The 277839-nt window shown below is 49.9% G+C and overlaps 12 protein-coding genes and 1 pseudogene across 25 annotated transcripts; 9 read left to right on the plus strand and 4 right to left on the minus strand.

Annotated features, from left to right (window-relative positions):
• Positions 1–16789: 16789 nt before the first annotated feature.
• On the plus strand, positions 16790–71857 carry KMT5B (lysine methyltransferase 5B). Of its 2 annotated transcripts, none has more exons than XM_069471738.1 (11): positions 16790–17100; positions 36262–36497; positions 45066–45213; positions 48883–48951; positions 53243–53408; positions 53958–54067; positions 55746–55912; positions 56201–56220; positions 56301–56437; positions 62159–62355; positions 69503–71857. In XM_069471738.1, the coding sequence occupies exons 2-11, from the start codon at positions 36338–36340 to the stop codon at positions 70978–70980; spliced, it is 2652 nt and encodes an 883-aa protein (XP_069327839.1). In that variant the 5' UTR covers positions 16790–17100; positions 36262–36337; the 3' UTR covers positions 70981–71857. The 2 variants fall into 2 exon arrangements, with proteins under 2 accessions (XP_069327839.1, XP_069327840.1); XM_069471739.1 differs by lacking the exon at positions 16790–17100 and adding an exon at positions 17274–17445.
• A 24094-nt stretch (positions 71858–95951) lies between these two features.
• On the plus strand, positions 95952–163603 carry CHKA (choline kinase alpha). Of its 4 annotated transcripts, XM_069470299.1 has the most exons (13): positions 95952–96289; positions 119552–119663; positions 130728–130757; positions 131787–131840; positions 140981–141094; positions 144672–144805; positions 145236–145340; positions 146745–146803; positions 149173–149260; positions 149743–149851; positions 153903–154009; positions 155490–155571; positions 162418–163603. In XM_069470299.1, exons 1-13 carry the CDS (start codon positions 95952–95954, stop codon positions 162475–162477), a joined length of 1392 nt encoding a protein of 463 aa, XP_069326400.1. In that variant the 3' UTR covers positions 162478–163603. The 4 variants fall into 4 exon arrangements, with proteins under 4 accessions (XP_069326400.1, XP_069326401.1, XP_069326404.1 ...); XM_069470300.1 differs by lacking the exon at positions 130728–130757; XM_069470303.1 differs by lacking the exons at positions 130728–130757; positions 140981–141094.
• A 1945-nt stretch (positions 163604–165548) lies between these two features.
• TCIRG1 (T cell immune regulator 1, ATPase H+ transporting V0 subunit a3) lies at positions 165549–176423 on the minus strand. Its single transcript, XM_069471740.1, has 20 exons — positions 176374–176423; positions 174007–174127; positions 173550–173628; positions 172558–172778; positions 172385–172470; positions 172026–172152; positions 171866–171948; positions 171633–171726; positions 171347–171559; positions 170563–170707; positions 168523–168662; positions 168288–168445; positions 168118–168208; positions 167431–167549; positions 167132–167345; positions 166640–166783; positions 166356–166460; positions 166160–166277; positions 165768–165945; positions 165549–165685 (listed from the first exon to the last, which is right to left on the minus strand). Exons 2-20 carry the CDS (start codon positions 174121–174123, stop codon positions 165607–165609), a joined length of 2511 nt encoding a protein of 836 aa, XP_069327841.1. The 5' UTR covers positions 174124–174127; positions 176374–176423; the 3' UTR covers positions 165549–165606.
• Positions 176424–178644: 2221 nt separating this feature from the next.
• Positions 178645–183837, minus strand: NDUFS8 (NADH:ubiquinone oxidoreductase core subunit S8). 2 transcript variants are annotated; one of them, XM_069471744.1, is made up of 7 exons: positions 183785–183837; positions 182370–182427; positions 182230–182280; positions 181279–181368; positions 181012–181184; positions 178925–179053; positions 178645–178838 (listed from the first exon to the last, which is right to left on the minus strand). In XM_069471744.1, exons 2-7 carry the CDS (start codon positions 182425–182427, stop codon positions 178707–178709), a joined length of 633 nt encoding a protein of 210 aa, XP_069327845.1. In that variant the 5' UTR covers positions 183785–183837; the 3' UTR covers positions 178645–178706. The 2 variants fall into 2 exon arrangements, with proteins under 2 accessions (XP_069327845.1, XP_069327844.1); XM_069471743.1 differs by lacking the exon at positions 183785–183837 and adding an exon at positions 183552–183773.
• UNC93B1 (unc-93 homolog B1, TLR signaling regulator) lies at positions 183788–215198 on the plus strand. Of its 2 annotated transcripts, XM_069471741.1 has the most exons (11): positions 204541–204675; positions 204800–204941; positions 205372–205525; positions 207675–207836; positions 208060–208192; positions 208967–209060; positions 209581–209705; positions 210331–210513; positions 210939–211212; positions 213483–213601; positions 214490–215198. In XM_069471741.1, exons 1-11 carry the CDS (start codon positions 204586–204588, stop codon positions 214820–214822), a joined length of 1809 nt encoding a protein of 602 aa, XP_069327842.1. In that variant the 5' UTR covers positions 204541–204585; the 3' UTR covers positions 214823–215198. The 2 variants fall into 2 exon arrangements, with proteins under 2 accessions (XP_069327843.1, XP_069327842.1); XM_069471742.1 differs by lacking the exons at positions 204541–204675; positions 204800–204941 and adding an exon at positions 183788–183818.
• Positions 184445–200307, minus strand: ALDH3B1 (aldehyde dehydrogenase 3 family member B1). Its single transcript, XM_069470304.1, has 10 exons — positions 200241–200307; positions 196010–196172; positions 193994–194104; positions 193738–193858; positions 193391–193476; positions 192900–192981; positions 190552–190938; positions 189673–189839; positions 187336–187435; positions 184445–185765 (listed from the first exon to the last, which is right to left on the minus strand). Exons 1-10 carry the CDS (start codon positions 200270–200272, stop codon positions 185575–185577), a joined length of 1440 nt encoding a protein of 479 aa, XP_069326405.1. The 5' UTR covers positions 200273–200307; the 3' UTR covers positions 184445–185574.
• Positions 215199–234021: 18823 nt separating the features above from the next.
• On the plus strand, positions 234022–238472 carry LOC138384673 (aldehyde dehydrogenase family 3 member B2). 3 transcript variants are annotated; one of them, XM_069470307.1, is made up of 8 exons: positions 234022–234183; positions 234663–234773; positions 234964–235084; positions 235238–235323; positions 236255–236372; positions 237076–237242; positions 237896–237995; positions 238288–238472. In XM_069470307.1, exons 1-8 carry the CDS (start codon positions 234022–234024, stop codon positions 238470–238472), a joined length of 1050 nt encoding a protein of 349 aa, XP_069326408.1. The 3 variants fall into 3 exon arrangements, with proteins under 3 accessions (XP_069326408.1, XP_069326407.1, XP_069326406.1); XM_069470306.1 differs by lacking the exon at positions 234663–234773 and adding an exon at positions 235436–235517 and having other exon boundaries at positions 235986–236372; XM_069470305.1 differs by lacking the exon at positions 234022–234183 and adding an exon at positions 235436–235517 and having other exon boundaries at positions 234729–234773; positions 235986–236372.
• A 5052-nt stretch (positions 238473–243524) lies between these two features.
• Positions 243525–247974, plus strand: ACY3 (aminoacylase 3). Of its 3 annotated transcripts, none has more exons than XM_069471746.1 (7): positions 243525–243991; positions 244207–244489; positions 245338–245533; positions 245809–245902; positions 246081–246188; positions 246339–246448; positions 246848–247130. In XM_069471746.1, exons 1-7 carry the CDS (start codon positions 243826–243828, stop codon positions 246860–246862), a joined length of 972 nt encoding a protein of 323 aa, XP_069327847.1. In that variant the 5' UTR covers positions 243525–243825; the 3' UTR covers positions 246863–247130. The 3 variants fall into 3 exon arrangements, with proteins under 3 accessions (XP_069327847.1, XP_069327846.1, XP_069327848.1); XM_069471745.1 differs by lacking the exon at positions 246848–247130 and adding an exon at positions 247600–247974 and having other exon boundaries at positions 243528–243991; XM_069471747.1 differs by lacking the exon at positions 246848–247130 and adding an exon at positions 247600–247974 and having other exon boundaries at positions 243528–243677.
• Positions 247975–250833: 2859 nt separating this feature from the next.
• Positions 250834–257448, plus strand: TBX10 (T-box transcription factor 10). The gene is made up of 8 exons (XM_069470308.1): positions 250834–250888; positions 253432–253699; positions 253773–253874; positions 254288–254459; positions 255666–255821; positions 256069–256136; positions 256337–256431; positions 256885–257448. Exons 1-8 carry the CDS (start codon positions 250882–250884, stop codon positions 257172–257174), a joined length of 1158 nt encoding a protein of 385 aa, XP_069326409.1. The 5' UTR covers positions 250834–250881; the 3' UTR covers positions 257175–257448.
• Positions 257449–258698: 1250 nt separating this feature from the next.
• Positions 258699–260829, plus strand: NUDT8 (nudix hydrolase 8). Its single transcript, XM_069471751.1, has 4 exons — positions 258699–258958; positions 259635–259767; positions 260134–260211; positions 260307–260829. The coding sequence occupies exons 1-4, from the start codon at positions 258765–258767 to the stop codon at positions 260535–260537; spliced, it is 636 nt and encodes a 211-aa protein (XP_069327852.1). The 5' UTR covers positions 258699–258764; the 3' UTR covers positions 260538–260829.
• Positions 260830–260968: 139 nt separating this feature from the next.
• Positions 260969–265646, plus strand: LOC138385401 (double C2-like domain-containing protein gamma). 3 transcript variants are annotated; one of them, XM_069471749.1, is made up of 11 exons: positions 260969–261873; positions 262010–262374; positions 262513–262592; positions 262668–262739; positions 262948–263057; positions 263133–263268; positions 263398–263451; positions 264701–264849; positions 264948–265029; positions 265164–265260; positions 265334–265646. In XM_069471749.1, exons 1-11 carry the CDS (start codon positions 261704–261706, stop codon positions 265462–265464), a joined length of 1446 nt encoding a protein of 481 aa, XP_069327850.1. In that variant the 5' UTR covers positions 260969–261703; the 3' UTR covers positions 265465–265646. The 3 variants fall into 3 exon arrangements, with proteins under 3 accessions (XP_069327850.1, XP_069327849.1, XP_069327851.1); XM_069471748.1 differs by having other exon boundaries at positions 262513–262739; XM_069471750.1 differs by lacking the exons at positions 264701–264849; positions 264948–265029; positions 265164–265260; positions 265334–265646 and adding an exon at positions 264511–264693 and having other exon boundaries at positions 262513–262739.
• Positions 265647–265974: 328 nt separating this feature from the next.
• Positions 265975–270889, minus strand: NDUFV1 (NADH:ubiquinone oxidoreductase core subunit V1). 2 transcript variants are annotated; one of them, XM_069470310.1, is made up of 10 exons: positions 270765–270889; positions 269567–269649; positions 269323–269493; positions 268400–268583; positions 267961–268150; positions 267297–267509; positions 266964–267130; positions 266536–266617; positions 266247–266392; positions 265975–266140 (listed from the first exon to the last, which is right to left on the minus strand). In XM_069470310.1, the coding sequence occupies exons 1-10, from the start codon at positions 270807–270809 to the stop codon at positions 266054–266056; spliced, it is 1368 nt and encodes a 455-aa protein (XP_069326411.1). In that variant the 5' UTR covers positions 270810–270889; the 3' UTR covers positions 265975–266053. The 2 variants fall into 2 exon arrangements, with proteins under 2 accessions (XP_069326411.1, XP_069326410.1); XM_069470309.1 differs by having other exon boundaries at positions 270738–270889.
• Positions 270890–272731: 1842 nt separating this feature from the next.
• Positions 272732–273533, plus strand: LOC138385030 (uncharacterized protein NDUFV1-DT-like; annotated as a pseudogene).
• Positions 273534–277839: the final 4306 nt, after the last annotated feature.

Raw genomic sequence — 277839 nt, forward strand, 5'->3', positions numbered from 1 at the left:
TTTCCTTCCTTCGTGGGGCTCTGGCTTCACTCTGCATGGTTTTCCGTGGCCGAAGGACTTCCTCTGACGTGGTAGCTGCCTGAGCTTTTCTTCTGTCCTGTCTAATCTACTCTTAATGCTATCCAACATATGTTCCCTCTCAGACATCATAATTTTAATATCTTGAAGTTCAGTCTGGGTATTTAAAACATATTTTCCATGTCTCTACTTAACATTCTTTTTTTTTTTTTTTTTTTTGAGACAGAGTCTCACTCTGTTGCCCAGGCTAGAGTGAGTGCCGTGGCGTCAGCCTAGCTCACAGCAACCTCAAACTCCTGAGCTCAAGTGATCCTCCTGTCTCAGCCTCCCGAGTAGCTGGGACTACAGGCATGCACCACCATGCCCGGCTAATTTTTTCTATATATATATTTTTAGCTGTCCATATAATTTCTTTCTATTTTTAGTAGAGATGGGGTCTCGCTCTTGCTCAGGCTGGTCTCGAACTCCTGAGCTCAAACGATCCGCCCACCTCGGCCTCCCAGAGTGCTAGGATTACAGGCGTGAGCCACCGCGCCCGGCCTACTTAACATTCTTAATCGTTCCTTTACTTTCCTTAACATATGGAACATGGTTATATTAATATTAATAATAATAAGAATTTGAATGTCCTTGTGTTCTGTTTCCATCATCTGTGTCATTTCTCATTCATTGATTTAATTTTCTCTTCGTTATGGCTCAGAGTTCTTGCGTTTTTGCCTGCCTGGCAGCTTTTTATTAGCTTCCATGCATCACCTGTGCTCTCTACTTAGTTGTGTGATTATTTTTGCATTCATGTAAATATTCTTGAAATTTGTTCTGGGAGACAGTTAAATTCCTTGGAAGCAGTTTGACTCCTTCTGGTCTTTCTTTGTTAGGCAGAACCAGGGCCATGTTTAGTCTGGGGATAATTTTCCCCACCACTGAGGTAGAACCCTCCTGAGTACTTTACCCAAAGTTCTATAAGGTCTCCACTCTGCTGCTGGGAAAGAAAACCTGTCCCCCTCCCTGTGTGCACTGTCGTGATTGTTCCCGCCGGTCCTTCAGTGGCTCTTTCCCCAGCCTCAGCGTACTCCTCACACGCGTGCACCGACTGGTCCTCAGATTAATTACGACCCAAAGGCCTGCGGATGGATCTCCAGTGTGCAATCGCAGTCTCTCTCTCTCTCTCTCTCTCTCTCCTCCCCACTTCTTTCTCGTCCTCTGCCCTGTGAACTCTAGTCTGGGCCTCCCAGACGTCAGCTCCATCTCCTCAGCTCAGGAAAGGCGCTGGGCTGCTCTTTGGTTCCTCTTTGCACCGCAGACTGGAAACGTCGGACAGTAAGATGGAGCCCTCCTTAGGGCTCACCTCATTCGTTTTCCCTCCCTCGGGGATCTCTAGTAATGACAACAACAAAAGCAGTACTGTGGCTCCTAAAAGTTTTAAACAGGTTGAAATCTAACAAGGTATACATAGGATTATAAACTGAAAACTACAAAATGTGGAGGAAATAAATCAAACAAGACCTAAATAACAGATACCCTGTGTTCATGGATATATAGTATATATATCTACATACGCATATATATATATATATATGGTCAAGATGACAATTCTCTCCAAACTGATCTATAGATTTCATTCAATTCCAATCAAAACCTCAGCAGGATATTTTTCTGGGTATCAATAAGCTGCTTTTAAATTTTATATGGAAAGACAAAAGAACTGGAATAGCCCAGACAAATTTGAAAAAGAGAAACAAAGTTAGAGAACTCACAGACACTACCCGGATTGTTAACAAAGAGGAAAAGGCAAGTCAAGGAAGAGCAGTCTTTCAACAAACGGCACTGGAACAAATGGACAACCACGTGCCAAAAAAAAAAAGGAAGAAAAAGAAAAAGATCCTCAACCTCAGCCTATGACTCACACTTCACATTAAAATGAATTAAATATGTAGCACAGATTTAAAAATAAAACAAAACCATAAAACTCTTAGAAGAAAACATAAATATGACACCAAAATCATGATCCTTAAAAGAAAAAAATTGATCAATTAGATTTCATCAAAAATTTTTATCAAAACTTTTGCTACACAAAAGATGCTGTAAGAGAATGAGAAGATAAGACATCTACTGGAAAAAAAGTTATGAATCACCTATCCGGGAGGGGATGCTGGGATGATGGCATACTAATGAGCACTAGGAATCGCTCTCCCCATCTAGACAACATTGCACGGGTGGAATCTGTCTAATGTAACTATTTTGGAACCTCTGGAGTCTATTGACATCTTGCAACTTCCAGAGGAAAGCTTGGATGGTAAATTGAGTTAATTTCAGGCGATTTTAGCTCTTCGCACAGTAGCAGCTGCCCATTCCCCACGCCTCAGGGCCGCGGCTGTGCACGTCTTCCTGGAGCAGCCTGCACACAGCTTGCAGGAGCCAGAGCGGACAAAAAGGACCCTGTCCTCTGAATATTGAGGATCTGTGCTCTGATCACTGATTGCTGCTTCTGATCACAGAGGTGCAGGCAGCCACTGTCACTGCAGTACTCCCGTTAGTGCAAGCCCCTCCTCCTCTGGCTGAAGTGACTTCCAGGGAACTTAAAGGGCTGGTGCCCTTTTTTCACACCCCTTCTTTTTCCTCTTTTGAGAGCAAGCCATCAAATACTAGAACATTCAAAAACAACTGTATATACAGGGAACAGTTGAAAGTGACTGCACATACCCAGGGAAAGGCACAAGCCCAGAAAAGATCTGAAAAAACCTTAAGGTTACACTTCAGACTTTGTGTCCTTGGCACAGAGATGGCCTACAACAATCAAAAAACAAACAAAAAAGCAATGAAAATAATAACAAAACCCAACAATGTTGGGGAAGGGAGAGAATCTGATTTTCAGAATTGTCACATTGTTAGATTCAACTTCTAGTATTCAACAAAGAAAGCACAAAGTGTACAAAGAAACAGGACAATATGGCCTATTCAAAAAAATAAGTCAACAGAAAATGTTCCTGAAAAAGACCTGATGGCATATCTCCTAGATAAAGACTTTAAAATGGCTTTCTTTAAGATGCTCAGATAACTAAAGGAAAATATTGAGAAAGTCAAGGAAATGATGTATGAACAAAATGGAAATACCTATAAAGAGAAAATCTAAAAGAAACCAAAAAGAAATTCTGGAGCTGAAAAGTATAGTCACTGAGGTGAAAAATCACTGAAGGGCAGATTTGAGCAGGCAGAAAAAAGAATCAGTGAGCTTAAACATAAGAAAATTATCAAATCTGAGGAACAGAACAACAACAACAACAAAGATGAAGAAAAGTGAAGAGAGTTGAAGGGCCCTGTGGGCCACCATCCAGGGGACCAAATATGCATCGTGGGAGTTGTAGATGGAGAAGTGAAAGAGAAATGGGCGGAGAGACTATTGGAAGAACTGATGTCCAAAAACCTCCCAGATTTGATGAAAGATGTGAATATAAACATCCAAGAAGCTCAGTGAACTCCAAATAAGATGAACTCAAAGAGATTCATGTCAAGATACACTATAATCAAGTTTTTGAAAGACAAAGAGAAAATGCTAAAAGCAGCAAGACAGAAGCAACTCACCACATACCAGGGTCTTACGTGAGATTTTCAGCAGGTTTCTCATTAGAAACTTTGGAGGCCAGAAGGCAGTGGGCTGATATATTCAAAGTATTAAGAGATTAAAAAAATACTGTCAGCCAAGGATCCTGTATCTGACAAAACTGTCCTTCAAAAGTGAGGGAATGTATGTGCTTGGCTGAGGAGCCAATGAAGTGAAGCTACCGTTTGTGACATTACGACTGAACGCTCTAAATCAGAATCCCACCCAGCCAGAATGACACAACGGCACCGTGGAGCCTCAGTTGGCCTCAGAGAGCCAGTCCCTTGCTGTCCCTGCTGGTACACTGCCATATACCAGGAACAGAGTCCAGTGTGGAGAGCCTCTCATCCTGAGAAATGGGCGTGGAGAGACAGGGGCCACCCCTTGGCCCGTCACACAGCGCATGTCTCTGGGGAACCTGGTGCTAAATCACGCACAGATGACCTGCATCTGGGTTAGGGTTTCACAGGCAGCAAAGCGGCTCCCTCATTGTCATCCAGTGAAAGCCAGCCCGTTACACAAAGGTTTGTAAAAGAAAGGAATATATAATATTTTAAAGAAGATAAAAGAAAAAAATAAGAAAAAGAAAAAAAGGACAGAGAAATTAAGACATTACCAGAAAAGCAAAAGCTGAGGGAGTTCATAACCTATAAACCTGCTGTGCAAGATACGCTTAAGGCGGTTCTGTAAGGTGAAATAAAAAGACGCTAGACAGTAACTTGAAACTGCATGAAGAAATAAAGATCTGAATAAAGGTAAATACATGAGCAATTATAAAAGCTAATATTGCAACAATAGTTTGTAACTCTACTTTTTGTTTTCTACAGGATTTAAGAAACTAGTGTGCTTTAAAAGACAATTAGTATAAAAGTTAGTATTATTGTAACTTTGGCTTGTAACTCTACATTTTGTTTTCTACATAATTCAAGACACCAAAGCATTTATAACAATTATTATAATTATGTTTTGGTGCACACAAGTATAAAGATATAATTTGGTGACATCAGCAATCATAGGGATGAGGAAAGAGTTGTAAAGGAGCAGAGTTTTGTTATGTTATTGAAGTTAAGCCAGTATAAATTCAAATTAGAGTATTATAACTTTAGAATGTTAAGTATAATGCCCAAGGTAGCTACAAAGAAAATAGCTGTACAATACACACAAAAGGAAATGAGAAATAAATTCAAACATTTCTCTACAAAAAAATCAAGTAAACACAAAAGAAGATGGTTATGCAGGAAACGAGGTACCAAAAAAAAAAAAAGCTGCAAGAAATATAGAACACAAATAGCAAAATGACAAAAGTATGTGTCTCCTTATCAGTAATTACTTCAAATGTAAATGGGTTAAACTTTCTAATCAAAAGACAGAGATTGGAAGAATGGATAAAAACACATGATCCAAATATATACTGTCTACAAGAGACTCACTTTAGATCCAAAGACACAAACAGATTGAAAGTGCAAGGATGGAAAAAGATATCCAGACAAATAGTAAGCAACAGAGAGTAGGGTATTAATATCAGGCAAAATAGACTTTAAGTCAAAAAAGTTTATAAGAGACAAAAAGGACATTATATATTAATAAAAATTTCAATATAGCAAGAGGATATAACAATTGTAAACATATACACACCTAATGACAGACCATCAAAATATATGAAGCAAAAACTAACAGAACTGAAGGGAGAAACAGACCGTTCTACAATAGTAGGGAGTTCAATAACGCCTTCTCAATAATGGATAGAACAATGGGAAATAGAAGACTTAACACATAAACCAACTAAATCTAACAGAATTATAAAGAACATTCTACCCAACAGCAGCATACACATCCTTCTCAAGTGTACCTGGGACATTTTTTTTCAGATAGACCATATGCTGAGCCACAGATTAAGTCTCAATAGATTTTAAAACATACATATCATACAAAATATCTTCTCTGATCATGATAGGACAAAGTTAGAAATCAATAACATAAGTAAAACTGGAAAGAAAAATTCAAATTTGCAGAAATTAAACAACATACTCTTAAAAGACCCATAGATCAAAGAATAAATCACAAGGGAAATTAGAAAATCCTTAGAAATGAATGAAAATAAAACACAATATATCAAAATTTATGGGATGCAGCAAAATCAGTGTTAAGGGGGAATTTATAGTTATAGATACTTACATTTAAAAAGAGCAATGATCTCAAATAAACAACTTAACTTTACCTCTTAAGGAACTAGAAAAAGAACAAATTGAACCCAAAACTAGCAGAATGAAGGAAAGACTAGAGAAGAGATAAATGAAATAGCAAATGGAAAACAATAGAGAAAATCAATGAAACCAAAAGTTAGTTCTTTGAAAAGATCAATAAAGTTAACAAACCTTTAGCTAGATGGGCCAAGAATAAAAGAGAGAAGACTCAAATTACTAAAGTCATAAATGAATAGGGACATTACTACTTATTTTACAGAAATAAAAAGAATTATAAGACAGTACTATGAACAATTGTATGTCAACAAATTGGACAACCTAGATAAAATGGACAAATTCCTAGAAACACAAAACGAGGACTAAATCTCAGTGCAATAGAAAGACTGAGTAGACCAATAACTGGTAAGGGGATTGGATCAGTAACCAAAAATCTCCAATTCCCCCCAAAAAAACCTGGACCTGAAGGCTTCACTGGTAAATTCTACTGAACACTTACAGAAGAACTAAGACTAATCCTTTTCAAATTTTCCCAAAAATTGAAGAGAAGGGAACACTTCGTAATTCATTCTATGAGGCCATCATTACCCTGATACCAATGCCAGACAAAGACATTACAAGAAAAGTAAACTATGAGTTGGTCGTGATGGCTCATGCCTATAATCCCAGCATTTTGGAGGCCAAGGCAGGAGAATAACTTGAGGCCAGGAGTTTGAGGCCAACCTTGGCAACATAGCAACATAGCAAAACCCTGTCTCTACAAGAAATTTTAAAAATTAGCTGAGTATAGTGGCACATGCCTCTAGTCCTAGCTACTTGGGAGGCTGAGGTGGGAGGACCACTTGAGCCCAGGAGTTTGAGGTTACAATGAGCACTAATGGTGCCACTATACTCCAGTCTGGGTGACAGAGCAAGACCCTGTGTCTAAAAAAGAGGAAAAAAGTGAATTACAGAATAATATCCTTTATGAATACTGATGTAAAAATCCTTAACAAGATACTAGCAAGTCAAATTCAACAGGATATTAAAAGGATTATACACCATGACCAAGTGTGGTTTATTCCTGGACTACAAGGATGATTCAACATATGGCAATCAATCACTATAATACACTACATTAACAGAATGAAGGAAAAAAACACATGGTCTTCTTAACTGATGCAGAAAAAGCACTTAACAAAATTCAACACCCTTTTATGATTAAAAAGTCACTCAACAAACTAGGAATAGAAGGAAACTACCTCAAAATAATAAAAGTAATATATGAAAATCCCACAGTAAATATCATACTCAATGGTGAAAGACTAAAAACTTTTCCTCTAAGATAAGGAACAAGGTAAGAATATCTCCTTTGCCATTTCAACATAGTACTGGAAGTTCTACCCAGGAAAATTAGAAAGAAAAAATTGTAGAAGCATCCAAATTGGAAAGAAGAAGTAATATTATCTCTGTTCACAAATGATATGAGTTTATATGCAGAAAACCCTAAAGATTATGCACACACACAAAAACCTATTAGACCTAATGAATGAATTGAATGGATTCAGCAAAGCAGCAGGAAACAAAGTCAACACACAAATCTCAGTGACATTTCTATACACTAACAATGAACAATCTGAAAAGGAAATTATAAAAACAATTCCAGTTACAATAGCATCAATAAGAATAAAATACTCAGGAATTATTTAACCAAAGATGTGAAGGACACATACAATGAAAATTTCAAACAGTGCTGAAAGAAATTAAAGAAGATATCAATAAATGGAAACATATCCTATGTTCATAGATTAGAAGACGTACTATTGTGAAAATGTCAATACCACCCAGAGTGATCTACAGATTCAAAGCAACTCTATCAAAATTCCAATGACACTTTTTGCAGAAATAGAAAAACGTACCCTAAAATTATACGAAATCTGAAAGGATCGTAAGCAGCCAAAACAATACTGAAAAAGAACAAAGCTGGAGGACTCACACTACTACAATGCCACAGTAATCAAAACAGTATGCTACTGACATAAAGATAGACATATAGACCAATGGAATAAAATAAAGAACCCAGAAATAAAGTTTCAAGTGATTTTTTACAAGGGTGCCAACACCATTCAATGGGGAAAAGACAGTCTTCTCAATAAGTGGTGCTGGAAAAACTGGATATTCACAAGCAAAAGAATGAAGTTGACTTTTACTTTACACCATATTCAAAAATTAACTCAAATGGATCCAGGACCTAAATGTAAGGCCCCAAACAACAAAACTCTTAGAAGAAAACATAGGGAAAAAGCTTCATAACAGTGGATTTTGTGACGAGTAGATATGACACTGGAGGCACAGACAACAAAATAAAGAATAGACAAACTGGACTTTGTGAAAATTAAAAAATTTTGTGCATCAAAGATCCTAATAACAGAGTAGAAAGGCAACCCACAGAATGGGAGAAAATATTTGTAAATCATATACATGGTAAGGGATTAATATCCAGAATATATAAAGAACTCCTAAAACTCAACAACAAAATAACAAACGACCCAATTAAAAAATGAGTGAAGGTCTTAAATAGACATGTATCCAAGGAAGACATACAAATAACCAATAAACACATGACAAGATGCCCAGCATCACTAATCACTAGGGAAATGCAAATCAGAACTACATTGAGATAACCCTCACACTTATTAGGCTAGCTACTATTTTTAAAAAGAGAAAATAATGATGGGGAAATGCAAATCAAAACTACAGTGAGTACATTCCATTGTTGTACTACAATTCCCACATCCATCCACAGAACTCTTTTCATCTTGCAAAACTGAAACTCTGTCCTCATTTCCCCAGCCCCTAGCAACCACCATTCTACTTTCTGTTTCTGTGAATTTGACTACTCCAAGTACCAAATAACATAAGTGTAGTCATACAGTATTTGTGGTTTTATGACAGGCTTAGTTTCATTCAGCCTAATGTGTTCAAAGTTCATCCATGTTGTAGCATGTGTCAGAATTTCCTTTATTTTTAAGGCTGAGTACTAGTCCATTGTGTGGGTATGTCACCTTTTGCTTATCTGTTCATCTGTCGATAGACACTTGCGTTGTTTCTACCTTTTGGCTATTGCAAATAATGTTTCTGCAAACATGGGTGTACGGTATTATTATTTTCATTAAATAAACAATTGTTTGCAGCATGCAGACCTGAACCAGTCCTGGCACTTGTGCTGGAGTGCCTTTGCCCTAAGTTATATTTCATCACTGGAAACTCTGTTCCCAGAGGGAATAAAGAGGAAACTCAGGAGTCAGAAGGCATGGCAGGGGCCAGGGATTTCTGCCTAGCCAGAACCAGCAGCAACTGGTTCCCGTGGAAGAGCCTGGGTTCAAGAGTCAGGTGACCCCAGATGGGGTGGTAGCTGTGCTTTTCCAGACCTGCCCTGCACTGAGGGCTTTACCTGCCTAAACCCTGGGCAGCTTGTTTTAATGTGGAAACATAACTCTTATCTTTCTTTTCTTTGCTGCAATTAATTTTTCTCACTTCTAGGGAGGGTCTAAAGATTAAACTCTGCTCTTCCTCTCCCTTTTCCCTTCCTGCTACAGACGGAATATTTGTATCAGCCCCTCCCCAACCCCACTCCCAAATTCATATGTTGAAGCCCTAATATTCTGTCTGGGCCTTCAGTGCATTGATGCCTGCCCACACTGGGAGGGGCCGTCTGCTTTACTCTGTCTACCAATGCAAGTGCTAACCTCTTCCAGAAACACCCTCACAGACACACCCAGAAATAATGTTTAGCCAGCTATCTGGACACCCCTCGGCCCAGTCAAGCTGACACCTAGCCTAAGCGCCTCTTTCCCGATGGTGAGCTAGCTTCTCCAATCTCTACTGGACCCCTCCGAAGATCTGCTTGGTGAATGCGGGACCGAGACCCCCAGTCATGCTCTCCACCCAGCCACCCAGAGTGCCCTAGAGGAAAATCATCTGGACTTTCGACTCAGGAAATGCCACCCCCTGGAATTTACCAGAGGACAAGCCAATAGCCCAAAGTGTATCTATGAAATATGACTTAAGGGAAGGAAGATTATGAGGCAGAGCAAAAAGTTGACTCCACCTGAAGCACATATATCCTGGCCAGAGAAGACCCAGGTCTTCCAGTCTAGTGCAGGCCAGGCAGCAGCTCGAGTGACCTGCAGCAGGGAGGCTCACTTGGTGGTAGAAGTTTCCTGCAGGTCTATTGGAAGCAGGAGCAATTTTTCTTCCTCCCTTTAAATGTCACTCAGCAATAACTGGCAGACATCCCTGAATTGGGTGACCCAAGTGTACGTCATCCACAATGGGTCAAACTGAAGTCCTTTGCACCTGATAAGGTGCAAAGACAAGAACACAGCATCCCTTCTGCAATGTCCCTGCCAAAGATCCATGACCTTAATCTAACCATGAGGAAACAGCAGAAAACCTGAACTGAGGGGCATACCACAAAATAACAGGCCTGTAACCTTGAAAGTGCCAAAGGGTGATACAAGTCAGGAAAGGATGAGGAACTGACTCAGGGTGAAGGAAACTGAAAAGACACGACCATCCAAGGCAACTCGGGATTCTGGACAAGCTCCTTTGCAATAAAGGCCATTATTAAGGATCACTGGAAAAACTTGAATGAGGTTTGAGGGTTAAATGGCAGCAACCCATGGAGGTTGATTTCTTAATTGCGATCATCCCACCCTGGTTTGGGAGGAGGCTACCCCAGATGGAGGAAACACACCCTAAAGTATTTGGGGGTAATGGAGCACCCAGGAAGTAAATTATAGTCATATGGTCCAGGAAAAAAATTTTACTGTATTTGGAACTTTTCTGTACATATGAAATTATTAAAAAAAAATAAGATTAGGCTCTCCCTGTCCTTGAGGAAATCAATTTTTCAGCTGCTGTTGATCCTCTGTGTGTTGACTTCCAGATGTGAGTGAAAGAGAGGGCTGGTTAGGGCTTGGTTGTATTTGGGGGAGGCGAGAGAAAAGAGGGTGTGTGGCAGGAACCCAAAAGAATAACGTCTCAGTGACATGGGACTTTCCCTGGTCCCCATCTCATTGGCCCAGGTGGACACCGCATACACAACTCCCAGTGCACCTGTGCGCTTAAAAGGTACACACCTTTCAGGGGTGAGTGGTGGGGAAGCCCCATCAACTGAGCAAGCTTGAGTCCCCAAGGGAGAGGGAGCGGTTGGAGGGCCCCTTAAAACTCCTTTTTTTTGAGTTTTACGTTTTATTAAAAAATTTTTTTTTTGAGACAGAGTCTCACTTTGTTGCCTGGGCTAGAGTGCCGTGGCGTCAGCCTAGCTCACAGCAACCTCAGACTCCTGGGCTCAAGCGATCCTTCTGCCTCAGCCTCCCGAGTAGTTGGGACTACAGGCATGTGCCACCATGCCCGGCTAATTTTTTCTATATAGTTTTAGTTGTCCATATAATTTCTTTCTATTTTTAGTAGAGACGAGGTCTCACTCTTGCTCAGGCTGGTCTTGAACTCCTGAGCTCAAACGATCCACCCGCCTCGACCTCCCAGAGTGCTAGGATTACAGGCGTGAGCCACCGCGCCCGGCCTTATTTTTAATTATTATGTATACATAATAGCTGTATATATGTATAGGGTACATGTGATGTTTTGATACATGTACATCAGTCACATCAGGGTAACTGGGGTATCCATCACCTCAAGCATTTATAACTTCTTTGTGTTGGGAACATTCCAATTCCACTCTCTTAGTTATTTTAAAATATACCATAACTTATACGGGCAAATGCTTCAGGACCTTGGTCTGGGCAAGGACTTCTTGAGTAATACCCCCAAAGCACAGGAGCCAAAGCAAAATTGGACAAATGGGATCACGGCAAGCTAGAAAGCTTCTGCATAGCAAAAGAAACAGGCAACAAAGGGAAGAGACAACCCACAGAAGAGGAGAAAATATTTGCAAACTACCCATCTGACAAGGGATGAATAACTACAATATACAAGATGCTCCAACAACTCAATAGGGAAAAAAAATCAAACAATCCAATTAGAAAATGGGCAAAAGATCCGAACAGACATTTCTCAAAAGAAGACCTACAAATGGCCAACAGGTATATGAAAAGATGCTCAATATCAGTAGTCACTAGAGAAATGCAAATCAAAACTACAATGAGATATCATCTCACCCTACTTAAAATGGCTTTTATAAAAAGACAGGCAGGCCGGGCGCGGTGGCTCACGCCTGTAATCCTAGCACTCTGGGAGGCCGAGGTGGGCGGATCGTTTGAGCTCAGGAGTTCGAGACCAGCCTGAGCAAGAGCGAGACCCCATCTCTACTAAAAATAGAAAGAAATTATATGGACAGCTAAAAATATATATAGAAAAAAAATTAGCCGGGCATGGTGGCGCATGCCTGTAGTCCCAGCTACTCGGGAGGCTGAGGCAGGAGGATCGCTTGAGCCCAGGAGTTTGAGGTTGCTGTGAGCTAGGCTGACGCCACGGCACTCACTCTAGCCTGGGCAACAGAGTGAGACTCTGTCTCAAAAAAAAAAAAAAAAAAAAAAAAGACAGGCAATAACGAATGCTGGCGTGGATGTGGAGAAGGTGAACCCTCGTGCACTGTTAAAGGGAGTGTGAATTAATACAACCACTATAGAGAACAGTATGGAAGTTCCTCAAAAAACTAAAAATAGAGCTACCATATGACCCAGCAATCCCAACGCTAGGCATACATCCAAAACAAAGGAAATCAGTACATTGGAAAGACATCTGCACTCCCATGTTATTGCAGTATTCACAATAGCCAAGATTTGGAATCAACTTGTGTCCATCAATGGAAGAATAGTTAAGAAATTGTGGTACATATACACAATGGAATATTATATTGCCATAAAAAAGAATGAAATCCTGCCATTTGCAACAACATAATGGAACTGAAGAATATTATGTTAAATGAAATAAGCCAAGCACAGAAAGATAAATCTCACGTGTTCTCACGCATATGTGGGAGCTAAATATTAAAAAAACTGATCTCATAGAAACAGAGTAGAATGACGGTTACCAGGGGCTGGGAATAGTAGTGGTGAGGAGATAAAGTGGGGATGGTTAATGGGTGCAAAAATATAGTGAGTTAGAATGAACAATGTTTGATAGCACAACAAAGTGACTATCAATAACTTACACCTCCTTTTAGCCTTGTAGCAATCCTGGAAGGTTAGCCCTGTCCTCCCTCTCTTCCTCCTTCCCTCTGGTCCTTCAACAAAAGCCAGTGGAGCCTCTTCACAGTTGCCCCAGGGGCTGTTCCGGAGGCTGGAGATACAGCAATAAACAGGACAGACAAAGCCCCCTGCCCTCCAGAAGGTTACAGGCTACAAGGGAGAGACTGGGACAGACACAATGAATAAGTAAACAGGATGTCAGACTGTGACAAGTGCTAAGGATAAAAAACAAACAAACAAACAAAACCCAAAAGCCCTAAGAGAGAATGAAAACTAGGCATTGCATCTGAGCAGTGGAAGAACATTTGTCTGGGAAGTGGCAGTGTGCTGGAGGAGGGGGTTTTGCTTTTGTCGGCGTGTGCATCCAATCTCAGCTGTGTTGTATGTGAAATGCCTATTAAACAGTGCAGTGGTGATGTTTGAAGTTCAGAGAAGTCCAGGCTGGAGATAGAAATTTGAGCACCCTAAGTATACAAATGATTTTAAAGATGCGGATGAGCTCACTTAGGAAGGTCTAAGGACTGGCACCTTTTTACAGTTGAGGGCTTGGCAAGCAGATAGGCTACATCACTTGTCCTAAATCACATGGCTGGCAAGTTGCAGAGGTGCGATTCAAACCCAGGTCAGACTCATGCCAACCCCCGTTAGCAGCTGCTAAAAGTCTTGTTGCTGTTGACTGGGGGACTTTGGGCATGTCACCTGACCTTTCAGAGGCTGTTTATTAAACATCTCTAACGAAGGAAGGCAGCAGTGGGGGAGCAGATGAAAGCCAAGAACGGTATGGGGTGCTCAGGCCAGTGGTGCTCAGGCATAGGGCCAAAAAGCCAGCCAGTCACTGGGATGGGCTGGGTATGTCCCCTCTTTATCCACTGGTTTTAGAGACCTGCTCTCATCAGAGCAGTCCTAGCTTCTGGGCAGGAGTGTGCAGAGCCTGAAAGCCAAAATATCACTTTACAAGAAATAACCTGCCCCCAACCTGGAATGCTGGGGTCAATGTGATCTGTGGGCCCTCCCAGTAGGCACGGGGTCCAAGCAAGCGAATCCCTGCCAGACACTCGCTGAGTGAACCCGGCATTGGAAGAAGGGGAACTGAAGAGCAAAGCAGGGTTGGTGGCACCAGGCTGGGTCCCTGGAGTGCCCCTAGGACACACCAGGGCTGGCCCTGCTGGCAAGACCAGAATAGACTCTGTGGCCTCAGTCAGTGTCCAGCAAGGGTGCTGTACCAGGCCAGCCCCGGCCAGGCTGGCACTCCTGGCCAGCCTCACAGTGCTCCAGGGCTGCTCAGGCCCCTTCCGCTGACTCAGTCTTTCTTTAGAGCTGCTAATCCCTCTCGCCCGGCCAGGCTGGTGGGGGCCCTGTGGCCTCTGTGGCTCCGCTCTTCCACTTCAGGGCATCCTGAGGCTTCACGGTGCCAACGCCAATGGCTCCTGTCACGTGGGGACTAGGCAGGTGCCTGGCCGCCGACTTCCTGCCCCCTCCCTGTCCCCTGCCAGCCGGCAGCAGGAGGCCTCCAACTGGCCTCTCTCCTGTGGGGAAGTCTCCCGCTGGGGCTGGAGGAGCAGCCGGCCCTGCAGGGGCTGCTGGAGGGACGGACACAGAACTAGGGAGCCTGAGAGGAGGCTGCACTTGGGTTCCCTCATCCTTTATGCCTGCCAGGCTGTGGGCTCAGCCCACCCCCTTGCAAGGCAACACCAGAACACGGGGCCTGGCACTTGGCAGTAAATAAACCAAAGTGCCAGCATCTTGGGAGTATGGGGGCTTTACAGAAGCGGGGGTTTGGGTCTCAGTCTGAGGGGTGTGTAGAGAGCATGGCTATGTTGGGTGGATTCTGGAAAGCTCAGAGTGGGAAAGACACTGGCATTTGGGGCTGTGAAGGGCTACTCGGGTGTAGCTGGATTTGGGGCCTGAACACCAAGACCCTAGAAGGTTGGAAGGTTGACTTAGGGCCATGGCTACCCCCTGGGGGGAGATGGTGCTTCCCTGCAGTGCTCGCCTTGGTGGGCACTTAGCGTTGGGGGCGGCTAACGTAGTCTCGGTGTTTCTGGGATGCAAGTGGAGCATTTGGAGCCTACCACTACGAAAATCTTGGCAAGTTTAGTGATAAACCAGAAACTAATAAGCCGAAAGCAGCCATTTGTTAGTTGTGTTTGCAAAGAGGAACATGGCAGGGTGGCTTCTGATGCCACAGATCATGCTGCTTTTAGAGTGAAAGAGCACAGAGGAATGTGGTCTGCGTTACCCAGGGTGGCCAGGCTGTGCCCACTGCCCACACCAGCCTCCAGAGGGAGGAGACAGATGGACAGTGAGGGCAGTGGGAGGAGCTCTGCTTTCCAGATCTAGACCTTCCTCTGCCTGTCAGCCATGGGCCCTCAGCAAGTCATTGTGCCTCAGTTTCCCATCTGCGGAAGGGGGTCACAAGCATCACGCCTACCACTCAAGGTCAAGAGGGAGGGGAAATGAAGTAAGCACTCTGTGCTGGTGTTAGTTGGACTTTAGGACAGTCCTTGTGGTGGTCGTCCACGCCCTCCCTTAAACCACCCTCTGTGGAGGGCCCACTCCGTGCCAGGTCCGGGAGATGCAGCGGACACAGCCGAGAGAGGCAGGCCGGGACTCTGCCCGGAAGCCGTCTGTCTGTCCTGTCTGCCTCCCCCCAGCCCCCAGGGACTGTGTGCTGCTGGCCCCACTGTCCCTACGTGTCTTAACATACCCAATTCACCCTCCAGGTGTCCGCTTTTTCGGGGACACCTCCAGGCACCGAGTTGCCCGCATCTAAACGCCTGCGGCGATTTCAACTTCTTGGCGTCCTTAGCACACTACTTATGTACTTGCTATCTGCGTTTTCCACCAGAGTACTGGATAAGGGTCTGGCTCAAGCCCTGACTAGCTGTCATGGAGGTTACCTAAAAAAAAAAAAAAAAAAAATCTGTCTGTGCCTCAGTTTCCCTACGTGTAAACTGGGAACCACGACGGTGCCCCCCTCTGCGGGCTGCCTAGGGAGCGAGGGCGCGTCAGAGCCCAGAACAGCGCCTGCTAAGGGCCGGATACGAGTTACTCTCTTCAGTGGTGTTGTGTAGTCCTCACTGCAGACTGCAACCTCCCGCCCCGGACCCTCCGCTGCCCGAGCGCCCCGAGGACACGCCGCATGTCGGGTGCCGAGGGCCCCGTCGGAGAGAAGAGGCGCCGTCGTGGCGTCGGGAAAGCCTAGCCCACGGTAGGTGCCGAGGAACGGCCGGCAGCGCACGCTCACTCCCGCCTCCCTCGCAGCCCTGCGTGCGGCGGCGCTCAGGCTGCCCACTCGGGCTTGGGGTGTATCTGCTTCCAGCGACACCCTTTCTCACAACAAAGAGACTCCCTTCCTGGGGCCGCCTCCCCCGGCGCAACCCGGAGGCGCGCTGGGCTAGGCGCGTCCCCGTCGCCCGGGCAGCCCCCCGGGCTCGGGAGCTGTCCCTGGTAGGGGCAAAGGTGCGAGGGCCCGAGGCTGGGGGCCGCCCGCCGGGGCCCCGCAGGGACGCGGACGCCACCGCGGCCCGGGAACTAGGTGGCGCCCGCGAGGCGCGCGGCGACGCCGCCTCCAGCCGCGATTTAAAGGGCAGCGAGGCGGAGGGATCCCTGACCGCCGACTGGTCGGCCGCGGATCCCTCCGCCGCGAGGTGAAGCGACGGCAACGACTCTGCGCATTCTCTCAAAAATCGCTCCTTTTGTCCCTCCGCCGTCGGGAACACCCGGTGGGGAACTTATTTCCCTTTCGCGTTTCTTTTCCTCCCCCGACAGAATCCCGTCGAAGCCACCAAGGCGGCCGGCGCCGGGCGGGGGGAGCGCGCACGCTCCGGGAGGCCGCGGACGTGGTGTCCCTCCGCCGTCGGGTGTCCGCGGAACTCCTTTTCGTATCCTTCCACCGATCCCGGGCGGTGTCCAGGTGGCTCACCGGAGGCGGCGGCGCGTCTGCGGTGCGGCCAGCGAGGCTCCCGGGCTATGAGGTGAGGACACCCCGAGACCGAGGCGGCACCGCGCGGGGCAAGCACTCGGGACGTAGAGCTCCGAATCCGCCGGACGCCTTTCGGACCTCGCGGCCGTGCGTGAGGTGAAGGTGAGGCCTAGGAGCGGCGGAACGGGGGCGCCCGAGCGCGGCGAGTTGACCCAGGGGGTGCGGGTGCGGGGGACGCCGGCGGCCGCGGCGACCGCCGGGTGGGGGTGGGGTCCGTGGCCGCAGCTGGGACTTATTTTTGCCGACAGCGGATGGAGCGGGCGGTGCTGCGGTCCTTACCGCCATCTTGGATTTTACTCTCCATTTTTCTCTGGAATTATTTTTTGGTGATTAATTTTGTTGGGGGACGGAACAGTGTGGCGCGGCGGCGCGGCCCCCCCCCCCATCGCAGCGGCCGGGCAGCGGGGCCGCGGACGCGCCCCGAGAAGGAGCCGGGCCGCGCCGGCAGTGAGTCGGGGGAGGCGCGGGCGCCGGCGCGGGGAGTGCGGGGGGCGGCTTCGGGCTCCGGGGGTGTGCGGGGCCGCGGCCGGGCCGGAGCGGGGCCGCCGGGGCCAGGGCGGGTGGAGACCGGGGCGGCGGGGCCGGGCGGCTGGCGCGGGGGCGGGGCCGGGGCCAGGGCCGCGGCCGGCCGGGGCCGTAGTGCGGGGCGGGTGCGGGCCTGGCCTGCAATGGTGACCGCGGCCGGAAGGGAGCGGTAGTGGCCGCCGGGCAGTGTCGGGGCCGGGCCCGCGGCCGCACGAGGGGAGCAGCCCCGCCGCTCGCGATTGGGGGACTCTGTTTTCCCTCTTCTCCAATGGGCAGCCGTGAACCGTCTCGCCCAATCTGCTACCTCTGCCGCGCTGAACTTTTTGCTTTTGTTTTGGCTTGAGCCTCCTTTCATGGGTCCCCCCAGAGCTGCTCTGCAGCCCGCTCGCTCTGGACGCCCTCGGCTGTGGCCGGGTTGCCTTCCCTCGCCTTTGTGCTTTATCTGCTCTCCCTTGGTCCGACAGCGGCTGTTGGTCCTTCCACACGTGTACAGACGGTGTGAAGCAGTGTCACCCCTACCTCTAAGAGGGGGAACGAACATGTTTTCAAAGTGACAGTTCGATCCAACTTGCTGGAATGAGGTAGAAACAAATTGGGCGCTGAGAAATTCGCTGTCTCTATTTAGGTTCGTTTGACCCGGTTCTGGAGCTGTAACCTCTGTGATGTGTTGAGTGGTGAAACTTAGAAATAACAGGGGAGGTCAAAATGTGTTCTTTAAAGTTATTTTTAAGAATTTGCCAAATGAAATTCGCTCTGGGGGGAAGTTTTATCTAGAACTGCGGGCAGGTGAGTTAATTTGATTAATTGTGATTCTTTTCACCTGGACCTTTTTAGATTTAAATGAGTTTGGTATGAGCCTGAGCAAGAGCGAGACCCCATCTCTACTAAAAATAGAAAGAAATTACCTGGCCAACTAAAAATATATACAGAAAAAATTAGCCGGGCATGGTGGCGCATGCCTGTAGTCCCAGCTACTCGGGAGGCTGAGGCAGGAGGATTGCTTAAGCCCAGGAGTTTGAGGTTGCTGTGAGCTAGGCTGACGCCATGGCACTCACTCTAGCCCGGGCAACAAAGCAAAACTCTGTCTCAAAAAAAATAAATAAAAAAAATAAATGAGTTTGGTATGAAGTAAAGTTAAGCGGGGCCTTTTAGGTTCTGAACTCTGTCAGATCGTCAGATGAAGCAGCTGTAACTTTCTTCCTTTAGTTTTTAATATTGAGAACATGCGTGTAGTTTTTGACAATTAGTAAAAAATAAATACTTTGAAAAGGGAGGAGAAAATCATTTTTGCCTGAAATAATCGCAGATAATTTGTACATACTGAAATATATAAAATGTTACTTGCTGTAGATACAAGTTCATTGTGTATTGGAAGGTTTAGCAATTTGAATCACAGGTGTGGCCCTGTCCCTGTTGGAGCTCCCTATATTCCAAGGTTAAAGTCCACAAATGCGTTAATCCTGGCATGTGTGGAAACTGCAGTCCACTTTTCAGTTTTTAGTCTCTAAACATTCTACATTCTACTCCCTTTCTCAAGCTCTGGCTGCACTGGCTTCCCCATGCCTAGGGCCTTTTGGCCATGTCTTGCCGGGCATTCCTACACCCCTCTCCTGCCCCCAGTACATACTCGTGCTTCAGACGGGCCCAGTGGGAATGTCGCCTCCTGGTGAAACTTGCCTTAGACACACAGGTTCAGGGGCTGGCCTGCTCAGGAGGATACATCCCTCCTCTGTGTTCCCTGAGCACTTACTACATTGTATTGAACTGAGTGATTTTCTTGCCCATCCCCTCTGCTTTCTTGTGAGTTTGAGTCTAGTTATTGTCTTCGCTGCCCAGGGGCAGGTACAGAGCAGGAGGAGGTGCTTGGTAGCACTTGATGAGTGTGTTAATCTGTTAATCTCCAAGTTGTCAAGCTTAATGGTTTGTATTTAGTGTTTCAAAATATGTCCATTCTAATGTTACATCATTTTTTAAAAAAACTGAGTTTGAAACTGAAAAGAATATTATAACTTACTCTTCAAGAGGAGAGTAGAGCTCCATTCTTTATTCATAACTTTGAAACCAAACTCTTTCAAAATCATTTCCTAGTGCTCTCTTGCCTATATTTTCATCTGCCTTTTAATACACATGGAACTGCTCCTGCTCTGAGCTCTCCATACTTGTAGCAGATACCAGTGGGCAGTCCTGGGGAAGTGGGAGGTGGGTGGGGGATAGCAGAATATGGGTTGGGGAGAGGGAGGTATGCTCCAGGGAAGTGTCCTGGTGTTTGCATATCTTTGAGCAGGGGGTTTTGTGGGTACGGGATGTTGGTTTGTAACTTTTACCTTGGGTCATAAAAGTTTGGGATTGAATCTGATTTTTCTTCACCTGAGTTTCAATTTATGGGTTTATAGGGCACGAGTATGTGGCTGGGTTATGTGACAAAGAGATTTGTGTGTGTGGCACCTGAGCAGCTCCCTATCCACAAGAATGCCCTTTCCATGGCTTACAGAGCAAATCCTTTCAGATAAATGAGTGTGATTCCATTATTTCGTGTTTTTGTGTACCATATATGAGCTTTACTTCTCCATGTCAGGAGTCCCAGGACTCTGTCAGCCCCAGAACACTCTAATGTAAGAGTCTTCCGCACACTTGTAAACACAGGCACCGTGTGTCTTGTCTTCAATGTGTCATGCTGTGGACTATGTGGTATTAATATACATATATTAAGTACATGCAGGGAGAGAGCCATTACATTTGCGTGGGGTTGATTTGGGGATAGCTGGTATCTCTGAATGAAATAAACTCAAACACTGGGCAACCTTTTAGGGCTGTATATAAGATTATGACTGTTACATAAATATAATTTTGGGAATAGCTGAAGGACCTTTGGAGTAAGAATTGATATGTGTGTTCCAGTCTTTGCTCTGTTTCTATTTGTATAAGACATTGATAGGGCCAGGACTCAGTTTCTTCATCTGTAAAATGACTAAACATTAGTCTCTGAAGTCACTTCCAATCCTAAATTATACTTCATCTTTTACACTTATGTGCCATCCAATTTTCTCATTGCTAAGAATTATGTCATATTTTGATATCTCTCTAATTGGCTTACTTAGTTCATCTGCATGTTTCATGTAATTTTACCTTCTTTTTTTTTGAAGTGTCATTAAATTGATGAAATGACTTACACTCATTTGGGTTTTAGAATTGAGAGACTAGTGTGTATCAGTGGTCCCTAAAAGCTTGGTTATTAAGACCTATGTGGCTCCTACATGCCATTTGCATTTCTGCAAAATGTCTTAGTTTCTGTATTATAATAGCACACTGAAGAAAAAAGTAAATAGACCAAGGAAGCATTTGCCAATGACAAGCCTCTTTATTCATGGGTGACACACGTGGCTCAAGCATGGAGTTTACACCAGACTGCAGTTTAAACGTGAGGGTTTTCGACCCAGCCTCACTACTTAATGGCACTTTGCCATCAAGAAAGCAATTCATTTCTGAGCTTTAGCCTCCTTATTTGTGGTGATAATACCTGTCTCACCTACTTTGTAGGGTTGCTGATCTAGTGAGTCCTGAGTCTTGCAAGTTAGGGTGAACCAACATAACATCTAATACAGGTGTCAGGGCAGCTGTGTTCTAACTTGTGCCACCGTTATAGGATCAGCTGGTCAGCACATCTCTTATGGCAGTGGGGTCGCCTCTCAGGCCTTATGCAAAAGGCCCCTTCAGCGAAGGTTCATTCTGCTGCTTATTTTGTGCCCATCTACCCTGTTGTGTAGAGACCCGGTTTTTTCCTCACGCTGCCCTTTGGTTTTGGTTCTCCACTCCTCTGTGTAGTAGTAACCCTGCAGTTCTCCTGAAAGTAGACGCTCTTGTGCGCCCTCTAGTGTTCCTTGTTCGCGACCAGTATTCCAGCACCACGAACAGTGCCTGCTGGCTCCCAAGGGGTTCTTGATAAATGTTTGTTGAATTGTGTGGATTCTGGGTCTACAGAATGAATCATTTTGTCTGATTTATATAACAAGGTTGAAGTATCTTATATGTTTTAATGATCTCTGAGGAGTATTTTCAAGGAAATGCTTATGTTGCATCATGTGGAGAAATATATTTTTTAGCCAGAAGACCAGCCTGCTCATAGGAAGGTGAGTAGAAGGGGGCTTGATCCTTCAGCCAGTGGGGTCTGGGGCTGGAGAAGCCATAGGAAACCTCCTGTCGCACTCCTTTAAAAAGGGAGGTTCTGGAGGCTTTAGACAAATCCAGTTGCCTCAGAAAATATTTGTTTGGTGGATATAAATGGATACCAGGAGGGTTTTGGCCCAAAAAAGTCGATCATTTTTATGTTTACAATTTGGGTTTTCCCTGATCATCCGATCTAAAGTCTATTTTCATATTATTTTCTCTCCTAACATCCTATTTGTTTCTGTTATACCTCTTACAAGAACTTCTAGTTACACACTTTCTCAGTTGTCTCTCTGCCCACAGTATACTCTGAGCTCTGAGAAATCAGGAACCAGGTTTATTGTGTTCTATGGTTTTACTCTTGAAATATGGAGCAAAGTGTGTTTAAAAATTTGTTTGGGTCAGGATTGTATTGCTTTCTTAAATGATGTTAAGAGTGTACAGTACTCAACCTGGCTTTGGCTTAATTTTTTCCTAATTCTCTAAGGCTTGTTCTCATTTATAAAATACAGATGACAGTAGTAGTATGTGTGTTAAAGAGCTTTGGTGTGAGGAAATAATATGATGCACATAAAGTGATTAGCACAGTTCTTGCATAATTGTAAAGCAATAGTGTGAAATGCTGCCCAGAAAACTAGAGCTGGGAGGTGGTCTCTCATTTCTACAGCATTCAGTCCCTCACTTGCATCTTGAGCAGACATTAAGTTAGCTGGACGTGGGACACTGGTCGGTACTCAACAGCACATGTCCCCAAACACTGGAAGTGGGTTGCTCCTTTGCAAGAGTCATCTGTCTCACAGCACCTGTGTATGTCTCTTGCCCACCTTTTTATTTCCTTCCCTATTCCCTCCCCTTTCTTGTTTCATTTACCTGCCCATGGTAAAATACTTCAAGATTTTATTTTGGTTTCATGTATTGATGGTGCAGTATGTTGTCAGAAGAAGTAAATTGCTTTGGGCAAGTAACACAACTCCCTGAGCCTATTACTTTTAAGACTTTTTGCAGTGAATTGAGATAATGTTGAAATGCTTGGTGAACTGTAAAGTCCTTTTATTATTAATGTTAATCTCTTCAGTTTCCACTTCTCTTCAAAGTTCTAATATCTTATGACAGCTTTACCTGGGTGGTGCTCCACTTCCCAAATTTAGCAAATCCAGACTTTCTCATCTTTCCTGCAAACCTATTTCTCTGTCTTCCCTACGGTTGTGGCAGTCTTGCAGCCTCCCAAATTAAAACTTTCGCCCCACCTAGAGATTTCGGACTTCCCTTGAATTCGTTGCTCTTCCTCACCACCTGTAGCTAATTAATTTATTACCAGGTTTGCCATGCCTATGTCTTAAACACCAGAGCTTTTCTCTTTTCTCATCCGCTGCTACTGTTGCATTTAATTTCCTAACTGGTCTCTCTGCTTCTAATTTCATGGTCTTCCACCAGAGAAATCTTTTCTAGAGCACAGGTGAGGAAATTTCCAACCTCTTATCTGTGTAACCAAAAAAAAAAGTACTTACTTTTATAGTGTGTGAGAACTAAGTGATAGCATGAATATTAGGAAGCACTAAATGAATGGAGCTGTTATTATTTATTGTTGGTGTTTTTAAACATGGAGTTACAGTAAGAAAAAAATGTTTTAACCCATATACAGCAAACTAAATTCCACTGTAACCAAATCTGTAGTCCCTCTGAATGTTGATGGATGAGGTGCAGTTTGGTATGATTTTTAATCCTATACACTTACCAGGAATCACATTTCTTCCCTTTAGGAACAGTAGGAGAAGCTCTCAAAACTGATGCTCAGTTCTGTATTATAATTAGCACCTTTGGTCTTTTTTCGTTCTCTTGAAAGTTTGTACTTCTTAAATATTAGGGTGAGATGATACGATTTTCTGGTGGGAGTTATGGTTGGATGGGGAATGGAAGGGAACTTTTTTACTTGATTGTTTACAGTTTTGTGAATAATGTATCTGGTCCTCTTTGCTTTTGCCTTAGTTACTTGAAAAGAGGAGCAGTTGGAGACTTTAATTTTATAAGCAATTTCTGCTTATTTTTGTGCCAAACCTAGGAGGTAGGCCCTCTTTTCATTTTACGAATGTGGTGTGAACGAGGTTCAGGGAGACTCGTGCATGGTCACACTGCAAGAGAGCAATGATGTCGCTGCGGTGGGATCCAGGTGCTTTGACTCCAGAGCCACATCCTTCACCGCAGTGTGGACTGCCTCCAGCGGAGTCCACCAGCTGGCAGACTCAGACATGCCCTGAAGGTTCAGGCCAAGAATCACCTTTTGGAGGTTTTTCCTCACCCTTGTCTTGGCCTGGTAAGAATTGACTATTCTGGCCGGGCGCGGTGGCTCACGCCTGTAATCCTAGCACTCTGGGAGGCCGAGGTGGGCGGATCGTTTGAGCTCAGGAGTTCGAGACCAGCCTGAGCAAGAGCGAGACCCCACCTCTACTAAAAATAGAAAGAAATTATATGGACAGCTAAAAAAAATATATATAGAAAAAATTAGCCGGGCATGGTGGCGCATGCCTGTAGTCCCAGCTACTCGGGAGGCTGAGACAGGAGGATCGCTTGAGCTCAGGAGTTTGAGGTTGCTGTGAGCTAGGCTGACGCCACGGCACTCACTCTAGCCTGGGCAACAGAGTGAGACTCTGTCTCAAAAAAAAAAAAAAAAAAAAAGAATTGACTATTCTTTGATCCATTTGTAGCTTCTGATTGAGGAACGGCACTGTAATGGCTGTACTTACGACGTTTGACACTAGATGGCATCTTTTTCTAGAAAAGTGAAATTCTCTTTGGTCTTAGAGAAAACGGTAACAAAGAAAGCATCCTTAATTTTATCTATAGGCCCTACTAGGTAAGCAGGTGGATCAGATGTAGAGAGATGGGGAAGCAGGTGTTTTCTGTTGTTTTGTGGGTTATTTTTGTGGAATTTCCCTCAACCACATCAGTTAACCTTTATTTTAAAAATACCTACTGAGATGATTGGAGACATGAAATCTTTCTTACATAAAATCCCGTATAGTGATACATATTGAATGTGGATATGTAAGAATGAAGTGGTATTTTCTACAATGAGGCAGAGAGGAATTTCTTCCATGTCTAACTGTAGATCATTAGCCCACTAAGTGCAAAAATTGCAAATGTGTGATTGTAAACTTACCTGTGGTGGGTATTTCACTGTGTAAAATGTTTTGCCACATGAAAAATTCTATCTAATAGTTTGTTTTCATTTTAAGTTTTTATATAAATTGAAAAAATGTTCAATCATAATACTTCTAAGGGAGATCTTGGTTATCTGGCTTAGCACAGTGTATAAGTAGATGTGTAAATGAAAAGCCAGCTTTATTTTCAAAATCCCTATAACTCAATAGCTGTTTCATACCTGCAGTTGAAGAGGAAAAATGACTTTTAAAAATTGTTCTAAATACACTGTTTTTGAAGGTGTTTAAAATCTTTTTTCTTGTGACGTGTTGAAATTTTGTTTTTGAAGTCTCGTAAGTATACAATGTTTCTACTTTTATTTACTTTTTCATTTCTGTATTAGTGGCTGCTAGTAGAATCCTGTGGCTGCTGTCACAAATTACCACAAACTTTCGTTGCTTAAGTTAACAGAAACGCATTTTCACAGCTCTGGAAGCCACAAGTGTAAACAGTGTCGCTGGGCCGAAGTCAGAATGTTGGCAGGGCTGTGCTGTAGAAGCGAATCTCTTTGCCTCTTCTGGCTGCTAGTGGCTGCACATTCCTTCGCCTATGGCCACATCACTCCAGTCTCTGCTGTTTCTTCTCTTCTGTGTGAGCTGCCAAATCTCCCTCTGCCTCTTACAGAGGCGTTTGGGATGGCATGTAGAGCCTACCTGCATAATCAAGGATAATCTCCTTTATCTCAAAATCCTTAATGTAGTAACATCTTCAAAGACCGTTTTCTTTTTCTTCTTTTCTTCTTCTTTTTTTTTTTTTAATTTTTATTTTCTTTTTTGTTCAAAGACACTTTTTCTTATAAGGTGACATTCACAGGCTCAGAGATTAGAACCTGATGTCCCTGGGGGCCATTTTTCGGCATATTACAGTCTCCTTTAGAGCAATTAGCTCAACCAATTTAGCATGATCCAGTACTTTTCAAAACTTAGTGATGATATCTGTAGCCATCATTTTATCCTGAAAAGGCGGTGGGTGAAGCATTATGACTTGGTGTGAATTGCTCAGCTTCGGGCCTCATTCCCTTGGAGGCCCACGTTGGGGGCATTACCACCAGAGAGTGCTCGAGAAAGCTGTAGAATTGTCTGAAGCTGGACCAAGTGCTAGAGAAGGAAAGCAGGAATGACAATAACAACATGGGCATTGATAATAATTTTACCAGTATAGAGACCTATTCTTTGCTATTGTGTTGATGGTACCATATACCTAATTAGCATTTGAATTAGCATGATAGCTCTAGTCTTTAAATAAAAAAAAAAAAAACGGGACACTGGCTCTGGCTTAGGTAGAGGCATAATTGTGAATTCAGAGAAAAATCCCCAAAGCACCTAATTAAATTAAAAAGTTTCTGCACAGCCAAAGAAACTGTCACGAGAGCAAACAGACAACCTACAGAATGGGAAAAAATTTTCGGAGGCTATACATCCGATAAAGTGCTGATAATTAGAATCTATTTAGAACTCGGGAAAATCAGCAAGAAAAAAATCAAACAATCCTATCAAAAAGTGGGCAAAAGACATGAATAGAAATTTTTCAAAAGAAGACGGAAGTATGGCCAACAAACGTATGAAGAAATGCTCAACATCTCTAATCATCAGGGAAATGCAAATCAAAACCACAATGAGATATCACTTATCTCCAGTAAGAATGGCCTTTATCAAAAAGTCCCAAAACAATAAATGTTGGCATGGATGCGGAGAGATAGGAACACTCATACACTGCTGGTGGGACTGCAAACTAGTGCGACCTCTGTGGAAAGCAATATGGAGATACCTTAAACAGATAGAAGTAGACCTACCATTTGATCCAGCAATCCCATTATTGGACATCTACCCAAAAGAACAAAAGACATTCTATAAAAAAGACATCTGCACGCTAATGTTTATAGCAGCACAATTCACAATTGCAAAGATGTGGAAACAACCCAATTGCCCATCAATACATGAGTGGATTAATAAAATGTGGTATATGTGTACCATAGAGTATTACTCAGCTATAAGAAACAATGGTGATACAGCACCTCTTGTATTTTACTGGATAGAGCTGGAACCCATTCTAAGTGAAGTATCCCAAGAATGGAAAAATAAGCACCACCTGTACTCACCATCAAATTAGTTTCACTGGTCATCACCTAAGAGCACATTTAGGAGTAATATCAATCAGGTATCAGGCAGATGTGGGTGGGAGGGCATGGGTGTATACCTGCATAATGAGTGCGATGCGCACCGTCTAGGGGATGGGCACACTTGAAGCTCTGATTTGGGGGGCAGGGGAGCAAGGGCAATATACGTAACCTAAACTTTTGTACCCCCATAATATGCTAAAATAAAAAAAAAATCTGAAGGCTTTTTTTCGTTTCATAACACTAGCAGTAGTTGAATTACTCTGACAAGTTGTCTACCTTCTCAAGTGAAATTTATTTCTGACAATATAGGAGCAAGTTTTAAGGTTATAGGTATGAACAAGAATTCGTGGTAGTTTTCTAACAAATTGGCAAGTGAGCAATGCCCTCTCAAACTGTGTTATAGCCTTGTGATGAAATATTGATCACAAATGCTTCTGATAGCTTTTCAGGGTTTGTGGTGGCCTAACCTCTAGAGTTATAGGATTCCATGGAACTTGGATATATATTGATTGCAGGTGGATTTGGAATTGCCATTGATAAAGACTGATTTGGAATTCTTTGCTATGTTATAGATCCTTTTGTAATTTCAGATTTGGGAGAAAGAACTAATAACCAGTTGGGATTCTGTGTAGCAGTTGGGTTTGGGATTAGAAAGAGGGTGTGATATGAATGGACCTATGCTGGGCCTTGTGCTAGGTCCAATGACATGAAAGTGGATCTTAGCTAGTTTATTCTACCGTGAGGAAGGTAGATGTTATCAAATAATTGCACTGAGAAATGAGTACAGTTGTAATAAGCACGATGATGAGAAATGTAAGGGGTTAAAATGTGTAAGGAAATCATGGAGCTGGAGGAGTGGGGTTGGGCAGGTGCTGCTGAGCAGATTGGCAGTATCCCAAGTACTAAGGCCTTGTGATAGGAAGCTGCCAACCTGTTCTATTTTCCTTTTTATAAATATCTTCAATTTTTTTATTATGAAAGTAACACGTTTATTTTGCAAAGTTGAATATAAGGTAAAAGTTGCTTGTAATTTCATTCTCTGGAGATAACACTATTAACAGTTTGGTGTGCTGAATTGCTTTCTTACCAAATTATAGCTGAATCACTTAACATTTTTTCTTTGCTTTTCTCAATAAAGATTTCCGAAAGTCCTCTAATAGGCTAGAGCTTAAAAATGTACGTTAAATTCTCTTTTTCTACCACTTGGGGATTGTTTCCCTGCCACTGGATGATTTAAGATAAACTAAGATAAACTATTTATAGACAAGTTCAACATGTAAACTGGTTAGAGAGTTCCTGGTGTAATGTCACAGGAATTAGGTTAAAATTCTTGACAGTCAATCAGAATCAATGTTTTTATTTTTTTGACAGATTTTTTTAAAATCCTGGTTTGTGTTATGATGGTAAGCAAAACATTCCTATATTTAAGTTAAAAGAGATTGGAACCAGAGTTCTCAAATTGAACACAAGTGGTTAACTCAAAAGTCACTCAACAATGTATAATCCCATATCGGGACTATGGAAAGAGAAGGGTGTCGACATTTGTTGAGGGGCCATTATTGCCAGGTATAGAGCAGGTATATTACCTGAACCTAGCACATTTTCTATGAAACAACTCCGCGTTCTTTTGAAACTTGTTAAAGTATTAAGGCTTTTGTTTTGTCTGATTATATATAAATATGTTCACTATAGACATTTGGGGGAAAAAATATATTGTTTAAAATTATCTCTTCCCTCCAAAGATGGTGTTGGTGTTGGTGATTTGGAATGTACCCTGGTGGTCCTGGGTGTGGTGCTTTTTACCTTAGTGGTAGTATAATATGATTAGGAGTGTCCTCTTTAAATACAACTTTAATTCTTGAAATATTTTCCCCTTTAAATAGAGTTCTTACGGGTATGGTGGCTCACGCCTGTAATCCTAGCACTTCGGGAGGCTGAGGCAGGATGATCGCTTGAGGTCAGGAGTTCAATATTAGCCTGAGCAACATAAGGACACCCCATTTCTACAAAGAAAGATCAACCAGGCATGGTGGCGTACACCTGTAGTCCCAGCTATTCAGGAGGCTAAAGTGGGAGGATGCTTGAACCCAGGGGTTTGAGGTTGTAGTGAGCTATGATAACACCATTGTACTCTAGCCTGGGCAGCAGTGCAACACCTTGTCTCATAAATAAATAAATTTCTTATTTTAGCAGTTTTCCAGTATGTTTTAGGTTGAGCATAAATTGTTCCCCTTTTATGTAAGTTTAGTACTAGAATCTGGAGTATGTGCTTCCTTCCACAGCTATTGATCCAGTGAAACCACATAAGGTGAATCTTCCTTTCCTGTTGAATTTAGTGTTGGCTAAACCTCTCAGGGAAGTGGTCCTGCCCATCTCAGAGCGTAATCTCAGTTGCATTTCCTCAGAGCCTGGTTGCATCATTTTTGTGAACACTCACAGTGAGCCACTGCACATGGTCCCTTTTTTTTGCTATTTTTTTTATTACCCTCTGCCATCTACTTCTTTTTGTTTTGTTTTGTTTTTTGAGACAGAGTCTCATTCTGTTGCCCGGGCTAGAGTGCTGTGGCATCGGCCTAGCTCACAGCAACCTCAAACTCTTGGGCTCAAGCGATCCTCCTGCCTCAGCCTCCCGAGTAGTTGGGACTACAGGCATGCACCACCATGCCCAGCTAAATTTTTTCTCTATATTTTTAGTTGTCCAGCTAATTTCTTTCTGTTTTTTAGTAGAGACGGGGTCTCGCTCTTGCTCAGGCTGATCTCGATCTCCTGACCTCTAGTGATCCTCCCGTCTCAGCCTCCCAGAGTGCTAGGATTACAGGCATGAGCCACCGCGCCCGGCCTGCCTTCTATTTCTTAAGTAAAACCCCTTCTGTCATCCTCACAACTGGATAATGTCCTATTTCAGGACATTATATCCATTTTAGAAGCTCTCTCGTTTCTGAGCAAGGCTCACAGATTGCCAGTGGCCTCTCCTTTCCCCTGATAAAAGAAAGATACTTGCTTTCTGGGCATCTGCAGCCTTTGCCCAAGTTGATCACTCCCTTCTTGAAGCATTGTTCCTGGTTTGCTGTTGGTTCTCCTCTTTGCTCACTAGTTGCTCCTTTCTTTTTTCTTTTTTTTTTAATTCCATGCTGTTTTCTCCTCATCTTGACCTCTAGATATTAGAGTGCCTCCCTCAGTCCTTGGATTTCTTTGGTCTGTACTCACTCCTGCATGATTTCTTCTGGTCTCATGGCTTGAAATACCATTAATACTCTGACTCCAAATTTGTATCTCCGGCTTGGACCTGGACTACAGACCCTTATATCCAACTGTGTACTCTACTTGGGCCTCTAATGGGCATCTCAAAAATGATCAAAACCAAAAAAAAGAAAAAATGACCAAAACCAAACTCACCCCAACCCCTACCCAAACCTGATCCCTGTAGTCTTTGTCACCTCCCTAAATATTAATTCTGTTCTTCCATTTGGAGGTGTATTTGAGTCCTCTTTCTTTCACACCCACATTCAGTCTGTCAGCAAGTCCTGACTATCAGCAAAACCCTCAGAAAAGATCCCGAAACCAAACACTTGCCACCTCTGTTACTGCAACCCACTAGTTTTCCTCTGGTTTATCGCAGTAATCTCTTAACTATTCTCCCTATGTTCTCTTGTGCCCAGAAATTATTAGCTTCTGTAGCCTCATTAAAACTGCTTTTTTAAAAGTATTTGTTTATAAGTGCTTCTCCATGTAGCAAGCTGCCAGCATGGTCCTTTGAAACTGTGAGTTGGATTATGTCACCCTTGCTTCCCATCTCACTGGGAGTAAATGCCCAAGTCTCAGCAGTGGCTTTTGAAGCCCTTTCTTCTAGCAGGCTCTCCGACCTCATCCTGTCTCCATACCCGTCATCTGCTCCAGCCACACCAGCCTCTGTGCTATTCCACAGACATACTGTGTGCATTTCTGCCTCTAGGCTTCATGCTTTCTCTTCCTTTTCCCTAGTACACTCCTCCCTGGTTGCTGCCTGCTTTTCCCTCACGTCCCTTGCTCTCAGCAAAAAGCCACTGTCACCCCCCTACTCCACCTGGAACACTCCCTGCCACCATAGACAGCTTTAGTTTTTCCAAGATGCTGAAATTTATTTGTTCATTATTTCCTAGTGCTTTTTCCATTAGAATATAAGCACAGATGAGGGCAGAAACCTTGTTTTGTACTTGGCAGCATCCGCAGTGCCTGCAACAGTGTCTGGAGTGTAGTAAATGTCTAATGGTTTTCCTGACAGTTTGATATTGGAAAATCAGAACAGAGAAAGATTTGTGACTATTACGCCACTTAAGAAGTGGTCAGTAGTCCTTTCTTGAAATTTTTTCCTGCCAATTTTGCAACAAAATGGAGGCAATTTTTACTTCTAAATATAGTCAATGGCTAATTAAATCAATTGTTGTCAACCAAGCCACGACCATGGGGACATTTTCATATGAGCCAACTGTGTTCCATGGCAGAGAAGACTACACCCTTGTTTGTTGGGAGAGGGGTCCTCTATGGTAGGCATGAAGCATTTAGGCTTTGCTGTCCACCTGTTGTTTTCAACCGCTGTTTCTCCATAGTCTGCTATAATAGTGACCTGTGTTAGCTTTTTAAAATTCCATCATTGCCTTTATTTTATTTTTTTGAGACAGAGTCTTACTCTGTCACCCAGGCTAGAGTGCTGTGGTGTCAGCCTAGCTCACAGCAACCTCAAACGCCTGGGCTCAAGCAATCCTCTTGCCTCGGCCTCCCAGGGTGCTAGGATTACAGGCGTGAGCCACCATGCCCAGCCTATCATTGCCTTTAATATGTAAGCTTGTAGTCCAGATCATGCCAGCAAGAACAGATGCCACACTCATGAGGACAGAACAATGACCTGATGATTAATAGCATATATATTAATTTCCAGCTAAAAATTTGTGAATAGCCCCAAAATTATTGATAGCTTTATTAGAACTGCTTTTACAAAATTTTCATTTGTGAGCCTAAGTCAAGTCTTTGGCTTTACTGACAGCTGCTGTATGAACATGTGGAGAGTATGGAAGCATCTGCTAGACGACATCCAGATGTGTGCAGTGTGTCCGTCCTGGTGAAATTCAGCCATGGTCTGTGGCTTTTACACTAAGGTAGCTTCAGTTCAGACTGTCAGTGGACCACAGTATAAATAAGACCCAAGGTCACAGATTTGTTCTGGATGACTAACTCACATTTAGTTAAAATTACTTATAAATTAGAGTGGATCTCAGCCTGTGTCTGAACTGAGCTGAAGGGGTGCTACTGCTAAAACGATTTATTGGTGAACTTTTCCTAATTCTCAGAAAAAACTTGGCTTGATAGATGTAATTTCTTAAAATTTTTATTCCATAATCTTTCTTAAAATTTTGGCATTTGTTTGGGATAACAGATGATAAATTGAATGAATGAATAACCTAGAGCAGCAGTTCTCACACTGGAGTTTGCATCACCTAGAGGTCTTGTTACAAGACATATCGCTGGGCCTTGTCCCCAGATTTTCTGCTTTTATCTCTTGAGTGGGAATCTTGGTTGAGACTTAATAATTCTCCGTGGAGACTCTTTTTATTCCATCTATTTCTTTTCTATTCCATATAGTTACACTTAATATATTATTGATACATATTGGGACTAAGAATCTTAAAACCACACTCTTCAGTCATTATCCATAAGTTGTGTGTCAAACGCAGGCATTCTAGGGATGGATTTCCTAAAGAACCAAAAGCACTTTGTGGCCTCCTTGTTCTTTTTCTCTGGAGGTGCGGAACTAGGGGGTGAACCAGAAAGCACAACAGTTGGTGGGGAGGTTAGTGGTGGTAGCAGCTGCAATTCCTGCCATGTTTGCACCTGTGCAGGAGTTTCTCTCACTGCCGTAACACCGTGGACGTCTTGAGAAAGACAAGGATTTGAAGAGGTCAGGCAATAACTGTAGTTTGTAGATTTTTTTTTAAATGTAGAAATAGTTTCTGTGACATGGTGTAGACTGTAACCTCATTTATTTAATCTTTCATCATGAGTGCCTCTGACTCTTGACTTCTGAAACTCTCAGTTAAGGAAGCAGACAGACAGTTACAATACGTTTTGTGGTGGAAATCTATAACTGGATTTGGCAGTGAAGGTCAAAGAAGACTTCCTAGAGGACGTAGATACTGAACTGTGACTTAAAGGAATTAGCCAGACAAAAAGATGGTGTTATTGTGTTCCAGGCAGACAGAAGAGAAAGGTGAGAGAAGGCCATGGTGCATTGCTCTTTTTTTCCTCAAGCTTTCTTTGCCTTTTATGCTTCAGAAGTATACTTGAGTTCTATGCCTTTTCTCTTAAGTATAAATATATAGGGTATTTGACAAGAGATCTTGTGTTAAATTTGATTAAAAATGGAAAAATATTTAACTTATAACTGATGTATAATAGTTTTACTTACCCTTTCCTATTGTTTAAGCAGCATCATTTGTTTGGGTTTAGTGAAGCTTACAAGAAGAATCAAAAAACAGGCACACTAAAAGTTGAATACAAATTAAATTTCAATAATGAAGGAACCAGGAGAAAAATAGATATTAGAGAACAATTGTAAAGGTATCCTGAACATTGGTAGGTGTTTTTTTACCTTGCACCTAAGCATGCCACTCACATGCACATCCTACCCCACTGTGAATCAACACAAATACTCCTGTGACGTGAGAGAGACCTGAGATTAAGTAAAAATTAATGTTTTGTGTTTGTATTACGCATCATTAAAGGGATGTCCAGGTATGCATTCCTGGGAGTACTTCAGAATAATTCATCATTAGTACTTTTCTGTGTGTTTGTGAAAAGGATGGGAAACTGACCCTTATCCGGTTTAGTTTAGAGAGTCTTGGGCAGCAGTGCTGTGTTCTACTCATGATGCGGGTTAGTTGTGTAGCACTGGCTGTGTGACTTCATCTGCAAATTGAAGGAGTTGTACTGGTGATCTTAGAGTCCCTTTGGCTTTTTTTTTTTTTTTTTTTTTTTTTTTTTTTGACAGAGTCTCACTCTGTTGCCCGGGCTAGAGTGCCATGATGTCAGCCTAGCTCACAGCAACCTCAAACTCCTGGCCTCAAGCGATCCTCCTGCCTCAGCCTCCCGAGTAGCTGAGACTACAGGCATGTGCCGCCATGTGTGGCTAATTTTTCCTATATATATTTTAGCTGTCCATATAATTTCTTTCTATTTTTAGTAGAGATGGGGTCTCGCTCTTGCTCAGGCTGGTCTCAAACTCCTGAGCTCAAGCAATCCGCCCGCCTCAGCCTCCCAGAGTGCTATGATTACAGGTGTGAGCCACTGCGCCCGGCCCCTTTGACTCTTAAGTTCTGTATTTTTGCACTTTCTTATCTTAGGGCCTTTTTAGTCTGACTCACACTAAAGCATATTTCCATAAGGAGGCGGTATCAGGGACATCCTCTTTCTCATTCCATTAGTGACACATATAATCTACAATACTCTCATTTCCAAAGGCATCCACCACTATCCAAATCATTCAATCCCCAAATTCAGCTAATTAAGATTCAGCTAGTGAGGGATGCCTCTATACTACCAAATATAGAATGGTAGCCTCTCAACTTTGTTGTCATTGTAAAGGAATAAGGCAGATATTTTTAGATGGGCACTAATTTGATATTTGAATGTTAGTCCCTTAAATATCTTGAACAATGAGTTAAAACTAATAACAAAAAGATGTAAAGGTCCTTTACTTGTCACTCTGCTGCAGTGTACATTTCTTTATGCTGTAGGTAATGAATAGCATAACAGTTAGGAGCCTGTGCTTTCCTTGGAACAAAGGAGATAAATAACTTCCTTGTAGTTTACTCTCAAGAGTTCATAGAACATTACCAAAACATGGTATTTGAGCAGATTATAGAGCTATACCTAGATATCAGTATAACAAGGAGCAAAGATGATTTGTATTGGTAACTGAAAGATAAATATTTATTTATCACTATTTGCTGGTGGTTATTCTAGCACAGGCAATGAACAAGGCAGACTAAGTCCCTGCCTCACGTATTTCACATTCCAATCCGAGTCTTAGTGGGGTGCTGTAGTCCTGAGCATGGCATCATATGACTGGGGAGAGCCAAGACTGTCTAGAAATAGTGGAGACGTCAGTTAGTAAATTACAATCATGTCGCTTAACGATAGGGAACATTCTGAGAAATGCGACATAAGGCAATTTTGTCATCATGTGAACATCATAGAATGTACTTACATAAACTTAGGTGGTACAGCCTACTACATACTTAAGCTATTGTAGCTCCTGGGCTACAGATCTGTATAGCATGTTACTGTACTAAATACTGTAGGCAGTTGTGACACAATGGCATTTGTGTATCTAAACACACCTAAACATAGAAAAGGTACAGTAAAATACAGAATAAAAGATAAAAATACAGTATTCTTGTATAGGACACTTAACTACGAATGGAGCTTGCAGGACTGGAAGTTGCTCTGGGTCAGTCAGTTGAGTGAGTGTTGAGTGAATGTGAAGGCCTAGGACATTACTGGACACTACTGTAGAGTTTCTAAACGTATTCTAGGCTACACTAAATTTATGAAAATTTTCTTCAATAATAGCCTTAGCTTACTGTAATTTTTTTACTTTATAAACTTCTTAATTTTGTTAAACTTTTTAACCTTTTTGTAATAACACTCAATATAAACACATTGTACAATTATACAAAAATATATTCTTTATATCCTTATTTTTTCTATTTTTATTTTTTTTTTTTCTTTTAAAACTTTTTTTTAAAAAGCTAAAGACACAGTCACATATTAGGCTAGGCTTTCACGGGATCGAGATCATCAATGTCACCGTCTTCCACCTCCACATCTTGTCCCACGGCAAAGTCTTCAGGGGCAATAATATGCATGAAGCTGTCATCTCCTGTGATAACAATGCCTTTTTCTGGAATACTTCCTGAAGGACTTGAGGCTTTTTTACAGTTACTGGTTTTTTTGTTTTTTTGTTTTTTATCAGAAGGAGTACACTCTAGACTAATGATAAAAAGTATATAATGTAGTAAATACTAAACAATAGGAATTTTTCAGCTCCATTATAATTTTATGGGACCACCATTGTATATGGGTTTGTCATTAACAAACATCATTATGTGGTGCGTGACTATACTTTCAATGTTGCGTATCTTTCTCAAGGGTCTGTTTAGAATGATCTTTCATGTATTTACCTCCACATTTTGTTTTGTTTTTTTGTATTTTGTTTCTATTAGGAGAGAACATTGAAGTTATTCTCTAAGCTATTAGAAGAGAGTGACTAAATGCACCTGGGTCAGGCTGTCTGTGGGTATGAAGTGGTTGGGAGAATCCAAGAACATGGTGGTGAATGGCAGGAGAAATGGAGGCAAGTTGTCTAACGACCATCAGCAGAATCAGTCAAAACTACAGCATGCTGGGAAGGACGCCCTGAAGGCTGGCAGAAACGCAGTCGAGAGGAGGTCAAGCAGATGTATGTATACACTTAAACAGATGACGTATGGCTGTTTCGATTGTGATATGCAGCAGTAATTCCTTCCACTTTGTAATGTGCCTTCTGTTTTGTCATCAGAACAATGTTTTACATTTTCATAGTTAAGAGTATAATTTTTTTACTTTCAAAGTCATATCCGTTTTCTCAAACAATATGTAAAACTTAAATTTAATGCTTAGTATAATCTTACTCATGCTTTTCTATCCATAACTTTATATTTTGTAGAATTTATACCTGAATGGTTGTTATATAAAAATTTTAAAAATACTGCTTTTGAATTTCTTATAGGTTTAAACGGTATTTTTTTATATTCAATGTAAGTATAAGTATGTACTTCTATGCTAATGTCCATAAATGTTATATGAAATAATGTGAATAATAAAATCAACTATTAACCAACCTACATACGTAGAATGGAGGACAGATAGAACTGTCTGCATGAAAGCAGCTTCACAAATCGTAGATACTTAACTCTGTATATACAGGGTAAACAGTTGTTTATCCTCACAGTGAAACACTTCTGACAACAAGTAAAATTTATTACCTCTGTATCTCTCTGTATGAGGATGAGGATGCTTTTTTGTGAGTTCAGGAAATTGGAGGTTTAGTACACGTTTCATACTTCCTGTAAGAGTAGTAAAATGTCTGAGGATAATTGTGTAACTAGGAAGCTGTATGTCCAAAAAGTCATCCACATTTGTATGCCCATGTTAAGGAGGACAATTTTTTTCAGTTTCTGCTTTTCCTAACAATCTAGCCACTAATGAATATCCTTAGTTTGTGGTGGAATTGGCCTATTCCCAGTGGTGTGGATTAGCCTGGGGTTTTCTACAGTTTCAGATAGATTGTACCAGTTCTGATTAATTTCCTTCTTATGCTACTCATTGGGCCCAGACTATCCTTAGCCTTGTCACATCAGATTAGGTCACTGTTATTGTAGAAAACCAGGCAGAATGCCTACTTGGGATGGGAGTAGGAAAGAGCCTGAGACTGAACAGGCTGTCCTCTGCATGGACACTGGCTCTCTCCAGAGGTTGCATTAAGCATGCACCCTGAGCCTGTCTCACCCCTTAGCATTTGGTGGGAACCTGAAGAATTGAGAAATGTAGTGACCATATCAGTGGTGTTGGTTCTCGTTAGTAAATTGGACATCTCTTAAGCTTTTTAGCTAATTGCTATTGGCTTCCTTTTGTGCATCATAGTACAGAAATGTTTTCATTAGTTTAATTCTTGGAACTACAGAAGAATTTAGGAAATTACCATTATGTGGGTTACACTTTGCCAAGTGTAGATAGATATAGAGGGATAGGTTGGGAAAGCCCAGAGTGTATAGATGACAGCACACACTGAATGTCATTGGGCAAGAATGGTGCAAAACGAGAGCCAATGATGAAGAGAAACGGGAGAGCACAGAGCAGTGCTCCATCTTAGATAAAATGCAGTGACTTCACCTAACATCAGAGCCTCAACACATATGAAGCAAAAACTGACAAAATTGAAGGGAAAAATAGTTTGACAATAATTTGGAGCCTTCAGTACTTCCCTTTCAATAACGGATAGAACAGCTTAACACCGTAAACCAGCTAGACCTCACAGGTATCTATAGAACATTCCACCCAACAACAGCAGAATACACATTCTTCTCACGTGCACATGGAACATTCTATAGGATAGAAAGTGTGTTCTCTGATCACAGTGAAGTAAAATTAGAAATCAGGAACACGGCCGGGCGTGGTGGCTCATGCCTGTAATCCTAGCACTCTGGGAGGCCGAGGCAGGCGGATTGTTTGAGCTCAGGAGTTCGAGACCAGCCTGAGCAAGAGTGAGACCCCGTCTCTACTAAAAATAGAAAGAAATTATATGGACAGCTAAAAAATATATATATATAGAAAAAATTAGCTGGGCATGGTGGCACATGCCTGTAGTCCCAGCTACTTGGGAGGCTGAGGCAGGAGAATTGCTCAAGCCCAGGAGTTTGAGGTTGCTGTGAGCTAGGCTGACGCCGCAGCACTCTAGCCCGGGCAACAGAGTGAGACTCTCTCAAAAAAAAAAAAAAAAAAAACAGAAAGAAATTTGGGAAATTCATGAATACGTGGAAATTAAACAACATGCTCCTCAATAATCAGTGGATCAAAGAAGAAAACAAAAAAGAAATCAGAAAACATTCAGTGAATAAAAAAGGAAGGCACAACGTACCAAAACTTAGCAGATGCAGCTAAAGCAGTGGCTTAAAGGGAAACCCTCCACCTTAAAACACCAGAAGATGAAGAGTGAAGGAAAGAAATAATAAAGATTAGGGTGGAAATTAATGAACTAGAGAATAGAAAAACAGAGAAAATCAACAAAAATAAAAGTTGGTTTTTGAAAAGATCAACAAAATTGACAAACCTTATGGAAGACCAAAAAAAGAAGACTCAAATTACTAAGATCAAGAATGAAAGAGGGGACATTGCTGTGAGCTTACAGAATTAAAAAGGATTATAACATAATACCATTAACAGCTATATACCAACAAATTAGATAAAATGGACAGATTCTTAGAAGCAAACTACTGAAACTGATTCAAGAAGAAATAGAGACCAGGCACAGTGGCTCACACCTGTAATCCTAGCACTTTGGGAGGCCAAGGTGTGAGGATCCCTTGAGGCCAGGAGTTCTAGATCAGCCTGGGCAACATAACAAGACCCCATCTCCATAAAAATTAAAATTAGCTGGACATGGTGGCCTGTACCTGTAGTTCCAGCTGCTTGAGAAAGTGAGGTGCGAGGATTGCTTGAGCCTAGAAGTTAAAAGCTGCAATGAGCTATGATGATGTCACTGCACTTTAGCCCAGGTGACAGAGTAAGACCCTATGTCTGAAAAAAAAAAAAGAAAAAATCTAAATAAACCTACAGTGAGTAAAGAGAGAGAACCAGTAATTAATAATAAAAACAAAAACAAAAAAACTCTACCCATAAAGAAAACCTTAGGCCCCAGATGACTTCTTGGTGAATGTTGCCAGATGTCTAAACAAGAAGTAATACCATCACACACTTCCACAAAATAGAGGGGAAAGGAACAGTTTCTAGCTCATTTTATTACCGTTACCAGCAATATCCTTTATGAATATAGACATAAAAATCCTCAAGAAAATATTAATACTACCAATCCAAATCCAGCAACATATAAAAAGGATTCTACAACATGACTTAGTGGAATTTATTCCAGGAATGCAAGGTTGATTTAACATTTGAAAATCAATGTAATACATCATATCAATAGAATGAAGGACAAAAATCATATGATCATCTCAGTAGATGCAGAAAAAGCATTTGATAAAATCCAGCACCTTTTTAGAATACACTCAGCAAACTAGAATGAGAGAATACCTCAACTTGACGAAGGAAGGAAATTTATGAAAAACCACAGCTAATGTCATATTTAATGGTAAAAGACTAAATGTTTTTCCCAATGAGATCAGGAATAAGACAAGGATATCCACTCTCACCGTTTTGTTTTGTTTTTTTAAGAAACAATTCTCAATCTGTTACCCAGGCTGGAGTACAGTGGTGCTATCATAGCTCATTGCAGCCTAGAACTCTTGGGCTCAAACCATTCTCTCGCCTGAGCCTCCTGAGTAGCTGCGACTACAGGCACGCACCAAGTGGAGACAGGGTTTCTCTGCTCTGTGGGGCTTTGCTCAGGCTGGTCTCAAACTCCTGGCCTCGAGTGATCCTTGCGCCGCAGAACCCCCAAAACCTTGGGATTACAGACAGAACCACCACATCCGACTCACTGTCACCCCACTTCTATTCAACATTGTACTAGAGGTTCCAGCCAGGGCAGTTAGCCAAGAAAATGAATTAAAAGGCATCCAAATTGGGTAGGAAGAAGTGAAACTATCTCTGTTTGCACATAACATGTTTGTGTATATAGAAAGCCCTTAAGGACTCTACTACAAAACTACAGGTTGAGTGTCCCTTATCCAAAATGCGTAGGACCAGAAGTGTTTTGGATTTTGAATTTTTTCAGATTTTGGAATATTGCATTATTGAACAAATATTGCCAAATTCCCCTGCCCTGCATGCTGTCAAGAATCTGCATATAACTTTTGACTCCTCAAAAACTTAACTGCTATTGACCTGAAGCGTTGCTGATAACATAAACAGTTATGAACATGTATGTTACATGTATTATATACTGTAGTCTTAAAGTAAGCTAGAGAAAAGAATGTTATTTAAGAAAACCATATGGAAGAGAAAATACGTTTACTAATTAAGTGGAAGTGGATATTCATAAAGGCCTTCATCCTTGTCATCTGCACGTTGAGTAGGCAGAGGAAGAGGATTGAGTAGTCTTGCTGTCTCAGGTGGTATAGTTGGAAGAAAATCCACATATAAGTAGACTCATGCAGATGCAGTTCAAACCCATGTTCAAGGGTCAACTGTACTTACCAGTTCAGCATCCCTAGTCCAAAACTCTGAGATGCTCCAGTGAACATTTACCTTGAGTGTCATGTTGGCGCTCAAAAAGTTTCAGATTTCAGGTTTTCAGATTAAGGATACTCAACTTGTGTTAGAATTGATAAATGAGGCCAGGCTTGGTGGCTCACACCCGTAATCCTAGTGCTTTGGGAGGTCAAGGCAGGAGGATCACTCGAGGCCAGGAGTTCAAGATCAGCCTGGGCAACATAGTGAGACCTTGTCTCTATAAAAAAATTTTAAGGCCGGGCGCGGTGACTCACGCCTGTAATCCTAGCACTCTGGGAGGCCGAGGCGGGTGGATCGCTCAAGGTCAGGAGTTCGAGACCAGCCTGAGCAAGAGCGAGACCCCATCTCTACTAAAAATAGAAAGAAATTATATGGACAACTAAAAACATATATAGAAAAAATTAGCCGGGCATAGTGGCGCATGCCTGTAGTCCCAGCTACTCGGGAGGCTGAGGCAGTAGGATTGCTTAAGCCCAGGAGTCTGAGGTTGCGAGGTTGCTGTGAGCTAGGCTGACGCCACGGCACTCACTCTCGCCTGGGCAACAAAGTGAGACTCTGTCTCAAAAAAAAAAAAAAAAAAAATTTTAAAATTGGCCAGGCATGGTGGTGTGTGCCAGTAGTCCCAGCTACTCAGGAGGTTGAGGCGGGAGGATGGCTTGAGCCTAGAAGCTCGAGGTTACAGTGAGCTATGATCACACCACTGCACTCTAGCCTGGGTGACAGCAAGACCCTGTCTCTTAAAAAATAATAATAAACAAGTTCAAGGTTGCAGGATACAAACAAGCAAGATCAATATGCAAAAATTATTTATATATTCATACACTTGCAATGAACAATCCAAAAAGGAAATTAAGAAAACAATGTCATTCACAATGATATCCAAAAAGGGAATAAATTTTACAAAAGAAGTGTAAAACTTGTACTCTGAAAACTATAAAACATTATTGAAAGAAATTAAAGACAATCTATGTAAGTGGAAAGCAGACATGTCCTGTTTGTTGGTTGGAAGACTTAATATTGTTAAATTGGCAGTACTCCTCAAATCTATGGACTCAGCACAATCCCTGCCAAAATACTGGCCTGCTTCTTTACAGAAAATGACAAGCTGATCCTGAAATTCCTAGAATCTTAAGGGACCCAGAATATCCAAAACAATCTTGAAAAATACCAAAGTTGAAGAACTCACTTCCTGATTTCAGAACTCACTATAAAAGTGCAGTAGTCAAGACCGTGATGCACTAACATATAGATAAACATGTAAATCCATGCAATAGAGAGTCCACAACAAATGCTCACATATTTGGTCAATTGATTTTTGGCAAAAGAATGCCAAGAAAATTCAGTGGGAGAAGGAATGGTCTTCTCAACAAATGGTGCTGGGAAAATCGGATATCCATATGGAAAAGAATGAAGTTGAACCACCTATCTCACCATATGTAACTCAAAATGTATCAGAGACCTAAATGTAAAAGCAAAACCTATAAAACTCTTAGAAGAAAACATATGCATTAATTTCCTGACTTCGGATTAGGCAGTTACTTCCTAGATATGACACTAAAAACACAAGGAACAAACAAAAATAGATAAACAGGAATTCATCAAAATTGTAGACTTTTTGCTGGGTGCATTGGTGCGCACCTGTAGTCCCAGCTACTGGGAGGCTGAGATAAGAGAATCTCTTGAGCCCAGGAGTTCAAATCCAGCCTAGGCAACATAGTGAGACCCCATCTCTAAAATAAATAAATAAGTTAAAAATTACAAACTTTTTGCTTTAAGGGACACCATCAAGAACCTGAGAAAACAACCACAGAATGGGAGAAAATATTTTCAGATCGTATATCTGATGAGGAACTAATATCTAGACTATATAAAGAACTCTTAAAAGTTAACAGTAGGCCGGGCGCGGTGGCTCACGCCTGTAATCCTAGCACTCTGGGAGGCCGAGGTGGGCGGATCGTTTGAGCTCAGGAGTTCGAGACCAGCCTGAGCAAGAGCGAGACCCCACCTCTACTAAAAATAGAAAGAAATTATATGGACAGCTAAAAATATATATTGAAAAAATAAGCCGGGCATGGTGGCGCATGCCTGTAGTCCCAGCTACTCGGGAGGCTGAGACAGGAGGATCACTTGAGCTCAGGAGTTTGAGGTTGCTGTGAGCTAGGCTGACGCCACGGCACTCACTCTAGCCTGGGCAACAGAGTGAGACTCTGTCTCAAAAAAAAAAAAAAAAAAAAAAGTTAACAGTAAAAGGCAAAACCCAGCTTTAAAATGGACAAAGGATCTGAACAGACAGAAATTTCTTTAAAGATATACAAGTGTCCACTTAGCACATGAAAAGATGTTCAACATCATTAATCATGAGGGAGTGCAGATCAAAATCACAAGATAACACTTCACAGCTACTGGGATGTCTAGAATCAAAAAGACATAAGTCTTGTTAAGGATGTGGAGAATGTGGAATCCTGGTACATTGCTGGTGGGAATGTAAAATGGTGCAGTCAGTTTGGAAAACAGTCTGACAGTTCCTCAGTGATTAAATATAAGGTTACCATATAACTCCCAGCAGTTCCACTCCTAGCTGTGTACGTACCTAACAGAATTGAACCCGTACATATACACAATAACTTTTTCACAAATATTTGTAGCTGGATTATTCGTAGTAGCCAAAAAGTGGAAACAACTCACATGTCCACCAATAGATGAATGGACAAACAAAACATGGTGTATATCCATATAATGGCATACGAATTGACCATAATAGGGGATGAAGTACTGATGTATGGATGAACCTTGAAAACGTTATGCTAATTGAAAAAAGCCAGTCACAAGAGGTCACATTATATGATTCCATCTATATGAAATTTTCAGAATAGGCAAATCCATAGAAGCAGAAAGTAGATGAGTGGTTGCCAGGGGCTGTGCAGGAGAGAGGAAGGGGTAGACTACTAATGGATACGGGGTTTCTTTTAAGGGTGATGGTTGAATGACTATGAATATGTTAAAAGAACATTGACTTGTACACTAAATGGGTGAATTGTATGGTATGTGAATTATATTTCCATGTAGCTATTATAGAAAATGTAACAACTCTAATAGCTTTTCGCATACCTACATGCAAATAATTTGATTGCAAAATCATGTATCGACCCTTAGCAGGAACTTACATGTGTTTATTTTGTTTTTTGAAAGAGTGAATGAAAAGAAAGTTAATCTGTGTCTCTCATTCTTCCAGGTTTTTATTTTGAGAGCCTTAAAGTTATATTGCTGGTGTCCTCTGTAAATCATATATGCTAATTCCATGAAGACACTGTCAATGATGTATACGTCAAAGTTAATCGGCACTGATGAAGCTTCATCCTTATAAATTTGGCCTTCCTTTCCTTTTTACATTGCTTTTCTTCCACAATTAAACCCAATTATTTCAGTCCCTATTTTTATCCAGTTATTCAGAATTGTTTCAAACAAAGGTCAGTTAGAAATAGGCCTGTTATTCTCTATTACTTTCCCCACTTCTTCCTAGCTCTGGAATCATAGGCAAGTTTCTCAACCTCTGGGCCTCAGTTGCCTGCAAAGTGGGGATGATAATCACTCCTCTGTCCAAAAGCAGGAAGCTGAAATTAGCTCCAAGATTCCTTTTGGTACTTGAGATGTGTAATTCTGGCACTTGCTGCAGAAACTATCTTATGTTCCTCTTATTTACCTCTCACCTCAGCCGTATCTGCAGCGGCACTATATGCTGTGTTAAAATAGGGAACATCCCATCCCGTTTCTCAGTGTTCCTTGGAGGTGGGGGAGTAAAGCCTCTGAACCAGGGATTCTCACAACTACCCAGGCCTCATTCTTGGGAGCCTCATGATGATCTCTGCTTACCAAAATAGCCTCAATAATAGAGGTAGTTTACTGCATTAGGTTTTCTGTTTTATGCAAAAGGTATTGAATTCTTAAATACTAAAATGATTAAAATAGGTAATTTTTCATTTCTTGATTACTAGCTTGAATGGGCAACAAAGCTAAAGATTTTTAAGGTAGATTTAAGTAGTTTTCAATTTGTTATTTTTCTTTCTTTTGCTTTTCACAGGTAATGGTAATTCAGGATTTGAAGGACAGAGTCGTTATGTACCATCTTCTGGAATGTCTGCCAAGGAGCTCTGTGAAAATGATGACCTAGCGACCAGTTTGGTTCTTGATCCCTATTTAGGTTTTCAGACACATAAAATGAATACTAGGTAATTCTAAGTCTTTATCCTGAATGGGACAGATGATGATGTTGAATTTAAGAAAATAATTGGCTAATTTTACTTTTGCTCAAAATTTAAAATGACATTAAAGGAAAGTTCTTAGCTGGGCACGGTGGCTCATGCCTATAATCCTAGCACTCTGGGAGGCTGAGGCAGGTGGATCGTTTGAGCTCAGGCATTCGAGACCAGCCTGAGCAAGAGCGAGACCCCGTCTCTACTAAAAGCAAAACAGAAAGAAATTAGCTAGAAAACTAAAAATATATAGAAAAAATTAGCCGAGCATGGTGGCACATGCCTGTAGTCCCAGCTACTCGGGAGGCTAAGGCAGGAGGATCGCTTGAGCCCAGGAGTTTGAGGTTGTTGTGAGCTAGGCGGACGCTACGGCACTCTAGCCCAGGCAACAGAGTGAGACTCTGTCTCAAAAAAAAAAAAAAAATACAAAGCTGGAGGAGCAGCTTCATACTCTGTTTTAAATGTTGATAATTAGCGAAAAGAAAAATTTTATAAGCATCCTGCACAACCATGAAAATGTATGATTGTTTCCTACTTAAAGTAGGTTACATCCCTATTTTATTCATTATAGACTTTTAAATAATTGCTACTATGTATTAATGTATGGGGATTTTATCATCATGTTTAATCTTTGAAATTCAGCTAATCATTATATGAGTGAATATTTTTAAAGATGTGTTTGTATTCATTATGCAGGTAAGAAATTAGATGTGTGTTTTATTGAGTGTCAGATGCCATACGTGTAAAGTATTACGTTAATCTTGAAATATGTCATCCTTTAACATCTGAGGTCTCTCTTTTATTCTGATTCTCTAAAATATCATCGCTCCTCTTAAAAAAGACCCTTAGATCATTTCATAATTGTTTCTGCCACTAAACAGGTCAGAACTTTGCAACTTTTATCTCTTAACTTCAATGGCGAGCAGTTTTTGAATCTGGTGGAAAAGAACAGCAGCAGGGATTTAGAAGGTGGAGCAAATTCTGGCACCTTTTCTCATGTCCATCATACCTGCACTGGGGTTTTACGTTCTGGTGTCAGTAGCAACCCTGAAAGATGGTCAGTGATAAACAGTTGGGTGAAGTAGCGATTAGTATGGGCAATTGGAGGAAAGTCTTGTGTTCCCTTTTTTCCCCTTTTGATTCTATCCCTTGCCAGAATTTAAAAAAGATACTGTATGCTTCACTTAGTGATTATATTCTAGAAAGAAGTAATTGAGGTAAAAATGTGGCTTTGATATTTTAATGTAATTTTCTGTCATCTTTACTCACTGAGATGAAGTGAAATGTTGGAATGGAGTTGAGAAATTATTTAAATAATTCCCTGCTAGATGGCTGGCCATTCTCTGGAAAATCAGCAAGTTTGGATGCTCTGATGTCCAAATAAGATGTAGTTTGCATTATTTTAAGTCCACTTCCCTTTTTTTCCCATTGAACATAAATGAGACTAGTACTCATTCTCCTCCTAGAAGACTAAAAGATCCTGATAATATTTAAGTTGCCCTAAAGCCCTTTTTTTTCTTTTCCCTGAGTTAAGAAATGTGAATATGTGAATCACTATTTGACACAATACCTAGTAGCATTCAGGATATCACTGCAAAGGCGCATAATTTTGACCCGTAGCCATCAAGAAAGTTACATTATGTTGATTATGTCTTGTATACTGAGATATTGAAGCACATAAAACATTTCAGAAAGTGTTAAGTCAAAATTGCAATGAAATTGTTACAATGTTTATAAAGAGAACTTCATGTATTCCAAAACTCCCAGAGTTTGTTTATTCAAGAGGATGAAGGGTTACCTATTATTCGTGTCTGCAATAGGAAACACTCTCTCCTGGACCACTGCTTCTCATAATTAGTTTACACATATGAATTACTTGGGAATCTTATTAAAATGCAAGTTCTGATTCAGTAGCTTTGGGATAGGGCCTGAGATTCTGCATTTCTAGCAAGCTCCCAGACTGCACTTGGATCCTAAACCATCTAGCCTATGAATTTCATTGTGATGTGATAAGAGGATAAAAAATTTCCTTAACAGTAGTTTCCTAGGGCTCACCTAAAACCATGTAGTCATAAAATGTAAAGTTCAGGATTACCACACAAATATTAACACTCAAGAAATTACTGTATCTGAGGACTGCCAAGTTAAAATGCATCCAGTACATAAAATTTTTTCCCGTAGAAATTGAAGCATCTGGCCGGACGCGGTGGCTCACGCCTGTAATCCTAGCACTCTGGGAGGCCGAGGTGGGCGGATCCTTTGAGCTCAGGAGTTCGAGACCAGCCTGAGCAAGAGCGAGACCACCTCTACTAAAAATAGAAAGAAATTATATGGACAGCTAAAAATATATATAGAAAAAATTAGCCGGGCATGGTGGCGCATGCCTGTAGTCCCAGCTACTCGGGAGGCTGAGACAGGAGGATCGCTTGAGCTCAGGAGTTTGAGGTTGCTGTGAGCTAGGCTGACGCCACGGCACTCACTCTAGCCTGGGCAACAGAGTGAGACTCTGTCTCAAAAAAAGAAAAAAGAAAAAAGAAATTGAAGCATCTACAATGAAAGCTGGTTAAACAAGTTAAACCTGCGTAAAAGTACATTTATTCATATTTTTCAGTGCAACATTTCATTATACAGTTCCTAAAACAGCTTGTGGTGATGCAGACGGTCCTATTCCCTAGTTAGAGCAGGTGGGTTTCATAGTGCTGGCTCTTGAGGCCAGTGTGGCTATGCAGCCCCTCCTCTTTCTACTAGAGGTGTTCAGAAGTTCATTTGCATTTTAACAGACTCTTCATGTAAGGTGCCATTTAAGAAGACACAGAAATTTTATTAGTGAAGCTTGTTAATCTTAGAGAAAGGTATGCATTTTCATTTAATCTTAGTGGATTTATTTGAAAATAGAACTATCCCTTCTAGCTCTTCTTCATCTTTTGAGCAAGAATTTATCGGAATATTGGCTTAAATCATTTTCAAAGATGATATTTTATAGAAAATAAGAATCTATAGTGCTTTATTGGAGTAGTAGATAACCAATAGATACTTCTTACATTGCTAATTTATTGACTCTTCTCTCAAAAGAAGTGACTGTAAAATGTGATGGATCTTGGGTTTTAATTCTTCAAGCTGGTTGTATATTCCTTGTCTAAATGGTCTCTGCGTTCATGTTCATGCATCGGTAATTTGATTGTTATTTTAAAATTTCTCTTTTTTATGTCCTTTTGCCTCACTTCTACTTCTTTCAGTGTATCACCAGGAAGAATGTTTAGAAACAGTAGATGTTTAATGATTTGAGAATTTCCAAAACTGGCTGTATTTTGAGCATTTGTTTTAATCTTAATAGTTCACTATATTTACTAACAATACGAAACTAACGATATGAATGTATAAATCACTTTAAATATCACTGTAAAATTAGGGGCAAAGAAATTTTTTAAGCCTTCTAACTTAATGGTGAGATTGTGTTCTGTGGGAGAAAAAGAATTTTAGCAGCTTTTATCCTGCTGTGCCTGCCGTGGCTTCACAAAGTTCTTAAATACCACCGAATTTTAAGGATTTTTGCAACAACAAATATTGTAAGTCTGTTTAGAAATTACGAGTACAAATTTTACAAATAGTTTTTTATTGTTGTTGTTTGTTTTTGCATTTATATAGCGCCTTTCCTTCGAGGAGCTCAAGGCATTTTTCAAAATCTGACAGTTTTCCTCACAACAACCCTGTGAGGTAGGTAGAGTGCATTACAAACAATAATAAGATACCAGCTAACCTGTTTCAGCCTTTATAATGTTCTTTTGTGTTAAGTAATTTGAGGTGTCAGCATAAATACAAGTTTTAGAACATTTTGCAAACCTTTTTCAATAGTTTGGTAATAGTTATATTTTTTAAAAAACCACTTGTACTCCATAACAGGGTAATTTTAAGAGAAACAAATCATTCAACAAAAGATCAGGACTCACTCCATGGAATTAGCTGAGCACTGATTGCAGGACTCAGCCAGGTATGTTTTTGGTTCTTGTTTATTTTCAGGTCAAGAAGGAATGGAGAGCTGTGGTTCTGTGACTCCTGCTCAGCATCTACAGACTGTCAGTTTGCAGCTAAACTTTCTTCAGAGGGGGAAATGTGTTCACTATGTTGCCTCATGGTCTTATTTTATATCTTAAAAATATTTGAGCATTTTTCTCTCTTCCTCTCTTTCCCTTTCACCCTTTTTTCTGTTCCCCTTCCTCTTCTCCCCCTCCCTCCAGTCAACTCTTGATTGTACATGCTAATGGAAGGGCACAGTAGTACAGCTAATACAAATCTACAACTTTTCTTCATTGCCACAGTGGTCTCTTGGGTTTGGAAACAGAAAAACCAAATAGCAAGAAAACCTGGGAAGTCAGTCTCTGGAAAGAGTGGGGAACAGGTGTGTGTGGGAGTGTGAATTCATACTTTTTTTTTTTCCTGCCTCTTTTAATAATAGCCATTGTAAATGATGTTTTTTATTTCTTATACCAGCCATTGATCAGAAGTGTGGAAAGAGAAAAATTAATGTTTGATTTATTTAAAGTAGCAAATTTTATATTAAGAGAGGGAGGAAGGGGCATATTGATTTGGAAATGCCAAATACCTATTTTTTCTTGCCTCTCCTGCCACCCTACTCCACCCCCAAATACTAAATTTAAAAATTCATATTTACATCCATCCCTTCCGCTGTATCATCAGAATACAAGCTAGAGCTGTCTCTGGCCGGGCTCAGTGCTGGTGCTCATGGCAAGCCCATGGTCAGATGCTCTTCTAACCATGAAACGACACAAGAGGGCTCTCCTGGGCCAAGTAATAGAGCAGAAATGAGAAGGGCCTGCCTACGTCCCAGCTCTTCCATTAATTAGCTCTAAGTCCTTGGGAAACTACTTAGCCTTGTTGGGCATCATCTGTCTCATTTGTGGAACAAGAGGGTTGTTTTAAATGATCTATGAATTTTTTTCTAGCTTTAAGTACCACAGTGTAAGGATAGCTTAATGCAGTTTGTATGGGATATTTAGAGTGATTATGGTTAAGGAGAAAAGAACAGAAAATTTTTCTGTTCAAAATAGAAAATTATTTTCTTCTAAGGTCCTCAGTGGATTTTGCTCTGGCCCTAATAGCTGTTAACCATCTTAATTTTTATTTCCCACACTATTTGTTGTAATGGGGTTTTTGACTTGAGCTGTCGGCCAGGTGGTTTTTGTATATTATGGAAAACAACTGTCTCTTCTGCCTATCTGCACCCATAACCATTTTCTTCCTCCTTTTCCTAACCATCATTTCATGCCTATAGCAGCCAACTGTGACAGTAAGTTTTAACACTTTTGGAACAGCAAATTACATTCTAAGTGAAATAAAGGTTCTTCCTAGCTGGTAGCAGGGGATAGTTTTGGAGGGTTTATTTGTGTTAGAGGCAATAAAGTCAGAAAATCAGAAACAAAAGTCAACACAGGAAAGGTGGAAGGCAGAATATTACTAAATCAAGAGTTGACTATTTTATGTTGGTTTTAGCATATAAATTGTTTGGCATCATGAATAAAGGGTAAACAAAACTAAGGGTACCTGAAAGGCATTTTCAGGTGGGAATAACATGTTTCTGTAAGTGTAGAACACACGTAAAGCCTATTAAAAATAGCCAAGATTCATTCCAGGTATGTAGCTTACTTTTCTGTAATGTTTTTAAGAGCTGTAGGTGAATTTAGCCCTCACTTCACCTTATTTTAAAATAGAGCATCCCCGCTGGTCAGTTCTGCATGGAGCATGTGAAGATATTAATAGCTCAGCACTGTCAGTGTAGCCCTGCCACCTAATGTCATGGATGATGTATTGCATTTGCTCAAAGTGAAATATTGCTTTTCTGATTACTGCGTTAAACTTGGGTGGGTTTTCTGTTTCTCCCCATTTCATAGTTCATGTTGCTTGAAGTATGTGCCTTAGCTAACAGCTGCTTTGTTGTCTTATCTGTCTTCATGTGCAGATAACTCCATAGTGTAGGGCTGCAGCAGGAATGGTCTAGATTGGGTTTCTTCAAGATCTTATTTTGACAAGATCAATTGTGATGGCTATTAGCAATTAGTTTAATAGGATGTTTAGATGCCTGCCCAGTTCTGCAAGTCTTTTAAAAGATTATCTTAATGGTGGTTCTCCAACACCATATTCTGACAACCTAGTTAAAGGCATTTTGAATTGTTTAAAGGGCTTGCATTCATATGTCTTTTAGGGCTCATACACTAATTGATTGAAAATGGAAAATAAAATAGATCATTGTCCATTTCTTCATATGATTATCTCTAGGATGTGTTTGAACTCTCAGTTCTGCTTAATAGTGGTAAGAGTTCAGAGTTACTGAAACTAGAGTCTATAGATAGTAAGTTCCTAATGGTATTAGTATGTATTAGTCTATCTGAGGTCTTCTGGAGATCCTGTCCAGTAAACAGTATACCTGTTCAGACCTCCTGTCTTCCCTCCTCCTGGTTCTAGTACTTTCTTTTATTATTGCTAGCCAGCTGACCCTAGTATTTGAATCCAGCCTTATTGATATCCTCTGCTTAGACTTCCTCTCACTGTGCCTTCTTTTCTATTCTTTCCTGCCTATAATGTGCTTTTTTTTAAACCTTTCCCAAACAAATCTTGTACCTTTGTTGTGATTTCCATACTTTTAGGAGCTGTAGCAATGCATATTTTTGCCATATTAACATGTGTTTGCATATTGAAGCCTTGCTTAACTGTGTTTGATGCATGTGTCTTTCATTCCCAATTAAATTTTCCATTCAAGAACAATAGCCATGTCTTCTGTCTCTTGTATTTTTCCCTCAGCACTTCATGTGCTTCTGTGTACACACCACCTAATAAATATTCCTTCATGAAATATTGTGGCTTAACAATCTTACTGAAATATTATTTGTGATAGCTTATCTAGAAAAAAAATTCTGAATGTTTCCTTTGCTGAAGTTTGTACTAGATCTTATCTCAGTTTTAGCATTTTCAGGTTTATGAGATGTGCAGTAGTAAATGTTAGAGTACGATGCATAGTTCAGATACTTTTTCTCCTGAGTCACTAATATTTTTTCTTCCTGCATTTTATTTGAACAGCAATCTAATTCCTTTTTCTACTGGGTTTTTATTTTAAAAAATAAAATCTGTGAGAAAATTAGTCAAATGAAATTGACATGAAAAGAAATTTTGAAATTAAGATTGAAGTACCTTTAATCATAGTAGACATATTTTACTGAGAACACAGCTTTAGAATGAAGAGCTCACAACTTTTAAGTCGGGACCATGATTGCATCATGGGTGGACATACCACCTAGCGGTATAATGTTCTGAATTCATCATGGCTGCTTTTATAATGGAAGCCTTTTAAAATCCTACCCCAGCAGTTTTTCCTGCATCACTAATATAGCCATTTCACTGCCAGAGTTATGCTTTTTGCCCTCTTTTTGTTCTCTGAATGCAGTTATCAGAGATCTGTTTGACTTAAGTAGTTGGAACATCAGGGTGTGTTTCAAGGCCTGTTGGAATACTTAGTTTGGGGTTTTTCTGTGTACATAGAGAATGTTTTTGTTCATAGCATGATTTTGTTTGTTTCACCATACTTCTGAAACTCATTGCCTTGCACTCTTCCAGCTTGATTTTGCATGTTTTTAAAAATTCTTGTCATTCTAACTCTCAATTAGATGTGCTCTATTCTAGATCCTTCATTTTGTACCTTCCAAAGTAGATAACTAGAATAAGCCTGAATCAGGCAGCTTTTGTTTAAATCATCTGGTCACCTCACAGTTAATAACAGTGAAATAAAAATATTAAAATATAGTTTGAAGAAAGAAGTTTTATATCCAGGTGATCAACATTACTTGAACAGTAATGGTCAAGATTATTGATTGTTCTCTTTTGTTAGATCTTTAATAACCATGGCTGTTTTTAAAGTATTAGCTTTTTCTCAAGATCTTAAGATGGATCAGCGGCCTAAGGATTGTGGCAGATAACTTATTGTTTTGACTTCTTTCAGATTTCGGCCTATTAAAGGAAGGCAAGAAGAACTAAAGGAAGTAATTGAACGTTTTAAGAAAGATGAACACTTGGAGAAAGCCTTCAAATGTTTGACTTCAGGCGAATGGGCACGACACTATTTTCTCAACAAGAACAAAATGCAGGAGAAATTATTCAAGGAACATGTAAGTTTATTAAGATTAATATTAACCTGTTTGAATAAGAGTAGTAAACCAAAAGCCTGAATGTTAGTGAATACTGAAATTTTAAATTGATTTTTCATAAAATTAATCAGTGTGACAGTCTTGGGACGCGTAAGACCATTTGGATGACATCCAAAGAGAAAACTTGTCATCTAGAAATGAAACTCATTATGAACTTTTAGAGAATCAAGCTGCTAGGTACTCAAATGCAGGTTGAGTATCCCTAATCCAAAAATTTGAAATCCAAAATGCTCCACAATTTGAGACTTTTTGAGTGCTGCTCCCATGACAGTCAAAAGAAATGTTCATTGGAGGATTTCAAATATTCCAAAATTGGAAAAAATTCAAAATACATCTGTACGCAAGCATTTCGGATAAAGATGGTCAGCCTGTATATGAAATTTTAAAGTAACAGTAACATTTGTTGCTTAATGATCTTACATTGTTGCTGATGGTTTGCTTTTATAATTCTGAGAAAGTCTAGCAGGGTAAACAATTAAAAGTCATTATCATTTTTTTTTCCTGTTTTAGGTATTTATTTACTTGCGAATGTTTGCAACTGACAGTGGATTTGAAATATTGCCATGTAATAGATACTCATCAGAACAAAATGGAGCCAAAATAGTTGCAACAAAAGAGTGGTAACTATTATGCTAGTATAAACCCATAAAGTAATTTTATTTAAAGTTCTCTCTTAAATTACTATCAAAGTGCTAAGAAATTCATGGTAAGGAATGAAGTCAGAGTCGACTCTGAAGGAGCCAGTGCAGTGCCATTGCTTTGGCCCATTGACTGGAGTCAGGATAGTGAAATTAAAAGTCTGAGTTGAACCAGATCCCATCTCTAGGCCAAAGTGCTTTTCGTTTGCCGTTTATTGAGTCTGGATGCTTTCTCAATGATGAGACTACTGAAAGGTTCAGGGTAACCTGGCTTCCAGAGTCAGTCTTTTACTGGCCTCAAGGAGAGGTTAGGGATGAAATCTTAATGATCCTAGGAGTTCTATGGGTGGAAACATCCTAATGCATTACGTGCTTAGAAAAAGTAATATATGTGCTGGCTCAAGTAAAAGTAGAGTTGAACCCAGCCAGGAGGAATAAAAGCCATAGATGAAAGAAGGAATGTGTGACTGTATCTTCTTTCCCATCATGCCTGTTCCCCACCTTATCTCCCAGGAGAAACATGTAGCCCCTTTCATATACCAACCCCTGGGTGTATTTCTTATAGCAAAAATTTGGAGGATCAGACACTTGAAAATGGAATGGGCAAAAGAAAGTTACTCCCAGGCCTCTCGTGGGTGTGAGTACGAGTGTGCTTTGTTTGCCTCGGATGGTGTCGTGGTGTCAGGCCTGCTAATTGGGTCCTGTGGCCCTCTGCATTGCTGATGAGAATGTAGGTTTGAGATCTAGGGTTTGAGAGCAGCACCGTCTAGTACAGTAGCCACCAGCCACATTGAGTCCTTGAAGGGTGGCCAGTCTAAATTGAGAAGTGCTGTAAGTGTTATAGACACACCAGATTTCATGTTAAATTTTATTTCTCATTAATAGTTCTTATATTGATTACCTGCTGAAATAGTATTTTGGATATATTGGGTTAAAATATATTGTTAAAACTAATTTTACCTTTTTTCTCTTTCTTAATGTGGCTGCTGGAAAATTTAAGATTGTGAATAGGCTTATATTATTACATTCCTAATGGATGGTGTGCTCTAAAGAAGCAGTCCCCAACCTTTTGGGCACCAGGGACCGTTTTCATGGAAGACAGTTTTTCCACGGACTGGAGGGGATGGTTTCAGGATGATTCAAGCGCATTACATTTATTGTGCACTTTATTTCTGTTATTACATTGTAATATATAATGAAATAATTATACACCTCACCATAGGTTGAGGAGCCCTGCTCTAAAGGGTGGCAGTGCAATTCTGAGTCCTCACGAGCATTTACTGCCACTGGACCCTGTCTGTTTCATCGAGCAGTCAGCAAGTTTAATTCAGTGCAGCAAGTATTTGAGTACTTTCTGTCTACAAAACACCACACTAGGTGCTGCAGAGGATTCAGAGACATGGGTAGCATAGTTCTTGTCCTGGCGGAGTTTCCATTCTCTTGAAAGGATCAGGCAGATACACAAGTAACCATGGTACAAGGCTGTGGGGCTCCAAGGAGAAGAGATGATGCCCAGGTGAGGATCCAAGCAAGTTAGCTGAAATATACACAGCTAGGTCTTCTCAATTTCTGGTATCTATTGGTCAGGCTTATTTTATTAAAAGAAGCCTTATTATTTATAATTACTAGTAATTTTTAACACATCACATATTTTAAATAGGAAACGAAATGACAAAATAGAATTACTGGTGGGTTGTATTGCCGAACTTTCAGAAATTGAGGAGAACATGCTACTTAGACATGGAGAAAACGACTTCAGTGTCATGTATTCCACAAGGAAAAACTGTGCTCAACTCTGGCTTGGTCCTGCTGCGTTTATAAACCATGGTAAGCTATGTTTCTAAGGTGTTAGCACTAGTGTTGGATGGTCCTGCTAACAGAATGGCCTTAATCAAACTCAGTAAAATCTTTATTTTCCATTAAAGGACAGTTTGAAATACGAATTTTTTTTTTCACAAATTTATTAAAATTAATACTCCTTTAGTTTAACTTGAGACCTAAACTTCTATCAAAAATTGTAAAGTTATGTGGAAAGCTTATTTCAGATTTCTGTAATTGTTCGTGTTTCAGATCTTATCAACAGTTAATTGACTTTATCTTTTGGACATTTTTCAGATTGCAGACCTAATTGTAAGGTAAGCATAAAAGATTTTTTCCTCAAATATTTTGTTTCTGCTTCAGGTGTGAGTTTCTTAATGAGTTACTTTTATTTTAGTTTGTGTCAACTGGTCGAGATACAGCATGTGTGAAGGCTCTAAGAGATATTGAACCTGGAGAAGAAATTTCTTGTTATTATGGAGATGGGTTTTTTGGAGAAAACAATGAGTTCTGCGAGTGTTACACTTGTGAAAGGTAAAGTATTAAATAAGATTTTCAGCTTTAACTTTTTTTTAACTACCTGACACTGATGAGAATTAACTCACATTATCTCTTCACCATTTAAATGCAGAGATAGTCTTTTATGTTCTGTAGCATAACACCCAGTACAGTGTATATCAGCAAACTCAAATGGTACACAACTATTTAGGGACACTGGCACCTGTCCCTTTCAAATTTTAATTTTACCAGCTGTTTTTATGAGTGGTCAGAGTGCAAATCTGCTTAAGGAAAGAATAGGTAATAGCCCACACACATGAACACACACGGTGCCAGAGTGGGGTTGCCCCCTGCTCAAAATGACAAGTGACGTTCACGACTGATAGTTGTGTAAAAACCCTGAAGTTGTCTTGCATATTATCTAGCTATGTCTTCTGGAATTTTTGTTTCAATGCACATACTCTTTGCAATTCCTGTGTTCTATCCCCTGCTGTCACTCAGTAAGTAACCTCTTTTTATGGCCCATCAGTATTCTGGAATCCTTACAGAAAACCCCAAAACTCGCTTTGGCAGGATTATCAGTTCGCGTCGCTCATTGTAATGACTTCTGCACACAAGGGCTCCATGGAGGCAGCTGCTTAAGCTCGTGCAGATGAGTGCTTCAGCAAGGCTTCCCTTGCAAGCTGGTACAGACTACACCGGCAGCACAGGGAAGGAAACCTATATTAGTTGAGCCCATTTTGTACACCTTCCACTGTGCTGGGCACTGTACTCACCCTGACTGATTCAGTCCTCACAGATGTCCTGTGTGAGAGAGAGAGCTAGAATGTGTGCACGCTGCAAGTACACAAACTTCAGTATCTGGACCCCAGTCAGCCTGACTTCAGAGTCCTTATTCTTTCATGTCATAATTGCTTTTGCAGTTATGAGCAAAGTTATCAGTGCTCTGCTCCCTCTTAAAACACCCAACCCACAATGCAGCCGTGCCAAGGGGGAGAGATGGGCAGATATCCAAGTCACCATTTCCCACCTTTCTGGACAGTCAGGGATCTCCAGCCGTGTGGCGAGACAGGCTGGAGTCATTGAGTCATGGTGCTACCTTAGCTGTTTCTCTCCCAGCATTGGGTGGGCTCCTTGCCATGAGGGAGGAAATCTATTCCTAATGCTCCTGAATTTTTGCCTTTTTAATCTATGAAGGAGCTTAGTTATAGTTAAGTAATATTTTATAGAGAAAACATAGTGTTACAGTTAAGTGCCTGGAATCTGGAGTCAGACTGCCTGAGTTGGAATGCTGCAACTCTGCATTTTATTAACTATGTGATGTTGTGCAAGTTACTTAGCTTCTTTGTGCCTTAATTTCCCCATCTGTAAAATAGGGATAACATTAGAAGCTATTCCGTAGGGTTGATGTGGGGATTAACTTTATTTCACATAAAGCATGTAAAACAGCACACAGCTAATACACAAATGTTAGCTATAGAATTATTTTGTGGTTTCTGGTTATTTTCCCATTAGAATATAAGCTTAATGAAGACAGGGACTTGTATCTGTTTCATTTACTGCTATATCCCCAGCATACAGAACAGTACCTAGCACTTAGTAAGTGCTTGATAAACACTTGGTGAATGAATGAATGGAGTAAATAAATATGATGAATAAGTTTTTGGAGACTTTCCTGGGGGGGAAAAAAACCTAACCACATACTCAAGATTCCAAACCAATATGAAACAGCTTTTTCCCTGGTTTAGAACCACATGTATGGTCATGTTCCTTGGGCAGATTGGTTCTCTTTCATGAACCTCAGCTTTCTCACTGGTTAGATGAGAGTATTTCTACTCCATAGGGTTAATGTGAGGAATAAATAGAAACGTGCAAATCCTTTTTAAATGGAACAACGTAATACAGAATAGTAGACATGGCTATTATAAGGCTATTTGAGCAGTTTGATGTAAAGATCGGCTGTATTTATTCTTGAAATTCTCAGGAACACCAAATTGTTTCTGCTTTTACAGAAATCAGTTGGGAGGATGGGGCTAATCAAAGGAATTCATTGAATTATTCATCAGATATTAACTGAACAGTTATTTGATGTTAGGGCCCACACAAGCAGGATAAACGAGACCAGCACAGTTCCAGCTCTCAAGGAAGTGCAGTGAAATGGCGTGAACACACATGGCGTGCTGAGAGCTGGAGGGTGAGAAGAGTGGCTCAGTAAAGAAATGAGAGTGACAGTGTAGTGTGTACAAAGACACTGGGTCATGGGTGAAGTCCCTGGGATACGTTTGAGACATCTTTCTGGGCTATAACTATACCAGCACAATAGTAATTGTCTTTCTTTTTTATTTTGTTTGTCTCCTTCCTAGTTTTGTCGCTGATGTAAAGCTCAATAATTATAGTACATTTATAAGTAAGAACTGCAAATTTCACTCTAGAAAATTTAAAGGATAAAATCTAATGAAGGACCAAAAATAAAAAGAGCAATGTTCTCAGATAGAAAAACTTAAAATCATAAATACTACTCCTTTCCCAGTTAAAGTATAAATTTGGGACTTTAAATATTTTAATTTTGGAATTGGTCAAAACTATTTTGAAGCTTTTATGGAAGTATGTCTGATGATAGGAAGCCAAGAAAAAAATTGTAAAGAATGGTTAGGGGTGACTTGCCGCAACAGATGTCAGAAGTTACTGTGAAATAATTGAGTTCAAAATTTGATGATATTGGCTCAGAAATGAACAAATAGATAAGAGGACATGAACAGAGTCCTGAATTAGAGGCAAGTATATATGAAATCTTAATATAGACATTATTTATTTAGAAAATGATGTTGGTATAATTCATTGTGTTTCTGGGAAAAAACCAAGTTAGACCCCCATATCACATAATATACAAAATAAATTCCAGATAGAGTAGAGATCTAAATTTAAAAGACAATTTAAACTATTAGGAAAAAAACTTAAGAGAGTATATGTCTAACCTTGGGTTAATGGAGATCCTCTTGAAACACGTAAAATAAGGAATGGTAAATCCAAAAATTTTTGAAGGCCATAATAAAGTCAGATAAATGCTATACTGAAGGAAAATGAAGAACACATAGGCAAAGAGTTAATATCCTAATAACAAAAATCTCCTATAAACTGCCGGGCACAGAGGCAATCCCAGCACCACAGGAGAATCCTTGAGGATGGGAATTTGAGACCACCCTTGGCAACATAGTGAGACCCAGCCTCTAAAAAAAAAAAAAGAAAGAAAAATTAGCCAGGCGTGGTGGCACATGCCAGTGGTCCCAGGTACCCAGGAGGCTGAGACAGGAGGATCCATTGAGCTCAGTTCAAGGCTGCAGTGAGCTGTGGTTGTGTCACTGCACTCCAGCCTGGGTGACGGAGCAAGCCCTGTCTAGTTTTTTTTTGTTTGTTTGTTTGTTTTTAAAAACAAACAAACAAAAAACCCCCACAACTCCTGTAAGCTCATAAGAAGATAGTCGAATAGAAAATGGTAAAGGAGAAAGAGATCCTTCAAAAAAAAAAAAAAATGGCCATAAACAAGGAAATTAAAATTAGGGATTCATTCTCACTCAGATTGGCACCACTTAAGAAGTACAGTATACCGCTGGTGAGGATATGGGGATACAGGCACTCATATAATGCTAGTAGAGCTATGAATTGCTATATCCCTTTGGGAAAGTAATCTGGCAATATTTATTAAAAACAAGTGTACCCTTTTACCTGGCAGTCCCATGTGGAGGAATCCATCCTGTAGAAATATGAGCACCAGTTAGTAAGGATTTGGTTTCAATAGCAATATAGCAACAATGTTCATGGTGGCAGGCAAAAAAAAAAAAAATACAAGTTTTAATAATCACCAAGGAGGAATGATTGAACAAATTATAAAACGTTTATTCTGTGGAAATACACAGTTTTCAAAACATATGTTCAATTCAGATTTTTTTGTCCATAAGAAAACTAGTTGCTGAGGAAAATGTTTGGCATTATCATATTTTGGTTTTGTTTGTGTAAAAAGAACCCACATGTAAATTGGTGTGCAGACCATGGTAAAAGGAGTGGAAGACGACACTGTTGGCAGATGATCAGCCCTGGTACCTGGGGCTCTGAGGAGGAAGGGCAGCTGGGAAATCCTGTTAGCTTTTACTTTATGGATATAGTTCCTAGGATTGTTTGACTTTGCAGCAAGCATGAGCGTGTATTACTTTCATAAGTTAAAAAGATGGAATAAGAAGGAGGTGAATGGAAGAGTTTCACTTAATTCTAATTTACAAAAATTATTGTTCATTTGTTTTATATTAAAGTATACTTTAAGTGTGGCCCATCTTTCTAGAAATAAACCAGAAATGTTACAAGTTATGATAAAAAGACACAGAGTATCTGAAAATTTTCTTTCTTAATCTCTGGAATGAAAATAGCCTTTGGGATTTACACATTTACTTTATAAATATATTTTAGGGTAGAGTGTAACTAGTTGCCTGCTTTGGTGAAGATTACCTAGAAGATTTTGTAGTGATTTCTAGCCCACTTTTGCAAAAGAATTGAGCATTAATAAAAATAGAATTTTAAATCCATTCTAAGAAAGAGAAGAAAACAAGAATGCTAACCTTTATGTTCCAAAAATTCCTGCATTAAATACAGGTCTGTGCTTCTTAGCATTAAGGGAGGGGTAAAGGGGTAGGGAGAGAAAATAAGATTTTATGAGGGGAGAAAAATTCTCTTCCTTTCATCCAAATTCTGAAAGATATAAATTATATGGAACCTTACGGAGGGCAATACTGCTTTCATAATCCAGGACATTCACAATTCTGTCCCAAATTCAGAAGCTGCTATTGTATGACTTTTTGGTAAAAAGCTTAGACCAGTAAAAAGCAAGTCAGTGAAGATAATTTTGGCCAAAGAGATCTCTTGTTTCTTAAATGCAATATGTATGTTAATTCCTAACTTACTTTTTTGAATAGAGCTGAGTAAAAATTTATACTGAATAAAGCAAAAATTTGCAAAGCTAGATTTATTAGGGAAGTTTAAGAGAACCTCTCAGTAAGTACCCTCGTTTACTTCACAAGGATTTATATAAATAAAGCAGGGGTACAAATCATTCAGTGGTGAAAATCAAGTCTTTTAAATGTTTTTAGGAACACTTTGTTAATTTAATTATGATCATGTTATTGCAGAAACTTTAAAATAATTATTTAACAAGTTTTATTGCCCTAGAAGACAGATTTTCACTAATAGTAGCATCACCTTCTTACAAAGAATTTCAATTAGAATTTGTATCCAACATTAAGTTCTTAGTTTATGGAAATTCTCTGAATTTTTAAAACTAGTGTTAAATAGTGCAAACGTGGGGTTTTTTAAGCTATGATTTAGACCTAACTATTGTGCCAGGCTTTTTTTTTTTTTTTTTTTTCTCCTTTCCCTGCTCTGTTGCCTGGACTAGAAGAGTGCAGTGGCATCATCATAGCACAGTGCAACCTCAAACTCCTGGGTTCAAGCCATCCTCCTGCCTCAGCCTCCCGAAGTGCTAGGATTTAGGCTTGAGCCATCACTCCCGGCCAAGTACAGAGTTTTTAAAGTTACTTTTATTACGTACATTTTTAATTTCCTTTGAGGGGTCTAGACTTGGTAGGTTGCCGGTGGTGGTTGAGGCCTCCTTTGTTCACACCTGTGGACCTGATGTGGCTGAGTACCCTCAGCAGTGAGGCTTAGTGTAAGTAAGTATGCTGTTTGTTTAACCTGTGCTGTTTTCTCTTTCAGACGGGGAACTGGTGCTTTTAAATCCAGAGTGGGACTGCCTGCGCCTGCTCCTGTTATCAATAGCAAATATGGACTCAGAGAAACAGATAAACGTTTAAATAGGCTTAAAAAGTTAGGTGACAGCAGCAAAAATTCAGACAGTCAATCTGTCAGCTCTAACACTGATGCAGATACAACTCAGGAAAAAAACAATGCAAGTAAGTAAGGGAGATTTGATAAGCATATCTTTAAGTATTTTCACACAATTTGCTTTCTAAAGTGTGCTTCAGTAGTTTTAAACTTTTAAATATTGAGAGAAACCAGGACCCATGAGTGTTGGCAGCACTGCAAGGTTCTCGAAAGGATTTGAGTACTAAGGCACACTCTGTATCTCACCTCCAAATTCAATATCATACTCTAGACTGTTTTTCTTGAATGCTTGGTAACTGGATATTGAGTTCTTCATATGTTCCAGGGTCATCATATGTTTGAGAAAATCATTTTCAAGGTGTTAGTGACACTTTAATGATATCGTTAGGCCCTACAAGAAGACAAAGGACTATGTAGAATCATATAGGCTTTTACATGTTCCAGTGTCTAGCCAGTCTGTTTGGAAAAGATGATGGACTTAGGTAATTCATAGCATCTGGCCTCAAGGCTTCCACCTTTCTACACTTGGTTACCTTTTTAAAAATGAACTAACCCAATTCACCAAACCACCAGTTACCAGACTCAGAATTGTGATAGAGCATTTTGAATGTTGCTATATTATGACATGTTGTATATTAGCTACTACAGAAAGTAGGAAGAGAGATGAAAAGGAGAAAAAACCAAGCTTGGAGATACCAGTTGTTTATGGGGGCAAGATCTAATGGAAACTGGAAAAAGGATGAAGAATAAACAAAGAGAAAATAAAGAGAAGAAAATCTAAATGGGCAAAGGAAAACATCATGTTTGAGGAGCTTTCACGTACTGGAACCATTCTAATTGCTACTGTTTTTCTGGGTAACACCAGTTTTCTGTAGTTGCCACTAAAGCAGTAGAATCTTCAGTCTGACTTGTCTCTGAGAGAGGCGGAAGTTGTAAAGTCTCACTTGGTGATTCCCAAAGTATGCCTGTGTTGGCACTTAAACGTCTAGTAAGACTTCTTAGCACTTAGGAAGCAGAGCCCTCTGAGATACTGATTATTTTAGGCTCTTCTCCCTACTTTCAGATGTTCTCAGCCCAACACTGGGTACTCCCTTCCCCTACAGAAAATCCTGAAGAAAAGGGACGGTGTCTCCCATGATGGTGAATGTCACTGCCGTGAATTCCTGAATCTGCCTGCTGCTGGGAGTCAGAGGCCAGGTGTAGCCTCTGTAGTGGAAAAGCAGTACTGTAGTCCTATTCCAGTCTTTTTAGTTAATGTTCAAAGGGAACAAAAAAAGAAGAGTTAGTCAATCATTCACTGTTGACTGTTGATTCTAATAATAAATGCAGTGTAATGAACATTTGTTTTCTGAGTCTGGTTCCTTGGTGAAACTGGAGACTTGTGAAGCCCATTTTATAAATGCATACATAAAAACACTTAAAAGCCAGGCGTGGTGGCACGCACCTGTAATCCAGCTACTTGGGAGGCTGAGGCAGGAGGATCACCTGAGCCTAGGAGTTCAATACCAGCTTGGGAAACATGGTGAGACCTTGTCTCTCTTTAGAAAAAAAAAAAAAACCACACACTTAGGTGCGTGCTGCCATCTGTACATGGAAGTGACCACAAAGCTGCCCACATTGAATGGCTCTGTGAGGTACATGGGGGGATGTTTTGTGCTTTTGTGTATTGACTTTATTATTAGTATGTAGATACTGAACTTAGTACACTGCTTAGTTTAAAAGATCAAAACCCAAATAATGTTTGGAAGGTGTTACATCTACTAATATGTAGCCATTTATTTATTAATGTTAAACCAAATAATATTGGGAAATATTTATTAATAAACCAAATAGTTATTAAGAGCCTGCTTGTTCTTGAAGAGATAAAAAAGATGTTGAGACTCAGGCTTCTCCCTCAGGGAGCTTATGCCTTAGCTCCAGGGTAAGAAGAGCGCACAAGTAACTATGCAGAGCAGACTAGAAATGCCATTTTCCCAAGTTTAGAGGGACTAGATAATCCCTTTGGGCTGTAGTTCTCAGCATTACAGCATAGAAATACAGCACTTTGCAGTGACTGCTTATATTGGGGTGCTTGCTTTATTCAAATTACCTCTGCAGCATGATTGGAGTAATCTGAGGACTGTGTAACTAATATTGAGGTTATGGACAGAGTAGGTGGACGTGGCTCAGTGTTCTGGAGCTCGAGGCTCACTCACCTCTAAGACTGTTGTATACTAAATCACGTTCACTTGAGGATTTTCTCAAGTTCTTGTATTCTCTTAGGCTGTATTTCTTTTGGTGTTTGTGTCTCAACCATACCGTTCTACTTCTGAAAGAAACGCTTTTGGAAACTGCAGCTGGTAGCAAAGCCGGAGTTGGCAGAGCTCCTCTCCCAGGGTCGGCGGGTGCATGTTGTGTATATAGGTGCTGAGCGCTTTTAATTTGTGTGGTTGCTCGTCTTTATCTTGCAGTTCACTTACACATAATTTAGCAGCTGATAAGAGGAACGGCTTTCTTTGAACAGCATGTATAAATAAATATTTCTGTCTAGTTAGAAGAAAAAATATTTCTTCCTTCCACGCATGGCTTTTTTGGAAGGTATCTTGAGAACTACAGCTCGTTTGCTTTAGCATCCAGGAATGGAGACAAGGAATCCATTTTCACAAATGCAGTCCACAGGTCTGAATTATAATGCAGTTATTGGAGTATTCTAGTTTTTCAGGCTGCTTGTGCCTTGCTGGCTGGGCTGCCCCCTGTTAGTGCTGTGATACGGGATGTGAGACCAGAGGCTCTTGAGCAGTGTGGGAAGATACGGACACAGTCCCTGCAGGTACCACAAGTCGGGACAAGCCCCAGAAGACTCAGCCAGTAGAAGTTCATCTTAACTAAGGAGCATCTGTCCTAGACATAAGAGGCAGGGGCACCATTTCTCACTATCTCACCGATCACTGACATCACTAATTAATCAGAACACTTTTCTCCTAAGTCTACAGGTTGCTTCAGAGTTCTTGCCAGCGCCCTGTTCCAGGTAGCCAGACCGTGTGGGTCACATTAGATGAAAGCTACTTGTGCCTAGTAAACTTGATACTGAGGTCTGCAAAGTCCCATCAAGGGTTTTCTGGAGTCTCAAGTTCTAGAGATGCTGAACTGCATGTGCCCCGTATGTTATCTAGGTTCACGTTGACAGTGCATTTCCCTTGCGATCTGAGCACTCAGGAAGGCTCTGGTGTCACTTTGCAGCTCTTATATCCGCTTGTAAGTCTTGATGCCACACTGCCTTATGGTTTTGAGGGCACCCTGGAATGACCATGATAGCCATGCAGTGGGTCCTTTACCTGTGAGTTATGACACCATAGTAATTCAGTGGTATACCTGATAAGCAGCATAACAGTGATTAAAAACTAGGGATCTTGATTTGAGCCACAGGCCTACGGTCAAGTCCCATCCCTGCCAGCATGCCTAAGATCATCTGTCTTAGGCATGCTAGTCCATGTGAACTTGGTTTTCACAAGGGTTTAATGGCACTCCAAGGGTGTTCGTTAGGGTTGACGTCATACTAATTTGGCCATGTTGCACAGCACTCAGTATATATAGTAATTGCTAAGAAGGATATGTATCACCATCTAAAATTACCATCCAGGTTTATGCATTTGGGATTTGTCCCAGCCGCTAGAAGAAGATAATCACATAAGGTATGTTAGTGCTGAAGGAAGGGTAACCACAGGCATATCTTGTCTCCACTTGTGCGTAATCCTTAGTATCTTGTTAGACTTTTTAAAAATTACTGACTTTTGGTTTGTGGCCACAGTCTTCCTCCTCACTGTCTGAAATTTTCAACCCCCCAAAGACAGCATAGCACCTTCTCTGGACAGTGAAGGACTCTTGGCACTACATTGGACTCTCATCTTAGTCTCATTGCTCACATTTCTCTTGCCTGGTTTATCTGTGTCTTTTTTGGCCTTTGACTTGATGAGCATACCTTTTGACTGGGCTTTTGATGGAGTAATGCTTTTAAAACAAAAGGAGAATACAGTGATGAATACACAACCATACAAGTAAAATCTCTATTGAAGTAATACATAGCATCAAATGCAGTCCGTTTTGTGCTCAGTTTAGACACAAACACATGAAAGAGCTTTGGGGTACTACTGCCAGCAATGAATCTTTTGGAAGGAGGGTATGGGATGGAGAGAGCCTGGATTCAGAATCACCACAAAATGGGATTTCATCTAATGGATAAAATAAGTGCCAAGTAAGGAGAGTCTTAGGTGCTATGAGAATACATAGGAAGGACACCCTGTCTTACCAAAAAAGCCACAAAAGTCTCCCTGAAAGAGGTGGGCCTAAGCTGAGACTGACGGGGGGATGAGAAGTTGACCAAGTGAGGCATGTTCAGAGCAAAGGGACTTTCATACAATGATATTGGTCAAGTGGAGGACTTGAATAGAAGATGACTTGTTCTCCAGTGCCATCACTGGAGTACACGACGGGAAGAAGAGATGTGACCAGAGTTTTATATTTTGGACTTTATTCTTAGGGCATTAGGGTACTACTGACAGGTTTAAAGCCCAGAAGTGACATGATATACTGGGAAAACCCTTCTGGCTACACGGTAGATAACAGATTGTTGGGAGAGAGAGCAAGCAGACGTAGTTCTGGCAGGTGACCATGGCATTTGGAACAGGGAAGAGTAGATGGGTTGCAGTGACATTGCAGGGGTGGACTCCATAGGATGTGGTGATTGGATGAGACAGGGAAAGTGAGAGTGAAGGATGACCTCTAGTTTTCTGGTCCGGCAGCTGGGCAGATGGTCGTTGTACTGCCTGAGAGGGAGCACGTGGAAGGGGAAGCTGCCAGGGGACTTGACGGTGAGCTCAGTCTAGGCGTGTTGTCTGTGAGGGGCTTAGAGACAGCCTCAGTCAGCATTCGGTGATCTGGATCTATAATTTAGGAGAGAGGCCAGAGAAAGGAGTTAGGGAATTATCAGCATGTAAGTGGTAATTGGCTGTGGGCAGTGGGTGCTTATCAGCTGGGTGGTGGGGGCCTGAGGAATGATAGTCTAGGGGCAGATGGAGGAGGAGTGCTAGGGATGGGGGAAGGAAGCCCAGGGGAGTGTGCTCATTGACAGCCTAAGGAAGAGAGGATTTCTCAAGAAAAAATGGTTATCAGTGTCATATTCAGAGAAATGAAGGGTTGAGAAGTGTTCATTGGATTTTATAACGAAGTCACCGGATTGGCAGATGCTGTCTTGTTGGAGGGGCAGGCTGGATCCAGGTTGCAGGAGATTGTGTGGAGAATATGATACGTGATAACTGAGTAGGGGTGATTGCAGGTATGTACTAAGAATAGTATGGAAAGAGGAAGAATAAGATTGAGAACCACTAAGCTTGCTCATACATCAGTCCTTGAAGTAGCACAGGGTGAGTGAAGGCTCATCATGGCCACACTTGGGAAAGCCAAGCAAATGGCAGCCAAACAAATGCAGGTGTGTCCTAGGTTTTGCCTGGAAACAAGCAAAACACTAGTGTCTATTAATAGTGCATCTACTCAGTCCACCTTGTAGGCAAGCCATGTAAGCATAAAGAAGTCCTTTCACAAAAGGATTCCCCTAAACAGCCTTATTTTTAAAAATATTTTCTACCAAGTAGTTCTGTATAATTCCAGTTCATCATAAATCACTCATTCTCAAACGGGGTGGTATTCAAATTTCACTACTCCTCTAAAATAAGTTGCCCCTTGTTAGCAGCCCACATGTATAAGTATGTTCTTGGTTTAGTCATTGGAGCTCTTCACTCTGAATTTTGGTAGTTCAGGTACCCTGAAGCCATTTATGATCTAATCTCTGAGTACAGAGCCTTATATTCTTGGTGGTTTGATGTTTTTGGAATCCTTGTTACGCATTCGTGCTCCTCTCTCAATAAAAACTAATGGTAACTTGCTTGCTTAGCCAGGCAGAAGGAATGGCAGTTGCCCTGGCAACGCTCAGGCGTTGTTGGAAGCGACAGAAACCTTCTCCGCAGCATCCTGATCCTCACTCTGGGCCGGCAGTGTGCTGGGCTTACCCATATTCCTTGTTCTTGTTCTCCCTGTTTTTTGGTGAGAGGTGGTGAAAATCAGTCAATTCGGTCATTTTAGCTTCCCTAGTGAAGGGAACATCTTTAAAGGATGTTTTGATCAGGAAGAGGCTTTTGAAGTGGGGGATGTGGGAACAAAGTAATTGAGAAATTGACTTGCGTAAAATTATAAATAATAGTCCAGAATGTAAATGTAGAGGGAAAAAATAGCAGAAAGTCACTGGCAAGGCCGGAGACACTGCAGTAGCAGCTTGCGCTTGAGTCACACGTAAAGCCTTTGAGAAGCCATTCAACTGTCATGTTAGTTCTCAGGTTATAGTTACCACTAGGATCCTTGCAGCCTTTCTGTATCCTTGTCCTGGAGGAAAGAAGTATGCCGTTTGTCCTGAAATGTGTTATTCTAGCAGCCTGTCACTGCTTTCTCTTTCAGTGTGACTGTTGGCATCAGGCAGTCACCGAAGGTGTGGGCCCAAGTCAGTTCTGCAGCTCATCTGCCAGCTCAGTCGTCTTCTGGTCCTCACAGAGGTGACGGGAACGACTTAGGATAATCAGTTCTTTTTCTAGCGACGGTGTATTTTCTGGAGTAACAAAACACAGATCTTAGGATCTATTTTTCTTGTTTGAAACCATTGTAATAGAATTTGTCTCTTAGGGCCTATTAGTAATATATTTCTGTTCTGTACTACTGGCCAAGTACTGTACTTACTTCGGGTTAATGAGTAATGGGTTTTAGAAACATATTTAAAATGACAATTTTAAGAAGAGTTTGTAAAAGAAAAGAAAACCATGATTTTTACTTAGCTTTTCTTCAAATCTTCTATGTGGGAAAATACTAAATCAAGAGAAAAAAGGCCTTCGTTCGGACCAGCATCATGACAGATTAAGGAGAGGCTTAGAGTGAAATCTAGGTCCCTGCTGTGCTAAAAGCTCCTAACTTATCTCAGAAATGAATAGATGCCCATAAATTAGAAAGGGAACTTCAAAGAAAAGCCGTATAGGGAATGTGTGTGCCGGCAAAATCTGAACTGTTGTCTGTTTTCTACGTCTGTATAATCTCAACATACTATAGCTAATAGTCTGGTTTGGGGCATTGTTTTGTTGAACTCTGCTGTGTTGCCAAGGCTATTTTTCACCTTTTTTTTTTTTTTTTTTTACCTTACAGCTTCTAACCGAAAATCTTCCGTTGGTGTGAAAAAGAACAGCAAGAGCAGAACGTTAACACGGCAGTCTGTGTCAAGAATTCCCGCCTCTTCCAGCTCTACCTCATCCAAGCTAACTCACATAAATAATTCCAGGGTACCAAAGAAACTGAAAAAGCCTGCAAAGCCTTTACTCTCAAAGATAAAATTAAGAAATCACTGCAAGCGGCTGGAGCAAAAGAATGCTTCAAGAAAACTCGAAATGGGAAATTTAGTACTTAAAGAGCCTAAAGTAGTTCTGTATAAAAATTTGCCCATTAAAAAAGATAAGGAGCCGGAGGGACCAGCCCAAGCCGTGGTTGCTAGCGGGTGCTTGACCAGGCACGCAGCACGAGAACACAGACAGAATCCTGTACGAGGTGCTCACTCGCAGGGGGAGGGCTCGCCCTGCACCTACATAACCCGGCGGTCAGCGAGGACAAGAACGAGTCTGCAGGAGGCCTCTGACATCAAGCTTGAACCAAATACGTTGGATGGCTATAAAAACAGTGTGGCGGAATCTTGCCCAGACAGCGGGGAGCACGCAGCTCCCACTGTGCAGGAAGAAGAACCGGCTCATGAGACCGCACAAAAGGGGGAGACAAAGTGTCACAAAAATGACACTGGCGTGTCCAAAAAGAAGTCACGACAGGGAAAACTTGTGAAGCAGTTTGCAAAAATAGAGGAATCCACTCCGATGCATGATTCTCCGGGGGAAGATGATGCAGTGCCAGATCTGATGGGGCCCCATTCTGCCCAGGGCGAGCACAGTGGCACGACAGGTGTGCCTGTGAGCTACGCAGACTGTGCTCCTTCGTCTGTCGGTTGTGCAGTGGTCACATCAGATAGCTTCAAAACAAAAGACGGCTTTAGAACTGCAAAAAGTAAAAAGAAGAGGCGCATTACGAGGTATGATGCACAGCTGATCCTAGAAAATAACTCTGGGATTCCCAAATTGACTCTTCGGAGACGTCATGACAGCAGCAGCAAGACAAATGACCAAGAGAGTGACGGAATGAATTCTTCAAAAATAAGCATCAAGTTAAGTAAAGACCATGAAAATGATAATAATCTCTACGTAGCAAAGCTAAATAATGGATTCAACTCAGGATCAGGCAGTAGTTCTACAAAGTTAAAAATCCAGCTAAAACGGGATGAAGAAAGTAGGGGGTCTTATGCAGAGGGGCTTCATGAAAATGGGGTGTGCTGCAGCGATCCTCTTTCTCTCCTGGAGTCTGGAATGGAGGTAGATGAGTACGGTCAGTATGAGGAAGAAAGTACAGATGATTCCTCCTCTTCTGAGGGAGATGAAGAGGAAGATGACTATGATGATGACTTTGAAGATGATTTTATTCCTCTTCCTCCAGCTAAGCGATTGAGGCTAATAGTTGGAAAAGACTCTATAGATATTGACATTTCTTCAAGGAGAAGAGAAGATCAGTCTTTAAGGCTTAATGCATAAGCTCTTGGTCTTAATTTGACCTGGGATAACTACTTTAAAGAAATAAAAAATTCCAGTCAATTATTCCTCAACTGAAACATTTTAGTGGCAGCACTTCTATTGTCTCTTCACTTATCAGCATAATATTGTAGAAAGTGTACAGCATCCTGACTCTTCTTAAGTCTGATTTGTGCAAATTTTTATCGTACTTTTTAAATAGCCTTCTTACGTGCAATTCTGAGTTAGAGGTAAAGCCCTGTTGTAAAATAAAGGCTCAAGCAAAATTGTACAGTGATAGCAACTTTCCACACAGGACGTTGAAAACAATAATGTGGCTACACAATTTTTTTTTTAACTTTTAAGAGCATCAGTTGGCTCTTTAATATATGTCTAAATAATAATTTAAAACAAATCATAGTAGCAGCATATTAAGATTTTCTAGTATGCTAATATCACCAGCAACGATCTTTGGCTTTTTGATTTATTTGCTAGATGTTTCCCCTCCTTGGAGTTTGTCAGTTTCACACTGTTTGCTGGCCCAGGTGTACTGTTTGTGGCCTTTGTTAATATAGCAAACCATTGGTTGGGAGTCAAATTGGTTTCTTTAAAAAAAAAAAAAAATACATTTACACGCGTGACAGCTCACTTTTCAGTACATTATATGTACAAAGGTAGCAGTGTGCAGGATGAGTTTCGATACGGCGTATTTATTGCTTGTCATGTAAATTAAAGACCTTGTATTTAACTCTTTTCAATCCTTTTAGATAAAATTGTTCTTTGCAAGAATGATTGGTGCTTATTTTTTCAAAATTTGCTGTGAACAATGTGATGACAACAGGCAACGTTTATCTAATGAACTACAGCTATCTTAATTTGGGTCTTCAAGTTTTCTGTTGCACTTGTAAAATGCTACAAGGAATATTAAAAAAAATCTATTCACTTTAACTTATAATAGTTTATGAAATAAAAACATGAGTCACAGCTTTTGTTCTGTGGTAACCTATAAAAATGTTTGTCTTTGAAATTCAGTGTAAACAACTGAAAACAATGTATATGTTGTAAATATTTGTGTGTTGTGAGAAATTTTTGTCATAAGAAATTAAAAGAACTTACCAGGAAGGTTTTTAAGTTTAGAAATATTCATGCCAATAAAATAGGAAATTATAAATATATAGTTTTAAGCACTGCATCAGTGGGAGTTCTTGGCTTATGTTAGTTTATTATGAAAATATCAAAGATTTTTTGACTATATTTTCAGTTAAACAAAAAGAGGTGTCAGATTTAATTTGTTTTTTGAAGCACTTTGAGAAGAGAAATTAATTTTAAGTAACTTAATGAGCAAATTTTTTGATTACTACTTTATGTTCAATGCCAGGCTCTTTTCATTTCTCTGGATTACTTTACAAATCACTGGGCAAAAGATTTGGGAATATAAATCTGTAACAGGTGTTTGACACCAGTGGGTCTCTATTTCTGGGAAATGTGTACGTGTACTTTCAGACACAGTGTTCCTAAGTAAAATCCATTTAGGGGATTTGTATAGTATCTAGAAAAGTAGCCCATGTCTTAAGATGTTAAAAGGAATCTGCAGGTAATGAAAAGTCCAGTGGAGAAAACCTCAATGCTTACTGTTACTACAATTGATTCCTACCAGTTTCCAGGTTTGAGGGACATTATTTAAATTAAGCTCCTTAAACCTCTTGCCCATAGGTTCCAAATAGAAATTAATAAGGTTCATTAAAAGTTTTTAAAGTTTAGGTTGTTTTCACCTATGTTCTCTAAGGAATTACTTCCGTAGTCTTACATGGTCTCATCCTTGTTTGTTATGGTGCAGTCTAATTCCTCAGGTATTAATTTGGAAGCACATAGTAGACTTCCTTCCACCCACACCCCCTTCTGCCGCAACTGGAGGTCGTCACCTCAAGAGGGAGGGCAGCCCCTGGTCTCAGGAGCACCTGTCCCTAGGCACCTGGGGCACTTGGCAGCCCACAGCCAGTCCTCCTGGGCTCCCTGTGTCTGGAGAGTGCTGGAGGGCAGTGGGGCGCCTCTTTTCCCACCTTAGTTTGGGGTGTTTTGAAAAGTTTCAGAGACTAACATTTATATTTGAATACCAACAATAGCCATTTCAGGAATTACAATCTTAAGGAAAAAGTAACAATACATTTCCCATTTTTCTTCATTTTTAAGCTTAATTTTAGTAACTTATTTATGATATTTTAATTTTATTGTGGCCTCGTCTTTTGAGGCAGACCTTCCCATGGGTCTCAGAGCAGTGACATTTGGTAACGAATCACTGCCTCTCAGGAGTTGGTATGCACAAGCACTCAGCAGCCACTGTTGATGCCTTCTAGGGAAACCTAATTTCCGTTCTTAAAGGTAGGGGCCTCCGAACTGTTCTAGATCTGCTGTAGAACTTCACTGTGCGGAATGGTGAAATCCACACACTGTTGACCAGTTTGGAAGAGGTTGCATTCAATAAAACTTCTAGCTCGAGCTTATGCAATGATTCGTTAAGATTTTGGCATTGTAAGAATTAGGAAATGATCATAGAAATATATGTAAAGTATTCAATTTTCAATCATTTTTCAAATTACTGTTTTAAATTGTTTTGCTGAGTTGTAATACTTTTGAGATACAATGTATTCCTTGTACTGAAAGAATGAAAGGACTTTTTCAGCATTTGAGGTAAGTTCTTTAACGTTTCATTAAAAACATTTTTTACAAATATTTTGTACATGCACTTGCAGTATTGAGGTTAATCATTTTAATAAATTCGGAAATTAAAACAGTTTGGCCGCTGTTCACTGTATCTGAAAAGGAAAAATCAAAAATGGTGACTTCAAGAAGTTTTCATGTAAAACACAACATCAGAAAGTTTCTGAAGCTCTTCACTATCTGTGAGTGTTCGGTTCTCTAGTCCCGTCTTCCCTTGTTTGTGGTGCCTGCCACTCATTCTTCTCTCAGGAGGGAGACTCCCTTTTAAGTTACGTACCCTCCTAGCCCTTGAACTCGAGAAATACTTGCCCTCAAATGGAACAAAATAACATTTGGGTGCTTTTACAATCCATTTATTAATGGTTTCTAGTTACTGGTTTTCCCCCCCTCGCTGTATTGGGCAAAACTAGCATATCTAGGATTGGCATGGGTCCTTCTTTCTGCCATTTACTGTTGCAAAACCTAGTTGGAAGGAAGGAAATACGACTGGTGTAGGAATCAGGAAATGCATTTGCCCAGCTCTGCAACATCTGAGTAGCCCTGAGCAAGCTGCTTAATCTCCAAATCTTCTAGCACCTAGCACAACTCAAGTCAGTGTGGACACCGGGTCCTGTCACCAGTTAAGTGTCAGGCTGAACTGCATCCACTTTTTTTTTTTTTTTTTCCTTTTTGAGACAGAGTTTCACTCTGTTGCCCAGGATAGAGTGCAGTGGCAGGATCATAGCTTGCTGTAACCTCACACTACTGGGCTTAAGCTATTCTCCTCCCAAGTAGCTAGGACTATGGCACCACGACTGGCTAATTTTCCTATTTTTAGTAGAGACGGGGTCTTGCTCTTGCTCAGGCTGGTCTCAAACTCCTGACCTCAAGCGATCCTCCTACCTCGGCCTCCCAGAGTGCTAGGAGTACAGGTGTGAGCCACCGCACCTAGCTCTGCGTCCACCCTTGAGGATACTCTGGGTGAATGGTTCAGACAAGGCAAAGCATTGACTTTTCCTAATAAATATCTGACCAAACTTGGGTTCCCAGTATGGAAAAAGCTAAAACATGGCATGCCTGTTAAGTACTTCGGCATCTGATACAGCATATCGGGTTTTCTCTCTACTCCTTTCCAATAGCTAATGGCAGCTAGCTTGCCTGGAGCCCTTGTATGACTTATTTCTCAAATGCCACCTTTCTGTCCCTGACCTGCACACCACTGTGTACTCTGCAGCGGAATCCAGTGGCAAGGTGTGAACAGGCTGCCAGCCTCGGGGCCATTTTTGTAACCCGTTATGGCGAGCGTGGCCCTCACACTCAAGAGAAGGTAAGAAGGTCTCCAGTTGTCTTCTCCGTTCCTGACGTCCTGGAGCACATGAGCATTGCTTACGTTTACTAGTGATGGAACCTGGAGGAAAATGAAGGAGCACCAGAATTGGTGGGAAGGGGCAGGGTGTGTGAATGGCCAGGATTGGGAAGGGAGTCTCCCAGTTACGCTGCCTCCACACCTCTTCTCCTCTGCCGCTAACGTTCTCCCAGGGCACTGAGCTTACAAATATTCATGGAAAGGGAAAGCCGCTAGTCCAGAGGACAGACAGACTGCAAGCTCATGGCTTTTCTAATGTTCTGAAAAAATCAACCCTGTTACTAGATCGTATGTTCTCCTTGTCAGATTTCTGAGTTTTTGTGGTAAGTAGACAGTGGTTTCATCTTAGGGGCAGCTCACCCTGTTGGGTGCTCCACTGAGGGGCAGCAGAACGTGGTGGGCCACTCAGGCATGCCAGATGGCTGGCACCAGTCCGAGCCCCTGAGTGGCCTGGGTCTAGTGTGACAGCAGTAAAGTTACACTTCAGTATTTTGGGGGCACATCTTGTGTACTTGGTGTTGAGGGGGTGAGATTAAAGCCCTGGGAGAGGGTATCTTCGTCCGTTCTGTGCTGCTATGACAGAACACCACAGACAACAATTTATAAACAATAGAAGTTTATTTGGCTCATGGTTCTAGAGACTGGGAAGTCCAACGTCGAGGGGCCACTTCTGGTGAGGGCTTTGGTTATGCGTCATCCCATGATGGAAGGCATCCCAGGGCCAGCAAGGGGCAGGGAGCCTAACTTTTATCAGGAACTCCCACGATAACAGCATTAGTCCATTCATGAGGGCGGAGGCTCATGACCTAATCACCCCACAAAGGCCCCACCTCTCAAGACTGGTGCATTGAGGATTAAATTTCCAACCTGAACTTTGGGGGACAAACTCAGACCATAGCAGTGAGATAACCTAGGGAAAGAGGGCTGAGCACAGCCCCTGGGCCTGGCCTCACGGAGGCATGGAGGGCCATAGGGAATGCTGCTCTAAGGCCACTGGTCCTCTGTGACCTTGGAGAGCACAGATTGGGGCAGCCCTGGGAGGAGTGAGGGAGGATGGAGCCAGGAGAGGAGGGGCCTCACTTATTAGTAAGAGACAAGCAAGTTTCACCTGTGAGATGGGAGGCTCCCACGGGGGACGTGTGTTCTGAGAAGGGAAGTGAAGGAGTCGTTCAGAGGGCTGGGGGTGAGGGCGGTCTTCAGAGTACAGATCTGTCTTCCTTCCAAGGGAGGAGACAGTAATGGGCTGTGGCGGGGAAGCCAGTCCAGCGTGGGGTTTCCTTGTCCGTGAAGCAGGGGCACCTGGAATGAGGAGACGAGGCTTGAGGAGCGTGAGAGAGATGTGAAACAGGATGGGAAAGCGAGCTGGCTGTGGAAACCTAGTATAATTCATTCAAGAAATACATATCTGCCCATCACCTTCTAGGTACCATCAGTGTCCCGGACGCCCCAGAGGGCGAGGGCTGGTGGCAGCACTTTTCTGCACGTGTGAGCCTCTGGCCATGGCCTTTAGCCAGGTGAGGGCCATAGCAGATGGCAGGCTGGGGGGCATAGTGTCTGGGTTGGCGGGAGAGCAGGTGGATGAAGGGCTGTGCATGCACACAGGGAAGAGAAGGTGAGTCTGTGGGCTGAGTGGGCCACTGGCCGGGTGAAGGTGGAGGTGTAGAAAGCCTGGAGACTGCAAGCCAAGGACAGCCAACCAGTGACGAGAAGAACAAATGGGGGGACAGGCAGAGGGTGGGGGCAGAGGGTGGGCTCTCAGAGCATTGGAGGGGCTGCATTTTCTGCTCATGACAAGGTCCCCAATGGGGCCTGGGGGAGAATGTTCCTGGCAATGAGAAGTCACACTTGTGACACATCAGGGCATTGGTCACCTAAGATGATGGCAGAGAGCTTCGCAAATGGCCTCCGGTGCACTTCCAGTGAGCGCAGGGGACTGGGGTCCAGAGCCCTGGGAGCCAAGTGAGCATGGCTCCGGAATGCCACTCCCCAGACAGGCAGCCAGACAGGAACGGGCCCGTGGGGGGACAAAAGGGGGAGATACCCTAGTCGAGGTGGATACCTTGGTAAATATGTTTTTAGTGCACGAAGGAGGTGGTCGCAGCTTTGAGGGACCAGGAGGGTGACTTGAGCCCAGGAGTTTGAGGCCAGCCTGAGTAACAATAGGAATCACTGCTTTTTATCACTTCCATGCAGTTATGTGGGGCCAGAAGTTTGTCTAAAGGTTATGGTGCAGGTAAGTGGGGTGACTCACGCCCATTAGTCACATATGCTCAGGGAGCTTTGGAAGTGGGAGAGGTGCCACTGCCCCCGGTGCGCCCCGGCCCCTGGGCCCCTGAAGGGTGCCGCCCTCCTCATCTGGAAGAGTGAATCAAACAGGAACCTGCCTGGAGACTGCAGAGGTCCAGGGTTCCCTCCAGGCAGGCAAGCTGCAGGTCTCGGCGATTTTAATAGTCACTTGACGCAAGTGGAACCCAAGGGCAAGGGAATAACTGTGTTCGATCAGGAGAAGGTTCCTTGTGTTATCCTCTAAAATACAACTGTGGTCACCCTCGAGACAAGTGTTTTCTCTCACGGGACAGATTTTGGAAGCTCTAAAGCAGGGTTCTATTTACAGAGTTGATTTACATCTCAGAAGCACATTGGTTAAGCAAGTTATGCTTTTGCCCCTATTTATGGGTGCTTGTTGCTCCCTGGGCTGCTGGTTGGGTAATTTTGATTTTATCACACCAGCCCCTGTGGGAGTGGGGAATTGGACACTGATTGGAAGTGACCACAAACTACAGGCCGGGAGTCCACGGGAGTCTCGGACTTAACTTTTCTCCCAGCCTATGGTAGGTTGGAGACTCTCCTATAAACAAAACTGCTATTTTTGTTTCCTCCTCTTGCCAGTCAAACCACATTTTTCTTCTAGGGGTAAGAGGTGAGCTGAGGAGGCTAAGCCTCACCTCCGGGTGGCCCAGAGCCAGCTGCCTAGGGCTGGCACGGTGAGGACGTGGGGTCGGGCAGTGCCCCTGGCGTGCTGCTCCGCCCTTCCTCAGCCGTGTGACCCTGAGCTAAGTGCTGCCCTTGCCTGAGTCTCGGTTCTGTCACTTGTAAAGCAGGGGTAGTAACAGCACCTAACTCCGGGCTTGTAGAGCATTAAGTGAGACAGTGCCCAGGAGGCCCTTCATGCCTGGCCTGGCACCCAAGTCAGCAATTAGTGTCAGCTGGTACCCACGTCCCACCTCAACAGTCTGTGCGTGGCACCCCAGACGCCCACTGGGCCTCTGCTCTGCCTCTGCCCTCTGCCCTCTGCAGCTGACACCTGCTCAAATTGCCTTGATCACAACCTTCTCTGGCCCAGCCTCAAAACACAAAACCATTCTAGTTCTTTCTTCCTCTGGCTGATGCCTCTTTGTCAGCCAAACCATGCGTCCTCTGCTCACCTGAAGATGCTGCTCCATCCCTGTTCTTCTCTCTCCTGCTTCTGTAGGAGTCTCTCTGGATTCACCTGTTCCCTTGACGGCCTTCCCTATTTGAATGCCAAATAGGTGCTGGGCGCTGGAAAGGCACATGAGCTCCAGGGGGATTTTAAACCCAGCATTTTCCCTCAAGGGAAACAGATGCACAAATAGCAAGAACGTGTGAAAATTGCTTGGATACATGTATATGAGAAGTATGGAAAGAGCACCAAGGAGAGTGCCTTGTTTCTGCTGGGGACCAAGCAAGGCAGGCTTCATGGAGAAGATGAGATTAAGAAGGGTGCTGAGGGATGAATAGGAGTTCATAAACCCAAAGAGCAGAGGGGCAGTGGCCGTGTGCAAAGTTCTGGAGACAAGGAAGGACAGGGTGTCTTCTGGGAAGGATGGCGAGAAGCTCGCCATGGCCAATCCAGAAGGTTTGAAAGGATGATAGGTGGGGCCTGGCCTGCAGCCCTCAGGGGCCGTGATGGGCACGCAGTGAGCAGCCTCAGGAGCAAATCGTCCCTACCACTCCCCAATTTAGCAGCTCTACCTAATTGTGCCTTTGTTTCCTGCTCTGTAAAATGAAGATGATAGTAATAGCCACCTCATTGAAGATCAAATAAAACAACAAAAAGATGCACTACATCTGGCACATGGTGAGTGTTCAGTAACTGTTAGTTGCTTTTGTTATTTCCTTGAATCTGATTGCAAAGCCTGTACTTTTTCTCTGGCTTCAACGGATCAGATCCAGACCCAGCCCAAGTGCACCGCCCCCACTCCCGCCCCTGGCGCCCAGTCCCCACTGTGGCCCAGCCACCCAGGAGGCCAGAGCAGAGAGGGCCAGGCTTTTCACTGTACAGAGGCGGGGACAGTGACTCGCCTGGGGTCACACGGTGCACAGGAGGCAGAGGTGGACAGGGGCTGAGCCCAGGGCAATACCTGCTGTGCAGCCAGCCTACACACTCCCATGCTGGCCACAGCGGGCAGTGCCAGGCAGGGCTGCTCTGGGCTGGGACCAGCTGCTGTTGACATGTGATAACGCGTGTTTGTTTAGCTGGAGCCACTCACCCAAGGGGTTAATGTTCAACCCCTGCAGCAGGGAGCTGGCGCTGAGAGCACAGCCTGCCCTTCCTCCCCGGACAGTGACATGGCTGCTCTCGCCTTGGAGAGTGCCTGGCTGAGCGCTCCCAAATGTGTCTCTGGGATGTTTGGGAACATTGGGTCTGGCAGGGCTGGACCTCACCACCGTTCCTGGCAGGAGCCCGAGGCTCCAAGTTGGGATGGCAGTGCCCAGTGTCACCCGCCCCTGGCCCCACCACATTGGGCTGCTCCAGGCTGGGGGCCTGGGGACCCCTGGGAGGGCCTGGTGGGCTGTGGTGAGAGGATGGGCTAGGGGCGCTGCTGATCGGTGGCCCTGGGGCTCACCTGGCGGCACTTGCTTCTCCCTCTGCCTGGGACCCTCTCTCAGCCCACCCCTTATCTGAGCAGTTCCCTCTCACCCCTCAGGTCTGTGTAGACGTCTCCTCCCAAATCTTCCCTGACCCCTCACTCCCCTACCAGGGCTTCCTTCCACTCAGCCCTGAGCCCTCGAGCCGCATGGGGTCCTTGGGGCCTGACCGGTATTGGGCCCAGGGTGGCAGCGGCAGGCTGATGGGGAAGGGGCTTCCTCTCTGGGAAAGCAGCCCCCAGTGACTAGAGCCTCTCATCCTCAGAACCTGGGTGGGTTCAAGTCCCCCTGAAATCAAAGTCTCAGGCTGCCACCAGCGGTTGGAGCCCCTGGGCCAGTCACTGCCCCAGGGGAAGTGCGGAGCCCAGGTCAGCCTGGGCAAATGGGCTGCACCCAGGCCTGTGCCAGGACAAGTTCGTCCTGCCCAGCCCAGCCAATGTTGGCGTGAGGTCTGGCAGAGGGGCCAGCGGCCTCGCTCACGTCAACTTGCCGTGGGAGCCCCACAGACTGGCAGGGAATGTAGTGTCCCCTGGCTGGCCCTCTGGCCCAACTCCCGGCACAGAAACTGACCTTCCGGGAGGTTCCCACACAGCCCTGTGGGCTGGGCCCCCAGAGCACTGAGCTCGAAAACCCAGACTCACCCAGCCTCAAGGAACCAGCCTCTGCAGCGCCTGCGTACAGCCAAGACACACAGAGAGGGAAACTGAGGCCTAGTGACGGGCCCAGGCTATGTGCCACTAGGCAGGGGCAGAGCTGGCACAGGAACCCAAATCTCTCCCCCAGGTAAGAAGAGGAAGTGCTCTGGTCAGTGAACAGTGCTGTAGGATGAGAGGAGTGAGAGGAAGGCTGTGGGGTGCCCAGTGAGGGTGCCCAGTGGGTGACAGGGCCCTGGGCAGGCCCACTCCCACCTGCCAACCCAGGTGGAACTCCGGCCAGAGCTGCCCAATTCGGAAGCCGCCCTGTGGCCGGTGGGCACAGTGAGGACGCAGGGAGGGGCAGCCGGGTTAGCATATGGCCCCTGAGTGAGGAAAGAGGCAGAACTGGGTTGTGCTGGAGGTGAGCTGGGTGTGACCAACACGCCCACGTCAGGCAGCATTCCGGGCACTGGGTCAAATAAGCAGCCTGCGGCAGGGTGACAGTGTGTTATTGTCCACGTGGCTTCCAAAGGCCTTGGTGTCAGCTGGATTGACAGGGGCCCTGTTAGGACAGGCTGACTTTGGACCCCGGCCTCCAGGAGCTCCAGAGGTCCGGACTCCGCCTGCGCCAGCAGCAGCCACCCACAGACCAAGGCACCGAGGGGCCCCCTGGCGCTGTCTGCAGGGCAGCTTGCTGTGAGAGTCACTCGCTCATTCGAGTGGTGCTTGTGCCTCGATGTGTACTGGGCACCGGGGAACCCCCTCCCTGCCCTCAGGTTGTCCAGTCTGCCAGGAGGAGACACACACACACACACACACACACACGCTTTGGTTGGAGCTTTGATTAGGGCAGCGCAGGGGCTGTGTGCCCGGAAGAGTGCGTGTGTGTCCCTCCTGCAGGGGCTGGAGGACGGTTATACCCACAGCAGGGAAGACTTCTTGAAGGAAGCGTCCTTTGAGCTGGATTTTGAGGGAGAAGGAAGAGTTGGGCCGTGGAGGTGAGGAAGGGTCCTGCCGCCCTCGGCCCTGTCCCACCAGCTCCCCCCACAGTGGCCGCCTTCCCCCAGCACAGCTTTAACAACACACTGATGGCATTTTTGAAAGAAAGCACAGAGGATTGAATAGTGGAGTGGTAGCGCTCAGGCCCTGGGATCGGAAAGACCTGGGTTTGAGCCTAAATTCGGCCACTTACTGGCTGCAACGTTTGTCTTTCTTCATCTGCAAAATGGGCTCTGCGGGAGCGCTGGTGAGGATGAGATGACGCATGCGCGTGCTCAGCGCGGTGCCTGCATTTGCTCGGCTCTCTCGGCTGTGAGACGAGACGGTCCCTGAGGCTACCGGAGAGGACACTCCCCGCCCTCCAAGAGAACGTTCCTCCCCCACTGTCTCCTGGACGGTTCCAGCACGCCCCTGCTGCCAAGGAGGTGAGGAAGAAAGAATGGCCACCGTCTGCAGAGCTGGAACAATGGCTCTTGGCTTCCCTTGTCATGGTCATTCACTGATTCTGCCTCCTGGAGTCCATTCCCCCTTCTTTGGCAAAGGTCCCTTCCCCGTGCCCAGTTCATGGGGCTCAGGGTGGACAGGCTTCCCACCCCCAGCCCCACTCCAGGGCTGGCCCGTCAGAGAGCGCATCCCCCAGGCGCGGTGACCGGTCCAGGGATGAGCACATGACCAAGCTGGGCATGCAAACTTTGGCTGGGACCCTGAGGCGAGGCGACTTCTCTCCCCACTGGGGTTGCCTCATTGCTAGGATACGAGCCTGGAGCTGTTGGCCACCGTCTTGCCACCACGGGGGAGAGGCTGCCAAGGAAGTTGGACCAGACAGACTTTTGCAACCCGGATGCCTCTGCCTTTGCCAGCCTGCCAGAGTGCGGGGCGAGCCAGGCCTGGGTGATGGGATTCGGAGGCCACAGGCCAGCCTGTCACTGATTTGCCATGTGACCCAGGGCCAAGCACCACCCTACTCCAAGCTTCTGTCAACAGCAGAACCTGATCCCTGCCCCGTGGAGTACACGGGCTGGCAAGGCCCGGGTGAGGCGACGAGGTGGACGGAAGGAGCCATGCAGCCACTGCTAGAAGCTCATGAATGGGATCAAAGGGTGCGCTCTTTCGCCTGCCTGCCCTCACTCCACCGCGTGTCCGTGAGACTCCTGCACGTTGTCGTGTGCGTTGGCACCGACTCTTCTTCGTTGCTGCATAGTATTCCACTGTCTCAACACAACTGGATGTCTCTACAGTCCATTCCTGGTGGACATTGGGTTGTTTCCTGTTGGGATCTATGGTAAATAGAGATACTAGGGGCCAGGCACAGTGGCTCACGCCTGTAATCCTGGCACTCTGGGAGGCCGAGGCAGGAGGATTACTTGAGGTCAGGGGTTCGACACCAGCCTGAGCAAGAGCAAGACCCCATCTCTACTAAAAATACAAAAAAATTAGTGGGGCAACTAAAAATAGAAACAAAAAATTAGCTGGGTGTTGTGGTGAGCGCCTGTAGTCCCAGCTACTTGGGAGGCTGAGGCAGTAGGATTGCTTGAGCCCAGGAGTTTGAGGTTGCTGTGAGCTAGGCTGACTCCACGGGCACTCCAGCCCAGGCAGCAGAGTGAGGCTCTGTCTCAAAATAAATAAATAAATGATAGTGATACTAGGCACGTGCACACATGGCTTTTGGTGGACGTAAGCACTCAGTTCTATCGGGTGTATATGCAGGAGTGGAATTACTGGTTCACAAGACACGCGTATGTTCACAATCCAATTGTTTCTCCACACTCTGTTGTGAAAAGTTTCACGTCCGCAGAGACTGTGACAGAATTGGACAGTGCACGCCACGTACTCTCCACTTGAAGTCTACAGTTAGCATTCTACCATAACTGCCGCGTCGTGAGCCTCTCCACGCCCCCATTCCTGTATCTCTTCATTAGCCCATCTGCTTTTATTGATGCAACAATATAATTTTAAGGGGAAAAAATAGCAGGATGCAAAATTATTCAAAAACTGTAGACCTGGGAGGAGATGGAGCAAACTCCCAGTGGCCACGCTGCTGCTGTCTGGCCAGTAGGATTTCTCCCTTTGCTTTTCTGTATTTCCCACATTTTCTGCAGTGAGTTTCTTTTAATTTTTTTGATGAAGAAAAAAATGTTTTGGGGGGCTGGGTGTAACAGTGGCTCACGCCTGTAATCCCAGCACTATGGGAGGCCAAGGTGGGGAGATCACTTGAGCCCAGGAGTTTGAGCCAGCCTGGGCAACAGAGAGAGAGCCTGTCTTTACAAAAAATAAACATTAAAACAACAGCCAGGTGTGGTGGCACATGCCTGTGGGCCCAGCTACCCAGGAGGCTGAGGCGGGAGGATCCCTTGAGTCTAGGAGTTGGACGCTGCAGTGAGGTGGGAGCTATGATAGCGCCACTGCACTCTAGCCTGGGTGACAGAGTGAGACCCCATCTCCTAAAAAAAAAAAGATAAAAACAAAAATGAAAAAACATTTTAGGGCTGGGCATAGTGGCTCATGCCTGCAATCCCAGCTTGAACTCTTTTTTTTTTTTTTTTTTTTTGAGACAAAGTCTCACTCTCTTGCCCAGCTAGAGTGCCATGGCGTCAGCCTAGCTCACAGCAACCTCACACTCCTGGGGCTCAAGCAATCCTCCTGTCTCAGCCTCCCGGGTAGCTAGGACTACAGGCATGTGCCACCATGCCCGGCTAATTTTTTATATATATTTTTTTAGTTGTCCAGCTAATTTCTTTTTATAATTTTAGTTGAGATGGGGTCTCGCTCTTGCTCAGGCTGGTCTCGAACTCCTGAGCTCAAACGATCTGCCCCCCTTGGCCTCCCAGAGTGCTAGGATTACAGGCGTGAGCCACTGTGCCCGGCCCCAGCTTGAACTCTTAATCCAGACTAGGAGTGCAAGACTAGCCTGGGCAACATAGTGGGACCCTGCCTCTAAAACATAAATAAATAAAAGAAAAAAAATCATTTTAAATTAAAAAGGAGCTTTGTCTTTTATAGGATCGGAATTTCTTTCTTTCAGGAAGGGAGGCAATGGAGAGAGGAAGGAGGGTGGGGAGAAGGTTGGGAGAGCTGCACCTCCTTCAAATTAGAAGCCCAGGGAAGACCCAGGTGCCAGTTGGAGAACAGAGAGGGAGGAGGTTGGGGAAGACCATGGGTTCTGGGCGAGGCCCAGGCCTGCCTCTTCATAGACAGTGTTGTGGTTACCAGCAACTCCCACTCCCAGGGGTACAGCGGTCCCCAAACTTTTCAGCACTGGGGACTAGTTTCATGGAAGGCAATTTTTCCAGGGATGGGGGCGAGAGGGCGGTGGAGCTCTGTGGCCTGATACCCTAACAGGCCATGGCCTGGGGGTTGGGGACACAGCAGGGGCAGAAAGAATCCTGCCCAAGCCAATGCAGCAGCCCCAGGAGAGATTCGGTCAGTTGGCACCTCTGGGTCTAGCAGGGGCTTGCAGAACGTGGCGACGGGTGCCTAGTTCTGGAAACTTGCTCCCTGGAGGGAGAAAAGGCAGGAGTGACTGAAGGTGGTAGAACCTTGGCAAACTGACCCAAAGCCTCCTCACCTGAGACGTGTGAGCACAAGGGTGGAGGGCTCCACTCCAAACCCAAACAAATTGATCTATGAAGGGGGAAATCTCATCACAAATGGCATCTAAGATGAAACAGGGACAAGGTGATGGAGGGAGAGTCAAAGATAGGAGAGACAAGGGTACTGTGTCATGCCTACATGTTTATGTCATGAATATACAAATGGTTAATAAGCACAATAGGATGGCTATTAGTAAAAAGAAAACAAAAAACCAAAAAACAGGGGGTGAGGCGTGGTGGCTCACACCTATAATCCCAGCACTTTGGGAGCCCAAGGCAGGAGGATCACTTAAGACCAGGAGTTTAAGACCAGCCTGGACAACATAGTGAGATCTTATCTCTATAAATAACTTGTAAGATAAGGCAGGCATGGTGGTGCACACCTGTAGTCTCAGATACTTGGGAGGCTGAGGCACGAGGATCACGAGCCCAGGCGTTCCAGGCTGCAGTGAGCTATGATTGTGCCACTGCATTCCAGCCTAGGTGACATAGCGAGACTCTATCTCAAAAATAAAGGAAGAAAGAAAAACAAAATAAGTGTTGGTAAGAAATTGGAACCCTTGTGCATTGCTGGAAAAATGATGCCACCACCATGGAAAACAATATGGTGGTGTTTCCTCAAAAAATTACACAACAAATTACCACGTAATCCAGCAATTCCACTTCTGGGTATACACCAAGAAAAAATGAAAGCAAGGACTCGAGTAGATATTTGCACACACGTATGTTCACAGCAGTATTATTCACTGTAGCCAAAAGGCGTAAGCAACCCAAGTGTCCATCACCAGATGAATGGATAAACATAATACAGTATTTTTCAGCCTCAAAAAGAAAGGAAATTCTGACACGTGCTACAACATGAGAAGTGAAATAAGCCAGACACAAAAGAACAAATACTGTGTGACCACTTATGTGAGGTCCCTAGAGTAGTCAAATTCATAGATGAGCAGTTACTCATCTATCAATAGAGATGAAATAGAGCCTGTGGTGTTCAGCTGCTGAGATTTGGGGGCCATTTGTTACAGCAGTTGGTCTATACTGACTAACACATCACTCCGTTCTTCCACTGTATTTGCCTGGCAAACCTCAACCCTAGACCCAACTGGCTTCTTTTGAGAGAGTCTTGCCCCATCCACCCTGGGTCGAGCTCTGTTTCTGGTGCACACAAAATCCTTGCAAATGGTCTTAGTCAGGCATCTCTCCTCCACATGGTAACACAGAGATCCAGGCTCCCCCTTTCAGATGCTGTTGTCTTCATCTTGCAGCTTCCTAGGTCACCATGGAAGGGGAAGAGAAAGTGGGGAAGGCGTACCAGCTATTTAACCTCCCTGGCCCTGAAGGGACATGTATTACTTCCACTGGTGTGTTAGTCCGTTCTGGGCGGGTGGCTATATGGTGATTCAGGGACCCAGGCTTCCTGGGACTAGTAATTCTGCCCAGGCTTCTTCCCGGCGTCCTTTACCACTAGTTAGACTCAGGGGAAGAGAGAAGGCGGAGAGGGTCTCCAGGAGGAGAAGTGACCTACATAACGAGTCACATGGTCCTAGACCACTACAAGGGGGTGGGGAGCTGGGATACGTGTTCTCTTGGTGTGCCCAGGAAGGAGGAACGCGTGCAGGCAGTGGGGGTGCTCACAGTCTCTGTGGCGGGGGCAGTGTTCATGCGGGACGGAATCTATACTGGGGATGGGATGGGGAGAAGGCTGGAGGGGGAAGTGGGGAGGGCAGTGAGTGGAGGGCGAGAGGGGTTGGGGGACTGTAGCCAGGGATGGTCCTGGAGGAGAGGCCTAAGTGTAGCAGCTGGTGAACAGAAGTGGGATGCTTGAAACGGCGTCAGGGCCGTGTATCCTGGTGGTGGGAAGGTGCAGGGCACTGTGGCCTCAGGGAAGAAGAGGGCCTGGGTTGGGGTGTCAAGGTAACAGGCAACGTGCTGCGTGAGTCATGCAGGAGGAATGTTGAGGTCACAGAGACTAATGAGAGGAGTCTGGAGCAAGATGGGTTTAATCTCTTACCACTGGGGCTACGTGTTTCTTGTAACACTCTGTTTTATGTGCTTCGATCATTTGATCCTTTGCCAATCAAATGCAGTAGATACTAATATGGTCCCCATTTTACAAACCAGGAATAGTGGCACAGAGACAATAATCACCTGTCCAGGGTCAGATAGCCGGTAATGGTGCTGGGACTGGAGCCAGGCAGCACGGCCGGCTGTTAGGCTACCTCTGGAATCTTCCATCCACTGGCTCATGAGTCACTCACTCTTGTACTCATTCACTGAACACTGTGCAGGCTCTGAAGTTGCAAGAGGGGCTGAGAGTCAGTAGACGCAGGCCGGCGGGGCAGGAGAGGGTGGGGTCTTACAGCACCAGCCCCAGGGCACAGGGACTTTGGGAGGACTGGCAGGGTTCCTCGCTGGCCTGGAGGCCTGTCTTGATGGGGAGGATCTGCCTGATCCGCCTTAACCGGATTCGTCCTGCCTGGGGTGGGAGTGGGGGCCGGGCAAGCTGGTCAGCCCCGGAACCTTCGCCCTGTCTCGAGCTGCTGGTGGCCAAGGGTCTCCCTCCCCGTCCACCTGGCGCCTGGGGAGGTTTATTGTTATTAGCATTGTAGATACAAATTCTAATTGCAAAAACAGCTTCATCAAGTTATGGCGAAGGAAAAATGTAAAACCGTTAGCCCCGCCCCAATCGCGAACACTTGGGGGCGACCTCCCGCAAGGTCCCAAAGGGCTGGAGACTTGTAGGGCAGGGAGGCCCCGCAGCTGGCCGTGGCAGGGCTGCGCCAAGGAGGGACGTGGGGGGGGGGCCCGGGGCCCCTCGCCACCCAGGCCAGCCGCGCCGCGCCAGCCCCCCGGGCGCCGCCCCCTCCTCCCCGGCCGCCCTGGCTCCCGCGCGGGGGCGGGGACGCTGGAATCCTGTCCAGCCGGTTTCCTGCCCTGCTGGGCAGCCGCTGGCCTTGGAATTCGGCAGGCAGTGGCGCTGGGGGAGGAGGGTCCGGTCTTTGCTTCCTTGGGCCCAGCGGATGTTCCAAGGTCGCCCCCGCCCGCCGCCCCTCGGCCCCCCTCTGCCCAGTGAGATGGCGAGAGTGCTTAGAAACTCGGGGACCGGTCAAGGTCACACCGAGGGGCTGCCCATGGGGCCCCACCGACCTCTGGTGGCTTCTACAGGCCGGGGTGGGAATGCCGGCTGCCACCTCCCTTGCTTCCTTATCAGTTACCGAGAGTGGGTGACCTCGGCACTTGGGCCCCTCAGAGGTCTCTTGGCATCCAGGCCAGGGATGGCAAGTGCCCCTGGGAGGGGAGGCGTCTCAGCCAGACCCTGGGCTGGGAGAATAGAGACTAGAATAGGCCCTGCCTGTGCCCTGGGCCTCAGCTTATCCACCCGTACAAGCGGTCCTCTGCAGAAGGGAGGGCCCTCCCAAGGCCACCAGGCAAAGTCCAGCCGGCAGGGACCAGGGCCAACTGAGGAGATGGGGGCGTAGTGCAGTGGGCAGATGGGATACAGTGCCTGAACGCAGGTCCCCACTGCCTCTCAGCCCATCACAACTGGGATCTTTCTACAAATTGCATTTTTTGTGTTTCAAAAGTAATGCAAGCTTGGAACGCAAAACCACAAGGCAGGTTTTCACCAACCTTGGAAAATAAGTTTAGATGGCCTCACTTGAAACACATGCTATGGCACTTTGGGGTCCCAAGGGATCACCTCCAGTAGAGGATAGTCATCAGGTGGATGCCCAGGGTCTACCACAGGGGCTCCAGCAGGGCCTCATGTGCCCCAAGGGCCTCAGATTGGGATTTTTGGTATCATCTCTAAATAAAGATAATCAGATGACCACAGAGATACACTGTCAGGCTTGAAAGATGTACCTTGCGCCATACCAGTTAAAGTGCTCTATAAACCATTATTATTATTTTAATTAATTCCTCTATTAGCTTGAGAATAGCAAAATTATCTTGAATGGGACTTCTGCACATGTGTTAAAAGCATTGGTTTGTTCAATTTACGCGTTTCAAATATGCCCCAGTTTTGGCAAACTTGTTGTTGAGCTATTCCTTTATTTTTGAAAGTGCCAGGAGCCTCAAAGAATGGAAAAGGCTCCAGGTCCTGGTAGAATTTCCACACACTGCCAGAGCTCCTTCAGGATTTGCCTTCCCGCTGGCACTTGGGATGAATTCCACAGGGCCACCCTTACAGGTGATGGCCGCCTTATGCCAGCCTCCGGAAATGTAGCTAACAGTAAGCAGAAGAGCATAGATACCCTCGTGGGGCCCTGGCTTGGTGCCTGGCCCTTTCCCTGCTGGTTTCAGTGAATCTCCCCAACGACCCTGTAGGGTAGGACCAATGACCTTCATCTGGTGATGAAGAAAGTCTGGCTCACAGCGGTAGACGCTTTGCCTACAGCCACATAGCGGATGGCAGCATGACCTCCAAAGACAGATTTTTACCCATAATAAAAATCTGGGATTTTTATTACATGGGATCCCTGCAAATGGGGTGGGGGTAGTACCTGTCCCACCCACCGGACACACGGGCATTCTAGTCACCTGCCTTTGTTGAGCCCTCTGGGCCCTAGGCCCCAGCTGTGGGTGCTGAGCTGACCACATTCAGGCTCAGAGACCTCTAGGAAGTTGCTGGGCCTGCCCAGCCCCTTGGTGGCAGAGCTTCCTGGGCTGGGGCTAAACCTGGCCACTCAGTGAAGGCCCAGCTCCCTCCTTGTCACTCTGCTAGCTGGGGCTGTAACCCAATCTTGAGCATGTAGGGTTTCAGCCCAGTGGCCTCTCTGTGCACTCATCAATATTTTAAGGCTCAGAACTGGAGTGCCTGGTCCTGGGTGCAGCCTGGAAGGGGGTAGTAAGCACAGCCCTGCCCGGGCTCTGCTTCTCCAGCCCTTGAGGGAACCCCCACTGTGTCAAGTGTCTAGTGCTTCCTGGAACAAAGGGGCTTGTGGTGCAGAAAGACATTAAGGACAAAGCTCCCCTGGATGGGGTCCTGGGTGGGGTCCCCAGTTCTTGCAGGCCTTGGACAAATGGTTTTACCATCTGGTGAAGCTCCCTTCTTGCCTGGGAGGGAGTGCTAATGACGCTCACCTCACTGCTGGTTGGAAAATTTCAAAGATGCTGGATGCAGGTGTAGGGCTCAGAGCTTGCTCCTATCAGGTGCTTGACCATTGGTCCCTCTATTTGGGGGGAGGCCACCTCACAAAGCCCTTTCTTGGAATAGGCCTTGCAGCCAGAGTTGTGGCACTGGGGCCCATGGGTGGACCCTTCTGAGCTCTGGGGAGGGCCCTGGTCTGCCCAGCAAGCCTGGGACCTCCCTTGTCTGGCCCCTGGAACCAGTCAGCAGGAAATTGAGTGGAGAGGGACTTCCTCAATCTCTTTCCATCCCGTTACCCACATTCTCTAAGTCTGCTCTCAGAATTCAGTATGAATCACAGAGCTTTTGGACAATTTTCTCTTTTGCCCCAGAAGAAAACTTTTTAATGGAATAACCTCTCCCCAGGACCAGTGCCTGCCATAGCAAATTTCTCCGCAAGCTGTATCCACTTGTGCACGTATCAACATTTTGGTGATCAGAGTGTATATTGCAGTTTGCATTCTTTTTTTTTTTTTTTTTTTTTTTTTTTTGAGACAGAGTCTCACTCTGTTGCCCAGGCTAGAGTGAGTGCCGTGGCGTCAGCCTAGCTCACAGCAACCTCAAACTCCTGAGCTCAAGGGATCCTCCTGTCTCAGCCTCCCGAGTAGCTGGGACTACAGGCATGCGCCACCATGCCCGGCTAATTTTTTCTATATATATTTTTAGCTGTCCATATAATTTCTTTCTATTTTTGGTAGAGGTGGGGTCTCGCTCTTGCTCAGGCTGGTCTCGAACTCCTGAGCTCAAATGATCCGCCCACCTCGGCCTCCCAGAGTGCTAGGATTACAGGCGTGAGCCACCGCGCCCGGCCTGCATTCTTTCCTTACACGACATTGTCTTCCCAGGCTGTGAACTGCTACAAGTGTACGCATTATTCATCTCTGAACGCACGCCACTGGCAGAGGCTACACCGTGCAACAATACAAGTGCTTCCAGCATGCGTCGCACTTTGTGTTCAATTCTCCCAGCCTTGTGTGCTAGGTATTATAATCCCCATTTCACAGTTTGGGAAACTGAGGCTCAGCCCAAAGTGCTAAGTTGGTAAGTGCTGAGCCAGCACTTCAATGATTCATCCATTTAGCAGATATTTGTGAGTGTCTACAGACACCAAGGCCTGCGCTGGGCACAAGGTGAACAGGACAGGCAAGGTCCCTGCTCTAGTGCAGGTCAGTCTGAAGGGGAGACAGACAATGATGAGCAAATCAGCACACAGTGGCGAGGAGAGAGGGAGAGGGTGGCGTCAGGCAGTGTTGCTAGTCCAGATCGGAGCAGGAGCCGAGGGATCTGTTTTCCCCGCTCCCAGTGCTGCCAGGCCCTGTGATGGGCACAGCGAAGGCACTCAACAAATGTGTGGAAAATGAACCCTCTCCACGTTCCTTCCAACTTCAACATGGTCATGTTTAACTCCTGCCTCATGGACCAATGTGCGGGCCCCGTATCCTTTATTAGCCTGGTCTCCCCAGACGCTGGACAGATGTTTAGGTTATTTCCAATTTGCCCTAATTACAGACAGGGTGGCAATGTACAGTCTCATGCATGGGGCTTTTTGCTTCAGGGAGCTTCTTTTCTTGGGAGAGCCTTGAGAATGGGGTTGCTAGCTCAAGGATCATGAACAAGTTTATAGCTGTGGTTTCTCCTTTGGATGCTCTCGACGGCCTGGTGATATCTTCGCAGTCTTTCCAAGCCCTGCTCAAACGCCCCGTCAGGAAGGCTCCCCCCACTTTTGTGGACAGAATTAGTCGTGTATCCTTTCTTACAAAACCTATTATTTCAGCATTACTATGTGACAAGCACCGTGCCTGCCCTGGCAGTTCTGGGTGGGATTGCTCACTCTCGTGCTGGCTGAGGCCCTGATCGGCTGCACTGAGCATGGGCCAGCAAGAAACATCTTGTGTACCCTGTGGATGCCTGGGCAGGGGGGCAGGACACCTAGAAAGAAATGGTCCTGCCTCACCCCTCACCTCAGCCAAGGGGCTTCAGTTGTCACCCAGCCTCTGCAGGTCCGTCTCCATAACTATCAGATGGAAGCGATAACAGATATAACTGCTCCACCTTCCACAGGGACTGTGGGTATTTAGGGAGCAAATGTGTAACATGTACAGCTGATATTTCCTATGTGCTAGGCACCATATGAAACACTTTTTGTGCTTTATCTCATTAATCCTCATAATCCACCCCCTCCCTACCATTTTACAAAGAAAGTGAGGCTCAGAGAAGGTAAGTGGCTTGCTTGAAGTCATACACCGATGAAGTGGTGGAGGCAGGATTTGAACTCACTCTCCTGGACTCCAAAGCTGCTGCTGTCCCCCACTGTGCAATGCAGGCTCTCCAGAGGTCAGGACAGGTGTCTGCAGGTGTGCTTGGGACATGAATAAAGAACTTGAATCACACAAGACCACCTTCAAAGTGGGCATTTGCACATGGCACTCCTGGTGGGGGCGGTGGTCCTTCAGCTGCAGCCACGGTCAGATTATGGTGGTGGAGGGGGACTATGTGACCAGCTGCAAGCCTGTGTGGGGACAAGGAACACTGGGTAGGAAGGCCCCAGACACCCCTCACCCGAGTTGGAACATGCGTTAGGAGTCCTTGGCTCCAGTCATCTAACGGCCATGTGTGTTAAATGTATTAATATGGATTTGCACGTATGTGTGTTACACACTCACATGTGCATCACAGGAGTGCACCTAACTCCAGAATTCCTGCCATAGCCACCCCTTTGAAGGCATCTGCCCCGTCTCCGGCCCCTACTGCTCAGGTCGCCATGTCTGGTACCAGCAACCGGGTTATAGCTGATTGGCACCTGACTCAGTGGTGCCAATTCATGGGCTGGCCACTGCCTCATAATAGGGCTTTCCAAGACAAGCTGGACCAACAAAATTCCCATTCTTGGGAGAGTGACTCGGAAGCCCTGAGTGACTACGCCAGGTGTTGGAGGCTGCAGGGTCACAGGGACTCTTGGGATGGTCCTGGGGCAACCTCTGTTGCCCAGCACCTGAGTCCAACCCCGGGCTCTATCATTCACTAGCTGTGTGGTCTGTTAGCCACTCCAAGCCTCAGTTTCCTACTCTGTTAAATGGAGATAAGAGAATAGAGCTCAGGGGTTCTTGTGAGGATTCCATGAGGTTTGCAACATCACTGGTAGGGCAGGAGCTTTAGCTAACATCCCTGTTTATGTAGACTCCCTGGTGGGCCCAGGTGGAGTGGTCTCTGAGTGGGCTAAGGGTGAGGAGAAGCTGTCAGGAGAGAAGGCTTCGGTGAAAGAGGGCAAGCTCCTCCCAGACACATTAGTGATGTGCCCCAAGTCACATCTTTAAAATCCAACCTGGATTCTGAGACACCGGCCTTCTCTGAGCACTCAAACCATCTGGTTGAAACAAATCAACTCCATCTTGTACACCTGGTGTTTCCTCAAATGCTCCAAAGTCCTCCTTGAAGAACGAGTGAGCAGAATTGTGACTGTTGAAAGCAAAAGTGAGACAGAGGCAGGAAACTGCCTGCACCGCCATGTTTCCAGCTCCTCAAAGGCCAGGGCTATGGTTATCCTCTAGAATGAATGACACTGATTTCCCCCAAATTAGAATGCAGGACTCAAGGTCCCTAGAAGATAAATCAAAGTTTGGAGCAGCATCATTTTGTGCTTAAAATCTCTGTCCTCGCATATCCCAGCCCCATAAGTAGTCCCAGAGCATAGCCACATGTCCCACATTCCACTTTTTCTTTCAAGGTTCGGGCCCCAGAAACTTTTCCAACATCTTTAGCGAGGCAACAGCTTAATCCCACAGGGAACTTCGAGCCCATAAAGATGCCCCTGGGTTTTCACATTCCAAACCAGCAGATGCCAGAAAGAGTTATTTCAAATTTTAGAGGCCCACTCCTTACTTGTAGTGCTCCTTCATCCTGGCCAGATTTCTGACATTCCTCTGAGATTACCAGACTGGTGCCAGGGGACAGTGGGACAAAGGGCCTCTCACCCGGGCAGGCTGTTGCCAACGCAAGGTCTACCTCCCTGTGGTCGGGTGTTTTTAGACAAAGTTCTTGGGTCCCTTATCGAAATGGCTTCCCAGGGAGCCGTTGATTTCTCAGTCTTTCCAACATGCAGTGGGACTCGCACCTTGCTGCGCTCCATCCTAGAGGCCTAGGGCTCTCCCAGCTCCCCAGGCCTGTCTCCACAGCAGCCTTTTCATTTTTATTCTTTGTTAATAAGGTAGTTTTTCTTGGAGCAAGTTCAGCCAAGTACACACTCTTTGAAAAGAGATTTTTGCTTCTGGCAGACTGTGAAATTCCTGCACGGGAGCCATTTCCTGTGCGCCAGGAACTGGATATCCTAAGCCCTTGGCAGCTGGGGAAACCTCTTGTACCAGCTCATGTCCAATAAAATAGGATTTTTAATTTTTATATTTATCTGTACCCCACTTGCTTCCAGGAAGTGCTTCCAGGACTGAGGCGGCAGGGTGGAGAGGAGTTGGGTCAGTGTGTGGCAAACCAGAGCAGGGCCCCTTGGCCCCCAGCCCCGGGCAAAGGTGCATTAGTCATGGTCACGCGGCTGTCTCCTGGGGGGTGGGGGGAGATGACAGTGTCCACAAAGCCAGCAGCACGGTGGCACGCACCTTTGGCCGTGTTCCGGCAGCTGCAGAGGCCCCGCTATGGTGGTGGCCAGCCCGCATCGTCCCTGCGCCTCCTGCCCTAAGCCTCTAAGTCCTGGCGTCCTCAGCACCACGGACAGGGAAACTGAGGCTGCAGTGGGCGTGCGTGGGGCTGGGCCGCGGAAGGCGGCTGTGCAGCTCGGCCCGGCAGACGGTGTGGTCTTGAACCAGTCACCTCTTCCCCTTTTCCGGGCTTCGGTTTCTGAATCGGGGATAATAATTTCTCGGGCTTGGGTTGGACAGGGTGTAACGCGCCTCGCACAGTGCAGAGCTGGCGCCGGTAAATGTTACAAAAACACACCCACGGGGCTCCGGGCGGAGGCGCCTTGCCCCAAGGTCAGGGGGAAGAGAAGCCGGCCTCCAGACGCCAGTTTCCTGCCTGCCCCCTGCCAGGCCCCCGGCCTCCGACGTCTCGGGTTTCCGAGGAGTTCAAGGAAAGTTCCCGCTCCCAAAGCCAATCCGGGGTCCTTTCAGCCTCACGACCCCGCCTCATTCGGCCCAGCCGGGTTCTGTCCCGGGCCGCAGCCGCTGTCCCGGCGCCCCCAGCCTCGCTCCCCTTTCCTCCATTCCCGCGACAGGAGGCTCAGGCCTCCGCGCCCCGCCCCCTCCCCGTCCGCCCCGCCCCTTCCCTGGGGCCGCAGCGCCCCGGGCGGGGGCCGGCGCCGCAGCCAATGGGGAGGCGGCGTGGCGAGGGCGGTGGCGGTTGTGATGCGCCGGGCCAGCGGATAGCGGCCAATCAGCGGCGAGCGCGAGGGCGGGCTGTGACGTGGTGGGCGCTCCGCGTGCGGCGACCGTATAGGAGCGAGCGCCGCGGCCAGCAGCACCAGCCCTGCGCCGCCGCTGCCGCCGCCGCCGCTGCCGCCTGCCGCTCCGCGCCCGCCCGGCGCGCCCCCAACCGCCGCGGTCCGCCGCGCGCAGACCCCGCCGGCCGGCCAGTCAGCGAGCCGCCTCCCGCCCGGCCTCCTCAGGCGGGCGCCCGGCCGGACCCTGAGCCTCGCCCTCTCGCGCTGCGGCCGCCCGCGCCTCCTCGGCCGCCTGCCCGGCATGAAGACCAAGTTCTGCACCGGGGGCGAGGCGGAGCCCTCGCCGCTCGGTCTGCTGTTGAGCTGCGGCAGCGGCAGCGCGGCCCCGGCGCCTGGCGTGGGGCAGCAGCGCGACGCCGCCAGCGACCTCGAGCCCAAGCAGCTCGGCGGCCCGCAGCCTCCGCTGGCGTTGCCGCCGCCGCCGCCGCCGCCGCTGCCGCTGACCCCGCCGCCGCCGCCGGCGGCCGACGAGCAGCCCGAGCCCCGCACGCGGCGCAGGGCCTATCTGTGGTGCAGGGAGTTCCTGCCCGGCGCCTGGCGGGGCCTCCGCGAGGACGAGTTCCACATCAGTGTCATCAGGTCGGTGGCTGCGCCGCGCCGGGGCCGCGGGGTGCGCGGCAGGGGGCTGGCGGGTCAGGTGACGAGGGCGGGGCCCGGGTCCAGGCTGGGGGCGCGCCCGGCCAAAGCCGTCTTTCGCCTGGCCCTCGGGAAGTGCGGGCGGAATCCGACGAAACGGGCCCCGCGGCCGCCCGAGACCGTCCCGAGGCAGGCTTTTGTAAAAATGTCGGTTTCAGGAGAAAACGGGGGTATTCTGGGAGAACAATACCGTTCAGTCACACCGTGTGTTTTGTATTGAAGCTTAAAATACGTCTAGAGAGTGAGTCCCTTTGCGGGTTAGGCCCCTGCGTGAAGGAGGGGTGTGGTGGCTGACTTAAAAAGATGACTTGATAACTTTTTCTTCTAGTTCCTCGAATTCAAGATTTGATTTTATTCCCCTCTGGAAGTCATTATTTGTTAGTAGTGAAAGAGTAACATTTACTGATGCCTTCTAAAACTGAGACATCATGTATAGCCATGGTACTAGACCAAGTTGGGAGGCGTGGCTCCAAAAATAAAGTAAGGTAGAAATGTGTTTTCCCTTTTTTTAAGCTTAAAAATATTTAACCTTAAATTTGAATTATGAAAGTATGTGCGTGCATATTCAGACTTAACAGAAAAATAGAAATATCCTCTTGACTTCTGTTGTCACTCTGCTCCCAAGAGATAACCAGTCAACATCAAGTGTGTATCCTTCTATTTAGACCTTAAAAAATGTAATGTGGTCAGTCTTTTTCTGCTAATTTTCTTTTCATTGGTGGACCAGGTTGAGTGCATTATCTAGAAACTGGCTGGCTGGCTGCCACCAATAATGCCCAAATCCAATTTTGGTCATTTGATTCCTTTCTTGTGCCCATGGTCTTTCCCCAGAGCTGCAAATGCAGCAAAATTAACTCTTTGAGCTTCACTTCCTCTTTGTGCTTCAGGCCCCTCTTAACAGTTATGCTTGTGAGCTAAGAGTGAGAGTTAAAAGGCAGTTGGTAGGAAGCATAGACAAGAAAAACAAGTGTTTAGATAGTCCCTGAACTGCCTAGTGGTACTTTTTTTTTTTTAAATTAAATTACTTTATGTATTTATTTTTTTAGAGCTAGAGTCTTGCTCTGTTGCCCAGGCTGGAGTGCAGTGGTGAGATAATAGCTCATTGTAGCCTCCATCTCCTGCGCTCAAGCAGTCCTCCCACCTCAGCCTCCCTAGTAGCTGGGACTGTAGGCCCGCACCACCATGCCCAACTAATTTAAAAAAGTATTTTTAGAGATGAGGTCTGGCTATGTTGCCCAGGCTGGTCTGGAACTCCTGGCCTCAAGCTGTCCTCCTACCTCACAACGCCCCGCCCCCGCCCCGGTTGCTGGGACTACTACAAGTATGAGCCACCTCAACTAGAAGGGTGATCATTCTAGGCCATGCACTCATTGGTCTGTAAAGCGAAAAACCTAGAGAAGTGACTTACCCAAGGTCAGTGGCTGTTTACCACTATCAAAGCCTGAAGTGCCAGGTCTCTGGTATTCCCCTCTCCTGTACTTTTGCTTTTGCCTTTGGCCTGTGAGGACATTTGGACACCCTTGAGCATTTTGCTCAAATCAGTCATTACGAAAACACTGAGGATGTCTTGTTTCTTTTTTCAAGGAGTTAGTAGTCTTGGAAGACTCAGCTTTCCTTTGGGTTGGAGGACATTTTTACTTAATATTGCAAGGTGTGCACTGCTTCTCAGTCCTGTGATCTGGAATAGAATGTAGTTATGGAACAAGTTTAATAAAGAGAAAAGTGGTTTAGGACATGGACAAGTGGGTGATGCCTAGCTTTAAAAAACAGACAAAACAGTTGGAGATGCCGGGGAGAGATTTGCCTGGTTGAAATTCAGTGATCCTTTGTAGGCAATTACATTTGCTGTGGCTCCAGCTGTCATGTGTTATTGACATCTCCCAATCCATTCTTGAGCTCCATCTTTCCACTGAGTGCCAGTTCATCTGCAGAGGTTTGTCAACCCTCACCACCTCAACAGTCCATTCAGCCTGTTCCGAATTTAACCCTTTGGCTCCTCCTCACTCCAGATTGTGCTTCTGCTTTCTCTCTGAATTATTATTATTATTATTTTTTTTTTTTTGAGACAGAGTCTCACTCTGTTGCCCGGGCTAGAGTGAGTGCCGTGGCGTCAGCCTAGCTCACAGCAACCTCAAACTCCTGGGCTCAAGCGATCCTCCTGTCTCAGCCTCCCGAGTAGCTGGGACTACAGGCATGCACCACCATGCCCGGCTAATTTTTTCTATATATGTTTTTAGCTGTCCATATAATTTCTTTCTATTTTTAGTAGAGATGGGGTCTCGCTCTTGCTCAGGCTGGTCTCGAACTCCTGAGCTCAAACGATCCGCCCACCTCGGCCTCCCAGAGTGCTAGGATTACAGGCGTGAGCCACCGCGCCCGGCCTCTCTCTGAATTATTAACAGGCAGGCCAGAGCCCCAGGATCATTTCTAACTCTGCATTTCCCTAGAGATCCCTCCTCCACACACAGTGGTAACTAAAACCTGGTAAAGAACTACTTTTGTGTCTGCACCTTTTGTCTGCTCCCTTTGTCACTTCCAAGGCCAGGAGAACCAGCCCAGCCATCATTGCTGGGACACGGTAACAGGAGGTGTCTGTGGATCACCTTGTGTTTTTTGTGTTCCCTCTAATACACTGTATATCCTGTTGCCAAGTATTTCTCAAATATTACTCCTGTGGCTTTCTGTAGCTAGAGAATCAAATCCAAACTTGTTTGCTTGGTCTAAACTTGGGCCCCAGCCTACCTTTTTATGGTGGTTCTTTTTTTTTGTTGTTTTAAAATCACTGTTTCCCCCAACTGAAGCAACTACTATAAGCAACTAACACGGAGCTAGGTACTCTGAACCCTGCGTTTTCTGCATGAGCTTTGTGTTTTCAGTTATCAGGCCCTTCTTTGCTCCTACCCTGTGCTTAGCAGCCTTTCCCTTTGGTGTCTGCTTTTAAAATTCCTCCTTCAAGGCCTACCTCAGAGAAAACCAGACAGAATGAATTTCTTTCCCATCTATGTCTCCTCCCTAGCCCTTCATGCATGCAGTGAAGTGCTTTGATATCGCAGCACTTAACACATCTGTGTAGGTGTTTATTCATTCCACTCTCATGTTAAATTTAATTCCTAGAGGGCATTTCATGTTCATCTTTGGATCTCCAGCATTAGAATAGTTCCTGGCACTTAGGCATTGGATAAATAGTTGTAGAAATCATCATTTTTACGTTAAATTGGCCTCTTTGCTGTGTGATGAACACAGGTCCCTGTTCTCAGACTATTGGTTATCTGAGTCTCTCCAGCTATGAGTAGTATAGGGAGAAATAAAAAATATCATTAATGTGAAAATTATTATTAATGAACTGACCACTTAGAAAATTTGTTCATGCCCACACATCACAGCTCCATACTAACTTCTGTTCCTGCGTATCAATTCAAAGGCTTATTATTATCACTCTCATCACTGATTGATAAACTAGTCATGGTCAGTTGTGAAATGAAGTTGCACATCTTGTGATAGATGCAAGAGTTCATGAAGTTTAGTGAGAGAAATGTTTGAGAACTGTCAAAAGTTTCACATATATAAGTTTCACATATATCTGTGGACATATTACATCTCACAGACAGACCTCCTAATGGTGAAAAGAAAATTGATGAGGAGGATTATACTATGGGCCCTGGAAAATAGAATTTATTTAAATATAAAAAGACAGAGGCCCTTGAAAAGACTGCCAAGTCCCTAGATATTTTTGCAAAATTATGCAGTAAAAGTCAAGTAGAGATTGAATTGTGTTTTGTGGTACCATCATAAAATTTTTGGAAAAATTATGCCAAAACTCTCTACTTGGTTTGCTTTTCTTTTTAAATATAGGTATGTAATTCCATTTATAACTTAATTTATGTATGCTACATGTAAGAACAGAAATAATCTTTAGTTTCATTTTTCAAGAAAGTTTCATTTGCACTTTGTTTTTACTGTTTACTGTGAAAATTTGGTTCCTTGGGTAGTAGCTTGTTTGCTTTCTTTCTAAATTAATATATTTCATTTTTTTAGAGCAGTTTTAGGTTCACAGCAAAATTGAGCAGAAAGTACAGAAAGCTCCCATATACTCTTGCCCCCACACATGCACAGCCTTCCTACTATCAACATCCCCTGCCAGAGAGGTACATTTGTTACAGTTGATGAACCTACATTGACACTTTATCACTCAGTGTCCATAATTGACATTAGGTTTATGCTTGGTGTTATATAGTCTATGGTTTTTGAGAACTGTATAATGATCTATATCCACCATTGTACAGATGCTGCTCGACTTATGATGGTATGGGGTTACTCGCAATGGGGTTATATCCTGATAAACCTATCGTAAGTTGAAAATATTGTAAGTTGAAAATGCATTTAATACACCTAACCTACTAAACATGATAGCTTAGCCTAGCCTACCTTAAATGTGCTCAGAACACTTATACGTTATTAGCCTATAGTTGAGAAAATCATCTAACACAAAGCCTATTTTATAATAAAATGTTGAATATATCACATAATATACTGAATTCTGTACTGAAAGTGAAAACCAGAATGGCTTATCGGTACTCGAAGTATGATTTCTACTGAATGTGTATTGCTTTTGCATAGTAAAGTCCATAGCAAAGTTGAAAAATTGTAAGTTTGAACCCCACTATAGGTTGGGTTCTATCTGTAGTATACAGAATAATTTCACTGTTCTAAAAATCCCCTGTACTTACTGTCTGTTAATCCCTCCTTCCCCCCTAACCTCTGGCAATCACTGATCCTTTTACTGTCTCCATAGGTTTGCCTTCTCCAGAATGTCATATAGTTGGAATCATATATTATGTAGTCTTTTCCCTTGGGCTTTTTTCACTTGGTAATATGCATGTATGTTTCCTCCATGTCTTTTGATGGCTTGATAGCTCACTTGTTTTTAGCACTGGATAATACTCTATTGTTTAGGTATACCACAGTTTATCCATTGACCTACTGAAGGACATCTGTGTTGCTTCCAAGTTTTGCTAATTATAAGTAAAACTACTATGAACATCCTTGTGTAGGTTTTTGTGTGGATATAAGTTTTCAGTTGTCTGGATAAGTCACCAAGGAGCACAATTGCTGGTTGTATGGTAAGAGTTATGTTTAGTTTTGTAAGAAAATGCCAAACTGTCTTCCTGAGTTTGGAACCATTTTGTATTCCCACCAACAATGAATGAGAGTTCCGTTACTCCATGTCCTCATTAGCATTTGGTGTCAGAGTTCTGGATTTTTGGCCATTCTAGTAGATGTGTAATGGTATCTCATTTTAATTTGCAATTCCCTAATGACATATGATAAGAATATTTTCGGATACTTATTTGCTATATATATCTTTTTTGGTAAGGTGTCTTGAGATGTCTGTTCAGGTCTTTTGCCTTTTTTTTTTTTTTTAGACTAGGTCTTGGTGTTGCCTGGGCTGGAGTGCAGTGGCTATTTACAGGGACAATCAGCACCCTACAACCTTGAACTCCTGAGCTCAGGTGATCCTCCTGCTTCAGCCTCCTGACTAACTGGGACTACAGGAGTGTCCCCTGTAGTCGCTTGCACATTTTTAAATCAGATTGTTTTCTTGAGTTTTAAGAGTTCTTCATATATTTTGGTAAACAGTCTTTTATCAGATGTGTCTTTTGCAAGTGTTTTCTCCCAGTTTGTGACTTGTTTTTTCATTGTTTTGACAGTGTCTTTTGCAGAGCAGAAGTTCATAATTTTAATGAAGTCTAGTTTGTCAGTTATTTCTTTGATAGATCATGCCTTTGACATCATCACCATAAAAGTCATAAAAAGTCATCACTATACTCAACGTCATCTAGATGTTCTCCTATGTTATTCCCTAGGAGTTTTATAGTTCTGCATTTTACATTTAGGTTTATTATCCATTTTGAGTTAATTTTTGCAAAGAGTGTAATGTCCGCGTCTAGATTCATTTTTTTGTGTGTGGATATCAACTTGTTCCAGGACCATTTGTTGAAAAGAATATCTTTGCTTCATTGTATTGCCTTTGCTCCTTTGTCAAAGATCTCTTGACTACATTTATGTGGGTGTATTTCTGGGCTCTGTTTTGTTCCATTGATCTATTTGTTCATTCTTTTGCCAATAGTATACTGTTTTGATTACTGTAGCTTTGTAATAAGTCTTGAAGTTGAGTGACCCTCTGACTTTGTTCTCCTTCAAAATTGTGTTGGCTATATTGGGTCTTTTACCTCTGCATATAAATTTCAGGATCAGTTTGTTGATATCCACAAAATAGCTTGCTGGGATTTTCATTGGGATTGCATTGAATCTCTAGATAAGTTTGGGAAGGACTGACATTTTGGCAATATTGAGCCTTTCTACCCATGAACTTGGAAAATCTCCATTTGTTTAGTTCTTCTTTGATACCTTTAATCAAAATTTTGTAGTTTTCCTCATATAGATCATATACATATTTTGTTAGATTTGTATCTAACATTTCATTTTGGAACATTTATAGGGGATAATATAAATGGTAATGTGTGTGGTTTTTTTTTTGAGACAGAGTCTCACTCTGTTGCCTGGGCTAGAGTGCCATGGCATCAGCCTAGCTCACAGCAACCTCAAACTCCTGGGCTCAAGCAATCCTACAGCCTTACCCTCCCGAGTAGCAGGGGCGACAGGTATGTGCCACCATGCCCGGCTAATTTTTTCTCTATATTTTTAGTTGTCCAGCTAATTTCTTTCTATTTTTAGTAGAGACAGGTTCTCGCTCTTGCTCAGGCTGGTCTTGAACTCCTGAGCTCAAATGATCCACCTTCCTCAGCTTCCCAGAGTGCTAGGATTACAGGCATGAGCCACCACAGCTGGCCGGTAATGTGTTTTTAATTTCAGATTCCACGTGTTCATTACTGATGTATAGGAAAGCAGTTGACTTTTTTAATTAATTAATTAATTTATTTATTTTTGAGACAGAGTCTCACTTTCTTGCCTGGGCTAGAGTGAGTGCCGTGGCGTCAGCCTAGCTCACAGCAACCTCAAACTCCTGGGCTTAAGCGATCCTACTGCCTCAGCCCCCCAAGTAGCTGGGACTACAGGCATGTGCCACCATGCCCAGCTAATTTTTTCTATATATATTTTTAGTTGGCCAGATAATTTCTTTGTATTTTTAGTAGAGACGGGGTCTCGCTCTTGCTGAGGCTGGTCTCGAACTCCCAAGCTCAAACGATCCACCCGATCCACCCGCCTCGGCCTCCCAGAGTGCTAGGATTACAGGCGTGAGCCACCGCGCCCGGCCAGCAGTTGACTTTTGTATATTGTCCTTGTATCCTGCAATCCTGCTACAATCTCTTATTAGTTCCAGGAGGTTTTGTTTTGTTTGGTCACTTCTTTCTGATTTTCTACATAGACTATCATGTCATCTGTGAACAAGGACAGTTTTATTTCTTCCATCCCAATCTGTATACTTTTTATTTCCTTTTCTTGTCTTATTGCATTAGCCAGGACTTTTAATATGATGTTGAAAAAGAGAGGTGAGAGGGAACATCTTGCCTTCTTCCTGTTCTTAGTGGAAAAGCTCACTGCAACCTCCAACTCCTGAGCACAAGCGATCCTCCCACCTCAGCCTCCTAAAGAAGCTGGGACTACAGGTGTGCACCACCACGCCCAGCTAATTATGCTATTTTTTATTGAGATGAGGTCTTACTCTTGCTCAAGTTGTTCTCAAACTCCTGGGCTCAAATAATCCTCCCAACTTGGCCTCCCTTAGTGCTAGGATGACAGGTATGAGCCATTGCAAAGGGCTCTGTAGTGGGAAAGCTTTGACTTTCTCATCATTAAGTATGATGTTAGCTGTAGGTTTTTTATAGATGTTATTTATCAAGTTGAGGAAGTTCCTCTCTATTTCTCACTTTCTGCGAGTTTATTATTTACTATGAATGGGTGTCGGATTTCGTCATATGCTTTTTGTGCATCTATTGATAGGATCATGTGATTTTTCTTCTTTAGCCTGTTGATGTGGTGGATTATATCAATTGCTCTTTGAATGTTGAACCCGTAGGCCTATGGTTAGGTTTCAGTCTTTTGGTGAGCCTGTACTGCTGGGCTAGTGTTATGTATTTCCCTTCCCTCAGGTAGGTTAGTGTCTGGCACAATAATTTCTCCTGAAGGCAGATCTTGTTAAGAAGAACGGAATGCACTGGTATATTTAAAAATGGTTCCTCCCTCTTGTTATGACAGGGGGCCTATTTGTCATCTGTGGCAAATGTATTTAAAAAAAAAATGGTTCCTTTTCCCCTCCCTCTGCCAGAAGCATGAAGGGATTTTCTTCAGTGTTCACTGTAAGGACAGTGAATACCTCCTGGAGGTAAAATTCACCAAAATGTGGGGCTCCACCATGACTGGGTTCCCTTGGAATTTTTAACTCTCAGAGTTGTCCACACTGAGCCTCCAGCAGGTCATCAGTTATGGTTTAGGTTTTCCTACCCTGGCATTGGTTCCTGTGGAGCTTTCTGCTATGGTAAGTTGTGATTCTCTGTATCCTCCTATCTGTCCATCCAGTTTTGGAGGCACCAGTTTGCTCCTTGACCTCACTTCTCTAAGAGTTGATTTTTCAGTTCAACTTTTTGCTTGTTAGGATTGGGTGGCAACTTCTAAGCTTCTGGCATGTTGGACCAGAAACCAGAAGTTGAAGTGGCATTTACATAATGACAACAACAATAATAAGTGCTTCCTTTGCTTGCTGCCATATCTATGCCATTGCTTTCAGTTATGCCCTCCTTTTTCCCAGTTTTCCCCTCCAGTGAAGCCCTGCCAGTCATTCTGGCCTCCCCAAAGGATCTACCTGTCCTCTGTCAGCTGACATGGAATCCCGTACTGCTTGGGGACAGCCCTTATCTTTAGCTTTCCACAATAAGATTGTAATGTCCATGTCTTTCAAAACTTTACACATCTCAGAGTGCCTAATACTCCTTTTGTTGAGTATTGAAGTAGCTTAGGAGCTGATGATGAAACGATTAAAAAAGTAAGGCCTGGGAGGTCAGCAGGGGCCAGAAGGGATGTGAGCACGTTGTGAGAAGTTGGGAGTATTCCTGCACCCTATGAGGTGGAAAGAGTAGGCAGAGGTATGCCATGTTCCTGGGAGGTTAAGGTTAGTGGCTTGAAATTTGTATTTAAGGAACTTTCTGGGGTGGCCTGGGGGATAGCTTAGAGGGGAAGGAGACCCAAGAAGCTGGGAGACCAGAGAGGAGGCTGCTGTAGTGGGGTGGGGAGACTTACATTTATTTGGGCAGGAGCAGTGAGAATGGAAAGGAGGAAAGAATTTGGGAAATAGGAAGATAGCTGGGCTGTTGGAGATGAGGATTTTGAACCCCGGGTGAGTGGGAAAAGGATACTACTGTTAACTGAAGTAGGTGAATCAGGAGGAAAGAATTATTTTGAATAGAGGAAGGAAAAGGTTATGAGTTGGAAATCAAGCTAGAGAATAGAATAAATTGGTGTGCAAATTTTGGGGAAGGGTAGATAGGTAAAAACTGAAGAAAGAGTCATTAAAAAAGAAGAGGAGTGGTTTTCAAAGGATGATTCCCCGCCCCCGCCCCACAAAATACCCTCCAGCATTTGGTAATGTCTGGACACATTTTTGAGCATCATGATGTAATTTAATGGTGGTGGTATGACTGGCATCTAGTGGGTAGAGGGCAAGATTGCTGCTAAACATCCTACAGTGCATAGGACAGCCCACTCCTCTTCCCTCAGCAAAGAGTTATCAAGTCCCAAATGTCAACAGCGCCAAGGTTGAGACAGCCTGGAGTAGAAGTCTCAAGACTAAACTTTAGGCCAGGTGCGGTGGCTCATGCCTGTAATCCTAGCACTCTGGGAGGCCGAGGTGGGTGGATTGTTTGAGCTCAGGAGTTCGAGACCAGCCTGAGCAAGAGTGAGACCCCCGTCTCTACTAAAAAAAAAATAGAAAGAAATTATATGGACAACTAAAAATATATAGAGAAAAAATTAGCTGGGCATGGTGGCACATGCCTGTAGTCCCAGCTACTTGGGAGGCTGAGGCAGGATTGCTTGAGCCCAGGAGTTTGAGGTTGCTGTGAGCTAGGCTGACGCCACGACACTCTAGCCTGGGCAAGAGAGTGAGACTCTATCTCAAAAAAAAAAGACTAAACTTTATTCTTTGTTCCTTCTGGTATCTTCTTAAAGATTAACCTTTGCTTTGCAGCTGGTGCTGATAATGAACAGCTGACACGATCTCATGTAATCACCACAAAAACCTATTAGATACTGCTACATATTTTATTGTGAGAAAACAGGCTTAGAGGTATTCAGTAACTTGCCCAAGGTCACACAGCTATTCTGTGCAGGGCCAGCACTTTACCTGGGCTAGACTTCAAAGCCTGTTCTTTTAACTGCCTTTCCTGGCCATGGGTTAACACACCCTATTCCTCATTACTACATATAGATACTGTCATTTCACTGCAGTACTTTGGGGATTGTTTTTTTGCTGAGACACTGCTTATGTTGTGAATTTTTTTCTTTCTAGTCATTTTGACTTTTAGATGATGCTCTTAAAACTTCTAAGCTGCCTGCTGTATTTTCTCCTGGGTCCAGGCCCTCAGCCTTGGGAACTGAGCCCTGTATGTGATGGACTGGATGCATGTCACTGTAGATGGTTTTTTAAAGGTTTCAATGACTTTTTGCTTTTCAGCAAAATACAGTTAGTTAAGTATAGAGCAGGTAACTTTCCATCTTAATTAATTAGCAAATGAAAATCTTTGTGTTATGGGTTTCTCTGGAGCAGACAGTTCTTCAGACTTATCATCTGCTTGAGCATTCAGCTGACTTACCTATACATGGATCCTTTTCCAAATGATTAAAAAATGTATAGATGTTTGACATTAGAAATGGCATATTTCAAGACCTTGGGCAATTACGCTAGGTTGTTTTATCACTGTAGCATGGATGTTTCCTGCTTAGGGAGCTGTGGAATGTAACAAATAAAATAACATCTTCAGACCTGCCAAGTCTACAAATAAAGGATGTAAGCCATTTGTAAAGCTATCTGCATATGTGTTGCTAAAATAAAAACTATATTACATAGTAAACCACTGTGGAGTAAAGTGATTTCACTCCAAAACTTTGAAAAGTTATTTTCTATTGATAAAGATTTGAAAACATTGAAGCCACTCTTAGATAGCAATGCAGAAGGCCAGATGCAGTGGCTCATGCCTGTAATCCTAGCACTTTGGGAGGCTGAGGTGGGAGGATCACTTCAGGCCAGGAGTTCAAGGCCAGTCTGGATGACAGAGTAAGACCCTATCTCTGCAAACAATAAAAAAATTAGTTGGGCATGGTGGTGCATGCCTGTAGTCCCAATTACGTGGGAGGCTGAGGATGGAGGATCACTTCAGTGCAGGAGTTTGAGGCTGCGGTGAGCTGTGATCACATCACTGTACTCCACACTGGGTGACAGAGCAAGATCCTGTCTCTTAAAAAACAAACAAAAACCCAGAGACTAGCCCAGTTCACTCATTCACTCAGAGGTGCTCTCCTGTACGTTAGCTTTTTATTCTGTAGTTAAAATTTGTTCTTCTGCAAAATTATAAACTACTTTTTATCACAAACTTGAAGCCTTGGATGAGATATTCCCGAGTGCCCAAGATCAACACTGTGTACTGCCACCACCTTGCAGATGCTGTGTGGTATGTTTTGAAGTGAGTCATATGACACAGATTGAATAAATTACATCTACTAGACTATTCTGCTTTATTCTTGGGGCTGAGAAGGTTTTGATACATTACTGACTTGGATTTGACTTCCTTTTTTACATGGCATATTTTTATAATCTATGTGAAATTTTCAGAGCAGCCAAACTTGAATAATAGTTTTCATAGCCAACACCCAGTGATACAGTATTCAGTGTTTTCCGTAAGGTGGGTGAATAGGTTGGAAGGATTTTCGAAGCTGCCTTTGTTTCAGTCGTCTGTGCTCTGGAACCAGGATGACATATCTTGCTCCTGCAGCACTATGGCAGGAGGGGGAATGATGAGTTTAAGAGCTGTCCTGTGGTGTTCCATCCTGAAGGACTTGGAAAGCAGTGAGATGGAAGGAAAGTTTTTTACAGTTGCCGAGGCTGCAGCCACCTTCTTTTCTTTCTCACGTTACACTTGGGTTTCTATTGTTATCTGTGTTTCAGGGGGAGCAGTCCTGCCACCCCTGGTCTCCCCGGTGAAGTACAGCTGCAGCGGTAAATGGTGAGCCGCTGTATGCCTTTTAAGTCAGGTGAGGCGTCCTCATTTGCTTCATAGAGGGGGAAATGACCATTTTCATTCTCCCTCCTTGAAAATTTGGAAACTGCCGTTAAGTCTAGCAATTAATTGTACTTTATGGCTAAACGTTAAAGTAACTTATTTGAAATTTAGTGACCTAACAACCCATTAAGAAGAACTTTATGATTTTTCTTCACCTTGCCAGGTTTGTAGGTTTGCCCTTGATGTGGGTAATATGGTAAATTTCACTAGGATGCTTTAATATCTAAGATAGTTGACTTCTTTTGGAAAGGACTGAAAAGGAGGCCTGGGCACAAAAGTCCTGAAAAGTACTCAGACTATTACCTGTTATGTGACTAGAGGAAGGAAATTTGCAGTAAAGGTTCAATTAACTTTACTGGAAAATTTCTATATTCCTTTAAGAAAAAGTATAAAATCAGAACAGATTATTTTAAGAATTAAAAATATTACCTGGTATGCCTTGGAATCAGTTCAAATATGAGTCTGTCTCTCATTCTGTGTGTGTGGGCACGTGTGCATGTCTTACCTGTCTAGTACCCTACAGAGATATTTTATGTTCGGAATGATGACCCCCATCAGTAAAGCATTTGAATTGCTGACGTATGTTATGCTTGCCGAGTTATACATAAGGTAGGAATAGAGGGAGGTGTGAAGAGATTTTAAATTTTCAATGAAAATATTTTATTTTTTAACCTCTAATTGTTTTGTAGTTTAGATGGTACTTAATACCTGCTTGATGATTTAGTGAAATTCAGTGAAGTGGGATAGCTTCCTCCCTTAGCATTCCTTTTATTTGTGAAATGATTACAAAGGACACTTGTAAAAAACAAAGGTTATTTTTGTTCATTTTGGCTTTAGATTTTTCTGAATAGGTAGTAATAGGGTTAAAAGTTCAAACATTACAAAAGGCTGTACTAGAAAATGTCTTTCTCCCACCTCTGACCGTCAGTGCCCTAGAGGCAGGCACTGTTAATATTATTCTTCAGAGAGTGTCTACACATGTATTTTTATATGTAGACATATTCATTCTTTCAACAAATACTTGAATTGAGAGCCGCTGTGTGCTAGACACTGTGCAAGGGCTAAGAATATGTACTCCCTTTCCCCTTTAGTATGTGCAATAGATCACTTTTGTGCATTTAAAGGAACACTATATCTTAAAGATTGTTTTAGTATTCAGTAAGCTGCTTTGTTCTTTTTCATAGCTGCATAATGTTATATCTTAAGTATCATTTTGATCTTTTCAGAAGAGTTTAAATACTAGACCTACTTTTTTAAGTTAATCACTTTAATAAAAGATTTCATTTATTGGGGTGCTACTATTGACGGATACTGTTTGATGGTGCTTATCTCAATTAATCCAGAAAACCAGCCCATCAGAGAGGTATTCATAACCTTGGGGGCCCAGAGAAGTTGAGTAGCTTGCCTGAAGTTAAGAGCAAGTGCTGAATCCTGTCTGATTTCAGAATCTCTTCTCTAACCCAGTTCCAGCACAGTATGGTGGTTATTTCACATGTTCTCTCAGATATGCACTTCAGTTTTGACAGTGGATTGCATTCATCTTCCTCTCTTTTGCCCAGATTTTTTGTGATAAGCAGTTCTCTACAACAATACCCATTGCTTATAAGGTGTGTGCAGAAGTACCCTAAGAATATAATTTCTGATGAGAACTTCAAACGACTATGAGCATGTTGATCAGTCCTGTCTTTTAGGTAGGTAATAAAACCAAAAAACAGTATCTGCCCTAAAATGCAGTCAGTTGACCCCATGGATTAGTGACCTATGCAGACCATGCACCCTGTCACAGTCCAGGATCAAATAATGTCCATGTGGATCAGGAGCAGGGTCATGTGGAGAAGGCCAAGGATCCTCAAGGTGTCTTCTGACCTTCTCAGACATTCCATTTTACTAACAAGGGCTGCAAACAGATCTAGTATGTGAATGATTGCCCTTTGTCCATTTGTAGATTGTGAAAAACGAAGTTTAGGACTCTGTAATGTGGTGTATATTATCTGTGGGCAGGTAATTAATGCCTGAAGTTATGGTTGTGGCATTTTACTATTTGCTCCTGCTCATATGCTATGTAAAATTTGAGCTGGGTGCAGTGGCTCGTGCCTGTGGTCCCCAGAGTGAGACTTCATCTCTTTAAAAAATAAAAACAGCTGGGCACAGTGGTTCATGCCTGTAATTCCAGCACTTTGAGAGGATCACTTGAGCCGAGGAATTTGAGGCTGCAGTGAGCTTTGATTGTGGCACTGCATACCAGCCTTGGAGACAGAGTAAGACTTTGTCTTAAAAAAATAATAATAATTGGTCGTCTCTTCCAAGTTGTGTTCTTTGATTTTCATATGTGTATATATATATACATATATATATATGTTTTCATTTGGCCTTCCATCTCAGTGGTGAAATTTAGAACTTTGCAATAAAGAGTGCTACGAAGCCACTTCAGTGGATGCTGCAGTGCAGATGGTCACAACTACTAAAGCATAATTTTTAAAACTTTCAGAAGTCAAGAAAGTATGAACAACATGGAGGTGAGTCCATAGGAGTAGGTCAAAGGGAAGGGAGTGAGAGCGAGGGTCAACCTTCCCTTTCCTGACTTTATTCTGTGATGTTTTCCCTTGAACAGATTTTGCAGTGGCCTGTGTTCCTCAATTATGGAACCCAGGAAATGAGAGAATGGAGGAGAAGGCAGTGGATTTTGTGTGTTTGAGGAGGGTTGAGGGAGTATGTGTGTGTGTTGAGGGGATGGAACTGGGAAACTCGCACAGGCTCTAAGAACCCTCTCTTACTGGCATCAAACCTGAAGGGAGGTAGGAAAGGCAATGAAAAGACATGTAGAGAAGCATGTGGCCAGGACCAGAGGAAAAGAACCCCAGTAGCAATGGTAGAAGATTGATGCCGCCTCTAAATAGAGTTAGGATGGGAAGCTGGAAACTCACAGTGTAACCACAGAGAGGTTTCTTGAAACGTGGTGACTCTTCTCATTCCAAAGCCCTTAGTAACATTTCTCTTTTTTTCCAGATCCCAAAATCAGAGGTGTCTTTTTGTGGGCTTGATTTCTCCTAAGGTCTAGCAGTTTCATTAGAAATATTTGGTAATTGGGAGCAGACTTTAATTAAACGATGATTGCCATGGGTCATACACATGGGACTTAATATTATGAGATGGACAGGCATTTATAGGTTCACTTAAGTTAATATTGAATCTATAATGAGCTACTTAAGGCAAGTTATCACTGGTGTAAATTTTCAAAAAACCAGCTTTATTGAGATATAATTCAATTCATATACTATAAAATTCACCTTTTAAAATTATATAGTTCATTGGTTTTTAGTGTATTCAGAGTTGTACAACTATCACCACTATCTTTTCAGAACATTTTTATTACCCCAAAAAAGAAACCCCATACCCATTAGTAGTCTCTCTCCATTCCTCCCTCTCTCCAGTCCCTGGCAACCATTATACTAATCTACTTAATGTCTCTATTCTGTTCTGGACAGTTCATATAAATGGAATCATATAATCTGTGGCCCTTTGTGACTGACTTATTTCACATAGCATAATGCTTTCAAAGTTCATCCTCATTGTAGTATGTACTAGTACTTCCTTTTTATGGTTGAATAATATTCCATTGTATGGATATAGCACAGTTTGTTTAATCATTCCTCAGTTGATGGAAATTTGGGTTATTTCTACTTTTTAGCTATTATGAATAATAATATAAACACTTTTGTACAGTTTTTGTGTGGACATACGTTTTCATTTCTCTTGGGTATGTACCTTGGAATGGAAGTGTGTTATATGGTAACTCAGTGTTTAACTTTTTGAAGATGTCACTGATCTTTTGAGACCTGTGTCAAAGAGGATCTCCATAGACCTCAACAAAAATAGCCCTCATTGTGACTGAGAGGATAATGGACAAGAGGGTCATTGACGGGTCCATTGTGATCTTTTACCAGTTCCTTTTCTCCTTGCTGCTTGTAATCTGAGCTCTATCTGTATACTAAATTGCCAGCTCATTTCTAAGAGGAGTTGAGTACAGTGTATGCCAATGATTGTGTGTTGCATACCATAGTTTTATGTGAAATAAGCTCTTTATTAAAAAAATTACAAACATGTGTGAAGTAGTAAAGACTAAAATAACTTTATCAAAGCTTGACACTTTGCTAAATTGGCTTCAGATTCCTTACTTTATTTGCCCACAGGTAACCATCATTCTAAATTGTTAAAATTCTGTTATTTGCCTTCTGAAATAGGCTCTTTAGATCAGAATTTTGAAATCTTTATAACCTGTGCCTTTGATGTAAGTGCTGAAGCATTAGAGCATTATTTGTAATGTTCATAATTGACACACAATAATTGTACATATTTCTGGGGTACAGTGTGAACTTATTCCTTATACCTAAACTGTAACATTGTACCTGTTGACCAACCTCACCCCATCTCCCCTTCCCTTCTCCCTTTCCCAGACTCTGGTAAGCACTATTTTCAACTTTTATGAGATCAACTTTTTTAGATTACACGTATGAGTGAGATCATTTGATATTTGTCTTTCTGTGCCTGGCTTATTTTACTTTATGTAATGTCCTCTAGGTTAACCCATGTTGTTGCAAATGACAGAATTTCATTCTTTTTAATGGCTGAATAATATTCCTTCGTGTATGTACACCACATTTTCTTTATTCATCTGTTGATGGACACTTAGGTTGATTCCATATCTTGCTATTATGAATAGTGCTGTAATATGGGAGCGCAGATGTCTCTTTGACATACTGATTTCATTTCCTTTGGACATATTCCCAGTAATAAGATTGCTGGATCTTATGGTAGTTCTATTTTTAATTTTTTGAGGACCCTACATACTGTTTCTCATAATGGCTGTACTAATTTATTGTCCTTTCCCCAAGGTGTGTTCTTGGCACCTTTGTTGAAAATCAGTTGGCTGTAAATGCATGGATTTATTTCTGGGATTTCTATTCTGTTTCATTTGTATGTGTTTTTATGCCAGTATCATGCTGTTTTGGTACTACAGCTTAGCAGTATATTTTGAAGTCAGGTAGTGTGATGCCTCCAGCTTTGTTGTTTGGTTTTTTTTTTAACTCAAAATTTCTTTGGTTTTTGGGATCTTTTGTGATTCCATATGAATTTTAGGATTTTTTTTTGTATTTCTGTGAAGCATGTCATCGGTTTTTGTTTTTGTTTTTAATAGAGACAGGATCTCACTGTGTCACACAGGCTGGAACTCCAGGCCTCAAGGAGCTCAAGTGATTCTCCTGTCTCAGCCTCCTGAGTAGCTGGGATTACAGATGTGAGCCACTGTGCCTGGCTAATTTTTCAATTTTCTGTAGAGACAGGATCTCACTATGTTGCCCAGGGTGGTCTCAAACTCCTGGCCTCAAGTGATCCCCCCATCTCAGCCTCCCAAAGTGCTGGGATTATAGGCACGAGCCACCATGCCAGGCTGCCATTGGTATTTTGATAGAGATTGCATTAAATCTGTAATCCCTTTGGGTAGTATGGATGTTTTAACAATATTCTCCCGATCCGTGAACATGGGATATCCTTCTTTTTATTTATGTCTTCTTCAATTTCTTTCATCATGTTTTATAGTTTTTATTATAGAGATCTTTCACCTCCTTGGTTAAATTTATTTTCTAAGTATTTTATTTTTTTTTGTAGCTATTGTAAACAGGATTGTTTTCTTGATTTCTATTTCAGATAGTTTGCTATTAGCATATAGAAATGCTACTTTTTTATGTTGATTTTTGTATCCTGCAACTTTACTAAATTCATTTATTAGTTCTTCTGACGGATTTTTGGTGGAGTCTTTAGGATTTTCCCTATATGAGATCATGTTGTCTGCAAACAGGGACAATTTAAATTCTTTGTTTCTAATTTGGATGCTTTTTACTTCTTTCTGTTGCCTAATTGCTCTGCCTATCAGGAGAATGATTATTTTCATTTCTGAGTAGCAATTTATGTAAAGGAAGCTCTTTATACTACTTGTTATTTCATTGGTATTTTTTTTTTTTTTTTTGAGACAGAGTCTCGCTTTGTTGCCCGGGCTAGAGTGAGTGCCGTGGCGTCAGCCTAGCTCACAGCAACCTCAAACTCCTGGGCTTAGGCGATCCTACTGCCTCAGCCTCCCGAGTAGCTGGGACTACAGGCATGCGCCACCATGCCCGGCTAATTTTTTCTATATATATTTTAGTTGGCCAGATAATTTCTTTCTATTTTTTTAGTAGAGACGGGGTCTCACTCTTGCTCAGGCTGGTCTCGAACTCCTGACCTTGAGCGATCCACCCGCCTCGGCCTCCCAGAGTGCTAGGATTACAGGCGTGAGCCACCGCGCCCGGCCTCATTGGTATTTTTTAAAGAACCATGGGTTAGTGATGCCTGTGCTACTAGATCTGGAGAGTGGTGAATAGCATTCCTGCCACTGGGCACTTCCGGCTCTTTTCAGTGTCCTTCCTGTCATGGGTTGCTTCAGTGTGTTTGCTTAAGTGGGTATCTTGTGCCTCCTATATTTAATAGTGACTTTTATAAATTTATTATAAGGCTTTTATGCCTGCTAACAAAAACTTTGTGACTTCAGACTTCTTTGAAATCCTTGAGAGCCCCTGGAGTTTCACTTGGGAGGATATTTTTGACAAATTATGTAGTAAATTGGGCTGTTGTATTCTTGCTACCATTTCTGGGACATTTCTTCCCATCAGATCTTCTTGTTCCTAGTTACATTATTTGACTCTTTGACAACTGGATTTTTTCTAGGTAGTTTCTCACAGTTTGGGTCATTGATGCCAGTGACCTTGCTTCATTTATTTTGACTGTCACTAAAAAATATTTGGCAGTTTATTCACTAAAGCCTATTGAGCAACAGAGGCTACAGGCAATACAAAATAGATGAAGGATTTCCGGGTCATGAGCTTGTTTCTGGCCAAGCTAGCTACCTTCCTTCTTTAGGAGTACGAGGATAAATTTTGAATCAAGTTACACAATTTAGAACAGTAGTTCATCTGTTTGCTTTTGCATTTGACTGAGCTTTCTGAGTGTGTGACCAGAAGAAAAACTAGGGCTTTTAACTCTGATGTAATGCCTAGTCTGTTGCTTGGTAGCCGGAAGCCCATGTTGGCTGTGACTGGATGTGGCAGGGGAATTCTCATAAGTTACGCAGATGAGGTGCTGCCCTGAGATTAGCAGAAAGGTTACGGCTAGTTTTGGTTCCTTCTATCTACACACTATCCATCTGCTTCACAGTTTACTTTGGGAAAAACAAGAACTTTGGGTTCTGTTTTGTTTCTGTTCTTCTTAACTAGGGTAGACAACTTATAAATATTTGCTTTCTAAGCAAATAGATCCTCACTGCTGCGTCATTCCTAGATACTCAGGATAATTTTTCTTTTTAAGTAAACCATTGAAAAAACTTCTTAAATATGTCTTACTTAAATCTGGGAAAAATTATTTGTGTATAAGCACATTCAAGTTTTTTAATTGGTTAAGAAAAAAATTATTCCTTTTTCCTTTTTGAAAACAGCTTTATTGAGATATAGTTCATATACCACACATAATTCACCCATTTAAATTGTACAATTCAGTGGTTTTTAGTATATTCACAGTTACATGCAACCATCACCATAATCAATTTTAGAACAGTTTCATAATCTCAAAAAGAAATCTTGTGCCTTTTAGAACCATCACCCCTTACCCCTCAATACCTGCTTCCCACCCCAGCCCCTGGCAACCACTAATCTACTTTCTGTCTCTAGATCTCCCTGTTCTGGACCTCTCCTGTGAGTGGAATCAATATAATACGTGGTCTTGTGTGACTATCTTCTTTCACTTAGCATAATGTTTTTTAAGGTTTTGTTGTAGCATGTATCAGTACTCATTCTTTTTTATTGTAATTGTAAAAAAATAGGCTGGGCATGGTGGCTCACACCTGTAATCCTAGCATTCTGAGAGGCCGAGGAGGGTGGATCGTTTGAACTCAGGAGTTCGAGACCAGCCTGAGCAAGAGCAAGAGAGACTGCGTCTCTACTTTAAAAAAAGAAAGAAAGAAAGAAAGAAATTAGCTGGACAACTAAAAATATAGAGAAAAAATTAGCTGGGCATGATGGCACATGCCTGTAGTCTCAGCAACTCGGGAGGCTGAGGCAGGAGGATCGCTTGAGCCCAGGAGTTTGATGTTGCTGTGAGCTAGGCTGACACCACTGCACTCTATCCCAGGCCAACAGAGTGAGACTCTGTCTCAAAAAAAGAAAAAAAATAAATAAATATAAAATTGTGAAAAAATAAACAGCATAAAATTTATCATTTTAACTATTTTTAAGTGTATAGTTCTGTGGCATCATGTACATTCACACTGTTGTGCTACCATCACCACCATCCATCCCCAGAACTTTTTCATTTTCCCAAACTGAAACTCTGTACCCTTTAAACACTAACTTCCCATTTCCACTGGTAACCTTATTTTTAAAAGTTCATTAGCTGAGTCAGACTCTGTTTTCAGTTATTTCGTATGTGTTTCCTGGAATGGGATGTATATCCTTTTGATCTGTGGCCTTGCCAACAACTTGATTTTAGCCATGTAAGACCTATTTTCAGACTTTTGAACTCCAGAAATGTAAGATAATAAATTGGTGGTGTTTTAGCCACTAAGTTTGTGGTAATTTGTTATAGCAGTGACAGGGAAGTAAGACATTTGTTTCATACAAGCTTATATAGAGTAGTGCTGATGTAAGGCTCTTTTGTGGGTAGTTTTTGCAGTTCACATAGCACCTCCTACATCTTTAATGTGGCACTGGTGCTCTCCAGCTTTGCCTCTTGTCTCTTAGCACAGAATGGTAGCTAAAAGCAAGGACTCGGGAACCCTTTGAGTCCTGGCTTAGCTCCTTACATGCTGTGTGATTTTATTGTGGGTCTCAGTTTTCTCGTGGTACCAGCATCCACCCTGGAGATCAATGTCAGTTCCATCTTGTAGGATTGCTGGGTGGATGAAATGAGCTAATCCATGTCCATTACTTAGGACATTGCAGGACAAGGGATCCGTAACTCTGAGCTCTCGTAATGACTAAATGAAGTGTTCTTCTTTTACAGAGGAGTGAATTTGAGAGGTTTAGTGACATGCGCGATTGCATGGCTAATAAGCGGCACAACTGGGATTTCAATCCGTGGCTTTCTGTCACTGAAGCCTATGCTCTTTCTCTTAGCATGATGCCTTCCTACAGGAAGATGGGACTGTCCCTTAGAGAGCTTACGGTCTATTTAGGGAGCCAAGGCTACCTCACTAAACCTATTAGAAAGCCATACAAGATAGCCAGTTATTAAATTAAATGTAACTAGGGATTTAGAGAAGGGTGATGTCAGTGGGACAGAGTGGTGCTGGTTATTATTACTTTCAGAAAATCTTTATTGAGCATCCCACCATTTGGAGCCACTGGGCCTTGAGAATTAAAAGTTAGACATTATCCCTGCCTTCAAGGAGCTAACAGTGAAGATGGTAAAAGCTTCGTTGAGGAGGTTGGACTTTGAACTTGGTTTTAAAAGGTAGGTAGTTTTTAGATAGCAGAGAAGAGTAAGGAGGAGTTTCCAGATTGAGAGAATACAAGTAAAGTGTATGTGGTACTAAGCTGGGTCAGTACTAGGCTTAGCTGCTCATAACAGAAAACCCCAAGCTAACGGTGGCTTAAAATAAAGAACATAGAGATTTATTTCCCTCTTGTGTTAAAGAAGTCTGGAAGTAGCCAGGTCTGGGCAGTTATAGCAACTCCATGGTTTCATGGGGATTCAGGCTCCTTTCAGCCAGCTGCTCAGCTTTTCTTAGGATGTGGCTCTCATTCTCATTCAAGATGCTGCTGAAGCTTTGGCCATGTGTGCTGGTCAGGATGCTGGCAAGAAAATGGAAACAATACTAGGTATTTCTTTTTTTATTTTTTCTTTTTCTTTCTTTTTTTTTTTTTTTTGAGACAGAATCTCATTCTGTTGCCCAGGCTAGAGTGCCGTGGAGTGTGCCTAGCTCACAGCAACCTCAGACTCCTGGGCTTAAGCAATCCTTCTGCCTCAGCCTCCCGAGTAGCTGGGACTACAGGCATGCGCTACCGGGCCTGGCTAATTTTTTCTATATATATTTTTAGTTGTCCAGCTAATTTCTTTCTATTTTTAGTAGAGATGGGGTCTTGCTCTTGCTCAGGCTGGTCTCGAACTCCTGAGCTCAAACGATCTACCTGCCTTGGCCTCCCAGAGTGCTAGGATTACAGGCATGAGCCACCACACCCAGCAATACTAGGTATTTCAACATAGAGAATTTAACATAGGGAATTGGGTACTCAGAGTTGAATCTGACTTTGCGGTATTTTTTCACCTGTTAATGTTACAAGTTTTTTGAAAAGGCTGTTAGAATTGGTTGACAAATTTTACTAACACTGGCATAGAAGGGATAGATCTTGGAACAGCATGTCAAGTGGAAAGCCTTGGAGGAGAACGTTTAAATATTGCCTTAAGATTTTAGCCTGGTAATTATGGGAATATGATAGAAATTTTGGATTCTGGAAAAATGAGATTGCAAGGATGCATCTTGGATGCCCCCCCCATTCCCAGTGTTGAGGAGATTTCTCTCTGGAACTTGTTCTCTAGAGGCAAGTGCCATGTAGAGGTGCACATAGGCAATGTAAAAAAATTTTAAAAACTCTTCCCCTACTCTACTTTAGAAAAACAGATTGGGAATTGTGCCTGTTTTTAATGTTACTCATGGAATTAATCTGAACACTGTGGAGTTAATTATTTATGTTCCAAGTATCCTGAGAGAATAAATTGAGACTTAAGATGAGAAAAATTATTATATAACTCTCACTTTTCATCTGTATTTATCCAAGAAGAGTGATTTAGCTTACCTTCAAAATATAGGTACTTAATATCCTCTTCTTCCTGACAGAGGTGGCCTCAGTAACATGCTGTTCCAGTGTTCCTTACCTGATACCACAGCCACCATTGGCGACGAACCTCGGAAAGTGCTCCTGCGGCTGTATGGGGCGATTTTACAGATGGTGAGTTCATAGGCTACTTGGGGAGGGAGGAATCTGTTAACATTTTTAATCTTCTTTCCTAAGATACCTGGAAAGAGATTTTAAATACCTTAATGATGTTACTAAAGATATTTAAATATATTGCATTTACTTTAATTGGGCTATACAACTTGGTTTATTGTTTATATTCTAAGTTAATTACTGTTTTTACTTCTTATTTAGTAGTAAACTAGTACAAGTTTTTCTAGTTTTACATCTAGAGAAGGTATAATATTGGTTAAATCTTTAATAGTGTTTGATGATTGTTGGATTTTCTACACATTGAAATTTTCAGCTTAAACTTAGATTGTAAAATTCTAATTTGGAGAAGGTATTGTTTTATAGCATAATCAAAAAGATTTTAGAGAGTAATCCCAGTTAATAAAGTATGATCTCATTGAAGCTGAATTCAATAACTACTTCTGAAATTTCTTTAAAACTGAATTTCTTAGATTCATAATCTTTCTAAATTTTTGTATCACTTAATCTAATTTAATTTTCAATTAAAATACCTTATTCGTTGAATTATCCGATTATGGGGCATCCCAAATGTCTGAGTTGTTTATTTTTTACTATTTATGTCATGAATTTGCCATTTCATTGACCACACATACAAATATCAGACTGATATATTTCTGCGCTAGGATTTGATATCCATTTTAATCTTATTTGGAAGGGCCCATTTCTATCTTCATGAAAGAGAGCAGAGCAGTTATCTGACTAAATTTTTTAAAAGACCAGTCTATTTCAGCTCAATCTAAAAAGCAGGTCGTGTCCATGTCTATGGTATTCAATTTTATGTTTAGAAATATTAAAGTTATCACTAAAATTGGCAGTCTAGATGTTCATTTGTTAAAAAATTGTCATAAAGTGAAGGAATCCTTTCATTGGATAGTTTTTTCTTGACTGTGTCAAGCTGTAAAAATGTCTGAGATCTAAAAATTCTGGAAATGAGTTAGCATGTTTGGAGGTACATAGCTATTCCACACGTGTGCACTTTGCCAAGGACATCTGAGGTCACTTTGTAATTAGGTACAATACAGCTGGCATACAGCTAGGCCCACAGTTGACTCTCACTGAAAGCACTGATCCCTTACTCATAATACACAAGCAGAAAAGATTCTTGTGTTTACCATGCAATTTGTTTTTTTATTTCATGAAGTTGCAGTTTCAAAGCACAGTTTTTGAAATAGTCAATTAATGTCCTTCTGGCACTTTTACTGAAGTGTGAAAGTAACATCTTTTTAGGGATTTTTTTTTTTTACTTTGAGGACTATTTAACAATTAAGTCCCATTTCTGCTCTTTCGTTTTTGTGTGTTTTGCATTTAAGCAATACTTTTATTTTTATTATTACTATTTTTTTTTGAGATGGGGTCTTGCTATGTTGCCTGGGCTAGTCTTCAACTCCCGGGCACAAGCGATCCTCCCACCTTAGCCTCTCAAGTAGCGGGGACTACAGGCGGGTGCCATTGCACTGGCTAAGCAATACTTTTAAGATACTTTAATAAATAGCTGCTGAAATTACATGTGATATAAGACTTTCATTTAAATCTGATTTATGAGGCTTTCATTTCTATTTATTACTTAAATAGAAGCATTTTAAATGTGCACAATATGTTTGATGCACTAGACTAAACTAGGAGTCAAGTTCTGTGCTCCAGAGCAGCACTGCAGTGATGGAAGTAATGGAATGTTCCACATCTGTGCTGCTGCTAGTACACTTGTTACCAGCCATGTGTGACTACTGAACACTTGAAATGTGGTGAATGTGACTGATGAACTGAATTTTAAATTTTATTTAATTAAATTAAAATAGTCACATGTAGCTGGTGGCTAATATATTAGCCCAGCTCTAGGATGTGCCTTGTGGCTATATGAGTAACAGTAAAAGCCAGCTACAGTACATCCTGTGGCTTGGCACTTAGCCGTTCCACTAATAAAGATTCACTGTCAATTGTTACTCTTTTGTCCTTTTTGAAATTTTAACAGTCTGGAAGTATTACCTTACAGTAACTGAGTATAACAGAAATGTCTAGAAATAAGATTTGTTTAAACTTCTATGTCTTTCTTTATTATTTTTCTTTTGATAACACTGGTACCAATTTATTTATTTTTAAGGAAAAAAAAGACTATTGGGTAACTCAGAGAAATAAAAGGCAGAATTGAAGCCACTTAAAATGTAATTGACTCTTACCAAACTAATAGAATAGAGTATATTTTATGTACAATTCTTAATTGAGGAGGGGAGGTACTCTACATTTAGCTTCTCAATTATATTTTTTTAGATAAATGTTAAATTAATTTCCATTTCTGAGGATACATATATTGAAATCATGCTTGAAAGTACCTTGAATATAGAGAGAAATGAGTAGTTTTCTAAGTTTTCTAATAAGCACACCTCTGACAATCTCACAGTTGACTTACTAGACAATAAACTCATTTTTGTTTTAAGAAAGCTTTTCCTTTGCATCATAGGTGGGAATAATCTATATTTTCCATATAATTACTTAGTTTGTTGAGTCCTTGGTTCAAGTACACTTTTTTTGTTGGAGTTAAACCATAAGGCCTGTAGCCTCAAATGTAAATATTTTTGGTTTTAAAGCTCTGTAGGGTTTAACAGGGACACTTGTTGCCAGTTAAGAGTTTCAGCTATTAATGGCCATTGTAGACTGTTGGTCACTGGGGATACTGTGACAACATGAGGAGGAGAACTAAATTTAGGGACTCTGAGAAATGGCTGTGGTAGGAAAGAAGGAAAGTGGAGAGGATGCTAAGGTGCTCACAATGTGAGCTAGCAGTGTGTTCTACCACACTGTGCCAGGGATTCACCATGAATTTAAATTCCTTTTCAAATATTTTCAACCCAGCTTTAAAATTTCTATTATTTATTTTTTGCTGGAGCCTGGATGCAATGAAATTGCTGATTTATGGTCAACTCTTTAGAATGAATCTGGCCTATAATGGAAGATGTTTATAGTCTACAGTGAAGCTTTTGTTCTCATCACAACAGAAAAATTGCCAGAATTGATAGTAAATTATCAAGGTTTGCATTAATTAAGAGATGTGGCTGAACAAATACAGAGCCCTAAATAATAAATCACATTATTTTCATAAATTAAGAGTTAAAGACGGAATTAAATATAGGATGATTCAAATTTTCTGCTTGCTTTCTTTTTAACTCTACCTCCTATGAAAGCACATATACATCCTATAGATGTATGTGTATTTATACAAATATAACTGGTATCTCCCAAGTCAGCTATATAAATGCAGTTATAACATCCGTTGAGGTGGGTTAGAATTCAGTCCTTCCTTGAAAAATGTTAATTGAAGACTACCACCACAAATGATAGGCCTATGTATATTCTTTTTTGCTTAATTATATGACAGATCAGTTTAGTATGCCCCTTCTTTCCCTTTCCCCTTCTAGTTTTAAGCTTTTGAACTTTTTACCTCTGAGAGAATCAAATATTAAGTACAAGTATTCACATGTTCTTTGATCAGCAAATGATTTACAAGTGACTTGGTTTAAAACAACTAGATGCTTCTCAACTTTCTCATTTTTCTTCATCTTGGTGTTATGAGATATCTAATTTCCTTTATTTCCATAGTGACAATGAAGTGACTGCTTTTTGGTGCAGTTCTCTAAGGGTTAAGTGCCAGAAAGCCAAGGTAAAATTTTCAGATTGGGTTAAGGCCCACAGTTTCTGTCCCACAAACATCTGTCTCTTCCAGCCCCTATTTCTATATCAGATGAGACATAAGCAAACTTCCTAACTCTATCCTGGAGGTTTTGTTCAGGATTTATGTTAGTTTTAGGGAGCTTATGAAAAGTCCTGTGTTTGAAAAGTCTTGTTTATGGAAAGGGCAAGAATGGGTCCTTTTGAAAATATGAACAAGATAAGACACACACCGCTATACGATATTATTTGTAGTAACTTATTTATTTTTTAAGGACATCTCAAGATCATTGAGTATGTAGGAAATTATTAAACGTAAAAATACTGATCTGATCTTAAAGTCATACATGTTGATATAATTTATTGTCTGTTTCCCATAAACTAGCTTTAATTTTAATGGGTTGGAGATTATTTTCATTAGCTGCATAATGAAAACCAAACTCAGCTGTAAAATTTGCTCTAGTTTAATAGAAGTTTTGAGAAGTAATAGTTCAGTCTGGTTAGAAAGAGATACAATTGCTAGAAGAGAGCTTAAAACTATAAACTTAGCTATCAATGTAACTTGATTTTTTTCCTTTCTGATACTGGGAAGGAACATGAGCTCTGCAACGTCCAGTAGCAGCCTTTTCAAAGAAGCAAGTTTGGCTGATTACAAATAACCAGTTTGCTTATTTATCATGAATTGTGGAAGACACAAATGTCAGTACGTATTGTTCATTCAATGTAACCTGTGCCAGTTGGCGGAAGTCTCAGAGGATTGCTTTGTCCCTTCCTCTGTCAGAACAGTGACTCTGTGTTAAGCCAATTCCTTCTGTGCATGAATGGAGAGATTTGGCCTCACCGTTACGAACGGTCTCACAGGCATGAATGTTTATAATACACATCAAAGATCTCTCTTGAGTGTTGTCTGGAAAAATGTTTTTGTTTGTTTTTTGAGTAATAGAAGGCTAATATTAGTGCTTGTTTGAGTACTAACCATAATAAAATTAAAGGTATCAAGGCACAACGCAGATATGTATTAGGAATTCAAAAGAGTAAAATTTGGGACACCATCCTTTTTGAGTCTAGAGAACAAAATGTCCTTTTCCCTATTTTCTCTTAGCCCCAGTTTAATTAGAAATTAAACCACAATTAAGTAGGGAACAGCCCATAGATAGTTAATATTAAACTGTTGGCTACTGAGAAATCAGCTACTTAAAAGTATTTCTTTATGGAGCTAAGGTCACATCTCTGTACAAAGGCAGTATCGCTGATCCTTGATGGAGAGCCATGTCCCTGGTAACTAAATACTATGAATTATCTTTTTTTCCCCTCATTGTTTTAGGGTCATTATGAGTTTAAGTTTTATTCACTCTCTTTTTTAAAAAGACTCCCTTGTACTTTTGAATATGGTATAATTATATCTATTTCTAAGATAGTAAAAACTTCCCTTTCAGAAGTAAAACATTTTTCTAGTATTGTGTGTTCCCATTTGGTCTAATCTAATATTTCTTTGGCTCATACTCATAGTTGCCAAATTACTACCAATAGTCTTTCCATACCTGCTTTGGTGCCTTCTTTTGATAACTAAATAAACCACGGACTACTGTGTCTAATTTTGACATATTCAAAGTGTCTTTGTCTTGCTGGTCTTAAATGTTTGGGATTTATAGCATGAAGCCAGTGCAGATTTCTGGTCCCTGGAACGATGGTTTGACCGCAGCCCGCCCCTCTTTGGGAAGGAATGTCTTTATGTTGGGTGGAGTGAAGGGCATTGGGGGTAATGTACCACTTTAGCTGTATGTGCATGTGTTCTCTGCTGCAGGCTTGTCCATGCGATCGTGCCTGGAGCACTCTGGTTTCCAGGTGACAGACACGATTCACGGTATAGTATGAGACCTCTGAAGTTGGAGCATTCTCTACAGCTTTAATTTCTTTCTTTTAGTTCTTGGATTCAAGAAATGCTTTTAAAAAAGAAAGTTGTAATGCTTGTTAAGTAGCACCAGCTACAGTTTGTGCTGTGCTTAAAGAGGTACAGTGATTAAGATTTCAGAATGTTATGTATTGAATATATCACTTTTTGTTTTTTATTTTTTTGTCCAAGGCAAATCAGATCCCTTTCTTCTGTTTCCTCAGTAGAAAATGACAAACATATAGTAATTTTAGAAATTTATGGGTCTCAACTTGAGAATTTAATTGAAGGATAATACTTAGGTTCTTCTTCCTTCACACCACTTTTCAACATTAAGGAAACACCATATGTATTTTGGTCAGAATTAGAAATAAACTTCCTTCTTTCTCCTTGTCAGTTAGTATACACTTATATGTTTTAGCTGGGTACCCGATACCTTTATGAAGCTCAGCGATGCCGATCTGACGTGGAAACATGTCAACATGTCTGGAGAAGGAAAGGCAAGTCAACGCTTGGGGTATTTATGTGGAAGGTATTTTAGCCTTGAAAGCCTCAGGTCAGCAGGTTGCCTTGGATCAGACATACATTTTGAAATGAGCCTTTTTTACCTGGGCTTCCACTCACCTACCTTTGTACTGGTTTATGTTGCCTAGAGCCTTTTAGAAGTTCTAGTCTTCCAGCAACATTGATCAAGTCATCCAAATTTGAAATGATTAATGTTCAAAAAGATCAAATTGTTTTATGATATTCCTTGGGATAATTTAAGATACTCTAGAAACTACCAAAAAATATTAGAAATCACCTGTCTGTTTAAATTCTTGTGATTCATGTACTCATTAAATAATCACAAAAGCTATACTTTAAGTCATTGCATTGGGATCTCACATTGTAATGTGTTCTGTAAAATATTTTCAGAAAAGTGTTCTAAGAAACCATGAAAGCAATAAACATAGGATGTTTTCATTCTTTTTGTAGATATCATGGTGAAAGAAGGTTAAGGTTCATGATAACACTGAGAAGAAAATACACTGCAAAATGTTCATTGAAAGAGTCGCATGACTATTGTACATTCTGTGGAGTCATAATTCTAACGCTTTTTCCTGCCCCGCTTCACCTGAGATGGAACATAGTCTCATCATCAGCAGGGACTCTGCAGGCCAGGGATTATGAGAGGTGCCACTGCCGTGTTAAGAATTATTTCTCTTCCAGAGAGTTGAGTGTGGTCAGATAACAAGGGTGGATATTAGAAGTCTTCAAAGCCACAAGCTGCACAGTAAAGAAGCCCATGCCACTCCAGGACCAAATGAGTATCACAGCTACAGAACATTCCAAATGAAGCAGCAACACATCCTGTTGCTCTCAGGGTGAATACTGCTAGCCTGGGAGGTGCTTGGTACTCAACTCACGAAGATAATCCCGGGGTAGTGAAGAGATGGATTATTTTTCAGACTAAATTTTAGGTGCCCTAGAAGTTGAGTCTAGCTAACAGTTGTATTATTGTTTTTTGGTCATTCACTTATGGATCCCAAACCATTTTTTAAAGGCCACAACCAATCTGCTCTTTTATATAGAGCTTTTAAAAGAGGCAATAGCCGAATGATCCATTTAGTTCTTTTTTGGTGGGGAAGGAGTGGTGGAAAGAAGAAAATATCATCCATGTTTCTATAAATCATTCTTATTTGTATCATTTTAGTTCTATGGCCACCATTATATTTAATATAGTATCTATTTCCTTATGACAATAACGATTTGATTTCTTAAATAGCATTTCCAGTTTATTATGCTATTGATGACACATCATTCTTTGTAACTGATTCATCACTTTTTAAAATCTCTCCCATGAGCAGCTGTGCAATAGTAGATCTTTAAAGATACTTTGAAGATGTTTTAGGTGTGAACAATGTTTTAAATGACATTTAAAGAGCTATATGCTACTTCATGCCACTTTCTTTATGCCACTTTTACTATGTATTTGTATACATACACCCACACAAATACAGACACTAGGGAAAACTGAGATGCTACTTTGTTTCATCTCACAAATGGGGCTTTATTAAAGCAGTATAGTCGTAAACCTACTTCCCTCGTTATTAGAGGAATCTTTCATTAAGAACTGGCCAAATGAGGCTGGGTGTGGTGGCTCACGCCTGTAATCCTAACACTCTGGGAAGCCAACGTGGGAGGATTCCTTGAGGCCAGGAGTTCAAGACCAGCCTGAGCAAGAGTGAGACCCCATCTCTATTAAAAATAGAAAAAAATTAGTCAGGCGTGGTGGAGTGCACCTGTAGTCCCAGCTACTCAGGAGGCTGAGGCAGGAGAATGGCTTGAGCCCAGGAGTTTGAGGTTGCAGTGAGCTATGATGATGCCACTGTACTCTTGCAAGACTGTCTCAAAAAAAAAGAACTGGCCAAATGATAAGAGCTTATTCTGTCTGATGGCCTAAATAGTTTAAAGAACCTGCTATATTGTGCGATATTGGGTAATTTAAAGTAGAAGATTTTTAAATCCTAAAATTATATAACAAAATTTAATAAAGTGATATCTCCTCATCCTAGGCCCTAAAGTTGTCTTACTACCTCTTGATTTCCATTTTCATTTTCTTTTCAAAGCATAAAATATGAACATGCTTTGTAATATGAGCAGTTACTACTTTCCTAGTCCCATTTAAAATACAAAGCCTTAAAATGTGATTTTTGTCAGAAAAGCAACATTTGAAACCTTGTACCAAATGTATTATAAAAGTAACATATGCTTTTAAACACTTTTTAAATTGTGGAAGTATGTAAAGAAAAAATGAAAGTCCTCTAGTCTCTCATCTTACTTCCTAGCTAATAGACTTCTTAGAATTCAGATTTTAAATTTAAAAGTTCTTGGCCAATCAAAAATATGTTTCAGCTTTTTAAATCTTCTATAATTTTAAAAACAAAATATTAATCATGCCTCCTTTATTATTGCTATCACTTTAGCCTGTTTTATTTCCTACATCACAGGCTAACAAATACATGATTCTAACTTATAAATTCTCTTGAAAACCAAGCCCAAAATAGGAAGGAAAGAAAGAAGGTGGGAGGAAGTCAGTGGCAATGTACGATTGACCCATTTAAAGTGTACAATTCAGTGGTTTGCAGTATATGTACAGAGTTGGGTGTCTTATGCATACTTAAGACATTCTGATTTCTTAGGTCTTGAAATTTCAGTGTTTATTTTTGAAAACTTTAGGGAATTTCAGATATATATAAAAGTAAACGGAAGGGGGTAATGAACCCCCAGAGTTCATTCTCCTTCTCCATCTTTTCCCTCACTTACTTCCCCAGGTTATTTTAAAACAAATTCCAGACATCATATTATTTCTTCCACAAATATTTCAGTCTATATAAGATGTGTCTATATAAGATGATTTTTAAAAAAATGACCACAATAATGTTCATGTCACAAAATTTAATAATTATTTAATATTAACCACTGTTCACATTTCTAATAAATGTAAAAATGTTTAGTTTTGTTCTATAACTTACAAAAGATAATTTTTATTAACTTGTAAGAGAAAAGTTTGAAGTCATGCTAAATATTTGTACATGTATTTTAATATCTGCTTCAAATAAATCTGTGCCACTGAAGTATAATCCCACAGATTTCAAAATATATTTTACTTCCTATCTTCCTGGACCAGAAAGTTCTCTCCCTCTCTTTGGCAAAGTGAGTCTGTCTCTTCCTGGCTCACCTCAGGAGGGGGGAGTCTTCTCTTGCCTTTGCATGAGTATCTACTTGGTTTGAGATTTCCTTGTCTTACTCTTCTTATTTATAGCACGTAGGGAACCTGAACATTCTGTACTGAGGAAACAGAACAGAGGGTTGGCTGTTGCAGAAGTCCATCTTGCCTTCATGATGGTGCTCTTATGATATACGAAATGCATTTATTTGGAGGTGGGATGGGATGGGCAGGGGTGGGGAAATTGTTTTTGGAGTTAATTTCCACTTAAGGTGCTGATATGTTAAAAGGAATGGCCTTGGGAACTAAGCCAATTTGTAACTTTGGATGAAGTGACTTGCTTTTAGGAGCACCATTAGACAAAGGAAAGGGACTTCTGTTGGCTAAATAACCCATTAACTGTATCTCCCTAAGAAGATACAGTTAGAGTAATAACAGCATAGGAATAACCATAGTCATTTAGAATTTTGTACAGGTCAAATCCCGTTATAACATTTCAGAAGGATATCTAAATTCCTTATTTGTCATATTAAATCTTTTACTACAAAGTATTAACACATTGACTGCCACGCAAAAAACCCAGAAACTTTTCCCTGGGGCCACAGTGTTTTATGAAAATAGAATAAAAACTTTGATTGTAATTTTAAGGTAAATGTAAATAGAAAAACAAAATTTATTGATTGCTATTCATTTAGTCCACATTTTTAGAATTAAATTGTCAATATTGATTGTAACAATAAGAACATCAACAAGATTTTATATATGCTTCATGCGGCCCCAGGGTCAAAACTAGAGTGAGTTTTAAATACAACTCTCATGGCAGTTAATGTGTTAATATCTATTATATCAGATTGTAGAACTTTTTTTGTTCTTAACTTTCCTTGAGGAATAAAAGCACAAGGACTTTTTAAGGGACATTTGAACTCCAGTGTTCTAATTAACTCCGCAGCCAGTTCTCCCATTACTGAGACCATGGATGTGAATTTGCTGTGGCCAGTAGGCTCCACTGCACGGGGCTGCTCCCTGGGCTTGTTTGCCTTGTGCTTCACTGTGTGGAAATGTTTATTTATTTATGCAGTCCAAAGAAAGAGTGTAGTAAGCATCAGGATTTCCTTGTGCTCTGAGGGAAGACTAATCATAAATAAAAGTGGGAGTTCCTAGTCATTAGGAACTTACCGACTACTTGAGAGAGGGGACCTGGTACAAATCTGTGATAATGATGCAGTCATGAGAGTATTTAGAGTTAAGGATGGAGTGAGGCTTTCCTGTTACCTCGGTACTCCTCCCTAGAGTTTATCATGTCATACGTCAGATCATCAGCAAAGATCTGAAGGTATTATAGTATTTTGATTTTTATAGCTTTCATTGTAACGGGATTTAACCTGTAACATCTTTTCATCAGAGAAATACAGATTACACAAATGAAAATATCATATCCCCATTTTTACTTTCCGTACTTTGTATCAAATGTACTTAACTGTGTGCTAAAGGTATTATTGAGTATGTATCAGTGCAAGCATTAAGAGCCTTTTGCAGATAGCTTCGTGAACATGGATATTTATTTTGTTTACTTTTATATCAAGTAGATAGAACGTACTGTTTATACAAAACACGCATTAAAATGTCTGTGGAATGTTATTTCAGTGTATGATGGATGAGAGTGGTTGCTTTAAATCACTAGGTTTTTTTTAATGGTGCTAGAGTAGCTGGTGTTGCTTAACATGGCATTTTTTTTTCCTGTCCACACTTTTCACCCTTGGTACAGGTATTTTTGATAAAGCTGTGGAATGGAAAGGTATGTTTTTCATGGGATGTTCAAGAATCTGTTGCCTTAAATTTTTTAAAGAGGTTTCCTTTATGGGATTCCTTTTGTGTCTGGCTTAAGCAGACTTAGTTTAATTGTAACAAATAATGTATTTTTAGAGGCAGTGTTTGAATATAAAATTTTGACATGACACAATTTCTGACTTGACTTTTCCTCGTTCCCTTACTAAAGATAGTGTGAAGGTTTTTAAAGCACTTGGGGTGGGGGGAGTTGCTTTTAAAATGTATGATCTGTGCCATGAAGAAAGAATGTAGGCCAAGAGTTGCTTATGGTAGTTAATCTAGTATGTTGTTATTGCTAGAATCCTTGATACCAATAATTTGCAATTTCATTGAGGAAAGTGATATAAAAGTATTCTTTAATATATAAAATAATTTTAGAGACTTTATTAAATTCACACAATCCTCTTTTTGGTGAAGGAACAATTCAGGTTGAGCTGGTGACCAGCTGAACTAGAAGGATTAGTGTGAAAATGGAAAGCCGGCCTGGCATGTCTGCGCAGATTCTGTGCCAGGTTTCCTGCCTGCACAGACCTTTCTTCTCCGTCCAAGTTCTGTGCTGACCATGGCTGTCCACAGCTGTGTTTACGCTCCCTGTTATAGCAGGTTGACTTGAAAGAACCACGTAGCTAAAGTGGTGAGAGACTCAGCCTGACTGCTTGTTTGTAGAAAGCCTGATTGGAAGAGTGCGCTCTCTTGACTTTCCTCTGACAATGAAATTGTGAAAGATACATAGGGACGCCTGTGACACATGCAGCTCTTGGGTCTCAACGGCACATCCCTTTTCTTATAAAGCAATGAAGTACTTTCTAAGGCGCTGGTACTAGTGCTGGAGGCTGCTGGTGCATTTATACTGCTGCCGATCACATCGGTGGGCTGAGAAACCCTCCTTAAAGATCTGTGATGTTTTGTAAAGCCTGACTATTCTGGTGGTTGCAGAGTTAGTGTCTGCTCAGCATTCCCCATCTCACCGGAAGTGTTTGCTTTTTCTCATTCATAGAGGTCCTGTAATAAAGAGGGATCCGAACAAGCTCAGAAAGAAAATGAATTTCAAGTAAGTAATTCAGTCCATTCTGTGTCTTTGGGAGATGTACCCTCGTGTTTGCAAATCTCATTACTTTGCGGTTTGGCAGTGCCTCTTATCTGCGGTGGAAAATTCTGGTCTTTCTTACAGGAAGGTCTCTTGGTCTGTTGGAGCCACCTCATTAAGACCAGGTGAGCACTGAGCAGTCCTGATTCCTCCTGAGAGTAAAGATGGTGGAAGTTTGGTGTCTTTATGGCAGTCTAAACACCATTTGGGGTGCTGAGAGATGCAGGTCTGGGTGACATTTGTGTGTGATATTCTGATGTGGCGGCACTTGGCTGCGCTGCAGCAGCATCTCTCTCAGCCCCGCAGTTCCCACACTTCTCATCAGGATGCAGGTCACTGCCCAGTTGTAGTGGCCACTCTCTTCCCCTGGGCAGGCCACAGTGTTTTTTCGTATGCGTGATACCCAGATTGGAAAGGTTTCTTCCTAAGAAATTGTGAGTTAAAATGACCCCACTCTTTGAAATGCATGTGCATAGATGGCTTGAGGCTGAGAGCACTGATGCATGGAGGCTCAGAAGGAGGGCATCGGGGCAGAGGTCTCCCCACCCTGGGAGGAAGCACCTTTTGAGCATCTCTCCACATACGTACAGGCTCACAGAGAAGGGGTGCATGTGTGCACATGCACAACGTACATGCAGCTAAGATGGAGATACATGCACACATCAACATACTGGTTTTACCAATTATATTCTGATTATTAAAATGATCAAGAAATAGGCATCAGAAAGGATGAGATAATAGAGGAATAAAAGTGTCAGTATTTTTTCCTCACATTTCAGTGGTTTGTTTTGCATGTGTCATGCTCTGGGGACTCTGGTCTAGAGGAACCTAGAACTTGTGCTTTCTGGAGTGATAGTTGGTGAGAAGTCATTGGGTGGGAAGTTAGTGACATTCTGTTTCAACCATTCTGAGCTCTTTGTGTACAGACCTTAGAACATCCTGATAGCTGAAAATGTTGGATCAGCAGGACCTCCATGATGCTGACTCCAAAGTACATTTTCAGTTCTCATTTTATTTTGACTTCTCAGAGCATTTGACATGACCTCCACCTTTCTGAAATGTTTCCTTCCCTGAGGCGGCCACAACACAAAGACACAAAGCATAGCTGTCTCCCTTTCTTTCTTGGTTTTCCTTGCAAGTGCATCTCCTGCTGTCTGGTGTTAGAACTCCCCATAATTTGGTCCTGGACCCTCTTCTTCTGTTGTTCTCTCTCCCTGGGCCAACTGATATATAGGCAAAGGGTCACAACTTCTTTCCTACAGCCCAGAGGCCTGCTTGGAGCTAACACTGTTGGCTAGCAGTCTCTCCTTAGGTGCCTCACAGGCCCCTCAAACTTGCCATGTCCCAGACCAAACATGTGATCTCTTCCCTCTCCCCACAGCAAAATCAAAATCCAGTCCTTTCTGGTATTCTCTTTCTCAGCCAGTCAGTCAGTTATGTAGGCCAGGAAGCAGGGAATCTCCTCGGAGACCCTGCTCTCTCTCATCCCCGTATCCAAACCATGAATTCAGGTGATTGTTTCCTTTGAATTGTACCTCTGGATCTGCCTCCTCCTTCCCATCTGTACCCCCACCTCCCTCATCCAAGCCACCACCGCGTCCTTTCTGGTCTCCCACTTCTCTTGTTTCCCACAAACCATTCCTTTTAAAAGTCACCTTTTTGAATTGCTGATCTGATCATGTCAGCCTTTTGTTTAAAATCCTTCTGTGCTTACTCCCTGCCTCTGGCCTAGTTACATGGGCTTTATCGTACCAGGTTCTCATGGTCTGACCCCTGCTGACCTTTCCAGCTTCTTCTCACAACATATTCCCCGTTATTCCCTGCTCTCCAGCCATATTGTCCTAAACCCTATGGCTTTCTCCCTGCCACAGGGCCTTTGCAGATGCTTTTCCTGCTGGGTCTCCGTGCCTTCACCTATTTCTCACACCCCAGTTTTCTCATAACGAGAATCCGCTCAGACTCCTTCCACAGGGAGTACCCTCCTGGCTCTCTAGACAAGGTCGGCGCCTCCATTTCATGCTCTCTCGGCACCATGTAGCTCTCCTTTGCACTTTGTGTGGCTGTAAATTTTCAGTATTACATGGTTGTCTATCTGCCTTTATGAGATGCTGAACTCAGAGCAGGCTCTTGTGCTTGGTGCTATCTTACTGCAACTGCAGCAGCTGGTAGATAGCAGGGTGTGATGAAGAATTATTGAAGGCTGGTTGCAGCTGGTGCCAGTTAGACATCTCAGGCATGTTCTTCCCCTTGCCAGCTGGTACACAGGCTCTTGTCCATTCCTCTCATCAGTCCCAGATGACCCCCCCCCCCCCCCCCCCCCCCGCCCCCAACCCGTCAATAACAGCTATACCTCCTCTTCCACCTCAGGGCCTACCAGGAAATAGCAGGTAGTCTGATTTCACATACAATCCTTTTGGGTCAAAAGATAGGCAGTTGATTGTCAGAGTGGAGGAGTTGCTTTGTCTTCTTATTTGAGCCCTTTGAATGGCCATTGTTGGTTTGTAGACTCCACCTTTCTGAGCATTTCCTCCAGACTGGCCATCTCCAAAGCCTCGCTGTCCCAGACGACCCCCCTCCCTTACAATCTTCTCTTCTCGAGAGGAGAACTTTCCCCATCGTCTCCCAAGTACCTCAGGGCCACCTGTGGGGTTGGTGTCTTCTTGCTTCTCCCTCGTTCTTGCTTTCAACCATTTTCCTCCATTGAAAACCCCAGTTGCTCTGAGGTTCACGCCAAGTGACTCTACCACCCTTTACCCTCCTGACAGCTGCTGTCCATTGGTGAAGATTTCAGTACACAGGCTGTTTCTTGCCATCAGTTCTCTGGCCTTGTATCTTAACCTCCTCAGCCCCTAACAGTCTTTTCCCTCCATTCCTTCTCCCTCATCTGCTCACGTATGTTCCCCAGAGCTTTTCACCAGAAGTTGTATCGCCTCTTACATGCCTGTCTCGTCAGTCCTCCACCTGCTGACCTCACAGCTCACTTTGATACCCCTGTAGCCATGGCTCAGTGCCCACCGTTGAGAGCTCCAGTGCAGACGCCACCACCTTCCCACTGTCACCTGCCTTCCGTCTCCTGTCCGCCTTGCCCAGCTGAGGACTCACGCTCTGCCATATGAGCCTTTCCTTCCACATTCCCAGCTGCCTTTCTCCACTCGCTCTCTGTTGTGCTCTTCTCCTGAAGCCCTGCCCTGCCGAGCCCAGCAGCCTCCTGCCTTCTCTGTGCCACGCCCAGCACTGAGTACTGTGCGAGAAGAACTGTACCATTAGGCAGAGCAGCTTCATTTTACGACATGGTGCCGAGCCTCAGGTGGGCATGCAACCTGGAAGCCTGCCAACTTTCTCCAGCGTGTTTTGTCTCTTGATGCGAGAGGTCTGTTTCAGGCTTCTCTTCTCCCGTCACGCCTCGCCCGTGCCCATGCTGGGGGCTGCAGAACCTGAGCCCTCGGCCGCTTCTTTCCTCATCCCTTGTCTTTGCATTCATTGTACAAGAGCCTTCCGCTGCGTCTGTGCCTGTCTTCGCCACTGACCGTGCCCTGTTGGAAGGGCCCTCCTTGCCCGTGTTCCACACTCCAGCTCTTCTCTCATCTGCTTTCGGGCCTCACTTGTTGACTTGTGCCTGCCTTCTCGCCTTCCTGACTGACTGCACCTCCTCAGCCCCAGGAGGGCTCCATCTTCCCTCCACTCACTTGACTGGTGCCCTCCTTGGCTGCCCCCGTCCCTGCTCCCTTTCCTGGCAAGATTTCTTGAGACAGTGTCTACTGTCTCTGCTTTCTCACTTCCCAATCTCTTTTTTAGAGAAAGTTTTGGAAGTATAGGAAAGTACAAAGAATAATGCAATAAACACCTTTATACCCACCATACAGAATTGGTAACTTAATTTTATCATATTGCTTGATTCTAATCTTTTTTATATCAATTTATTTTGATATTTTTATTTCAAACTAATTTTAGACTTACAGAAAAAAATACAAAAATAGTACAAAGCATTCCTGCACACCCTGTACCCAGCTTTCCTAATGTCGTGTAACCTCTCTTCCATAACCACAGTTCAGTGATCAAAAGCAGGACATGAACATGGATCCAATAATAGGAGCTAAACTACACACCTTATTTGAATTTTACACAAGTTTTTCCACTAATGTTTTCTTTTGTTCTATTCCAGAATTTAGCCAGAATCCCAACATTGCATTTGGCTCTTTCTCCTTAGTCCTTTTCAACCTGTAACAGTTGTTTTTGTTATTTATAATCTTGACACTCGTGAAGAGTATTGATCAGTTATTTTGGAGATTGTCTACTCAATGTTGGTTTGCCTAATGCTTTCTCATGATTGGAATGATGTTATGTGTTTTTGGCTAGAATACCATGGAAATGCTGTTACATCTTCTCAAGAGGCTCATATTATCGTTATTCTTAGTACTGGATTTTAATTTTTTAAATAAATGAAACTTTATAAAGTGAAAAGTCAAACTACTTCAATTCTTATCTAGTTCTCCTCCCCCCCCCCTTTTTTTTTGAGACAGAGTCTCACTCTGTCACCCGGGCTAGAGTGCAATAGCATTATCATAGCTCACAGCAACTTCAAACTCCTAGGCTCAAGCGATCCTCCTGCCTCAGCCTCCTGAGTAGCTGGGACTACAGGTATGCTGTGACGCCTGGCTAATTTTTCTTTCTTTTTCTTTTTTTTTTTTATAGAGACGGTGTCTCACTCTTGTTCAGGCTGGTCTCAAATTCCTGACCTCAAGTGATCCTCCTGCCTCAGCCTCCCAGAGTGCTAGGATTACAGGCGTGAGCCACTGCGCCTGGCCTTATTTTTGTTTTTGAAACCAACAGTTTCCACGTCGCCATATCCAGTAGCCACTTCTGTTTGACCTTCAGCAGTATCCGACACAGAATGCCCCTCTCCTTCTCATCCCAGGCGTCTTACCCTCACCTTGCCTCCTGCTCCCTCTTCTTGTTGCCCAAATTTAAATCAATTTTTCAAATGGTGGCTTGCCGACCTCTAATGGGGCATGAGATGTTAGCATTTTTGTTGCTTTTTAAAATGAAATAGAGAAGTAAATATTAGAAAACGTTACCCAGTTGTGAGGGTAAGTATTGCTTTGTATAATGTTTGTCTTAAGGCTGTGTGCGTTAGATTGCCATGTGAGATGCCTTTCTTACTGTGGTGACAGTCAGTTTGGAAGCCACTGCTCTACATTTGGGACTTCTCAGGCCCTGTGCTGGTTCCTCTGTCCCTTGGGGATCACACCCAGTTCATGAGCTTTACGCATCACCAGCATGTTGAGAACTTCTGAATATATTTGGCCCAGACCTTTCTGTAAGCTCCAGCCCACCCAGCAATCTCACCAACTTATCCAGGCTGATCTTGTTCTCTTGCTTTTCCTGATTGCTCTTTTCCAGTGAGACCGGCCCCTCCTAGTTCCTTGAATGCACCATCTTATTCCTTCTTTCCGCAGGGCCTGGTGTTCCTGGGGGTGTTGCTATGGCTCCTTCCAACCCCCCAGGTCTCGGGTCAGTTCAGTGTTACCTCCTCTGAAATACCCACTCTTTCACACTGTCACATCAGTCACCCTCTGTGGCCCAGTCTGCAGCTGCACGTGCTCATTTATTGTCTACTTCTCTTCCTCTCAGGTGTGAGCCACACATGGGCAGGGGTCTTACATGCCTCATTTTCTGTTTCCCTGGTGCTTAACACAGTGCCGGGTTCATAGTTGACATTCATAAGTGTTTTCTGGGTGAATGTATGAAAATCTTTGCCTCTGAAGTAGAAGTAAATAGTTTCCAGTTGAGGTATGGATCTTCTCTTCTGAAAAAGTAGGACCAGTTTTCCCTCAACTGTCACCAGCTATGGTTCCATGGCCTGTGGCTGGACCAGGGCATGGTGGGAGTTGGACGGAGCCATGTCTGTCCCACTCATTACCATGCTCGTTTTCTTTAAGTAGCAGCGGGAAGGTGTTTGGAGACTTAGTGATTACAAAAAGACCACTAGCAGTGGCTACACTCTAAGATTACCTGCCATCCTTCTTAACCAATCCGTTGTGCCTTGGTGTTCTCTCTCATGTTTTCTTCTCCCATATTCTACCCTCCACACGCCCTCCCCTCTTTCTTCCTACTTTGAATAAATACTGAACTGCAATGTTATTTAAGAACAAAGACTCTTTTTGTTTACATTGTTCAGAACAATGCTAAAGAGAAACGGAAAGTTCTTAAGGCTCTTTCCATCTTCTCTGCACTATTTCTGGGAATGGGTTGACTCAGCTCTGGCCAGTGTATTCAATCCAAGTACCAGTGCCAGATGTAAATAGAGTCAGCTGCAAGAATCCTTTGTTCCAAGTGGACATGCTGTACAAAATGCTGAACTTCCTGAAGTAATAAAGTAAGGTTTAAATCTATGCATAAAAATTGAAGTTCATGACCTGCTTGGGCAACATAACGAGACCTCGAGACCTCGTCTCTGTATCAAATAAAAAAAAACCATCCAGGCGTGGTGGCATGTACCTATGGTCCCAGCTACTCAGGAGACTGGGGTAGGAGGATCGCTTGAGCCTAGGGGTTTAGGGTTACAAGTGAGCTATGATCATGCCACTGCACTCCAGCCCAGGCAACAGAGCAAGACCCTGTCTCAAAGGGAAAAAAAAAATTTGAGATTTTAAACTTAAAGGGATATTTAGGATTGGACACATATCTGTCTTTTTTTTGTTGTTGTTATTTTTAGAAAGGAGGTCTCATTCTGTCACCCAGGCTAGAGTGTAGTGATCATAGCTCACTGCAGCCTCAAACTCCTGGGCTCAAGCGATCTACCTCCCTCAGCCTCCTGAGTAGCTGGGACCACAGGCGCACACCACCACACTGGACTATTTTTTAAAAAAAATTTTTGTGGAGATGGGGTCTCGCCGTGTTGCCCAGGCTGGTCTCAAACTCTTGGCCTCAAGTGACCCTCCCACTGTGGCCTCCCAGAGTGTTGGGATTACTGGCATGAGCAGCGGCACCCAGCGTATATGTGTTTTATACAGTGCCAACCCTGATGCTCTTCAGCTTAGTCATTCCACAGTGCTGAAAGTTGGAAAGTTGAAAAACAAATTTTAATTCTGACAAAATTCTGGATACCTAGACATTTTGGGTAGCCTCATCCTGCTCTTTGAGAAGTGAGTTAGAATTCTGTGGGAGATTCTATAGATGGCAAAGGGCTGTGAAAGCCACAAATGGCAGATTACCTGGCCTAGGAGCTGAGTTGAGCACCCTCTTCTCCCATACTACCCCGCCTCTGCTTTTGCACCGTACACAGTGTGGGAGGTACCGCAGTCTCCGGAGCTCCAGGGCATACGGCTCCCTGCATAGCAGTGGAGCGTGTATCCACCTAGTGACTTGGAGGGTGCTTTGCAGGCCTTTGGGTACACTCACACTGGGCTTTTAGGTAAAATGGGGCCGGCAGTGACTGCACCTCTTAGATTGGTTTACTGTAAAGATTAAATAAGTAGTTGAAAACCTTTGCCAACTAAATAGAAATATTAGGTATTTGTCAATCTCTAAGGTTTAAGAAATAAAACTTTCTGATTATCCTGCTCTAAAATCAATTAACTACCAGCCCGGGCAACATAGTGAGACCCCATCTCTACAAGAAATTAAGAAATTAACCTGGCATGGTGAAGCACCCCTGTATTCCCAGCTACTTGGGAGGCTGAGGCAGGCTCACTTGAGCCCAGGAGTTTGAGGATGCTGTGAGCTATGATTGGGCCACTGCACGCCAGCCTGGGTGACAGATTGAGACCCTGTCTCTAAATAAATAAATAAAAATAAAAATTCATTAACTTGGTAGATTAATGCTGTATCTGTATGGTCACACAAAACCTCAAATTAGGAAATATTAAGCCTCACAAGATAATGGTTAGACCATAATTGTGGGGATTATACAAGATGGTGGTTGGACCATAATTGTGGAGGATTACCAACAAATCCGTTTGTCTCCACAAAGTGTAAAAGTGACTGACTGATTTTTTACTTTAATGTGGTTTATATCCTCTGGAAGAAGCTTTTTTTTCTTCTTCTTCTTACTAACTCTAATATTACGTCCTTGCTTAATGGGTTGCCCTCTTCGTTTCTTAGTTTGTTTTTTGTGAGGTGAGTGTGTTTTAAACAATGTTTCTCTGGGGTCATGTCCCCCACAGCAGGTTTCCCCACAGGGGTGAATTACAATCCTCTGGAAATTGTGCACACCTGCTGGCACCTCTCCTTAGATACATCCACTGAGACGCTCAGGGTTAGGACCTAGGAATCTCCATTTGTAAAAGCTCTTTAAGACATTCACGTGCACCTCTAGCTGAGAATGACTCCTTTCCACTCCACCACCCCAGCGCACGGACACTCTTAAGCTGTAATTTGCTGTTTAAGGGGAAAAGGCTAAGGAATGAATTTGAATTGAGACCAAAGGATAGGTTTTGAAGACAAAATGATTATAGATCCCAAATTAATTATTAGGAGTGAAGATTGAACATATGAGCATTATGGAGATTTTGGCAAGAAGACAGACATTAAACTACAGAGGAAAAGGTTGGATATATAAGCTGAAAATAGAAACCTAGAATGCTCCAGGCTATGGTACTCTTTGGACCAAAAAGCCATAGATCCTGGACCTAAATCAGTAATTCTCCAACATATTGGATCCATAGACCAAGTTAGTAGGCAGAGGCCCTGTGCACCCTTTGCTTTTCACAGGCACTCTTGACCAAAAGCTCTCACCGGAAAGGATGGTATTATGTGGCCTTTGATAAGATCCACAGGTGAGACTCATGTATAGGCTGTAAAATCACAGAAGCAGTCAAAGCGCTGATGGATGTTGTTCACTCCCATTGTGCTGGTGACCTAAATTTTACTTGAATTTTAAATGTCATCAATATAGTGTAATGCTTACAAGCATGGATCCTGAAAATCACAAGATCTGTGACTGTGGAACCTCTCTGTCTTCTGTGTTAAATGAGTATGATAATCATGCTAATACCCACATCAAAGAATAATTGTGATGATTGAACTGTTACTTTGAAAGCACTTCTGATGCCTGGCACATAGCAAACACTCAGTAAACACCTATTTGTCGCCATCTGTTGTAGGGGGCTGAGGCCATGGTTCTGGAGAGCGTTATGTTTGCCATTCTTGCAGAGAGGTCACTTGGGCCAAAACTTTATGGCATCTTTCCCCAAGGCCGACTGGAGCAGTTCATCCCGGTAAGATTTGTTCATAAATGCGTAGTTGACATGTGCCACAGACAGAAGACGGCTTCTTTGTCTCGTTGCTACAAGAACCTGAAATGCTGAGGTTTGACTATTAAATGTGACCTATGTCATTAGACTGTATCAGAGATCAAGAAAAGCAAAATTTCTTTTGAACTTATATTAGAACCTCTTTCTTTCCTACAAAGATATATTCATCCGAATTTAAAATATAAATCAAATTTACTATTCCATTGTCCCCTCAGGCTGCTTACCCCGAAACTTTCTGCTTTACACCTTGTTCCTCTCAATTTCTGGGGCCCTTCTTTACAGAACTCACTGCTAGAACACCTTGGCCCTGACCACACCCTGCCACATTGCTGGCCATGGCTCCGTGGGGCCATTGCTGTTCTTTTTTCTCATCTCCCACTCCGTCCCTGGGTGGTTTGTGCTCTCCCACTGTTCGGAGTCTCCCATCTGCCCTGCCTCCATTTGCTGGTCAGATTCCCCTTAGAACTTCCAGGTAGCCAGGATTGTGTTACCTTCTTGTCTGGAGGCATTTTTAATGCTGCCATAACATTTGTCAGTGTGCCATGTCTTAGGGACATGTGTTGCACATCTAAAACAGCTCTGGCTCCTACCCGTACACACACACCATACTCTGCATGATGCTTCACGCAGCAAGAGCCTCGTCAGCTGTGACTGAAAGGGTGACCCTGGGCCTTTGGAACTGTCATGTGTTGTTGGCCTTGCTGATCCTTATTGATCTGCATTCACCCTCCTAGCTAGTTTTGGAGATTTGATAAAAGATTCCACATCTTAACTGAGTAAAAGCTTCTCGAGGAGTAGGATCACAGGTGGCTGTCTTCTCCTGCCCTGCTGCACGGGGTGTCTTGCACCTCCACAGCATACAGACGGGCCCAGCACAAGGGCACCTGGCTAAGGGGTGCTCTGCTGCATCTAGCTGGGGGCTGGAGGAAGGGACTCCTTTGTCTGATCCCACAGCCCAGAAACAGGGGGCCTTTTAGTGATCTGCCTCCCCAGAAGGGGTATCTTCTTTGAATTGACACATGGCATTGTCCATCAGTGCTGGCTGCCAACCCTAAGGGGTGTATTTAGGTGAATGGACAATGCTTTCACCAGGCCAGGTTTTACCTTTTCCTTGCTACCTGGCTGTGTTTTTATTTATAATTTCCCCAATAAAGGTAGTAACATCTATCAGGCACGAGAATCAAATGCGATAATAAAGTATCTACCATCCTCACGGTAAAATTTAGTACCCATACCATGGGTAGTCATGCCAGACAGTAGCAAGGTGTGTTTGCTGACATAGACAGATGTCCCTAGCATTTCATAAAACCAGGCTGCAGAACGTCATCCATCATATGAGCCTAAAACATGCCCGTCATGATTAGTAATATTTGAAAGAATTTTGTAAATATAAAACATTTCATATGGTTATGAGTAGCAATATGGATGAATCTTAAAAGTATAATATTGAGAGATAAAACAAAATTATGAGAGACTATAAATAGCGTCATACCATTTTTATAAAGCCTGATGAAAGCAAATTTAAAAATTGTTTATGAATAAGTGCATGTGTGATAAAAGTTCTCTTTTAGAAAGAGTAAGGGAATTGTTAACACAATTCAGAATAATGGTAATGTCTTAGGGACAAAAGGGGCAGTGATCAGGACACATAGGTTGTAGCATCTGTGGAATTGATTTTGTTCTAGTTCTTTAGTTGTATCTATGCTCTTTTGTATGTATTTATATTGTTTACTATATAGTGAAGACTTTTTAAAAATTCTATTAAATACTAGGTTTGAACCATATGATATTGCCAATATTCAACTGTTTCTGACCCACAAAAATGCCAATTTCATTTGATTCAAGCTAATACTATATGTTATTTCTAGGTTTACTTTTTTTTTTTTTTTTTAAGAGATGAGTCTCCCTCTGTTGCCGGGCTAGAGTGCAGCGTCGCGATCATAGCTCACTGCAGCCTTGAACTCCTGGGCTCAAGTGATCCTCCTGCCTCAGCTTCTCGAATACCTGGGACTACAGGCATGCACCACCACACCTGGCTAATTTTTAAAGTTTTTTTAGAGACAGGGTCTCAATATGTTGCCCAGGCTGATCTCAAACTCCTGGCCCCAAGCAAACCTCCCACCTGAGCATCTCGAGTCAGTGGAATTACAGGCATGAGCTAGGTTCACACTTTACCACTGCACGGGATCAGATGAATTCCATCTCGTCTGATTTCTGTAGTCTTCTTTCAAAGGGCATGTGAGAGTAGTGACACCTAAGAATGGTAGATGGTCTCTATTTCTCTTTTTCTGTGATGGGGAAAGAACTTGGAATATTGACATTTGTTTGTCTTTGAGCACATTAGCTTTAAGTTTTCCCTGTTACCAAACACATTACTGGCATTTTTGAAAATTGAGTGAGCTGCCTTAAGAAGTCCTATGTGTCCTGCCACTGGAAGCTGACTCCCTGATAATTTGTTGAGAATGTTGGAGAGGAGTCCAGAGTTGAGTAGAAGATGGAAGAGCTATTAGTTCTGATTCTAAGGCATCTGCCCTCTGTTGAGACTTACCCTGGGCCTCACATGCATTAATTATGTCCTGTAGCAGCTCTGGGAGAGACTTAATGTCACAGTTCCCATTTTATAGAATCAGGAAAATGAAGCACAGAGCAGAGGGTATGATTTAACTTGCCTGTGGTCAAGTAGCTTTGAAATGAATATTAAAGCCAGAATTTGATCTAGGGTTTCTCTAACTTGGGAGCATCCATTGTTAACCCCTGTGTTGTATTGCTTTGCATTTTCAGAGAAATATCTCTTCAGGTTCATGTAAAGAAACTGTAGAGGTCTCAGGCAATCAGAAGCTCCCATGGACGTCCCATAAAAGGGTAGCCCAGGCAAGCATGGCCTCAGGCTGCATGAGGGGGAGTGCAGGCCCCACAGGCTGGGAGAAAATCCTCCTTGATTCTGTTTCTTTGTTCAGCTTTGCAGACACCTCCCCTGTGCCAGGCTAGGGGCTGACACCACCACTGGGAGCAGCGGGAGATGGTTCCTCCTGAACTCATGGCACGTCTCCTGATTAGATCCCTGTTCTGAGCACCACCCCTTACTGCAACACGCGAGAGTAGAACGTTCCAGCCTTTGGAAGAGCTAGGAGCTGGATCCTGTGATAAACTGCTGGAGCCATGGACTTTTAGTGTTAGCTAAGAATGAATAGATTTATTCTGTGTGGGTTTTGAGGGCAGAATCACAAGAAAGTGTACTTTCCTAGAATCTTAGGAAAGTAACCTAAAAATTTAATAAGATCTAAGGAAGAACTTTCTCACAAAAAGGGTTCAAAATGACATAGACCTTTGGAGGTAGCCTGCTTCTCGCTGTAGAAGTGCCATAGCAATTGCTGGGTCACCATCTGCGAGGACACAGTGTTCACTCTTAAGGGAATTTTGTGCATTGGGTGAGACTTAAATGCACTATAAAAATTAGCTTCTGGTTCTTAAAATTGTGTGATCTCACACTTTTTAGGTCACCTGGGTAAATGTCAGTTTTTAATTCCCTTTTTTATTTCAGAGCCGGCGATTAGATACCGAAGAATTAAGTTTGCCAGATATTTCTGCAGAAATAGCTGAGAAAATGGCCACATTTCATGGTATGAAAATGCCATTCAATAAGGAACCAAAATGGCTTTTTGGCACAATGGAAAAGTAAGTGGTCAAATCACTTGGTCCTAACTTAGTTTTACATTAGTGGCTCCCAGAAGTACCAGCAGTGAGAATTTGTTTGCTATGATAGTCAGAGGTCTTCCTTTATTTCCTGATGTGCAGGCTGTCAGTTGGTGGTGTTTGTCTCACGCATAAGTCTTTTTTTTGCATGTAAAAGTCAATTCCTGAGCCAAGGAAGACTTGTTTACAACAATGCTACTGTACAGGTCAATAGGCCGAAAATCAGCTTCCTGGAATGCCACGACTCTCCAAGCCCTGCTCGCCTCCTCAGTTATGGCAGTCAGGGTTCCCACTGTTACTGTGGCTGTGCTGGTATTGAACTTGAGTGTTTAACCCAGCCAAAGCCTCAAGAGCAAGGCCTGGTGAGTTGAGCGATGATTCTTTGTTCCCTCTGTCTCTCTCTCTTTAACAGATATCTAAATCAAGTGCTGAGAATTAAATTTACTGGGGAATCCAAAATTAAACAGCTCCACAAATTCCTTAGTTACAATCTGCCTTTGGAACTGGAAAACCTAAGGTGAGTATTTGCTTCTATTTCCTGACGTAGTAAGTACATCTGTCCAGAAATTTAAATATTCATAGTCACTAAAGCTGTTGCCAGTAAACATTGATTAAGCTTGCCTTATGTCTGGCATTTTGCATTGGTTTTGCAGAGTGAATTTGAACAGATGAGTTTTGTCATTTGGAATTAGAGTTTTCTGTGAATGCTGTCATTTTATCTCTAGTTAGTACGTGAAGGTTTTGTGGAGGAAGGAAGATGTCAGAGGAGTGGTTTGGTGACTAGGGCAGTAGGTTTTTTGGGGGAGGGGTAGTGGGAGCAGGCTAGGGAGTGTAAGGGAGTGAGGAAGACAGTTAAACCACAGCTTTGGAGGGAAACAGAGGAAAAATCTTGATCCTGATCTCTGAGTTGAGGCCATTGTGGTATCCTCAGGGTGAGACTGGGTTCAGGCTACTTGCATACCTACCCTGACAAGTATTTACACCTTTAATTCCTGAAATAAATTTGAGTATCTCCTGTGCTGGGCATTATGATTGGTGCTGAGGAAATGGTGACTAAGACAGTTTTCAAGGAGCTTCTATTTTTTTTTAATCTTTTTATGAAAATGAAAAAAATTTTTTGATTATGGGTACATAATAGTTGTATTAAATATATCTTTATAGGGTGCATGTGATATAGGCATATAATGTGAGTTAATCAAATCAGGGTAATTGAATTATCTGTCACCTTAGGCATTTAATATTTCTTTGTGTTAGGAACATTCCAGTCTTACTTATTTTAAAGTATACCCCAACTTATTGTTGATTATAGTCACTTTGTTGTGCTATCAAATATTATTCATTCTATTTTACTAACTATATTTTTGTACCCATTAACCATCCCCACTTTATCCCCCACTCCGTGCTACCCTTCCCAGCCTCTGGTAACCATCATTCTACTCTCTATTGCCATGAGATCAATTGTTTTTAATATTTAAGGAGCTTTTATTTTATTAGGAAGACAGAAAACTAGTAAACAAATACAGTAATGTCAAATTATAATAAATGTTATGGTGGCGATACAGACCAAAGTAGCCCAACACAGAGGGATCTGCTTTGAGTCATTGGTCAGAGGAGGGACCGCACAAACCAGAGCCAGCAGAATGAGGACTAGCTGCTGAGGAGGGGTGTGCTCAGAGAGAAACAGCATGTGCAAAGGCCTGGCAGTGGGAAGGCGCTGAGTGCCGAGGAGCCTGTGGAGATTGCTGCTGGCATCTGCAGTAGAGCTACATAATGACACAGTTTTCAGAATTCACATGACAGATACCACACAGGGACCATGTGTTGTTTTGGAGCTCTAACACTGTGCTGACCATGTGAGAGAGCAGACTGCTTGCATCTTAAGGAAAGCTTGATAGGTAACAGTGAAACTTTCCTTTTTCAGATCACTGCTTGAATCCACTCCATCTCCAGTTGTATTTTGTCATAATGACTGTCAGGAAGGTAAGAATTGCTGCATTATGCTAAGGATGGGGTTCATGTGTATACTTAGAAGATTACCTCCAGTGTGTATGATAAATGCCAGATGTCCATCAAGAGAGTGTTGGATATATTAAATTATGATATAGCCAAATGAAGTATTGTATAAATACAAAGGAAAATTTTTGTAATGAATATTTTGTAAATAAAGGTACATTTAGCTACAATTTCCCATTTTTCTTATGTATGGTGACTTTTGGGACACCCTGTATTAAAAAGAATGATAGTTTTGTATATATCAATAGAAAAATCTCTAGCTATATTGAAGAGAAAAAAGCAAGTTTTAGAAAAACATGTAGAATATTATTCAGTTTTTGTTAGGAAAAAAAAGTACTTTACATAGAAAAGATCTGGGCCAGGTGTGGTGGCTCGTGCCTGTGGTCACTGCTACTCGGGAGGCTGAGGTGGGAGGATCACTTGAGCCCAGGAGTTGGAGGCTGCAGATAGTGCCACTGCACTCCAGCCTGGGTGACAGGGTAAAAGAAGGAAAAAGAAATCTGAAAGAATATTCACTAAACTTGGGGATAAAGGGCTTAACCTTTCTAAGCCCCATGTTATCTTTTCATTGTTTAGCTTTTTCTGGTTGATCTGAAAAGCAGTAAAAGAACAAGATCCCCCCCACCCCAGTCCTGGCCCTTCCTCCTGCATCACGAAGCACAGTGAGCTTTATTAAAGCCACCTCCTCTCAGTATCAGTGCACTCTGCTGTCAATGACTTCAGATTTCCCTGCTTTAAAAAAAAATGCCACGTGTCCCGTACTCTAACAAAACCCCACCCAATGTGATTTCATACTCAGCAGAGGTTCCTTTCTCAGCGTGAATCTCCCCTGCTGCTACCAGCACTGCCTTGCTCTCCTTGTCCTCCCCAGTCACAGGTGGCTGAGGTCCAGCCTGAAGCCCTTGTTTGCCAGGCTCAACAGTTTTTTGTTTTTGTTTGTTTTTCGAGACAGAGTCTCACTTCGTCACCCGGGCTAGAGTACAATAGCATTATCATAGCTCACGGCAACCTTAAACTCCTGGGCTCAAGCAATCCTCTTGCCTCAGCCTCCCGGGTAGCTGGGACTACAGGCACATGCCACCATGCCGGGCTAATTTTTTCTATTTTTAGTTGTTTGACTAATTTCTTTCTATTTTTAATAGAGACAGGGTCTCGCTGTTGCTCAGGCTGGTCTCGAACTCCTGAGCTCAAGCAATCCTCCCGCCTCGGCCTTCCAGAGTGCTAGGATTACAGATGTGAGCCACCGTGCCCAGCCAACAGTTTGTTTTTAATTCCAAGAACAGTCCCTCATGAAGACCTGTCATTATTAAGCCATTAGTTTGAGGCAAAATACCTTTTCTTTAATACTAATTAACTGATCATTGCTGGCTATCTCAAGACAAGCAGGGTACAGGAATTTCAGCTGCAGCTACGTGTGTTGTCCACGCCCTTGTGGGGCAGGGAGATAGTAAATGGCACAGATATCACCAGAGACGGGGCTGGGAGAGATCAGCTACCTCAATGATGGCAAAGTGTCAAAAGAATAGAGGTAGATGTTGTACATTTATTGTGTTCTGCTCCTTTGGGCTTCTGCCTCTATCTCTCCTTTTAATCACTATTTGAATCAGAACAAGTATGTTGAAAACCCTAGAAAGTGTACCTCTTACTGAAAACCCTGGGAGGGACGGTGGCCAAAAAACTAGCAAAGGCTGCCTCACAGGTGACAGCCCCACGATGCCTTAGGTGCTGGATGCTGTGCAGAGTATGAGGATCTCAGGAACACGTGCCCAAAGAGCCAGGCTGGTGGCCAACCCAGTCTGGCCCAGAATTCACCTCTAAAAGAAATAACATCATAGGATGCTGCTTGTGGTCTCCTTGGGAAGGAAAACCAGGCGAGGACAAAGCAGGGGGGCCCTGTGGCAGCCTAGCTCACTGCTGGCATCCTCACTGGGGAGGATCCTCTGACAGAGCTTCCCAGCTGGTGTGCTGTAGGCGACAAACCAAGTCCCAGGGCTGCTGGGGTGGCGGAGCTGGTGTCTGGGCCAACCCGAGCTCCAGTGGCACCCTGTGAGACATTTGGGAAGTATTGCCCCAGACAGTGAGTGAGAATGACCAGGGCTGTGAACAGATGATCTTGTGCTCAGGTAGATCTGGAGTCTCCCTGCCCGGGGCCAGGCTTCATGTGGCAACACTGCTCCTGCACTCTGTCTGCGCCCTGGTGATGTCCGAGGGACCAAAAGCCGAGGTCAGTTAGGATTCCCTGTAAGGGTAGAGCCCCTCTCTCGGCCCTGCTGTTCAAGGCCATGAGCTGTCTATTATAAAACATAAGCCATGTATGTTATCCAACCTTTTTGCAGGTAATATCTTATTGCTGGAAGGCCGAGAGAATTCTCAAAAACAGAAACTGATGCTCATTGACTTCGAATACAGCAGTTACAATTACAGGTATTATGTTATAGTCAGATATTTTCATTTCAGTGTTGTTTTCTTATTGTATTATCTTTATGGAACAGTTACAGGAGATACTAAGTCAAAACCCCATTTTAAGTTGAAAGCTTCACCTGGAAGCCGAGGCTCTTTGCCCGGTGGCCGTGGGTGAAGCAGCAGCACTGTCCTCCCTGCTCTTAGCCAATTGCTGAGGAGGAGCGGCGGTGTAATTAAACTCCAGAATTTGGCTTTTCCTTTTGGCTTCAGAGATCATTTTCCTCTCATAAGGACTGGATGTTCTTGAGTAGTGGTTCAGGTGGCGCCTTCATAACTTCAGTCAGCGCGATTCTGATAATCACCAGATTGGTGCTTTCTGTCATTAAAGCAGTCACATCCCTGTCTGCTATGCTTGTGACTCAGCCTTTTTTTCTTCTGTAGACAGGAAAGCTCCAGACTAGCAGTCTGCTTCATGCTGTGCACGGTCTTATCTCTTATTTCAGGGGATTCGACATTGGGAATCATTTCTGTGAATGGATGTATGATTATAACTATGAGAAGTACCCTTTTTTCAGAGCAAGCATGCGGAAGTATCCCACCAAGAAACAGCAGGTAGGAGATTGGTTTTTATATACTTGATAGGTAAATTACATAAGTCAGTTTTATGCAGTTAGAATTACATCTTCATTTTCAAAGATGCCCTTTTTAAATCGTGGAATGGTTAGGCAAACCCTTTTACTTATGTTAAAAAATGCTATTTTTTTCAGTTAAATGTAGGTGCAAACTTGTCTTTTGAGTGCAACTTTTTAAAAATCTGTGCCAGAGGTACTTGTATTCAGTCAGAGAAGAACCAGCCTCCTTTGTAGTTCCTTCTAGTGTTTTCGAAAAGCCCAGCCTCAGTTCTGCTTTCTGGCCTTCTTTTTGGGGATCACTGACCTGCGTCTGTTCATTTCATGTTGTGCAGAGAAGTAATCTTTTGGGCACTATGCTTTAGTAGCTAGAGCAGATGCCTTTGGTGTTAATAGCTCCCTTTCCTGTCCTGAATTAGGGGAGGCCAATGAGTGTGAGGAGGATCATTTCTCCTGGGCACTTCTTCCTGGGATCCCCTCTTTCCATTCCTCAATCTACCGCCAGAGCCTTGGGTGAAGGAAGGATAAGCAGTTAGTGAGGCGGAAGCTAAGCAGGGCCAGGGGGAAGTCTGCCGAGCCTGCCTCTCTGAGCATGTGGGGGGCACCAGCTCGTCTGCTTAGTGATCCCTCTGTTGTGCGTGTGCACCTCACACAGAGGTCAAGGACAGTGAGGACAGGAGTGCATTTAGCTGCTCCTGTAAGTCACTCAGCAAGTGTTTCCTGAGTACCTGCTCTGAGCCAGGCACTGTGATAGAGTCTTCAGTAGTGACCCACACTCCAGGGCTAGCCATTCAAATGTAGACTAGTTGTGGGGCCAGAAACGGAGTTTGCTTTCGTCTGGTCACAGGCTGATGTGATGAACTTGAATATGTCCAAAGCAGAGTGCCCAGGATGGCCTGAAAAGGAAGGGCGGGAGAAGGACTTGTTTAACCTGGGGAAGAGAGAACACAGCAGCCTCTGGGTATTTGAATTGTTGTCTTGCTGAAGAGCAATTAGACTTTTAGAGACACCAGGAAGTGCTAGAGGTCAGAATTCGCAAACTAATAAGGGGGAGATTTTCAGTAAGAAGGCAGATTTCATTTTAATGATAGAGCTTTATAACTGCTAAAACTGTACAGCAATGTAAATTTTTTATGTTTATTTTTTTGAGACAGGGTCTCACTCTGTCACCCAGGCTGAAGTGCAGTGGCATGGTCATAGCTCACTACAGCCTTGAACTCCTCCTGGGTTCAAACTATCTTCCTGCCTCAACCTCCCAAGTAGCTGGGACTACCAGGCACGCATTGCCATGCCCAGCTACTTTTCTTTTTCCTTTTTATGGAGACAGCGTCTTGCTGTGTTGCCCAGGCTAGTCTTAAACTTCTGGCCTCGAGTGGTCTTACCCCACTTTGGCCTCCCAAGGCACTGGCATTACAGGTGTGGGCCACTACAACTGGCCTACCAATGTAAATTTAAGGAAGTTCCACTCTAGTTCTATTTTCTGAGAGGTTTTAAAGATAATATATAGGGTATTGATCTTTTTCAGATAACCTTTCTGCATCTATTGAGGTAATTTCATGTTTTTTCTTTCTTTGCTCCATTAATGAAATATTTTTAAATGTTAAACCATCCTGGAATTTCCATGATAAACTCCATTTGAATGAGCTGTGTTCTGTAATACTCTGTACTTATTATTTTGTAATACTTTGTAATACTCTGTGGGATCCAGTTAGGTAATATTTTAGGAGTTTTATATCTATGCTTATAATGTGAAATGGATCGTAATGTTTATTTTTAAAATTATTCACACCTGTGTTTGGGACTTAACAATTATACTACCATTATAAAAATGGGTTGAGCAGCCTGCTCCCTCCTTATTTTTTGGTATGAATTTGTTAAGGCGAGAGATATCTTTTCTTTGAAAGTTTGGTAGACTTTGCCTGTAAAACAGTTTGGGCCTAGAAGGTTTTCTTAGAGGAGGGTCAGTAGTTACCCTTTCATTAAAGTATTGATCTATTTGTGTTCTGTCTCTTCCTTTGCAAATTTTGGCATTTAGTATTTCCCAGAAACCCATCTAGTGTGGTGGTTCAGATATGGGTTTTAAAAACTAGTTTGATTTGGATTTGAAGTCCAGATCTGTCGCTGCCAGCTGTGTAACCTACACAGTCTTAGTCTGTTTTGCATTGCTATAAAGGAATACCGGAAGCTGGGTATTTTATAAAGAAAAGAGGTTTATTTGGCTCACAGTTTTGCAGAGTGTGTACAAAAAGCATGGTGCCAGCATCTGCTTCTGGTGAGGGCCTCAGGAAGTGTCTACTGGTGGTGGAAGGCGAAGGGGAACCAGTGTGTCACATGGCAAGAGAAGGAGCAAGAGAGAGGAGGAGGAGGTGTCAGGCTCTTTTAAACAACCAGTTCTTGCAGGCACTAATAGAGTGAGAACTCACTCACTACCACGAAGAGGGCACCAAACCATTCATGAGGGATCCGTCCCCATGACCCAAACACCTTCCCTCAAGCACTACCTCCAACATTGGGGATCAGATTTTGACATGAGATTTGGAAGGGACAAATAGCCAAATTATATCACCAACTGAATATATCTATGCTTATTTCCTCATCTGCAAAAGTTATTTTGTTGTTGTGAGAATGAAGTGAGCTAATGTGCAAAAAATGAATGTTCAGAATAGTGCCTGTTACACAGAATCCAGTAGCTAGTAGCAATCGTCTTTTCTATGTTAGGTTTACTTCAGAGTGTAAGGCCCCTTCTAATACCCTTTGCCTAGGACAGTGCTTGAACTTGAATGATGCTTCCTGGTGATAGAAGCGGTATAGCATAAGAAAGCCAAGTTTAGAGAAGGAAAATGGAGGAGGAGATATTGGGAAAGGTGGTAGAGGAAGAACTGTTGGCATTCCAACTAGTGACTAGTTAACCAGGGCTTTTTTTTTTTTTTTTTTTTTGAGACAGAGTCTCTCTCTGTTGCCCAGGCTAGAGTGAGTGCCGTGGCGTCAGCCTGGCTCACAGTAACCTCAAACTCCTGGGCTCAAGGGATCCTCCTGTCTCAGCCTCCCGAGTAGCTGGGACTACAGGCATGTGCCACCATGCCTGGCTAATTTTTTCTATCTATATTTTTAGCTGTCCATATAATTTCTTTCTATTTTTAGTAGAGATGGGGGTCTCGCTCTTGCTCAGGCTGGTCTCGAACTCCTGAGCTCAAACGATCCGCCCACCTCGGCCTCCCAGAGTGCTAGGATTACAGGCGTGAACCACCGCGCCCAGCCTAACCAGGGCTCTTATAAAGAAAAATAACAGCTGTTATCTTGTTTACAAAAGAAAGAAAGTGGTGCTATACCGTGTTCTGTTGCCTTTGGATGTAGTATAAAATGTTGAAGGACAAGTAATCTAATTAATTCATATATAGAGTAAAAGTGGAGCCTGGTAGAACCTTAGGTATTAATAAATTATTTCTTCTCAAATCAAAATTAAACTTTGCCAATTTATTAACATGAGTGTGTAAATAATCATAGCATCTTCGAGTTGGAAGGCACCTTCACATTGTCAAGTCCCACTCCCATTTTGAGGGAACATCTACAACAAACACCAGGATACCCCAGAGCCTCATGCCTGGCATGTCTGTGGCAGCCCTGCGTGGAACACGAGCCAGTTTGGGGAAAGGAGTGATGCAGGCGTACCCTGCTTTAAGATTAGACAGTGGAAAACTTAGATGTGGATTCCGTTAGAAAAAACTATTCTGCCTAAATCACTTTTTCCAGAAGTACTAGCAGTTTCCTGGAACTGTCTTGTCACCCATACAGCATCAAGTTCAGTAGAACTTCTGCTGTAAACTGGCCCCAGTGGAGAACATGAAATGATGATTACTGCTAGGGAAGGTGAGCTTGCGGGATTCCTGCACCCGGGCGTAGCAGCAGTGGTGGGCTCTGCCAGGCTTTTGCCGACATGATCCCAAGAGACATGGTAGATGTATATGCTCATGACAGCTATGGATGTCATCTATTTTTAACCATCATTGATCCTAACACAATTTACTTTTTTTAAGCTCCATTTTATTTCCAGTTACTTGGCTGCATTCCAGAATGACTTTGAAAACCTCAGTAGTGAAGAAAAATCCATTATAAAAGAAGAAATGTTACTTGAAGTCAATAGGTAAGTTTTTTTTCGTTTTTGATTTATAAAGGTAGCTTACCTCTTTATAGAGTATATTTGGGATGCTTACTTGCAATTATGAGTATTTTAGGAGCCTCTTTATAATCTTACATCTCTAGGACTTACACTTTGTTAAAAATAGAATTTGCTACTTCTCCATTATGGCTGAGACTATTCACATATTTCAGATTCCAGTGCACCCCAGGCAAGGAGAAGAGGTCCCGTGTGTAAGAAGGGGAGGGTGCTTGGTGGAGTTCTGAACTACAGACGGAACGGCCCAGCTGTACGGGCTGCTGCCACCCAGGGCCTGCAGACTCTTGTCACTGATGCTCACGGAGTCGTGGGCACCACCTAATATGTCGTGACTCTTAAGTTTCTCCTAGAAAATGATTCAAACTCATGTATGTTGGTTTTAAGTCTTGCTTTTGAACCGTTTTCTCAACAGCTCTCAAAGCAGGGCCCCGAAACTTCCAGATTCCACAAAGGTCTAGATCACTGTTTATTCATCTCTTTAGTCAAGAAGCCTGTGGGCTATTCCTATTCTTTGTGGTCTCCGATGACATTTATTTGGTAAAATGGCTGTTTAACTGACTTTTGCCCACCTCGTCTCTCCGCCCACTTGGCACGAGTCATTTCTTTGTGGTCTTCAGAGTGCTCACACCCCCCACTGAGCATGCTGCCACCCCAGCCTACCGTGTGGCTCCACAGGCAGCCTGGATCTTTTCTGTTTATCGAATCAGCAGAAATACAAAAATGGAGATGGAGAGAACCCAAACAGAAAGTGTAGCACGAGGGACTCTAATGGGTCAGAGAACACAAGAAATCAGAAAGTGGGGTTTGGTGAGGATATTAAAGCAGGTGTTCCTAAATTAGAGCTTTATTTTCATGTGAATGAACCCCCAAGATATTGTTCAAGGAGGACTTGGATTCACAGTGATGGAGGGACTTGGTACAGCCTAGAGATGGGGACGTGGCTCGTGCTCTCATCTGCTCTGTTTCACTTGTGTGTGAGAGGAGGCGAAGGGCTGAGTGTGGGATTCGAGGAGGTCTCTTGCTCAGGGAGTGAGAGCTTCACCCTATCTCCTGGGGAAGGCCTGCCTTTTGGTTGCTGGTGCTGTGCACTCACACTTGCAGCAAGGATTGTTTCTTTCTCTGTATGTAGAAAGATTCTTTCTCCACCCGCACGGCCCCCGAGGCCTTCACTTGCATCCTGTGAATGTTGTTACGTGTGCCACGGCCAGGCGGTTGGATGTGTTCACACTTGCAAGTCCACCTGTCACTGGCTAGAGGTGTGAATGGGCAGGGAGTAGTATTCCCATTGTTCTTGGTCCCTGCAATACAGTCCCATGGATTTGCCAATGCAAAGTTTGCATCCACTTGAGATAAAATGAGTTAAAATGTCCATCCAGCATGAACTTACTTTATCGGTCCTATAACTGATACTATATACATCTCATGTGTGTTTCTTTTGTAATTACAGGTTTGCTCTTGCGTCCCATTTCTTCTGGGGACTTTGGTCCATTGTACAGGCCAAGATTTCGTCCATTGAATTTGGGTACATGGTATGTTTTAGGGGTGTTTCTTACCCCTACCCCTACTTACAGGGGAAAATGCTATGGTGTATGTGAATGCTTGGCAGCAAATGACTGTTCCTTACAGAAGGTTACCTGTGCCCCCAAGTACCCGAATGTGGTGACTTGCTAGCAGCAGGACAGTGTGGCTCATCTTAGGAAGCAGTGGGAAGAGCCCTGCTCACTGATGCTGTGCTTGCCTTTGAGAGTTGCCCTCACTCCCAGGGCCCGCAGGCCCTGCTTTCCTGCTTCAGAGAAGTGCTGGCTGGTCCCGTGGTCCTGGATGCCTCAGTCCCTTGTGACATAGGGACACTGAGTGAAGAAGTGTGTGTGGTACCTGCCCATGCTGTGAAGGGTTTTATTCATCAGTTACCACATCATTCTGTAGCCTGTGGTGCCCAACTTCGAGTTAGAAGCTAGTATTTACTGAATTAGACCTTCTGTTCTTTTGCAGACACATCTGTAACCAAGCTAGGCTGTCATTTTATTCTAACATTAAAAACTTCCCTTGACATGGAAAGACACTATTTTTAACCTTCTATTGCTCCATAGTGAGTGTTGGTGTCTTGGGGTCAGGATGGTGGGACAACACAAATATCTGTGGTCTGGTGGGCTCCATTTCTGTGGGACAGGTAGTGGGGCTAGTTCGTTTTATCCTCCTCAGTCTACACTAGGGTGATTTCTGCTTACAGGCAGAAGGTTTGGTTAATGCAAAGACACTATTAGGTAAAGAAAGAAGGGGACATTTGGATTTTTAAAGATTTGGAGTCGTGGTCGAATGATACCAGATGACAAAGTACACTTCATAACAAGGGGTGTTACCAGAGATAAAGAAGACAGTTTGTAATAATAAAGGACATAATAACAGAGGACATAAGCAACCTCAGTGTGTATACACTTGTCTTGCTTCAAAAGAAATGAAACAAAAACTGACAACTCAAAGGAGAGATAGGCAAATTTACATTAAAGTCGGAGATTTTACCACTCCTCTGTGATGGATAAACAAGTAAGCACACGGCAGTAAGGAGGACAGAGGGCTCGAACGACACTCCCAGCCAACTTGGCCTGATGCACATTTATTGAACCCCCACAGCAGCAGCGTGTGCATGCTTTTCAAGTGAACGTGGAACATTCGTCAAGATAGACCACATATTGGGCCATAAGACAGATCTTGATGAATATTAAAATAATACAGGATATGTTATCTGTGGGATTTAATTGGAAATCAACAACAACAGAAAGATATCTAGAAAATCCCTGATGATTTGGAAATTAAGTAATGAATGCACTTCTAAATAAACTCTGGGTCAGCCGGGCAGGTGACACCTGTAATCCCAGCACTTTGAAAGGCCAAGGCAGGGGGATCACTTGAGGCTAGGAGTTGGAGACCAGCCTGGGCAATATAGTGAGACCCTGTCTCTTCAAAAATCGTTCGAGCCCAGGATTTTGAGGTTACGGTGAGTTATGATTGGACCACTGCACTCCAGCCTGGACAGCAGAGAGACCCTGTCTAAAATAAATAAATAACCAACCAACCAACCAATAAATAAACAAACCAGTCAACCAACCAACCTTGGGTCAAAGAAGAAATTGAAAATTAGAAAATATTTTGAACCGAATTATAATGAAAACACAACATATCAGATTTTGTAGAACATAGGTAAAGCAGTATTTAGAAACTTACAGCTTTATAGCTTAAATGTTTATAATGGATAAGAAAAAAGCTTTCAAACCAGTGACCTAAGCTTCTACCTTAAAGCCTGTAATTGTAGCACTTTGGGAGGCCAGGGCAGGAGGATTACTTGAGACCAGGAGTTTCAGACTAGCCTGGGCAACAGCGAGACCCTGTCTCTATAAAAAATTAAAAAATTATCTGAGCGTGGTGGTGCACACCTGCATTCCCACCTTCTTGGGAGACTGAGGCAGGAGGATCACTTGAGCCAAGGAGTTTGAGGTTGCAGTGAGCTGTGATCACACCACTGCACTCTAGCCCAGGTGACAGAGAAAGACTCTGTCTCAATTAAAAAAAAGAAAAAGCTAGAAAAAGAACAAATTAAGTCTATAGAGAATGATTGAAATGAAAAAGGTAAGAGGAGAAATCATTGAAATAGAAAGTGGATCCCCAAAAATAGAGAAAATCAATGAAACCAAAAGTTTTTCGAAAAAATATCAAAAAACATAAATTTCTGGCCATGCTGAGCAATGAAAAAACAGAAGACACACATTACCAAATCAGGTGTCAAAGAGGACCTCACCACAGATCCTGTAGATGGATGTTAAAAGGACAAAAGAATATTATGGACAACTTTATGCCAGTAGATTTGACAACTTGCATGAGATGTGTGAATTCCTTGGAAAATACAAATTACCAAAACTAATATATGAAATGGCCATATATTTATTAAATAAATTGAATTCATAATTTTAAAAAATCCTTCTTGTAGAGTAAACTGCAGGTCCAGATGGCTTCCCTGGTGAAAATCATCAAACACTTAAGAAAGAAATAGGCCGGGCGCAGTGGCTCACACCTGTAACCCCAGCACTCTGGGAGGCTGAGACAGGAGGATTGCCTGAGGCCAGGAGTTCAAGACCAGCCTCAGCAACAGCAAGACCCCATCTCTACAAAAAATTTAAAGATTAGCTGGGCATGATGGCTGAGCTCTGATGACACCACTGTACCCTAGCCAAGGAAACAGCAAGACCTTATTTCAAAAAAAAAAAAAATTTTTTTTTATAAAAGGAAAAATAATACTAGTCCTACACAAACCTGTAGAAAATAAAGGAAATGGGAACGTTTCCCAGCTCTCTTGATGAGACCAGTATTACCCTGATACAAATACTACACAAAGACATTTCAAGAAAATTACAAATCAGTGCCCTTCGTGAACATTAAACAAAAGTCCTTATCAAAACATTGGCAAAAATTAAATCCACTAACATTTAAAAATACAGTATATGATGACCAAGTGGCAGCTATCCCTGAAATGCAAGTTTGGTTAACATGTGGAAAATGAATTAATGTAATTTTTCCTATTAACAGAATGAAGGTGAAAACCATATCATCTCAGTGAATGCAGAGGAAAGCAATACCGAGTGATGATAAAATATCCTAGCAAGCTAGGAATAGAGGGGAACTTCCTCAGCCAGACAAAGGGCATGTATAAAAACCCACAGCTAACATCATTATTAGTTAAAGACGGCACACTCCCTTTCACCGCTGCCCCAAGTACAGAACAAAGGAAGGACGTTTGCTCCACATTGTCCCGGAGCTCCTGTCCAGTGCAGTAATGCAAAGAAAACACAGGCATGCTGGGAAGGAAGAAGAAAAACTGCCTTTATTCTGTAGATGACATGGTCGTATACATTAAAATAATAAAGGAGTCAACAGAAAAGTTGTGAGTTTATCAAGGTCACAGGATACAAGGTTTACATACAAAAATAAATTGTATTTCTATTTGCTAGAAATAGTTGTACGTGAAAAGTGTTTAATTGCACTTACAATGGCATCAAAACATGAAATGTTTAGGGATAAATGCTTAAATATGTGTAAGATCTATACACTGAAAACTATAAAAGAGTGGTAAAAGTAAAGAAGCTGAGCGAGAGAGAGCCCCCCGACAGCTGGGCAGACTCCAGGTAGAGATGTAGGTTATTTATGGAAAAAAGGATTATATTTCTTAAAATGATGCAGGAACAACTGAAGCATCATATGGGGAAAAAAATGAACCTTGATCCCATGTCATACACAAAAATCAGCTTGAAACAGATAATAGACCTAACATAAAGGCTAAAACTATTAAGTTTTTATTTTTTATTTATTTATTTTTTTTGAGACACAGTCTCACTCTATTGCCTGGGCTAGAGTGCCGTGGCGTCAGCCTAGGTCACAGCAACCAACTCCTCCAACTCCTGGGCTCAAGCGATCCTCCTGCCTCAGCCTCCCGAGTAGCTGGGACTACAGGCATGTGCCTCCATGCCCGGCTAATTTTATATGTATTTTTTTTAGTTGTCCAGCTAATTTCTTTCTATCTTTTTAGTAGAGACAGGGTCTTGCTCTTGCTCAGGCTGGTCTCGAACTCCTGAGCTCAAATGATCCGCCCGCTTCGGCCTCCCAGACTGCTAGGATTACAGGTGTGAGCCACCGTGCCCGGCCTTCTATTAAGTTTTTATAAGAAAACAGGAGAAAGGCTTGGTGGCTGTGCACAGGTATTTCTTGGTTTACATAAAACACGAACCTTAAAGGGAAAAAAAATGGCCGGGCGCGGTGGCTCATGCTTGTAATCCTAGCACTCTGGGAGGCCGAGGCCGGTGGATCGTTTGAGTTCAGGAGTTCGAGACCAGCCTGAGCAAGGGCGAGACCCCGTCTCTACTAAAAATAGAAAAAAATTGTATGGACAGCTAAAAAATATATATATAGAAAAAATTAGCCGGGCATGGTGGCGCATGCCTGTAGTCCCAGCTACTCGGCAGGCTGAGGCAGTAGGATTGCTTGAGCCCAGGAGTTTGAGGTTGCTGTGAGCTAGGCTGACGCCATGGCACTCTAGCCCGGGCAACAGAGTGAGACCCTGTCTAAAAAAAAAATAAATAAAATAATACAGTAATTTGATGTGAGTGGAAAAAGCACAAACCCAGAGTGCTTTTTCCTGTTCTTTCACCCAAAAACGATCATCACTACAGAAGACTTCTGTGACTGAATGTGGAGGATTTCTCCCAAGCAACAAGCAAACAATCAGTTCTGCAGCAGACACCAGCTGGGTGTCCTCCAATTCAATTCTGACGCCATCTACCTGGAAATGGCATCAGATCCCACAAATCAAGGGCTCAGTCCCCAAGACTGCCCCTTCTCCCACTTCAGACACTGGTCTCAAGCCTGAGCCTCTGGAACTTATGACTGACTGGCTGTAAATTGGGGTTCCCATAACTCCTTCCTTAGATCTGATTAATTTGTTAAAGCGACTCACAATAAACTGGTAAATGTTAAGGGGAAATACTTAATACTTACCAGTTTATTACAAAGGATATTTTAAAGGATACAAATAGCCAGATGGAGAGATATATAGGAGGATTAGGTCTGGAAGGGTCCCTAGTGCCAGAAGCTTCTGTCTCCATGGAATTGGGCTACACCACCCTCCCAGCACGTGGGTAAGTTCTCATCACCTTCCTGTGGTGAGAACAGCCTCCATCTGTTCAGCTGTCCTGAAGCTCCCGAACCCTGTCCTTTGGGCCTTTTGTAGAGACTTCGTTGGATAGGTGTGATTGAAACATGGACAACTGTATTGAAATGGGTTTGTAAAAAGGTCTGATCTAAACCTAGCAAGGCCTGTATCTTTAGATTCTTCTTGGCCTCTCTGTGCAGCATTCTTTACTCCAGGGTGTGGGGCAGGACCCTCTCTGGAATGAGGGTCTTGTGACCCACAATCAGATTAGACTCCTGCCTTGGGCAGGTGAAAGAAGGGCAGGGAAGGTCAGATTCTGTTTACTGTAGCAAGGGCTGTGGGAGTTAGGAGCCAGGGAACGTGGGACTAAAAAACATATATACATATATCTTAATAATATCAGTAGACTTCAGCAAAGTGCAAAACTCTTTGAATGACACCATTAAGAAGCTGAAAAACAGTGTGACAGTCTCATAAAATTAAACGTAACACTTACCATACAACCCAGCAGCCCCTCTCCTGGATAACACTCCAAGAGGAATGAAAGCGTATTTCCACACCAAGACTTGGACTCAGATGCTCATAGCAGCTTTATTTTTAATAGCCCCAACCTGGAAACCACTGAAATGCCCGTCAGCAGGCGAATGGATGATACACACGATAGGTGCATGTGGTGGAAACTACCCCGCAATGACAAGGAATGAGCCGCTGATGCCAAAGCTTGGATGACTCTCAGAAACGTCATGCTGAGTGACAGAAGCCAGGCACAAAGGGGGCGTGTTGTATGATTCCATTTATGTGATACATAGGAATGAGAAGTCCATGTCTAGTGGCAGAAATTGGGTCAGGGGCTGCCTGTGGTGCCAGGAGTGAGCGCGGGGCTGACTGCAGGAGGCCCTGCGGGACTGTGAGCCGTGCCGGGAGCGTTCTCGTGGTTGTGGCAGTGGTGGAGACCGGGATGGTGCACCTGTGAAAACTCTCACATTGTCCATTTAAAATGGGCTCATGTTAATGGCGTAGAAATTATAGCTCAAGTTAATTTTTTGATGATATTGTAATCTTCCTGGCATTTAGAATTGCACTTTTAGATTGGGAGTGGGTCTTTAAGAAATTGTGTCGTGCACATAGATGGCCAGACGAGGGAACGACCTAGGCCAGTTCATTGGCATGACGGGAGCAGAAACAGAACGCAAACCAGGTTCTCTCCTTTCCCTCTCGGGGTTCTTTTTAACAGTCATGCTGCAGGCGATCCCGGAAAATAGGCGGCGCCCTCTTTCTCTTCACCTTTCGTTCTGTACTTGCTCACATCCCAGGGACAACGTTGTGCTCTAAAAGCACAATGTCCTTTATTGTGTTGGTCAGCCAGTGCCTGCAGAATTCAAGTTCAACAGATGATGAGCCGTAGCACTGCCAGACACACAGACAAGCAGTCCCTCCTGGGTGGCAGGGCTGGGCTGGCCAAAGGACTTCGAGCCAGGTCTATTGCAAAGAAAGGTGTGCAGGGCCAGTGCTGAGAGCTCGGAACACTGTTGACTTCAGAGCAGCCCTGTTGCACACCCTGTCCTGGGCTGTGGTCCTCTTGGGTCCGTGTCCTCGGCCATTGCCTAAGCGGGACACGTGGGCAGGGCTCGGGCAAGCAGGAGCCCTTGGTGAGATCTTCTCTTTACTTGCTGTCTCCTAGGACTACGCCCAAGCGAGGTTTGATGCCTATTTTGACCAGAAGAGGAAGCTTGGGGTGTGACTGTGGGGAGGCCTCCATCCACCTTGGCACTGGACAGCACGGGGAGGTGGCCGAGCAGGGTCCCCTCTGTGCTTCGACTGCACACCTGCGGCAGGACGGCTCACTACTGAACACAGATGTGTATGATACTAAAGACTGTATTAAAATGGAGTAACATTTATTTCATATCTTGTTTACGATTTCACTAGGACTCTGAAACGAGATTGGGGAGCAGAAATATAGTCCAATAGTGCAATATCTCTGAATGCTTTTAATCTAGAGAAGGCATTTTGTATTTGGGGGTTAAGGTTTTCAGTCAGATACGGCAGACGGCAAAAGTAAACAGTGTTACTGCAGGTACTCTGGTTAATGTTGATTTTACAGATTTTTCATTAATGTGCTGGTGAACATTGTGACCAGGCTTTTTGTAGATGACGATGTGCTGTAGACACTACTCACTCCCAGAGACATACTGTGAAGTCACTAGTCACTGCTGCAGGGCGGGCTTCCTGGTGCCTCAGGAAGCTGCTCTTTCACCCTCCGGTCCAGACGGTGGAGGCTGGGGAAGCAGATTGCTCGGGAGCCGTGGCGCCGCCTGCTCCGGGGGGCCCAGCTCCCTGTTCCTGTTGTACATACTGTGTTAGACTGATGAGTTTCTCCTTAACTGGCTAGAACCTCTGTCGGGCCCCTCCTAACTGTGAGTGTGCTCCAGTGCCTCCAGTGAGGCTGTGGCCCGGGGACCCTGTGGGGACCTCCCCATCTTCCTTCCCGCCCGTCTCCCCCTCTGGGGGAGCAGGCTGCGCACCCAGCTCTCTGGGCCCTTCCCTCCTCCCGCTCGGCCTGGAGCCCGGGAGCCTATGACGTGGGCTGGCCTCCCCCTGGTGGTTCTGCCCCCGGCCCCTGGGCAGGGAGAGGGAAACCCTGGCCTGGGCTCTCCAGTGGCCAGCTTTCCTGGCCCTCACTCTTCCTGGTGTCCCTTATGTCACCCAGCAGCCAGTATGTGGAATGTGGGGCTGTGGATAGAGCATAGCTGTGAAATCTGTATATAGTAAATGTCCTATGGGATAAATTCATAGCAGACCTTTTTTTTACTTTTATTTGAATTGTTTTTTGTGCATATATTTCTGCTACCACAGAGATTGTACTATATAAATAAATAAAAAAATCAAAAACCCAATCTCAAGCTGTCACCCTTGGATGTGTCCTGAATCTCAGGGAGGGTTTCTGCTACCTTAGGTGCTGGGAAGTGCTCCAGGCAGGGTGAGCAGGGCCCTGCTGCTCTCCACTGGGCCCGTGAGGCTCTGTCAACCCTTCCCCCTCCTCCCCTCCCCCTCCTCTCCCTTCCCCTTCTCCTCTCCTTCCTCCGCCTCCTCCTCCTCCTTGAGATAACCCCTCCGGCCTCCCTGGCCCCCCTTCACAGCCTGGGCCCCAGATGTCAGAGGGCCACTGGGTCTGCCCTTGACCTCTCCCTCTGAGTCCTAAGGGGATCTCGGCCAGCAGCCCCCAGACGTGAGACCTGACTCCTTGTCCCTGCTTCCGGCCCAGTGTGAGGACCTCTGGAAGATGCAGGAGAGACTGGGAGCAGGGTTGTGTCTGGGGAGGACACCAAGCGGCTGGGCCAGGAAGGAGAGGGGCTTTTCACTGTTTACCCTGCTAGACATTTAAAACTTTAAGCAGGTGAATGGGTTTTGACATCCAGACGATAAAACAGCAAGGTAACGTCACACTCCTGTATAAGATCCCAGTGGCTTCTCCACTCAGAACGAAGATGCCAGGGCCTTCCTGTGTCCTGCAGGCCCTGCTGGCCCCCTCTGCCAGCTCCGCTCCAGCCTGCTCTTCCTTGGACACACCAGGACCGTCAGATCTTCAGATGATGGGCTCCTTCACATTGCCCCCCTGCCCGCTCAGTGGAGAACATGGCCTTATTGGGGGGAGGGTCTGAAGAGGTAATCAGGATCCGATGAGGCCATTTGGGTGGGCCCCAATCCAAAGTGACTGGTGTCCTTATAGAAAGTGCTTTCTAAACTGTTCCACTAAGATGGTGCTATTCCCAAACCACCCTCACCCCACGTCCCTCCCCGGCCCATCACTTCCTCATGCAGTTAACTCCCCTGGGGTTCTCAGGTGCCTCCTGTGTTGGGCCACACGCTCACAGGGCAGGGATGGGACCTGTGCTGCTCTCTGCAGAGTCCTCAGTGCAGGTGGCCCCCCCACCCTTGTGTCTCCTGATGACCTCCACTCCCCAAAGGTGCCCTCCCAAGTGCCTTTGCATATGCCATTCCCATGGCAACCAGACTTCTCAACCGGTTCTGCCAGCTGGGATCCCACCACACCTGTCTCCCCAAATCACACTTGGCTCTGAGCGTCTCATAATCATCCCCTGCCTCACTGCCTCTGCTCCCCAGGAAGGTGCGAGGCTTTGAGCTCTGGGTTTAGTCCAGAGCAGGCAGCAGCCACCTCGGTTACTAACCAGCCACTCGCACCAACACTGCTCTGAGGCAAGTCTCTGCCAGGTACGTGGAATCGCTGCAGAGCCCCTCCTGCCTGCTCCCGGAGGGGGAGGTAGGCAGCCCTGTTCTGACCCTCAGGGCCCTGGGCAATTCTTAGGCTGCTCTGGGCAGCCCCTGCCCTAAATTGCAGGCGTGTGGCCTTGGGCTGTGACACCACAGTCCTTTCGCACGGAGAGCACTGTGTCAGGCTTGGGTGTCCTGGGTTGCTCTCTTCTTCAGAGCGCCTTGAGCCTGAGGCCCAGCACCGGCACCCCCCTTCCCCCCAGAGTGTCCCAGACACGCTTGCATCCAGTTTGTACACCTCCAAGGATGGGGAACGCACTCGTCCAGCCTGGCCCCGTGAAGACACTTGCCTCTGAGTTAGAATGTGCTGGAAACATCCTCCTTGGCCCTAGTTCTGCCCTCTTTTACCCCCAAAGTCTGGAGTTATTGCAGATGTGCTCAAGCATTGAGGCCCCAGATCCTAGACCAGTGCCCCCACCTCAGCCAGGAAGGAGGGTGTGAGCACAGGCAGGTAGTGCGGGAGGGGCCGTGCCCCTGGTGCCCCTGCTGCTGCCGACAAGAACAGACACAGCTCCCAGGCCTGCCACCTCTTTATTCCTTTCTGCACAGGGAGCTGGGTGTGACCCACAGGTGGGCGCTATTCATCCTCCAAGGCGAAAGTGAAGGGGCTCAGCTTGTAGCCAGTACCGGAGTAGAACTTGTTCTGGAACTCCACCCTGTGGGGTGAGAAGGGGAGAGGCAGGTGAGCGGAACCTCCCCCTGCCCTGTGCTGCCCAGGCCAGCCCGGCAGGCTCTTACCAGTGCAGCCGCAGGGCGTGCAGGAAGGCCGAGAGCCCCTCCATCACCAGCAGGATGGCCACAGTCAGCACGGCGAAGGCGGCAAAGATGGGGACCAGCGCCACGGCTGCCACGCCCACCTCCCGGCCCATGCCCAGGCCCAGGCGCATCACCATGGCCCACAGGACCTCCGACAGCTCTGCGGGCAAAGAAGGGGGCCATGAGGGCCGAGAACAAGCAGGTACCTGCCAGCCCCCTCAGTGGCGAGGGACCTCCTCAAACAACCCCATTTTACAGCAGGGGTTACTGAGGCCCAGAGAGACGTGACCCGCCCAGGCCACCCAGCCAGCAGCTGGGTGTGAGATGGAGCCAGGGCCCAGGGCGGCCTGCCCCACCGCAGCCAGGACACTCACGGGCGTGGGCCAGGCTCAGGGCCCAGAGGCGCAGGTAGGAGGCCGTGTTGGAGATGCAGCCCAGGCAGAACTCAATGGTGTGGATGGCCTGGTGCATGAACACCTCGGAGGGGACAAGCTGCAGGGCAGGCGGCAGTGAGTGGCCTGCAGGGGCCAGCAGCCAGCCACCCCGGAATCAGGAAGGCGCCCCGCCCACCTGGGCCTCCTTTTCGTCCTCCGGGCACCCTGCCTTCTCCTCATCAGAGCCCCAGCCGTTCTCGGACACCTCGGGCGAGTCCAGCAGCCCGGCCTTGTCTTCCTCCTGGGGCGAGGGGCAAGCAGGGTGGGCAGCCCCCCAGCCTGGGAGGGGCCCACGCCACCCCCACTGCCTGCTCACAGCCACTCAGGAGCCCGCAAGGGAGCTGAGGGTGTGGGTTGAGGACACGGCCCCCTGCAGCCCCACCTGTCAACCGTGCCCCCACCTCGTGCTCCCGGCCCTACCTGCCTGCCCGCGGGGTCCCTCCGTGAGTGGCGGCGGCTGCAGCGGCGGCGGCGCTGCCTGCGCAGCAGGTACAAGGGTGTGCCGAGCAGCAGCACGGGCACCGTGGCCAAGGCCAGGACCACCAGTGTGGACTGCACCACTTCCTGCCGGCGAGAGGGTGCGAGTCAGGTGTCCCCCACCACGCACACATGAGTCGTCCAGGAACTTGGGTCACACCAATCACATGAGCCCAGAGAGCCTACAGTCCCTCCTTCCCAGGGCCCTGCAGGGCTATGGCTCCTATGAGACTCCTGTGAGAAGGGACCTCAGGCTTCTAGCACCTACTGCGAGCTGCCCTGCTCAGAGCTGTGCACCGTCGCCTCCAACCGCCCTTCCCGCACAGCCTCAGCCTGCATCCCCATCTCCCAGACGAGGAGCCTGCAGCTCTGAGCGGCCCAGTGACCACAGGGACCCCGTGAGGCTGGGAGTCCTGCTGCCCTGGCCCGGCCCACCTGGCTGGAGAAGAACGGTTGGTTGCTGGGGCTGCGGGAGAAGAGGAACATGTTGATGAAGTGAATGAGGATGCTGGGGGCCGAGGCAGCGCTGGTGGCTGACACACTCAGCCATTTGTAGACGACCAGGAAGACGAGGTAGCCAAAGAGCCCCAGCAGAAAGGTGAGCTCCGGCAGGGTCTCCAGCAGCAGCCGGTGCCTCTGGCCAAAGTGCCTGGCGGGGAGGAGGGCGGCGCGGTCACTGGGGCCCACCCTGCTCTGCGTGGCCTCCACACCCCGCCAGCAGCCCCGGCCCTCACAGGTGGTTGAAGACTCCAAGGACCACCCCAAAGGCCATGTGCGTGACCCCCAGGATGACGGACATCTTCATCTTGAAGGAGTTGAGGAAGCTCAGGTGGTTGCCAGCCAAGCTCCAGACCTGGGGCAGGAGGGGCAGGCCGAGCTCAGGGACGCCCCGGCCACCACTGCCAGGAAGCCCCACCCCCTGAGGACACAGCCCTATCTGTCACCTGCCCACCTGTCCAGGGCAGGCACCTTGCCTGTCTCCTGTGCCCAGGACAGGGCCTGCCCATCGAGGGGCAGCAGAGCACAGATGGGGCCAGATGGCTCCGGCCCCAGCTCCTCACAGCTGGGTGACGTGGGCGCGGCATCTGTGCCTCAGCCTCCCCATCTGTGGAGCGCGGTAACGCTAGTGTGCACCCCCCAGGTGTTCTGAGGATCAAATATAAAATCGCTTCAGAGCAAGGGCTGAGAGAGCAGCCTCAGCACGATGCGACATGTGCCCTCCTTCCTCTCTGCGTGCTTAGGAGACCCTGGCGTAGCCGGCAGGGCAGGCGCCTGGTGTCCCCCGTGCCTCGGGCAGGGCCCGGCACGCAGGAGGTGCCCAGCGACAGCTGCTGGAGGCGGGGGCAGCGGGGCATCGGAGTCCCTGTGCTGCCCTCTCCCTGCCTCCACCCTCCACGGGCACTCGAGTGGCTGGGGCTCACGGGGTCAATGCCGAAGGGGTAGGGTCCCAGGAAGACGCCGTTGATGCTGGGGTCCAGGGTGAGCACGGCGTGCTGGGCCAGGAACGCGTCGCTGCGGCAACATGGGCAGGGCAGTTAGGGCCGCAGGGGGCCGGGGCAGGCGGGGCCGGGGGCAGGGGCCGGGGCCTCACCTCCAGCCAGACTGGTTGGCCATGGCGGCCACGCTCCAGCCCGAGGGGAAGATGGTGGTTGCTCGGCTGAAGCACTCGTTGTAGATGAAGCCAGTGTAGATGGAGAACAGGCCCATAAGCAGGAGCAGATAGCGGCCCCCAAAGAAGGTCTGCCAGACCTGGGGGCGGCAGCAGTGCAGTGAGAGGCTGCCGGCCCCCACCCCCACCCCTGCCAGGACCCCAGCCCGGCCCCCACCTCGTTCTGCGCTGTCTTCACGGCCGGCCGGTCCTCAGCGAGCACCATGGCCAGGGCGAAGAGGAACATGAGCAGCCCATGGCCCACGTCGCCGAACATCACGGCGAAGAGGAAGGGGAAGGTGATGATGGTGTAGGGCGCTGCGGGCAGAGGGTTTGCGCTCAGCCAGGACCACAGGGAAACCAGCATCTGCTTCCCGTCCAAGACGCCACAGAGGTGCCAAACCCAGGCTCCTGGGACCCCAGGAACTGCCAAGGTGGTGCTCTTAAGGCAGGGACACCAGACTGCCTGCCTGCAGTCGAGAACCTGCCATTTAGGAGCTGTGTGACCTTGGGCTAGCTACTTAACCTCTCTGAGCCTCCGTTTCCCATCTGTAAAATGGATATAACACCAGGGTTACTGTAGGGTTCCTAGAAGTGAGCGAGGCCACAGGAGTGGCCGGCCGACTGCGGGTACGCCACGTAAGGTCAGCGCTCCAGCTACTGCTATTCACAAGAAGAGCGTTTCGCAGAAGCCCTGAAAGGACAGATGCAGCCCTGGCTGGCATGTGGCAAGTTCCAGAAGGCTGAGCTGGGCACTTACTCTCTGAAGTCCCAGTTTCCCTTCAGTAAAATGGAACAATTCCTAGAGGGAGGCGGGAGGATTCCAATACACAGGCCTTGCTAGGGCTGAATGGTGACCCCTCCCCAAGAAATATATATTGGAGTCCCCACCCCCAGTATGTCACAACACGGCCTTATTGGAGAAAGAGTCCATAGAGGTAACAGGTTACCATGAGGCCATTTGGGTGGGCCCCGATCCAGTGTAGCTGGTGTCCTTACAGAAAGGGAGAATTTGGACGTAGAGACAGAGGAGGACACCACGTGAGGATGAGGACGGCCACCTCCAAGCCACAGGCAAAGGCCTAGAACGGATTCTCTCCGGCAGCCCTCAAAAGACACCAACCGCGCTACACCTAGATCTGGGACGTCCAGCCTCAGGCAGAGACAGCACCCAGGCATGGCCCCGTGTCACAGCAGCCCTGGCAAACTGACACTCCCCAGAAACGCGCCATCGCTGCGGGTATCTGGTGACGCGGCTTGTTCCAATTTGACTGGCCTGTCGGTGTGCAAGAGCTACGGCCAGGTGCAACCGGGTAGGCGCCCAGATCGCGCCCGGGAATGCTGGCCCTGAAGGATCAGTGGGCCCCAAGGAGCACATGGGCCGTCCTCACATCCTGCCTGCACCCCTGGGGCCCGAGCACCCCGACTTTTGCCCACTGGGTGAGGCAGGGCCCCTCCCTGGCCTGTAGCCAAGTCCCCCCACCCCCCAGAGGCTCCACCACGGTCACGCCCATGCTATGGCTGGGCCTCTCCTCCCAGGGGACGGCATCGGCCACACTGCAGTCGGCCCACTGTCTGGGGGGAGAGGAACCAGGCAGGGGACATACCAGGTGTCACAGATATCAGGGATCCCGAGAGTGAAGGGGAGGGGGCAGCCAGAGCTCCCCTCCGACCATCTCTTACTGGTTTCTCCTGGGGGCGCCTCCCTCAGCAGTCCCCGCACACCACAATGCCCGTCTCAGGGAGAACCTGACCCAAGACAGCATCCATTCAAACTATTCACACGACACTGCCTGGCCAAACCAACCACACTGGCAGTGACTCGTTTGCTCTCTGCCATGACCATGAACCTTCCCCACATTCCTCTAGGGGCTGCGCTATTATTTCCATTTTGCAGTTGAAGCGACAGGCTCAGCGGAGCTAAGAAGCTCACCAAGACGAGTGGGCCGGGCTTCGAACATGGGCCGTCAACCCTCTACCCTCTGCACAAGCCCATCCAGCGCCCTTAGTAACCCAAGCGGGGTGCACTGGGGACAACAGAAAGCCTGCCCAAGGGCCCCTTGAGAGCGTGGCAGGGCGTGCACCTCTCATTTCTTCTCCAGAGGCCGGGCAGGCCTGGGTAGACACGCCCCCGCCCCCAGGCTCACACCCTACATGGGGCAGCTGAGCCTCGCAGAGGGCGGGGGTTGGCCTGGGGGGAACACGCCGGGGCTCTCACCGGGGTTGACCTCCTGGTAGCGGCCCACACCGTAGGCGTCCACGATGCCCTGGAAGCTGGCCGTGAAGCGGTTGGTGCGGATGAGCGTCGGGGGCATGTCCTGGCAGGGGATGCGGTGAGCCACTGCGCTCACTCCCGCCTCGCTCTGTGGCACCAGGCAGACAAACAGACCAGACCCATGGTGGGAGCCTTCAGGGACCCTAGGATCCCCCAGGCAGGCCCAGCTGGAGATGCGGAGCATGGCAGGGGCTCCCTGGGTGGGCACCGGGGGAGCCAGGGCAGCCCCTCCTCGCTCTGCAGAACGGGATGATCAGCCCTGCCCTGCCCGAAGTCGGGGCCCAAAGACCTCACTTGGACTGGGAGGTGCTCGGGGAAAGGAAAGGGTGGCCCGGGAGAGGGAGCCCCAGCCTCACCGTGAGCACATGCAGGGGCAGGTGTGTGCGCCAGCGGCCGGGGCAGGGTCACACACCCACAGATGAGGAGCCTGAGGCTCCCGGCCAGGCCCACGGCCACCTGGCCAGAGCCTGGGGCAGCCTGGATTTGAATGAGGTTCCTGACTTTATAACTGCTTTGGGTGCGGCCTCGGGGGCTCTGGGAAGTCAGGGGAGTGGGGGCTGGCCGGGCCAGGGCCCTGGGGGCGGGGGGGACGCCTGCAGAGGCCAGGTGGGAACTCGAGGCGAGGCCTGGTGTGAGGCAGAAGCAGGCACCTGCTGGCAGGAGGCTCCTTGGGGGCGCCCGACCCAGGGGAGAGGAGCCCAATCCCGGGCGACCCTGCTGAGCTCACCGAGCTGTCCCGCAGCGCCTCCTGCAGCACCGGCAGGTCGCGCGTGGCGCACCAGACCTCGGCGATGAGGCACTTGTGTGTGGTGCTCACGCTGCACTGGTTGAGGGCCAGGTACACAGCCTTCATCTTGCGGACCTGCACCTGCCTGGGCGGCAGCAGCTGCTGCACCCGGCCCAGCACCTGGCTCAGGAAGCGCTCGGTCTCCCCCAGCACCTGCGGCCAGAGCGGGCGGTCAGGGGGAGCCAGGAGGGCCGGGCAGGGGTCCGGCCATGCCAGGGGCACCCACCTCCTGCAGCTCCTGGCTCTGCTGCTGCAGCTGCTGCAGGGCCGCGCGGCGGGCCTCCTCCTGCTCCAGGAACGGGAAGACGTGGCAGTGGAAGCTGGCGGGGAGGGAGGGCTGCGTGAGTCTGACGGGAGCCCGCGGGGCAGGCCGCAACAGGACAGGCTCTGTGGAGGTGACAGCGGGCGCTGGGGAGGGCGCTGCACACCTGCGAGGCCCAGCGGCCCCCATGCGCTCACCAGTTGGTGATCTTGCGGATCTTCTGTCCGATCTGCTCGCCCCAGTAGGAGATGAGGAAGGTCATCCACGTTGCGGGCTCACCCTGCGGAGCCAGGCTCAGGTCACCCTGTCGTCCTGCCCTGCCCAGGCCGCCCCTCTCCCTGGCCGCCGCCCGCTCACCGTCACGGGGTCCTCCAGCTGCTGCTCCGTCTCCCTGAAGCTGGCGATGAGGAAGCCGCGGCAGGCCCTCCAGAGCAGGCGCTCCAGGGCGGCGGCCTTGTGCGGCTCCACGGCACCTGCCACGAAGCTGGCGGCCGGCCGGCTGGGTGGGGGCTGCCCCGCACTCCCTGCCCACCTCGCCCTGCCAGGCCACCCCGGCCAGGCCAGCCGGGCAGCCACCTTGGCCCTGCCCCCAAGGAGAAGGCAGGAAGCCACCCAGGCAGGGCCTGAAGAGGAGGACCCCCCCCCAACCCAGGGCAAGGGCAAGGCTGAGGGAGGAGGCAGAGGGCACCCCAGCCACGCAGTCGTCCCTCACTCACTTGACCCTCAGGTCCTTGTGCGGCCCCCCGGGGGACAGGAGCAGGGGTGTCCTTTCTGACGGCCCATCCATTTGGGCGGCTGCCAGCTAGGAGTCGAGAAGCACCATGAACCCTGGCCCGGGAGCCTGGCATCCCCTCTCCCAGCCCCGTCCCCTGCCCAGGCTGGAGCTGACCGGGGGTGCGTGGCCCTGGCCCAGTACGGCCGAGTGGAGCCGCAGCTGGTGCAGCTGGATCTGCAGGGCCTGCTGGTTGCCCCGCACGTCCCGCAGCTCCTGCGAGAGGCGGTCCGTCTCCTCCTGGATGCGCAGCAGGTCTCGCGGCGGGGGCGCCGGCAGCCTCCCCTCGGGCGCAGGCAGTGCCAGCCCAGCTCGCCGCACCTCCTCCTGCAGGAAGGCTAGGTGCAGAGGGACAGGGTCACACCAGCCAAGGGCTGGCTAACGTCTAGTGGACCCCACACATTGCCCCAAACTCCCTTGGCCGCCAGCTAACTAATCCACCAGGCCGGGGGCCCCAGGAAAATGCCAGGCCAAACCTCCACCACGAAGGTGTGCTCCCTGCCTCGGAGCCCCCGTCCCTTGGCCACTGCCCAGCGCAGGGCCTGAGCCCCACAGAAGTCTCCCCACAGCCCCATTCACCGCAGGGCCTGAGAGCTCAATGGAGCTCTGTACCTGCCTAATCATTTAAAAGCTACAAATCAAACTAACAGGCCACAAAATAAAACCTGCTCTATCCTCCTACCTGGAGACTGGGGGGCTGATCTCTTGGTGCCCCTAAAGGCTCCTCCTGGGAGAGGTTGCCAGAGGGAGCCTCGGATCCCAGATCCTGGCCTCCACCCAGCCCAGCCCAGCCCAGCCGCAGAGGAGAAAGCTCTGTCCATGCCTGTCCCCTGTTTAAGAACCCCTGTGGCTCTCCAGTGCCCACAGGATGATGTCCCGGCTAGGTTCAAGGCCTCCTCCAAGCCAACCCTGCCCGGGGCTGTCTGCTCAGCACAAGGCTACCACTTTCCCAAGAACGTCTCAGCGGCTCGTCTTGGCTCTGCAGGGCCCTGACTGCACCTCCTTTCTCTACCTTCCACCTGGGAACCCAGACTCTCCCTCTCAGGCCAGGCTTGGCTGGTGCCTCCTCCAGGAAGCCTGCCTGGGTTGTGGGCCTGGGGCCAACTCACTGAAGGTCTTCTCCAGCTCCTCGCAGCGCCGGACATCTGCCACAAAGCGTCTCTGGAAGGCGCTCACTGAGGCGTTGAGCTGCAGTTGCCGCATGGAGGGGTCAGTGTCCCAGGGAGGGGACCAGAGAGGTGTGCACCCTGGGGCTCAGGCCTTAGCCGCCTGGTCCAAAAAGGTGCTGAGCACACCGTGAGGCCCCAGACATCTGAGTGGAGCACAGACCAGAGCCCGTGCCCTGGGAGGGTGTGAGGAGGGCCGAGGAGGCCTGGCTGGACCCAGGCCTGGGCAGGGGGCCTCAGCCGTGAGCTTCCCAAGAGCAGAAAGTCTGCGGCAGGGACTGCTGGGTTCACGCGGGGCCGGGGCACTGCAGTGGGAGGCTGCCCCCCGCCCAGACTGTATTCCAGGCCACCTCACAGCAGCGCCCAAGGAGGAAGCCCCCCCGCCCCAGCCCCCACTCACGTCTCTGAACTCCACGAGGCCCAGCTCCCCGAGCTGGCTCACGCAGCTGTAGGCGGCTGCCGTGGGCAGGAAGAGCTGGACCAGCGCCACCTCCTCGCCGCGGAACATGGAGCCCATGGTCCTGCGGGGCAGGCCAGACAGTTCCCAATCAAGTTGGTGTCCCGCACACCTCAGCTCACAGAATCCTGGCAGGTAAAGCTACCAGCCCTGTCTGACAGATGGGGAAACTGAGGCCCAGGAAGGCGCGATGGGGTGCTGCGGTCACACAGGACGTATGCAGGGCGGCTGGGAGTGGAGCCCAGCCTGGCTGACCCCCAGCCCAGGCGGTCCACCCTTCAGCTCTCTCTGCCTTGCTCCACCCTCACCCTGGCGGCCACGGCTGGTGACACTGGCTCTGCCCCTGCCTTTGCTCCCGCTGCCCCCTCTCTGGCCTGCCCTCACCCACAGCCCACTTGCCCCAAGCCCCACGCCGAGGGCTGCCTCCAGCGAGCAGGGATCGTCTCAGAGGCCGCTGGAGCCCTCCCACCCCCCTGCGGGGGCGCTGCAGAGGGGGCACCTTCCCGGGGGGCCGCCTGGCTGCAGGGGTGTGCCCTGGGGGCAGCACAGCCTTCTAGGTGTCGAAACCACGAAAGTGAAACTGAAAAGGGCGGGAAGGCCTGGCTTGTTGCTCAACCTGTGCGGGGAGGGCCAGGGTGGCCTACAGCAGCCGCGGACGTCCCAGCCCGGGCTTTCCCGCCTGCTCAGCGGATGCCAGGGCCCCTCCGTGCGACCCCTAGCTCTTAAATTAGAGGGGAGGGGACAGCCAGGGGGAGGGCCCGGCTGAGAGCGGAGTATTTGGCACCAGAGTGCCCTGCCTGCTGTCTGGGCCGGCCAGGGCCTGCCCAGCTGGCCACTTCCTCCCCTGGGCCCAGTTTACCTAACTCTAAATAGAGACCCGCAGCCCTGTCCCCAGCCTGGGAAAGGGGAGAAGGCTGAGGCAGCCCGAGGTCACAGGAGGCCAGGGCCCTGGACAGGGAAGGTGGGCAGGGGGTGCTGGGTTCCACCCCCCAGGGACACGGTCCCACCCAGGGCAGAGGGCCAGGGATCAAGGCTTAGGGCCCTGTCCAGGCTGTGACTGGCTATGTGACCATAGGCAAGTCTCTTGCTCTCTCTGGGCCTCTACTTCCTCTTTGAGTGAATGAGACTTGGCCACCCATGGCAAAGACAGGATCAGGGTGGGGAGGTGACAAAAATAGCCAGAGTCCCCATATAATCCCTTCCTCCACCGCCTCACATAGGGGTCCCTAGAAGCAAGCCCAGTGGGAGGGGTACTGGGTGTACAGGCGGCTCAGCTGATACTTGCAGAGGTGAAAAGGTCACGTGACGACCCAGTGGCCAAGCCAGGCCCCAGGGCTGCAGGGGTGGAAGTCCCAGCACACAGTATGTGCTCAGAGGAGGGCTGTGCGCTGACCTGGGCAAGCTGTGTGGCTGTGCAGCCAAAGAAGCGGTTGTGGGGAGCTGGCTCTGGGGACTCGGGGTGGAGCAGCCCTGGGCAGCAGCTGCGGCAACTCCAGCCTGGTACCCTCACCAGGCCATCCAGGCCTCCCACCGCCCTTCTGCCTAGGGGTTGACTCCCTCTGGCCTGGGCGCTTTCCTCGGCTGGGACAACCTGTGGTGGGCTGGGCTGTGTGTAGGTGCCTGGTCAGACCCGTCTCCTGGCATTCAAGGCCCCCACTGACTCACCCATTACCCTGGGCCCCAGGGCCCCTGCTCCAGCCAGGGGCCACCACAGCCCCATTTAAGGAGCAAACGAAGGTGCCTACATCCTGTGGCCTTCAGGGTCCAGACTCGTCCACTACTCACCCTGTGCCCCTCTCCAGGGCCCTCAGGGCCTGGAGGCCAAGGCACCTGCTCTAGGAACCCCCCAGATCTCTCCTCTGAGCCCCTCCTCCCCACCCCGGTGATGAGGGGCTTGGGGAGGGGCCTGCGGCCCCCTCCATTACAGACTGGTGGGCTCTAGTGTCTGGAAGACACGGCTGGTCTCTGGCTCTGCCACTTCCTAGTTAGGCCTCAGTTTTCTCATCTGTAGAACGGGTCCCTCCCTGCCAGGAAGATGCTGCCGGGGAAGCTCTGAGCGCCCCAGGCCGGGCAGAGTTGGGCACAGTAGTTGCCGGCGGCCAACGCCCCACCCTCCTCCTCCTCTGCCCCGCAAGCCTCTTCCCTGGGCGTCCTCCGTGGCCCCCCGGCAAGGCCTGGCGCCCAGGGCGGGGGGTGACGGACTGCGCTGCCTCACCCCCCGGTGGGGCGCCAGGGCTCCCTCCTCGGGGCAGGGCATGGCGGGGGTGGCAGGCAGAGCTGGGGCTCCGCGGACCCCGGCGGGGCACTCACCCGGGTGGGCTGCGCGCCGCCGCTCGGCTCTTCGCTGCCCAGCTCGGCCCGGGCCGGCCCGGACTCGGCACGGCGCTCCCGCCTCGCCCGGTGGGCGGGGTCTGAGGGGCGGGGCCAGCGACGCGCCCGCCCGAGCCCCGCCCCCGGGGTCCGGGAGCCTGCGGAGAGGCCGGGCCGGCTGTGACCTCGCGGGGCCGTCCTCCGCGGGCGGCTGGGACGCCCTACCCGGCCGTGGGGCACGTAATCCCGGCGACCAGCGCCAACCGCGCGCGTCTACGCGACCGGAATTCGGAAGAGGCGCCGAGCTCAGGCCTAGCTCTGGACTAGGGGCTGGGAGCCCTGTCCCCTCTCACCTAGAGGGCTCGCTGGGTCTATGTCTGAGGGGACCCCCGCACACTGAGGCTAATGGCCCTGGGCCAGGGCCCCCCAAGACCCGCGTCTGCCCAGCGCGCTCCCCCAGCTCGAGTCCCCTCCACTTGGGTGAGGCGTGCAGTGACACCACCGCTTCCTGCTCTGACTCCTCAGGATGGTGTCACAGGCTCTTGGGTGGGTGGCTGCCTCTCTCTGGGTCCTTCTTCAATGGCAGCTGGGCATTAGGGACCAGGCCATGTTGTATGGTTCTGCTTCCGGCGCTGGGAAGTGCCCTGGGAGCACAGAGCCGAGCTGTTAGCCAGGGCTGCACCGCAGCTGGGGCCACCCACCTTGCTCCTCATCAGCTCCCAGGTCCCAGTGCCTGGAAACTGGAGCTGACACCCGCCCAGCTGCCTGCACTTGGGACAGGCCTGGACCTTACCCACTGGGGAACGAGAGGGACAGTGGGCCCTCAGCTGTGGTGATCCTTAAAGCCACTCAGTGAGCAAAGGCCTGTGAGGGGTGGGGGGAGGGGTGGGCAAATGGAGTCCCAGAGCTGGGCCTGGAAACTGAGTCACAGCCAAGGTCAGCTTCCTCAGAAAGTTGGGGGACTCGTGATTGGGTGCCATGGTCTGTTGTGATGGGGGTGGCAGTGGGGCAGGGGGGCCTCAGCAGAACAAGGCCTGGGACACCTCAGTAAAGGGGAAGAGCCAAGTCACATGCGGACACATTCTGACCATGCTGAACAGAAGTTCTCTGTGGGTACAAACTGGCTCCGTGCCAGCCATCTGTGGCAGTTATGTCCGGGAAAAGCTAAACTCAAGGTGACAGGATTTCTGAGCCCGCTTCGTTTTTAGAAACGCTCATCTCTTCTCTCCCCAGCTTCAGTCTGTGGGGGCCCCCAAGACTTGGCCGGGGGAGGGGCCCACAGAAGGCCCTGGGCCACTTCCACGTCAGATGGCAAGGGCTGGCCTAGGAAGTAGGCCCAGGTGTCAGCAGGTGATCCGAGGAAAGGGACTCCCTGGGAATGGGCTGGGGAAAGGCTGGGTTTCTTTGCTGCAGGCCTTCTCAGAGCCTTAAATGTCTAACATGCCATGTCTGCCCAAGAGAAGTCACTGGGGCATTTCCCACACTCACTGCTCCGCAGAACACCCGCCCCCTTCTTTCCAAGGAGCATCTTGGGTGAGCGATGTCCTGCAAAAAGCACTTTTGGAAACGAGGGGGAGGAGGACTCAAGGTCTCTGACTTGAGTTGGCTTGTCCTCTGGATGTGTGATCCCGAGCAAGTCACCTCACTTGGCTAAGGCGTTTCCTCACGCCGAGAGTGGAGCGTGATCCTTTCACAGTGGCTTGTGCCAAGTTCAGGGGGGCTGTTTTTGACTATTACGTCAGCACGGGGCTCGAGTCCCCAGAGAGAATCACACCACTGCGCCGGGACTTTCCTGGGACTGCAAAGCAGGAAGTCTCGAGCCACAGGAGCCAGGTCGGCAGCCTGGGCAGGGGAACTTGTGGCTGGAGGCAAGGCCAGCTCAGGGCCAGAAGGGCCTTTGTCACCCCCTCATGACTGTCACCCCCACAGCAAGCTTCCTCCTACCCCGACAAGGATGCTTTGGCCTTCTGAGTTTCTGCCACTTGATGTTCTTCAGCCTGAGGCTTGGGGAGGCTCCAAGTCCTAAGGGTCTTAGTTGTGGGGGGCCCTCAGGAGAGAGCAGGCCCGGGCCCCGGGCAGGATACCCAGGATCGTGGGAACAGCCGGCCTGAGGGGACCTCTGCATTGCCGTGCCTTGGGGAAGATGTGTGGGAGACAGGGGTGCTGTGGCCGTGGCCCAGCCTTGGGGAGGCCCATTGGGTCCCCTGGAGCCACACAGGCAGGCTGGGGACGGTCCCCCCCGGTGGCTGGATTCAAGACAGGAGGCGTTGGTGGGGTCAGAGCTGTTTTACTGGGCAGCAGGGGCTGCAGGCAGAGCCAGGCAGGCGGGGGCGTCACCGGTACAGGTAGTCGGCCTGGATGTTGGCGGTGATCTCAGCCTCCCACTTGTCCCCGTTGTTGAGCAGCTTCTCCTTGTTGTACAGCAGCTCCTCGTGTGTCTCAGTGGAGAACTCAAAGTTGGGGCCCTGCAGGTGGGGGAAGAGGGATGGTGATGTCAGGCCCCTCCCAAGAGCGTCAGCACCCTGACTCCCCCATCCTGGGGCCTACCCACCTCCACGATGGCGTCCACAGGGCAGGCCTCCTGGCAGAAGCCACAGTAGATGCACTTGGTCATGTCGATGTCATAGCGTGTGGTCCGGCGGCTGCCGTCGGCCCTCGGCTCGGCCTCGATGGTGATGGCCTGAGAGAAGGGGACACCGGGCACTCCCACACTGACCAGCCATGTCCAAGCCCCTGGGTCTACCCCTGGTGTCTGCACAGAAGCCCTCGCATCTCAGATGTCTTCCTGACACCCCCAGAAGCCACCCCTCACTTCTCCACAGTGCTCCCAGTGGAGCTGCTCCCAGTTTGCTTCTTATCTGTTAGCCGCTGCTATCACCACCCGGGAATGGACTTCCCGCGAGGGGTGGCCTGTCGCCTGCTTTGCTCAGTGCGGAACCTGCAGCCCTAGGGGGCTTGCTCTACAGTAAGCACTAGATTACAGGCACACTTTATCTTACTGCACTTGGCAGATAATGCTTTTTTCCCCCACAAATCGAAGTTTTATGGAAACCCTGCTTTGAGTATAAGCTCACTTCATTTCTCTGGGTCAGTACTTTTTAGCAATAAAGTGTTGGTTTTGTTTTGTTTTGTTTTGTTTTTTAAGAGATAGGGTCTTGCTCTGTTGCCCAGGCTGGAGTGCACTGGCATCGTCATAGCCCACTGTAGCCTTGAACTCCTGGGCTCAAGCAATGCTCCTGCCTCCCCCTAAGTAGCTGGGACTCTAGGCATGAGCCACCATGCCTGGCTAATAAAGTATTTAAGTATTTTTTAATTAAGGTGTGTACATTGTTTTCTCAGACATAATGCTAATGCATACTTAATAGACTGCAGTATAGTATAAACATAACTTTTAAATGCCCTGGGAAAACGTGTGACTCTTTATTACGATGGTCTGGAACAGAACCCACAACATCTCCAGAGCACCTGTTCTGTTTGTTGTATGTTGAGCAACTCTCCGACTTAAGTCTACTTATCCCCACTTGACGGATGAAACCTGAGGTTCAAAGCGGTTGAGGGGCTTCCCAAAGCGAAGTGAGGGGCAGAGCCCAAACTCAAAGGCATGTCCTTAACTCAGTTCCTGGGTACAGCCTCGTGCCACCTGGAGGAAGGGCTGACCTGGGCCTCCCACAGCTGGGAGGACCTTCGAAGGTGTTCAGCAATGACCCTCATACCCCCCAGCCCAGGGGTGGAATGCACACTACCCACAGTGGGATCTCCGGCTGGTAAACTCATCTGTTTGTGCCCATAAAAAAGGGGATAATAATCTCTACATCCTAGGGTTGTCTAGAGATTAAATGAGAAAATGTGAGTAATGCGCTTGGCACGGTGCCTAGTCCATCTGTACACAGCACTATCTGGAAGCCACTATCATCACTGCTGCTGTCTGGGGACTCTATATGCTCCTGGTCTGTGGCTGGAGTGGAGACATCAAGGCCACAGCCCGTGGCCTGGAGGACCCGGGAATGATCCAGGAGACAATCTAGGACTTGGACAGGAGCCACCCCGAGTCACAGAACACTGGGGCGTGGGGGGCCATTGTGTGGACAGTGAGTAACGGCCGTGACTGCTGGAGGTCACGCTGGGCACACCCAGGGGTCTGGACCACAGCTCTAATCAGATCTTTCTGTTTCTGCACTAACAGGCCCGACTCCAGTGGGACGAGATCCAGTAACAGAACCAAAAGCTCAAAGGAGCAGCAACCAGGAACAGGGAGGCCTCAGCTGTGGCATTGCGTCGTAGAGCCTGCAACAGGCACACAGGCAGGGCTCCTGAAACCAGTGCTGTGTTCAGGGACAGCGGACAGCCTCATGTGCCACCCTGTGGCTCAGAGGCCCTGGTTTCACACCCCTGACCAAACACCAAGGGGAAACCCATGAGTGTCCCACACCTGCTCAAGCTAGAAGCTGCACTCTGCAGACTCACTGACACAGAATGCTCTGGAACAAGGCCTCACTGTTCCCATTCATGGGGGGATGTGGCTAAGGGAGGGAAAGGGACTTTCTTGGGGACACATATCAAGCAGGGGCAGAATTCGGGCCCAGAGCACCCAGCCTCCCTCCTGCAGGGGCAGGGGCCCGGTGGCAGTCAGGGGCTCACCTGGGCGGGGCAGATGGCCTCACAAAGCTTGCAGGCGATGCAGCGCTCCTCTCCAGATGGGTAACGGCGCAGCGCGTGCTCCCCACGGAAGCGAGGGCTCAGCGGGCCCTTCTCAAAGGGGTAGTTGATGGTGGCCGGCTCCCGGAACAGGTAGCTCAGGGTCATGCCCAGGCCTGTGGGCAGCATGGGCATGGTGGGCGGGGGACACCTCCCCCTACACATCTGTGACTGCTCCTGCCTGCCCCGTCCCCTCCCCCTAGGACCCACCTCGGAAGAGCTCAGTCCACAGCAGGGTCCGGGCTGCCCGGTCGGTCACCGACTTCATGTCCATCGCAGGCTCCTGCATGTTCACATACTCTGCAGAGAGGTGGGCAGAGAGGACATGGCAGGAGGCCTCGCACACACCTTTCCTCCCTCAGGAATCCAGCTCAGGGAGATGAGGCCTGGCCCTCACTTCCAGGTGTGAGAGCTGGGTTCCCCAGAGGCCTATTCATTCACCAAACCTTTCCCAGCCTTAGCAAGGGCCTGTGAGGCTGCCTCCGGCCCTGGCCAGTCCGTGCCCACTTCTCCCTGTGCTTGGGCAGCCCTTTGAGCAGGGCTTGAAAAGGGAGTCGAGGGGTGGGTAAGGGGCTTGGCATGGGGGCTGGTGAACAGGCACAGGCACCATGGCCCACACCTGGCAACCCCCTCCCCATCACGGGGGGCGGCAGTGAGATCACACCTGCCAGCTCCTGCAATGATGGAGTCTGCTTCCAGGAGCCACAGTCAATCTCTCTTTTTTTTGAGACAGAGTCTTACTCTGTTGCTCCAGGTAGAGTGCAGTGGCATCATGACAGCTCACTCAATCTCAAACTCCTGGGCTCATGCGATCCTCCTGCCTCAGCCTCCCGAGTAGCTGGGACTACAGGTGTGTACCATGATGCCTGGCTAATTTTTCTGTTTTTAGTAGAGACAGGGTCTCGCTCTCGCTCAGGCTGGTCTTGAACTCCTAAGCTCCAGCGATCCTCCTGCCTTGGCCTCCCAGAGTGCTGGGATTACAGGCCTGAGCCACCGTACCCAGCCTGTCAATCTCGTCATCATTCTCATTTTAAGAATGGAAACTGAAGCTAAGAGAAGGGAGTCCTGACAAAGCCGGGACTAGAACCCAGGGCTCCTCCCCCATCTCTGGCAGGACCACAGTCAGAAATGCCTGAGGCTAGAGGCCACCACTGTACTCACTGTAGGTGGCTGCCACTGCACTGCTATGGAGGCTCCGGCCACTGGGATGTCCTGCAAAGAGAGAATGACACTCTGTGGCCGTGACCTCATGCCAGGAGACTGAGCTCCCCCATCCCCAGGAAAGGCTCCCTTAGTCCTACCTGCATTTGCGGCTTGAGCCAGGGCCCGCAGCAGCATGGGCGTGGTCAGGCAGCGCATCTAGGGGCACAAAAAGGGAGGGAGGAACATAATGCTGAAAACCTGCAGACATTAGTAATATCAGCAAAACCCACAATGTGACACCTAAAACATTATTTGTTTCCCTTCAGGACATGTGTTCAGAAAAAGAACTGTGGCAGTTCTCAGTCTTTTAAAGACATCCACAGTTAAAACTTATTTTCATGGTACTAATTTATTAATTGAAACAACATTCGGTGTATTTTGTGGTACAGCCTGAGCTGTTCAGTTTAAGCCTGGTCTCTAAACACTGTCATCGACGAAAGATATAACTAATAAAGATTTATTTTAACCCCCCCCAAAACAGAGGGAGGCTGGTGTGCATCCAAGACCTGCCCCCTCCAAGAACTCTGGCACTGCAGGAGCCTTCAGCCTAGACTCCAGGCCATCTCGTCCCCTGCTAACACCCCACTCCTGTCAGGGGCACAGATGGTCTACTACCTGTTCCCATGCTAGGCACCTCCTGGCCCTCCAACCTGACCCAGCTCAGCTGGGCTAAGGTTTAGAGAGCTCCTGTGGACCCCAAGTTCTATCTAACCTCCTTAGAAGCCTTTAAAATCCATCCCTCCTCCCTCCCCTCCCAGAGCTCCTGCTGCCCATCTCTCCCTTCCCTCCTTTATCCTCCCCAATCTGGCCAAAAATAACACTACCAGCCAGCACCACCATGCACTGAGAGTTAACTTTCTGCCAGGCACTGCGGTGGGCGTGGGGGTCACATGCACTGTCGCCTTACAGATGAGGAGCTGCTGTTGGCCCCAGTCACACGATAGGGGGATGGGCCAGTACTGGAACCCAGCCCTCCCCTGCTAGAAACCCTTAAAGGCTTAAATAATCCTCAGGATCAAATTCTTTTCCCCAGCTTCAAGGTTCTGCTGGAACTGACCCCCAGCCTGCCCAGTGACCTTGGGTAGAGGATGTCACCTGGCCTCAGTCTCTTCACCTATGAAATGGGGGTGGGGTGTCATGAGAACTAAGGGAGTTCGTACATGCCAAGGGATTGGCCCAGAGCTTGGCACTTAGCCGGAGATCAAAATGCCCTTCCAGTGACCTGTAACTTCTGGCAGAGCAACTGGGTCCCAGGCACCCAACCCAGCACCTTCTCCGACCTTTCCCATGACCTTTGACCTCAGGGACGCTTGCCCAGCCAGGAGGCGCATGCGCCCTGAGGCTGCCTGCTCCTCGGTCAGTCCGCTACACGATTGAAGGACAGTGGCCGCGGGTCCTGAGCAGGCTGAGATGAAGCCCGACGCAAAGCCGGCGGCGCCAACGGGGACACTACACTCGGCCCCGACGCCACGCTGCCCAAGCCGAGCCTTCACGACGGAGCTCTGATACCCACCTTGAGCACTGCCGCTTCTTCCCTGGCTGAGATGGTAGGTCAACCGAGAGGCGGAGCCTACACTCTGAGACGCTGCCATTGGGCCAGCTGGCTTGGCCTTTCCGAGCTGACCCTCCATGATATGCTCTGATTGGTTAGTGGAGCTACCGACAGCTGCGGACTCCCGAAATATCTTTCTTTTGATTGGCTAGAAGAGAGGGTGCACTTAAAGTTTTGTAAGACGCCGCCATGTTGGTTTGGGAAGGCCAATAAGCGACGACTTCGGAGCCGCTGGAGGCGGGACATCCGGGGCGTGGTTTAGAAAGCGGCTCCGGGTCGCTCTGGGCGCCGTGGGCAAGGGGCTTGTGGTAACAGGGGGACTGATAGCGACAACGATTAGAATCACGGCCCGCAGCGACTCACCGGGCAAAGGCTTTACCCATATGCGGCTTCATTTAATCCTCAAGGCAGCCTTGTATGGAGGGGCTACAAGACTATTAGCATGACGTTACAGTTGGGGAAACTGAGGCCTGGGCGTATTTAGTAACTGTCCCCGGGCCGTAGAGCTGTGGGTTGCGGTCGCCTGATCGGCACCTGGATCTGTATGACTCAGAAGCCCGTCTCTCAACCAGCCCTGTGAATTCTGTGATGGAGGCTGCGGCGCCGAGGCATCCCCTGACGCAGTCTGCGTGTGTTGACAGAGGTGGTGGTCTGGGAAGGCTTCCTGGAGGAGGTCATGTTTAAGGTGACTGTGAGTAGGAGTTGGGCAGGCCAGAGAGGCGTGTCTTGCGTATGTGCAGAGGTCCTTGGACAAGGAGGACACGCACACTAGATGAGGACAAGGACAGGCCAAGTTTGGGCAGAAGGGGCAGGGGCTTGGTGACCAGCGTCCCTGGAGCGATAGGCAGAGCTAAGGATTTGGGACTTGTGGGCCACAGGAAGCCCCTGGAGGATTTCCCAGGCTTTGGGAAGATCAGCAGGTGCCCTGAGGAGGAGGCTGGGCCTGGGGAGAAGGGAGGTCGGGGGATGGTGGCCCGCACCAGGCCCTGGCTGTGGGCATGGCGATTCAGGTGTGGATCTGGGAAATCCCTTGGCGATACAGAATCATCAAGACTTGCTCAAAGATGGGACTTGGGAGGTGAGAAGTGTGGGAGGCCTGGGATTTTGGCTGTGGCGGCTGAGTGGATGGGCCTCAGGAGGGTAAGCATGGTGGGGTCGAGGATGAGTCCAGGGTGGGACGTGGTGAGGGTAAGGGGTCCGGAGCTCTGAAAGGCCCACCCAGAGGTGCTGCTGCAGGAATCCCAGCTGACCTGGGGGAGGGAAGAGGGTAGCAGCTCTCCCAACCCGCGAGAGAAAAGAGGACACCTGGACCTTGGGTCAGCAGCTCCCTAATTTAATTCTCACAACAGTTTCAGGAGATGTCAACTATTAGTCATCTGCACTGCACAGATGGGGAAACTGAGGCCCAGAGAGGGCAGGGCAGCCTGGGTCACAGCAGTTCCGTGGTATGGCCTGGACCAGAAGCCAGGGCCCCTCCACTGCGCCCTCCACAGGAAGGCAGTGGCTCAGTGTGCCGCGTCTGCCTGCTTCTCCCAGGACACAGGTGCAGGGAGGGGTGGGTCACTGCACTGTTTCCCATGCCCCTCCCCACAGCCCATCCTAGTTGAGGGGAGGCCGAGGGAGGAGGGCAAGCACTGGTCTGTGGCCTTGGCGGTTCTTCCTCCGCGCGCTCTCAAGCCCAGGCCCTGTCTCTACCAAGTGGCAGCGGTGGTGGAGGATGCAGACAGGAGCCTGGGGAGCGCCGGCCGGGCTCAGAGCAGCGTGCAGCTGCAGCAGCGGGTCTCCATGGCCACCAGCAGCACCCTCAGGTAGCGCTGCGAGTCGGGGGGGTAGCGGAGGGCATTGACCTTCTCCATCCCGGGGCTGCGTAGCAGGCAGGCGCGATGGTGGGAGAAGGTGTCGAAGGAGAACTTGCCGTGGTACCTGCCCATCCCACTGGCACCTGCACAGTAGCACAGAACGCAGGGAGTGAGGCTCTCAGGGGCCAGCCCTGGGGATGTCAGACCTGGACTGCCGGTCACACACAGTGGGACTCACCTCTCTGGGCCTCAGTTTCCCCATCTGTCCAGTGGCTAATCATAAGGCACTGTGGGTAAAGGGCTTGGCCCCAAGCCTGGCACCAGCTCAGTAAGCGTGAGGACATCAGGAATTGGGACAAGATAGGCAGACAGTGGTTGAGGGTATGGGTTCCAGAGCCAGGCTGCCCCTGCTTGCATCCTGGCTCTGCCACGAACTAGCTGTGTCACCTTGGACAAGTGACTGTGCCTCTGTGTGCTTCAGTCTCCTTCCCTGTGCCTTGCGGTGACAATGGCACCTACCTCCTGGGTGTGGTGGGGATTAAGGGAGCACTCAGGCTTGTGGACACAGTAAGCACTGTGTTGTTAGGAGTCCTCCTCAGTGTCTAGGTAGCGAGGGCAGCGGGGACCCAGGGGGTCCAGCGGACACAGCCTGGGTGGAGTTAGGGATAATCGGGAAGGGCTTCCTGCAGCAAGTGAGGCCCGCGGAACATGCAGTTAACCACATGAAGAGGGCGGATGGGGGCTTAGAGGTGGGTGACGCCTGGCATGTTAGGGACCTGAGCAGAGCTCAGGTGGGGAAGTAGAGGGAGGCCAGAGCAGGACCCCACAGCCAGGCCACAAAGGGCTGGCTTCAAGAGCTAAGTCAGCCTGGCTTGATGCCCGGGGCCCTGGGAGCTGGGGGAGGTTGTCCTCAGGGAGCGGCAGGGTCAGACTGCCCGCAGACAGCCCTGCCCTCTCCCCCGCAGAGGAGGTGGGGTGAGCAGGGCTGGGGACTGGAGGGGGATCTGGCAGGGTCTGGCGCAGAGACCCAGGTGAGAGGCCAGAGGGAGGGGGTTCCAGAGCCAGGGACAGCAACCCACTGGATGCTCCTGTGGCACTGGCCACTCTCCAGGGAGGGTCCCGGCCCCTCTGGGGCAGCTTGCCAGGCCCTGCGGTCATTTACTCTGCTGAGTGTGGACAGGTGGAGGGACCTCGAGTCACCTGCTCTGGCCCTGCCTGTTCACTGAGGAGGAAGTGGGCTCAGAGAGGGCGAGTCACCCCAGGTGGCACAGACTGTCAGAGCACTGCTGGGCCCACACTGAGGTTTCCTGACTCAGAGGCCAGGACTTTGCAGCTGCATCAGGGCTGCTCTGGGGGTCAGGGGTGCCATTGGCGCTGACCCGGCCTCCCCAGGGGAGCGGGCAGCAGCCACCAACAGGGTGGGAAGGGGTGAGATACCAAGGGTTGGACTGAGGGGACGGGGAAGAGGTTAGAGAAGTGGCATCCATGGAATCAAAGCAGAGATAGGTCTGGAAGGTTCTGCAGACTGTGGGGAGAGGGGCAGGATGGAGGTGCTGGGGTGGGACGTGGACAGTGAGGAGGGGCACCCTTGCTTGTCCCTCTACACTGAGGCTGGGCTGGGACGGGACATTTTTTAGTGAGGACGTGTGCAAGTGACACTGTCGAGATTCATTCAGGAATGATGAAAGCAGGCCAGGGTCAGCTGGCACCTACCCACTCCTCCGAAAGGCAGGCTGGGGAGCGTCAGGTGCATGAAGCCGTCGTTCCCGCAGAAGCCCCCGCTGCTGGTCCGGGCCAGCACCCTCTTGACCACCTGGGAGAGAGCAGGGTGTGTGCGAGCCTGGCCCCGGGCTGGGGTCTGTCCTGGCTGAGCTCAGTGACACTGACCTCGTTTCAGAAAGGGTCTGAGGCCACCGCGTCAGCTGAAGGGGGCGTGGTGGGACAGGAGGGTTGGGTGGTTGTGTTCCGGCCCCTCATCAAGCCCCCAACTTGGGACATGTTTCCCAAGTGTCTGCTTGTGTGTGGCCCATGCAGAGTGCTGGAGACAGACTCTCAGGCCCAGTGGGGAATGTAGGAAACCCAGTGTCACCTGGGGACGTGGAGGGTGCAGTGGCAGCTGTGCGGTGCCCGGTAGTCAGGGAGGTGTCCCAGGGGAGGGACATGATGTGCCTGCCGAGTCCTGGCACAGGGGAGGAGTTGTTCCGGCAAAGGGGGCCCCCCAGGCAGAGCAGAGGCCGGGGGCCCTGTGTGGTGTGAGCACTGGGGATGTGGGACATGCACGATTGTGTCGTCGGATTTGCACTTAGAACATGAGCTTGGCCTTTGCTTGACTTCATAAAGGACTTCCTTCTTCAATCTATAGGTACTAAATAGTCACTGCAGAAATAACTTCACTATGTTTAGTTCCAATCACTGTGACTCTCAGATGACAGCTGGGTCAGGGCTTGTCTGACGGTGGGTAGACTGGATCCCCCACCAGCAGGGTCAGACATCGCTTCCGCGCGGTGAGACCGCATTCCCGACAGCGGTAGCAGGAGACCGAGCACGGAGTGTCAGAGTGCCTCCCAGGGAGTGTGGGCAAGTCACCTGTGCAGTGTGTGTTTGGGGTGTGGCCCTGGTCCTAGGACCAGGCTGGGTGGTCAGGAAGGTGTGAAGCCAGATTACCCCTAAGAAACCCCTAGCATTTTCTAAAGGTTAAAGTATCCAGATAAACCAAGGCTCCTTAGAGGAATGGCTGCTTCTAGAATTGGGCAGGGAAACACAAAATGAGCCTGGTGCTTCTTGCAGCACCAGAAAGGAAGTGGTCAAAACCCGAAGGCCAGCACACGTCACAGGAACGCAGGTGCTCCCGCTGCCAAGCCTGGGACAAAGCTCGCAGCCTTGGATTATAACCCAGAGAACCAAACATGCATGAGGCCATGCTGGTCTAAATAAAGAATTCAGGACACAAATCTTTCCTACAGGACTCCAAAAATGTACGTAGGTATTCCCTCTTCTGCAGATAGAGCTGCCACACACCCTGCCTCTTGGCAGTGGTTCGACTTAGAACTTGCCTCCTGAGCACAGACAGGGAACGACAGCAACTCCCGGGTGGAGACCCCTGGCAGACGCGGCCTTGGCCAAGCAGGGAAGGTTAACCTCACCGCAGCGGGTGGGTCTCCGGACCCCGGACATGGTGTGAGGAGACGGCCCTTCCTCCGGTATTCTCGCCAAAGCCGCAACACTTATCTAATCATGAGAAACACCGGACAGCCCGGGCTTGGGGACGTTGTACAGGAGACTTGGCCAGCACTTCGCAAGCTGCGAGGCTTGGTTAGTGCATCGTGGGACCCTGGCTGGGATCCTGGGGCAGGAGGAGGACATTCATGGCAAACTGGCAAAATCTGAATGAAGTCTGGAGTGTCGTTGGCAGTAACGCACCAGCGCCACTTTCTTAGCTTAGATCAAAGTAAGGGCCCTCAAACCGGGAACCCAGATGTGGAGTCTATGGGAGTTCTGCACTATCTTTGCAACTTTCTGTAAATCTAAGATTATTCCCCAATAAAAGGTTTATTAAAAAGCATTGTTCAAACAGGAAGGGGATCTCTTGAGAGCTGGGTAGGAGGGAGGGTGGGGACTGCGGTACCTCTCAGTGTCTCTTCATCTGGGGGCCCCCACGGCATGAGCAGGGGTGGGTAGGACAGGACTCATCTTCAGAGCTGTGTGTCCTGGTCAGTCCCCACCCTGGGTCACGCCCTAGGATGTCGTGAGTGCCTCCAGAGCCAGGCATGAGGAAGACTCACCGGGGACGAAGGAGGGGGCTGACCTAGGGCAAACAGGACCCTGTAGAAGACCCCCGGAGCTGCTCACTGAAGGCCCAGGAGAGTGCGGCTCAGGTGGGGGTGTGGCGGGAGGGCGAGGCCCAGCTGCCCCGTGGACGGAGGGCAGCAGCAGAACCACGAGGACCACCGCCAGCCCTGAAGCCCGGTGACTGCCTGCAGGGGCACGGCCCCCCTGCTGCCACCACACCCGCTCGCACAGCCCGTCCCCCGCCCAGCGCGCCGAGCCCACCTGGCTGCTGTTGGAGAACGCGTACAGGGCCAGGGGCTTCTCCCGCCGGTTGATGAAGTCGATGGCCTCGTCCAGGCTCCGCACGCTCACAATGGGCAGGATGGGCCCGAAGATCTCCTCCTGCATCACCGGCTCCGTCTCCTGCACGTCCACCAGCACCGTGGGGGCTGCGGGCACAGGGCCGGCTCAGCCCCCAGGCCAGGGCTGGGACACGACCTCCCCCTGGAATCCAGGCCGGGGAGTCCCAGGGCCTGACTTCCCAGGACTCCCGGCTTCGGGGTATTCTAGGGAAGAAAGTCCCCCAGAGACCCTGACAAGGGACCGTAGGGCCTTCCCCAGCCGCCCCGGCCTACGGGGCCCAGAGAATCCCCCAACCTCCGTCTCATAGTCAGGGGTGACAGGATCTTAGAACCACAGAGTCCAAGGTGACAGTACCCAGAATGTTGAAGCCACAGCGTCACCGTGAGCTGCTGGGCTGCACGGGCCCAGGAGACTGTGGGGCTCAGGACAGGGCCGTTGGAGTTTAGAACCTGGGCATGGTGGGCCCACGGACTGTGGTGTCACGGCCTCGTGGGACAGAGATGGTGGGACAGGGGTTTAGGACCTTAGCACTCTGGAGCCCTGGAGCCCTGGGGTGTGAGCTTACGAGTCCAGAGCTGTGGGAACTGAGTCTGGGGTCGTGGCGTCCCAGGCTGAGAACCGCAGCCACGGGAGCGTAGCGTCAGGGGATCGTGGCACCGGGAGCTGGGGCTCAGGGCCGGGCTCTGGCGGAGGGGCCGAGGTTTCAGGCGCCGGCCCAGGCTCATGGCCCAGCTGTGGCCCCTCCAGCGTGGAAGGGTCTCAGCCCGGGTGGGCTGTGGCGGGGCGAGTGGGACCCACCGATGTAGCGCTGGCTCTCGTCGCTCTGGCCACCGATGGCCACACGGCCACAGCGCAGCAGTGCCCGGAGCCGCTGGAACTGCTTCTGGTTGATGATGCGGCCCAGGTTTGGGGAGCTCTGGGGGTCGTCGCCGTAGAAACGGGTGATGGTGCTCTGCAGGGCGGGCAGCAGGCGCTCCTGGGTCTCAGGGCTGCACAGGATGTAGTCCGGGGCCACGCAGGTCTGGCCGGCGTTGAAGTAGCGGAACCAGGCCACGCGGTTGGCCACGGTCTGGGGGTCGCAGTTGTCGTCCACGTAGCAGGGGTTCTTGCCCCCGAGCTCCAGAGTGACGGGTGTCAGGTGCTTGGCGGCGGCAGTCATGACGATCCTGCCCACACGAGGGCTCCCTGGGTGTGCAAAGAAACCAGAGTGGCCTTTCAGTCACCTGGACCAGGTGGGATGGCCTGGGCCTGGGGGCCCCGTGACTCCCTGGAGAGGTGCTGGGGTGGGGTCGGTGCTGGCTCTCGTCTGGCCTTTCCTTGCCACCAGCTGCCACCTTGTAGCCCAGGACTCTGCTCATCCCGTCCCCTCCCCGCCCCAGTGCGGAGCCTGCGGGAGGAAAGAGGCACCGCTGCCCCTGGCTCCCCCTCCTGGGCTGGGCCCCTCGGCTCCACCGCCTCTATGCCTGACCCTGGCTCACCTTGCAGGGGACTCTGCAAAATGCCATGTGGGACCCTCCCCATGTCTCCATTCTCCTCTGTAACCTTTGGGGACCCCCTGTCACCCAAGGCTGGAGTACAGCTCTTCGTCTTGTGACATTTGGGTTTCTCCTCTCTCTGACCTAAACCTGGCAGCTCTGCCACCCTCACCATCCGCCTGTCCCTCCCTCCTGACTCTCTGAGTGGACCGGCCCAAGCCCGCGCAGTCATCCCCATGTCCTTCCCGGCTCGGCCTCCCCTGTCCTCTGTGCCGACCTCCTGGGCCTGACAGTCTCCCTCGTCCACCCCGTATCCTCTGCCCCAGACCCGCCTGGGCCTCGGGACCTCCTCCCCAGGCCTGGCCCAGGGCCCGCGCTGCCTCGTCTGCTGGGATGGCCAAGGCCTATGGCCACATGGCCCTCCTGTCACTTCTCTGCTCTCACCCCTGGCCCTCCCGCTGCGGCTCTCCCTTGGCTCCTTCTGTCTTTGTGCAGACGTGGCCTGGCCAGTCCCGCCAGGCCCTCCCCACCACGGCCCCTCTTCCAGCCCCACGGTTCTCATCCTCTCCACGCCTGCTCTCTGCCCCTCGCTGACTCAAGACCTCGAGGTTTTGTCCGTCCGGTCCCTGCTGTGCCACGAAGGACAGCCCGCGTCTGGCCCGTGGTCTGCACGCTCAGCGCGCTGCTGGCTGAGCGGTGAACAGAGCTTCCCAAGGCGCCGTGTGCCATACCGGACGTCATCGTTACTGCTTTCACCCTCAGCCCAAAGCCCCGTGTTGGGGATCGCCCCGGTTTTACAGGGAAGGAAACTGGGCCTGGAGCAGCTGGGGGCCTTGGCAGGCAGAGTAGGTCCCGGCTGGGTCTGTCGGCCTCCGTGTGGGCAGCCGCGGTGCCTGGCCTGGAAGCTGCCTCCTGAGGCCTCCTTTCGAGGCAGTTGAGGACCTCACCCCTCTGCCCCCTCCATCCCCTCCCTGTTAGCAGCTGGGGGCAGGCAGGGCTTTTCCTGGGCTGGAGGCAGGGTCTAGAGAGGAGGGGCCGAGGCCGTGGCCCCTGCTGTGGCCCTGTGCGCAACGTGGGAGGCCAGCCAAGAGCCACTCAGACCTGGCCTCCTCGGCTCTTTCGTCTCTTCCAGAAACTTGTCCTGGTCACTTGAAGCCAGACAGTGTCTGTGCCATGCGGGCACATGCCAGGATGATAGCAGGTGAGCACCCATCTCACCAAGGACCTGGGTGCAAATCCCGGCCTGCCCCTGTCCCGGCCAACGTGGTGACCCTGGGCAGGGCACTGTGCCTCTTCATCACCCTGAGCCTCCAATCTCTCGTCCGTCCTGCCTGCAGGGGTGGCCATGGGACTAATAGGGTCACCTGCAAGGGCCTGGCACAGCGGGAGCTCAGCACGGACAGGTGCTGTGATTCATGAGATGTGGCTGATGGAGGCAGGCCGTGGCCCTGGACATGGGACTCCGTCCCTTCCTGAGGGTCCTGGGGTCCAGGGCTGCTCCCAGCCTGGTCGAGAGAGGAACAAGCGGGTCGTGGAGCCCCAAGTGCAGCCCCAGCGCTTGCCCGGTCTGGGTCCTCCTGGCTGGCTGCCGCCTCGGTCCCTTCTGGACTCCCTCAGAGTCAGGGACAAGACACCTGAGGGTGGGACTGTCCTCCCCTCCCCCGGCCTCACCTGTGAAGAAGATGTAGTCGAACTTGTGCTCCAGCAGCTGTCCCATCTCCTGGGGCCCACCCAGCACCACGGCAAAGCAGCTCTGCAAGATGGGACAGGCGGAGGCTCCCTCTGGGATCCCAGCCCGGAGAGCCCAGAGGCCGGCATGCTCTGCCCTCCTGGCCCCGACCCCTGGCTCCGTGCCTCCGTGCCTGGCCTGGAGTTGCCAGGCCTCCAGGTGGGCTGGGGGTCGGGGAGGTGGGAGTGGGGAGTTCCCCGAGGCCCAGCCCAACAGGGGTGAGGTTGGGTCTGGCAGGGCTGCAGGGAGGGCTGGGGCGAGCAGGGTGGAGCAGAGGCAGACATGGGACCCCAGGGGACAGGCTCCTCAGAGGGAAACTGAGGCTGAGGGGGCGGTTGGGACTCCGGTCTGACCGACAGGCCCTTCCATGCCAGGGGCTGCCCAGCCCACAGGCCCTGCCTGCTTCAGCTCCCTGTGCCCCGGCCCTGCTCACCTGGTCCAGGTATCGGGGCAGCACCTCGGCCAGGACCTTCTCCATGCTGTTGCTAATCTCTGACGGCTTCAGCACCACGCAGTTCCCTGCAGGGCAGGCGGGGAGAGAGCTGGGGAGGGCGTCGCCCACTCCTGGTCTCCACATACCCATGGGGTGGGCGCCGGCCTTGCACGTGTTCAGAGGAAGAACCTGGTTCAGAGAGGTGACATGACCAGCCCGAGGCCACACAGCCCAGGGACGGTGGACCAGACCTGTGCCAGCGCACCCCATGTCCTCCCTGGCTCCACAGGTGGCCTCGAGGCCTGGAGGTGGGAGCAGCGGCAGGAAGGTGGGGGCTCAGCTCTCACCTGCGGCGAGGGCGCCCACCAGGGGCACCAGCGTCAGGTTCAGGGGGTAGTTCCAGGGGGCGACGATGAGCACCAGGCCGAAGGGCTCCTTCCGGATGAAGGCCGAGTCCAGCTGGGTGGCCTGGGCCGGGAGCCAGAGGTGGATGTGAGGCGCCCAGTGCCCTCAGCCCCTCGCAGCCACCCGCACCCTGAGAAGCCACCCGGTGGAGCCAATAGTCCCTGGAGCCCCCGCTACCCTGACGCCCGGTGTGCTCACCAGGTTCTTGGGCACTCTCTGGTCCTTCATCCAGGCCCGCAGGTTCCTGAGGGCCAAGGTGACCTCGCCCTGGCTGATGGCGATTTCAGACACCTCCGACTCGAAGGCTGACTGCGGGGAGGCGGTGGGGTCAGTGCCAGGCCAGGGGACCCCAGGGTCAGCAGGTGGCCAGAGCCCTGGGGAGGGCACAGCCTCCTCCAGCAAGGCCTGCCGTTTATTCACTGATTCCTTCGTCCCTCACTCTGCGTTCAGTGCTCCCCGTGCGGGCCGCCGCCCCTGCACCCAAACAGAGCAGGCTGCCCTGTGGGGCTGACCTCGTAGCGGGTCGTCAGCGTGACCGTGAGGACACGGCGCCATTAGGATGTGGCAGTGCTACGGACAGAACAGAGCGGGGCTGGGGGTCGGGACAGCTAGAGGGTGTGGGTGTGGGTGTGCACGGCGTGCACAAGTGTGCGCACACGAGTGCACGTGTTTGCTCTATTTTATACAAGGTGGTCAGTCCAGACCTTCAGGAGGAGGCGACATTTGAGCAGTGATCTGAAGACAGGGAGGGAGAGAGCCTGTGGATACCTGGAGGAAGATATTCTGGGCAGAGGTGCTGGTACGTGCCAAGGCCCTGAGGTGGGCAGGGTTTGCTCTCCTGCCCAGCGAGGAGAGCCGTGGGCAAGGTGCCAGGGCCAGGCAGCCAGGGCAAGGGCTGCCGAGCAGAACAGGGATGGGACCTGACCCAGGTTTTAACAGGACTGCCTGCTGTGGCCTGCTGCGTGGGGATCCGTCCGCAGGGGACATGGGGCAGAGCCATCCCTGGGGAAATGCTGGCATGTCATAGGCCCAGGGCACTACCAGGTTTCCAGGCAGGAGCGAGGAGAGGAAATCAGTAAGGACATTGTCCCCATCTCTGCCAGCCAGTGTGCCCTGCCCTGCCCCGGGGAGCAGAGACTCAGCCAGCGGTCTGCAGGCAGCTGGAGGCCGGGGCAGGGGTGTGGAGCCAGGCTGACCCCACCTGGGGCACCACAGGCTGTCGTGTGTCAGAGCAGAGAGGGACAGGCCAAGGGACCAACAAAGCCCAGAGAGGGGATGCCCTGCCGGGGCCACTCAGCAAACCAGGGGCAAGGCCAGGGCCAGAGCTGAGCCCTGAGGGAGAGGGGAGTGTGAATTTGGAGGATGACATTGCAGCCATCGGCACTTCCTAATCGTGAGTCTGGTTCCGACACGCTTCCAGCTACCCCTGTGCGGAGCCCTTGCTCCCTCCCGGTGAGCTTCGCAGCCTGCCCGCCATGCCTGGTAAGTTGCCTGGGACCTGAGTGAGGTCTGGGCCAGTTTACCAGAACGTCTGGACCCAGCCAAGCACCGTGACTTTGGAAGAGCAGGCTATCATGAGCCGCTTCAAACTCTGGCTCTGATCCCCCTGCGTGGGTAACTGGCCGCCCCTACTGGGGAGGGTATTGGGGTTCACTGAGAGAATCAGCCGGGGCAGATGCTGCCCGGGGGTGGGGACGGGTGGGGGGTGGCTGGATTTTCTGGGCTGCTGCCCCTTTTGTGGGGCTCCTGTACTCAGGATGGGAGGGCGGGAGGGGGAATCTGAGCCGAAGGGAGAAAAGGGACCAGGTAGTCTGCTCGTGTCTCATGGAGGCTCAGAGGTTAGGGGTCAGTCCTGGGAGGTAACAGGCTGGGGGAGGATCTGGACCCTGTGGCTGTTGAGGCATAGGCAAGGGACATTTTGTCCACAGAACAATATGTCATTATTTATTTACTGTTGTATTATCTCCATGGGCACAGGGACTTTGTTTCATTTCTGCTGTATCTCCAGAGCCTAGAACAGTACATGGCGCATACTAGGTGTTCAATAAATAGCTGTTGCAGCAAGGCAGAAACGGATGACCGGGCGAATGCAGGAGAGCAGGCTCTGGCCCAGGGAAGGAGCTGGGCTTTGATGGGCTTTCAGTTCCCCTTCACGAGGATGCAGCTGTCCCCATTCCCTTGTCCCAGCTGTCCCCCACCCCCGCCCCAGCCCACCTTGTGCAGGTCCTGGGCCAGCGCGTCCTGCAGAAGCTGCCTGTTGTCTTGAAGGAAGCGGCCCAGGGCCCTGAGCTGCGCAGCCCGGAACTCGGCCGGCCGCGTGCGCCCTGCGTTGAAGGCCTCCCGCAGCCGCCGCAGCGTGTCCTCGAAGGGGTCCATCCTGCCGGAGGGGGCGGCATGGGCTGGACGGCTGGGGCTGCCCCTCCTTCACGGGCGCCCTCCAGCCGCCCAGGGCCCGCGGCACCCCTGCCCCTACCTGCACCCACAGGGGCTCGTGGACACTCCCGCCTCGTACACACGAGGGGACCCACTGGGGGGACCTCACAGGGGCCAGGGGCTGCCTGTCACCCCCCTGCCCCCCACCACAGGACACACCCAGACACACCAACAGACCCACAGACCACTCCTAGAGTGATCTGGAGGCCTGGAGGCGGCTGCAGGCCTGAGCATGGGCCCTGATGGATGGGCAGGCCGAGGGTCACGCTTCTTCCTGCCACATAGAAATTGGCCCTAAGCCATGGCCTCAACCTGCCCTGGTGCCCTCCGGGAGGCGGGGCAACCTCACTGCTGCCTGGCCTGAGCGGAGTAAACAGGAATTTGCTAAGTAGAGGGACATTCCCCAACCGCGGCCGCCACCTCGGAACACTGCAGATACAGAATTCTCCGTCCTCCCCTGCCCCCAGCCCAGGCCAGCTGGTGGTGGCTCGGAGGCCTGGGTGACCTTGGGCAGTGGCCTCCTCTCCCCGAGCCTCAGCTGCCAGGGAAGAGGCGAAGGAGACCTTGGGCCCCCAGAGGCCCAGCTGCCCACCCAGCCTGGGCTGCTGTGTTTGGAAGAGGAGGTGACGGTGAAGGCGAGGGGTGGGAGGGCAGTCACGCCTCCATGCTGTCACCAGCCGGGGCTGGCAGGCAGGGTAGGGGCCCTGACATTCCCCCGGGCCCTGCCTGTTTACCTGAGGCTCATGAGAGGAGCACTCTGACGCACTCACTGCTCGGCCTGGTGCCAAGAACCCGTGGGGACCCTTTCCTCCTTCCTTCTCTGTCTCCCTTCCCTTCAGGGCTCAGTTTGGCTGATGCCTCCTCCAGGCCGCCCGCCCTGATTACTCCCTCATCTACTCCCACAGTGGCCCCTTGGCTCTGCTGCCTACCGACGGGGGTCTGGGTGTGACAACTGCCTAGTCACACTCTGTCCCCGTGCCTTCCCCATTGCCCGCTTCCCATGGACTGGGAGGCAGGCTCCTCTTTGCCTACTTAACTCATCATTTGGGACTTGGTGCCCCAAATGCCTTATCTGTTAGGGGCACCACTGTAGTCCCTGCCAGCTGGCTGGTGTTCCCGAAGGCTGAGACCATGGTGTCCGCTCTGCACCAGGGCTGGCTTCTGTGCCCCCAAAACTGCGCTATCGTGAAGCAGCTCCCTTGAGGGCCGAGCCTGCCCCAGCCCAGGAAGGCCTGGCCCCACAGCTGTGCCGAGAGCCAGTCGGCAGCCCTGGACCGGCCCCCAGTTGGTATGACTGGGGGCGCCGAGCTGTCCCCACAGGCCTCCTGCTCCGATTGGGAGAAACTGGGCAGCTGCCTCAGCGCAGGACAGGCACGGTGGCCTCCAGAGGGGGAGGGCAGGTCACAGAAGGGAGACTGAGACCCAGGAGCCAAGAGCCCTGCCCGCCTCTAGAGCTGCCGTTGGCCTTGTCTCCTGGCTGTGCCTCTTACTGGCTGCGTGACCTCGGACAAGTCACTCACCCTCTCTGCCTCGGTTTCCTCATCTGTAACATGGGGATGATCGTAGCACCTGGTATCGTCATGACGATTAAATGACACAATGTGGCATAAAGCATTTGCCATTGTGCACACAGAAAGTGCCCAGCAAAGGGCAGCGCGGGTATTTGCGCTAAGTAGTCTGCAAATACTCCTCCCCGCCCGGCCTCCCGGGCCTGCGTCTGCTCCGCTCCCCCCTCAGACTTCGCCGGCGGGTGCCAAAGGCAAACCACACCTGCACCTCTCGCCCTTCACGAGAGTCCCCACAGAAGCCACAAAAATGTGAGGCACGGAAGGTGAATGGGGGACCTGCGGGCAGGGCAGTGGGCAGCAGCTCTGCGGGTGGGGGTGGGGGGCCTGGATGGAACATTCCAGCAGCCTCTCCTAGCAACACTGAGGCCAACTCACCCAGGGCAACAGGACGCACATCTCCCCTGCAGGGCCGTCAGACCTGGCATTGTCCCCTGTGGTTGGTCACTCCGGACTGAGAGCCCAGCAGGGACAGGGAGCTGGGCAGGTCCCAGGCAGGCAGAGGAACCAAGGCTGTCTTCCGCCCTTGGGGGACCCCGGGCCTGTGGCCTCACAGAGGAGCTGAGCAGCCCTTGTTGGCCCACAGAGCAGGGGACTTCTGCACCGGGTGCTGGGCCGGGGCCCCCAATCCCCGTCGCCTGGCCTGCATCTGGAAGGATGCGGAGTTCCACCGTGCCTGCCTGACGCATTTAGCCACCACAACAGCCCAGCTGGGGCCATGTTCGCCCACTGAAAGAGATGGAGACCAAGGCCCAGACACAGCAAGGAGCTTGCCCTAGTCCACCCCGCTCCTCACACTGGAAACCCCGAATCCAGAGTAGCAGAAGGCCACGCGCCCCTGACACCCCCCCTCCTGGCAGGATACCTACTGCCCCGCTGTCCCCTGGGGCAGGGGCAGCCAGAGTCCTCGGGGAAGGGGAGGCCTCTGGGCTGGGGCCCGAACTGCACACCCAGGGCCAGGCAGACACTGGCACGTCAGCTGGGGGCAGGGGGTGCCCGGCCAGGGTGAGAAGTGGCACTGTTTGGTTCCGTTCCTGCGGCCTCCGCCTCTCGCCACTGCTGCCAAGCCCCCGGTGCTGGGCTGGGTCCGAGACCTCTTCTGGCCTCCTTGGGCTGGGCTGCTGTGGTCCAGGGCTGAGAGGCCCAGGGTCTCTGGGGCACGGGCCCCCCACAGCTGGCCGAGGTGGCCCCAGCTTCAACCTGCTGCTCTGGGTTTCTGTCCCAGATCTGCAGCTTCCGGGCGAGCAGGGTGGGTGGGAGTTGCTGCATCACTTGATGGTGAAAGACATTTGATGTGGGCCAGGGCAGGACCAGGCACTTCCCCTCAAGGCCATGGGCCCCTAGCAATGATGGCCAGCGCTGACTGCCAGGCACCGTGCCGAGGTGGTGCTCGCCGTGGGTGCCTGTGGGTTCTGGCACGGTGCTCCAGAGAGGTCTCTCGGAAGAGGGTGGAGGGGAATGGGGCCTGGCACTCGGGTCTGCTGGCTCCAAAGCATCACGGGAGTGAACTGCCATCCCTGCCTCGTCCCCATGGCAGGGTCCTGCTGAGGGACCGTCCATAGGGCAGACCCACAGCTCATTCCCACCCCTGCCTGTCAAGTGGGCTGGATTCTGGGGGAAGGAGGCTCCCTCCATTCTCTCATTCTTCCTGCCTCAGTTTCCTCATCTATACCCTGGGCCTTCTAAGAGTGCCTCCCAGTATGGTGTGGTCCGGGGGTCCAGTGACCTGGGTTCAGATCACAGCAGCTGCATGTATTAGCTAGGAGGCTGGGGCAGGTCGCTTGGCCTGTCTTGGGCTCACTCCCCACCTGTAATAAGGGGCAGTACCTGCTGCCACCCTGCTGCTGGGAGAACTCAGGCATAAAGCTTCACACAGGCGGGGCACAGGGTGAGCCTGGAAGCACCCAGTGACTATGGCTCTGAACGATCACTATGCAGAAGGCTGTGAGGGACACATGGGCCAGAGGGGGCCTTCTGGAGGAGACCCCTGGTTGGGGGCCCTAGGGGACCTTGATCCAGCATGGGTGCCAGGGAGGCAAGGACATCATCCTGAGACCCAGGTGGGGACACAGATGTGACAGAGGGAGTGAGTGTGGTGGTTTGAGGGCCGGGGGGACCCTCATCAGGGCAGGCAGAAGGCAGGGGTCCTGGGCTGGCCTCAAAGGCCCCACAGGCCCTGACACCCCAGGGTCTCTAATTCTAGTCTCCTGCCACGTGGCCTTGTTAAAAGTTACGGGAGGCTGTTGCTTTAGATGGAACTTCTGCACCAGGCCCCAGCAGGTCAGACCAACCAAAACGGAGTCACTTGCGCAAGTGCCACGTGATCAAACTGAAATTGTAAGGAGGTAGATAGATCCCAAAACAACAGCCCAGTTTTCCTGAAAGCAGAAGATTCCCGTCTACCTGAGTCAGCAAGGTGAGGGCGTCTGCTCTGCCCTAACCCTCACCTGATGGTCACCCACCAGGTTGTGTTTCCCATTCTTCTGCTTCCTTGTCACCTCCGCTCAGAGCCCACTGTCCTGCCACTGCCTGGCCGGGGCTCCCCCTCTGCTTTGTAGAACGGAGGCTGCCTCGGTCCGTGAATTGTGAATAAAAGCCAATTAGATCTATAACTAAGTTTCTTGTCATCTTGGCTTTTGACACCCCTAACCTGGATTTTCACAAGGTGTCCCAAAGCTCTGGGCAGCACCCCTCTCGTCCATGAGGTCCTTAGGGAGCTGGGGGCCGAGCCAGCCCCCAGCCCACCCCATGGAGAGGCTGCGGGCCCTGGCCACAGCTCCCTGACCCCGGCCACCTCCCTCTGATAAGCCCCTCCTGGGGTGGGGTGGGTCTGGCGAGCCCCTCCTTCCCTGGACCCTGACAAAGTCCATCCCTGAGGAGGACTCTCTCCCGGGGTCATTCGCTGCCGTGTCCCTGTACTTGCACCGGGCACGCACGGTGGTGCCCAGGAAATAGCTGTTGCCTGGGCGGACACTCGGCCCCTCCAGGACGGGAAGCACATTCCTTCCTGGGGCAGGTGGGTCCCTCAGCTCCCCTAGAGAATGCCCCAGAACCCCAGCAAGAGGAGGCCACGGCAGCTCAGCTCGGACAAACTGAGGGTGCTGCTGGCCGTGGGCCCCACCCCAGCCTCTCCTGGTCTTCTCCCTTCCCTTCCTCCCCAGCAGGCGGATGAGCTCAGTGAGGACAAGGCCTCCTGTGTGTGCAGCTGTGTGTGGCCAGCCCTGCCCTGGTGGCTGGCAACCCAGGGTTGCCGAGTGGGATCCCACCCTCGCTGCTGGCCCGCTACAGCCCAGCCTCCCCAGGGTACTGTACCTGAGTCCCTGCCAAGCTGCACTCCTCCTGGCCGTCCCGCTCTGCCCGGCCGCCTGCCGCTATGAAATGCCCAGCGCTGCGCAGACCCTGGGGCGGGGCTCCCTGGCCTGCTTCCTGATTTGTCTCGGGGCAGCTGGAGGCTGTACTGCCTCCCTCAGGCACCTCTAGAGCCTCTCCCGGGCTGCGGAGAAGGAGCTGGGCGGAGAGGACCGGCACCAGGCCGAGCGCACAGCAGGATTGAGCTCTGTGCCGAGGGGCCCGGCCCAAGGAGAAGGAGAGCCGGGCAGTGGCTGCAGGAATCACGGCGGCGTGGGGCCCAGTGCCTGGAATAGCAAGGAAGGCTCTGTCCCCCCTCCCTCGATGCCTCCCCGACCTGCGCCTCAATTTTCCTATCTGCAAAGTGAAAAGGTCACACCCAAAGATGGCTGGAGTCCAGAAATACAACCTCAGGGGCCACGCCTGCTGCCTGCTCTGTTTCCCAGCCCCCTGCGTATCTGCCCCTCAACACCACCCATGGACCACCCCGTTCACGGAGCCTGTCACCCCCAAAACCTGACATTTTACAAATGAGGAAATGGGAGATGGCCACATGGGGCGTGAGTGGCAGAATTCTCCCTCCAGAGCTGGGGCTGCTTCCACCCCACATGTCCCCTCTGCCTCCTGGGGACGAGTGCCGCTCTCCACCCTCTAGGACATTGGTCACGATGCTAAGCATTGCCACGGTTGTTCCTGCGGTCCTGCTCCGCCTCGGGTGCCAGAGCTGTGCCAGGGGGTCTGTCCCCGACCTTGGCCCAGCCCACCCTGGGCACACCTGCCGGAGCCGGTGCCCAAGCAGCTGCTGGTGTCAGACAGGCAGGTGATTGGGTTACAGGTGTGGGGGAAGGAACATCCTTTGTGCCACTTCCCGGGCCCACTGCCACCGCAGGCTCCCTGCGCGCTGCTGCCCTGGGTCCTCCTGGGCTCCTGGCCCCGGGGCCTCTGGGCCAACCTGGCACCTGGGAGGTGCCCATCACTGCCACCACCTTCCCGGCTCCCCTGCCTACCTGGGAGGGCAGAGAGGTCTCCTGGTCCACGCCCACTCTGGCAGCCTCTGGATTTCGCTAGTTAGGGTAGGGGTAAGGGGCTGCCGAGGCCCCGTCCTCTGTGTGGGATGGAGCCCCCAGCCGCCGTCAGTCACGTGGCTCAGCATGTGACAGCCCTGCCCTGCTGCTCTCTGGAGCTGAGCCAGGCAGGAGCGACAGCAGAGCAGGTGCCAGGCAGGGCTGCACAAGGGCTGAGAGTCTGCAGCTCTCAGCCAGGAAGGAGGCCCAGAGAGGGGCAGCAATTGGTCTAAGGCCGCACAGCAAATCAGGGGCCCAGTCCCCTGCTGGTGCCAATACCTGCCCTCCAGACCCCCGCAGCCCCTACATCCTCTGCCAGGGCCCCTAGCTTTGGGCTTCCCACCACTCCCCACCCTCTGCTCCTGTCCTGAGGCTACAGAGGAGCGCTGAGGCCCAGAGAGGGACTGGGACGGCCCCTGGTCAGGTGCTGCTCTCTGCCTCCACCAGGAACTGAGAGTCCCTCTCCTTGGGCTGGGCCCCTTCTGTGTGGGCCCCGTGGAAGCAGGGGCCAGGCCCTGCTGCCAGCGATACCTCTGCGGCTTAGTCTGGAGGATTGTTTCCGCCTTTGGCCTCCATCCCCAGGGCAGAGGGGCGGGGCAGGGTGGGCTGGGAGGACCATGGCAGTGGGTGCATTCACTCATTCATTCCTCCCGTCTCAGACACCTGCTGAGCCTCGCTCACAGGGCCTCAGACCTGACTGAGAGCATCTCACTGCCTCACCTGCCGACGGGCTCCTCAGCTCACCTGCTAAGTGACCTTGAGCAAGTCACGTCCCCCGGCTAGGCCTCAGTTTCCTCTCCTCACCTGTAAAATGGTGTTGAGTCTACCTGCCTGACGGGGCTGCTGTGCAGGTCAAACAACTGCACATCTAGAAGGCACCTGAGAGGGCACCTGGTACACAGCAGGTGCTCAACGTCTGTGAACGCCTCCTGCACCTGTCCCTGCCCTCCTGAGGGAGTGGTTGCCCCAGGCCTTGTCCCTGAGGCCCTGGCCCTGCCTTCCCTCCCCTCCTTGCTGGCCTTGAAGGCCAGACCCACCCTGGTGCCAAGGAGCAGGGCCCCCCAGAGGCCAGCGTGACCCCTGCCAGGGTGTGAAGGTAGAGGCCACAGGGGCACAGCGCCCAGGACACAATCGGCACTCAATAAGCTGTAGAGATTGCCAGTCACTCATTCATTTGCTCACTCAGCAAACCTTTATTAAGCGCCAACTGTGTGCCAAACGCTTCACAAGTCTTATATGCTGCTCAGACATTACTGTCTTTGCTTTACAGCGGAGATGACAGAGTATAGTGACCTGGCCAGAGCCACCCAGGGAGGACACATGGGGATTCAAACCCGGCCAGGCCTGAGTCCCTGGCCCATGATGTTTCCAGGGTGCTCTTACATAGGAGTCAGGCTGGGGTCCTCAGCGCTGGGTGAGCCCTTCACCCCTGACTCCTGGGAGCCTCATGTCTCAGCTAAAAACAGCAGCCACTGTTTCCTGGACATTTGCTGGCCAGGCACTGGGCAGGGTCCTTGGCACACCTCAGCTTGGGGACTTCCCAACAGCCTGTGAACCAGACTCAACTCAGACCAGGAGGAACAGAGGGGAGAGGGGAACTGGATATTTTCTACCTTTTGGGAGGTTTTGTTTTGTTTTAGCTAGCCAGCGTTTGCAAACCAGTTTTCTGGATATTTAAACAAGTGTCCCAGGTGGTTCCAGCCAGGTAAACAGCCAGTGCTATGGAGTGTCAGCTCCGCAGGGTGGGAGCCCCCTGGGCACCAGCTGCAGCCCTGAACCCAGCGCCCGCTAGGTGGGTGCAGGAGGTTGTGGACCTGACTGCAGGGTGTTGGTGGGGTCGCCCCACTGCAGTCCAGCAGCCACCACAATCCCCGCCTCCCAGTGGCCCTACCCGAGCTCCCGTTTGCAGATGCCAAAACTGAAGTTAAGGGAGCTCAGACTGTAGGTCCAGTGGGTGCCACTAGTGTCCCTGCAGGGCTCCTTGATGACCTGCAAGAGCTAGGCCTGGAGGTGGGGCTGGGGCTGACCAAGGCAACACTTAGGGGAGCTTATAACGGGCCTGGCACTTCGTAAGGCTTTGCATTAACTCTATAGTTCTGCCGTAGCCCCATGAAGCCGTGCTGAGCGTCCTTGTTTTACGGGTTAGGAAACTGAGGCACAGAGAAGTGGAGCTAATTCCTAAAGTCCAGAGCTGGGAAGTGGCTGAGCAGGGATTTGAACTCCTATTTCACACAGAGGGCACAAGGGCACTCCCCTGCACAAGCGTCGCAGAGGAGGCGGCCCGAGGGGCGGGGCGGGCCGGCCGGGCCGAGGGAGGAAGTGTGGGGCAGTCGCAGGGGCTCCCGGGGCCGCCGCCGCGAGTCCTCCGTGGGGTCGGGCCATGGAGCCACCGCTCTACCCGGTGGCGGGGGCCGCAGGGCCGCAGGGCGACGAGGACCGGCCGGGGGTCCCCGACGGACCCGAGGCCCCGGTGAGGAGCGGGACGGGGGCGCGAGGGGGCGCGGGGCCCGGGGCCCAGGGTCTCCGGGCGGGGCGGGCGCGGGCGCGGGCCCCTGGGCACCAGCCCGGCGGTGCGAGCGCGTGCGTGCCCGCAGCTGGACGAGCTGGTGGGCGCCTACCCCAACTACAACGAGGAGGAGGAGGAGCGCCGCTACTACCGCCGCAAGCGCCTCGGCGTGCTCAAGAACGTGCTGGCGGCCAGCGCGGGCGGCACGCTCACCTACGGCGTCTACCTGGGTACGCGGGCGCCCGCCCTCGCCCCCGCGCCCCGGCCGGGAAATGGAAACCCTCGCCGGCCGCCCTTCCCCTTTCACTTCCCCATCTGCCCTCCCGCGGCTGCAGCTGCGGCCGCCCACGTGGGGCGGGGGCGGTGTCAAGCAGGACAGTGTCCCAGGTCCCAGCCAGAACCTCCTTGTGGCTGGGGGGGAGGGCGGTGCCGGGCGCCTCTGCTGGGCCCCCAGGGCCGGCGGAGCAGTGCGGGTGGGGGTCCTCTGAAGCTGCCACCGGCTGGCAGAATGCTTGGCACAGCTGTGACCTCTGTCCTGAGGGGCGCTGGAATCGGGGATCCCTTTGGTGCCCGGAGCTCCCCACGAGGCTTGCCTTCCAGCCTCTGCTTGGTTGCCCCCTGAGCCAGGCTGCTCCCTCCATGCCTGCCCCCTGCCCCCAGGCCTCCTGCAGATGCAGCTGATCCTGCACTACGATGAGACCTACCGCGAGGTGAAGTACGGAGACATGGGGCTGCCCGACATCGACAGCAAGATGCTGATGGGCATCAACGTGACGCCCATTGCGGCCCTGCTCTACACCCCTGTGCTCATCAGGTAGGGCACAGCTGTCCCAGGGATGACGGGGCGGTCACTCCCATCTCAAAGGGATGCAGAGGCTGTTGGACCTTGAGGTCTCCAGCTGCCCTGGTGTCACGCTGGGCAGAGAGCCAGAGAGAGGCCTTGGTGACCTGGGAGGGTGAGAGCCAAGAGGGTGAAACCTGGGTTTGGGGAAGGAAACAAGAGCGTTGCCCCAGGACACACTTGGTTTTGAGCAACAGATTACCACAGACTCCTTGCCTGGGCTTGCCTGTGCCCCACGTGACGTCCTCCCCCGCATCCCAGAGCCACTGTGATCCTCTGGGTTGGGGCCCTGGAGTCTCTGGAGGTGCTCTGATCAGTCAGCAAAGCCCAGGCACACACCCTGGCCCGACCTTCTGTGACAGCTGTTGAGAGGGTGTTTCTCACAGAAAGAGGCATGGCTGGGCAGGTGCCCCAGAAGGTCCAGTCTAGACCTGAGCCCTGCAAGCCTGTGGCACAGCCTGCCTGCTAGAGCGAAATTCCCTTCCACAGCACCCTCCTGGATGGGACCCAGTGGACAACTGGGTGGGCGTTGGTCACCCCATTTATCTACTTGTTAATCTCCTTTATCACAATTGTACAAACAGCAGCAGAGTCATCATAACTGAGACCAGAAAAAGCATAAGCTCTGCAGTAAATCGGCCACCTCTGCTGTCCCACCTCTGCTGTTACCTGTAAATGGATGGCATTTACATCCTTGTCACCAGAGCATGCATGTGAGCATGTGTGTGCAACGCTCACTTTCCCTTTTTCTTCTCTTCGCCTATCTTAGCCCGCGCCGCGCTTGCGGTCAGGGCTTCTGCAGACACGGAAGTGCTGAGCTGTGGCTCCGAGTTGGAGGTTGCAGCTCCCTCTGTGCTTGTAGCTGTTTCCTTCTTTTGAAAATAAATTTTTAAAACTTCCTAGGATAAATTCTCCATAGTGCCCTGACTAGGTCAAAGGCATAGGAAAGGGTTTATGGCTCCTGAAACCTAGCACTTTTAATAATAACAGCTAATCCTTATTTTGCTTCCTATGTGCTGGGTACTTTATAAGTGCAATTTCATTCACAACAATCCGAGGCAGATGCTCTAATTTTATATGTGAAGAAACCATGAGGTTAAACACCTGTCCAAGCCCCACAGGCAGGAGCTGGGGAACTGAAGCTTTGAACTCCAGCCAAGTGACTCAAATCCACCTGTTCACCCTCTGCCAAATTAGCGGGCTGATTTGCCAAAGGGTTATGCCAATCTGCATGACCACTGGCTATATGTGTCGTTTTTTAAACCAGTCCTCACCAGCATTGAATGAACATTTTTACCAACATTTTTACCGGCATTTTTACTTTTTGCTGTTTTGCTCCATGCAAATGTACAGTGTATTTTATGACCTAGATCAGAGGAGGCTGCCTAGCTAGCTATGTAGTATATAGTAAAATCAGGATCATGAAAGAACCAGGGCCGTGGGATAGAAGAGAAAGTATCAAAAAAAACCAGGGTCATTTACATTTGAGCTTTCTGGAAGTTGAGACAAAGAAAGTAACTAATGAGCACAAATTAAGACTTGAAGATGCCAGATGATTTTTTCACCTGACCAGCCTCCATGCTCTGATTGGGCCTTTATCCTGTCAGTCATGAAGGCCTTTCCACTGTCACTGTGCGACCTTTTCCTAGACCCAGAGAGGAGAAAACTTCCCAACTGACCGCAGGAGCAATGGACAGGGAGGCAGGGGTGTGGGGGCTCCAGCTCGCTGCTCCCAGTAGGGAGGCCTCTTTCTCTCTCCCAGCCTCAGTCAAGGCCCTGGGCCCAAAAGTCACAGCACATGAGCTTGGAGAATGGGAGAGTCAGAGAGCCTAGAACACTGGTAGCTGGGACTAGAGGCATGAGGGCTAGATGTGCCCATGGGCCACTGTGCCCATATTACAGCTGTGAAAACTGAGGTGTATGGACAGAGTGTCTCATCTAAGGCCACTCAGCAAGTCTGTATCTCTGAGACTCCATCTTGGAGCCCTTGATTCCAGGGCAGGGGTCTCTCCCCACCTCACATAGCCTTGTGAGCTGGGACCTGGGTTTGTCACCCCATCAGGTTCCAGGCCATGGCAGTCTGGTAGAACCATGGTGCCAGCATCCCTCCCATTGTCCACAGGTTTTTTGGCACCAAGTGGATGATGTTCCTGGCCGTGGGCATCTATGCCCTCTTTGTCTCCACCAACTACTGGGAGCGCTACTACACGCTTGTGCCCTCAGCGGTGGCCCTGGGCATGGCCATCGTGCCTCTTTGGGCCTCCATGGGCAACTACATCACCAGGTGAGCTTGGTGGACAGCAGAGCAGAAGGCTGGAGACCTGGTCAAGCCTCTGCTATATTGCCAACATTGGCTGGGGGACCTTGGGTGAGCCCCTTCTGCCCTCTGGGCCTCAGTTTCCCCATCTGTGAGACACTGGGGCTGGCCAGCCTGTAGCTCGGGTGCAGGAAGTGGCAGCATGGCAGCGGCTGGAGCTGGGGAGAGCCTTCTCTCCTTTGTGGTCCAGGATGGCGCAGAAGTACTACGAGTACTCCCACTACAAGGAGCAGGACGAGCAGGGGCCTCAGCAGCGTCCACCGCGGGGCTCCCATGCGCCCTATCTCCTGGTCTTCCAAGCCATCTTCTATAGCTTCTTCCATGTGAGTCCACGTGGGCCCTTCGTGGGAGGGCACACACCTTGAAGGCCATTCCACAGTCTCGGCCCTCTAGTCCCCCCTTCTTTCCTTCCTTCTTTCCTTCCTTCAATAGAGACAGGGTCGGCCGGGCGCGGTGGCTCACGCCTGTAATCCCAGCACTCTGGGAGGCCGAGGTGGGCGGATCGTTTGAGCTCAGGAGTTCGAGACCAGCCTGAGCAAGAGCGAGACCCCATCTCTACTAAAAATAGAAAGAAATTATATGGACAGCTAAAAAAATATATATATAGAAAAAATTAGCCGGGCATGGTGGTGCATGCCTGTAGTCCCAGCTACTTGGGAGACTGAGACAGGAGGATCGCTTGAGCTCAGGAGTTTGAGGTTGCTGTGAGCTAGGCTGACGCCACGGCACTCACTCTAGCCTGGGCAACAGAGTGAGACTCTGTCTCAAAAAAAAAATAAATAAAAAAAAAAAAAATAGAGACAGGGTCTCACCATGTTGCCTAGGCTGGCCTGGAACTCCTGGGTTCACGTGATCCTGCCTCAGCTTCCCAAGTAGCTGGGACTAGAGGCATGTGCCACCACGCCCGGCCCCACCTTTCTGGAGCTAGCCCCAGCCTGCTCGCCCATAGCCACTGAGACCTCATCTGGCATCCCCCTCACCAGGCCCCACAGGAAGTAGGAGGGCTCCTTTCTCCCCAAGGCTGTACCCAGACCATTCCAGTGTCCCCTGCCTGGCCCTGTGCCTGAGTCTGGCCCCAACTGCCTCCCTGTCCACAGCTAAGCTTCGCCTGCGCCCAGCTGCCCATGATTTATTTCCTGAACCACTACCTGTACGACCTGAACCACACACTGTACAACGTGCAGAGCTGCGGTTAGTCTTCATGGGGGGGAAGGGGCCCCCAAAGCCTCCCTTATTCAGTCATTCAGCAGACAGTTGGCCCTCACAGGGTTCAGGGCTGAGAGCCCAGCGTCCCACAGCTCTGGTGGGCAAGGCACAGAGCCCTGCAGGAGTATGTAGTTAAGACATCTAACCCAGCCTGGGGTGGGAGGGTGAGAGGGCAGGGAAGGCTGCCTGGAGGAGGTGCCATCTGGGCTGAGGCTGCCAGTGGGATCTCTGTGGGGGTCAGGCCAACAGAGCTCAATCCGTGCAGAGTGAGTGTATGGAGCTGTGAGGTGGACTGTGTCCCCCCAGCCTCAGGGCAATACAGTGCGTAGGAAGGGAGGGAGAGATGCTCCCCTGCTGGGGCACACCCAGCACCAGCGGCCCTAACCTGCAAACTGCTCCTCAGAGGAAGCACACATGACCCGCCCCTCCACCCCACCTCCGCCCGCCTCACTGCATTTCCCTGTGGCTGGGTTGACAGTGTTCCCCACTCCTGCCCCTCTCCCAGGCACTAACAGCCATGGCATCCTCACCGGCTTCAACAAGACGGTTCTGCGGACACTGCCCCGGAGCCGAAACCTCATCGTGGTGGAGAGTGTGCTCATGGCGGTGGCCTTTCTGGCCATGCTGCTGGTGCGGCCCGGAATGGGGATGGGACGGAGTCAGCGAGGCAGAGCAGGACTTGGGAGAAAGGGTCTGGACCTGCAGACGTGGCCCTAGCAGGGTTCCGGCCTCTGGGCGGCCCTTAGGCCTGGAGGTGCGGTCTGGCGAGGGGCAGGGACAGGGTCCTGAGGTTCGGAGGCGAGGCTGATGCCTGCAGACCCAGGCCCGAGTTGGAACCAGAGGCCAGGGGGAGAGGGCTAGGCCTGGTTCCCAGGGTCGTGCTGGAGACCAGGTCCTAGGGTACCGATTGAGACCTGAGTGGGGGTTGGGGACGGGACGGGACCCAGAGTCAAGAACTGGAAGGTGTGGCTCAAACCCCGGGCAGTACTGGGAGGCAGAGCTAAAGCATCGGGGACGTGGCTGGGGCGTGGCTGCGGCTATCGGTGTGTCTGATGGGCGGGGCCCTGGACTGGAAGGCGGGGCTAAGGAAAGGCCCAGCTAGGCTTCTGGGTGGGCCTGAGGGGCGGGGCCTTGGGCTGGGGGCGGGGCTGAGAGGCTAGGCCAAAGCCTTTGGGCGTGTCTGTGGGGCGGGGCTGAAGCCCGGGGGCGGGGCCCGGGGCCTGGCCGACCGCCCCTTCACGGCGTGGGTCCGCAGGTGCTGGGCTTGTGCGGTGCCGCTTACCGGCCCACGGAGGAGATCGATCTGCGCAGCGTGGGCTGGGGCAACATCTTCCAGCTGCCCTTCAAGCATGTGCGTGACTTCCGCCTGCGCCACCTCGTGCCCTTCTTTATTTACAGCGGCTTTGAGGTGCTTTTTGCCTGCACTGGCATCGCCCTGGTAAGTACAGCCTGCAGCGGGTTGCCAGATAAGACAGGATGTCCAGTTAAACTTGAATTTCAGATAAACAACGAACAAGGTCTAATTCTATGTATAAGTATGTACAAGTATGTCCCAAACATTCCTCTCCCTCTTCTTCCCTCTCTTGCCCCCATTCCTCTTTTACATTGGGCAAGGTATTTTAACCTCTCTGAAGGTGAAATGGTATAACAGCTATAAAGCATCAGGTTCACGGGGAGTACAGCCCTTGGTGTTGAGAGACACAGTCCAGGAATTTTCGCATTGTGCCCTCGGAGCCTTGGAGGGAGTTAGCACCCAGTGGTCCAGAGAGGGCAGTGTGTGGCCTAAGTGACACCTTGTGTGTGGGGGGGGGGGGCGGAGAGTATCGGCTGTCTGACCTCCAGTGCTCGTCCCTGTCCCCTCAGGGCTATGGCGTGTGCTCCGTGGGGCTGGAACGGCTGGCCTACCTCCTCGTGGCTTACAGCCTGGGTGCCTCAGCTGCCTCAGTCCTGGGCCTGCTGGGGCTATGGCTGCCACGGCCTGTGCCCCTGGTGGCTGGGGCAGGGCTGCACCTGCTGCTCACCCTCAGCCTCTTTTTCTGGGCCCCTGTGCCTCGGGTCCTGCAACACAGCTGGATCCTATATATGGCAGCCGCCCTCTGGGGTGTGGGCAGTGCCCTCAACAAGACTGGACTCAGCAGTGAGTATAGCTAAGGGAACTGGGGTGGCTGGGCAGGGGCCTTATGGCCACCTCTGGGTGGCTGGTGGGGCATAGACATCCCAGGGATAGACATGGGGTCCCATGGATGCACAAGGGGTCTGCTGTGGGGTCCTGTGGACATGGCAGAGGTAGGTGGGGATTCCTGTGGACACTCCAGGGATGGAAGAAAATCCTGTAGACATTGTAGGGACATATGGGTAGGGCTGTGGGCACCCTGGAGGCAGGTATGGGAGTTCCATGCCATGGATGTTCTGTTGACACTCTAGGATGGCCATAGGACCCTATGAACACTGGGGGTTCAGTGTGAGATCTTGTAATACATAGGGTGAGTGTGGGGCTCTGTGGACATCCCTTAGGGACAGTGTGAAAAACACCTCAGGGATCTCTCCTTTTCATACTAGGGGGCAGAGCCTACCTTGGCATTATTTTCATGACACTGGGAGCAGATGTTGGGGTCTCTGCTCCAGGGAGCATGGGTAGCAGCAGGTGGCCCTGTTCACACCCCAGGGCTATGCACAGATATGGGCCTTTTTATAGAGAGGAGGCAGGAGCAGGCATGAAGCCCCAGCCCAGTCTTCCCAATACCAGGGTCTAGGCCCCAAGTTTGGGCTGCTGGGGAACCGGCCTGTTTGCAGAGGGCGGGCGTGGGCCCCAGTTCAGTTGTGTGATGCTCTCTGCCTGCAGATGGGCACGCGCCAAGAAGCTGGTGTACACAGGTGCAGCCATGTGGGGCATCCACGTGGGCATCTGTTCTGATGGGCCAGTGCTGTTAATATTTTGAATGTCACCCCTGGGGTGTGGAGTGGTGGAGGTTGTGCCTGCTCCAGGGGCTGGCTCAGGCAACCCCTGCACCCACCATCTGAGAGCCAGTCAGGCGTCTCTGCCTGTCTGTTGTACGGGATGGAGTCCCATACTCTGGACCATGCTCTCTTGGCCCTTTTGCTCAAGGGCAGCCAACACTGGGGAGAGTCCAGCCTGGATATCCTGGGCCCATGTTGCATGTGGACTGGGCCTAGTCCCAGCATCCCCTCTGCCCAGCTTCACATCTGGTCTCCTCCTTGTGGACCCCGGGAGCTCTGTGTCCCTTCACAGCAGCACTCTGGGGCACAGTCACACTGCAGAGCCCCAGGACAGGGGTGTTAATGTCCTGAGTGCCTGGCGAAGGTGTTAATGCCGACTCGCACAATTCACCGGGTGCTGTGCGGGCTTTCTCACTTTAGAATTTCATAACACAACATATAACATATGTAAGCTCATTTCACAGCTGGGAAAGGTGGCTCTGGGAGTTAAGTAACTTACCCTGAGTCACCTGCAGAGCCAGTATTTGAACCCACATCTCTGTACCTCTAAACTCTCAACTCTCTCCACTGTACAGTCCTGAGAACAAGTCTGTCTCTCCTGACTCCCTGTCCAGTGCTCGTTCTGCCCACTCCAGGGAGGATTCTTGGGAAAACAAGTGCCCCCCCCCCCCCCCCCCCCCGCCACGCTTAGCTTCAGGGTGTTTGTTTGTTTTTTGACAGAGTCTCGCTTTGTTGCCCGGGCTAGAGTGAGTGCCGTGGCGTCAACCTAGCTCACAGCAACCTCAAACTCTTGGGCTCAAACAATCCTCCTGCGTCAGCCTCCCGAGTAGTTGGGACTACAGGCATGCGCCACCATGCCCGGCTAATTTTTTCTATATATATTTTTAGTTGGCCAGATGATTTCTTTCTATTTTTAGTAGAGACAGGGGTCTTGCTCTTGCTCAGGCTGGTCTCGAACTCCTGACCTCGAGCAATCCACCCACCTCGGCCTCCCAGAATGCTAGGATTACAGGCGTGAGCCACTACGCCAGGCTTAGCTTCAGGTTTGATTGTCAGAAAGTTTGTTGCTGCTAACAGTTTGCCCTCCCTAACCCTGGCTGAGGAGAAACAGCCCCTGCATACTTGGCACTGTGAGCCTGGGGTCAGGGACAGGACAGGACTGAGCATAGAGCTTTCTTCTTTGGGGACCACACATGTGTCCCAGAGTGAGACCCACCTGCATCCACACAGCCCTGCTTCCCTGCTCTCACCTGTGCTTCGTGTCAGGGCAGCGTGGTAACCAGGGGCTCCGCTAGGGGGCGGCCCAGGACCGACTTACAGCGCTCCCTGGGCACTCTCCTGCCCTGGGCGGGACCAGGGCTGGACCTAGGGAAGTTGCAGGTGGGATAGCAGCAGCCCCAGGCCCCAGGTAACACCTCTCCCCTGCCTGCCCTGTCCACCTGCCTGCAGCACTCTTGGGAATCCTGTATGAGGACAAGGAGAGGCAGGACTTCATCTTCACCATCTACCACTGGTGGCAGGCCGTGGCCATCTTCATCGTCTACCTGGGCTCCAGCCTGCCCATGAAGGTGAGGCTGGGTGGGGCTGGGGGGTCCCAGGCCCCACCCCCAGGAAACAGATACTTTCTGAGGACCCGCCCTGGCTTCACAGCCTCCTTAAGAGTACCATGTCCCAAAGGCCAGGCCCTTGGCCAAGGACCTATTCCCCCAGCCCACTGGGTGGCCCCCAACCCAGCACCCCACTTACTGCCTCACTTCCTGCCATCCTCAGTTTACCCAACTCTGAAGGGGTTCACAGTTTGCCCTTTCCCTGTGGGTGCATCCCACCTGCCCTGATCACCAGATGTTGGGCTGGCACTGGATGCCCAGGGTCTGTGTCCCTCTGTGGCCTGCAGGGGAGTGGGCTCCTCGTGCTCTGCTCCCCAACAGTGGTGGGTCAGTTTGGCAGGTCCCGACCAGCATTTTTTAAAAATGAAATATTATAGAAAATAGGGCATATGCATGAAGGTATGTATGTACTGAGTTATGATGTACAATTTCTGACTGTGGGTTACAGTCAAAAATGTCTAAAAAGCATTGCTATGGTCCACTGGCGTTTAAGGGACACAGAGTCATCTAACGGCTGCACAGGAGGGCCAGGACCGGACCGCACTTTATCAACATCCGCACATCTTCCCTATGAAGCAAGGGGATTACTGTCCCCTCTTACAGAGAGCGAAACTGAGGCCCCTGGGGTGACTGCCAGGGACAGTGCTGGGATTTGAGCCTTGCCTGCAGGAGGGGCCCAGGAGGCGTGGGTGGAGGGAGTTGGGGAGTCGAGGGTCAGGTGGGGGGAGGCTCCCGGGGAGGGAAGGGCGGCGGAGAAGGAGCTGTGGGTGCGAGGCGGGCATGGGAGTGGGCCTGTCCCGGCGCGGGGCGAGGCCTGCCGATCCCCTGCAGCCTTCCCCTTGCGCCCAGGCTAAGCTGGTGGTTCTGCTGGTGACGCTGGTGGCGGCCGCGGCCTCGTACCTGCGGATGGAGCAGAAGCTGTGGCGGGGCGTGGTCCCGCGCCAGCCCCGCATCCCGCGGCCCCAGCACAAGGTGCGCGGCTACCGCTACCTGGAGGAGGACAACTCTGACGAAAGCGACGCGGAGGACAAGCGCGGCGGCGGCGGCGGCGGCCGGGGAGACGGCGTGGAGGAAGAGGCGCCGCCCGCAGGGCCCCGGCCCGGCCCCGAGCCTGCCGGCCTGCACCGCCGGCCCTGCCCCTACGAGCAGGCGCTGGGGGGCGACGGGCCCGAGGAGCAGTGAGGGGCGGCCGAGCCGGCCACCCGCAGGTCGTGTCCGGGGCCTCTGTGCGTCCTGCACTGCCTTCGGGAAGGACCCTCTGTCCCGCCCGGGGAACGCCCCTCCGAGCGCCCGGGGTCACCTGGAACTTTCGCAGCACCCTGCAGGGTGGGGCAGGGCCTGGATACCCCCAGCCAAGCCCAGGGTTGGAAAGAGCACCCGAAACCCCAGGGGCCGCCCCCAGCGCGTGTCCTGGGGGGCCGGGGTCTCCCTGCAGCCCGCGCCCCAGTCCCGCCCGGGCACTGGCCTGGACGCGGGTGGCGCGCTTTGCACCTCCTGTGCCCAAGGTCCGCCAAGAGCCTCGACTTTTTATAGAAAATGAGCAATAAAGAGATTTTGTATTGTCCTGACTGGGGAGTCTCAGGCCGTGGGGGGACGGAGAGCGCCTGGCGTGTGTGCCTGGCAGACCAGGACGCTGGGGCACTGTCGTAGGGGGCCTTGACCCCTCAGAACGACCAGAGGTGGGGGGCGCGGCCCTCCTGCTGGGGCGGAGTGTCTCCGAGGCCCCGCCCTCCCCACACCGCCTGCTTTGCCGGCCCCACCCCATCCACCCTGGAGAAAGAAGCGGCTGGAGTGGCTTGCTGGGACCTCAGCGGAGGAGAGTGTGACGCAGCTGCTAGTCCCTTGTGGGTCTAGAGGACGGTACAGACTCCCGAGGCCGAAGCCCAGGCACCACCCCCCCCTCCCCGGCAGGTGACCTGCATAAGCATCCCCAGCCCTCCCGCCATCCGCCATCCTTTTTTGTCTATTAGGGTATTTATGCTGCAGCTCTCCAAGTGCCACCTTTAGAGGCAGGGCCCACTTCTGAGCCACGTTGGGGTCAGCCTGTGCCCAGTATGGGCCTGGCAAATGGTCACTGGAGCCCAGGTAAATTTGGTTTCTGCCCTTTCCAGCCTGCAGCCTTGGCCGCCATGCACATGAGAAACACAGAGGCTGGAGAAAGGGCCCCTTCTAAGGGCCAAAGGGGCCCTTTCCCCAGCCCTTTTCTGTCCAGAGGAGACTGAGACCCTACTGAGAAGAGCTCTGAACAGCTGAGTGAGGACAGGCAAGGGGGCCATTCAAGGGTAATGGAGCCCCCCACTGCACCCCAAGGGGTCCTCTGCTGGGACACACTATTCTTCACTGCCCCTTGATCCCTGGCTGAAGGCCAGACCCTGTCCCTACCTGGAGGCTCCACACTCATTCACCAAGTCCCACAGATTCTCACCCCCCCCCCCCACCTCCTCTCTGCTCTCACTAGAGCTCGGTTCTAGCAGCCTTTGGTGGACCCTGGAACCAGGCTGACCCTGGGCAAGGTGTCAACCGTCCGAGCCACAAATTCCTTCTCTGTAAAGTGTATCTTTGTAAAAGAGAAGACATGTGTTGGACCCCTTAGCATGGTGACTCCAAGGTCCCAGACCCTGTAGGAGACTCATAAGGGTGCAGCAGAAGATTTTGAATTTTCTATTTAATAAATTTTGGAAAGAGAGCTGCCTGCCTCACACACAGACTTCAGGGACAGAGATGGTCACGTGGTGAAGCGCCAGCTCTGTCCTTCCAGTCTCCCATCAGCGTCTGTGGGAAAGTTCCCTGGAGGCTGATGTGGCAGCGTCCCGTGGCAGGCGTCCAGCTAAATTCCAGTTGGGCAACCACACGCCCAGACAATAAGCGTCTGAATGCGTGGCAGAGTGTTCTGGAAGGCTGTGGGCCTCTGGGTGTGCTGGGCAAGTGTGGGGTGGACGATGCCTAGACTATGGGTCTACAATTTGTCACAGTTCCAAGCCATTTCTAACATCTGTCATGCTAATGGCCAAAGACTTTGGTGTTGAAAAGCCCTGAAGGCAGCGCAGGCAGGTGGAGTGGCCGGTCAGCCTCTTGCCAGGGCGTGTTCCCATGAGCAGGCTTCACATGCCACTGGCTGCTCCTGGCATGTGGATGATACCCACACACTCACATGTGCCAGGCAACACACGAGAGGCCACGCACATGACAGGCACCGCACGACGCATTAGGCAACACATGCACACGCCCAGCAGGTAGTGCAGCAGGGCAGGGCAGCAAGCCCCAGCAGGCTGGCTCTGTGGGCAGAGGTAACTGAGTCATCAGGTGACAATGCCAGTCTCTTAGTCTCATTGTACGTGATGACATTGGTGTCACCTCCCCTGTCTCCATCACCCCCGGATAAGAGGACCAGGTGGAGGTTCTGGATCCCTGAGTGGAAGCTCAGACTGTGCCGTGGCTCTGCCTCTGATAGCCGTCATTGCTGCCAAAGCAACTCCATGATTTTGTCAACCTGTACTATGGAGATTTAAAAGTTTTATGATTCCAAGAATCTCCAGTCTAAGATCTTAACGATCTTTAAAATCTCAGTAGCAGATTAAATAACTTGAAAAATTTCCTTCTTCAAAATACCTAGAAAAGCTGAAAAAGAAACAGACTTCCTTTTAAATATATAACTGAGCTCTCAAGAAAATAAGCAGAAGTCCCCTAGGACTAAAATAAAGAGGGAACCGAGAACCAGGATGGGGACAGAGAAGCTGGTGCTACAGCTGCCTGAGGGGCGGGGCCGGGCTGGGCTCGTCAAGGCCATGCCAGGCTCGGAGGCTTGGGAGCCCCTACAAGGAAGGGAGCTGGTTTGAAGGCCATGGGCAAAAAAAAAAAAAAAAAAACTTGCACCCAGGAAGAACAGAAAGATGTAATGAAACTTGAGCTTTGGGTGGGAAACAAGTTTCCCAGGAGAGTTTTGCATTTTCAGGCCTACCTTATACGTGTTTGGAATTCTTACGAAGGAGTCACACATCTGTACCGTCTAGGAACACCAAAGTTGAGAAATTAACATTGAAAACTAGTTTTATCTTAGTGTTACCCCTGGGGCTCTTGGCCAACCAAACAGAAGACCTCTCTGGACGGATCCTTTAAGCCTAGTCACCACGATTGCCCAGATAATGTCCCTGTGAAGCTGAGCTCACAGTCACAAATGACAGAACACACAAGGAAGCAAATCAACCGTGAATAAAGGACAGCAGATACAAAAAGGGGCAAGATTAGACACCCCCTCCCTTGCCTCCCCCGACTATCAGAGAGAGGCCGTCAAGTAGGTGTGTGCAGCAGGCAGCTTCCAGAAGGGCTCCCGGTAATCTCCGACCTTTAGCCCTTCACGCCTTTGTGTAATCTCCACCCCTTGACTGTGGTTGGACCTAGTGAGTTTCTTTTGACAAACTGAATCTAAGCTGGCCTCCAAGATTCTCGCTCGCTGGCGTTTACCCCATGAGTGAGTACGATGGCATCTCATTCTGGTGCCTTTGAGCTAATCAAAAGGGACATTACCTGGGTCGACCTGATCCAATCAGGTGAATCTTTTAAAAGAAGGGGACATGCCAGAGAGAGCCTCTCCTGCTGGCTTGCAGCAAGACAAGCCACAGTGGTGTGCCCTTCCAGGAGGCCTCCAGCAGCTGAGAGTGACGTGGTCCCCAGCGGACAGCACGCAAGGAAACGAGGACTTTGGTGCTACAACTTAGGAAACTAAATTCTGCCAACAACCAGAATGAGCATGGAAGAGGACGTGGAGCCCCAGAGAACACAGCCTGGCCCACACTTTGATTGCAGCCTTGTGAGACCTTGAACAAAACAGCCCAGCTACGCCATGCCAGAGTCCTGACCCACATCAACTGCATGACAATAAATTGCTGTCGTTGCAAGCTTCTGAACTCCCGGCAATTTGTTACACAATAGAAAACTAACACAGGGCTGGGCGCAATGGCTCATGCCTGTAATCCTAGCACTCTGGGAGGCCGAGACAGGCGGATCATTTGAGCTCAGGAAGTTCGAGACTGTAAGGCTGGTGGCAGGTACCCCTCCCTTCCCTAATGAACAAAGAAGAAGTCCCTCCTATCCCTCAATACCCGCCCCAAAGCTGAAACAAAGAAATTCCTCACTCCTCGCACCGACATCTCCTGGCCGAAGAAGCTGCCATACCCCAGCCCTAAGAACCTATATAAACCCACTCAGACTTCTGAGCGGGGCGGCTTCTCTGGGTCCTGTGGGTCCCGTGAGGCTCGCCCGAGTCCCCGGGACTCGTTACCCCCACCCGGGAGTGCCCCAATAAAGCCTCTTTACTTATCCCTTTCAACTCTGCTCGTCTTTCTTTCTCTGGCGCCGGCTACTTCAAAGAAACCTTACATTTGGTGCCCAAACCCGGGAGGGGCGTTTGGCTGCGCCGGCCTGCTCTGGGGCTTTGGCTGCACCACCCCCTTCCGAGAACTCTCACTTTCCAGACCGGGACCTCCACTGACTGCCTTCCAGTCCCGATTGATGACCTCGGCCTGGGTGAGTCACCCCGTGTTATCCCAACCCGGATCCCCCAGGAGCCTCCGTTCCTTCCAGGAAGCTGTTCCCTCTCCGTTAAACCGTGGGCCCACGTCGGAGTCTCCCCCGTTCCGGGGGCTGAGGCTATTCGGGGACGCCTGAATTCCTCTCGCCTCTTTCCGTGCCGGCACACTAGTCTCGGGCGGAGACGTCCCCCCAGACTTTTGTTGCCTCCGTGGCCAGGATACTGTTCCTGGCTGTTTCCCCATCCGGGTTGACGTGACATGGGTGACCAAAATTCCCTGCGAGACGCCCCTGGGGTGTCTGGTGGCCAATCTGAAGGCCCTGGATTTAGGCATCCAGCCCAAGTGCCTCATTCTTTACTGCAACACTGCCTGGCCAATGTATAAATTGGACAATGACTCCCTATGGCCTTAAAATGGGACTTTCAGTTTCAATATTCTGCAAGACCTTAATAACTTTTGTCACAAGAATGGCAAATAGTCAGAGATCCCATATGTCCAAGCCTTTTTCTGTTTGTGCTCCTGTCCTTCTCTCTGTCTGACCTGCCACCCCGCACAAGTCCTTCTTGTGCTGGATCCCCACCCCCCTCCGCCTCTTCTCCCTCTAACTCTCCACCAGACATCTCTTCAGATGCCCCTTCTGCTTTCTCCGATCCACCCGACTCCCTCAGCCCTCCCTCCACTCGACCTCCACCATACCCACTGGCACCCGCCCATCCTCCCACACCGCCCAGCTGCTTGCCGCCAACGTCTCCAGTCAGCCAGCACACTCGCTCCCACGCAAACCGCTCGGACCAGCCCCTCCTCTGGCCATTACGGGAGGTGGCAGGCGCCAAAGGGGTTGTACGCGTACATGCTCCCTTCTCCCTTCCTGACCTTTCTCAGATTACAGAGTGCCTATATTCGTTTTCTAATGACCCTACAGCCTACACCAAAGAGTTCCGTAACCTGACACAGGCATATGACCTTACCTGGCATGATATTTTTGTTATACTATCCTCTACGCTTACTACTGATAAAAAAGAACACGTCTGGGCAGCAGGGGGACCACCTGTTACAGTGTGTCCTTGCCGGCCTCCAAGCTGCCGCCCGACGTGCTGTAAATTATGACAAACTCAGGGAAATCACTCAACAGGCAGACAAAAACCCTGCGGCCTTTCTCAGCCGCTTTACAGACGCCCTTATCCAATGTACCCGCCTAGAGCCTACCTCCCCCGCAGGGACTACTGTCCTTACAACTCACTTTATTACTCAGTCCTCCCCTGACATCAGAAAGAAACTCAAAAAAGGCAGAGGAGGGCCCTCAGACCCCGATCCGAGACCTGGTGAATATGGCATTTAAAGTCTTCAATCCCCGAGATGAATAGGCAGAGGCCCAAAGGGAGGCCCGTGTCCGCCAAAAGGCACACCTGCAGGCCTAAGCCTTGGTTGCAGCCCTGAGGCTGGCGGGACCCGCAAAACCATCGACCTCATCTAAGGCGACCATCCGCGCTCCACCAGGCACCTGCTTCAAGTGCGGTAAGGAAGGCCACTGGGCCAAGCGGTGCCCACAGCCACGTCCACCCACCAAGCCTTGCCCGGCTGTGGTCAAGAGGGACACTGGAAAAGTGACTGCCCCTTGGGACAGAAGTCCGGAAGGTCAGTCCTTCCATCCCTAGACCTGCCGTTGGCAGCTTTGGGTCTGGCTGCCGAAGACTGAAGAGACCCCGACTCAATGACCCCATCACCCTCGCCGAGCCCAGGGTAACAATCAAGGTAGCGGGTAAGGCAGTGTCCTTTCTAGTTGACACGGGGGCTACCTACTCTGTCCTGCCTTCCTTTTCAGACCCTACTTATCCTTCCCAGGTGTCGGTTGTGGTTATTGACGGCAATCCCTCTCGACCCCCCACCACCAGTCCCCTAACTTGTCTAATAGATGACCGTCCCATCACCCATTCATTCCTTATCACGCCCTCCTGTCCTGCTCCACTATTGGGAAGGGACTTACTAACCAAGCTGGACACCACCCTCCATTTTTCCTCTGGAGCCTCCGCCCTTCTTCCTCTCTCTCTCTCTCTCTCTCTCCAGATTCCTCAGCTCCGCCCACAGCTTCTCCCGCCTTACCAAGCCCTACATACCCTCTCCTGTCTGAACTGGTAGACCCCCGAGTTTACGTTAAAGAAATTATATGTGTAATTTTGTTTAATTCAGAGGTTGTTTAAAAATTGATTCAAAGCCTAGATTTGGAGGGAAAAAATAAAACCAAGATAGAAGGTAACTAGTAAGGTAAAAAAGAGATGTAGAAAGACTATGAACATGGAAATGTATTTTTGTTAAAAAAAAAAATCAGTGAGAGAATAATTTGTGTGGAGAAGGATCTTGTGTAGTGACTTTTTGTCCTGGAACAGAATGGCTGGTTATTTGAGAAAGAGGAAATTTAGGACAAAAAAGAAAGCCCAAGTATGTCGTTGATGGTCTGTATAGGTTGTGATGGAGTTCATAGAAGAAATTTACAAAAAAATTTTATGTATGGTTAAGTCAGCTATAATTAAAGAAAGAAAGGTTTAGTTAAAATCACAAGGTATTCTTAAAATACTGGTTTACTCTTAATAAAACTACAAAAGTATTTTGATTCTAAATCTACTGATAACCAAAAAAGGAGGGACCTACATCTTCCTTCAGGAGGAATGCTGCTACTGTGTCAATGACAGGCCCCCTCCAAAGTTCAGCCGTCTAAGCCTACTGTCACTTACCTTGGACTTAGTCTCATCCCTACTTCCCGTCATCTCACTGTTGATCACCAGCAGGCCCTCCGCGACGTCCAGCCTCCCACCACTGCGGAACAAATTCTATCCTTCCTTGGGCTTGTTGGTTTCTTCCGACACTGGATCCCCAACTTCTCTCTCCTTGCCAAACCCCTCTATGAGGCAGCACGTGATGCCTCTGCTGGCCCTCTCTTAAGCCCTCAAGCTATCTCCCATGCATTCCTAAAACTTCCCGACTCTCTCCTATAAGCACTCCCTCTGAGACTCCCTCATCCTGAAAAACCCTTTAACCTCTACATGGATGAGCGCCAGGGCCTGGCCCCTCGGCGTCCTCACCCAACCTCTGGGACCTACTCCCATTTCCACCCCAGTGGCCTACTTATCCAAACAGCTGGACACCACCGTCCGTGGCTGGCCGCCCTGTCTCTGCACCTTAGCAGCGGCCACTGCTCTCACCAGGGAGGCCCTGAAACTCTCCCTGGGACAGAACTGACATGTCTTCTCCACCCACCATTTACAGGACCTTCTAACTCACCGCTCTTTAGCCCTCCTCACTCTGTCTAGACTAAAGGAATTCCATCTCTTGTTTATTAAAAAATCCCACCATTACTTTATCACAGTCCCCGACTCTAAACCCTGCCACTCTGCTCCCGATTCCCTGCCTAACCCTGTCCTCACACTCCTGCTCAGAAATGGTTGAAGCCTCCACTACCTCTAGACCCGATCTGTCAGGTAAGCCACTTCCTACAGCGGACTTAACTTTCTTTGTTGATGGCAGCTCTGTCACAGGTAAAGACGGCAAACGCCAGGCGGCCTATGCCATTGTCTCTGCCTCTCAGGTAATAGAAGCCTCCCGACTTCCGGAGGGCACCACCTCCCAAAAGGCAGAACTCATTGCTCTCACCCGAGCCTTACACCTAGCCCAAGGCAGGAGTGTAAATATTTACACGGACTCCCAATATGTGTTATGATAGCTCACTGCCATGCTGCCATATGGAGAGAACGGGGCTTTCTCTCCACCAAGGGCTCCCCTGTTATTAACGGCACCCTTATCCCCAGTCTCCTCGAGGCCCTTCAGTTACCCACCCAATTAGCTATCATACGCTGCAAGGGACACCGGACGGACGGGTCCCCCGTCACTAAGGGAAACAACTATGCTGATACTGTTGCCCATAGTCTAACATCCCCAAAACATCCTAGTGCGGCTCCTCTTCTTTTCCTTTCCATTCCTTCCCTCCAGCCTCGCTACACTCCAGAGGAGCGTGACAGCCTTCTCACCCAAGGGGGATCAACCACCACCGAAGGGTGGGTCCTCCTGAAAGATGGCAAGCTGGCTCTCCCTAAGGCACAGGCCCTAAAACTCGTTAGCCAGGTCCACTCTTCACTTCATATTGGCACTAAGGGCCTCTCCCACCTCTTACAGCCTCTATTTTCACACCCTGCCCTATATTCTCTCATCAAAACCGTTTGCTCGAGCTGTGACATCTGTGCCTCTGTTAACCCTCAAGGGGGCTTCAAACCTCCAGATGCGTGGTCACCTCCCCGGACAAGACTGGCAGGTCGATTTCACTCATATGCCACCTCACAAGGGTTTCAAATATCTTTTAACACTGGTAAATACCTTTACGGGGTGGGTTGAGGCCTTTCCCACTGCCAATGAACCTGCTGCTATTGTTGCCTCCACTCTCATTACTGAAATTATCCCACGCTTCGGCCTTCCTTCCTCCATTCAGTCTGACAATGGCCCTGCTTTTGTTTCTAAGGTCGTTCATCAGGTCTGTGAGGCTCTCAACGTTGAGTGGAAACTTCATGTTCCCTGCAGGCCTCAGTCCTCAGGAAAGGTCGAAACGGCTAACAGACTAATCAAAGACCACCTCACCAAACTCATTATTGAGACCCGCCAAACATGGCTTGACCTTTTGCCCTTAGCTCTCACCCGGATCAGGGCAGCCCCCCGACATCCTACCTACCTTAGCCCTTTCGAAGTCATGTACGGCCGGCCTTTTCTCATTAGCCACCATCTTCCAGCCCAGCCCCCACCTTTGGCCCCCTATCTCCCATATCTCTCCCTCCTCCGACAACATCTCCGGGCCCACCCGGACAGATACCTACCTCAGCCTCCGGAGACCGACTCAGATATCTCTCACACAGATATCCTCGACACTTGAGACCAGCGTTGGAAAATTAAAGTCAGAGGCGAAATATACTGAAAAATACACGACTGTTACCCTTCAGCGACTATTTACGTCAGGCGTGAATACGTCCTGGCCCACCTGACACAGGTTCAAATATCTATCAATATGCTGGAAGCAGAACAAACTCTAGCAGGACAACTTTCCTGCCGCCCTAAACATCCCCGTCTTACCTCCTGGCTAAATATTATTCAACATACCCTCGCCTTCTTAAAACTCCTCTAAAATAATCTGTACTGTCTCCCACTGTTTCCTCTGTGCCTCCCTTCAGCGACCCCCTACTGGCCGCTATTCCCCTAAACTTTTCTTACCCCTAAAAGACTCCCTCATCGGGTCCCTCATGCTCCACTCCACTCACTCGAGTTCCCCTATGGGAACCTGAGCCCACAGGCCAACCTTACGCAGATCACATATACTTTCTCACCACCCTCACTGACCCCAACCTACAACTTCATGGACGATGTCTCGCTAACCATACTGTGACCATGACCACCTCTTCTGCTCCGGGACAGTTCTTCTGGTGCAACGGAACACTTACCCGCTGCGTCAATACGTCCACCCCGGGTCCTTATTTCCCTGTCATAGTCGTCCCTCAATTAACTCTATATGGTGAGTCTGAATTTGAGTGGCTTCTCCCGGGACCCCGCTCAAAACGAGCCATCTTCTTGCCGGTCATGATAGGTCTCAACTTGCTCTCCTCTATCACAGCCTCAGGGGTTGCGGGAGGTGCCCTGGGCCACAGTGTTATTTCTGCCCAAGACTTTGCAGATTGCCTACAGCGACCCCTGAAAACACGTCCGCGTCACTAACATCCCTGCAGAGACAACTGACTTCTCTGGCTCAGTTTTTCCAACGCCGCCTGCAGAAATTATCCAGAGTAGCCGTAAACCAGATGTCTCTTCATCCCTACTCTCCCCTTCCAATCACCCCTCCACCAGCTGACTCCGGCCCATAGCCCCAACTACGCCCCTCAAAAGCAGGAAGTAACCAGAAAGACCTCGGCACCCTATTATCACTAAAAGGCCGGAATGTAAGGCTGGTGGCAGGTACCCCTCTCTTCCCTAATGAACAAAGAAGAAGTCCCTCCTATCCCTCAATACCCACCCCAAAGCTGAAACAAAGAAATTCCTCACTCCTCTCACCGACATCTCCTGGCCGAAGAAGCTGCCATCCCCCAGCCCTAAGAACCTATATAAACCCACTCAGACTTCTGGGCGGGGCGGCTTCTCTGGGTCCCGTGGGTCCCGTGAGGCTCGCCCAGGTCCCTCTCTCGGGGACTCATTACCCCCACCGCGGAGTGCCCCAATAAAGCCTCTTTACTTATCCCTTTCAACTCTGCTCGTCTTTCTTTCTCTGGCGCCGGCTACTTCAAAGAAACCTTACAGAGACCAGCCTGAGCAAGAGCGAGACTCTGTCTCTACTAAAAAAATAGAAAGAAATTAGCCAGACAACTAAAATAAATAGAAAAATTAGCCGGGCATGGTGGCGCATGCCTGTAGTCCCAGCTATTTGGGAGGCTGAGGCAGGAGGATTGCTTGAGCCAGCTAATTGAGCTGACCCTTGGGTCCCATCTTTGATCAGGGAGGTCCTCCAAAGGGGATGGAAAACATTGGTTGTTTCATTCGGTGGCTGGCATCCTCTGTGGGCAGGGGGCGGTCCCGCCCAGGGATTTGCAGATATTGGGACGAATGGCACATGGCACCAATGAGCACAAAGTAAGATTTATTACTCACATATGAGGCATAAAAGGCAGGGGCTGGTGTGGTTTGAAATTCCCAATGGTGCCAGGGACGGGGGGGTCAACTTGGGTTTCTTATTGGGCTGCCCAGATGTGGGGGCTTAGAAGCTGTCAGCGGTCAAACAACAAAAATGGAGTCTTTCTCCCTATTACACATCAATGACTGCTGCAGACATTGCTGTTCAAGGTGGGCGGCGGACGGCAGCACTAGGTAATCCCTGGTCCGCAGCAACCCAGAGATCAAGGCCGACACTTGGACTGCAGCCTGCGAGCCATGTACTAAGCAGTAGCTGGATTCCTGACCCGGAGACACTGTGAGATCAGAAATGATAGTCATTTGAAGCCACTCAAGTTTGGGTGTCACACTGCAACAGGCAGCTCATACAGATTTTGGTACCTGGACATGGGTTGCTGCCACGACAAATAGCTAAAAGCAAGACAGCCGGTTTCAAAAGGAAGTGAGGCACGTGTTGGAGGAAATAGAGGACCGGTGATGTTTGTTACGTAGTGGCAAGAAGCTGAGTGACACTGTTGTCTGCAGTTATGTGGAAAGTGGAAAACGGGCCGCTTGAACTTAGTGACCTGTGGAAGCAGATTTCCCAGCAAAGCGCTGAAGGTGCTGCCGATTTCTTGCTGCTTACGGGAAAATGCAAGAAGAGAGAGAGAAATTATTTAACAAAAAAGAGCCAGGCCTCGATAGTCTTTAAAACTCCAGAGAGTAAAAGTTGCTAAAATTAAGAAATCACTTCTGAGCAAAGAAAAAAGTTGTGATCTACAGATAAAGTCAAGGTTGTAACTGTTACCTTTTGTAAAAACCCCAGAAAGATCAAAGGATCAGAGCATTGTGCTCCCACTTTAAGGCGATGAAAGTTCACCTCACGGACAGGCTCAGCCGGACACGAGGCCACTGGGAGACTGAGCCCGGCCCTCTTGGCCTGCAGAGAAAAGGGCTCAGCTCAGAAGGACGTGTAGGTGCAGCTGTCACAGAATGAAGTGAGCCCGGATGAGACCCACAGAATTCCCACAAAGCTTTTGGGAAAAGTTGCTGTCTTGGCTTGAAAGAACACAGACGGTACAAAATGAAAAGAGGCCATTGGACCCACCAAGTGCCACCGGCTGGAAGTGATGGTTCAGGAGCCTAGGACGCAGGGCTGAGACCGCGCAGGTGACCAGCAAACAACCCTCAGGCAGAAGCTAACCAGGGGCGGATCACCACAGGCAAGAACCAGCCTGGATTCACTCATGAGCGTCATGGAGCGAGGCAGGCAGTTAGACACACGCTGGGAAGGAGGCCTGTGGGGACGGAGGCAGAGCCTGGAGTGATGCGGCTGCCGGCCACGGCCATGGCCACGGAGGGCCAGCAGCAGGGACCCTGGAAGAGGCGGGATCCTCCCCTGGCACCGTCAGAGGAGCACGGCCCTGCCCGCACCTTCACTTTGAACTTCTACCTTCAGAGCCCCGAGAGGACAGATCTCTGCTGTTTGCGGCCACCACACTGCGGTCATTTGTTACGGCAGCCGCAGGACATGCACACAAAGGGTATGACAAGGTACCTTGCAGTGGTTTCCTTTTACATTTTACCTATTGCTGGTGAGGTTGATTTATTTATGGGCTATTCAGGTTTCTTGTCAATTCAGTTTTGTTTTTTATTTTTTTTTTAAAAAACAGCTCATTGAGATAGAATTCCTGTACCATACAATACACCATTTAAAGTGTGCGATTTGGCGGTTTGGGGGAGGTGGGCCTGCTCGGTGCTCTGAGACAAGTCTTGCCATCCTTGCCTGTCCCCTGCCCCAGCCCTGAGGTTCCTTGCTGATGTCACATCAGTGTTGATGGGAGGCCAGGGTTGTGTAGTTGGCTGCGGCTCCAGTCACGGCCAAGGCTTATGGCAGATGTCCCACCTGCCCACAGGGGCCTGCACACGCCACCATGGAACCCTCCACAGCCCTCAGCAGGCGTGTTCTTAGTCTCAGGGAACAGGGCGAGGAGTGGGGGACCGTGGTAGGCCTGAGCTCATCTGCCCCCCAGAACCTAGGAGGTGCTCCCTAAAGACTTGCGGAAACATGAGCAGCCAACGCTGAGGAGCACCGATTCCGTGCCAGGAGCTGTGATCGGCCTTGTCTATTCTCACATCTCTCCGTGCGATCCTCTCAAGAACCATGACAATTAGGTGCTATTGTTACATCAGAGAGGCTCAGAGAGGTTAAGTAACTTGCTCAGGGTCACACAGTAAACAGGAGAATAAACAAACAAATGAGCGACATGCCATCCTGGAGCCACAGGTGCAGTTTCCCACTGAGGCCTCCCAGCAGCTGTCGCCACCCCTTGCTCTGCCCCGAGTGTGCCAATTGATGGGCACACTAGGAGAGTGGAAATGAAGGAAACGTAGTTGCTGATCTTGACCTGCACACCCTGGGCTGTGGGAGTGGAGGAGTGGAGAGGAGGATTTAGCTCAGGGGCCCTGGGTGGAGCCGTGGAGCACTGCCAGCTGGGGGCCCGTGAGCACTTCCTGGAGGGGGCAGCATTTGCTGCTGGGGTCCTGCAACCCACCTGGGGGATTTCTCTCCTTATGCCCTCTGCCAGCCCATCCCAGCAGCCACACAGAATAGCCTCCGGCAGCCTCAAGTTGTCAGACCTGTTTCCAGAGGCTGCCCTGGGGTGCAAGGGTGCCGGGTGCGGGGGCAGGATGGGGAGAACAGGGCGGACAGAGTAGCTGCAGCTCAGAGCAGTGGGAAAGGGGTAGGTGTGAGGTTTAGGAGGCGCTGCCCTGCCTTCCTGGGCTCATTAGATAACCCCAGACAGCCTCCATCGCCAGGCGTGGCCATGGGAGTGGGGAGACCAGGGCGCTCCTGCAGCATCAGCAGTCGGCAGAGGCAGGGCTGAGGCCTGGGTAGGAGCAGAGTCGGCACATTCGGAGGCAGCATGTCGGAGAAAGGGACCAAAGGCGCGGCAGAGGATCCGGGGTCCGAGCCCACGCCAGGGTACTGGGGCTGACGGGCGAGGCCGGGGCAGAGGGGCCTTAGGGTAAAAGGCACTGGGTGAGGCCAGCATCAGGGGGGTGGGATGTGGGAGAGGGGTCAAAGGGCGAGACCACCACGGGTCCCTGCTCGGGGTGGGAGGCTGGTCCTGCCCTGGCTCAGCTGTCCTGTGTGAGACTCACTCTTCCCTGTGGCGGGCTCCCGGGGAGCACCCTGGGAGGTGAGGCGTGATCCCCAGGAATCCCGGGTGTGGGGACAGACCTCGTCCTCCTTTGAGGAGCTCGGGACAGGGGCAGGAGACAGCCTCATGGACAGACAGGGACTTGGCAGGGGTCACCAGGGTGTGACCGAGATGTGCTGGGAGTGTCGGGGTCGGGAAGTGGGGAGCTTCTTGGGTGGTGAGGCCAGAGATGAGTCTTTGGTTTCAGGTTTTAAAAGCAACATTCGTTGTTCATTTCTGATTCAGGAAATATTACATCTCATTGTACAAAATCTCGAAGCTACAAAAGTGTTGAGAAGACAATAAAAATCGAGGGACAGCCAAGCGCGGTGGCTGACACCTGTCATCCCAGCACTCTGGGAGGCTGAGATAGGAGGATCACATGAGGCCAGGAGTTTGAGACCAGCCTGGGCAATGTAGCAAGAGCCCATCTCTACAAAAAATTTAAAAATTAGGCTGGGCGTGGTGGCTCACGCCTGTAATCCTAGCACCCTGGGAGGCCGAGGCAGGAGGATCGCTTGAGGTCAGGAGTTCGAGACCAGCCTGAGCAAGAGCAAGACCCCCGTCTCTACTAAAAATAGAAAGAAATTATATGGACAACTAAAAATATATATATATATACAAAAAATTAGCCGGGCATGGTGGCGCATGCCTGTAGTCCCAGCTACTCGGGAGGCTGAGGCAGGAGGATCGCTTGAGCCCAGGAGTTTGAGGTTGCTGTGAGCTAGGCTGACACCACGGCACTCACTCTAGCCAGGGCAACAAAGCGAGACTCTGTCTCAAAAAAAAAAAAATAAATAAATAAAAATAAATAAATAAATAAAAATTAGCTGGGTGTGGTGGCACACCTGTAGTCTCAGCTACTTGGGAGGCCAAGGCAGGAGGATCACTGGATCCCAGGAGTTCCAGGCTGCAGTGAGCTGTGATTGTGACCACGCCACTGCACTCCAGCCTGGGTGACCAACTGAGACCCTGTCTCTTAAAATAAACACACACAAAAAGCACAGGGCACACCTTGGTTGGCAGGCACATGGGACAATGCCGGTGGGGGAGGGGGTGGCGGGGCCGCATGGACTGAGTTGAACCCATCCTTTAGCAGCTGTGAGGAGGCATATCAGGTTGCCTCCTGGAGCCTCAGTTTCCTCATCCTTCGAATGGGGTGGTCATAACCCCCGAGGCTTAAATGAGACGCTGCAGGCAAAGCACTTGCTCCATACTCCGGCTCTGCCTTCCTCCGGCCTCTGTGCAGGGGCTCCCCGCTGCCCAACTCTCCCTGCAGCGGGGCCCATCAGGCTTTGACCTGCCTGCTATGTCCTGTTCCTCAAAATCTACCCCACAGGCCCTCTGCACGCTCCAGTCCCTCTGTCCAGAACGCCCGCCCTCAGAGTGCCTCCCCTGCCACCCATCCAGTTCAGTCAGAGCCAGCTAGGGGCTCTCAGCCCACCCCTGGAAGGAGCCCACGCGAGCTGATCATGTTTGTGATTATATTGTTTTCAGTGTCATTGTTTCATGTCTGGACGGGAGCACCAAGAGGGCTGGCCAAGTTGGGGGTGGTCACCTGGGTGGCCCAGGTCCCACCAGGGCCTGCCTAGTGGGCAGCCAGGAGTCCTAGAGCCCCACCCCAGCAAGCGCTGGGGCCCCTCCCCCACCGTGGGCAGGCGAGGCAAGAAAGCGCCGGGATTGAGAGGCAGGGCCGGGGTCCAGCTCCAGCCCCTGAGGACACTGCCAGCTCAGCCCATCTGTCTCCTCATCTGCCAAGTGGATGCTGCTGGCTGCCAGGAGTTAGCTACTCTCCCAGCAAAACAGGCCCCAACGCAGGATCATCGCAAGGGATTTGGAAATAATAGGAAATAAAGAAGTAATGTAGGCCGGGCGCGGTGGCTCACGCCTGTAATCCTAGCACTCTGGGAGGCCGAGGCGGGTGGATCGCTCGAGGTCAGGAGTTCGAGACCAGCCTGAGCAAGAGTGAGACCCCCGTCTCTACTAAAAATAGAAAGAAATTATATGGACAACTAAAATATATATATACAAAAAATTAGCCGGGCATGGTGGCGCATGCCTGTAGTCCCAGCTACTCGGGAGGCTGAGGCAGTAGGATCGCTTAAGCCCAGGAGTTTGAGGTTGCTGTGAGCTAGGCTGACGCCACGGCACTCACTCTAGCCCGGGCAACAGAGTGAGACTCTGTCTCAAAAAAAAAAGAAGTAATGTAGACAGAGAAATGATTGAGATGGAGACAAAGTGTAGCTTAAGTGATGGAGGGGTCAGGGGTCCTCCAGCACTCCCGCGAGCTGTGAGGCCCCGACTGAAATCCCACATCAGTATTTGTTGTTACAGCAAACACTTGTCTTTTGTTAAAGAATTATGGGTACAGCTCATTTTTTGAGGTTTCCAGGAGAACTTTACCTAATTCTGTCTACAAGAATAGACGGTGACAAAATTTTTCTAAGATAAGTATGTTAAGCCCTAGGTTAGAAACAGACCTAGCTGAGCATGCAAATTAAAGATAAAATGTATAAAGTAAGAACACTGCATCTGTGTGCTACTCTAATCTACTTCTAAACACAGAGACGTAGTCAGGAGTGAAGCAGGAATAGCCTTGAAGTCTGGGATAGTTCTAGCTGCACGTTATCTGATGGGCAGGCGTTTTAATCAGCTTCTCCGCCAAGGACCCAAACTGAACTTCTGCCTTGCAAAACAGCTCAAGGCGATGGCCGGCAGCAAGGAAGAAACGTCCTGTGCCCAATGTCCTCTGACGATCCCACTCTGACAGTGCCTCCCTTGTTGGAAGCAGCTTCTGTTCTGTGAACTAACAGGTCCACAGATTCCTTCAAAGCAAAGCCCCTGAAACCTTTCATGTCTCTTAGCCTATTTCTCAATAGCTGGCTCCTCAACTATGCTATTGAGCACCAGGTGTGCACAAGTGAGCACAGGTCATGACTGTTGAGAAAGAGAAGAGGTTCTCCACCTGCCTCACCTGGGAAAGGTGCGACTGAGCTGGGGCCAGGGTCCTGGGATGGATATCAGGACACCTGTGTGCCATAGTACACCCCAGACTCGTCTGCCCTGGGCCCTGAATACCAGTGCTTGAATCAGGGCAGAGACAGCCCTGCAAAGGCACTAGGGAGCCATGGAAGAAGTTAGAGCTGGGCTAATGTGACCAGGAGCTGCTTAAACCCCAGGCAGGGAAAGCTGGGCTCAGGCCAGTGATGTTGGCAATGCAGGCAGAGCTGTGGGGCAGGGCCCTGGAACCTAAAGGCCTGGGAGAGCTCCAGGCCAACTGTGCCACCGCTGGAGGTGGGCCCCAAGCACTCCCACCCAGGCCTGTTCCTCCAGGAAGCACTTGCCAGGGAATGGCCCATCGTCCCTCTGGGCCTGGGCTGGGCCTGGGACGATCCCACTCCGACCCTCCACCCACTCTCTGGGGCAGGATCTGGGTGGCTCTCCTCAGGTCTGGCTGTGGGGAGGGCACAACCTGGGTCCCCTTCCAGCCCAAGACAGAGGTTGAGCATAGCCAGTGGACGGGTCTTTACTGAGCGCCTGCTGTATGCTGGGTCCTCCTCCAGGCCCTCGTGAGAGGGGCGAACAGTGAGTGTGGAGGCCCCCGTGCTGCCAAGGGGAGGGAGGGTGTCTCTGCAGGTGTGGCCAGGAAGGTGCCCGGCATTGGTCCTGGTCCCCCCAATGTCCATGGCTGGGACTACCACAGAGTCGGGCACCTGCTGCTCTCTTCGTCTTATTGTTCCTAAGAACAGTGACCACGGCAGTCAGGCCAGCAGGCTCCGTCCACAGGGGGGCACCGGCCCTACTGCACAGATGCGCAGAGTGACCGGCTGGGGCGGTTGCTGATGGGGCCACCAGCCTCCAGGGCACCCGGGGGGACGCTGAGCCCCTGCTCACCGCTCACGCCCACCGCCAATGCCAATGCAGCTCTGAGCAGAGGTCCTGGGAGTGGCCCTGTGGCATGCTGCCAAAGGCTGAGGACTGCCCGTGTCCCCACGCCGACACACACACACAGACACCCATAACACACAGACACACATGGACATAGACACAGGCACACACACAGAGACACACTACTACAAACATGCGCAGACGTGTGAACACACGCGGACACAGAGACACACGCAGGATTTGCGCACCGTCTGCAGCCCCTGGGCTGGGTGCTCAGATGCCCCTCGCACCAGGTCTTGGCAGTCCTCCTCTGAGCGTCCCCCAGCCTCTCCCCCCACCAACCCTCCTCCACTCTACCCTGCTGGGGCTCCCTTGGGCCCTCAGGAAAAGCCCAGAGAGATCAAGGCCCCAGGGCAGTCTCAGCTCTGCACCTGCCCCCACCTCCCACCTGTGCCCACAGGTGCCCAGGCCCAGAACATTCTCTGCTTCTGCTTTGAGACCCTCCTTCCAGGACCAGCCAAGGGCCACCACCTCCCCAGAGCAAGTAGCAACCCCTCCTCAGCACTAGGGCACCAAATGTGTGCTTCCCTGTGGCCAACCCTGGCCTCAGTTTCCCCATTTGACACTCTGAGGCAAAGAGCCCTCAGAGTCCCTGGTTTGGTCTGGGAGAGCCCTGCTTGGCCACCACACATGTGGCCTGGGTGGTCTGGGTTGGGGGTGGCCAGGGGCTGACACAGGTGAGTGTGTGCGTCCGTGTGTGAGGAGCTGAGTACTGGGTGGCCAGGGTCACGTTAAGTGTGGCGTGCCGAGGGCACCAGGAGAGGAGGGCTGCAGCCCACTCTGGTGTCGGGAGGCTGAGCCCAGGGCCCGCCCACACAGGCGCGACCGGGAAGCAGGTGAGTGGAGGGTCGCAGGCAGCTCTTGGGACCTCTGAGGTCCCCCCAGTGGGTCCCCTCGTGTGTACGAGGCGGGAGTGTCCACGAGCCCCTGTGGGTGCAGGTAGGGGGAGGGGTGCCGCGGGCCCTGAGCGGCTGGAGGGCGCCCGTGAAGGAGGGGCAGCCCCGGCCGTCCAGCCCATGCCGCCCCCTCCGGCAGGATGGACCCCTTCGAGGACACGCTGCGGCGGCTGCGGGAGGCCTTCAACGCAGGGCGCACGCGGCCGGCCGAGTTCCGGGCTGCGCAGCTCAGGGCCCTGGGCCGCTTCCTTCAAGACAACAGGCAGCTTCTGCAGGACGCGCTGGCCCAGGACCTGCACAAGGTGGGCTGGGGCGGGGGTGACTCCAGCCAGGGGCTGCTGGTGTCCTTCCCAGGGAGAGGCTGCACCCTCTGTGGTGTCCCTGTCCTCCCCGAGGAGGTCTGTGCCCCCCAAGGTGACTGGCTGTGTGCCCAATTTTATTTCTATGTATTTAACACACCCTTCCCTGGCATGTGGTATGTGACAGGCATCTTACATTAACTCATGGACACCCACAGCCTTCCTGTGAGGCAGGTTTGATGACCCCGTGTTGCAAATGGGGAAACTGAGGCATTCAGGGGTTCAATCACTTGCCTGAGGTCACACGGCCAGGAAGTGGCAGATCAGAATTGCAGCCTGGCTCTAGGGCCCAGCTCCTGGCCCGTGTGCAGCTCCCATAGGACCACTGTGCCACCACAGGGACTATCTCTATGCCCCGGGGTTGGGGGGAGACCCTTCCTGCCCAGCCCTGGCCTGACCTCCCCAAACCCCCTTTGCTGCAGTCCGCCTTTGACTCGGACATATCTGAGCTCATCCTCTGCGAGAACGAGGTGGACCTGGCCCTCAGGAACCTGCAGGCTTGGATGAAGGACGAGCCAGCTGCCACAAACTTGGTGAGCCCCGCTGGGGCAGAGGCTTCAGCCCAGGCCCCTTCCTGCCCCGAGCCCCAGCGAGTGGCTGCTCGCTCAAGACCTCATCTTCTCCTTCTGGACTCCATCGCGCGGGGAACTGGGGGCCCCGGCGTGCGGGGGTGGGTTCTGGGGTGGTCGTTGGCGGAGCCTCATCGTGTGCCCTGCGCCCCAGCTCACGAAGCTGGACTCGGCCTTCATCCGGAAGGAGCCCTTCGGCCTGGTGCTCATCATCGCGCCCTGGAACTACCCCCTGAACCTGACGCTGGTGCCCCTGGTGGGCGCCCTCGCTGCAGGTGAGGAGACGCTCCTGGAACCCACGCTGTCCTGGCCCAATCACCCTTCCCAAACAGCGCCTGCAGAATCCTCGCATGTGGTGCCTCCAAGTTCATCCCCGGGTGGGTGGGGGGCTCGGCCGCCCCCCACGACTTCCCCACCTGCCCTTGCAGGGAACTGCGTTGTGCTAAAGCCATCAGAAATCAGCAAGGCTGCAGAGAAGGTCCTGGCTGAGGTGCTGCCCCGGTACCTGGACCAGGTGAGGGTGACCCTGCCCTAGCAGCACCCAGCATCCCCACACCGCTGCCCTGCCAGCCGAGGAGGACCCCCTGGCCCGGGTCTGCCCCTGAGCCACCTGTCCTGTCTTGCAGAGCTGCTTTGCCGTGGTGCTGGGTGGGCCCCAGGAGACCGAGCAGCTGCTGGAGCACAAATTTGACTACATCCTCTTCACGGGTGAGGGCAGCCCTGCCAGGTCCTGTGGGAAGGGGACAGCAGGGAACACAGTGGGGGGGACTGTGGAGGGAGGAGGCCGTGGCTGGTGGTGGGAGGCGTATAGAGAGCTTGAGGTGTCACGGATGGCACCTGTCCTGGGCAGGCCAGGCCTGGGCAGTCTTGGAGACACGGGATCCTGGGGTGGCTGGGCCAGAGGCGGGTCCCAGTGGTGAGGCAGGGTCAGCCCGGAGAGGTGAGTGGGGCAGGACGTGGCTTGTGAGGGTCTCTGTGGAAAGGGAGGGGCAGGAGTCAGTTGCCTGGACAATCTGATCGAGGCTGACCATGTACCTGGGGAGCGCTGGGATAGGCAGATGGTCACGGTCACTGCTGACCCCACCGCCTCTCCAGGAGGCGCAGGGCCCCCAGGCCCAGGCCATCCCACCTGGTCCAGGTGACTGAAAGGCCACTCTGGTTTCTTTCCATGCCCAGGGAGCCCTCGTGTGGGCAGGATCGTCATGACCGCTGCCGCCAAGCACCTGACACCCGTCACTCTGGAGCTCGGGGGCAAGAACCCCTGCTACGTGGATGACAACTGCGACCCCCAGACCGTGGCCAACCGCGTGGCCTGGTTCCGCTACTTCAACGCCGGCCAGACCTGCGTGGCCCCGGACTACATCCTGTGCAGCCCTGAGACCCAGGAGCGCCTGCTGCCCGCCCTGCAGAGCACCATCACCCGTTTCTACGGCGACGACCCCCAGAGCTCCCCAAACCTGGGCCGCATCATCAACCAGAAGCAGTTCCAGCGGCTCCGGGCACTGCTGCGCTGTGGCCGTGTGGCCATCGGTGGCCAGAGCGACGAGAGCCAGCGCTACATCGGTGGGTCCCACTCGCCCCGCCACAGCCCACCCGGGCTGAGACCCTTCCACGCTGGAGGGGCCACAGCTGGGCCACGAGCCTGGGCCGGCGCCTGAAACCTCAGCCCCTCCGCCAGAGCCCGGCCCTGAGCCCCGGCTCCCGGTGCCACGATCCCCAGACGCTACGCTCCCGTGGCTGCGGTTCTCAGCCTGGGACGCTACGACCCCAGACTCAGTTCCCACAGCTCTGGACTCCTAAGCTCACACCCCAGGGCTCCAGGGCTCCAGAGTTTAGCTAAGGTCCTAAACCCCTGTCCCACCATCTCTGTCCCACGAGGCCGTGACACCACAGTCCGTGGGCCCACCATGCCCAGGTTCTAAACTCCAACGGCCCCCTCCTGAGCCCCACAGTCTCCTGGGCCCGTGCGGCCCAGCAGCTCACGGTGACGCTGTGGCTTCAACATTCTGGGTACTGTCACCTTGGACTCTGTGGTTCTAAGATCCTGTCACCCGTGACTGTGAGACGGAGGTTGGGGGATTCTCTGGGCCCCGTAGGCCGGGGCGGCTGGGGAACGCCCTACGGTCCCTTGTCAGGGTCTCTGGGGGACTTTCTTCCCCAGAACACCCCGAAGCCGGGAGTCCTGGGAAGTCAGGCCCCCCAGGATTCCAGGGGGAGGTCGTGTCCTAGCCCTGGCCCGGGCGCTGAGCCGGCCCTGTGCCCGCAGCACCCACAGTGCTGGTGGACGTGCAGGAGACGGAGCCGGTGATGCAGGAGGAGATCTTCGGGCCCATCCTGCCCATCATGAGCGTGCGGAGCCTGGACGAGGCCATCGACTTCATCAACCGGCGGGAGAAGCCCCTGGCCCTGTACGCGTTCTCCAACAGCAGCCAGGTGGGCTCGGCACACTGGGGGGAACAGGGGGCTAAAAGGGACACACTGGCCACCCCCCTTTCGCAGCCCTTCTTGGAGGGCTTTAAGACAGCAGATGCCTCAAGTGCGACTATAATCCAGGTCACGTGGTACCACTGCATCCTGCGCAGGGTGCCTGCAGAGGGGACTCAGGCAGGGTCAAATCCTGCCAGGTGTGTGGCCGGCCAGCCATCTGTCCAGGACACCTGGAGGAAGAGGTGCCCTTTTCCATCTGGACTGTCCAGAGGGCTCCCTTTCCCTGGCTGTGCAAAAGTTACATGGGCAAGCAGAGCCCTGTATGGGGTTGGGGGACAGGGCAGAGCTGGGCAGAGCCAGGCTGGTCGTGGTCGGGCCTGAGTGCTATAGCGCAGTGTCCTAACCTTACTGCCATGTCTCAAGGCCAGGGCCTTCCTCCATCTCTGCATCACGGAGGTCAGGAGCACCACGGCACCCTAAACATCACTGAGAAGGCGCCGTCCCCTAGGAAGTGCTTGGTGGGGAGATGATAGCTCAGTAGAGGGTGGAGAAGGGGCAGCCATCGAAGATGCTGGGGCCCCTCTGCCTTCCCCGTGGAAGGGTCGGGCTCAAACCCTCTTCCTGGGTGATTGGAGCCCACTATCCTCTTCCTCCCCCAGGTAGTGAACCAGATGCTGGAACGGACCAGCAGTGGCAATTTTGGTGGCAATGAGGGCTTCGTGTACATGACACTGCCGTCCCTGCCGCTGGGGGGAGTGGGTGAGTCCCTGTCCTCCTCCACCCTGTCCAGCCCCCACCCCCAGGGAAGCTTGGGTTTAGTACCCCAGACCCAGGAAGTCCCTTCACTCACTGCTCAACCTCCATCCAGGTCCTGGGCCTCTCAAGGCCTCAGTTTCCCTATGTGTACAATGGCTCTTGTAAGGGCTTGGCTCTCTCTGAGCCTCCTGCCAGCTGTGGGCTCCTGGTCCGGGCAGTGGGCTGCTGCTGAGGCCGGCGCGCAGGGCTGGGTGGGCTGCCCGGCCTCAGGCCCTCACTGCCTGTGCCCACACAGGCAACAGCGGCATGGGCAGGTACCATGGCAAGTTCTCTTTCGACACCTTCTCCCACCACCGCGCCTGCCTGCTCTCCCACATGGGCCTGGAGCAGCTCAACGAAATCCGCTACCCACCCTACTCTGCCTGGACCCAGCGGATTGTAAGGTGGGCCTTGGGCTCCCGGAGCTGCACCCTGCTGTGAGCATCACCTCCTCACAGCCCCTCCAGACCCCAGACCCTCAGGGCCTCGGACTGGTGGAGCAGAGTCACATGAAGGGAGCTGGGAGGCCACGGAGTGTGACCTGTGTCCCCATCACCCCACCCTTCCCAATTCCAGCCCTCTGCTCTCTTGATCGCGGCTGGTAGGCCCAGTCCTGGAGGCAGTGTCACCCAGACACTGAACAAAGGCGGTGCCTGCCTGTTTCAATCTGGCAACACCAAGCTGTGCAGAGCCTTGTGCCCCTCTGTCCTCCAGCTCCCCCACCCCCTCTGCTCCACCCGGCTCCCTGCCGCTGCCTTCCCAGGGACCCTCCCACACCCATGGGGTCTCTGCAGCCCCCTCGGGCTCCCACGGCGGCCCCATCCACCCGGAAAGCTTGGGTTTGCACCACTCCACTGCTGCAGCTTTACGGGGTGCCCGTGGGCAAGTCCCTTAACTTCTCCAAGCCTCAGTTTCCCTATGTGAAAGTTTCTGGAACCAAAATGGAGTCGCTTAGGTCACATGCTAACAAAACGGAGTCCGGGGAGGCTATGAGGAAGCCTTCACACGTACATGCCTGTAACAGGACTTATCACAAGACATTATTGCACATAGACTGGTGAGACAACATATCACAAGAGCTTCCCCGAGTGCAATGTCCCCGAGAAGATGCTTGTACAGGGACACGGACATAACAACGTCTCCACTGATGAACACACACCAGCTCCTGCAATGAGCCACGATCGATGAACCTTGTTTCAAAGCAGCTTATGTTTACATGGACTTGTCTTTGTCTTTAAAATCTTCCCCTTTGCTGCGACACCCGCTGCCCCGTCATAGCATATGCCGGATTGCATTCCTTTGTGCTCTTCCCAAATAAACTCTTCTGTTCCGGAGAGCCTGAGTGCACTGGCGTCATCACGGCTCACTGCAACCTCACACCCCTGGGCTCAAGTCTCCTGCCTCAGCCTCCTGAGTAGCTGGGACTACAGGCGTGCGCCACCATGCCCGGCTAATTTTTCTATTTTTAGTAGAGACGAGGTCTTGCTCTTGCTCAGGATGGTCTTGAACTTCTGAGTTTAAGCTCCTGAGCTCAAGCGATCCTCCTGCCTCGGCCTCCCAGAGTGCTAGGATTACAGGCGTGAGCCACCGTGCCTGCCCTGAGTTTCCTTTTAGGTGGACATTTATCTTGTAAGATGGGGTTCCCATCTGTCTCTTAGAGTTGGTGCGAGCAGTCAGTGGGTTCTAGGGCCCGGGGGTCCCCACTCTGGGAAACAGCTGAGCTCATCCTTGGGTACCGAGGCCCTGGCTGTGGAGGTGGCCTCAGCCACGCACATCCTAGAGCTTCCCAAGACCATGTTACAGTCTCGAGGTTGTCAGACTCGAGGTTGGCAGCCTCTCCTTGTCCATCAGTCACAGCATCCTGCTGCCAGGAGGCTTGGGGGCGGTCTCAGTGGGGGTCAAGGGTCAGATTCAGCCATAGATGCTGGTTCCACATCTATGTGGTAATTGGCCACAGTCTAGAGTGGCCGATAAGAAAAATGACAATATGGGGTGAGTCCTCCTCCTGCCCCAACCCCAGGCCAGCAGGTTGGTGGGAAGGGGTAGGCCAGGGCCCCAGGAACAGGCTGTGAGGAGAGTGCTGGCGAGGCAGATGGTGCAGGTGGACCTGTGCCCAGTGTGTGGCTGGGCTGGGGGTGCCAGGCCTGGCCGTGGGGAGGGCACTGGGGGCATCTGTGTGGTGACCAGGGCAGCAGCCCCCTGGCAGCACCCACCATGGAGCTGACCAGCTACGATGAAGATGGAGGCCACTGGGGACCAGCACCCAGCCGCACCTCCTGATTTGGGGCACAAGAGAAATCCCGGATTCTTCCTGACACCACGCAGGAGACGGATGACCGGATGACCAAGGGGCCACTTCCTGTCACCACTGCAAATGGGCTCAGGAGTTTTCAATGTGCTCTGGAGGAATATAAGAAGAAATGACACATTCATTACCCTCGAGTGCTGGGGCCTGAAATCTATGCTGTCTATGCCCAGGTTAGAGTCGGGTTGCTGCACAGTGAGTTCGTGAAGGCAGAAATATGGTTTAGTTCACGGATGTGTCCACAACACCCCGGCGGAGCTGGCACACAAGCAGCCTCCAGAATGCCTGTGGGTGAATTAATGAAGGACGTGTGTGCGCACGTGTGTATTGGAGAGGAAGAGGAAGGGAGGGGGGAGACGGCGCTGTCCCACTGTCCTGTCCGGCTTGCTCTCTCTGCACCCCCACCCCCAGCTGACCGCATGAGCCCTTTGAGGACAGGGCTGAGCTGAGCCTGTGCAGTGCTGTCCAGCTGAGGGTGGCAGGGCAGCGGCTGGATACACGAGCTTGCGTCTGGGATGCGAACCGGAGTCATCAGCAGACCGATGGTGTCTGCAGCCATCAGAAAGGGGTGGACAGAGGAGGGAGCCCAGGACTGGGCTCTGGGGCCTCTCACAGCCACAGGCTGTCTGGGGGCCGAGCAGAGCACAGCAGTGTCCTCTCTCCCAGGCCGTAAGAAGCAAGCGTTTTCAGAAGGGTGGAGCGCCGGGCAGACCAGGGAGATGGAGCAGGCTGTCCAGCCCTTGGCGATGTGGGGTAAAAGGCTGCAGGAGGGGTGAGCAGAGAGGGGAGTTGGAGCCCAGGCAGGAGGCCCCACACGCCCTCCTGGGCCAAGCTTTACAGACTCGTGGGCTGGCTTAGGTTCTGACCCCTTTCTGGCCTCAGTTTCCCCAACTGCAGTGAAGAGGTTGGACCCATTGATGTCCACGGTGCTACTGTCCTCTGCCCTCACCCATGCCAGGGGCTGCCCCGTTTCCAGGGCTCGAGCCTGCCCTGCGCCCCTCACTCCGCGCAGCTGCCCTTGACCAGGAGAGAGCCTCGGGCCCACGTCCTGGGCAGAAGCCGAGGCCCAGCGAGTACCGACTCTCTCCAGCGCGCAGCCCGTCAGGGATCGGGGCCAGGGCCAGGGGAGGCCCCTCTGCCTGCTGGGGCTCAGAGGTGGGGCTCGGCCCCCTCCAGACTGTTCACGCTGTCACATGCCTGTCGGTACGTGCAAACACAGGCACATATCCCCAGACATGGGCACACGCACAGACACTCTGTCAGGACCGGGGGCTGCTGTTTCTGAGGCTTCCTGCACCGGCTCCAGGCCCCTCTTCCTGTCTATAAACACTCACCAAAACAGGGAAGCTGGGCCCCAGCCAAGGGAAATGGAACTTTCCAGAGCCCCTGCTGCTGTCCTCCCCAGAGCTGGGGGCCCAGGACCTCCTGACAGGAAGCTCCCTGGTCCCCATCAGTCCCCAAAATAGCCGGGCGTGCTGAGCAGGCCCTTCCCTCCTGAGAGGCTCCCCCCCCCCCCCCCCCCCCCCCCCCGCCCCGAGTCAGCAGTGCCCCACAGCCTGGGTGGCCTTTAGAACAAAGACCCAGGCTTGGGACTGATAAAGCAGGGGTGGCCTGAGACCCCCGCCCTGAGCAGAGCGGGACTGGGGGGCTCACAGACTCCACTGCCAACTGCCTCCACCTCCTGCCCGGGCCTGGGCCAAGCCGTTTGGCCTCCTTGGACCCAGGTCCACACCTGTGAAGCTGAGCCGATGACAGCTCCCTTGGGGCCGGAAGGACTCAATGGCCGTCAGCACGGCCCCATGGTGGTCTCTGCCCTCCTTTTGCTGAGGTTCCAGAGCCCAGGAGGGGACGGCCCCACAGGGAGCTCCCAGCGAGCCCCGGCCCTCTTGGTGCCCCAGCCTCACGCTTCACCCACCCCTCTAGCAACATGTCCAGGTCCCACTGCCCCTAGGGGACGAGGCACAGTCCCCATGAGCCCCGCGCTGAGCGCACAGAGCCCTGCGGGGTGGGGGGCGGGAGAGCCCCGCCACACAAAGAGCTGCGTGTGACCTGAGCGGCTTCAGAGAGGCTCAGCCTAGAGGGACCTGGCCAGCTGGAGTCCCCGGGGCTGGTGGCCTGGCACCTGGAGCAGGGCTGGGCCGGCCTGGGAAGACTCAAGTTTGGTGGTGAAGAGGGCTGGGACCAGAGCCAGCGGAAGGCCCAAGCTCAGGGCCCCAGGGCCTGGCAGACAGTGGGCACTGCTGGCCGGGCTGGCCGGCCCCTGGCCTGGCCTTGCCTCTCTCCTCAGTGACCTCTGCACTGTCCTCAGCTCCTCCCAGCCTGGTGGGAGGGCTGGGTGTGGGGACCTTGCCTTTGTCCTTCCCGGTTTGCCCCTTGAGAGGCAGCAGGGAGAGGGTGCGTGGAGGGGACACCCTGGGTTCCAGCCCCAGTCCTGCCTCCAGAGCTCTGTGTGCCCTTAGTCATTCCGTCAGAGCCTCAGTTTCCACATTTATAAAATGGGTCTGAGGGTCACTTCCAGAACAGCAAACTGAGTCATTTGAGTTATATTGTCCCTAAAAATGGCCAAAAATACTTAATGAAACATTTTGAAATTTTGCTTAAAGTATCAAAAAGCTGTAAAACTGGACCCCATAGGACACACCCTTAGGAAAGGGTGACCATGCCCTTCCGGGAGCTGCAAAGACAGAAGGACATTGCTGAGGTGGTGGAGGGAGGGGACTTGTCATCTGGGAGGTGCATGCCTCAATAGGAACTTTCAGTGGCCTGGGCCGGTGGTGGCCAAAACCAAGTCACCACCCCACTGCTGGCCTACCTAGTAACGTTAAGGAATGTGCCCCCTCTGGGCAGATTCAGCCTGAGGCTCTGCCAGGGTCTCCAGGCTAGACTCCAGGCCCCGGGCCACCGTGGGCTGGACGCCTATGCCGTAAACCCCCTGTACCCAGCAGTCCAGAAAATCCTCTCTGGGGGAGGGTGTCTTCATGCCAGGCCTTAAAGGATCCCTGCAAATAATTTTCCAAGGCCATATGCAGCTCCGCAGCGGGAGCCCTACCTGGACCCTGGAGGCGGGGCTGTCCCTATTCCCAGAGGAGGGACCAAGGGCAAGGACAGGAGCCTGCCTGCTGGACCTGGACTCAACGGGTGCAGCGGCGGCAAGTGGAGAGTAGGGCGCTGCCAGGCGGGGGCGGGGGCACCGGCACTCCGACCTTTGGCTGGACGGACCTCAGCCCGTCCCTGCTGTCTGCCGACTCGACAGGAATGCTTCCTGCCCAGGGAGCTCCGGGCCCATAAATACCCGCCCGTCTAGGAGCTGGACACTCCAGCCCGGCGGCCCGAATCCGCAGGTAAGCACCTCTCCATAAGGCCCCTGCGCCAGCTCAGCGGGGCAAGTGGGAGGGACAGGAGGGCGCAGGGGTCTCCTGGAACCAGACACTCCACTGCTAATTCCTGCGACACTCTCCACTCCCATGTGGGGCCTCAGTGTCCCTGTCCATGAAGCAGGAGCATATTCCTCTTCCTGTGGGGATGTGCCCCGGTGCATCCATCTCCCAGTGTCTGGGCCCCTCTTCTCGACTTGGGAGAAACTTCTCTCAAAAGGAGCAGGAACACCAGCTCCGCAGAGGAAGGCTGGGAGGGCAGCGCTCACCCTCAGAGGAAGGCGCTAATGGAGGGACTTCAGGTGCTAGGTGGGAGAAACCTCCAGAGGGTGCCCTGGAGCTGGGCCGCTGGGGGTGCGGGTGGGACGCAGCTGACACCACCATCTCGCCGCACCTCGTGACAGGCAGCTGCCCTGCGTGGCTTGGACTCCTCAGGCCCCAGGGAGCTCACCACCACCATCCCAGCTCTGAGCACTGGTCCCTGTGTCTGTGCCAGGGTCTTCTAGGTGTGCCCACCCACCAGGTGCTCCAGCCTGCACCGGGATGTGCTCGCTGCCTGTGCCCCGGGAGCCCCTGCGCCGCGTGGCTGTGACTGGGGGCACCCATGGCAATGAGATGTCTGGCGTCTACCTGGCCAGGCACTGGCTGCGGGCCCCGGGGGACCTGCAGAGACCCAGCTTCTCTGCCACGCCCGTGCTGGCCAACCCCGCAGCCGCAGCCGCCTGCCGCCGCTACATGGACCGTGACCTCAACCGCACCTTCACCAGTACCTTCCTCACGTGAGAGCCCTCGCCACCCGGCTGGCCCAGGCAGTTCAGCAGAGTCCCTACCAGAAACTGCCCCTCCAGCCACTCGCAGGGCACTCCCCCACCTTCGCTTCTGCTGCCCCTCTGCTCGTGATGCCCTGGAACTGACAGTTCAGAGAACCTAGATCAATGTCACCTCCTCCAGAAAGCCCTTCCTGACCATAGGCTGAGCCAGGCCCTTCTCTGGGTTCCCCAGACCCAGAGCTTCCCTCAGATCAGCCCCAGAGGCTGCTCACCTGTCCTGTGCCCCCAGCTGCTGTTCATGCCTTCCTCCAAGGGGTATTCACTGAGCCCCACCTCCAGTCCAGGCTCTGATCAGTTCGGTGACAGAATGGGGAGCAAGACCAAGGTGTTGGCTTCAGCTTGCTGGGGAGACAGAGGAAGAGCTCAGCAACCACAACCCAGGAGGCTCAATGCAGGGGTGGGGGCTACACAAAGCATGGAACCTGGCCAAGAGCAGTCAGGGAAGGCTTCCTGGAGGAAGTGGTGTCTCAGCCAATCCCCAAAGGGTGAGTAAAAGCTAGCCAGGTGAAGAGAGGTGAGGAGTTTCCAGTGCAAGGCCCAGGAAGAGCAAAGGCCTGGGGGTGAGACCAGCATGGTGTTCGGGCAGTGTGGCTGGAGTGAGAGCAGCTGGAGTGAGAGTGGGAGAGGCTTGGACTTCATGGGGAAGTTGGGAGCCAGTGAGGGCCACAAACAGCAGTGAGCGCAGCCAGGCTTTCCCTTGCTCTGCTCTGAGTGTTTCCTGCGGGGCCTCCTGCCGTTAAACCACTCGGCTGACTGGGACTGTGGGGGACCTGTATCCGCCATTCCTGTCCCTACAGTACGAGGGCCACCCCAGATGACCCATACGAGGTGACAAGAGCCCGAGAGCTAAACCAGTTATTGGGGCCCAAAGCCTCGGGCCAGGCCTTCGACTTCATCCTTGATCTGCACAACACCACCGCCAACGTGGGCACCTGCCTCATCGCCGATAACGCCCACAACGTCTTTGCCATGCACCTGTGCCACCACCTGCAGGTGGCCCCAGCCCCCCAGCACACAGCCCCCAGAGGGCAGAGAGAGGGAGGCGGGGAAGGGGTCAGAGGGGATGGTGCCCCTCTGCTTGGCCCCTTTTCCCTGGGCCTAGTTTCCCCTGGGCTCCAGTCCTCCAGGCCCTCTAGAACCCCAGCCCCCAGCCAGAGGACAGACCAGGCCAGGCGGGTGGTGCCCTGTGCTTCCTCCATGCTCCCTGACTCTGCCTCAGTTTCCCCTCCCAAGTAGGCCTAGGGTCCTAACGCTCCTCCCACCCTCAGCTGCAGAACCCGGAGCTGTCCTGCCGGGTCTTCCTGTACCAGCAGCCGGGGGAGGAGAGCTACGCCATGCACTCGGTGGCTAAGAATGGAATAGGTGGGCCGCCGGGGGGGGGGGGGGGGAGTGGGCGGAGCCAGGGGACGGAGGGGGTGGGCCCAGGGTCTGGGGGCAGGTCCAGGGTCCAGGGGTGGGTCCTCTCTGAGGAGGGCCCTAACATCTGAGGCCAGGCAACTGTCCTGGGCGCCTGCCTCACCCCTACCCTCCGGGTCCCCAGGCCTGGAGCTGGGCCCCCAGCCTCAGGGCGTGCTGCGGGCCGACATTTTCTCCCGGATGAGGGCCCTGGTGGCCGCAGCTCTGGACTTCATCGAGCTCTTCAATCAGGGTGAGAGCCGGGGGATTTGCGGGAAACTGAGGTCCAGAAAACAGCCCACCTGGCTCAGGGGCCAGGGCGCCAGGCTCACGTGGCCCCACAGCCCACTCTGTACGTAGCCTGGCGGGAGCGAGGGGCTCACGCACCCAGCCTCCCGCACAGGCATGGCCTTTCCTGCCTTTGAGGTGGAAGCCTACAGGATTGCGGGCACCGTGGACTTCCCACGCACCAAGGACGGGGACCTGGCAGGCACCGTGCATCCTCAGCTGCAGGTGTGTGTGTGTGTCTGGGGGTGGGGGGGTGGGGGCTACAGATTTCGGGGGCCACAGCCCTGGGGATGCCAGGGAAAACGGAGTCCCAGCGGAACCAAGCCTCCCACAGGGTCACCAGCATCTCAGGTTCAGGAGCGGGACAGGAAACTGGGCTCCGTCCCCCACCCCTGCCCTGCCCCCACTGCTTTCCCTGAAGCCTCCACACTCAGCCCCTGGCGGCTCCTGTGGAGGGCAGCCTCCCCCTGGCTGCAGAAGGCAGAGCGAGGGAGGGATGTGGACCAGTCATGACCCAGTTTACCCGCTTGGAGGTGCAAATACAGGGCTCTCTCCCTGTTTTCCAATATTTTCCACGAGCCTCCTCGTGCCTGTCAGCACATTGTCCGGTGCCTTTCTCTCCAGGCCTTCCCTTCCTGAATGCTCCAGGATGGGGCAATCCTGCTTTGGTACCTGGGGGAGAACTGGCAGCCCACTGGCGGCTGCTCTGTTTGTTGCCACACGAGGTCGCTGTTGGGTAGAGTCTCGTGCAGTCCCGTGGCCTTTGTTCCCTGCAGTTTTATTTGGGGGTGTTATCTTACTTGTAATGACATTATGGTGGAGGGAGCACCACCGTCCTTTCAGTATTAAGGGCTAGAGGGTCTTAAGCCAGCCCTGCCCATCTACCTTGCTGATGTGAAGTCATAAGTCATTTTGGATGGTTTCTCCTATAATTTTAAAATTTATTTAAATAAAGTATTATATTGTACTTACTGTATGCCAGATACTGTTTTAATTACAATTAACCCATTTAATTGAAGCCTCAGCATGATAGGAGGAAATATTACCATCCCCATTTTACAGATGAGAAAGCTGAGAAACAGAGAGGTTAAGTGACCTGCTCAAGGTCACATGTTAGCGAAGATTTGAACCCAGGCTTTGATATCTGCGCCCATAACCGTAGGCTCCACCCCACAATGACAAACATCTTTCCGAGGTGACTGGTGTCTCCATCTCTAAACACAGAGCAGGCTGGTATCTCGCCAGCCCCCAACACGTGGATGGAGGAGGGGACGGGTGACGGGCAGAGGCCCTGAGTGAGGGGATCTTGTGGGTGCTGAGCTGGGGTCGGGGCAGAGGTCGGCCCCAGCAACCTTGGCCTTTGGCTGTCTTCCCAGGACCGAGACTTCGAGCCGCTGCAGCCCGGTGCTCCCATCTTCCAGATGTTCAGCGGCGAGGATGTGCTCTATGAAGGGGAGTCCACCGTGTCCCCCGTGTTCATTAATGAGGCCGCCTACTATGAAAAGGGCATTGCCTTCATCCAGGCGGAGAAGCTCACGTTCTCTGTGCCCGCCCTGCCCTCACTGACCCCCAACCCCACCCCGGTTCCCTAACCCAAGCCACACCTGCCCAGCCTCAGCCTTCCCATCTGAACAGTGGGTCCCCAGGCACAGTTCTAAGCCCAGAGGCCCCTTTTGCCACATGCTGTGCACCTGCCTGGCCCCCTAACCGCAGGCGTCAGTCTCCCACCCTGTAAAGTGGATAATACAGTCCGTGGTCTGTGTGCCCTGTCCTGCACGGCCCCTCTCTGTGGGGGAACGAATGGAGGAAGAGAGGATCTGGGCAGGTCTGGCCAGTGCGGCCTTAGACATGCTGCGCGTCCTGGGGCTGGCGGTGTGGAGGGGGACTGTCTTGGAGCTGGCAGGGGGGCTTTCAGAGGAGGCCACAACCCAGAGGAGGCTCCCAACCCATGTGCCTGTCCGTGTGTTCTTTGGGGTATGTGTGCATTTTTCCACATTCATGTGTTTCTGAGAGCCTCAGGACCTCGGTGTGCTGAGGGGATCCGTGTGTGGCCGGGTGCACAGCCCAGGCGGGCGTCTGCAGTTGCGCCTGCTGCCGTGGCGGCTCAGGGGAGTCAAGGCTCGGGGCTACCGCCGGCCAAGGCTCTCCCCAGCCAGGACGACTGCCCAGCGCAGAGATGCAGGGAGGAGCTGCCTTGGGTGGGGCAGAGGCAGGTCTCATTGGGGAGCTGCAGCTCCTGTCCACCGTCTCCACCATCCCCAGGACGCCCCACATTGGCATTAGGGGAGGAACCTGCTGGGGTCCCCTCAGACCTGACTCAGGCACCTGCAGGGTGTTCACAGCACGACACACTAGGCAGGGCCGGGCTGCAGCCTCACACTGCCCACACCTGCCCGAACCCAGCAGGCTTGGGCTGGACAGCCGGGGCCCAGAGCCCCCTCCTCTCGAGACATCCCTCCCTGGACCCTGACACCCCCGCCCGGCCCATCCGTTTCCCCGCGGCCATGGCTGCCACACGGCCTCCTGGTATCGAGCAGTGAGATGAGAAGGTGTGAAGGATATGGGGCACCAGGGACGGGCTGGCAGGCAAGATGGATGAGGGGCAGGAAGGGCAGACCAACAGGGAGGGGTGCAGGGGGCAGGCCTGTGCGTGGGGCGGGGGTGTGTGTGCTGTGCCCACTGTGTCTGTGTGGCGAGTCCCTGTGCACAGGGGCTTGTGTGTGTGTGCGCCTCCATGGTGACAGGTCTGCAGGCTTCCGAGTGCATGTGGGTGCGTGTGGGTTGTCGTGTCCGTGTGCTTGTGTGCATGTGTGTGTTTCCCATCACACACACACGCACACACACACATGTCAGGAGCCAACAGAACTCCAGGCTGGCCCGCCCCTGGGTGTCTCGGCTGAGGAGGAACCACCAAGGCTGGTACGGATCCCCCAAGCTCCTCCAGCACCTCTTCCTTCCCAACCATCACACTGGGAGTCCCAGGACAGGGCGGCACAGCCGCATCTCACCGGGTGGCCCCTCGGGGCTGCTGGGATCCTCCATCTCGTCCTCAGAGCTGATGGCAGCCTTTCCCCACACAGCTGGGCGTGGGTCTGTGCCAGGGGTCGGCCCTCTTCCCTTTGCAAGGCCCTGGGGCCAGCCCACCCTCTCCCTGTGGGCTCTCAGCCAGCTCTGCGGGCTGCAGTCTGGGGCGTAGGGGACTGAGCCACGGGCATCCCAGAGCTGCAGGGAGGAGAAGGTCAGTCCCTGGCAGGGGGCGCCAGGAGAGCCCCGAGCACCACACTCAGACAAGCAGCCCCTCCCACCCTCGGCCCCCACACCCCGTTTTAGGGATCAGAGCCCCTGCCAACCCAGTGTCCCCAGCACAGGACTCTGGAGGAGGTGTGGAGTGGCCCAGCTGGCCTTGTGGTTTCTCCTATAATTTTAAAATTTCTTTAAATAAAGTATTAAATTATAAAGTATGCCTGGGTGCTCCGGCCTGGGGTGTTCCCTCCCAGACGGGGCTGACTTGTGGTGTTCCAGACAGATGAGCCACTCAGGGCCATTTGGGAAGGGTCAGATGGCCAAGGGCACTCTCAGCCAAGGGGTGGCAGCAGCTGAGGGGGAGCCCACCCCCACGCCTTCCTGACCAGCGATCGGCACGTCCTCTGCATGCCCGGCCCCAGGACGGCGGGGCAGCCTGGGGAAGGTGCTCGCGGGGCTGGTGAGAATGGACAGGCCCCCGGCAGAGCCGACACCCACCTCCGACCTGGGCCAGCCTCGGAGCTTCCGCCCGCAGCTCCAGGCAGGGCTGGACTAGGCCATCCCAGGCAGAAGAGATTATGCGCTTAAGCCAGTTGAGGAAACTGAGGCACAGAGACTGTAGACACCTGCCAGTGTCGTTGCACAGCTCATCGGGCCCAGCTGTCAGGAGGACCCGGGCTTCCGGCCGCTCTGACACCACTCACTGCCGCCCGCCCGTGTTTCCTGCTCCGACGTCCTGGACAGCTTCACGCTGGGTGCCTCCGGCAGCCGCCCCAGGTCAGGGGTCTGAATCCTGGTGGGAGGGCACTGCCTCTGCCATTTAGCCCTGGATCTGATGCCACCACTGCTGCCTCCCAAAGTCCCAAAGGCACCGAGGGCCCAGCCCCTGCGGACACCCAGCTGTCTCTGTCTCCAAGATGGGCCCCACCCCCATGCCTGGGCCCATTGATCAGGAATGGCTGGGGGCTCTTGGCTAGGGAGGGAGGGAGGATGAGGAGGGAGGAGAAGTGGCTTTGCAACGTCAGAACCTTCCCACCTGCCCTCCTCCCGTGCAGCGCCCGCCCCAGAGCTGGACAAGCCCAGCTGGTGGCCTCGGACAGCACAGTCTGACAGTGGCTTGGAGAAGGATCCCTGCACGCGCCAGAGCCATCGTCTCACCTGCGGAGACCAAGTGTCCCGCTCAAGTGGGAAAACCACGACGTGGGGACGTGGATGGAAGGTGATCAAGGAGGCAAGGACAATCCTGCCAAGAGCCTGGGGACTGCGTGAGGCCTCAGGGCTGCCCTGCTGTGCTGAGTGGACCAGGACACCAGGAAAGGCAGCCACCCTCCCAGCAAGTGGGGGTCCTGCGGCAGCCACAGCCCAGCGCCAGCTGAGCAGCGTTTCTCCCGGAGCCGGACATCCTGTCTGTTCCCATGGCAGGTACGGGCAGCCGGGGTGGCCTTACAGGTGGGCTCACGCCTCTGGGTGGGCGGGGCAGGGCAGGAACTGAGGAAGCCCCACTGACCCAGGCCCTGGGCAGAGGGTGGGGCGGGGGCACCCCAGGCTGAGGCGGCAGATCGCGTGAGGGCAGGGCTGAGGGACTCACTGCCACCCAGGTGCAATTGTGGGGCTGCCGAGATGGGGGACCAAGCCATTCCTGGGAGATGAGGGCCTCAGCCATGTGTGGATGTGCGCCTGTGGGCACACTCTCTGGGCCTCAGCCCTTGCAACATCAGAGTGGGGGGCTCGACTAGAAGCCCTGACTCCCTTCCACACCTGACACGCCGTGCCTCTGGGGAATTGTCATCTCTGCACCCCGAGGGACTGAGCAGAGGACAGGCCCCTGCCCAGAGTTCCTGAAAGTGCTGAGGGGTGGGCCAGAGAAGACTTCCGAGCTAGCGGCCACCTACAAAGCCCCCAGGCCGAGTGAAGCCACAAGCCCCTGCGCTTGGGACCCATCACCATGGACCCTGGGGGCTGGCATTGGCTGCCGGGACAATGTTGTACCTGCCCCAGTGGGGCAGCTGAGTGACAGGCAGTCGTCCCTCTGATAGCCTGGCCACAGGTGGTGGGGGACATCGGCCCTTCTGTCCATCCTGCCCTAGGGTCCTCAGACCTGATGTGGCTCATCCCTCTCAGAGGGACCCTCCCGCTCCAGACTGCAGAGTCCCAGGGGCTGTAGTGAGGTGCCACTTCTCACACGTGGGTCCCAGCGCTGCCTAGGACACGGCCACAGGCCCTGGGCTCCACCCTCTCACCAGGCGCCTACTGAGTGCCAGCTCCGGCCAGCCATGTCCATCTGGCAGCACGTTAGGTGCTCTAGCCCCCAGGGGTCTCCTCCCGCCGCCCGTGTGTCCCTCCGTCCGTCTCCCAGCACCGGCCAGGGGATCCGCGCTTCTGCAGTCATGGAAACGCCCACAGCCACTGGCTGGCGGCACTGCTGGAAATGAAACCTTGTCCCCCGACCCCTGCCCCCGTGGCTTCCATGTTCCACGTCCTCCACCCCTGATGTGGCTGCTATACAATAATAGTTCTGTTTTTCAGAAGTTTTTTCCATTTAAAAATTTTTAATTGTGGTAAAATATATTAATACACAGCACAGAATACACCATCCTAACCATTTTTAAGTGAATTAAGTACTTTCACACGGTTGTGCAACCTTCAACACCATCCGTCTCCAGAACTTCTGGCATCTTGCGAAACTGACACTCTGTCCCCATTAAACAGCTCTCCCTGTCCTCCTCCCCCGCGCCTGGCAGCCACCATTCAGCGTCTTCTCTCTGAATCTGACCTCCCTGGGTACCTGGCGGAATCACACAGTTGTCCTTGTGTCTGGCTTGTTTCACTTAGCGTAATGTCCTCAGGGTTCGTCCATGTGGCAGCATGTGTCGCAATGTCCTTCCCTTTTAAGGCTGAATGATACTGCTCCACTGTCCGTGTACAGCACGCTCTATCGAGTCACCCCTCGGTGGACACGGCTGCGTCCACCTTGTGCTATTGCGAATATGCCGCTGCGAACACGGTGTACAAATATCTGTTAGGTTCCTGCTTTCCATTCTTTTGGGTGTAGACCCAGCAGTGGAGTTGCAGGATCACACAATGTTTCTATTTCTCGCGCTTTGAGGAACCACCGTGCTATTTGCCACGGTGCTGCTCCGTCTACACCCCACCCGCAATGCACAGGGCTCCGGTTCCCACGTCCTCACCAACGCTGTGATTCCAGCATCTTTTCCTTTCTAATCGCCGTCCTAATCCGTGAAAAATGGTATCTCACTGTGGTTAGGATTTTTTTTTTTTTTTTAACCAGAGAGTAGAGGATGGCAAAAGTTTTGGCCAAGGCTTGTACCAGGATCAAAAGACAGGTCTGTAGAAAAGAGTAGAGACCAGAGAACAAGGTGTGAGAGTGGCAGGCAGGGTCTGGGCAGGTTCTCAAGGTCGGGGGGCATGATTTGTGGTTCGCAGGGCCTCCTCTCAGCTCGGCTCTCCTTAACCGCACCGGCAGCAGGGTCTCCATGGACCCCCAGCCCACTCCATCTCATGTGTGTCATCTAGAGCAAGTGTCGTTTAGGAAAGGCCCACTGTGCACCTGACCCCATGTGTGTTGTCACTAATCCTCACGTCGGTCCTGTGAGGCAGGGATTAGGAACCCCTGTGACAGATGTGGAAACTGAGGCTCCAGGAGGTGAAACAATTTGCTCCAGGCCACACAGCCACAGGATGGCTCAAAAATTCTCTGGGGAGCAAGGCAGGCCCTGTCTCCACCCTCAAGGAACTTGCTGGGAAAAAGACTTTAAGCGAGTATTTGCCTCATGGAGTAATGCTGAGGGCTGGGGTACTACCGGAACACAGGGCTGGCAGTCAGGGAGGGCTTCCTGGAGGAGGAGGCATTGGGGGAGGGCAGCCTGAAGGACAAGAGCTGGCTGGATGATGAGTAGGGGTGGATGAGGTGGTCAGGGGCCCACACTTTTGTCATCTCTCCCCAGCCTTCCTGTCTGCCGGCCTTGGCGTCCTTGCACCCTCAGACACCTGCACCCTACCCATGACCAGCCGCAGCTGGGAGCCCTCACCGGGGACGCCGTTCCCATCAGGCCCTTGTGCCAGCTCCACTGGGGCCCATGCCGTGACTGAGCCCGCTGGGCAGGGCCCCAAGAACCCACGTGTGTCCAATGTGACGGTTCAGCTGGAGATGAGGCCTCTGTGGGAGGAGTTCAACCAGCTGGGCACAGAAATGATTGTCACCAAGGCGGGCAGGTGTGAGCAGCGGGAACAGGGAGGGGCCAGGGCTGGGGCTGTGTCCGGGAGGCTGAGCGCCCCCCTCCCGCAGGAGGATGTTCCCCACCTTCCAGGTGAAGATCCTAGGCATGGACACGCTGGCCGACTATGTCCTGCTCATGGACTTCATCCCGCTCGACGACAAGAGATACAGGTCAGGCACCGGCGGGGCAGCAGGCTCAGACTCCAGGTGCGGAGCCCAGGAATCAGACCCTGCTGTGCTCCAGGCCGTACCCGGCTGAGCAATGCCAGGGATGGCCGGCCCGGCGCCATAGCCTGATGACAGGAGGGAGCCCAGCTCAGGGCAGCCCACAGCCTCACATGGGCTGTCTGGGCGGGTGGGGTGGTCCAGCCGGGGAAGCAGGGATCACCCTCACGCCCACTGGCCAGATGCAGCCACTGGGATCACAGGGCCCGACAGTATTCTCTGAGCCTCTAGTTCCTCATCTACGTGACGTCCACCAGGCCAGGGGGACAGTGGTGGAGTCAGCGATGGCCCCTTCACCCCCATCTTGCTCAGGCTTGGCTCCAGGCCGGTACCCCTTTCCACCTCGCTCTGCTCCCCAGGTACGCCTTCCACAGCTCGGCCTGGCTGGTGGCAGGCAAGGCGGACCCGGCCACGCCCGGCCGCGTGCACTTCCACCCCGACTCACCAGCCAAGGGTGCCCAGTGGATGCGCCAGATCGTGTCCTTCGACAAGCTCAAACTGACCAACAACCTGCTGGATGACAACGGCCACGTGAGGCCCGGGCCGCAGTGGGGAGGGGCTGGGCCAGGCCAGGAGCGCTGGGGCCTGATTGTGAGGAAGCCTGGAGCCAGGGCGGGCCGGGCCGCGGTGCCCAGCGGCCTCGGTGCTCGGCACCTCTGCCCTCTGCTCATGGCCAAGGCTGGGGCCAAGCTCACTTGGCTGGAGCTGGACACAGAGAGGGCTGTCCAGCCGGTGGGAGAGTGGGTGGGGGGAATGTTCCAGCAGATATTGTCCTCCCCGAGGAGAGGGAAGACAATGTATGGAATGCCCAGCATGGGCCAGGCCCGTTGTAGGTGCCAGAACACAGCGCTCTTGACACTGGTCAAAGATCCCTGCCCTCCCAGGGTTCACATCCCGGGTAGGGGCAGATGGTAAGCCCAGAACCCAGAAAGACGCTGTATACTAGGTCTCAGATGGTGACAGATGCCAAAGAGAAAAAGGAAGTAGGGAAGGGGGCGAGACAGAGGGTGGCTGTTCCTTTCAGGGAGCTTAGGAAGCTGATGAGGTGACATCTGAACAGACCTGTGTGTGGGGGAGCCTATGTATGTCAGAGGGGGAGCCATTCCAGCCAGAGGGGACAGCAAGTGCAAAGTCCCCAAGGCCAGAGAATGTTGGGCCAGTTAGGGGAGCTGCTAGGAGCCTTGTGTGGCTGCTGTGGAGCGAGGAGGGGCAGTGGGCTGGGGGCAGAGCACCCGGAGATGGCCGGGCTGATGGTGCAGGGCCAGTGGCGGTGGCGAGGACTCTGGCTTTAACCATGCAGCCGGGAGCCACGGGAGGGTCCAGAGCAGGGGCTACCTGGTACAGCCTGCTGGGCAGCTGTGTGGAGCAGGCACAGAGGGGCAAGGTGGAGGCAGGGAGGCCAGCCAGGAGGCGGCCGAGGAAATCAGGTGACAGAGGACAGTGGCTGGCTGGCCACTGGAGACAGCAGGGTGGCAGAGGTAGTCCGATTCTGGATAGTTCCAAAGGGAAAGCTGACAGTTGGGGTGGGGGTGTGAGAGAAGGCGAAGCGGCAAGGATGCTCAAACACAGAGGGGCCTTGGACACAGAACTGCAGCCTCCCAAGTCCGGGTCCCGCACTGCCATGAAAGGAAGAGGGTGGCAGGCCCAGGGCAGCCTCTGCCGGGAGAGAAAGGCTGCGGCCCCAGAGAGCCTGCTGCCGCCGCCGCGCCCTGCACACCCGCCCCGTGCCCCCCACAGATCATTCTCAACTCCATGCACCGCTACCAGCCCCGTTTCCATGTGGTCTTCGTGGACCCACGCAAGGACAGTGAGCGCTACGCCCAGGAGAACTTCAAGTCCTTCATCTTCACCGAGACACAGTTCACAGCTGTGACTGCGTATCAGAACCACCGGGTGGGTCGGCCCCAGCTCGTGACGCACCAGCTGCCAGCCCACGTCATGGGGTGGAGACAGCGGCGGGGCCTCTCCTCTCTGCCCCGGCATCTGCCCACGGTCATTCCCCTGCCTGCCCACCCAGCGGCTCCACAGTTCCTGGGCCAAGGGCCTGGGCTCCAGGGCCTCCCGACTGGGGGGTCCCGGGAGGACATGGTGGCTGAGCCTGGCTCAGAGCCAACCCATAACGGCACTTTCTCCTCTGTAGATCACCCAGCTGAAAATCGCCAGCAACCCTTTTGCCAAAGGCTTTCGAGAGAGTGACCTGGACTCCTGGTACTGTCTGGCCCCTGACGTGCTGCCCAGCTGCCCTCTCCGGCCCCCGTCCCCGGGCATCTCCTGAGGCCCCAGCTCCTGACCCTTGTGTCAGGGTCATGCCCTCTGACCTGTATGGCCCACCATCTGGCTCTGCCCATGATCCCTGGCCTGGGTTCTCCCCTTGGGCCCCATCCCATTCCTGATCGGCCCATTTGCAGGCCTGTAGCCCCGCGGCCCCTGCTTGGTGTCCCAGCCCGGAGTCGCAGCAGCCTCAGTCCCTGTCTCCTGAAGGGCGCCCCAGAGAAGGAGAAGGGTAAGGCCCCAGGTCTGCAGATGTGGTGGGACTAAGGCCCGCACTGTGGGCAGGAAGCAAGGGGATAGGGCCACAGAGCATCCAGGAAGGGCCTTCAGCGAGCTCAGCAAACCCACTGGCTACCTGTGTGGACACAGAGGGGGAGGCAGAGATTCCTAAGACAACATGGGGCCCAGAGCAGAGAGAACAGGGTAGAGACAAGGTGCTGAGAGCAGAAATAGGCGGTGCCAGGAGGGCTTCCTGGAGGAGATGGCTCCCTAGCTGGGCCTTGGGTGACTAGGAAGGGTTTGGACAGAGGGAGAAAGTGGGTAAGGCAGAGGGAGACAAGGGCAAAGGCTGGGAAGTAGACAGCTTGGGGCAGGAGGAGCAGGGAAGGGGACAGGGCAGGTCTGGGATGGGGGCTCAGAATGTGAGGGGCGGCCTGGGGTCCACTCAGACCATTTCCCTCGTCAGGCCCCAACAGGGCTTCAGCCTCTACCTCCAGGACCCCTGCCCAGCTCCACCATCAGCTGCTGCCCCCACCTGATGCCCTGCTGGCCCCAGCTACCTACAGGCCCCTTACCTACCAGGACCTATACCCTGGAGCCCCAAGACACCTGGGCACCCCAAGGGCCCGACCGGCACCATACCCCCTCCCCAGCATCCAGGCTAACAGGGAAGAAGGAGGCCTGCCCTTCCCAGCTGGGCTGGGGCTCCTGGCCCCCACCACTGTGTGCCTGGGGCCTGGCCAGGACTCTGGGTGATGGTGGAAGCCCTGTGGAAGCCATCCTACCCTGGACCCATGTGTGAATTGGCCTCTGCCCCACCTACTTCAGCCCCACCTCTGCAGAGACACCCCCCCCACCTCTTCCCAGTGGACCCTCCTCTCCCAAGGAAAACAGGGTAGGTGGAAACCCAGAGAGGGAGGCACCCGCCCAGAGTCACAGCAAGGCTGGGACGATGCCAAGCTTGGAACCAGGCCTCCTACACCCCAACCCCAGAAACCATTAATGCTGTGCCCTCCTGCCTTGGGGGTGATTCCCCCAAACTCTGCTTTACTTCCCTACACATTAAACCATTTGGCATGAGTGGTCAGAGCGCTTCTGTCCTCAGGGGTCAGGGGGCGGCCTCAGGAACTCCAGACCCGAGACAGTCCCATCAGCCCTGTAGGCATCTCAAAGCTCTGTCCGGTGCTGTCCATATCCCTGTGAGCGCACGTGATAGTAAAAGGTAATGACATTAGCCGTGTGGCAGGGCTGCATTTAACCTGTGAAGGGGACTGGGGTCCTGCTCCCTGCTTTGTGTGTCCAGATGAGGACCAAAACTGCTGCACAGAGAGGCACAGGACCTGTTCAAAATCACACAGCGAAGCTGCCATATTTTAGTGTTGTGTGCAAGGCTGAGTCATCTGATCCTGAATGGCCAGGGTCCACAGAGGGGTGCAGAACCACGATAAGCCGTGACCACAGGGGCCAACGCAGGGACGGGGAGGGGAGGGACTTGGGAATCTGATCATGATTTGAGGGAGGAGGGGAGAAGAGCTCTGGACCGCGGAAAAGGAGGCCAAAGGCCTGGGGCTGGAGTCGGTCCGATGGAGCCTGCCAGAGGACAAGACGGGGGCGACGCGCGCCACCCAGCGGAACCAGGAGAGAGGGCGCGGAAGGAGGGCCGGGCCCTGCATCCTCTCGCGGACCGGACCCGACCTCGGCCTTCAGGAGGGGGCGCGCCGGTGGGACCCCGACTCTGCACGTCCTGAAGCAATTCCTGTGAGCCCCTCAGGGAAGGGACTGACGCGGGCGGGAGGAGGATGGGCGCCCGGTGGGGCGTCAACAGCCAAACACCGCAGTGCCCGAACCCGGTGGTCAGAACGGCAGAGTCGGGTCACCAGGCGCTTCGCCGCCCGAGCCCGGGGACACATTCGCCCGCTCGGCTCCAACCACCTTCCCAACAGGCCCCGCCCCCGCCGGAAACCCAGCCCGCTGGGCACGCCCCTTTCGCGCACGCCCCTTCCGGCCACGCCCCCGGTCTGCACCTCTCGGGCGTCCCAAGGAGCTAAAGCTCTGGTCCGGGTCCCCCAGGACAAGCCCCAGACTCCTCGATTGCTTCCAAGGTGTCCCCCGCCCCACGGCCATCTCACAGTAACGCTGGCTCTGGCTCCCGCGCAGGCGCCCCCCGCCCTCTCTCCCGAGGGCCGCTTTCCGTCCCCCCGGAACCCCGCTTCAAGCGGACCCCGCCCACGGGGCGTGTCCTGCCGGGCAGGCTCGGCCCTCGGCCCGCCCAGGTCCCCGAGGCCGCGGGGGCGAGCGCGCTGCCCCTCCCCTTCCTGGCCGTTGGGCGCCCGCGGTGTCGCGGACATGCCGCCCGACTGCCTGTCGGCGGAGGGCGAGCGGCGCTGCCGGCAGCTGCTGGCGGGGGCCACGGCCCGGCTCCGCGCGCGGCCCGCGTCAGCCGCGGTGCTCGTGCCGCTCTGCTCCGTGCGCGGGGTCCCCGCGCTGCTCTACACGCTGCGGTCCAGCCGCCTGGCCGGGAGGCACAAGGGGGACGTCAGGTACAGCGACCGTGAACTCCGTCCTTCAGCCGGAGGACGCCGAACCCCGGAGACGGCAGGGACCCTGGGCGAGGCGCCCCGCCTCTCCGAGCCTCAGTTTCCGCCTCTACAAAATAGGCCTGGGGAGACCCTATCGCTCTCGGGCTGCGGCGAGGCGTCGGACCCGTTTCCCTCCACGCCCCTCAAGGCGCGTCCTGGCGGGCACCACCTCGGGCCGGGACTCCTCGGAAAGGTGTCCCCTCTCTAAGAAGGCAGGACTCGGCCCCTGCCTGAGTGTGGACAGAGTCGGGCCGGAGCCGAGGACGCACGCGGGGCGGGCCAGGTGACCTCCGGCCCTGGCCCTGCCCCGGCGGGAATCAAGGACACCCTGGGGTCAATATCAGCGCCGCTGGGGCCACCATAGGCAAAATTTGGGTGCCTGAGCTCCAGGATCTTCCTGTCCCTGCTGCCTGACCCTCCTATCCTGTGCTGCCCAGGGCCTCTGTCCCTTACCCCATCGCTCAGTGCGGTAAACTGGCCTCCAGGGATCATGTGGCTTGCCCAGGCCTCACAACAAACTAGGGGCAGAGGCAGAGGATGCTTAGGTGGGTCACTGGCCCCTGCCACTACTGACACCCCTACTCCACCAAGGGGTGGCCTCACAAGCCCAAGGACCAGACTCCCTGTGCCTGTTCAGTTTCCCAGGCGGCAAGTGCGAGGCAGCTGACCCGGATGTGGTGCACACAGCCCTGCGGGAGACCCGGGAGGAGCTGGGCTTGGCCGTGCCTGAGGAGCAGGTGTGGGGCACGCTGAGGCCTGTGTATGACACGGTGAGCCACCTGGCCCTGAGGCCACCCCACCCCATTCACTCACTCTGTGCTTGCCTGGGCTGATCCCAGACCCAAGGGTCAAGGAAAGGGGTCATGGACTCCCACAGGCAAAAAGTGCGGAGGAGTGCCAGGTACACGCCTGGCAGTCACTTGTACCATCCCCATGCCCCCTGGGGGAGGGGACAGAGGAGGCTGTGGTCTTGAGATGGACATGGCCCAGGGTGAAGGGGTGAGCCAGCTCTGCTCAGTTTGCTGGATGAGGGTTGGGGAAGGCTTCATGAGGTGGGCAGGGATTGAGCTGGGGCTAGAATGACAAATGAGAGATTTTAGATTCTGTGCCTCCCTGACTGCTTGCCCCCCTCCCAGCAAAAGGCCACCGTGGTGCCAGTGCTTGCTGGTGTGGGCCCACTGGATCTCCGGAGCCTCAGGCCCAACCCTGAGGAGGTGAGTGGGGGTACAGTATGGGGCCCAGACTGTCCCATGGTGGGAGGCAGCAGCGGCCATCCTTTGGCTACCTTCTCTCTGCCTCCTGCCCACAGGTGGATGAGGTGTTTGTGCTGCCCGTGGCCCACCTGTTGCAGACACAGAATCAGGGCTACACTCACTTCTGCCGGGGCGGCCACTTCAGCTACACGCTCCCTGTCTTCCTGCATGGACCACACCGGGTCTGGGGGCTCACGGCTATCATCACCGAGCTCACCCTGCAGCTGCTGGCACCTGGCACCTACCAGCCCCGCATGGCCATCCCCGCCGAGCTGCGGAAAGGCTGAGGGCTGCCCCTAAGCAGCCCAGCCTCTGCCTCCACCCTGCTGGGCCGGCTCCACTCTAGGATTGAATAAAGGCCTGCGCGCTCGTGCTCACTGCAGCATTACTCACAGTAGCCAAGAGATGGAGGCAGCCTGAGTGCCCGTCATCAGATGAGAGGATAGAGAAAATGTGGTGGACACACACAGTGGAGTACTATACAGCCTCTGAAAGAAGGAAATTCTGTCGTTTGTGACAACATGGATCAACATGGATATTATGCTAAGTGAAATAAACCAGGCACAGAAAGACAAATACCACATGTTGTCACTTTTACATGGAATCTTAAAAAGTTCAACTTAGAGAAACAGAGTAAAATGGTGGTTGCCAGAGGCCGGGGGGCGGGTTGGGAGTGGGGAAAAGGGAGGGGTGGCTCGTGGGCACAAACTTCCAGTTAGACAGGAGGAATAAGCTTTAGTGACCTATTGCACAGCATGGCCACCGTAGCTAGTAATAGTGTGTATTGCAAAGTCACTTAAAGAGTAGATTTTAAACATTCTTACCATAAAAAAGTGGTTCAGCGGGTGAGGTGATGGCTATGTTGATTAGCTTGGTCTAACCTGTCTGCAGTGTATCCACATGTCAGAGCATCACGTTGTGACCTATAAACATCTACAGTTATTACTTGTCAATTAAAAATAACAAAAGAACAGGAAGGAAGCTCGGGGAAGAGAGCGGGAATGTTGGGCAGTTGGAACCAGCCAAGTCGCCTGGTGACCTAGAAACCACACGGGTGTGCAGGAGCGGCCAGCCCGCTGGCCGTCAAGGAAGCCAGGAGGAGCAATGTGGGGGGGGGGGGCCACCACACAAGGGCACCCTGAGGTGCCAAGGGGACACTCCTTGGTGAGGAGACAAAAGCACGTGCCTCACCAATGGGTTAGGATTTTATTCCTATTTCTGGGTGGGAGGAGGGGGCGGTGGGGGGATGAAAGTGATCTGATACGTGGTTTCAAAGCTGAAACTGGCCTCTGCCCAGGGACTAGATTACAGCCCCCTCCCCATGGCCGCGCCCTGCTCACCTTCCCCCTCTTCCTCTGCATTGCTTCCCCTCCACCCCTCTGTCACCTCTGGCCATGCAGCCTCACCTGGGAGCAGGGCCACATGAGGGTGGTAAAAATAACTCCCTGTGACAATGTGTGAAGGGGCAGGGGAAGGAGGGAGGCCAAGTCCAGCACTGGGCAAGGGCCCCGGGAGGGCTCACTCCTCACACGTTACCTTAGTCACTGGCTCTGCTGCCCAGGCGCACTCCAGCACCACCGCAGCCTCCGCAGCCACCCAGGCTGGCACGGTAGCTCTCAGAGGGTAAGGAGCCCAGCTGGGCTGACCCCGGACACACCGGGTCCCCTCCCAAACCTGCCTCGACCCCCCCAAGCCCTGCTCCAGTGCTCAGGGCTGGACCCCCCCCACCCTGCCCCTTGACCTTGCCCTCTGTCCTCAGGTCCCCTGGGTGCAATCAGCGATGCCTCTTGGCCCTGGCTCAGAGACCGGGCGTGCCGCCCCCATTGCGAGTCCCGGTGCATATCTCTGAGCCCCTGTCCCATGCCCAGGCCCCCATGGCGGGCACAGTGGCAGCGGGCGGGCGGCGGCCTCCTCGGGTCAGCATGCAGGAGCACATGGCCATTGATGTGAGCCCAGGCCCCATCCGGCCCATCCACCTCATTTCCGACTACTTCCCGCACTTCTACCCCTTTGCCGAGCATGCCCTGCGCACCCCGAATCTTCGCGCCACAGCAGCCGCCGCCATCTGCTCCACACCCCAGCTGCAGCCTGACCTGGAGCCAGAGGGGGACTCGGACGACAGCAGTGAGTGGGGGCAAGGACAGGGGTGACCCAGCCAGGACTGGGCCAGGGCATCCCTGGCATCCAGCTGTGGTGGGGCAAGGCAGGAGGGGGCAGGTTGAACTGAGGCAGGAGGTGACCCCGCCTGCCACCTGGCCTTAGCTGCCCTGGGCACCCTGGAGTTCACGCTTCTTTTTGATGCGGACAACAGCGCCCTGCACTGCACGGCTCATCGTGCCAAGGTGAGGATGGGGGCGGGGGTCCCTGGCACAGAGGGCTGGACCAAAGGCCATCCCACATCCACTGTCTGTCTCCAGGGCCTCAAGCCACCGGCCTCGGGCTCTGTGGACACCTATGTCAAAGCCAATCTGCTGCCAGGGGCCAGCAAGGTGAGGGCAAGCCCTAGGCCCCCATTGCTGCCCTTCGGCGGCATGCCCAGCCTGGAGCAGCCTCCTGGCCCTGCTTGTCCCCTCCGCCAAAGCCTGGGTCCCAGTGGCCAGGATGTGCAAATGGAGGCCCTATCAGGGAGGCAGGGCAGGGGGAGCAGGGTGGGTGTCTGAGCCCTAGGAGCCTCTGACCCCCCTGCCTGGTCCCCAGGCCAGCCAGCTTCGGACACGCACCGTTCGGGGCACGAGGGGACCTGTCTGGGAAGAGACACTCACCTATCACGGCTTCACCCCCCAGGATGCCGCACGCAAGACCCTGCGGTGAGGATGGGCCACCAAGAGGTGGGGCAGGGGGATGGGGCTTGCCCAGCCAGGTCTGACCTGGGTGACCACCAGGCTGTGTGTGTGTGAGGACCCACGGCTGCGGCGACGGCGGCGGGTGCCTCCCCTGGGGGAGCTGCGGGTGCCCCTGAGGAAGCTGGTGCCCAACCAAGCCAGGAGCTTTGACATCTGTCTGGAGAAGCGGAGGCTGGTGAGTGGGGCTGGGGCACAGTGGGGCTGCAGGGACCAGGAACCCTGAGGGGGGTGCTGGGGAGGGGAGGAGCCGGAGAGGGGTCTGGGCAGCGCCTGGCCAAGGTGACCGGGCCTTCTGCTCTTTCAGACCAAGAGACCCAAGAGCCTGGACACAGCCCGTGGCATGTCCCTGTATGAGGAGGTGGGTAGAACTGCTGGGCTGAGCAGGGATGGGGGCAGGCCTGGGGCGTCACAGGCTGAAGTGGATCAGGCCGGGGCATAGGTGGCTGGGCAGGGTCCTGGTCCAGGAGGACTTGGAGGAACTTGAGGCCACCTCTCTCATAGGCCAGGGGAACAGCCAGGCCCCCGATGGCTGGGCAGAGGGAGGGTGACTCCCTTGCCAGGGCTGAGACTCGAGCAACCTTGAGACAGAGGCTGAAATTGGTGGTGTTTGTCCGAGGCCCAAGGTGGGAAGGCTGGGCAAGGTCAAAGAGAGGACAGATGGGATGGGGCTCCCTGGCTGCGAGGTCTGCCCCGGGATCAGTGTGGGTGCCACCACCGGAGACCAAAGACCTCGCCAGACCCCCTGTGGCCCAGTGGGAGAGGGGCACCTGCGGGCTGAGGGCAGGGCCCCCCACCTGCTCCTCTCTGAATGAAGGGCCAGGCACCCTGCCCCCTAGTGGAGCCACAGGTTGCTGCAGCTGCCTATCAGCTAAGCCCAGGTAGGAGGAGGCCCCACTGAGGTGGCATAGGCAGGCCACTTTGCCCAGCAGACACCCCTGAGCACCCTGCAATGCCCACCTCCTGTCCTAGACCCCATGCACAACGGCACCACGGCACGTGGCGGGGGCTCAGAGCGCACCTGTGTTCCTGAGAACTGACTGTGGGCAGGGTGCCTGGGCTCTCTGCAAATTGGATTCTACACTAAAGGTGGGAGGAAGCACATTTTTTCCTGGCCTCCTCCCTGAATTGTTTGGGGGCACCTGGGGCCCAGAGTGTGGCAAAAGACATTTCAAATCTGGTCCCCAGACCAGATTTGGGCTTTGAGGTTGAACAGACCTGTTTATCCCTGGGTGGAGAATGGCCTCCCAGAGCTGCTTCCATGGTAAGGCTTGTCCTGCAGGGGTGGTTATGGCACTTGATGGGAGGCCACTTAGGAAGCTCCTGGCCTGTTGAAGACCATCAGTTCCTTTCCCCTTCACGACAAAGACATGCTGAACTGACCAGTCACATGGCCTGAGCAAGCCCCTCCCCTTCTCAGGTCCTGGAGGGTCCAGCTGACCCACGAGGGAAGATCCCTTCCACGGTGCCAGGCCAGGGGCTATATCGGGAAGTTAAATCATCAGCCCCTGATTTCACTGCAGCCAAGTTGATCTTTGCCATCTGGAGCCTGGACACTGGTGGGGGTGGGCTCGGGCTGGCTGGGGGCTGACCACAGCCTACATCCGCAGGAGGTAGAGGTGGCTGGTGAGGAACGCGGGCGCATCCTGCTGTCGCTGTGCTATAGCTCTCAGCGGGGTGGCCTGCTGGTGGGTGTGCTGCGCTGCGCCCACCTGGCCCCCATGGATGCCAACGGCTACTCAGATCCCTTCGTCCGCCTGTGAGTGTGAGCAGGGGTGGCCGGGCAGGCAGTAGGCCAAGGTGGCAGTTCCTTGCCTCTCTGGGGCCACACCTAATGCACCCATCCATCCCAATCAGTTTCCTGCATCCAAACGTGGGGAAGAAATCCAAATATAAGACCAGCGTTCGGAAGAAGACCCTGAACCCTGAGTTCAACGAGGTGAGCCAGGGCCAGGCAGGTCCCAGCCAGCCCTAGCCTTGACTTGCTGAGCCTCCTCCTGCCTGCGTCTGTTTCCTAAGCTGTGGGGGACCCCAAGCCTCCTCCTTCCTGCTCCTCTGCCCCTTTCCCTGCAGGAATTCTTCTACGCAGGCCCACGGGAGGAGCTGGCCCAGAAGACACTGCTGGTGTCTGTGTGGGACTACGACCTGGGCACAGCCAACGACTTCATCGGTGAGTGGAATGCAGGGAGCTAGGGTGGGAGCCCAGTGGGCTCCTGGTAGCTCCTGACCTACCCCCATGGCAGGCGGGGTGCAGCTGGGCAGCCGCGCCAGTGGGGAACGCCTGCGACACTGGCGCGAGTGCCTGGGCCACAGCGACTGCCGGCTGGAGCTGTGGCACCCGCTGGACGGCGAGCCCCTCCAGCTTAGCGACTAGCCTGGCCAGGCCCTGCTTGCTGCCCCTCCCCCACAGCTGCCCAAACTGTCCCCACAGAGCTGGTACAGCCTGGGGCTGCTTCACCCACTGTGCCCAGCCCCTAGCCAAACGGGTGTTTCCTGTCTCCCCTCTTTCACATTCACCCCACCCCAAATCATGAAGCTTAAATAAACATGTCCTTCAAGCCAGACGAGAGCCTGTCTCTTCTCTGGCCACGGCCAGACTGGGCCCCATTCTCTCCCTCCCACCCTCTAGGGGCCCGTGCTGCACTGGGCCCAGATGTGACCTCAGGCCACAGGGACCAGGCCCAGCCCTCCCAGTCCCCCACCCCACCCTGAATCCTCCACTGAGGGACCGCTGCTCAGGATGGTCTAGGACTGACTCACTGACCCCCAAAAGGCCAAGGTGTGGACCTCCAAAAGGCACGGCCATGTCTAGGAACAGGCTTCCATGAGTAGGGCCAGAGGTGACAGGGTAAAGAGCAAAGCCACAGAGGAGCTGCAACAGGCGTGTGGGCAGCGCTTGCTTTATTGTTCGGCATTCCAGACAGATGGCCCAAGCCATGGGGCCAGGGTGGTCACAAGGCAGCTCACAAGGCAGCTTGCCGGGCCTGGTGCTGCTGGGCAAACCGCTGCATCCGCTCCTCGAGCTCCGGCCGGAAGTGGCGGATCAGACCCTGTGTGGGGGAAGCAGGAGGCTGCGTGAAGCAGAGTCCAAAATCCCCAACACCCTGGGCTCTCAGCACCCGCCTCCTTAGTGCCACGCAGCTGGGCAGTGAGTACCTGCACAGGCCAGGCAGCCCCGTCGCCCAGAGCACAAATGGTGTGGCCCTCTATCTGCTTGCTGATCTCCCACAGCGAGTCGATCTCAGCGGGCCGGGCGTCCCCCTTCACGAAGCGGGCCATCACCTTGTTCATCCAGTCCACACCTGCAGCCACAGCCACAAGAGAGGGGCCTGATCGTCTCCCCAGCCAGGCTGTGGGACAGCACTCGAGGGGTGCAGGCCACACGGGAGGGTAGGGGTTGAGTGAAGCCACAGCAAGCAAACCCCTAACCTGCCCGGATGCTCACCCTCGCGGCACGGGGTGCACTGGCCGCAGCTTTCGTGCTTGTAGAACTCAATGAGGCGGGCGATGGCTTTCACAATGTCCGTCTGGGTGACAAGGGGCAGTGAGCAGGCATCCAAGGCCAGACAGAAACCGGGGCCTCAGCACCCCCTCCCACAGTCCCAGCAGATCCTCCCAGGCCATCCAGCACTCTGGCTCCTTCAGCCCTCCCCGAGCACCCCGCACTGCCCAGGCTCCAGGCACGTTCTCTCCCAGAGCAGCCTCGCTCCCTCCCCTCCCACATCACTTGGATCTCAGGCTGCAGGACTGGGACCAGAGAGCTGGCAAGAGGGTTTTCCGAGAGGCCCAAGAAAGGAGTCGGCACCCAGGCTGGCAGGAGGCAGGGACGGGGCTGGGGGGAGTGGGGGGGGCGGCGTGTGGGCGAGCCCTTACCGAGCGGTCCATGACGATCACGGCGGCCGTGCCCAGGCCCGTCTGTGCCTGCACCAGTGCGTCGAAGTCCATCAGTACCGTCTCACACACGGACTTGGGGATCAGTGGGGTGGACGAGCCGCCAGGGATCACAGCAAGGAGGTTGTCCCAGCCACCTGTGACGCCCCCTGGGGTCCCCAAAGGGATGGATGGTCAGGGCTGGGGCCAGCACACCTGCCTAGTCCTGAGCCCAGGATCTGTCAGCCCCGGAACCCAACCCCAGCTCCTGACCTCCCACCTCGTCCCTCTTCATGGACGCCCTGCCTGCCCCCACCGGCTGGCCCCAGGCCTCACCAGCATGCTTCTCAATCAGTTCCTTCAGTGGCACAGACATCTCCTCCTCCACAGTGCAAGGGTGGTTGACGTGGCCAGAGATATTGAATAGTTTGGTGCCCGAGTTGCGCTCTCGGCCGAAGCCAGCAAACCAGGTACCCCCACGGCGGCAAATAGTGGGGGAAACGGCTACTGTCTCTACATTGGCCACAGTTGTGGGGCAGCCAAACACTCCTTCAGGGAAATGGGAAGAGAAATCAGTGGCTGCCAGGGGCTGGGGGCAGGTTTCCTGGCAGTAGGGTCTGTCCCAGGGTCCTGCTCCCATGGCAGAGAGCCCCTGCTCTTCCAGCCCTTTGTCATTCCTGTCCCCTGCTGGACCCCAAACTCAAGAGGAGCTGCGTCACCTTGTTCACCAAGCTCCTAATTCCCAGGACAAGTACCGTGTAGGCAGAGCCACCGACTAGCTCAGAGGGGGCTTGGGTGTCTGACATGGGGCTGAGGCGGGGTGAGGGACGGCAGGAGGCACTGCTGCAGCCTGTACGTTGTTACCACCCTCCTCTCTGTTTCTGGCCCAGCCCAGAGGGCACTCAGAAATGCCGTAAGAACAATCCTGGAAGGACTCAGCCAGAGCCCAGATTACACAGGACACAGCCAAGACAAGGCCCAGGGTCAGGCCAGGGCGTACCCACGTCCGCAGGGAAGGGAGGCTTCAGGCGGGGCTTGCCCTGCTTGCCCTCAATGGACTCGATGAGCGCCGTCTCCTCTCCACAGATGTAGGCCCCAGCCCCGCGCACCACAAACACATCAAAATCGTAGCCAGAGCCACAGGCGTTCTTGCCAATCAGGCCTGCCTCGTAGGCCTCTCGGATGGCCACCTGCCGGACAAGGGTGTGAGTCCCCAGCCTATGATTTCAGGAGTCATGAAGCCCTTGAAGGCCTCCCAGGTTAAGGCTCTGAGGCTTTGGGTGCCAAGTCCTGTCTAGGGACACATGCAGGAGTGGTCACCACCCTCCCAGTTCAGCCCGACAGAGCAGGTGCCAACACCTAAGCACTAGGTTGGATATGGGGGCTGTGCGAGTACACGCCGAGTACCTTCTCGTCTGTCGATGCCCCTCCCTGCCCACCTGCAGATTGGAGGCCTCATTGTAGAATTCCCCTCGGATATAAATGTAGGCGGCACGGGCGCCCATGGCCCGGCCCCCCACTAGGCAGCCTTCCACCAGCTTGTGAGGATCGTGGCGCATGATCTCCCGGTCCTTGCAGGTGCCAGGTTCGCCCTCGTCCGCATTCACCACCAGATACTTAGGCCTGTGGGGGCCCGAGGTTCAGACAGGATATGGGCCATCAGGACTGGGTCCTCAACTACATGCCACCTCCACTCCACCCAGGGAGGCCTCAGAGATGTCTCCTCCAACAGCCAATCCCTGTTTGCGCTCCCAACATGTCCCCTGGGGCTCTGCTTGCTCACCACCAATGACAGGGCACTCATTGCCTATTCCATCTTTAGGTGGCTATGACCACAAGAAAGGTCTTTGTTCTGCTCAGTCCAAACATCTCTCCCTGTGCTTTCCCCTGAGAGCCAGATCCTGCTCTTGGTCACAAAGAACCTCCCTCAACCTCCACCACATCTCTGGGGCCAAAAGGAGGTAAAGTAGCTGAGGTTTATTATTTGCTTTCTGTGTGCCAACCAATGTACTGGCCAAAAATTGTACAAACATTATCTCTTCAATCCCTTTATATCACTACATCCATTTACAAAAAAGAAACCTAAGGTTCAAAAAGGCCAGGAGATTACCCAAAGCTCTATTAGAAAGCAGAGCTAGTTTTTAAACTAAGTCTGCCTGACTCAAAGTCTTGTGTTGATTCTGCTGTGCAGTCTCCCCTGAGGAATTCCAGAGAAAAATACAAGTCCCATCCACATAAAGCCTGGAAACATTCTGCTACCTCATTCATGCTCGGTTTCTAAGGAAACAGCCCAATAATCCAGGCAAGGCCAGCCACCCCCAAGGTCTCTCCTGCAACCACATCTCTGTCTCCCTATACATACCTTCCATCCGAGGGCTTATTCATGAAGCTCCATTTGAGGCCAGTGGGGAAGCCAGCGCCTCCACGGCCCCGCAAGCCTGAGGTCTTGATCTCACCCAGGATCCAGTCGGGACCCTTCAGCAGGATCTCCTTTGTCTTGTACCAGTCACCTCGACTCAGAGCACCTTTCAGCCTGGACAGCATGGGCAAGGCAGTGAAGGGAGGGCCTTACTCCAGAACCCACCAGACTAAGAACACTGTCTCACCTCCAATCATGGCGGCCATACAGGTTGGTGAAGATCCGGTCTTCATCCTTCAGTGAGCCAAATGAGGTTTTCTTGGGTGCTGTCTGGGGAGAGAGTCAGGAGGCCCAGCTGAGGCCATGAGGGATTGGGTCAGATGCTATAGACTCTTGGGTCCCCCTATTAGGAAGGGCTGGGCTGACAGGGGAGAAGCCAAAGCTTCAAACTCTGTAGCACCATAGAGACCACCACCACTTAGTAAGCATTTTTTTGGTTAGCAAATACTGAACTAAGCATTTTATATCTAAAATTCTATTTCATCCTCATAACAACCTTGAGATAGGAATGATTTCCTCCATTTTACAGAGGACGATACTGAAGCTCAGAGGAAAAGGAACTCATGGAAAGCCACACAGCCAAAAGCAAACAGAATTTGAGCCTGGGTTTGTCTGTAGCCAAAGCCCACACCTAAATCATGGCATCATACTGCCTCCCCAAGCCCAGTGTGATGGCATGTCCCTTTACTTGTGTGGCTCTCCCACTGGACCAAAACTTGGTTAGGCCAGGGGCCTTATCTTACTAACTCTGCTGAGGAGGCAAAATGTATTTACTGACGCAAAAGAAATGCCTCCCTGGGGCTGGGACACAAAGGCGATGGAGGGGCCCAGTTGGGATAAAACTGAGCAGAGGTGGGGCTGGAATTCCACACCACCCAGTGGAGAGCAACCCAGATGAGGGCTAAAGAGGCCTTGACTTCCAGACTTCCACTTTAAAAGCACTTTTCAACCACTACAGGGGGGCAGAGCACAGGATGGGGAATCAAGGGGTGCGCATCCCTCTCCAAGGCTATTTTCTGCATGTGCAAAATGAGCTATGAACACTTCACGCCCTACAAGGCTGTGGCAAGGAAGGAATAAAAGACTAGGACGCTTTATAACCCGCGAAACTTCCCGCTGGGCCGGAGAACTATTAGATAAGGGAAGCTAGGAGGGTGGAAGGCCCGGAGGAGTCAGTCTCCCGTTGGAACCTGTTCCCCTTCTACAACCAGGCTGCAGCGGCAACCTTCCTGCCGGGCCTGGGGAGAAGAGGAGGCTTCTCCAGAAGGCACTACAGACCCAAGAGCCCGCAAGCACAAAGGCGCGGCAGCGAGACCCGGCCCGCGAACGCCCCTGGCCAGAGCCAGGCGGGGCCTCACCGTGTCGCCACTGAAACGCACAGATACCCGCGCGGGGAGCGACCCGCCGAGCAGCCGCCGTGCCGCCAGCATCGCGGGGGCTAGCCGGGTCACTTCACGCTGTCACCTTCACAAGTCTGAGGCTAACAAATCGGCGCGACACAGACGCTAGGCGGCGCACAGGAATAACGTCACGCGCCCAGCGCCAGCAGCGCGACCAGGCATCCCTGCGTCCCTCTCGCCCCGCCCCCGGCCCCGCCTCCTCGGGGGAGGGCGGAGAGGCCGAAAGCGCCCGGCCTGGCGCTGAGGCTTCTGGGAGACGTAGTCCCGCCGGCCTGGCCCGCCTTCCTCCCGCCACCCGGCTGGCGTTTGCTAACTGGATGTCCGTTTGCCCGTTTGCTCCATTATTCGTCCGCTCGGCTTCTTGGCCTTTGCCTGGGGGCTCCCAGCCTTTGAAGCCCCAAGTTAACAAACGTCGCAAGTCGCTTTCTGCTGGATCCTGGTGTGTTCCACTTTCTACAGGTTCGACGTTCAGTGTGCACCTGCTGTACGCACCCGTGTTTGAGGGGAGGAGGGAGAAATCAGGCAGGTTACAGCCCAGTCCTCAACTGCGTTGTGATTATTCTGTCCCACACCAAGCCCGGCCAAACCGTGAGCTTCCGCCGGACATCCATGTGCTCAGGGAAGGGTTGCTCACTAGCCATAGAGAGCCGGCAGGGGGTTATTCAGGAAGGTCTAGCTAGAGGAGGTGCGTCTGGAATCCTAGGCTGGGTGAGGCAGAGAGGAGGGAGAGGGTCGGTGGATGCGCATCTTCTTGCTGGGCGCTTCTGAGCCCTCTCAACTCTCGTCAGGAGAGTTCCAGCACTTTGCGTTCCTATTCAAAATCCTGGAGTGGCCCCTACTGCCTTCGGAATCAGGCACTACTCCGGCATGTAAGGGCTCCACGACTCCCTCCTCCACCAGGGTCATCACCCCAAGCCACTGCTGTGACACCATCACCCCAGACCCCTTTCTGGCTTCATTACGCTTTAGGGTATTTGTGTGGCTGTCCCCATCACTTGGTTTTCCCCTGACCGGAGGAGGTCCTCTGTCCTTTGCCTTCTCAGGAAATCTTAGAAGCCTGATGACCTCTTGTCTTTCTTAGTTCCCCAGAACGCTCTGGTTCTGGTCCCAGTGGTGAGTGACCTTTTTGGCCTTCTGTCCCCAGCTCAGTTTTCCAGTCCTTATGGGAAGGAGCCATCTCTACTCTCTTGGCTGTAATCATCCTTTCCTGTCTCTCTCAGATGTGCTATTTACAAACTCATTTGGACCTACTTTCTCATACTCTCACAGCAGCCCTGGATGGTGTTCACTCCATTTTGTACCTGAAAAAAATGAGGCCCAGGGACATTTTGTCCCTTGCCCATGGGCATGAAGCCACCGAGTGGTGGAGCTGGACTCGAGTCCAGGTGTTTCTTCCTGCACATGGCACACCCACAGAGCAACTGACATGCCTGTCCTATGGATGTCAGTGGTGTTCCAAGAGAGGTGCCAAGAGCATTTCCACCCTGTCTGAGGTTTCCCAGAAGTGTAGGGTAGTACCAGGCCCAGAGCCCGGGAGTCCTGACTCCCTGCCCCAGGCCCCCTCTCCTGGGCAGGGAAAGAGATTGCCCAGGCAGAGCCAGGGATTACACAGCTAATCCAGGGCTCAGACCTGAGTCCACGGATCCCTCCCTTAGGGGCGGGAGAGGGGGGAAAGGATGGAGCCAGAGGGGGGATTCTTTCCTCATCTCTTTTTAACTGGGTCAAGGGAACACAGGCTGAGGGATGCTGGGGACAGGAGATGGCCGGGCATGGTGTGACGGGAAACGGAGGATGAGGGGAAGGATCCTCTGTTCATCCAGTGCCAGGCTCTGTGCCAAGCACTTGCTATGTGTTACCTCCTTAACCTTCTCACAACCCAGGGTGCGGGAATGATGAGCCCTGTTTTCAGAAGTACACAGAGTGTATCAGTAATGCTGAGTGGCCTGCCCAGGATGGCCCAGCTGCCAGAACTCGGCCTGAGGTCCCCTGATGATAAATCTCCCCTCGCTTTCCACCCACTAAAGCACCTGCTTGCCAGGCTTCCCAAGTAAAGAAGGAGGTCCACTCCAGTGTCACCTCCTAGGAAGTCTCCTGTGTGGCATCCAGGCCCTGGCTCTCACTTTTTCTCGGCACCTGTCTCATCCTGTGCCACTGTCCATGTATCTGCCTCCCCAACAATCTCCAGGCCAGACTGGGTGGCATCAAGGGCACTTCCTTGTCCCACACACCCTGGATCCACTGCATCTGGCAAGTCTACCTTCTAAACACTCCCTATTCCTATGTTCCCAGGCCCTGCCCCATGGCTGTGGCCCTGTCATCTTTCACCTGCAATTAACAAAGCCTCCGTGAGGTCTCCCCTGCTTGCATCTTGGCCCCTCCAGTCCTTTCTCTGCAAACAGAACCAGCAGGATTATTGTAAATCTCATACTCATTTTACCCCTCCCCTGCCTAAGACCCTCCATGGTTCCCTGTTGCCCTCAGGACAAAGCCCAAGGCCCCATGGCCTGGCATTTAAGGTGCTGTTCGTCTGTGCCTGCCAACCTCCCCAGCTCCAGCTCTGATGTCTTTGCCCACAGCAAGCTGGGTTTGCACCAGAAGATCTGTCTTCCTCCCCGATTGGTGCCCTTCCTCCTCCTCCTCCTCCTCCTCCTCCTGGGGAACCCTTTGAATGTCACCGCCCCCCCCCAGGAATCTTTCTTTACCACCCTGTGCAACTATCTTGAGCAACTGTTGTCACAGGCCCAGTGTGAGTAAAACATGATCAGATCTCTCTTCTCTGAGCCCCGGCACAGAGCTTCTCAAGGAAGTTGCTTATGCAATATTGTAATGGAGCTTTTTATTTGGAAAATGCAAAATATTAATTTTTTTCCTTTGCTGGAAATTGAAGAAATACGAAAAAGCAAGAAGTAGTAACATACTTTTCCCATCTGACAATCCTCATTATCATTGTGCTGTTCACACTGTGTTTTCTAGGTGATTTTAAAACACTTCACAGTGGAATATGAATATACTGATCTGTAATAATTTGGACCTTTACAGAAAAAACTATAAAGTCCTCCCCCACTGTCCCGGAGCCAAATACTGTTGAATCTGATACTCTCTCCCAATCTTTAAAAAAAAAAAAAATGCTTTAACATGTACAAAAGGAAAGTGAGTGCTTGGTGCTTTTTATTTGCAGTAATGGTATTTTTTCATAAAATGAAACTTTATCTTGCTTTTTTTCATTCAACACTGTGTTTTTGAGGTTAGTCCGTGTTGGTACAAATAGATTTAGATTATCTGCTGGTGACACCAGAGCTTCAAGGTTAAGAGCCTGGATTCCAAATCTGGCTTCCCTTACTTATTAACTGTGAGAGTTTATGGCCCGGGCCGCAGTTTTCTCATGTGGAAAGTGAGGATAACGTACACCCGAAAGGAGTGCACGTGACGGCTATTGGGCAGTAAACAAGGGGCTTGTAAGTGCTCAGGGCAGTGCCTGACGCACAGCAAATGCCCCCAAGAGTGTTTCCTTAAGTGCACCCGGTTATAGATCAAGCCAGAAAAGACCCACATCTTTACAATAGTGCGTCCTCCCACCCAGGAAGATTCTCAGATCTTTTAGGTCCTTCACTCAACATTTTGAATTTTTGCTTAAAAAAAATTCTGCACATATTTTAAGGCAGGTATTTTATGTGATGTTTTGTGTTTTTGTGTTTTTATTATATTTTCTGATTACATTTTCTAATTGGTTATTGTTTGTGAATAGAACACTATTGATTTGCCTTTATGGATATTGCATCCAGATCCCTTAATGCAGCGGTCCCCAACCTTTTTGGCACCGGGGACTGGTTTCATGGAAGATAATTTTTCCACGGACCATGGTGGGGGTGGGATGATTGTGGGATGATCCAAGCGCACTACATTTATTGTGCGGTCAAACCTCTCTGCTAATGATAATCTTGTATTTGCAGCTGCTTCCCAGCGCTAGCATCGCCACCTCAGCTCCACTTCAGATCATCAGGCATTAGATTCTCATAAAGAGCACACAACCTAGATCCTTCACGTGCGCAGTTTACAGTAGGGTTTATGCTCCTATGAGAATCTCCTGTGAGAAGTAGCACAGAGCCTACTGTAAACTGTATGTGCGAGGGATCTAGGTTGCATGCTTCTTGTGATAATCTAATGCCTCCACTGATCCGACAGGAGGTGGACCTCAGGCGGTGATGCGAGCCATGGGGAGTGGCTATAAATACAGATGAAGTTTTGCTCACTTACCTGCCACTCACCTCCTGTGTGGCCCTGTTCCTCAGAGGCCACAGATGAGTAGTGGTCCAAGACCCAGGGGTTGGGGACTGCAGCCTTAATGTGTATTATAAAAGTTTGCCCAATGAAGCTTTTCTATTTTCTATGCCAGTGATCATACTGTTGAGAAATAATGAGAGCCTAGTCTCTGCCTTTCTAATGTCAGGGGTCTCATTTCTTTGTTTCTTTTTTAATAAAGTAAATGTAACATTTTAAATTAAATTCATAACACATTGTATCTAGTGCCTACATCCACTTCATGTCCCATACAGAGATTGACATTTGATTGCATTGAATGATGAAATTTTTTAAATAATAATATAAAGGACCAAGTAAGATTAAAAAATTAAAGATCCTTTGTTAATCAACTAAAGTTATAGCTAAAACCTAAGCCTATATCCCTGTTTATTCCATCCTCTGCCTAACCAATAGATCAACACTGTTCTTTTTTTTTATTTCAGAGTATTATGAGGTTTTTCTTATATTGCACCAACTAAGAACTTCAGAATAAGGCTGAGCAGTGGTGACCGCATGGTTCTTTATCTGGGGTGTGATTTTAATGGGAGTGTGTAAAAGTTTAACATTAAGGTCCCCAGTTCCATTGTTAGGGTTTTTTGTTTTGCCTTTTCTTCCCCTGTGTCTTTGGATTTCCTTAGGCCAGTAGTTCCCCACTGAATGCTTAGAAACAGAACTCGTGCGTGTGAGTTTCTGACTCTGTTTCCCCTAATTAGGAGCAGCTGCTCATGAAAATAAAGACACTGTGTTCTCTGACATCTTTTATTGTCTTCTGCCATATGTCTTCTTCCCCAGGCACTCAGACCATCTTTCATGACACCTGCTGCATCCTAGGCAGTGTATCCTTAGCTTCCAACTGGCTTGCTTGCAAGCTGGGTGTACAGGTAGTGGTAATTCAGGGCTATAAAATTCCCATTGCCCAATCTGATGTGGGCATGGCGTGCTCGGTTGCCCAGAGGCTCCTTGGAAATGGGCCTCCCTCCCATCAGGCATGAAGGTAAAACACACTGAGAAGTCTAGTCTATTTATCTTAAAACAATTAGTATGTGTGACAGTTGTCATGGCAACCAGTAAGCATGAGGTTTGCTGAGGCTTTTAGTAGAGACCTGGATTCTGCTAAGGAAACTCCTTTCCAAGAGCAGTTTCGTCTTCGAAGCGGTGCTCACTTTCACTGAATGCTTTTTCTGCATCTGAGATGATTATATTTTCTTCTTTAATCTGTGGTTAATTAAATCATCCATTTTTCTAATCTGTTGAACTAAAGTGGTGGCAGAGTCAGGTGGCTGAGAGCAGAAGTGGAAGCCTGTCCAGACTACATTCTGGGCTCTACCATTTCACAAGCTGTGTGTCATTGAGCAAGTTCCTTGCCCTCTCTGTGCCTCAAGATGTCATGATGATTAAATGTTTTAATCTCTGTAAAGCCGTTAGAACAGGGCCTGGCACATAGTAAGTGCTATGTAAATGTTTGCTATTCTTATTTTTTGTTATTCTGGGTATAAACACTTATTGGTCATGATGTAATATTCTTTCCTTGTACTGCTGAATTTGTTTTGTTAACATTTTATTTAATTTTTACACCAATGCTTATAAGACAGGGACACCTATAGTTTTGTTTTCTCCACAGGATCTTGTCCAGTTTTGTTACAAGATTATGCTAGCCCCTTAAAATGAAGTGGGCCACTTTTCACCTTTTTCTATATATTGGAAGAGTTTCCTGAGGTTGAAAATTATCCATTTCCTTAGGCTGGGCTTGGTGGCTCATGCCTATAATCCTAGCACTCTGGGAGGCCAAGGCAGGAGATAGATCCCTTGAGCTCAGGAGTTCGAGACCAGCCTGAGCAAGAGTGATACCCCGTCTCTACTAAAAATAAAAAAAATTAGCTGGGCTTGGTGGCATGAGCCTGTAGTCTGAACTACTCGGGAGGCCGAGGCAGGAGGATCACTAGAGCCCAGGAGTTTGAGGTTGGCTGTGAGCTAGGCTGATGCCATGGCACTCTAGCCTGGGCAACAGAGAGCAAAACTCTGTCCCTAAAAAAGAAAAAAAAATGATCCATTTCCTGAAGCATGACTGGAACTTACCCATCTGGAGCTGGGACCTCTGCTTAGCAATGATCTGAACACTATTTCCATTCCTTTTATGGTTATTTATCTATTTCCTTGAGCCATTTTTTTTTTTTTTTTTTTTTTTTTTGATAGAGTCTTGCTCTGTTGCCGGGCTAGAGTGCCGTGGCGTCAGCCTAGCTCACAGCAACCTCAAACTCCTGGGCTCAAGCAATCCTACTGCCTCAGCCTCCCGAGTAGCTGGGACTACAGGCATGCACCACCATGCCCAGCTAATTTTATATATATATATATATTTTTAGCTGTCCAAATCATTTCTTTCTATTTTTAGTAGAGACGAGGTCTCGCTCTTGCTCAGGCTCCTCTCGAACTCCAGACCTCAAGTGATCCTCCCGCCTTGGCTTCCCAGAGTGCTAGGATTACAGGCGTGAGCCACTGCTCCCCACCCCTTGAGCCATTTTGATCACCTATATTTTAAAGAAAGTTTTCTTGATGGATTTTTTCTTTTTCTAATATGGGATATTTCTCTATGTCTCTTTAATGATTTTGCCTTGAGGTCTATGTTTCTAATAGTAATATTGCTAATATTGCTTTCTTTTTATTAGTATTAGGTAAATTTTTTTCTATTTCAATTTTGTTTTAAGAGTATCTCTTAAAAAGAACATGTAATTAAATCTGATTTTGTTTTATTTTAACCCAATCA

This window comes from Eulemur rufifrons, chromosome 6, assembly GCF_041146395.1.
Source record: "Eulemur rufifrons isolate Redbay chromosome 6, OSU_ERuf_1, whole genome shotgun sequence".
NCBI classification, from domain to species: Eukaryota; Metazoa; Chordata; class Mammalia; order Primates; family Lemuridae; genus Eulemur; species Eulemur rufifrons.

Excerpts from the sequence above, each read along its gene's own strand:
- KMT5B (XM_069471738.1), top strand. The coding sequence starts at position 36,338 with ATGAAGTGGTTGGGAGAATCCAAGAACATGGTGGTGAATGGCAGGAGA. Across the intron at positions 36,498-45,065 it reads CGAGAGGAGGTCAAGCAGAT|GTAATGGTAATTCAGGATTT; the intron begins GTATGTATACAC and ends TGCTTTTCACAG. Across the intron at positions 62,356-69,502 it reads TCAGGAAAAAAACAATGCAA|CTTCTAACCGAAAATCTTCC; the intron begins GTAAGTAAGGGA and ends TTTACCTTACAG.
- CHKA (XM_069470299.1), top strand. The coding sequence starts at position 95,952 with ATGAAGACCAAGTTCTGCACCGGGGGCGAGGCGGAGCCCTCGCCGCTC. Across the intron at positions 96,290-119,551 it reads TTCCACATCAGTGTCATCAG|AGGTGGCCTCAGTAACATGC; the intron begins GTCGGTGGCTGC and ends TCTTCCTGACAG. Across the intron at positions 141,095-144,671 it reads GACTGGAGCAGTTCATCCCG|AGCCGGCGATTAGATACCGA; the intron begins GTAAGATTTGTT and ends TTTTTATTTCAG.
- TCIRG1 (XM_069471740.1), bottom strand. The coding sequence starts at position 174,123 with ATGGGCTCCATGTTCCGCGGCGAGGAGGTGGCGCTGGTCCAGCTCTTC. Across the intron at positions 172,153-172,384 it reads CACAAGGACCTGAGGGTCAA|CTTCGTGGCAGGTGCCGTGG; the intron begins GTGAGTGAGGGA and ends GCCGGCCGCCAG. Across the intron at positions 171,560-171,632 it reads AGAGCCAGGAGCTGCAGGAG|GTGCTGGGGGAGACCGAGCG; the intron begins GTGGGTGCCCCT and ends CTCTGGCCGCAG.
- NDUFS8 (XM_069471743.1), bottom strand. The coding sequence starts at position 183,602 with ATGCGCCTCCTGGCTGGGCAAGCGTCCCTGAGGTCAAAGGTCATGGGA. Across the intron at positions 182,428-183,551 it reads GGTCAAAGGTCATGGGAAAG|ATGCGCTGCCTGACCACGCC; the intron begins GTCGGAGAAGGT and ends TTGTGCCCCTAG. Across the intron at positions 178,839-178,924 it reads CTGTGGACGCCATCGTGGAG|GGCCCCAACTTTGAGTTCTC; the intron begins GTGGGTAGGCCC and ends CCCCACCTGCAG.
- ALDH3B1 (XM_069470304.1), bottom strand. The coding sequence starts at position 200,272 with ATGGGAAACACAACCTGGTGGGTGACCATCAG. Across the intron at positions 193,477-193,737 it reads GGTGGGCGCCCTCGCCGCAG|GGAACTGCGTGGTGCTGAAG; the intron begins GTGAGAGCTGAG and ends CCTGCCCTGCAG. Across the intron at positions 190,939-192,899 it reads CGACTACATCTTCTTCACAG|GGAGCCCTCGTGTGGGCAGG; the intron begins GTGAGGCCGGGG and ends TTGCACACCCAG.
- UNC93B1 (XM_069471741.1), top strand. The coding sequence starts at position 204,586 with ATGGAGCCACCGCTCTACCCGGTGGCGGGGGCCGCAGGGCCGCAGGGC. Across the intron at positions 204,676-204,799 it reads CCGACGGACCCGAGGCCCCG|CTGGACGAGCTGGTGGGCGC; the intron begins GTGAGGAGCGGG and ends GCGTGCCCGCAG. Across the intron at positions 210,514-210,938 it reads CCTGCACTGGCATCGCCCTG|GGCTATGGCGTGTGCTCCGT; the intron begins GTAAGTACAGCC and ends CTGTCCCCTCAG.
- LOC138384673 (XM_069470306.1), top strand. The coding sequence starts at position 234,022 with ATGGACCCCTTCGAGGACACGCTGCGGCGGCTGCGGGAGGCCTTCAAC. Across the intron at positions 234,184-234,963 it reads TGGCCCAGGACCTGCACAAG|CTCACGAAGCTGGACTCGGC; the intron begins GTGGGCTGGGGC and ends CCTGCGCCCCAG. Across the intron at positions 235,324-235,435 it reads TGCCCCGGTACCTGGACCAG|AGCTGCTTTGCCGTGGTGCT; the intron begins GTGAGGGTGACC and ends CCTGTCTTGCAG.
- ACY3 (XM_069471745.1), top strand. The coding sequence starts at position 243,826 with ATGAAGCAGGAGCATATTCCTCTTCCTGTGGGGATGTGCCCCGGTGCA. Across the intron at positions 244,490-245,337 it reads TTCACCAGTACCTTCCTCAC|TACGAGGGCCACCCCAGATG; the intron begins GTGAGAGCCCTC and ends CTGTCCCTACAG. Across the intron at positions 246,189-246,338 it reads CATCGAGCTCTTCAATCAGG|GCATGGCCTTTCCTGCCTTT; the intron begins GTGAGAGCCGGG and ends CCTCCCGCACAG.
- TBX10 (XM_069470308.1), top strand. Across the intron at positions 255,822-256,068 it reads CTGCGTATCAGAACCACCGG|ATCACCCAGCTGAAAATCGC; the intron begins GTGGGTCGGCCC and ends TCTCCTCTGTAG. Across the intron at positions 256,432-256,884 it reads CGCCCCAGAGAAGGAGAAGG|GCCCCAACAGGGCTTCAGCC; the intron begins GTAAGGCCCCAG and ends TTCCCTCGTCAG.
- NUDT8 (XM_069471751.1), top strand. The coding sequence starts at position 258,765 with ATGCCGCCCGACTGCCTGTCGGCGGAGGGCGAGCGGCGCTGCCGGCAG. Across the intron at positions 258,959-259,634 it reads AGGCACAAGGGGGACGTCAG|TTTCCCAGGCGGCAAGTGCG; the intron begins GTACAGCGACCG and ends GTGCCTGTTCAG. Across the intron at positions 260,212-260,306 it reads TCAGGCCCAACCCTGAGGAG|GTGGATGAGGTGTTTGTGCT; the intron begins GTGAGTGGGGGT and ends TCCTGCCCACAG.
- LOC138385401 (XM_069471748.1), top strand. The coding sequence starts at position 261,704 with ATGTGTGAAGGGGCAGGGGAAGGAGGGAGGCCAAGTCCAGCACTGGGC. Across the intron at positions 262,375-262,512 it reads GGGGGACTCGGACGACAGCA|CTGCCCTGGGCACCCTGGAG; the intron begins GTGAGTGGGGGC and ends ACCTGGCCTTAG. Across the intron at positions 263,058-263,132 it reads GCCGCACGCAAGACCCTGCG|GCTGTGTGTGTGTGAGGACC; the intron begins GTGAGGATGGGC and ends GGTGACCACCAG.
- NDUFV1 (XM_069470309.1), bottom strand. The coding sequence starts at position 270,809 with ATGCTGGCGGCACGGCGGCTGCTCGGCGGGTCGCTCCCCGCGCGGGTA. Across the intron at positions 269,494-269,566 it reads TATGGCCGCCATGATTGGAG|GCTGAAAGGTGCTCTGAGTC; the intron begins GTGAGACAGTGT and ends CATGCTGTCCAG. Across the intron at positions 266,141-266,246 it reads GGGCTGCCTGGCCTGTGCAG|GGTCTGATCCGCCACTTCCG; the intron begins GTACTCACTGCC and ends TCCCCCACACAG.